Here is a 217,944-nt window from a genome sequence, read left to right on the forward strand (position 1 = left end):
AGCTACATCCTCACACACATAAACAAACACACATATTTCTCCCCAGGGTTGTGACAGATTAGTGGCTTATAGATCTACAGGGAGTGCTGGGTATGAAGCAAAAACATGCCTGAAATATTTTACACCAATATAACCTCACACAGGGGATGCTGATATGAACACAGCAAAATTTAGTGGCATGATGCTTTATGTATGTGTAAGTGAGAGACATTAATGTACACAATGTCAACATTTATTGCAACCAGCAACATAACTCAAAATTCAAAGCGACTGTGTCTGTGACATTGCTTTTATACAACAGTTCAATAAATAATAAGTTAATATTGATTACATTTTACTCGTCCTTCCACGGACGACAGAATGACAGATAGCAGAAGTGAAAGATAAGTGTTTATAATATTTTAAATATGGATATTTTTCTTACAAAAACAAATCAATTCACTATTGGAGGCCTTTATTCACCCCCCGGAGACGTGTGAGGCACGTTTTATTATGATGGATGCGCTTTATTGCACTTCTTTTGGACTGTTGAGCAGAAACACCCACCCGCTGCCATTCTAAAGTTTGGAAGAGCCAGGACAATTTTTATTATAACTTCGATTGGAAAGTCATAAAATGAAAGAAGAAAGTCATATATACCTAGAATGCCTTGAGGGTGAGTAAAGCATGGGCTAATTTTAATTTAATTAACTATCCCTTTAAAGACTCCCTTTAAACTATCGCCACTGCTTTTCTATAAATGTGCGGTGACGTTGTGCTCAAATTCGCATTGGCACTGTGTTCTAAAGACACAGCAGACAAATTAAAAGTACTTTTTTACAACGCGACTCAACTTGAAGGTTTTTTTTTGTTTTTTTTCTATTCCACTGCCCTGCTACTGAAAATGTATGGCCGCTTATCTACTAATACCAATAGCTGCTCGCATAAAAATCAAGGCATTGATGTTTGCCTAGAAAACCGTCACTGGCGCTGCCCCCCTTTACCTAAATTCACTACTTTAGACTTATGTGCCCTCTAGAAGCTTACTTTCTGCACGTTAACGGCACATTGTTATGCCATCCTAAAGAGGCACAAAATCACTTTCACAGACTTTTACATTAACTGTTCCCTCCAGGTGGAATGCTCTGCCCAACTCACTCCGAGCAGCCTTAGCTATCTTCAAGAGAAGAGAAGAGAAGAGAAGAGAAGAGAAGAGAAGAGAAGAGAAGAGAAGAGAAGAGAAGAGAAGAGAAGAGAAGAGAAGAGAAGAGAAGAGAAGAGAAGAGAAGAGAAGAGAAGTTGTGTTGCGCAGAAGAGCACCAGGCTGTGGCTCCCTGGACAGTGAGTGACTGCTGGCTTGAATAATGTTGACAGGTTTCCAGTGCAGCCTGGAGCTTCTCTGCATGTCTAAATAAACCCAGTGCCCACTCTGGCTCAAACAGACCTTGGGCACAATGGCCTGAATTTGAGATTAAACAGGGAGGAGAGGAGGTGAAACGAATGAGACAGTGGCAAACCCATGTTAGCATGACCTGAATATGACTCATGATTATGCACAACCTTTACTTGACCTGAATATGACTTATATTGAAAAAATAAATGCAGAAGACATAGAGTACATTTCTTACTGTTCTTACATTTTACATTTACATTTACATTTATGCATTTAGCAGACGCTTTTATCCAAAGCGACTTACATTGCATTCAAGTTACAGTTTTTACATTTTATCAGCTCTTGCTTCTTCTGTGGTGGAACATGTTTTTACTCTTAATTCTATGCTTTTCCACATTTACATTTTAGCTTTGTCTTCTGAACTACTGCTGATATAGTTGGCTCCTGAATGATACATTGCTTCTGTTTTGACTCATTTGTAAGTCGCTTTGGATAAAAGTGTCTTCTGAATGTAAAACCCCAAAGGAGCAATCCAAAAGAGACCATAGCAAGGAATTAAAAACAAAAAAACTAATGGGTGCACGTAGGATGAGGAAAGAAACCTTGGAAAAACCAAGACTCATGGAACACACACATTTACCTCTGGCTGGCACATATTCAAAATGAAAAAAAAAAGCCTGATATAATCTGGTCTGTCACTAAATATTATACTAATGTTATATTGATGTTGTCTGAGGAAATGTTATGATGAACTATGAATAAAGTAGTCCTTCCCGAGGCAATAGGAGCGATGATGGTGGTGTGCTGTATAACAGGTACTGGTTATGACAGACATGGGTGAGATCTGTGATGTGCGATTATGACAGGTCAGGTTCATCTGCATGTGAGCTAGTGAAGTTCTAGTGAACCACGGGATGGGTGTCACACACTATAGGTAGAGAAATATATTTAAAATAATTAATGTTTCTAAAAGAAAAAAGTACATCTTGAAACTATTTGCCCAGATAAAAAGATCAGTCTTTGGTTGATATTTGCAGTTCAAGGAAGCCTAAGCCTGGGGATTTTGTTTAAGCATTGGGACCTTAATTGGCATGAGGGATAGTCAGGAAGCTGAAGATGCACACAGAAAGTGTTTGCATTTCCTTTTTTGTATGTGTTTGACTACTGTGGTGAAGAAGAGCCCTGACCTCATACTGACCGACAGCACTAAGAGCTTTTATATCTCTTTGTTATTTCAGGTTTGTACACTCACTAATGACAGCAATTCAGTTCAGTGCGACCACAAAGAGAAGAGAAAAAGTATCAGTTTTAACATTTGTGTAAAATAAGGGAGTTATTACTAAATGTAACATTTAGACAAAAAGGCACAAAATAGACAATTCTCATTGTGCGGATAGAAATAGACACCATATGAGTACTAAGCTGAATCTGTTTAGTAAATGCTGATTTCTAAGGATATAACACGAAAGAATTTATATTTCTGAATAAATGAAATATTTCTTCATGTCTGAGAAAATATGTTAGCCTCATAATGTCATGTAAAGTGTGGAAAATAGCTGTTTTGTAGGATACAGGTTCCTGCTTTTCGCCAGCAGGTGGCAGTATAGCATTTAGCTAACTGTTTTGTTTTGAATAGTTTGATATCTTTATTTAAGAACAAGACTGATAAATCTAAAAAAAGCTTGACAAGTTAAAAATTATTACAACAATAAATAAACAACAGCTTGACATGAAGAACATGAACATACACTCAGAGCTTTGAATGCTATAATGCTGCTATAATGCTAAAAACAAAGTATTTCTCATGCTCTGTTGAGGAGCCATGGAATATAGCATGATTCACTGATCAAAGCAAAAAAGCAATAAACCTTTATTTTCCTCTGTAAAGATCTACTTATTTAAAGACTTAATATTGATTCAGTGATTAACAGCCAAACCTGATCTTCTTCCTCCAGCCTTTTACAGCCCCCTCACCCACCATGATGAGTCCTGTAAGAATTAATCACCATTGACCTGCATGTTAATGTAAAGTCGGAATCATTGACAGGTGGAACCAGGTCACACGTCTACTCATACTGAACTTATAATCACATCGTGAACCTCAGTAGAGAATAAATACTCATACAAGATATCCTTGTTGAGAAATTTTACAGTATTTCAGCATAAAAGCAGCAGCCATATAACTACTACCATGGAGGATGATGCAATATGATGCAATAAATCCTCCCTAGATTCATACAGAAATCCAGGGATTGCCTGACCACAAGTCTCTTTGTGTGGGACTTTTCGGCAAAAGCCTCCTCTCGCTCTCTGTCTCTCTATCCTTGCGCCTTTTTATCGTTCTTTCTCATGGCCATGTTTTGCAGCATCAAACCGTATCTACTGTAAGATATTGAATTTTGCTTCAAATACACACAGATCAAAATAACAGCACTCTATATCTTCACCTGATGAATAAAGGACAAATTGGAATTTTTGCTCCTTAAGGCCTCCTGTTCCCGGATTCATATTTCCATAGGGCTGGATGAGTTTAATTATAGATACATAAGAGTCATATCCTTTTTACATCAGCTTAAGTAAATTCATTACATATAAGTGCTGGTAAGTTTGCTAACACACTTTTAAGTGAGTGACAAAGTAAGGTGCTTCTGTAGCACATGTAAGAAGACCTAAAGTGTACAGTTGTTTATTCTGTACAGTTGAGGTGTGGGTTAAAATGCAAATAAAAAAAGACAGGAGGGATTTGCAGGCAAAGATGGACAAGGTGGAATGCCGCTCCTGTGGGACAGCAAGGCTTTGGGTGGATTAGTTTGTCTATGGATGAGGATGGCAGCGGAAAGGAGACAATGACTGAGGACATGGACATGTAGAGAATGAGAAGAGAGATGGAGACCTGCTGCTTGTGAAAACAATACCCGTCCCATCTCATTCTGTATGAGGGAGGCTGACAGTGTCCCCCTCCCTTTTTCTCTCACACATAAACCCCCTCCGATGTATGATGTAAGAGGAATCCTTTGTTCAGTCTTCATTTTTCTTCCAGAAGAAGGTCATAGCAACTCTCACCAAATCCATCACTAATCACCTGTCTTTCCCAAATTCAGCAGACAGCTGGGCAAACAATCATATCCCTCTCTGCCTCACCATGACCTCTGGAGTCTGTACCCAGGCCTCAGCTCTTAAACTAGTGGCGGGGCCCCTTAGAGTGATGCCCACACAATTTTAGGAGTCTTTTTTTTTATTCATGTGCCCGTGTAATCTTTAATCAAAATAGCTTTCCCTCCCTGCCTTAAAATTATTATTTGATTTTTTTTTTAAATGGACTCTCACGCAAAACTCTTGTTGCTATGAAATATCTAAAAATTAAAATGAAATAATCTATGAATGGTCTGTGTCCTCATCTGAGGCAGGCACAATAGGTACACGGATTGGGCAGAGATCTAATTGAATGGATGAAGAGAGAAAGAAAAAGAAGACTCAGTCAAATTAATTTGGAGATCAGAGGGTTTTTCAGGAGCTTTTGCTACCTCTCTAACTTGTATCTGAGGAGTTTGAAGACACATCTTGTCGTTGTGCTCTCCAGGGAAACACAGTTCTCACCACAGTAAAGCTGTTTTTCAGGAAACAGATGCTCTCTCCAGGTGACTCTTATGTAGATTTCTGTAGCTTTGCATCCCAATGGAGGAAACAAGGACCTGGTTACAAAATAAAGAGAATATCCATAAATTCTGACCATAGTTTTTCATTTCATTTCATTTTTCATAATGCTCTCTCTTTCTTTTCCTCACCATTTCAGTTCTGCTATGCAAAGCATTATTGGAAAGTGCTTTTTTTGTTCTTGTGGACCTGTGCTTGATTTTCATGTACCCAGGAATATAATTCTCTGTCTATTACTTGAAGGAATGCAGGTATGTCAAACATAATGCAAAAATAAAATAAAATAAAAAGACAGGCAAACGTTGGCGTTTGACATGAGAAATATTGCTTCTTTGTATCTATCATGTAGAACAACACAGGGGACATCAATCTATCTAACCTATTTTAATCCTATCTAGGTCACCAGTGTTTACTGTGAACATTACCATCAGCAACACTAAACATTTCCAAATCCCTTGTTTCAAAATCAGTGCTACATATTTACATAAACTGCAGCCATTTTACACATACTGCATGTGTTAGTGTACATTCAGAAAACATACGTTTTTAATAAACAACCTAAGTGGCACACATGCTAACTACTCAGGGGAAGGACTGCTCTTTCATTTCCCAGGGCACTTAATGCTGATTGTCAGTCACGTGCCATTTAAGTATCAACTTCAGATTCCTCAGGAAAAATAAAAATGGACAAAAGTGAGAAAGTTGTTCAAATATAGTAAGAGCACAGCAGAAAAGGCCCAGTAAAACCAGTATGACTTTCCGGGCTGGTTTATATTATATTATATTATGTAATTTAGTAGATGCTTTTATCCAAAGCAACTTACAAATAAGGATAATAGAAGCAATAAAGACAAAACAAAATCTAATGTAATATAATATAATGTTATTTACTATTAAAATGATAATTATTATATATTAGATAATAACTTAACTTTGTTTGTGATGTCCAGTGGAGCACTGCTGGCAACAGGCGCCCACTCACACAGACCAGCGATAGCTCTCCAGACAGTATAACTCTCAGGAGGGACTGTGGGTTTTTCTGGTTGAAGGAGGTCACCTCCTGCACCTCCTCTCTGGAGATATAAACAGAGTGAGAGTATCAGCTGGACATGGTGAGGTAGAAATGGAAAAGAGCTGGGCAGATGCACTCTGGGAGTTCATTCAGCATTTTGTGTATCTGTATTAATATGAAGGTTTACACAGTGGAAATGGATTTGCTGGTTTTTTCTTTTCACCTTTCTAACACTATTGCTTTTTTTTCTTCTTTTTTCTCTCACTGCATCCCTGCAGTGTTCTTCTACAGCTTTCCATTGATGTGCTCCACACTGCAGCAAAACCTTCATTCTCTGTACAGCAGGAACAGAGGCCAGGAAAAGCAATTTGACTTGCACACAAAGGAGTATGATTAGCCCTGCAGGAATGAATTGGAAAAATATTACTGACATTCCAATAAAGACTAAATAAATAACTATTACCGTATTAATGTGTGAAGGCAACTTTTTACTCCTTGGTCTTAAACTGCACTTTCTCCACAGCTACACATTCTCACACATTTCTTTGTAGACTTGGTTATCTGTTCTGCCACAGACTGGCCTCTTTTCCGGATTTTCACATCTGTAGATACTGTATGAATGCCACTTATTTTGGCTTTATAATTTCTCTCTCTTTTTCATTGTCCTGTTTCACACACGGCTGCTGTCAGGTGCCCAGGGGAGGGTCTTTTCCTCCCCCACCTCATCTCTGCTCCCTGTCCTCTCCTGAGGGGCTAACAGAGTCGAGAAGTGCACGGGTTTACAGTGTGTTTGCTGGGATTTGATCACAACTGTGTGTGTGTATGTGTGGACTCGTGGATCTCTGTGGAATCAGCTCTCTATATCTCTGCTCATGTAAGACACTCTCTCACAGCCGCAATAAAGGTCAGTGGATTTATTTCTGGCAAATATATAAAATAGTATTTCTGGAGTGGCCCAAAGTGACTCCCTGGACTCATTCTTCACTTCCTTTATATTCTCGACTGAATGCTCCTTTTGCTAATGTTTAGGTGCTGCATCACATCCTACTGTGCAATTCTAATGTACATGCACATATACAAATGCCTCACCCAAACCAAATGTAATCTTAGAGGTCTCTTCAACACAGAAGGAAGCAACCACTGACTAAAATGGGAGCACACGCTACATGAAATTTGGTACAGTGTGTCCCAAATGGACATCCTCATGTTTTTGAGTGCAAACAATCATAAAGATGCCCTCACATATACAACAACTCCCTATCAGAGCAAAGCAGCAGGAACCGCCTGGCTGATTCTGATTATTAGCAACATGTTAGGAGGATGTTGTTCCTCCCCACCCACCTGGGAGCCATGTTACGGCTGAGAGATCTGGAAGCTGTAAGAGGAGAGAAAGAAATAAAGAGAGAAGGGAAAAAGACATGGCAAGAAAAGTGATGAAAGAAAATATGACGAAAGAAAGAAAGAAGCGATCAAAGAAGTGACTAAAATTATGAAAGAAAGAAGAAATAACATAAAGAAAGAAAGAAAGAAAAGCATCAGGTGGGCATGGAGTAGTTCTGTGTGACCTCTGGTCTGCTGTGAGTCAGAGAGGCCCAGTGGAGGAGGGCAACAGTGTTGGGTTTCACTGGTTTATATGGGCAGTCTGGGTGTTTGTTTCAGGAACAGACATTCTAGTTGTGAAAACAACTTCAGTTTTCTCTGATTCACAGCACACAGATAATGAAAGAAGCAGCACAACTTTGAAACAGATTACACATACATCTTTCACTCTCTCTCTCTCACACACACACACAAAGAGGGAAATAAGAGAAGATATGAGGGCAACAAGAACCGTCAGATTTATTGAGGGCATGCCTATATTTTCTATTAAACATTATTCAGTGTGGAATATTAATTGGAACAGGAAGTGATTTCTGTGTTCAGCTCAGAGTTTTCTCCCACTCTCCTTGTCTTTACCATCCATTGTTTGTCCCCTACACTTTGTTCACTGCTATAATTCATATTCCACTGTTATCTCCATTAGATCATTAACAGTACACTAAATAACTATAACAAATTAAAAAATCTAAGTTAAATATTTTATACATGTATATAAATATGCCTAATTTTAAAGGACGTAAAGCAAAAACATCTCATGGTAACTTACCATGAAAATCAGAGCCCAAATGAATCATTGTTTGCACAGGTTTGAATCCTGATTGGAATCCTTTTGCAGGAGAAAGCAATGACTGAAAATAAAGCTAACTCCAGCAGTCTGGCACACCCACTGAAGGATTGAACATAACATTAAGGAATCGCATATTCATTTCCAAAATGTGAAGAAATAAATTAACCAAAATATCTTATGACTGGATGTTTTAGTTAGGGATATTGCATGACAAAGTTGCAATTGCTATGAACTATAGTCTGATAAATGTTTATGCCTGTGTATCTGGGTAAATAATTCCTGCATTTCCACATGCAGTGCTATCAATCCATGTGCAATATACTGAACACTGCAGCTAGTCAATTAGTAGAGACCGCAGAGAGCTGACGAGGGAAATTCAGAGACCCACACACACAAATACAGACACATGTTTGCAACTGTTCAAACATATGAGGTTCTAAGATTTTAATTCAGTTCAGTTTAGATTTATAAAAAATCTTTTATTTTTTATTCAGCAAGGATGCCACAATATTTTCAATAATTGTTACTTCAGCATCAAATAAATGACATACTATTTTTTGATGTAATATTTCACAATGTTACTTTTTTATGGAAAAATGCAGCCTTGGTGAGACTGCTTTCATAAACAATATTAATAATAATAATAATAATCTTACTGACCCTTAACTATTAAACGGTAATGTTTACAGGCACAAATTCACCAAAACACTTATGGAAAGGTAAGCTGTGAATAAATACAGGAAAATTAAAGATTCATTGACAAAGAAAGGAATCAGTTTTTTAAAACTAGAACTAGTTTATTGTCATCATTGTTATTGACTTTAAACAGTGTTTCACAATGAACCCTAAAACAATACAAACCACTAAAAACGGTCTAGTATTCTCTCTTTATATAAATATACATATACACATACAGATATATGCATATGTACATACACAGCACTAACCGTCTGTGGTCAGAGGGGGTTACAGACATCAAATCTGGAGATGACCAACTGGTAGAAACAGTGTTTCCAATGCAGCAGAAACAGTAATTTAACCCGGACCTGAATTACAGAGAGTGAGTTACATGAAGAACTGAATGGTGAAACCTGAACATCTCACACCTGCTCAGTTGAGTGTCATCTCTTGTGCTCTCTTCATTTCCTCTAAAATGACACCCTTTCTGTGAAGAGAAATGGCTGGATGGCGAAACAGGTCATACGCAGCACAAAAGCCAGTGCTTGCTGGAGTTTGTTCCCAGGCATTGCTGTCATGCCTGTTTTCCTGCTGAGCTCCAGAATTAAAGTTTGTATGGTGGATTACAGAGACACACATTTGAATAGTCTGTGCTAACCCTGCAAGAATGTTACATTCCCATAATCACGTGCAGCTCTGAGGGTGGTTAAATAGCTATACACAAATACAGTTTGCGCTGAGACATTAATGCATAATTTTCTTCATTTCCCTTAATGAACAAAACACACTGAGCAAATCAATCTGTAGTCTTCACAAAGTGTTACACAGGTCTTTAACACAGAACTTTACAGTGCAGTCATGAATGCAAGGTGAAATTCACTCTTTTGTGGAAGAAGAGATGAATATGTCCAAACAGAAGAACAAGCTGAACATGAAAATGCTAAAAATTGACAAGAGCATCTTGTGATTCGGATTAGTGGCAGAAATAGCACCATATTAAGGAGATTTTCAGTGTTTCAGTCATGAACACAGTTTTACAGAAGTGACGGTCATCTTCACATTCACTGTACTATACCCAAAACTGAAAACTGCTTTATATTTAAATGAGCTGAGATGAGGTTAAAAAGAGGATCAAATCCAACTTCTTTGTAGTCATTTTTAACAAAAGAAATGCAGGAGTGCCGTCCAATTTGTGCTTGCCAACTAGCCTTAATCTAATCTGTAATGTATTCATTTTTATCAATATGAATTTGACAATAGTACAAACAAGTCTGTAGAAACAGCACAGGATTTATACTTTAGTACTTCACAATGATAATTATGAATATTCCAGTTTTTTCAAGGTCTGTGGATTCCATCATGTCATGCTGTTGTTTACCACACACAATAAATAAAAACAAACAAGAAGCACCAATACAGCAATACATTTACTATGGAAGCCTAAAAGTCGAGTGGGAATACATATTTAAAAGATATGGATGTGCCACACTGTATCAAAAGCATAACCATAACTTGTGTTAGCTTGGGACTATTGCAAAGTACAAAGTTAGAAGTAACTGCAAAGCACATTAAATGGATTCTTCAACACCCATCTAAAAGTAATTCCATTGGTTCTAATTGAAAAGTAGAAATCTTAAGAGCTCAATTAGCAAATTGTATTTCATAAATAATTTACGCTGTAAAAACACTATTTTTAAACCCCACAGGCTGTTTTTCTGCCTCCATTGTAAACATTTCCCATTTATTTTTATGAACAGTACAGCATTAAGATTTTACTAACAGTAATAGACATCATCACAGGATCAGATTTTCACATGGTAACATCAGAAATCCCCAGTCGCTTCTATAAACCTCATGCTGTGATTGCTTCCTATACATAAGTTTAAAGCCTCTGTGTGTGTGTGAAACTGTAAAAGAGAACATATAAATTGGTCCCCTCACCAAAAGCAAAAAGTGCACTCCCATGTAATCCTGGGTCCTGAAAGGGGCTTAACAGAGTGAAACTGGTACATATTATCCTCTACAAAAAGCTGTTTGTTTTACGGATTCAAAGTTTGAATGTCTTTCTGCTGCTGTGAATAGGTCGGTGTTGCCATAGCGCTGGCGGGAGCTGAGGCAACTACATGTTAATGCCTCATCCCTGAATCTCCCTGGGGAAATCTGGGACACAGGACTAATGCTGACACAAACATGTCTTTCTTTACAGGGATGTGACCGCTTGTGTGCGTATATACATGTGCGAGGTGGTTTCTAGAGACGAGGGGCCATTTTGGTAACATGCTCTTTGTTCTTTCATGGATTCGAGCCAGAAACGATACTAAATATTGAATGGAAACAAAGTGAGATGAAGCACTATGAGCTGCTCAGAAGGCCTGTGGATCTAATGCTTTATCACAGTAACAGTTTTCAGCATGAGGATCATATCATCACAGGTTCAACGCATGCAAAACTGCCCTTGATTTGAACCCAGAAGGGCTAAATACCTCCGTAAAAAGTTCAAGATGAAACTCTACATTAGAAAAAGAGATGGGGTCATGCCATCAGTCTGATGTATAGCACAGATAAGGACGACGTGAACTGCTAAACTGAAAACAGCAGCTGTCCGTTTGTGGTCAAACATCCACCCTAATTCAACCAAATCAAGACCTGCTTTGTGTAAGAGAGTCAAGAGATCACACTGGAATCCTGAAGCCTGATGATGCTCATTACTGTTTTAAAAATACTCAATTGTACTGATCTGCACACTAGTAGTTTACAAACCTCACAAGACCAAATCTATCAGGAAACAAGCAACAAAACTGCAGATGACTTTTGGAAATGTAACAGCATTGTGAATGGCTTGTATCACATTACACAACAGATGAAACTGTTTTGTCTTATTACAGGAATGCCAAGAGCACCAAGACTGTACAATAGATATTTCATAGCGACTTTCATTATTAGGGACAAAGTTCCACAGCACAGCGTATCACATACCTTCTGTAGTTCAGACTCTTTTCCATTAATTCTATTGAACACAGCCAAAGAATTGAGCACGTATCTGTATACAGACAACACAAAAGCTTCTACAGTCTCCACTGACAACACTACAATGCAATCGGTACAATAAATATACTGCACATTGTCTGAGTCTTTTCTACACTGTAATATACTGTGCAATTCTGTTCCAGAACCAGTATTTGAAGGAATATACCTTACATGAATAGGATTTTTTTGATTATCTAGGCTTACTTTGTCCATTTCTTTAAAAAAAAGATTAATTGCAGAATTCACGGGCGTTATGAAAATATGCAAATTTGACTCATTATCTATACACACTGATGATGTTTACATTTTTAAATTAAGAAGAAAAAAACGGAATAAAGTAAACAAAACTATTTGATACAGACAAACATAACACATGAAAAAATAACACTATACATTCAATAAAATCAAAGCGCATGAAAAGCAAATCCAATGCACTGTTCTGCTAAAGGGTCCAAAGGAGATGTCCTCCTCTGATGTGTGTATGCATGTATGCATGTGTACTATACAAAAGATACAATCTCCCCATCAGAATAGGAGCGACCTGAGAGCATGACTGCTGTGTCGAGGTAGGTTACTAAAAAAAATATGTACTATGGGACACCAGAGGAGAAAGAACATTTTGCTGGTACTTTCAACTCTCCCTCCCCACTAAAAGAAACAGCTGGTCTTGGATTGGGTGGCTGAGCACACAGTGAAAAGCAATTGAAAAGCGATTCAATAGCTGGCCAGACATTTGAAGAGATGACCAGCGGTAGCTCAGGCATCATTCTCTACTCAGCATTCTGAGAGTCTAATGCCAACAGATGTTATGTGTGCGAGTTATGTGCATATGTCTGATGCACTTTGTGCTCCCTGATCAATGTGGCACTAAAAACATGGACGAGGGGCATGGGATATTAAAAAAAAAAGATGGAACTCCACATAGAAGCCGTGAGAATCTCCAGTGGCTTTAGCTTCTAATGGAATGTTCACTTCCTGGAGAATTCTAGAATGCCCAGTTCTTCCATAGTTTGGCGTTCACGTCGTAACATGCAGCAGAGAATCTGAATAGCCTCAAAAGTATCTAAGGGTGCTTGAACTTCATAATTGATCACAAGTTCTGTAGTAACAACCCAGGCAAAGTCCATTTCAATTCTTCACAAAATATCACAAGATGTGATGTGTATCTAATCTATATCACAATTTACTTCTATCAGCACCCATAGAAACAGTTGTGCTTCTGTAAAGAACACTTTACACATTTGTCGATCTCCTTAGTTCTTGACATGCAAAACACATGAAGTCAAACTATTCAAATACCTAATCATCATTTGAATGTTTATATCCAGGGTTGTGTAAGATGGCCTCTCTTCTTCCAGCGGTTCATCTGAGAGCAGTATTTTTTTATCCTGAAGACATTAGTAACAGTGCAGTTTATCTTAAAACGTCTTTCCATTTTACAACGTCGACTGTGATTAAAATAAAAATACTCTGATCAGGAAACATAGAACCAAAAAATTCCTACGTGAATACAAGGACACTATCAAAACATCTTTACAAGCATAATTCATAGAACAATGTTATCTGTCAACTGGCATGAGGTACTGACATATCAAAACACAGCAATTTATTAACATAGTGAAGCCAGTATCTCACAAACAAGAGGCTATGTTTCAATATATGAAAATAACCACAACGACAATGACAACATTGTTATTTTGAGGTAGAACATTGACTTCAACATTTGGAAGTGCTATATGTTGGATTTTTTTCTTGTTATGCTTCAATGAGCAGGATAGCGGCAGTCCTTGAAATCTGAGGTAGACGAGCACCTTTTTCTCTTTTGACTGAACGCTTGATGTGTATTAAAAACAGAACAGACAGCAATATGCAGATCTCAAAGACTTCCTACAAGACATTCATTCCAGCTGAGGTAGGCTTTTTGTTGCAAATTCTAAGGTTCACATAGCCGAGTCTAAAGTCTTCATGAAGGCTAAAACCTACTTAAAAAACAAAACAAAACAAAACATTGATATCAGTGAAACAAAAAGTCCTGAGAATGATTTGAAATCCCTGGAAGAAGGTCTTGGTCTCTGATGGATGGGTTTGTGAAATCATTGGTAGGTTAAAAGGAGGCAGCATATATGTTTTAGTAGGAAAAATACTTCTCTGTTGTGCAGACGAAGCCAAATAAAATCAATTATAGATACTAGTGACTGGAGACTTTCACTGTATGCTGCCAGCTGTAACTGCAAGAGTGTATTTGTTCACCTACCAATGAGAAATAATATGTCCATCGCAGACCCTCACCTACCATGAGGCCACAGAGACCACCTGGCATCACAGTCCATTAATTCCCACAAAGGGAACTTAACTTACGAATAATATATTCTTTGCACGATAAAAAAAACAGGACTAAAATTGATGAATACTTCAGTTGACCTGAGTTGGACAGGAGTCTGAGTAGAGGATAACCTTGGCCTTCATTTCCTCATCAGTCTTCATCCTGTTGGCCCTCTGCTGGATGCTGCCGGAACTGCACCTCACACTCCTCCATCAGGCTGAAGTCATCAAGGGGAAATGTGGACATCTGGGTTTCATTCAACGGACAAGAGACCAAAGAGCTCTCAATCTGAAAAGAAACACACAAATACATGGTAAAAAAAAACACATTACCAAACACTACAGTACTGTTCAGTAATTGTGAGGTCAAGGAATATCATCAGAGCTCATAGGGTTATGCTTTTACTTTGATCCCTTTCAGTACACTCAGGCAAATGCATCTTTTTCCATTCCACTTTTACATGCACTTATAAGTTGTTCTCCGAGAAGAACTATAACCATGCAATCCAGATATCTATAAATGTATGCATTTCCCCCAAGGCTCACTGTGTGGGTGGTGTCAGGTGGATGGAAGAAGTGGGATGGTCCTGAGAAGAGTCTCTCCATCTCGTTGGAGTCGGTGCAGCTCTTTGAAGTGTGGGTTCCTCCATTCCCGTCTGAGCTGAACCTGTGGGGGCCGTTGAGGGCCAGAGCCCCCTGTGAGGAAGAGGAGGATTCGAGCACAACTCCTGCTGCTGGGTTACGGCCTGCCTGTCGGGTGGCCTGCACGGTTTTACACATCATCAACCTGCAAGGAAAAAAAACATTTAACTCTGTATCCAAAGAAACATTTTGACCTTTCTTTAAAGTAAAACTCTTTTCCGCCCCTGCTCACTGCGACTGCATTCACTATAAAATGATACCGCACATAGTCAGCATTGATTCCTCACCTGCCCCTGTAGCTAAACATGAGGAAAAGGACACAGAAAATGATGCAAGTGACTCCAATATGGATGCCGATGATGATGCCTGTGGTGGAGCTTTTATTCTGTTCATCTTTTACACAATTGCAAGGGGTATTTAGCACTGCAGGAAGAGAACACACAAATACAGTCAGTGTGAGCGAGTTATTATGTTTGCATGTGAGTGAACCTGTGTGTTGCATCAGGCACCTGATTTCTCCACTGACTCCTTGAGCGACACAAAGCGCAGGGTGGCATTGCCTTCTCCATGCTGATTAAAAGCCAGAATTTTAATTTCATACACAAAAGAGGGGTCTGTCGAAAAAGAGGAAAAAAGGGTTTTGGAATACTAAAAAAAATGGAAATTGTAATAATATGTATTAATATATGCATTAATAATATAATAACATATTAATCCATGTTAACTTGTCGATAAAGAAAAACAGGATAAATGTTTACTAATTTTTAATAATGTTTAATAATAATAATAATACTAATATAATTATTGTTGTTATTTTTATTACTATTAAAAAAATAATAAAAACAAACAACAACAACTGACCTTATAATTTTTTTAAAATAAAAATATGTATTAATTGTGTTTTGCAGTAAACCATATGCCTATATCAGGCTAAAAGTTAAACAACAGCAGCAGCAACAACAATAAATCAATATTAGGTCTTGATAAGACAAGCATAAAATTGATTAAATTCTATGTAAATAGAAATCATTAATGTTTCACTGCATTGAACGTAACAAAAATACACAAGAACATGCCGTAAGAATTTTTTTATTGTGTTATTTACACAGAAAATCATTCTGCTCATATTTTTGATGAATAAAGGTCGCTATGGCCAGACTCACCCAGCTGAGTGATGTTGTACTGGGTCACATTACGTGGGAAGGTAAGGGGTCCAGTGAAGATGGGAACGGGGACCTTACGGTAGTAGAGACCGAATCCTTCCTGCTGGCCCATCTTAGTGGAGGGTTCCCATGTGGCCTGAACCACCGTTGAATTAATCACCTTTGTGAACAAGGCTGGTGGAGCAGGGACTGTAGGCATTGCAAACACAAAGGATCAGACGGAAAGTATTTCATCAGCAAGAGAAAAAAACAACAGGTGGGAACTTTACCCTGAACAACCTTGAATTAAAGACTATGCTGTGGCAAAAACTCATCTGGGGGAATGCTTTATTGTTAAGAAGTTTCAAGAGAGAGAATGTGTTTTTCCAGTTAATTACTGCCGGCAAAATTAACAACTTAAAATAAATGGCAATTATACAATTATGCCTAAAAAAGAAGCCTGTGTTTGCATGATCGTTCAAATATGTTTTTATACCTTCTCCCAGAGTGCTCTTCACAGCCGTCTCAGAGGCTTTGCTGGCTCCGCGGGACGTGTAAGCCTTCACATAGAAGCTATAGCTGGTGGAAGGCTCCAGATCTCCGATTACCTGCTGCAGGGTCATTTTACTCACAGCCTCCTGGTACTCCATCTCCACTGGGTCTGATGGGAAAGTGTGAAGGTTGAAAGAAGGAAAGAGAGAAACCATGAGAGACCATCATTAAACACCCAAAAATCGTATGAGAGAGAAGAACAAATGGAGAAAAATGGAGCAAGAGTGTGAAAGTAAAATTAAGGATTAACTGCAACAATTGCCCCTCTCTTAATGTTGGCAGCTCTCTAGGTCACATTTGTGGATGGAGTAAATGTTATATTTCCTCATCATTTATTCATGCCAAATTGCTGTGTGTTCATATACATTATAAGTGTTCATATACATTATAAATGGCTCACACAGCGCTGTAGGGCAGTGAGGCTTCCAGCTGATGAGAGATGCTACAGACATATCAGAAATCTAAACTGCTGTGGCTAATAGTCATTCTAACACCACAGAGAGAGAATGGTAGAGAAAAGGAAAAAGCGCAGCAGAGAACACTTAAGTGCACTTCAGCATAGGTCTTAGGTCAGCTGTTCAGCTTTATTTGCTCCAGCACAGATAAACATCAACATGCAATTTTAAAGCTTCCCAGGAGAGAGGGACTGATGTGTGAACACGCATCCATCCTCATGCTGAGCTTTCAGATAAAGGCTTCAGGCTTCTCTCTTTACCACCAAGTGCATTTAAAGGTTTGATTTCATTTGGACTAAAACAGCAATTTTAAAATGTGTTTTAAAATGTCACATAAATACTTCAGGGTTACAGGATAATGCCATTGTAGCTCAGCTTCGTCAGGCATGCATGCATGTTAATTAGACTACAATTGGCCTTGTGCTCTCTTGACATGCATTTAATCCTTTAAACATTAGATTGCACATTGTGTCATGTATACTCTGACAGAGAGAGATGAAGACTGTTACCTAACTATGCAAAAAAACAGCTTTAGCTCGATTATAAGGGCATACATAAACGTGTCTCTTTCTGTCATGCTGCATAGATAGAAAATCTACATTTACACTTTAAATAAAGTACTGATTTACTGAGCAGCGTTTTACCTTCAATGTTGAAGAAAAGCTGACCAAATTAGAGTGTTTAGGTTCATAAGCAGTTTTCCTACCAGCAGTCTTGCGGATATGCAACACATATCCAATTATGTCCTGAGTGTTTTGGGTGGGCTCGTTCCAGGACACCTGAATGGAGGTTGGAGAAATGACTTCTGCACGTACGCCCGCGGGCACACCTGGCAACCCGTCAGCCCACAGCACAGTCAGACGGGCACTGGCCTGTGTGGAGCCAGCACTGTTCTCTGCAATACACTGATATATGGCCTCATCATCCTGGGTTACTCCATAGATTGTCAGAGTACTAGAAGAGGAGACGAGAGAGACTTTTAACCTGAGCAGGAAAAATTTATGTCAGAAAGCAGGGATACACAATATACTGGTACCATATCAGTTATCAGCTGATATATAAGTATATATTATAATTTAGTCTTTAATTTATTTTTAATTATTCAAACATTATATACAGTAACAATTTAGTGTTTTATTTTTAAAAGTAAAATGTAAAACTGTATACACTAAAATATTTAAGATTTTATTAAATATTATTATATATAAATAATTCATTTTTAATTAACTTAATTATACTATTTTGTCTAAAATAATTCTTAGACAATCTCTTTTAATTAATTATTTTTAATTAATATCAACAAAATAGAGTAGTTTTTAATTTCAGCCATAGCATGGAAATATCATCTTATCAGTATCTGCCAGATTTGTAATATCGGTGGATTCCTAGCATAAAGTTCTACATAATATGTTTCACCCATGTGCAACCTAACCTTGTTCCCAGTGCAAATGATGTAACTGGCATGAATAAAGCAGAGGCTACAAACAAACCATATGCATCCACCATCTCTGAGTCCTCATTAACATGAAGCAAACCCAACCATCTGTCAAACTCCTCCCTCCTGAATCCTCCTCTTCACTTTCTATTCTTTTTCACTAGTCCTTATTTTTCCACTCTCACTCTTTCAGTGTTGTTTTTTTCTTTCTTTTAACACCTTCTCCTTTGTGCTCCCCTTCATTGCTGGGGGATACGGTGGTGGTGGAAGGGGGAGCATTATTAGTGCTGAATATATAATCAGGTGTTTTTTTCTTCCATAATCCTGAGGCCCTGGAAAAAAAAAAAAATGAATTTTTCCCACTTAAAGGGCCAGGATATGGAAATGAGAGTCCTCAGCCTACTGCGAATTTTTCTCTCTAAGCTCCACCTTATTGTTTATGATATATTTGCAATGCGGTGTGTGTTCTGGGACAAATGGTAAGGGTGTTATGATATTGCTGGGATATTATTCAGAGTGAATGGGAAAACAGAAAGGTGTTCATTCTATTTTAAAAGCGATAAAAAAGCAGATTTCTAGTTTCTAGTTAGTCTCACAGATTATGGTCCTTTCTTTTATATTCTTCATGTCTCACCACCAGCCTTAAGCAACCTGCCACATCTTTATGTCTTGTACATGTACAACCTTATACAGGTTACTGAGGTCAGTTTTACTCAGTGAGGTGCAGCTGACTGAATTGGCGATGTCTGGTGGTGCCATCAGAATGCGGTAAGAGGTCACTTTCTCTCAATTTGATGGGATGGGTCTTCACCCAAAAAGTGAAATCCATCGCTATCTTAAACAACAACTAAAAAGAACTCTTTAACTAGGCTTTTGTACCAAGGGCTTACTCTGCACTTACATTAGTGCTCAGTTACTTATGGAAATTCGATAGTGCTGCTTATTAGCATATTACATTCTCCCTTGAATTAATCCCTTCTTGCTTCATTATTATCCATTGTAAGTTCCTTTTGGATAAAAAAAATCAGCAAAATGAATAAATGTAAATGCTAATTAGGAAAACAGAGAACACCCTCCTTTGCCAAATTGCATCTGTTTTAAACTACCTATAAAGCATGCTAACAGAGCTCTGATGGAATAATCTATTGAATCTCGATGTGAATGAACAGGGATGGTTGGCAGTTTCAGACCACATCCACTTGTTTTGTGAAATCTCCACACACAAATAGAGCTGCCAATAAAAATCCAGCTGTTTTTGAAATTCCAAACCAGCATGACATGCCTTCACAATATACCCACCAACCTTGGGCTCTATGGACCATCAGGCAAGTTTCACAATGTCAACCTAGCTCTCTGAGGAACACTGTGACAAATATTAGTCTCCCTACAATCATCTAAGCAGCACATTCAGTGTCAGTTAGGCTCACTAAGTTCCAAAACATAAACTACCTTTTTGACTCCGAGACCTCCCATTTTTCCACAACAATATTCAAAGGCCCCATGCCTTTTCCAGTTGTTTGTGATTCACTGGATAATGATTAAGAATAAAACATTTTTTAAAGTTTTTTTTTTTTTTTTTAACTAAGAATTTCTACCTGATTATTTATATATATATATATATATATATATATATATATATATATATATATATATATATATATATATATATATATATATATATATATGAGCTTAGCATAACTTGAAACGTGTATATTCATTATAAAAATACTAGTTACAGAATCTTTTTTTTTTTTTTTTTCAGGAAAATGGGAAACCTAGTCCTTCCAAGATAGCTGTTTTGTCTTATTTTAAATCATTAAAGTTACCTTGGCAGTTTCCTGAGGTTAATACAGACGTAAGCTACACAAACATGATTTTATGCATTCAGAAATGTGTCGGAGCACATAGGCTGAATTTGAGTTAATGTTTACCAAATCAACTCAATTTAGAAGAACATATTTGACTCCATCTGCAACTGACGCTAGTAATTGTTTGTTATGGCCAATAAATTGCAGATATTAAAATGTTATACTATTTAGACAAATAAAAATTAACATAAAACTAAGATCAGCTGTTTTAAACATGCAAAAAGTTAATTTGATTACTGCAACATTATAATGCACAGTAAGAAATGGACAATCAGTTTAATATTTACAAAAGATTACAATAAGATACAATTTTATTGTTTTTAAAGATTTACTTCATGAGAGCACAAAATTATGGCAAAGGTATTTTAAATGCAAAAATAGAGGATCATGCAGAATTAAATATTCAACACTGGCTGATAGCAATACATTTGAAAAACGTTATTGTGCATTCCAATCTGCAATTTATCTGCTTACTACAAAAGTGCTTTGTTGTTGTTCAGAACACTGATGTTTGAAGAGGAAAAGCACACAGTGTGCTGAGACCATCTGCACCCTCTCTATCTGTCTATACATTCCAGCCTCTTCTCAGATTGACAGAGAGCATCCTGAGACAGGAGGGCTGCTATTCAGCACACTGAGAGCATGTTTGCACAGTCGTCACAGAGCAGTGCCTCTTGAATGGGGTGGTCACCCTTATTCACAGGCCTCTAGAGGAGAGAGAGAGAGATGGAAAGATGAGAAGGGGGTGGGAAAGGGGAGTGTTAGGTAGGGGAGAGGCATATGAAGCAGGGGTGCTGAAAGCCTGGTGGAAATGACTGATTGCAGGAGAGGTCAGAGGTCGAGGCCAGAGCTCGCTTCATTGTGCATGGGTTGGAGAGAGGGTAATGACCAAGAAGCGCATAATGGAGTTTAAAAAGGGGCAAAACGAGGAAAAGAAAGGGAAGAAATGAGTGAACTGTTTTCGTCTACTCAGCTGGAAAACATGGTGAACATTATCAAAATAGTTCATTCGAATGATAAGGATAAAAAATCTTTGAAAGGATTTTTTTTTTCTAAATTAGAAGACAGTAGAGTTTGTGCAGAAATGTAAACAGAAAATAGGCCAGAATCAAATCTGCATCCTTTAACATGTGCATTACCCAATGCACTGTGTCTCCGAGTCCATGGTCATTTTATATTTCAGCAAAGAAAATAACATGCTGGACCAAACTTGAAACCAAGGCAAAAAAGCCCCTCAGTGAATGAAGCCCCTCTTTGAAGTACCAAAGCAAAGATTACCGATATCCAACACTAACTCTGCTATAATACACATTCACGTATGCATGTATGCATCGGATGTGAAATGCAGACATAATATATAACCACCTTCAAAGTCCTTCTAAGAGCTGGCCGGTGCTGTGTGATTTGACTGCGGGTCACTGTGGCATTTTGATTACTGCTGTAATAGTGTTTTATGTTTATGGAGCAGGCAGTGACCCCACCCTCTGCTCCTGCAGCTACTGAACCGCATGACCTCCGCTCTGCCTGCAGCACTTTAACACATGTCTGCAAACCTGCACGGATACAGAGAGCACACTCACATTTGATTCAGTATTAAATAATGCCATAATATCATGAAATCATAATCTTGTTAAGATTCGGTTTAATTAGATTCACCAATATATTGCAATTGAAATGCTGATACTGTCAAATAGTTGTTATGACAAGTGACAAATACATAGCTGATTATAAAACTAAAGCACACTAAAAACTCAAACACGCTCATTCTTGTTCACAAATACTCTGCTATTGTTATATGTTCACAGCAACTGAATCCAACACACAACAAGTGCTCTCCAAACGTTAGTGTCCTAGATTATGGCAAAAATCACCTAAACCTTAAAATAGTTAGAAAATTAAACAAAAGAAAAAGAAAAGAAAAAAATAAGCTGATAAATAAATAAATGATTTGGTGCTGATAAGCTGTATATTGTGAATTTTTAACATCCTTCACAATTATTTTATCTACCAGACACAAATGTAACTTAATGAACAATTTGCATGTTGGACACTGCATATTGATACTATATTATAACTGATATAGTTCAAGAATTATATTTTGTATAATAAATAAATAAAATATTTTTATTATGGGTGCAACAATATTAAATTTCATGTTATGGCCAAAAGTTGATAAACGGCTGATGTTAAAATTTGTTACTACCTAAATAAAAAACAAAAAACAAAAACACTGAAAACTAAGTTAATTTAGGCATGACAGTGTTATAGTATAATGAACAGTATGTGTATGACCAAAAGCAGACACTTCTAGGTTGCCTGTCGGCAGGCAGAGAGAATCCCCCAACCCACCTAGATAAACACACAACTACCTTTATATAGGCTGCTTAACATTCTAATGATGTTTCCACTCTGACCAAAAAAAAAGGATCAGAGATGACGTACGCACAAGAGCTGACAATAAAACACCATTAAGGTGAATTGTGTAATTGTTTTCGATACACTTTCTTATCCAAGCTTAATGTGCAGAGCAACAATTGCATAGATTTATTCAGGAGAGGTCTGTTATTACTTTTCAGATTTATGATATTCCAACGGTGGATGATGAAACAAGCAAAAGAATCCCACAGTGTCATTTAGTGAAGCAGCAACCGGAACCATCTGTAGGAATATTTCTGTAGCTCATACAGCAGTGCCAGCAACACCAAGATCATGGGTTCGATTCCCAGGGCATAAACTTATAAAACAAATATTTTCAATGTAAGAAACGATGATAAGGACGATAAATATAACAATAGCTAGCTATAACTGTAAAGTTTTAATAATCATTGAAATTCTCTAACTATATTTTCTCAAAGTGTTTTTTCCCCAGCTGATGAATGACAAAAACACTGATGGCCAATCAGAATCCATCCAACTTTAAAGAGCTTTAGCATTTAAAGTGGCAGATGACAAAATGACGTTCCCTGTCGATACTCCACTCGTACTGTCTTGTTAAAGACGCTATGAGAAAAATACTTTTTTCCTGAACTGAAGCCTTATTCAATAACGCAGTGAAACTGCAAGAGTATTGGTTCGTGCAGTGTGTAAAAAACGAACCAATGGGTCAGCAGCGGAGCTGCACGAGCCTATGGCAACGAAGGCCGCCAGAATGAGCGGGGCCATCTGGCTATATAAGCGGCCGTTTCGCCATAGGATCCTCAGATTTCTTCTCCTTCAGCGACGACGACTTAGTCTTCACTGATCCCAGAAGCCTACTCGCCATTGATACGCCTCGCAAGCTGGACCAGCGACCTCAAATCTGCTCGGCTGAGTCACTGCCTTTTCCTCGCGCTCCAGCATCACAGCAGTTCCGGTCCCGTTCGCTGTCACCATCCGGTGAGTGCTATAAAAGAGCATATTTCTCGGCATTGTTGCAAATGCCGCAACAGCGAGTGTGGCTCGTGCAGGGAATCCTGTACGATACAGAAGAGCAGTGACGGAATGCTCGTTCGAGTATGAGTCTCACTCTTCCCGCTCGCTGTCCGCCTTCTATGAAGGCAGCTCCGCTCTCCCGTTTCTCCTCTCTCAGCAAAGCTTTGAGAATGAAACATCAGGGCCACGGAGCTTCCCGCAGCGCTCTGATCCGACGGTGTTCACACGTGAGAATCAGAGCTCCTCATTCATTGAGCAGCTCTATTCTCTTTGGCGGACCGGAGTGGAAAGCTATGCGTGTGCGTCGCTGAGGGACGGCGCTTTCACCGAAAGCCGGGCTCGGTCCCGATTTGCTCGTGGTCCTTAATGTAGCAGGCCCCGCCTCCCCCGCTCTCATGATCTCTTCTCCCAGTCACCTCGGAGACAGGAATGGCGAATGATCTGCACGCCAGCATATCCATATCTCGCTTTGAGCCTCGCCTCTCACGTTTCTCTTCTCCCAGTCACCTCTTCTCCCAGTCACCTCGGTGAAAGAGAAGGTAAAATCGCTTTTCACTCTGCATACAGCGCTTTGATCTGCCTAAGAATTAGCGCCTCTTGCAGCTCTTTGATCTGCCAGCGCTGCTTTCATTATGAAAGCGTCAGTCTGTCCCTGCCGCGCTCACGGTTCCCTTTCTTCAGTGAAGGTGGCTCTTTGATCTGCCAGAGGGGAAGTTTGTGTCTCGCTCTGTTTCGTTCACGGCTCGCCTTCTTCAGTGAAGACGGCCCCTCCCCTCCTCCGCTATGAGCAGCTCTGAGAGGATGGCACTTTTGATCTGCCGGTGTGTTTACACAATAGTAATTAATACCCCTCTTCTAAAGAGTGGTTGATCCTTTTAGGCAGATCGAAAGGAAGTTGTCACTATGATTATAACTGACAGCTTCAGACTCCTGACGCTTCTGGGCCGTGCCCACGGGGGCTGAATGCTCTTGTTACAAAAGCTTTGAGTCTAGCGCTCCCAAACGGCCTCTGCCACGCCTCCAAGCACCCCGTTCAGCTCCGGGTTTTGTGGTAAATACTGTTGTGAACACTGGGCCCGTTCAAATAGCGCCCACACAACTGATCGCTGTTATAGCAAGGAAAATAAAACAAACATTTTCAAAAAGAGAGCACATTCCTCTCCCTCTTATCACGAGCTTCAGGTCCCCACTAGGCGGCCTGCCATTCGAAACGATTCAACCCCTCACCACACGGGCTGAGGCCTGGCAGGCCATCCCCGGAGTGTCAGACTGGGTTTTGGGGATAATAAAACGAGGTTACTCACTGCATTTCGCTCAGAGACCCCCGCACTTCAGTGGTGTGCTTCCCACCTCTCTTCAGAGCAAGGACACGTCCTGTGCTCTGAGGTGATGACCTGGCTGGCAAAGGGCGCCGTAGAAACGGTCCCTCCAGCCCAGAGCGAGTCGGGTTTCCACTCCTTGTCCCCAAAAAGGATGACGGCCCATCCTTGGTCTCAGAACACCTGAATAGCGCCCTCATAAAGAGGTCATTCAGGATGATCACCCTGAAGCAGATCCCCTCGCAAATTCACACAGGGGACTGGTTCTTTCTCTGGACCTGAAAGGTCATACTTTCACATCCAGATAGCCCCCCCATCACAGACGATTCTTGTGATTTGCCTTCGAGGGAGTGGCTTATCAGTATACGGTCCTTCCTTGGATGGTCTCTGGCCCCCCCGCACTTTTACGAAGTGCGTGGATGCGGCTCTTTCCCCTCTAAGACAGATGGAAATCCGCATTCTCAACCCCCTCGACGACTGGCTCATTCTGGCCCAGTCAGAGGTGGAGCTACTTTCACACAGGACCCTCTTCCTCAGCCACTTAGAGCGGCCTCCCTTAAGAGCGGCACAGCTCGCCCTCTCAAAGCGTTTCAGAGAATGCTGGGCTTCAGCATCACCAGTGCTACAGCTGGGCTCGCTTCGAATGTGGCCCCTCCAACCGCGGGTTCCACCCAATGCATGGCGTCACGGACGCCTGCATATCAGGGTGAGCCAGGCCTGTGTGAAAGCCCTGGCGCCCTGAAAGAAACCACGATGGATGGAGAGGGGCGTGGTCATGGGAATGGTCTGCAACAGGAAAATTGTCATGACATACGTATCCAACACAGGTTGGGGGGGCGCTGTGTGAAGGCAAACCGACCTTCGGCCATTGGTCGAAAGCGGAGATGGGCTTCCACATCAACTGCCTGGAGATGCTAGCAGTATGTCGAGCCCACCAGTTTTATCTGCCAGACCTAATAGGATGCCATGTGCTGATTCGCTCAGAAAACATGTCCGTATTGTCCTATATAAATCACCAGGGAGGTCTCTCCTTGAAGCACCTCTTCATTCTGGTAGAGTGCCTTCTGGAGTGGGCTCAGCTCAACCTGCACTCGCTGAGAGCAGCGCACATGCCGGGCAGATTGAACCAAGGAGCGGATATGTTATCTCGGAGCAATGTCCCCTCAGAGGTGTGGATGCTCCATCCACAGACGGTTCGGATGATCTGGAAGATCTTTGGCAAGGCCAAAATAGATCTTTTCGCCTCCAAAGACAGCTCTCACTGCCCAATTTATTATTCGAAGGTCAAGGACGCGTTGGCCCACGATTGGCCCAAACTCCTCCTTTATGTATTCCCCCCGATCGCCCTGATTCCACAGGTCATCAGGCGAATCAGGGAACAAGGACAAAAGGTTCTATTGGTGGCCCCCTTGTGGGAAAAACCCAACCTTGGTTGTCAGAGCTGACTCAGCTGCTGGCAGCAGCCCCCTGGTTCGTGCCCCTGAGACGGGATCTCCTCTCTCAGGCGAACGGAACAATATGGCACCCTCGGCTCGAGTTGTGGGCTCTCCACCGTTGGCCACTCGACTGGAGCCTACCAGCCTCCCAGAGCGAGTGTTAAACACTATTTCTGAGGCTAGAGCCCCATCTACGAGACGTCCTCTATGACCTTTAAGTGGTCCGTTTTCTCCACTGGGTGCCTAGACTGCGGTAAAAACCCATCTACCTCTGAGTTAGCGGAGGTTCTGTCCTTCCTGCAGGAGCTGCTGGATAAAGGACATTCCCCTTCCACACTCAAGGTGTTCGTAGCAGCTATAGCAGCCTTTCATGCCCCTATAGCAGGCTAATCGGTGGGCAGATACAACTCAGTTGTCTGTTTCTGAAGGGAGCCCAGAGGCTGAATCCGCTTGGGGCCCTTACCGTCCCTACATGGGACCTGCCCCCTGCATTTCCTTTTGAGCCGCTACAGTCTACGAACCTTCGGTCACTGTCGCTGAAGACTTCTCTGCTATTAGCACTAGCGTCGGTTAAGCGAGTAGGAGACCTACAGGAGCTCTCTATTAGCCCTGCCTGCCTGGAATTCGGGCCCAACGACTCCAAGTTCGTCCTGAAACCAAGGCATGGTTACGTACCCAAGGTACTTTCAGCTCTGTTCAGAGCTCAGGTCATTACACTCTCCGCTCTTCCTCCTCCTGAGGAGGACTGGGAGTTATCCTTGTTATGCCTTGTCAGAGCTTTGAGGATCTACTGTGAGTGTTCCGCCTCCTTTAGGCGTACGGAACAGCTCTTTGTTAGCTTCGGTAACTGCGCCAAAGGGCAGCCGGTCACGAAGCAGAGACTCTCTTAAGTGGATAGTGGATGCTGTTATGCTGGCGTACTCTTCTTTGGGCCTACAATGCCCCATTGGAGTACGTGCCCATTCTACTAGAGGCATTGGCTCATCATGGGCGTGGTCTAGCGGTGTGTGTCGATTACAGAGATTTGTGCTGCGGCTGGCTGGGCCTCACCGTCCACATTTGCTAGGTTTTATAACCTGGACGTACCGACCTTACAGGCCAGGGTCCTCTCTGCTTAGATGAGCGTAAATGCATACGTTGTGGGAACAATCCTGACAGAGAATTCTTGACTGCAAGCTCTCTGGTGGGTTCCTTGCATACTTCGGTCCTGGAAGTACTGAGTACATAAGGAGTTACATGGAACGATCACCCAGGCCAAGCATAACCTCTATGAGTTTCAAGATTCAAGATTCAAGAGTTTTATTTGTCACATACACAATTATACAGAGTATAACCAGCAGTGAAATGTAGGTCAGGTCCGCTCCAAGGACAATGCAATTATAAAGTATACAAATATTAAGAGAAGAAAAGTAGAAAAAATAAAATAAAATAAAAGAATAAAATAAAAAGATAAGATAAAAAATATAAATATAAATGTGCAGGTCAGTATGTTGTTGACTTAAATAGTACTAAGAGGAATGTGCAAACTAATGTGCAAAAAAGTTGTACAGGGTATATAATAGCAGCAATATGAGGTAGAGAAAAATTATGAATAGCTTATTGATATGGTGATATTTACATGGAGTCAAGTGATGTTATGACACAGAGTTAGAGTTTAGGAGCCTGATGGCCTGGGGGAAGAAGCTCCTCCTAAGTCTCTCAGTTTTTGCCATCAGGCTACGGAAGCGCTTACCAGATGGAAGCAAAGTGAATAGACGGTTACCAGGGTGATTTGAGTCCTTGATTATTTTGACAGCTCTATTTTTGCAGCGTTTGAGGTAGATGTCCTGCAGAGAGGGGAGAGCAGACCCTGAGATGCGCTCAGCTAAGCGCACAACTCTCTGTAGTGCTTTGCAGTCCTGATTGGAGCTGTTTCCATACCACACAGAGATGCACTGAGTCAATACACTTTCTATGGTCCCTGAATAGAAAGTTTTCAGGATTGCTGGTGAGACCCTGAATTTCCTCAGCTGTCGCAGATGGTACAGTCTTTGCCTGGCTTTCTTAACCTGTGTTTGGATGTGTGTAGTCCAAGTCAGGTTCTCGGAGATGTTTACACCGAGGTACTTGAAGCTGCTCACCCTCTCCACAGGGGTCCCACTGATCATAAGAGGAGTGTAGGGCTGCTGCTGTCTCTTCCTAAAGTCCATGATCAGCTCTTTAGTTTTGCTCACATTCAGAGAGAGACAGTTGTCCTGGCACCATGATGTGAGTCTCTCTACCTCATCCAAGTATGCGGTCTCATCGTTGTTGGAGATGAGGCCCAGAACCACAGTATCATCAGCGAATTTGACAATAGATGTGGAGCTGTGAGAGGACACGCAGTCGTGCGTGTAGAGAGAGTAGAGCAGGGGACTCAGGACACAGCCCTGTGGAGCTCCTATGTTCAGAGTGATGGAGTTTGAGGTGAACTGGCCAACTTTCACCACTTGAGGTCTGCCGGTGAGGAAGTCTTGAATCCAGTCACAGAGTGAGGAGTTTAGGCCGAGGTCTGTGAGTTTAGATGCCAGCTTGATGGGGACTATAGTGTTGAAAGCTGAGCTATAGTCAATGAATAGCAGCCTTACATAATTTCCATTGTTGCTATCCAAGTGTGTGAGGGAAGAGTGGAGAACGGAGAGTTACGGAGAGTTTAGCTCGCTTTAGCCCGGAGTATACTATTGCACTTCCCTATGGGCATTAAATGCTTATGGAGGTATATTATGCAGTCGTTCCTCTACCTTAGCACGGCGTGATTGAATTGTGTTCCCATAGCGTCTTTAACAAGACGTAGTACGAGTGGAGTATCGACAGGGAACATACTCGGTTACTGTCATAACCTTGGTTCCCTGAGATACGGAACGAATACTGCGGACTTTGCCGTGCCAGGTAGCTGCACGACTCAGTCATCACCTCAATCAAAGTAACCTGAGGATCCTATGGCGAAACGGCCGCTTCTATGGCCAGATGGCGCCTCCCATTCTGGCGGGCTTTGTCGCCATAGGCTCGTGCAGCTCCGCTGCCAACCCATTGGTTCGTTTTTTACACACTGCACGAACCAATAGTCATGCAGTTTCACTGCATGATTGAATAAGGCTTCAGTTCAGGAGAAAAAAGGCTTTTTCCCATAGCGTCTTTAGCGACACAGTACTCGTTCTGTATCTCAGGGAACCGAGGTTATGACAGTAACCGAGTACGTTTTGTCATTTTGTGTGTATGTTTAATAGGTTTATAATAAGTGTACATTTTAATACACAGAACATTATTGTCTGTTGGTGTGTGGATGCTAATATATTTATTTTTATAGTTATCATTCTTGGTACGAACGGGGCTTTAGAATCACTTTTAACCCTTATGAAACCAAATAACATCATGACATGAGCAACACTCAAATAATTATTATTACTACGTATTTTTAAAATGAGTCTTGGAGATCAGTTTGGTGATGGAAGAGACACAAACAGAAATTACACACTAAAATGTAAAACAATATTACACAACTTGTGTGTTATTCTTTAAATATGCACAGAATTGATGTCATGTGTCAACACATATGGGCCAGCAACGTGTGTAAGAGGAACGGACTCACGCTCTGCTCCCTTCTCCACTTTATGAGTCAATTAGCTAATGGTGCTACTCAGACTCATAGATTCCAACTTATTCACTCCTGCACGCTTTCTCTGCCTACCTGCTTCTTTTTACTCCAGTTAGGCCATGCCTGTCCCAGCCTTCTTGTATTTCCTAATTGATTTCCTCTAGCAATGAAAAGTATCACTCTATCTTTGCTGTTATAAATTTTAACCTTGATGAAATTGATTTCCTCTCACATCGTAAACATGCTCTTTAACCACAACAAAATCCCAGGCAATAAAACATTTAGAACGACAGACAAGGAATCAAGTTTCATTTCCAAAGGCATGATCATAACCAAAGCAGCAGACGGAAAAACTAATAACAAAGATAAACAGAAAGCTGAGTGTCTTTCATAGCAGACACAACACGTCCTAGATCAGAAGAATGCAGGACAATGTGTCCTACTGACCTCGACAAGTAGCGTCCTAACATGGTTGTCATAACACTGTAGCTAGAAAAGGACAACCAGCAACTTAAAAATGTCCTTCAATCACACAAACAGTGACGGCCTTCACTAAAGCCTTCTGTAAGGTGACTCCATATGTAATAAATTACATTGTGCAAATGAGTAACTCTGGAATCGATGGATAGCAGCGTACAGCTATGTAAGCAAAACTAATTTAGCTTACACAATTCCTGATTATACATTAGCTTACCACATTCCTTATAAAACATGGAAAGAGATCTTGGAAAAAAATTTAAGCTATATTATATCACGGCTTTTTCAGTGTTGTTACTGTAAACTAAAACTACAATTCAGGAATTGTAATAAAGCTGATATAAACTAAAATACTCTATAGATATTAGATGAAAAAAAAGAAAATTACAAATGCTTCCTTAGCAACTACCTGAAATAGGCTTGAAGTTGACCAAAATAAAAAATAAGACAAAAGCACAACAAAATTACTAAAACGCAAAAAGAGAAAAAAAGAAAAGAAAACCAATTCAAAATCAGTGTTATTATTGTAAAGTAAAATCAGAACTCAGGAACTGAAATAAAGCTGAAATAAAATAAAATATAAAATGAAAAAAAATAAAATACTGCCTTAGCAAATGAAATAGGCTGGAAGTTGACCAAAATAAAAAAAACAATAAGACAAAAGTACAACAAATAAATAAAAGAAACCAATCCAACATATTAATAAATATCAATAATATAAATATATTAATATAAATAATGGTACATAAATAACACTGGCCTGTTCCAGCTCACCTGTTGTTGTTCCTGAGTTTGACATGGCCATCGGGCTGTAAGATTTGTCCGTTTTTCAGCCAGGTGATCTGTGGGACGGGCTCACCCTGGGCCAGACAGGTGAAGATGGCAGTGGTGCCCACTGGGCGAGCAATAGACTGAGGGGGCTGCACAAACTCTGCAGGGGCTGTAGAAAGATACAGAGGAAGAGTAAGCAAGAGATAATGAGAACTCCATTACTGGCAATACAAAACAAGAGATCATTAAATAAAAAGGCTTGACATTTCTGAAACCTCAATATCTGTTGGAAAATATCTCAGTATATTCACTAGGTGACTATACTAATGTTCCCATTTTCACCCAGTTCCATTTCCTTATGTCCCGTATATGCTATTAATGACAATAGAAGTATTTGAAGAAGAAAACGACAGCACAATGCTGAGAGAGGGAGGGAGATTGTATACGTGGCTTTGGCTTTATCACATTTATAATGAATGTATTGTGACAGCAAGGGGTGGTAACAGGACTAAACTTAGAGAAAGCGTCAGATTAACTCAATTAGAGTAGGGCAAAAACAGATTTCCCAGGGCCAGGAGAGGAAACTGACAATCCATAAATGACACAGTGTGAAAATTAAAACCGATTAAGCGCTGCAAAACAGATGTGGGGGGCTTGGAAGGGATACTTGGACCGCACACCTCTTTGAGCCCCCCAGACCCTTCAGCTGCCCCCAGCCTCACCAGATACCCTCCTCCTCCTCACTCACCACGTGGTAATGCTGCCAAATGACACAGATTGTAGCTAATCCAATAGTCATTTACTGCTTAATTAGCACACATTTAATCTTGGAAAATTTGAAATTGCTGACTGATTAGCAACCGTTTGCTCATTTGTATCCATTTTAATTAACATCGCACCTTCATATTCATTCAGGGTGCAATGGCTTTAATTATTAAAGTCCTTTAATCGGCAAGTGTTGATCTTGCTATCAGTCTCTCTCCTTTATTTTCTGTGTTACCAGCTTCTCTCAATAAATAAATGATAATAGAGGTTCTAACTGCTCTCAGAGGTCTGTCCAGTGCATCTCACAGCCCTGCAAATTAGTGCTCTCTTTTCTCTTCTCTTATCCCTGAGTGCACGAGAGAGAGAGAGAGAGAGAAAGAGAGAGAGAGAGAGAAAGAGAGAGAGAGAGAATGGGGGAAGGGTTGAGGCAGAGAGTATTGATGTACCACTGAGATATATCATCTGAGACATCTCTTCCTTCTTTTCTCTCATTTAGTTCTCTCCATGGATTTCATTTTTTTCTTACTACCAATTTTTTACCTTACATTTTTACATTACATCTCTTTAAGGTAAATGAAGTGTATTACAGTGGGCAAAAGGCTGCTACACCATCTGGCTACTAAGATCATATCAATTCTCAGCTACACCTACAGCGCTGCTCCCGCTATCATGGTCTACAGCCGCTAACGCCAAAGGCATTTCCAGTATGTATTGTTACTCAGGAGTAATTAACTACAAGTAGTGATGCTACTAAAAAAAAATTTTTTCAGTAGCTTGAAAATAATTAAATAGTTAGTGCAGTGTAGTTAAACTAAAAACTTGAATATGAAATGTTGTTCTGGCAACTTACCGAAATAAGCTGAAGTACTACAATTACTAGCACTAAAACAGTAATAAAGCTAAATACAAATGTAGCTACAAAAAGCACAACAAAATGACTAAAACTTAAACTAAAACAGAAAATATAAAAATAAAAGCCATGTCAAAATTTAAATAAACAATACAAAAATATATAAATAACACTAAAACGCCAATGCTGTGCAACCTCTCTTGTATTGTTGGTCAATATGATTCTTTTAATTGAATTAGTTTGGTTCAAAATCACAATAATTCACAGATTTTAGAGGATGTTTGTTTTATTTGATTAATTTGTTTATTTGATCTCTTTCAAAGCAAATATGTTTAGATACAGTTGTTCAACACACAGTGTTGTAGCATCACTAAAAGTGTATTTTGTCTCATTTAAAAGTTATAAAAAGTTTGCAGTTTTGGGATGTTTGTTTCAAAGAAAGAGTCACCTTGCACAACTAGGCGTCCCTGAGCAGTTCTGCGCACGCGGGTTCCTGGCTTGTTGGCCGCACAGACGTAAACGCCAGAATGTTGAACTCTGACATCAGAGATCATCAGGTTTCCTGTTCCTAGAACCTGGATACCCTCAACTCCTATTGGCCGGCCATCTGAAAGAGAGTTGAAGGCATAGTGTTGACAAAGACAGACAAAAGATAAGAGAAAGGGGTCATAAAGATCATTTCAAAGAGAATTAAAGCGATCAGTAGAGGGAATAAAAAGAGGCATTGGAGAGAAGATAGAATCACATGATTATCCAGCCATAAAATCATTTCCTGCCCCAGAGAAACTCAAAATAAATTTAACAGGACAACAGAAGCATGTGATGAGCCTTAGAATTTAACAGCACCGGTTAAATGTGACTAATTATGGAGCACGAAGCACCATCCGTTGTTCTGCACTGGGGTGAGGAAAATCTTAAGAGAAAGGAAGAGTCAGAGAGAATGAGAGAGAAAAAAACACCACCTCTCATATATAAAAAGTGTACAGAGATAAAGTAAGGGTCTAGAAAGAGGGGCTTTGGACATACGAGACGACCTATGAATGCCAGTGACGCGGGATATACCATGTTACCATAGATATCTCCCATACGCGTGTAGAACACACACTTCTGCATGAGCACTGAATCGCATCAGCTACTATAAATCGTATCAGTCTAGATCATCTCACTCACTACAGCTGCAATTGGACACTCCGTGAGGAAAAGTGCTAATAAAAATTAACAATCCCACTAATCACATCTTCCATTCATATTACTGGCCTCTCAGGTCTCTCATTCTCTTTTGCTAATGTGCCTATCAAAATGACATTACAGACAGTGTTAGATATTGCGGCAGAGTGCAGTTCATCTGTTGTGAGTTACACAAACATTTCCACTTTTCAGTCAGCAGCTGTTTGAAGCTTCTCAATTCGGTTTCACACCGATAATGATAGACATTTATCTGTCTTTAGAGATACACACTTTTAGTCTTTCATGAGTTAATTAGCATGTTCAATTAAATATCATGGAGACACTGACATAAGTGTGTGTGTGTGTGTACAGCATGTGCCAGACAGACCCTAGTCAGAGTAACAACATATTTCATTTTTGACAGGAATAAAAAATGAGGCTGTGCAAGAGAAGTAAATATACAGTGTGCTTAACGAATTGTACAGTTATAGCCTTTAACAACATGCTAACTGATCTGCTGACGAAATATCTTCTAAAAACAAAAACGATGAAAATGGTTTCGAAAGTTTTGAAGTGATTTCTATACAGGACATGTCAAATTGTAAAAACTGTCTATTCTCAGCTGAGTGGTTAAGCTGAATTTGGAACATGATAGACTGTTTCTGCAGGTCTTCCAGGTCAAAACCAGGCCCTCCACTTTAATAAACAGTTTCACCAGCTAGTCTTGCGTCCTTTCAAAATGCGGGAATATCAAGACTGGAACATGGGTAAAAGGGATACAACTAATAATAATAATGTCATTTTAATGAATAATACTAATAATTAACAATGAAATATTCTATTCAGCAAAAATACCTACAGAAATTGAAGAAATTGTGAGAAAAAAAAAAAAAGTTTAGATTTAAGAAGAGGCTGCAGCAGCTATACTGAACCTGATGGCAAATCTGCAGCCAATGCGCATTATCGGATTGTTGTTGCTTTGTTTTCATATTATTGTCTGTGTCATTATTCTTACTACTTCTTAGATGCTATCACTGGCTAATCTATTACTCCTTGACAACATGTTTGTACCCCATAATGTGTGCGAATACAGTTAGGTGTGAATCAGCTTGGATGTATGCATTTGAGGCGAACGGAACTCAGGAAAAGCCCTTGCTCCTAAAGATGATGATATAAATGCAGAATGGCATTAATCACTAACTGTTGGAGATCTATCACATTCATTACTAAGCTTACCGTGAAATCTTGCTTGAGAGAGAGCAGTTGGTATGAGTCAGAGTAAATGTAAGTATGATATATTAACCTTAAAACACATAAATATGGTCTGAACTGGTTATTTAAATGCAAAAACTAAATGCTACAGGCCTCAAGATGGGATGATTCAGAAGGAAAAAATGTTTTCCTTATTTTAATGCAGGGACACACAAACACACACACACATAAATGCAGATATAAACATGTTCCAACACAAAAACGACATCGATCACTCGAACACCACCTCAGAAGTAAAGATGAGACACTGTTTTTATCTCCATTAATCATTGTCAAGATAAGACAGACAGATGTGGCAAAGAACGTTCAATGACCAAAATTGACTGAAACCATTTTTAAGTGTGTGGCTTTAGAACTCGGAGCACGCTTAAAAATAAATGAGCTATTTTTCACACAGAAACTAATCTCACTGTACAGTATCAGCCAATTTGATCTGTGAAATCCATGTAGATTGGACTGTAAATTCCTTTAATACAACAGCCATCTTTTTAAATATGGTCATATAATCAAAAATTTCATTTTCTGGATCTTTCGAACTAAACAAGATTGATGTACTATGCCAGTGATGTTCAAAGGTTTGGAGTTGGTAAGATTTCTGTAATGTTGTTGAAAGAAGCCTCTTATGCTCACTAAGGCTGAATTTATTTAATCAAAAATATGGTAAAAACAGTAATACTGTTAAATATTATTACAATTTAAAACGTATTTTCAATAATCAGCATTACAATTTTCAGCAGCTATTACTCCAGTATTCAGTGTAGTGTACATGATCATTCAGAAATCAGTTTAATATGTTTAATGTGGTGCTCAAGTAATATCTGTTATTATTATGAATATTGAAAACAGTGCTGCTTCACATTGTTGTGGAAAACATGTCACGCCCCCAGATTCTTGGGTGAATGGTGAGTTCTTGCTGAACATCTGATACATTTTGGTACATTGAAAAATAAAAAATAAAACTATTTTCAGTCAGAAACCGCTAGTGAGCTGAACATGACATTCTGAAGTAAAAAAAAACTGAAATTTTAAAAGTTTTTTAAACCCTGGGTCGTGACCCTCGGATGGGTCACAAGACTTAAAAAAAAAAATGGGACGCCTGCAGGCAAACTTAACTTTAAATAAACAAACAACAAAGCGAAAGTAAGCTGCAGCCACCTTACGGCAGAATACAATGTGTATTTGTGTTTGCGTGCTGATTTACAGCGCTGAGCATTGTAGCCAAACACAGGCACGTGTGTTGATTTCTGGAATTTAATGGCCAATCAGAGGAGTTTCAGAATCCACTCAAAAAGCCATAGTTTTTGTTCAGTCCTTAGTTCTGGAAGCTCGCAAATCCTCTCATTATAATGAACAAAGTGTACGCAATATAAATAAGAAAATAATTGTGCAGTTCCTTGATTATAACAGAATTTTCTGAGATGGCAATAAACTTAAATTAGTGAATATTAAGGAAGTGCTCTTTGCTTCTTAGGCCTTTATAGTCAGAATTAGATTCAGAATTAGAATTCTTTCAGAATTAGAAGTTTTGTTTTTCATGCTGCTCCGTGCTTTGTTTTTCATAGATTAAATTTCACGTGGCATACACGGTACAAAGTTTCAGGAGTGACATCCACATATTAATGGGGGATTCTCTCTCGAAATCATGATGACTGACATTGTGTTAATTATAATGGACTGGACAAAATATGGTTCTATGTACTATTTCTAAGCCATTCAAACTTATTTAAGCCTCCATTCTAATATTTCCTATCTATCTATCTATCTATCTATCTATCTATCTATCTATCTATCTATCTATCTATCTATCTATCTATCTATCTATCTATCTATCTATCTATCTATCTATCTATCTATCTATCTATCTGTTTAAAAAGAAAAAAATCTTTTTTTTTAAGTAGCTCTTAAAAAAAGTTTGAAAACCATTGCTCTAACAGAATGTACTCTCCCCAGTCCACCAAGACTATTTTTTACCCATAAATAAATTCTCTCATCATTTACTCCCCACATGCCGTTCCACACCTGTATGACTTTCTTTCCTCTGCTGAACATAAAAGAATATATTCTGAACAGGGGCGTAGCATATGGGTATGCAAGGTATGCACAACGTGCATATGGGCCCGTGCAGATTGGGGGACCGCAGAGGGGGACCTTTTATTTAAAACGAATGTATTCTTAATTTTTGGCCACAATCAATATGCCTTAGAACTTTTGCTTTGGAACAAGTAATAGATTAATTAGACCAAAGATTGCCCATTTAATATAACCAAACTGGATTATACCTCACATAACACCATCTAAGAGTCGGTGGCAAATTCCAGAAGGACTGTGGTAGAAATACATCTTTTTCTAAAATTACATGCAAGCACTGCATTGTCATGGTAAAATAAAATAATAGTTAATAAAAAAAAACACTTTGTGAGGTTGGTAGCTAGCTAATTTAAAAGACTATCACAACTGTATCACATCTAGCTTAAGCGACACCTGCACTGTTTTAATTCTCTTTCTTTCATTTTAATTCTCTTATATTGAAAGATTATCAAAAAGTAGCGATTCCTTCCATTGAGACTACACAAAGCCATAATTGAAATAACAAGGATATTGTAAATGAATTTGCCAAAAGAAAGACCCAGAGAATTAAACTAAATGAAATTATTACAACTAAAGTGTGAGTAGAGAGTAGCTTTTCTCTTTTTTCTTTCGGGCGGCTGTGCCAAGAGTCTGTTTGCTTTATAGTAAATATGGCAGCGTTTAGTGCCACAGGATTTTTAGAATATAGTAAAAATATATATTTTTTAAAAAGTCTGTGGTGGACAACAAATGATTTATGAAACTAATAAAACAATATTGGCAAAGTTATACTGTTGGCACCACTGAAGTAGGTTGTTATGTTACGACTGTCATGATTGTTCACAAGCTGTTTTATGGAAAATTTTCGAAACACTAATTGATCGATTTCATGAGACATTCATTTTAGTAAATTGTTCAGATTTTTTAACGTCTTCTGATATTCATTCATATTTATTTTGTGCTGTAGAAAAGAGGAAAAGATGACTGATTCACATGTCGCTTGAACTGAGGAAAATGCAGTGATCTCACACCACATTAAAGAGCAGAAAACACATTTATTGTTTGTATTTCATAATAAAATTGAAAATTTAAATGCTAAGATTTGTGTTATATTAAAAGCAAAAATGCTACCAAACATGCTGCAAACACACCGGCACGCTACAAATAGGCTAATGAATGTTAAATATTATTTCCAATCATTTAAACCATCAATAAAACAGCTTGTGAATATTCATGCAAAGTTATTTACCTCAGAAAAGACAACAATAAAGATTGATGTGGAGCCCGCATCCTATAAAGTTTGAGGTGGCCCATACAAATGTTTTTGCATGTGGTCCCGGGGCTGACTTGCTATGCCACTGATTCTGAAGTATGTTTTTGACCATACAATGAATCTATCGATTCCTAAAGAACATCACTGAAAGAAAAAAACGTTTCTTTTATGTTCCACTAAAGAACGCAAGTCATACAGATTTGAAACAACACAAGGGGGAGTAAATTATGACAATTTTCAGATTTGAGTGAACTACTGTACGCTTTTAACTCTAACTAAATTACTAAACAAGACACCTTAACTAATACCATAAGTGGACTTTAGGGAGAAAAATAAGATTATTAAATAATTTAGGATATGTAAATAATTTAGAACCTTTTTAAGAGAAGGTTTTCTAGATATAGATGCATCGGCTCATTTCTTCTCATCTCCATCCTCCATCATGTTACATTACCTTGCTGGAGGAGATTTTTCCCTTTTCTATTTTTCAGTTGATTGGGTGTTTTATAGTCAGTGTGCAGTGGAGAGCATATTAAAGCTCTCAGCAGCATTCTTGTCGGAGCTGCGCTGGGTTTTGCTGTGAGAGCCACTCGAGGCAATTCAGAGAGAAACTTAAATGAGTCTTACCCAGTCTACTCCACGAAACAATTGGGCGAGGATAACCTGTGGCAACACACTCAAAGATGGCGGTCTGGTGAACTGTGAGAGTGAGGTTTTCAGGGCCCACTAGGATCATGGGTTCTTTGTAAACAGATGACTGGGAGCCTTCAGGAAGAAAAAGGTAAAGCGAGTCACAGAAAGAAAATTAAGTGGAAAGACTCAAGAAAGCAGAGAAGAATTTTTGAGCATACCTGAGACTGTGAGCTGAGCTCCTGCGCTGTGTTTGACTCCTGCACTGTTGTGTGCAACACAGCAGTACATGCCACTGTCCTCAGGGCGAACACCAGTTATCTGCAGCACACCCGTGGGTAACAGAGTAAACCTGCACAGAAAAGACAGACACAGACAGGCCCACAGTGAGAGGGAGACATGTATGTGCCAATAACACTGGGTACATCCCTTTAAAAGTCATTGTGTGTAAGCATGTGTATTTACGGTAATACCTGTCATCAGAGGTATCCACGGGTCGCCTGTCTCTTTCCCAACTGATGACTGGCTCAGGCAAGCCATGTATTTGGCACTGAAATCGCCCAACGCCTCCCAGCTCTGCACGCACTGAGCGTGGCTGCACATGAAAATCTGCCATTGCTGAAGACAAAAGACACAGAGAACGACAGATTACTTTAACCCTTCATACACATATTAAGTTCACCCACGTAAATGCAATTAAAATACCACCATTTGAACACTTAAAAAGAACAATATGCCCACACCCTCACAGTAAGCACAGTTTACAAAAGTAATGAAGTAGGACAAAAAATGTTTTATTTGGGCCTTTCAATCTCCCACCATGTGAAACTAGAACTTTGCTCTTCCCAAAACAAAGTGCTAGAGTATACAAAGTGCTGGTCCAGACAATTAATAATACAAGATCCAAGATCTGATGTGCTCTGATCTATTCACATATTCAGAGGTATACAATGTTCATCTGATGCTGCAGTAAGAAAGACAACACTGTGAAATACACTATATTGCCAAAAGTACTGCCCCCCCCCCCTTCTAATGAACATGTTTGACTACTTTAGTAATTTCTAGGAGTACAAATCTTAATGTTTAAGCATATAATGATATTCTACGGAATTGTGTGCTTCTAATTTTATAGCAACAGTTTCGACAGAACCCTTTTCTATTCTAACATGACAGTGCCTCTGTGTATAAGGCACAGTTCAAAAAGACATGATTGATTCAATCGGTGTGGAAGAAATTGACTGGTCTGCAGAAAGCCAAGTCCTGATCCCAGCTGAACACCTCTGGTGTGACTTTAAATGCAGACCTTGAGCCAAAAACTCATCACCAAACACTAATGACTTGTATAGATACTATAAGGACAAAAGTATTGGTACACCCCCTTCTTTAGAACAGAAAAAGGCTAACAAAACTGTGGCAACAAAGATGGAAACATAATTCATGTATTTAAAAACTGTATTTCCATCTCTGTTGCAACAGTTTTGGACGTGTCTAAAACGACAGTACCCTTATGTACAAGTCATTGGTGTTTGGTGACGAGTTTTGCTCAAAAATCCAATAAATAATAATATTAGGAAATGTTTATTTGCACAAAATCAAGCATATTAAACTGATTTCTGATGGATCATGTGACAGAATAATGGCTGTTACAAATTCAGCTTTGCCATGACAAGACTAAATGACATTTTAAAGTATATTAAATGTATATTAAAGTTAAAGTTACTGTTTATTAAGTTAAAGTTACTGTAATAATATTTCACAATATTACAGCTTTATTGTATATTTGATCAAATAACTGCATTCTTGGTAAGCATAAGAGACTTCTTCAAAAAAATCTGAAGTGTCTTACCAAACCGTCTTACATATTTATAATGATAATATACTGTATATACTTAACATTCCATGTTTAAATTAGGATTTAAACATCTTGACTGAACCTCTCTTAATCTGGCCTGCTTTACCACAAAATTACCCATCAGTGAAAAACAAAAAACACATCCTCCAATGAGCCAATAAAAAAAATAATTATTAATAATTATTGATTCCATAACTGATCATTTATTCTTTCACAGCTTTAGAATCTTACTTTCATTGCTCAAAGACATGAAATCAAACAAAACTGTGCATTTGCATCTGTTCATGGCCACTGTGTACCAGAGAAAGCGTGTGAGCATTTGAAAGGGAGCATATAGGTGGACTGTTGTTTCAGCAGTCAGATGCCGCTCAATGAAAGTCCATCTATCCTGCAGGACAAGAAAAGCCAGAAGCAACCAGTTACAGTATGATGATCAGGATTTGGACCCTTCCAGATCCGTATAAGGCAGTGATTTTCCAAAGCCTCTCATTGGGCTGCGGCTCACACAGCGTGTCCCGCAGGAGCTCATACTGAGAGAGGGCTAGAGAGGAGGGGAGGAGCTGGAAACACAAACACAATTAGCACGAGGTCTGTCTCTCCCGCAGCCAACCACCGTCCTCAAGACAAGTGCTCTTATTTAAATGTTGGTCGTAATTAACTTGAACCAAGCGGGACCGTTCGGAACACTCTTAGCATAACAAGAGGACTGGGCCCCTTCTGCGTCCTCTCACACTTACCTCTCTGTGTTCTTTTTGTGTCCTACTGATATACTTTTCCAGCTAATCTAGCATCATCGAGCTCAGAAGGAACTCCGGGTGGTGTTTGGCGGCTTAAACTCACACAGTGGTGCTTCTGTAACTGGTCGTTTTGTTTCGTGTGAGTCAAAGAAGGCAGGCAGAAGCGAGAGGGAAAAAAGCATTCTCAGAGAAGGAAGGGAAAAGGGCTCCCAGAAAGGCATCTTTTCAAGGCTTTCACACATATCTCATTGATTGCCTCTGCAGGAGATGTGAGACACAGAAAGGAAGGCATAAATCGAATGAATCTCTCTCTATCTGTCTCCACTATTTCTATTTTTATTATTTATCACTCCACTGTGATTTCAATCAACTTTCCCACAAATGTGTCCAAAACATTTCATTTATTATTTACTGTGTATATAACATCTCTCTCTCTCTTTTTTTTAAACATCATCATGTCTAGATCAATGCCAGTCTTTTTAGTGAAACTGTGAGCATCACAAGAAGACATCATATTTAAATCCCAATTAAATAACACTGCAATTCATCTTTTTCACAACCCTTCTGAAAAAACCAAGTCAAGATCAAACTTGTATTTTAAACGTGCTCTATTACTGGTCCAAGTTGGTCTACCAAACCTAACCAGTTTCACCAAGTTTGTGTATTATCTGAGTCAGGCCCAGCCAGCTGGTAGGGTACTTGTTCAACCATCTAAAAGAGCTAGGACCACCAAAAACCAGGTAAAAGCAACTACCATGCAACATTAAAATCGTGTCAAAACAGAAGTACCAAGCAACAGATGATTTCTTCCATATTGTGATGTACATAAGAGTAAAATGGATTTTCAAAAAAAAAAAAAAAATGGAAGCAGATCCAGCATTTGTCACCAAAGACTGGAAGATTGAGATATAGACAGGTAAAAACTAGTGAACAAAATGATTAACATGCATTTGTTCAGTGTTAAAAACTATGTTCTTGCCTTAAGCCCCGTTCACACAGAGAACGATACCTATAAAGATAACTGTATTAGTGCCCACACCGGCGGATGATATCATCTGTTTCTTCTGAGCACATGCTCGTCTACCGCTCTAAATTCTCAAGCCCATTACAGCAGGATTGATTCTAATTGCTGTTTTTATCGTTCATCATCTGTAAAAAAAAAAAAACGTTCTGAAAGTGATTCCAATGATATTGTTTCTCTGTGCCTTTATCGTTATAGCTGTGGTGTGCACTCTGCTATTCTTTAAAGGTGCAATAGAATGCATTGATACAATATTTTAAATTGTTCTCTGATATCTACACAGAAGGTATGTGGCTTAGGTAAGGGCAAAAAAATCTCCAGAAACGGTTTTACATGTCCATTTAAAACCCTAGGATTTCTCCCTAGAATGAAATGGTCTGTTATTACCTTATTTGGAAGAGTCGTGAATAATAATGTTGAGCTCTGCTCTGATTGGCTGTTTCACAGTGCTGCTCATTTCAGTAGCTCACACAGCAGGAAGGAAATACAGGGAAAATATATAAATATATATATATATATAAATATATATATATATATATATATATATATATATATATATATATATATATATATATATATATATATATATATATATATATATATATGTCAATACTTTCTCGTGCAGTTCTATCGTTGGGTAATTATACTGTAAATAAAATACGAGCATCAGTGAGCCGCTATTAATATGCGGGGCATTGAAACTGCTTTGGAATGCACAATGACTTTTTAGTTTCACTTTCAAGATTCGCAATCGCACACACTCTGTTTATACCATGGAGCGGCAGTACTTACCACACATTTTACAAGATCAGATGCTTGTCAGTGGTGCTCAGGATCTGTAAATCATTCACCATCATCCTCAGTCATCTCTCCTTACTCCATTTATGTGGTAAGTGAAATCTTATGTACTGTAATGTAACAGGCTACCGCTAGCAAGAAGCTAACCATGTCCCTTTAGTGGCTCGCTTTATTTTATTAGAAAGCGTTATTTACTTTCCGTGCCTTTCTGAACACAGACACCAACCCATCCCTGCACTTCACATCCCCTGCACACCCTGGAACATAACATCTATTTCCATGATCTGCCATTTTCGCTGTTGTCCTCGCTTGTTTCTTCACCATACCTGCAGAACTTCTGATGATTCGGCTGTGCAGGTTCGGTTGGCGGCTGGCATAGAACATGGGTGGGTATATACAAATGTTGGGGGCATACATATTAGTGATCCTGACTGTAACATCACAATTGGTGTTATGTTCTGATTTGCCTATTTTTCAGTGGTCTTTTGCATTCAGGAGATGTACATAAGGAGGAGGAAACAATGGTGTTTGAGGCTCACGGTATGTCATTTCCATGTACAGAACTGTTATTATTCATCTATGCCAAGGTAAATACAGTTTTCCATTCTATGGCACCTTTAATATTGAGAACAATTTTTAGAACTATATCTTTATCGTTATCTTTATAGTATCGTGCTTGGTGTGAATACGCCTTAAACTTTAAGCATAACTGTAAGCATAGAATAATAATTTGTAATTTGAGCTGCTGGAATGGATTTCATATTTATATCATTTGTGTATTCATTCACATTGTGTTTCATAGAGCATATTTCTCAAATATATGCAATCAAAGTCTTCTTACTGTGATCATAGGCAAACACAGGTATAAGACCATCTATTGTATTCTTCTGTGCAAAATAGCATTAAAAAAATGCAATTAATTTGCAATTTTTTGTTTCAACCACAAATGGCAATAGACAGGCCAAACTGACACAAAGAGGGGTTTTTCCAGGGTAGGTCTTATTAGGTTTGTCTCTTCCTAGGAATCAAACCAATGGCCTTACACCACCGCTCTTTCAGGTACAGAAACAATTCCTGAAGGCAAGTTCTGAGTATTAATTTCTGTTTTGTATTTGAGGCATCAGAGTGGGTTGTTTCTACTGTCAAGAATGTTTCCTCAGTTATGTTTTATCAGGTCTTCTGCTTTGAGCTTTTAGCTTCTCATTAGCAAGAACCCCTGCGTTGCTTCAGTCCCAGCACCCTTCCTCACTCTGGCACCTGCACATCTCTCAATTTCACATCTAAACACAAACAGTCATGGCTGAGAGTGTAGCGGCTGAACCAGTGGGAGTACTGGAGCATATTGTATCTCTCTGTGAACTCCTCCTCCCTCCCCGTCCTTCTGTTCTCCTGCACTCTGTCTCTCTCTCCTTGTTTTCATCTCTTTGTCTATTGGTAGTGTTTCAGCATCACTGCTTCTGAGCTGTGCCCTAATGAGAAAAGTGCCATTTCCTGACATGCTCCAACCTCTCTTCTTCACGGATTCACAGCAAGCAGCAAGCTGATTAAATTTTAAACAGACATTCCTTACAGCCTCAACCATCAAGGTATCCTGGTGCTAGAACAAAGCAAATATTAAGTATTAAATTCTCAGATTTTTTTTATTGCTGTGCATAAAAGTGTTATTTATTCACTTGATACTGCTTGATGACTGCTCTTATAGTTTTTATGTAAATTACATCAAAAACTGTAACGTATTATTGGAAGTTCAGTCACAAACACACACCTGTATACGGTAAATCTGATAAAGAGAATGCAATATGATAGTTGGACCCCCTGCGATGCTCTGTCCTTTACCACCGAGTTCCACAGAGGTTCCAGCTGTAGCCATGGAGCATCACTTTTTTCATTAAATGTTGCCCCAAAAACACATTAATACGTAAATTAGATTTAGTTTAGAGATACATTGTTTATGAGAAAACCCATTTACGGCCATTTTACACATTTTGCAGAAAGAAAAAAGGTACATTGAATCATTCTGTTATAACATAGTTGAGAATCATCTTTATACAAAGTTTGGTAAAAAAAAAAAAATATCTTAAACTAAAAATGTATTGGTGATTTAAAAAATCTGTTGTTTTTGCCCATGCATGTTCATTCATGTCTTTTTAGATTTTCAAAGAAATTGAGTCCCGATGTCCTCACCCGAGGACATTGCATAACAAGAGGATAAAACACAACCACTCAGAGCACCAGGGCTTGGTTTCTAATCAACAAAGCTGTGTCTACAGCAGGTTACTACGGCAGTTATATGCTCTTGAGACAATTATCAGAATAACCATCACTACTGGTGACCTGCAGCCTCCCCCAAACATTCTGCGGTCAAATCGTGGCCTAGAGACACCTGTTAAAACATATATACACCCTGTGATCAAAATCCTATTTTCAAATGCCATCTTTCCAATTTTAAATTTTACAGATACATAAGAATAGTACATTAAAATGCATTGTAATTTTTAAAAATTGCAGGGTGAAAGTTTTAATTATCTGAAATTCACTCGATTGTGAAAAGTGGTTTCTCTAAACAAGAATGGACCAGGGGGTCAAAATTGGTCTGTTACTGTGCGTTCACACCGCCGGCGGCGAGAGCGTCAAAGCGGCCGGAAGTCATTCATTTTCAATGAGAGCCGGCGGCGAGCTCCGGCGAGAGCGGCGCGGCGAGTCTTGGGCGGTGAGAGCGTCGAGGAGAGTTGAAATCAGGTCAACTTTATGGTAATGAGCTATGACGCGGTTGGGCGGCAACCAATCGGAATGTAGAAGTCCTCCGCTTGAGAGGGTTCCAGAGAACGCAGTTCTGTAAACTTTGGTTCCGACCACATTAGTTCCCATGCAAAATGGAAGAGAGATTAGTTATTGCTGTGGCGGGTTTCCCGATAATATTTGACGTGTCCCTGTTTGTGTACAGGGAGATAAATAAATAAAAATGATAGGGTACATTTTCCCGCTACAACGTTTGTTTTTCAGCGGGAATGCAATTTATTTGCTCAAAACAACACCGATTTGACCAATTACATTAAGGCTACACTTCAATCTGGACAGTTTGTAATGTAGGCTGCACACAAATTAATGTTAATTAAAGACCAAGGCTAGTAAATGTCTCCTATAATGTTGAAATTAGACTAGCACTTAACCATGAACACAAATCCACACCACACAAATGGCTTTTCATTGGCTCAACGTACTTGTTTCTTTTGCGGCTCCTTTAAATACAAGACGAGCATACGATCTACGTCAGAGCGTCAGCGCGTCCACGAATCTTTTCTACAGCGTCTCAGTCAGGGCGGCCAGGGCGAATTTTGACGCTCTCGACGCCGGCGGTGTGAACGCACAGTTAGCCTGACAGAACACATTTTTTCTGCCAAACAAACAAACAAAAAAATATAAAACTAACATTAAAATAAATGTACTTAAATGATTCAAATGTAAATAGCTTGAATTTAATTATAACCGTATTTAATTTGTTTATTCAAATGTATTTCAATAAGTCTATACATTTCTGGTATAGAACAATATAGAGTCCATAAAACTATAGAGGTGTGACTCTGGCAGTTGCAAAAGCAGTTAACAGGAAAATAAGAAATTGAAGTCGTCTATATTTTTATAAGTCTATAAAACCATATTTTTCCCTGTCAACTGCTTTCACAGCAGGAGAGTAGTTTGTAACAGTGTGCCATTAGCCAATCGTTTTTTGATGCCACCTCTTTGGAATGGAGCAGCGCAGCTAAACGGGCAGGATGCGTGACAAGTGGTTGAGGAGGCCTTGAAAAATAAGAGGGCTTGATCAAAAGGTGGATCAAATTATTATATTTTCATTATGGAGGGCCTTTGAATAACATGCACTGAAGAATGCTTCAAAATAGGAGCAAACTGTATAAAAGATGGAATTCCAGAAAAGCAAAAAAATGCAGTGTCAGTGCCAAGCCCATCCAATGTGTTCGTCGAAACCACACCCACCCACATAGAGAACCCCCTTAAGGGCCCCTGCCTTCTGCACTCATACATAAAAATTGGAACTGGTAGAGGCCCACCACTCCTGCCACACACAGATACGTTTATTCAGGAAAACACACAAACAGACTTATTTTAGCATAAGATGAATCACTCCGCAGATCAAATGCAAATGCACAGGTGAAGCATGTACATATAAACACACACAATGTGCCAGTATGAATCTCAATACTCAAACCAACACACCCAAGCTAAGCGGGTGTAGCAGTAGCAGTTTGGATTCAGCAGTCCCAGCAGAGCCGTTTTATACCCCTCTCCATAATAGCCCACTCCACCCACACACACACACATTATTACAGCTTGCCTCTTCCCAGAGCGTCACACAGTGTAAATTAACCAGATCTAATTATAGGGGGGGAGAGGAGGGAGAAATTGAGAAAAGGAGCGTGAGTGTGTGTGCGTGAGAAAAACAGAGAGATTAATTGAAAGGGCTAAGAGGAATATGAAAGAGAAAGAGAGAGCGAGATCTTTCCCTCCATTCATACATTAAGAGCCTAACTGGTTGGAACGTGCTGCTTGGATGCAGTTGATTTCACCATGACAATCACTGTGGAAATGGACAGGAAATCAAAACTCTGACCAGAGTCACAACTGTACACTGTACATACATGTTCTTGAGAAGCCAATTTTTAGTCAATCCGTTTAAATTTTAAACCCCTCAATCTATTATGATGATTTATCTCACTATAACATATACAAAGGCTGGGATCAGTAAATTTTGGTTTATTTTTTTAAATAAATTGATCAGTAAATAATGTTACAAAAGAATTCTACTTCAAATATATGCTGTTCTTTTGAGCGTCATATTCATAGAACCCTAAAAATGCTAAGTTTCCACATAACTATTAAGCACAACCGTTTTATATTGTTAACATAATAAAATATAACATCGATAACAATAAAAAATGTTTCTTAAGCACCAAATTAGCATATGTGAATGATTTCTGCAAGGATCATGTGAACCGAAGACTGAAGTAAGGATGCTGAAAATTCAGCTTATTGCACTAATATTTCACAATATTAATATTATTTCATTATTATATTATATTCAAAATTATATTAATAATATATGATTATATTTTATTCATATAATTTCAAAAGTTTTTACTGTATGTTTGATTAAATTAATGCAGACTTGGTGAGCATAAAATACTGTTTTCAAAATGTATAGATGTCATATAGACAGCAATGCGCTGCACCTTCAGACAAGGTATTCAATTCAAGTGCTCTGCATGTCAGAGTGAGCAGGGTATAGTCGAATGTAATAACACTGGAGACGGCAATGGAGGAAAAGAGGCACTAAGAAAAGACTGATGTGATTTCTAAGGCAGAACTAGATTCATGTGTCAAGTATATGGACTATAAAAAAATATTCAAGCATGTGATGAGGTGCTCCGGTCCACAGTGATGGATGTGAAAGACCTGCAGAGGAGATGACGGATTCTCTCTGACACAAGAACACAAAAGAAACTATGTATACATGCAAACACACATTTACAAATTATTTTTTTAAACACCGTCAAAAACTGTTCTAACTTCACTACATAGTCAAGTCAAGTCACTTTTATTTATATAGCGCTTTTAACAATACAGATTGTGTCAAAGCACTTAACTATCAAATTGGAGGATAGCGTGTCAGTAATGTATAATAATAAGATTAAACACTCAATTTTCAGTTAAAAGGCATTTCATTATTGAATTCAGTGATGTCATTGTCTAGCTCAGTTTAGTTTAAATAGTATCTGTGAAATCAAATTGACGATAATCGCTAGAAATCAAGTGTCCCCAACTGAGCAACCCAGAGGCGACAGTGGCAAGGAACCAAAACTCGCTCTGTGACAGAATGGAGAAAAACATCTTGGGAGAAACCAGGCTCAGTCGGGGGGGGGCAGTTTTCCTCTGGCCAGGATATACACATGCAGCGAGCTCCACCCCTCTGGGTGGTCCATTAGGCTGCTTTCTTTTCCTCTCTGTGCGAAGCGCTATAACGGAGATGGCATCCATAAATAATGCATATGTATATGATGCTATTTCAGTGCAAAGTAGCATTGCCTCAACAGGCTTTAAATAGTCGCACCAAAATATTATTTTCCATGCACAGAGTTCCCAGCCGCATTTAAATGCAGATGTGCAGCTTTACAGCAACACCTTCAGGCACACACACAGTGATTAATCTGCACAGCCTCTCAGTGCACCACTGAAGGAGCAACCTGTTTCACACGTCATCTTTGAGTAAAACTACTCTGTTAACACACAGGTAAATAAGTGATATGACTTCCAAAGTCATCCTACGTTTTCTACTCCACTCTCTCAGAGGGACATGGTTGCATTTTTTTACCTCTCAGAAAATGGGGTCATCTTGTTTAAGCGTCTACAAGATTAATCGTTTATTTGTTGCAGGTATGCTGAGAGACTTAAAGGAACAGTTCACCCAAAAATCATTTGGGTACCCTTACATTGACCAAAACCTGCATGATTTTCCATCCCTTTTATTGTACATGCACCATAAAATTGCCTCACAATCACTCAAAATGCACACAAGTGGAATATGGAACATGGCTACCTGTAGAAAACTTGTTGTGTGACAATTTATGCTGCTCAAAAGTTTTAAATTCCAAACAGGGCAAGTAAATGATGAAATCATTTTCAATTTACTGTGAACTATGCCTTTAAAATGCATGCATGGGTAGCAAGAATCCCACTGAAACATAACTAAATCCTGGCTCACACTGTGCGATTTTGGCCACGATTTGGTCGTCTGAGACAAATTTTGAAAATCCTAAAATCCTAAAAGATTCCTATAATCCTAGGCTAAAATCGGTTGTCTAGATCGCTGGTTTGACATGTTCACCGACAGCCGATTAATGGCCGTTGCGATCAATTTTTTCCTCCGATTAAATTCTGGCAGTGTCAGAAGATTTCAGACACATTCCTGCAGTGTGACATCTCCTACGACGACCGTCAAACCAAGAACCAATAGGAGCACTGAACCTGATGACGCAATTAGCGTGACAACTTCAAACTTCAACTTCGTTATTTGTAAAAACAATATATGTACAAAGTAAAGTTTACTTAAAGTTTATTTATTAAGGGGCAGGATGTTTAAACTCGAATAACAAAATTACCTTAAGTTCGCTCTGTAGAACTGGAAGTCCATAAAGTCCTCTTTTGCCCAGCCATGACTTGCTCCACACACGTCGTCTTTTTCGTTTGTTTTTTTTTTACATCAAGGCATGTAATTAATAAAACTAACGCTACACGTTGCTGTTGTTTGCTAGCTACCATTATAGCGAGAGAACGTGGGTCACGTATTGATGACGTAAAACTCCGGACAAGTCTTCTTGAGTACATCCGTTTTTGTCACGTCTTGACTGTCGTACAGTCTGACATTAAGACAACTGAGTCTGACATGGGGATCATGTTCGTACAGTGTGACAAGCAACAATCGCAAAAGACTATTAAAAATCACACAGTGTGAGCCCGGCTTTACTGCTGCTTATTTCTTCATATTTTCAAATCTTTTCATCTTGCTGTCCTCCTGTGTGACATGTTGAGCTGCTCTGCAGTGCTTCTGAAATCAATTTCTCCACTTAACTTCATAAAGTTCTCTTTTATTTGGGCCAGCAATCTACTCTTTGTCTCCTGTAGAGCTCCCTGAGGTCCTGTACAGCTACTGCTGCTGACCTAAACACACTTTTATTGATTTATCCCATGAGGTGGAAGAACTATGATTTATAGTGTTGTGTTGATTAATAGTGATTAGTAGTTAAAATCCATCCATGATTAACAGATGGATGGATGTCAGGTTATGCAAACATCAACACATACTGTACATCTTGTAGCCATTTTATGAAACTAGGATTTATGAGGACCTACTAATATTAAAGGGATAATTAACCCAAAAATGGAAATTCTGTCATTAATGATCACCCTCATGCTGTTCCAAAGACCTTCAAGTCAAGTCAAGTCTGCTTTATTGTCAATTCTTCCACATGTACGGCGCATACATACAGAGAATTGAAATTGCGTTACTCTCAGACCCTTGGTGCATACAGTTAACATTAAACACGTTCAAATACAGATAATACAGTTTAAACATATGTACATACAACTATACAGCTATACAAATGAGAACATTGTAGAAAAATAAAGAAATAGATAAAGCGGCATAAGGCGCATGGCATATAGAGTGCAAAACCAGTTAAATAAAAACAAAACTGTTTTTTGTAGTGCAATTGTAGTGCAACAAGAGCTTATCTTCATTCATCTTCGGAACACAAATTAAGATATTTTCGATTAAATCAGAAAGCTGTCAGACCCTCCCATATAAAGCAAGGTTCATGAAATTTTCAAAGTTCAGAAAGGTACCAAAACATCATCAAAACATTTAATGTGACTTCAGTGGTTCAACTGTAATTTTACGAAGCAACGAGAATATTTATTTTTTTGCACACAAAAGTTAAATAAAAATGAAAAAACTATTCGACAATTTCTTCTCTTCAACGTTACTTCAGGATACGTGTTAATGAGAGCACTACGAATTTTAATTTTTGGGTGAAATATCCCTTTAATAACTATACATTATGAAATATTATGAAGATGATGATAACTATGTTTATATGGTACTCGTGTATTAAAATAACAGATTTACAACATTGATTTGCATGTGATTAAACATCAACATATTTCTATCATAAGTCTCAGAAGATTTTAGCATGGTAATGGATATGATAATGTTAATGTATTTGATTTTGGCAGAATAGATCTGCGACAGTCACTGCTGAATTGCTGCTGCTGTTGTTTATTGCTGATTTTGTACATTATTGCTGCTGCTGCAAAGCAAGTGCAGGAATTTGCTATAGCCAGTACATAAGACGATATGGTGCTGTGAGTATTTAAGACATATACTTTTGCAGCTGCAGTAGGCCTATGCAATAACTCATAGCAGATCTATGCAGGTGGAGCTGGGGAAGGTAGAGGGTTTCAGAGGAACTCTGAAAATGCACTGCAAAACGCTCTAGTGCTACGGTTCTTAAGCCTGGTCCTCACAACCCCCCGCTCTGCACGTATTGTATGCTTCTCTTACTGCTTCAGGAGTTTGTTCCATTTGACAGTAAGTGCCCTCCGAAGTGGACATTACAGGATTTTCTGCCATGATTCCAGTTCGAAAGAAGCATAGGTGTTCCATTGAAAGGGTATTAAAATGCGCGAGACGTGACACCTATGCAAATCTCATTAAATAACCGTTCACACTTCTGGAGTAAGTTTTGTCTGTGTGTGAAGATGCTGCTGACAGTGGTGTCGAGCAAATCTGTGTTTTTAAGTGAAGTAAACTTTAGCCGATTTCCCTCCGAAGTGGACATTACAGGATTTTCTGCCATGATTCCAGTTTGAAAGAAGCATAGGTGTTCCATTCAAAGGGTATTAAAGTGCGCGAGACGTGACACCTATGCAAATCTCATTAAATAACCGTTCACACTTCTGGAGTAAGTTTTGTCTGTGTGTGAAGATGCTGCAGACAGTGGTGTCAAGCAAATCTGTGTTTTTAAGTGAAGTAAACTTTAGCCGATTTCCCATGCGCAGGGAGTAGAGAGCAGTGAACACTATGTAGGGAACATGTCAATCGGAACACAGTTCATTCATAGAGCTCTTTTCTAACGAGCTGGTAATCTAAATCAGAGGTGTTAAACAAGAGAGACATGCAAAATATTCGGGGGATGGGGTCCGCTGCTCTAGTGAACGCTAACCAGCCATTTACATGTAAAGAAGTAAGCTCATTGGTTACATTTGCAACATGAACCAATCAGCTTGAGCCAAGTAGTTAAATGCTGTGAATATCATTAGTTTGGGTTAAGGACCCATCAGCCTGCGCCATCTAGAATTTCATGACAGAACTTGGCATAATTTAGCAGGAAGTGGTTGGCAAATTGGAATATAAAGGCACAGGCAAACACTAGAGTGTGTAGAGAGGTCATTTAGAACAATGTTTTGAAAGTTAAATAATAGAAATGTAAATCATTTTCATTTCCCATGCATTGACATCAAGTTTTACAATTACGTCAAGCAAAATTTTGTCCTTTGGCTGAAAAAGTCAACTGAAAGTGATGCTTTACAATTTTTTTAAAAGTTTAAAATATTTTTGAAGTACTTTTCTTACACCTGTCATTTCACTTCAGAAGGCACCAATTCATGCAATTCATGCAACATTTGGGCAGCTATTCACTTGTATTATACCGAATATAGACACAGAGAAGGATAATTAGCCACTTTTTTTTTTTTTTTTTTTTTGCTCAAATCAAATCATTGTTAACATTAAGAAACCAAAGATTTTTTATTCCACAGCCAGAATTCAAACTGCTACACAACCTTAAATGTAAACGCACACACATACTCATTACAAGCACATTGAGGTGTCTTATACACACAGGGCTTCTGTAAATTAGGCTGCCACCATTGAAAAGCTCTGTTCAATTTTTCCTCTATTTAACATGTTATAATGAGAACTAATCTGCCAGTTTTCTTTGGAAGTGCACACTGGTGTGCGTGTGCTAATGTGTGAGTCACTTACACAATAAAAACACACACACACACCATGTGAAGAATCTGGATCTTTGAAACACTGTCTAAATGTTGAGCATATTTGTCTTGTTAGAACGTAGTCCCCAAACTCATTAACACATCATTGTACTGCCTTGTCTTCAAAAAGGAGCTGTGGGGGCTTATTTTCCATCCCTTTGAGTCTGAAACGTATTGTAAACCTATCGACACATACATATCTGGACAAAAAAGGTCTACGTAGGGCAACTAATGGACAAATACAAAGGACTCTGGGTAAAATGTGCAGTGAGAGGGCTGATGGGAAAGCCCTGTCACTCATTACGCCCCTCACCCAATGTGCTGTCCACCTCTGCTCTCTCTAGTCTGGAAGACAAGAGATTCACTTTCTCCATCCCTTGCACCTGAATTTCTCTCTCTCTCCATTTAGACATGCTGCTTTAAATCACAAAAAGCCCCATTAAAACAGCAGATGCTGAAAATTAAAACATTATTTAAATGACTGTTGCACTGAGAACAAGGGGTGGAGGCAGAAGGAGAGAAAAATAAGAGACATGTACAGACAGATAAAAAGAGGAGGGGGTTACGGAATTAATTAGCCGGGTTTTCTTCTGCACTGCTGCAGTTGTCTTTGTTGATATTTTCTGTGTCATTTCTTTTCTTTTAGCTTATTTTAGGAACGTTCATTAGTGTCTGCCGGACACGCTGTGTGTGTGCGAATGAGCGAGAGAGAGAGTTTGGGGAGACTCTTTTGTTTGTTTTAATGATTGAGTGAGCCGAGATCTTCATGCTCATTACAACACTTCAAACACTGTTAGTCATAATCAGGAGAAGAAAAAAATCCAATGATAAACTGCCCAGGGAATCCGCTGCCCTACAGAGGGCTGTCCAGTACTCCCTGTCTCCCCGTCTCTGTTCCCATGCTCTTGGCTCGCAGAGTTTAAATGGGTTGCACTGAAACTAGGCCGCTGTTTCTCAATTAACATCTCATTAGCTTTACATCACCCTAGCCTTCACCCTCCAGCCTACGGCCCTCTCTTTCACAACAACAAATGTTTATCATGCTCAGACAACATTTCTGACAGCAAATCTTTCAGTTATTGTTTCTGAAATGTTTGAACTCTGAGGCGGAGCAGTGTGGGTGTGTAATTAGAGAAAATGCAGCGGTCAGATGTAGCCTAATCATAACATTCCTTTGATAAACATTACATTCAATCATGTTATAGCTGTATCTGCTGCACAGGTCACACAAACTCATGTCTGACATAGAAACACACTGATTAATCTGCCTATATTGCATTGAATTGACCAATAATGATGCCTGTGCTTGGCCAAATAACAAAAGTGGAAATACATGTCCATTTCATTCAAAACTGTGTGTCATTTAATAGCATTAAATTGCTAAATAAATAAATGATAGAACAGTGCATGCCGTGCTATACTGAGAATATGTGAGGATTTGGTTGAGATGTTAAATTAATCGTGATGCATTTGGGGTGGGTGTTTATATGAATGTGTCTCTGGGGGGAACTGGCTGTATTTAGAAATGTTCAGATGGTATTTTGAATAATGCATATTAAAGTAGCGTTTATAAGCACAATGCCACTTAACGTCAGGGAGTGAATTTGCGTTCTCATTCAACCAGTCTGCTTTTATGTAGCATAATTTCAAAAGCAAATGCATATTTCTGTGCAAGGTGTATTTTCTGCTGGAAAATGTGGAAATGCTGATATTCTTAATTTTTTATAGATATTTCTTTTATTTGTATCATTTATTTATTTGATTTGGGATTTGTTTTACAGTCTCTTTTTTTTTGTTATTTGACAAAAGATATTTCAATTTCACAAAGAAATGTGCAGCATTTTGTCTTAGAAATAAATAAAGGATACCTTTTCTTTTATAATTTGTCAAAAATCTAATTTTGTAAAAAAAAAAAGAGAGAAAATCTTGTCAAACCAGTATCGTGAATCGCATTGCATCGTGAGTTGAGTGAATAAACTAATTAAATTTATATTTTTTAATGTTTAAGTAGTCTCTTATGCCTGCAAAGCCTCCATTTATTTGATCAAAAACATCATAAAACCATTAATATTGTGAGATATTATATTTTAATATATATTATAATAGAAAAGAGTTATTTTAAAAAGCAATTTACTCCTGTGATGGCAAAGCTAAATTTTCAGCAGCAATTACTCCAGTCTTCTCATTAAATTGTATTACACTTCTATAGTGGTCATTGGCTTATAACGCTGAATGGTTAAACAATTAAACATTAATTGACAATTATTTTGTTCAGCCAATGCTACTGGTTAAAAAATATGCTTTTACAATAATGAGAGCTGAATTGACGGGTTTATCATGTACAGCAAATTACACTAATACATGTTAGGAGCGCTATAACACGAACACAACTGAATTCTGATAAGAGAGAATGGAAAAAATGACGCATACTGTGCAGTGTGGACCATTTTGTCCGTAAAGATGATGCAATTCGAGTAACACTGCATTAAATTTCAATAGCAGCGAGATCACACAGCGCACATGTACAAAAGACATATGCGAACCATGTTTTTCTCAGCAACGGCAATATGTCATGTCTGTTGGGTCACTTGCTTGATTTATGACTTGTCAGATAATGGTTAATAGTAAATTAAGAAGAAACCCTGAAAACCTCATATTAGTCAAACCTAAATCCAATATCAGTCTTTGTCTATCAGCTTTCTAATCTACAGGAGAAAAAGCCTCCTCTTCCTCACATACACACACAAATGGCTTCGCTGCCTGAGCTCCTTTTCTATTGGTCGATAGGATTGCTACACTTGAAAGAATCTGATGTTGTCGCTCCTGCCCCCTCACTGTAAGGACCCCTGCGAAATTACCCCCTCAATCAGAGACTTTGCACCAGCCTCGCTCCTGATGCTGAGCAGCAATCAGGCCTTTCACGCTCTCATCAGACAGTAATTTCACATCATCATCTTCACACCGCTGTACAGATTTAATGGGCTGTCCGCTGCCCAGAGAGAGACAGGGAGAGAAAGAGAGATCAGAGGAGGAGGCAGAAAGAGAAGGAAAACGGGGGAGGGGGGGAAGGTGATAAAGAGACGCCCCCCCTCAAAGTGCTCAAACACTACACGATCTCCCAAGAAGGGGAGCAACAGCGAGGGAAAGAAAGAAAAGAGAGGGAGAAATGGTGGGAGAATGAGAAATGAGAGGTTGGGGGGGAAGGGAAGGAAGCGGGAAAATGGCAGATAAACTAAAGAACCTTAACCTGAAGAGAAAAAAAAAAAAAAACATTCCCCAAAGGATACGCAATGAGGCGAAGGTTCCGGAAATCTCAAAAGAACACGCTCCAAATTGTCTTCACCGCTACAGTCACCTACACATAATCATAATTGTTACTCTCTCAACTCAGTGGCAAATCACACCTGTAATTCATTCCGATAGCTACAGAAAATCGTACGTAATGTGCTTTAAAATAGCTGTGTCAATCATTCGCATGTTCAAATAATCAACAGAAAATCGTTTCGAGTCCTGAGAGTTGTTGCAGACATCATATAAAGCACCATTAGCACACAGCCCTCGCCCCATATCCCAATTAACAGCATCATCAGCATTCAGAGCAACCGTGACTTAAGTGGCTCCTTTCTCGCTCCTTCCGAGGTTCATAGAAGAAGAGATTACATGCTGTAGCATAATCCTTCAATCAATCCGGTCTACTGTACTGACCTGCCAAAACCACGACTGAGAAACTCTTGAGGTCAAAAAGAGCAATGGCTTTGTGTCTTGAGCGGATCGTGAAATATCGAAAATGCAGTGACAGCTAGGAGTGAAATAGTATTTAAATTCAAATGGGATGGTCATTACTTTCTCTCTAGATCGCTTGTCTTTTCATTCTTTCTCTGTCCTTTTCACCCTGCTTTGGTTTGTCAGAGCAGAATTGAAAGGGCTGAAACTTGCCAGGGCTAAACAGGCTCAGTTTTGAATAACAAAGTGGACGGACATTTGGCATCACAATTCACTCTAGCAAAGACTCAATTACTTCCCCCTTATTGGCAGCAACTGTCGAGACCTCTTTTTCTCACTCTCTCGTTCTCACACATGGACATACACACTCAAAACTTAAATTGGCTGTAATTCAGCTTGTTTTTAGTCTTAAAACAAGGTGCTTTAAATCGGAGTACCGACAAGCATGTCGCACTCGCCGAGAGTTGTGTTTTTGGCACATATTTTTAATCAGTAAAAAGCCAGATGGCATTAATATGTGCGTCTGTAACCGAATGGCCCACACAAATCTAAGAGTTTAGTCTTGAACAACTACAAGCGGACAACATTCAGCACGATGTGAGTCCTGAGGGTCTTCGGATAGGGCTGTTGGGACAGGTCAAGGCAGAAACGAGAGCCATATGTCTCTGTCAGCATAAGTGTGGATGGATAGGGGAGGTCAGACTTCTCTCGCTGGTCAGCATGTAGCTGTTTATTCACTAATATTCACACTCCTCACCATCTGTCAGCCAAACAATCTGCTGAAACGAGCCAAAAAAGTTGTGTAATGCTAATGCAAGAAAAAAGTCCAAAAGATAATCAAGATGCAATTACTCAAGCAATTTACAAAACAGGAAAAATGACTGCGACAGAACTGTATGTTTTGTTCTGCATTCCTTATGTGTTGATATATGTTTATTTACGTGACCTCTGTGGCAATAAAATAATCAGACAGGAATGTTGCAATAATCAAATATGTAGCTTATTGCAGTTCTGCTTTTCAATACTTTGGCAAAACAGTCTTGAAAGCATGAGCGCTCAATGAAAAAAAAATCTGTCATTTGTACTAAGCTACAAAAGGCAATTTGATTCAACGGCAAAGTTATAAAGAATCTGTATTGCGAAAGCAATAATATTGGAAGGTATTACATTTTTTCTCTATCAAGTTACCTAAATATTTACAGTATAAGATAGAAGTAAAGAGTGGATTACGAGAAAATAAGAAAAGTAAACACACACAAGCAATTATTCAGCTGACTGATCTGTAGCCTCCATAAAATTAAAAAAAGAATGTTTAACTTGCAAATGTAGTATAGTGACAGATAAAGGTGGGAGAAACAGAGCTGTTGCTCAGTTGAAGAGGCTGACTATATTCATGGAAGTTTGAACAAGATGCTTTAGTCAGACAATTTATTCTTCGTCTCAGACTCTTCAAAGCCCACATCCATATTCATACTGTACCAGCCAAGGGAACAAACAGTAAACCTTGCAGCGTTATCTTACAGTACACGTCATAACCATCAACACTGGACTGTGTGAGGTGTTTACCAAGAATATCACATTGTATTATTCAAACGCATTGCTTTCCTATTAACTCTCTTGACCACATTTTAAATATTCTGCAGCTTTTGTGCACCCACCTGCATACTCCAATCTCTTTGTCAGTGATTATTTTCCATACCTGTTCTCGGTCATCAATATCCCACTGACCAACTCACTTAAAAAACAAAAAGGTTCTCTGTATCTGCTATCGGACCGCTTAGTAGATGCAAAATGCTGCTGCTTGACTTATTCAATCTGTATAAATTGCCTGTGCACAGCTTTCTCCTTCAGCTTCCTGTGGCTGAAAGAATCACATTCACAGCACTGTTGCCAGCCCATGCTATAGCCGACAGTCTGGCTGACCTATCAGCCATGATTCATGCGGCGTGGCTGCTGAGTTCAGCCCTGTCTGGTTGCCTGGCTCTCCACATGAAGAGAACATGTCTAGATCATCTAGATTCAAATACTTCAGCATTCTGGCTCTTTAATTAAGGAACGACCAACCGAAACCTCTGCTCACTCACTCGAATGCAATTAATACATACTAGGACTTGAATACAACTCTTCTAATGAGTATGTTTTCGATTTTTTAAAATTCATTTTGATCTATCTATCTATCTGTCTATCATGTCTGGAGTGTCATACCTGGATAAAAAAAAAAGAGAAATGGTTCTTTGTGACCAAAAGGAAAAGTAAAAACACTCAAATCTTAACTGGAATAAAACAAACACCGCAACAACAGCCAGCCTTAGAGAAAACAATCTGAAAAGAAAGTGACAGACAAAAACACAAGGGTTTAAGGACAAGAAGTGTGCATGTGTATGCTGAGATCCTGGAAACTCCATTCACTCACATCCTCTCAGATTATTGACTACTTTTTCTGGTCTATTTGTTGTGTGTCTGGCGTCACATTTAGGCTCTCTCTTTTTTTTCAGACTTTGAATGATAGGTATAAAAGACGTATGAGCAATTACAACATGACAAACAAATCCATCTGCTCTAAACATGAAAGAAAACATCCCAGACAGGAACATAAGAGAAGCATGTGTACATACATAGCTCCTAAAGCCATGTGATCGATGTGGCCTAGTTATTCATTAAAAACTAGAATGCGAAGCTGTCTCGAGAGCAGTTGTAGAATTGTGTGCGTGTCTGTTTTTTGTTTCTTTTCATGGAGACAGCTACATCTTGGGTCTCGGAGTTCCCTTTGCACTAGTAAACACATCTACTAGGGACTCACATGTGCACAACACCTATGCATGTTCATAGCCAAACACACACATGCACACTCACACACACCCGCTCCTGCTCGGTCAGCTGAACTGACAGCAGTAATGAGTTTCTTCTCCCCTCTTCTCTGCGTAAGCCAACTGGCACCCACTCAAGGGAATTTTTCTGGCTGAATTGCGGCCATTAATCACAATCTAGGGCAAGGCAGTGGCATGAGAGTGTATGCGGCAAGCCCAGATACTTTTAACACTGACTCGAAACAGAGAGAATAGAGGAAGTGATGTACCTTACAAATTCAGCCATTGGCTGAAGCTCAACAACAGACGATGTCAGAGTTTGTCACTGTGAGCGCAATTACCGCGAGAGGAAAGGTGTTCCATCAATCATACTCAACAAGACGGATGGACATTCACCAGCTCATCTGCGTCTCAATAAATGATGACCAAAAAAAATAAATAAATAAAAATAAATAAAAACAAGCTACACAAACTGGAGCGCAAACACACACACATACCATAAATCACATCCCCCACCTCCTCTATTAACATGAAAATTTTGATGAAATATAAAATTTGGCACATTAAAGAAAAAGATTGAATTTGGCAAAACGTGTTATGATGGATGACAGAACAGTGTGGCTTGGAGTGGGACCCTATTGTGTCAAAATTTCTCTCACACACACAGCTTTCTCGTGCCCATCTGGGATGACAGAGCAAGTGATGGAACGGTGTTTGTCAGAGTGAGTGTGTGGGTGTGAGGAAAGTGGAAAGTTAAGGTGGCCGTGGGGACCATCCCACTATGCCCCCCTCTTCATCTTTCTTTCTCCCCCATCAGATCTTCCATCATCCTACCATACTAAGACAGCTGGCAGTTGGGTGCCCGTCCCTCGCTCTTTTCCTTTTATATTCCTCTTTTTTTTTCTCCATTGGGGCCCCCAAACTGCCAGCTGACTACAGTCGCTAGGGAAATCACCTCAGGGTTGATGCGCAGGTCCCTCTGATGCACAGGCCCCGCCCCTATATGAATTCATGCAGATACACACACACACAAACCCAGCATGGAGCTAAGCCGACCCGGTACTGTCCGCCTCGCTTCTGAAAAATCACAAAGCAATCGGGGCTGAGAACTAGAATCATGAACCCAGACCCACAGTGTTAATGCCTCCGCTCACCGCATCAATCTATGGACCGTTCCACTGCCACAGACAAAGAATCAATCATCACAACCTACGATCAATCATGGAAAACAATGAACTGCAAAGACAAAGAATCAGTCAAGCATTATAAAACAAGATGTATATTAGGAATACAGTATAAAAACGGCTTATGACATAATATATGTAAATATAGTACATAACATTGGTGGATATTAATGATAATTGGTACACTTGACATTTTACAGTAAAACTATTGAAATAAATATATTTAAAATAATATATTTAACTGAAAAACAAAATGGCATAATGTACAACTTGTTTTATTTTGAAAAACCTCATTTTCCTGATCAATGCAACAAGTAATGAGTAATATAACCTTTTGTCAGTTGTTTAGATTCTATTTTTGTGGTGCCGGACTCGGTAGCCCCGCCCACTATGAAATTTCATTGGTTCAGAATTTATCAGAACTTCACAAAATCATTTTAAAACAGGCAATTGCTTGTTGCAGGAAATGTCTCACATTCTGCCCGGGTTAGGATGCTATGTTAAGCTAAATTTTGTGGGTTGAATAACTGATGGATGGACAGAGAGACAGAACAACAAAAAAGAGTGAATAGATGGATAGACAAAGACTGACAGACAGACATATAGACAGATAGATGGATAAATCAAATAAAAAAAACTAAACAAAATGGATGTTTTACATATTGTGCTGGTCTTTGATCTTTAATCCCTTTAAAGATCCTTTAAAGTATCTTCTTTAATTCCATGCATCTTTATGAGCAAGTCAAGACATCCTCACAGATTTTCCTGCATTGCACATTTTTCCTGAAGCAAACTAAATAATATTTGATGCAGTTCTTCCCTTGTGCCTGTGTCATCATCTCCTGTTCTGTGCTTTTGGAAGCAAACAAGCAATAGTGAGCCCTCACTCCTCCCTTACATGAAAACCTCCCAAGTTATACATCTCCCCCCTGATGTTTCCAAGCAACCGACACTAGTGGCAAAAGGTTAGAAGTGCAAAGATATTAATCTCTGACATGCGGAGGAAACATTTTCCCTATTGAATTACCACTGTGTACAAAATGTGCTATACAAATAACCTTGCTTTGCCTAATTTTACCTTTGAATAACACTGAGTGAGGTGATACCATTCGTCTGTAATTACATAGTTCAAAATAATACTAATCAATACTAGATTTAGAGGAGATAAAGGCCTACAATGAAGTTCTCAAGACATCTTCTAAAAAAATAAATAAAAAAAAATCCCCAAACTTTTGAACAGTGTTGTCTGTCAATACATTTCAGTACTGAAAAATATATTTTAAATAATTTCCCATGATCTACATTAAATCTTGAACTATAACAGAGTTTGTTGCAGTATATTATGTATATTACTTTACTCATGAAATGCTGCCTCAGAATATGGTTAAAACTCACTTAGTCTGGAAAACTCATCCAGTGTAATGTCTAAAATTTTGTCATGTTGCACAACTAACCATGCTTTGGAACAGAACTAGCTAGTAAATGGCCCGGTCCCCTGCTGTCTACAATGCATTCAGCACAGTGATATGCTGCATCTGCTCATCCACCTCATCTCCCCAAACAAAAGGGGTCATATTGAGTTAGCCTTCTCATCGAGGGCTGGGATTTAGCCATAGTATTTAGGTAATTGTCACTTAGGCCTACACAATATGTCCTCATTTTCCATGGGATTCATAAACAACAACTATTGTGCCCTTAAGCAAAGCACTTAACCCAAGATTGCTCCTGCAGTATTGTCCCTGTAATAGATGTACTGTAATTCAGTTCAGGGAAGAAAATATTTTGAAAGCATCTGCTGGATGACTACCTACTTACATGTAGCTTTGATAAGACAGTGTCAAGTACATAAACTCACTGCAAGGGTAAGAAAAATTCACTGCTAGGAAATCAATGTCACGACTGATGAGTGAATCATAAGAACTCCTAAAAAGTTATAACCCATGCACATGCACACCCTTTAAATGTACATACCAGGCTGTGCACAATTCAAAATATAATTTATGCTTGTTAAATTAAATTAAAGGTAGCAAACAGGATGCTGACTTGTACAATTGAATTTAAGGCAGTACATTTTTAATTGTAATTATTAATTATATTAGTTCCTTGTGAGAACAAAATTATTGATTAACTGAAATTAAAATAAATTCATATTATAATAATTATTGTACTTATTATACTTATTATATAACCTGAAGGATGGGAGAACACTTCAATTTCATGGATGTCATTACTTGCTGAATTGTAATTCAGTTCCTGAAATTCCAATTCAACTTCCTGTGGGATGTAGCCAATTTAACTTAAATTCTAAGTTAAAAATGGACTTTAATTCTACAGTTTCCCAACCCTGGTACATGTGTGTGCGCACACACACACACACACACACAACTACAAACAAGTCCAGTTGAGACAGCAAACATGACACAGAGTAGCTTTTTTCAGAATGACTTGCCAGCATTCCATCCAAACCTCATCTAATTGGTTCCTGTGGAATTCCACCTTGGCCCCAGATGACCTGCTCCAAATACAGCAGGCTGACTACCTTTTAACCCCATCCCTTTCCTGTCCCTATATGACAAAGAATCAAAGAGAAAAACAGTCCTAACCATTTTTTGCTTGTTTTTTTCTTTTCTCTTTCCAAACAATGGCTGATGATCGACTCTATAAATAATCTATACACAGTACTCACACAGATCAGTGTGTAACGTACACATAAGACACAGAGATAACGCAATCTGCCGTGGATTAACACTCTTAATGAAACTGTAAAACAAGAAGTGCAAACAATTCCCAGTGATTCAAAGAGGACTGTGATGTTATCTGACTGAGAGTCAGGGTGTTACGCCACCAGCGCTGCCGAGCAAACAAATGCTTTGTGCGTGAAAAGGGATTTATTTGTGCCAGCCAAGTGTTGAAGCGGCTTGGAAAAACATTAAACCACTGAAACAGATCTCTTATGACGGCATGACAAATCAAAGCTTTTCTCAGGGTGTGAGAGCGTGTTAGAATCGCTGTGGTCTTTTAATGATTGCAGAACGCCGATGCTGATGTTAGGGGGGAAAAGCTCAGTCCTATGTCAGTGTTTAACCACCGAATTCATTCAAAGCCAAGGTCAATGTCGCTGGCCCCCAGGGGCCTGTGGGAGAGGAGGGGATGGGCGGCACAGGGAATGGAAGAGTGAAGGCGTGGGGGGGAGAGGTGTTGGAGGAAAGGACGAAAACAGGGAGGGGTATTCTGCCCCAGTGCACACACAGAGGTCACCGTTCCCCGGCTGACCACTCCCCCTCGCCATTCAACTGTGACCTATAACCCTGGCATCACTGAGTAAATGCAGAAAAAGACAGGGGAGGGGAGGAAATAAAAAAGAGAGATGAGGCAGAGGGGGGAGGGGAATGAACACTATGTGGAGTGAGAGATTACAAAGGGAGGCCAGAGACAGGCGAGTCATTCAGTCAGTCAGTCGGTGCAAAATAGAAACCTGGTCATCCACACAAAAACAACCTAACTGGAATGACATGCCCATCTGAGAAGTGACAAACTTTTTTTTTTCTTTAGAGGAATATTTGCCTTTTATTGTGATGAGAAGGATCAGAACTGACAGGAAGCGAAGTGGGAGAGCGATAGGGGGCGAGATAGGGAAACGTCCTCGAGTCGGGATTGGCACTGTACACTCTAAAAAAAAAAAAAAATGGTGCTATATAGCACTAGAAGTGTTTCTTGGCTCGTAATCATAGGGGAACCACTTTTGGTGCTATATAGCACCATATCTTTAAAGGTGCTATACAGCACTTTTGTCAAATCGTGCTATGTAGAACCATAAGAGGTGCCATATTGCACTGTATTTCTTCAACAAAAATGGTGCTAAACAGCACCAACAGTGGTAAAGAACCTTTAAAGAAGCTTAACAGGTTCTTTGTATGGCAGTGGTGCTATATAGCACCTTAATCACCCCAAAGTACCGCTGAAGAACCATACAGGAGTTTAACAGGTTCTGTGTGGTAGCAGTGCCGAAGAACCGGTGAAGAACCACTGAAGAACCACTGAAGCACCAAGATTTGAACCACTGAAAGTGGTTCCCCTATGATTAGGAGCCAAAGAACCACTTTTAGTCGATATATATATATGTCGGAGCGCTTCCCACAAGGCTAGCGGCACTGGCAAGAACTGACAAACTTTGGACAAACCACAAAACCATTAGAAAGACTAAAAAATGACATCAAATCTTCCGAACACAAATTAAGACATTTTTGATGGAATCTGAGCGCTTTCTGTAATGTTTGGACTCTATGAGAACATTTTGTGTGTGCAAAGAAAACAAAAATAACTTTCATAACATTGTGGTTGAATCCCTGAGGTCACATGAACTATTTTAACGATGTCCATACTACCTTTTTCTGGGTCTTGAACATGTCTGTTGCGTTGCCGTCTATGCAAGGTCAGAAAACTTGGATTTCATCAACAATATCTTAATTTGTGTTTCAAAGATGTATGAAGGTCTTACAGGTTTGGAAATTACATGAGGGTGAGTAATTAATGACAGAATTTTCATTTTCGGTTTAACTATCCCTTTAATCATGACTGCTCATGATTAAAATATAGACTAGAACGTAGAAAGCCATCATTCATGGCTGTGAGTGTGACAACTAAAACCTATTTGCTCTTATAGAAAAAAGCAAATAGAAAAGCTTCTCTTTTCCATCTTAATATAAAATCCATCATGTGGTCTTCAAATGAACTCTGCCCTGTCAAATCACTTGGGAGACATCAAGATTTAACTAAAATGCCTTACTAAATTACTAACAAGAGAGATGGATACTGTCCAAAGCAGCCCACAACAATCCCATCTAGAATCCCCAGAGAGAACGACAGCGAGACAAGAGAGATACAGAATAAGATTAGTAAGATGTGACAGGCCACAGCGCCTCATTGCACCCTTCCTTTGTCTGTTCCTCATCCTCCTCTTCCTCTCGAGCTCCCACGCTTTTCTGCCAATCTTCCAACAAGAAGCTGAATGGGGGCGGACAGGAAGGGGGTGTTTTTATTGGTAGATGGCTCAGGGAGGGAGGTTTTTACTGGTGGATGGCTTGGGGCCTGTAAAGTGTGTTAAACAGGACTGGTTGGCTGTAAAGGTGCTGTTAAGTGTAGTGAAGCGCGGTGACGGGGCAGTGGATACGGAGGGAAGGGGACTTCTGGGAGGAGTTGGCACAGAGAGCTGGCACACACTCCATAGCACATGAACACACACAGGCAGACAAACACAAATGGTGCGTGAGCAGACAAGATAACGACAAGATATTTCAGTAGATAAATGCAAGAAAAAAATGTGGAGGCAAAAAGACAACACAAACACACAAATAAAGAAATACTTTATTGTTCTACAGTTCGGGGTACTTTCTTTTTTTAAATACTTTTATTCAACCGTGATGTTTTAAATTGATCAAAACTAAATTGATGAAAATAATGACTTTTATACTGTCAAAAAAAATCTAATAAATGCTGTTTTATAAACTTTCTATTCATCATAGAATCCCGGAAAAAAAATATTTCAACGTTCCCAAAAAATATTAAGCAGCACAATAATTTGAAACATTGACAAAATTAAATATTTTTGGAACACTAAATCATCATATCATGATTTATGAAGAATCATGAAGAGTGGAGTAATGGTTGCTGAAAATTCAGCTTTTCCATCACAGGAATTACATTATAATATAAAAGTAATAATATTTGACAATTTTACTGTATATTAGCTATCTGCAATACATGATTCTGATTGGTGAAACCATGACATTCTGGTGTCAGTTTTTATATAAATGAATGCTAATATTAATATACAATATAATAAATATAAACAAATTATTATCATTATTATTATTATTATATAATAAATACATAATATAATATAATGCTCCTGATTATCATAGTATAATTAAACTACTCTTGTTTAGTCAAGTTTAAAAAGAGTCTCTCTTGCTTACTTCCATGCATGCGCACACACAGTTAAAGAGGTGCCCCCAGCATGGAAAAGTTGTCCTGCCTCACAATGATCTCTGACCTCCTCTGTGACCTTCCAACCCTTGCCTTTAACCTCCATTACTGAGGAATTCTCTTAACGAGCTCTAAAGCCCACACTCTAAAACCAAGAAAGGAGTGATCACAGGACCTCTTTTCACTTGCTTGTTTGGGAAAAAGCAGGGGTGGTCCTGAGACATTCGGACAGAATTCATTTACAACCCCTGCCCCTTGCAGTGCCTCCAAATGAAGCCCCCTTCTTACCCAAGTGGAAAAATCCTTTTAACAATGGCCTTGAACCTTAAAATGGATCTGAAGCCAGATGAGTAGAGCCTAATGATCAAGGTGAAGGCCATGACTAGTCCTACAAAAAAATACTTCCGATTCAAGGAACTGCATAGTATACAACTGGCAGATTCTAATGCTGTGCTTAACATAATCATCACAGTAGTTGAAAGAAAATATTACCAGTGAATTGCAGAATAGCAACCACTCCAAGGTGTGAAGAAATGAGAGGCAGTCTGAAGTTTGGAGTGTGAATGACAGCTGTTTTTCTTTCCTGCTTCAGACCGCCATTTATCATCAGCACTCCATCCAACTCACTGCCAGAATGACAGACTTTTTAAAAGGCCGCTTGAAAACCGGACTAGAATATGAAAGACTGCAAAAAAACAGAAACAGGAATGTGGTAATACTCTGAGGTAAGACTCATGAAAGCGGTATAAACCAATGGGAGAAAATAGACAAAGAATAAAACGGAATGTAAGAAGTACAGAGTGACAGACAGACATGAATGACACGTGAGGAGGGCTGCCACACAGCAGTTTATGTTTATGTGACAGCTGCTTCTGCTCTCTCCTCTGCCAGTTTTAAGAGTGTGTGAATTTCAGATTTCCCTTTCCTTCAGACCCACTTCCCTTTCTGGCTGCGAGCCATCTCTCCACTCACCTCTCAAGCCATTCAAGCCTTGCCAACAAAAAGAGAAAGGCTCACATGGATTAGATTATGATGCTGACAGGCAAATGTGTGTGGAGCAGAGGAATCTGAAACAGGACTCATTTCCTTTTACCTTTAGTTGTTGACCTTCCTGGAAGTCTGCCCGGATTCCTTGAATACATGAGAGAATAAACATGTTGACTTATGCATGGAAAACAACAAATCCCTAAATGATTATGATCTGCAAATATGATCTGTATTAAACTGAAATGCCTTTCAAATAAGTTACAACACTGTCTGAGAAATTGTACCTTTAGGGGTACAACAGCTTGTCGTTTGGGCAGTACCCTTAAAAGGGATGGCTTTGTACCCTAAAAGGTCCATATTAAAGGGATACTTCACCCAAAAATGAAAATTTGGGCCAAAAGAAAAAGGTTATTTACTTTCTTTTCTGTGGTCTGCAGTGTTCATAAACACCAAAAGCAGTCAAGTACAACTACCACACTTTTCATAGTATTAATATCTTACTTGAGGTTCAAAGGGGCCAATACTGATAGAAAACCCTCAAGCTAGCGAAAACACTTGAGCTCCCCTTGAGACTCAAGCGAGATACATCTGCTACAAGATGGCAAAACGATGATCTATTTCTATGATCCCTTCTCATGTGTCATTTTATTTAAAATAAATCATACAAATAACTGTTAAAACACTTTCTCTAGAGAAGGTGAGAGGAGTAAGGTGTTGAATTTCCTGATGGCTCACCTCTAGTGAATTACACACTGAGGCATAATGGCAGATGCTACAGGGTCCCTGGACAGATCTCATACTATATTTGACTCAAATTTTAGCTCTTTAACCCTCCCTTATTCAATAACTCTCTACCCCACTCCTCCAGATCTCACCTTTCCTGCATTTATGTGCTCTGGTTATCCCACTAAGCAGTTATGTTAAAACTAAGGCTGATCTTGCACTAGGTACATAACCACCATAGACAATGAAAAAGACATGTCTCCCCAAAATTCAACCTATTGATCAATAGGTTTCTTTGTGGTTGATATTTAATTTAAACAGTTGTAACCCACAACAATAACTCGGAATATGTTGGTACATCCTTGGTGTGTACAAAAACAAACAAATGTAAATTGAAGAAAAGTGGGGAAAAGTAAAAGGTGCAAGAGTGCTGTCAGGGTGGAGATATAATATATTATTGCTAAGGTGCTATGAGTAATTTTTAATCTGTTGCTATGCAGTAGCAAGGGTGGAAAAGAGTCAAAAAAGCCCACCCCAAGTTTGTGTTATATTCTGATCCCTAGAAATATGTGGGGGTCCTTTTCAACCTACAATACTGCTCAAACATTTGGAGTTATTGAAAATAAATTCAGATGAAAAAGTGACAGTAAAGACCTTTATAATATGACAAAATATTTATATTTCAAATAAATGCTGTTATTTTACTTTCTATTCATCAAGGAATCCTAAAAAAACATTACCACAATTTATATTAAGACATTAAGCAGCACAACTGTTTTCAACATTAAAAATAATAAGAAATGTTTCTTGGGCACCTAATCAACATATTAGATTGATTTCTGAAGGATCATGTGACACTGAAGACTGGAGTAATGCTTGACATCACAGGAAAAAAAAAGGTCTAATTCATGGGTTCATTGAAGTTCGCCACTAAAAATGTGAAACAAATGCTGATTTCAATATTATTCCTCAGTGCCTCACATAAAGCATATCAGACACTCAAATCACACCACACCGCACAAAAAAAGCAATAGGTTAAAGTGTCTTTAATTTGGTCCTGTGAATTACCCACCATCCGTCTCTCTCTCTTTCTCTCTTAATTAGGGCTCTCTTCCTCTCAAGCACTTTCCCTCTTTCTGCCTTCTTCTCCATGCCCCATTGTGAGGCAGTTCTGACCTGAAAGCATGTGTCATTGAGCTCCATGTCAGTGGGGTGCGGTTGGGCTTCTGAACAGGATAGAGGGCGCTTGTGGGATTGTGGGGTTGGGTGGGAGAAGCCTGGTTACTGGACAAAGAGAGAGGTAGGACATGGATTGTTGAGTTATGGAGAGGAAGCCAGCGGAGAGGGAGAGAGAGGAAGGGGCGAAATTCGGAGAAAGAGCAGGCCCCCTCCCCCATTACCCTGCACGACGGCCCTATAACCGCCTCTGCTTTGATGGTTATGTGTCAACACGTCCTCCCCTCCAGTTTTACCAACAAAACAGCTCTCATTCAACACCCAGGTTTAGTTGTTGACACACGACAGCCAGCACAAATGTCAAATTGAATTGGAAATGTCTGAAGGGAAGCTCAAAATAATGACAGCGAAGGAGGTTTTTATTGGCGCTTCTTGCTTCTCGTTCATTCTCCAATGCTCTTTACAATCTGCCTTTTTATTGCTCTCACATTCATCCATCGAGGTGACCATGCCCCGGGCGCTCTTATTATGTCTCATCATCATAAAGCGTGTTTTGACTGAAGACAACTATTTGTTTGTGTTTATGTGCAGATCCCTCTTCAGTTGTCCCTGGCCTTGTTTCTTTTTTGAGTTGAGCCTTGCCATCTTAATTCAAGCAAATCCCCTCCAGAGTTGACAGGGTCAATTACATCCCAAGAAGGCTGAATGAGACGGTGAGAAAAAATAAATTAATACTTAAAGCTTAAACTCTTTCACAATTGACGCTGAAGAAAAGGAACAAGAGTGCATGTGCTACGATTGATTCCGGAGAGCTGCTTGGTAATGGGTGGGGGCTTTTATGGTCAGTTGCTTGGTGATAGGCTCAAGAGGAGGGCAGGAAGCAGGAATAAACAGTGCGTCGCGATCCACTGTACCGTTTCCACGATTCATTCAAAGTATGAAAAGCTTCCTGAGGCCCAGCTAATGAGGATCCACAAGCAAAAAGGAGAAAGAAAGAATGAGAAAAGGGAGGAGATGGAGAAGAAGAGGCAGCGAAGCCATCAAAGACGAAACATTTACAAAAATAAGTGTTTCCTGAAAGGGCAGTGTGATTGAGAGCAGCGACGGGAGCTCAGCACCCAACTGCGTGCTCACAGAAACGGTCGACAAGCAAAAAGAAGAAGTGTAATTTATGGAAGGAGTGGCCGTTTTGGGGGCAAAAGGGTTTTTTTCTTTATATGAGGGGGGGTTGTAAAGAACCTCGCTAATCACACCCTCTTTTGCGATGGCAACGTTCTCTCTTCACACCAGTGGGCCGAAATTACCCCGAAGTGCAAATTGAGCTGGTGTCTCAAAAAATGTGCACAAAACCAGAAAAGACACAAAAACACAGTGCTCAGATCAAAGAGCTTTTTTGCCTCTAAGGAGTAGATCTATGTCACCACACTTAGCAGGAGAAAGGGCTCTACGAGCAGCCTGTGCAACATTGGTGGTGTCTAAAAGGATGAAAGAGCGCTGTAATGGGTGGAAAGCCTCTTGTATGCTAAAGCGGCCAGACTGGTGGTTGACCATTACACATCTACCTCTTTTAATTTGTCTCAATGTGCTGGTTACACAAACAGCCTGCCTGCGGCATCACAAAGCTCCTTGGCAGCAAAGAACCAGGTACATCTCATTTCTACTGTAAATGTCTCATTGAGAGAGGGAAGGTTAATATACTATTTGAAAAGACTCTAGCAAGTTTTCTTAATATACATTACACAAAGTGATGTTAAATCTCTTGCTTTCCATCCTGTTATCACCCCTCTCTCTCTCTCTTTCTCTCTCTCTCTCTCCAAGGTGTCTAATAATTTGCTATCTCTAGCATGGAAATGAATTTGTGCCTATAACACACCTTGAGTACAATCAGCGTTTCATGCGCCGCTATTCAATCCGCAGCACAACGGCGAAAGATGATATATTTCAACCGAGCATGCAGTCTGAATTGAATGTGATGAGATAAAAAGACAGTGATGTGAATACAAAATGCCAAGACATGCTATTCTATAGCTCAGCCTTCACGGCCAGCACTCAATAACAAACATACAGCGGAACAAATGATTCTTATGGGCCATATTTTATGAATCAAAATGACGCACAAGTTATCGATCTGAATCTGTCTGACAAATTCGTCGCTGAAAGAACTTACTGAATCCGTTTACTGAAAAAAAGTGCCTATTGCAAAAAAGCAGCTTTCTTAATGTGTAGTAAACAGTTCAGCTTATCATAGCAGCCATGTAACAGAAGTAGCAATAGATCTTTTGATGTATTTCTGAGTGAAACAAATATCGGAAAAATGTAGAGGACTTGGTTCACTCAGGTGATTATTGATTGGATGAGAGCTTACAGTTGCTTGACTTACAAGGGTAAGTAATCGATAACAAAACATTTTTGAGTGAACTGAGGTGCACCGTACAACTCTAAAGGCCAGCTCACACTGCGCCGACCAATGGCAACAGACTCGTTTGCTCTGCATCTGTTGCTGCGGGGTGAATTGACCTTTAAGCGCAATCCAAAACAATGAAAGCAAACACAAAATGTGATGAAGATGTCCTGAGTCTCAACATGAACTATGAAACCAGATTTCCCAAATGTGTGTTTACTAGTCTGCAAGGTACATGCACAAATCACCACACACAGCAAGCAAGATAAAAATTTATTCAGGACAACATAAAAAGAAAATGACTGAATGAAGTCAACTTAACTACTTCAAATACAACTATGGATTTTGCCTCATGTCATAATATGAAACCCAAGGCAGTCTGTAAAAAAACCCATGTAGAGACTTGAAGATCAAACTCTATCTCCAGCACGACATCTGTAGGAACTATTAGAGTCTCATTGATTGTAGTTGAAGGCCTGAGGGAAGTCTGCTCAGTGCTCACGCACATGTACTGATGTAAAATGAGAAGAACGTCATTTCAACTGTGTGAGAGTTGCCCTGAAGATAGGAGAGTGAGACTGCAGTTGGCCATTAAGCTTGTTCTTCCTTTCTCCTGTACTCTTCTAAAGATTCATGGATAAAGAGGCCACGCCCTGAGCGCTGGTCCCCTGATACTCTAGACACACATCATTCCATCTGAAACCAAGCACACACATTCCCTCTCATCTGTAACATCACTTAATTGTTTTTCACAGGTCAGAAAATAAAAGGAAAATTTACAAAGACACAAACAGTGGTCACATGCTTCATTAAGATGGAGCTCATTGTCAATGCTCAAGCTCGCAGAGCAGGGATCAAAAGGTCACTAAGCAACCTTCATATCAATCGTGATATACAGCTCTGATCAATATAAACCAAAAGCTGAGGTCATCCATTACACACAAGCTGACAAACGGGACGTGCGCACCCCAACTATTACTGGAGGCTGTGCTAAAAGCACTGGTTGTATTAATGGGGTTTGAACATGAAAGGAAAGAATAGCCAGTCTTGAGTGCTGTTATATGGAATGTACTTGCCAATCTCTACAGAAATACTTTCTCATCGTCTGTGAATGAAATACAAAATAATAATAATAATAATAATAATAATAATAATAATAGCAACAATTAAAAAGACAAGATTTGTGCCATTTTTGCACGACAAAATGGTATTTCCATGGTTTTTGGCCGTGTACCATGATAAAGTCATGATATTCTTTGAATTACTCTAAACTTGTACAATTGTGTGTATATCATTTGTATAATGAATTTTGTCCGAACCAATGAAAATCAACCAATCTATATTCTATACTGATCTTATTGTGAACAATTTATCCAGTCATATTTTTCATTGTTTTGAATTTATTTTTTCATTATTAATTAAAATATTGATTTTCCAGTGAAACAGCAGACTTCTCTCTGGTGGCGGACATCTCCAATCAATTTAATCCACTTAAACTCCAGCACTTTCACCTTCGCTCAGCGAGGAACAGTCAAATCTGAGCTTCATCCAGCTGATGCAGGATTTTCTCATTTTTAAGGTAATTTCCTTCTAAATGTGCTAGTCATTTCCTTCCAATTTTATATAGCTCTGTTGAAATTATAATATGAATTACAGGCAGCGCTTTCTTATTCCATGTTTAAATCCCGCTATGTGCTCATTTTGTGTGTACCCAGACATTATGGTATATTGATGGTACCTATAACTAATGCATCGCAAACTGTATGAAAATAATAAAGAAAACATTCTGCCAGATAACGTTACGCTTTTATGTGAGCACTTTTCATTATCCTTGTCCACCCAGCTCTACTTGCCAATCATTCAGTCTGACAATAGATCGCCATCTCCTATGCTATTAGATTTGCATCCCACTCTATCTCCCAGCTATTGTTCACCCATAATTTATGCAGAAAGCACACATACTCCTTTCTGGCCCTGATGAGAAATCGAAAAAAGGTGCTAAAAAGTAACTATGCGTTGTCCTTTACCAATCAGCGCCCCGGAGAGCGTGGGTTTAAAGGTTCAACCCTGTCCAGCGAGCCGAGCTGACTGTTCCCTGTGGCGTGGCAGAGGCGGTGTAACTTCAGAGGCCAGCCAGTAACCACTGGCCCACTGGGAGCGGAGCCAGAGTATGTACCACAACACAGCAGTGCACCGTCTACACACAGTGTGTCAGTCTCACTTCACCGTGTGTGTGTGCACTCAAGTCAACGATCTTCACATCACACACACACACCTTACTGCAAGGCCAACAAATGGACTGCTGTGTTCAGATATGGCACAGCATGGGCTGCCCATGTGTGTGTGCGTGTTTGTGTGACAAGACCGCAGGCGGAGATGTCTCTCTGTGTCAAACAATACGGCCACAGAGCTACATGTCTGCAGACACTGTTTTGCTTTACGGAGGCAGAATCAATTGCACATGTATGATGCGGTCGATAATTTTTTTTTTAATTAGGCATGTCATCACTGACCACACTGCATTACACACAGATCTCAATATCTCTGCAAACTGTCCATTCAGACTCTGTACGGTGTGGATTCAGGCGCCCATTTGATTATTTTATATAACATAACAAATGATAAATATATCTATATTTATATAAAAATATAAAACTGACCTGGGAGAAAACCATAAAATATTTCCCCAAGAAAAAGAGCCAGTACTACTTTGTGGTATCATAAAATATATTATAAATATATTTATGTAAATAAATAAAATGGGAAAAGTACAGAAAATATTTCCCTATGCAAAAGAACCACTGCTACTACATATATGTATAGTAGCTGTGCGTGTGTGCATCTCTATATCTACAGTATCTATCTGTCTATCTATCTATCGATAGACAGATAGATAGACAGATATACACACACACGTATGCATATATATACATACATACATACATACATACATACATACATACATACATACATACATACATACATACATACATACATACATACATACATACATACATACATACATACATACATACATACATACATACATACATACATACATACATACATACATACATACATACATACATACTTATTTGCATACTAGTATTTTTAACAGCTAAAAAATGGTTTAAAGTCAGCTATTTGTATCTTTTGCCATAGTGTGTCAATAGGAAATATCAGTTTACATTTCCAAACATTAATTTTGGCATTAATTGTAATAATTCAGTGAGATGTATGCACAAGGAGTCTGACAACAGCCAGTGCTCCACACAGAGAATTGATCCCATCATCATCCAGTCTGTCTGGAATGACAGTATAATATGAATATATATATTTTATATAAATTACATCAATTTTTATTAATATTATTTTTGTAATAAAGGTTTACACATAATTATATTTAAATAAATATAAATAAACATTTTAATGATAAATGTTTCTCCCAGGTTCATCTCATCACTCATCATGAGTGAAAGGCAGTGGGTTACAGTAAGTCCTGATTGTGTAAAGTTGATGGGAAAGGGCCTGATTGCTAAGAGCTTATTCTCTCTGAAGCACCATATAATAACAGCAAGAGACCCTGAATTCCTCACATCATCACAAAAACACAGTTTCACATTAACACTGCAGTGCGCTTTCAAATTAACACTTGCCTGACATCCATTTAATGACCAACTCTGCTTTCCTCTCGGCTACTATTTACAAGTACGCCAACACAGCTACCTCCTGCTAACTGCTAAAGAGAACATAAAGAACTCTCCATAAGGCCCTTCTCTGTTTTCTTTCTTCTTATGCCCTTTATATTTAGCCAGCATCTGTTTGAAAAGATCAAACACATTTTGGAAGACATGAGCGCGGACAAATGATAATAACTCATCTTTAGTTGCTATAAACACATGCTGAGTTTATGAAAATCCAATCATAAGCATAATACAGTAACAACTTTTCAGCACTGGACAGGAACAAGGCCCGATTTATACGGGGCCACGGTGGGTATGGACGACTAGAAAAGCAAATTTAGCCTTGGTGCCGGCGACCAGCAAGTGGGCGAACAACAGCACTCCAGATTATTGTGACACCGACAAAAGCTGCGCGAAAAGAGCACAGCATGGCCGGGTTTAATAGTTAAGTTCAATACAAGAGCCAGAGATTTAGTAATATAAATCACAACACAAGCATGACCGGGAGCGCCACAGCAGCGCACAAAAGGCAGACTGGATCCTACAAGCCAATTTATCTTCAGAAATAGAAGGAGCCCATTGTCCATATATCAAATGGCCTGTCCCAGCCCCCTGTGTCCCTCATGTTCAGTTCATCCAAAGTTAATGTAGCCTGAGCCTACACCATGCCGCGCTTGAACACTGCATGCTCTGTGGAAGACCCAAAGTGCACTGCAAATGAGCTGGCAGTGGCTTCTATCAGACTCACTTTAGCTTCTCGGGACAATCTAAAGGCACCAATATCTGCTGGCATAGGCGTATCTAGACATTTTTCACTGGGGTGGAGACTCAATTTTTTTTATTTTTTTTTTTTACACCCAACAAATTTATAGCAAATTTATAACATAACATAATATAATGAAATATCTTGTCTTTGGACAACTTTTTTCGATTTACAGAAAAAGCTTTTTTTTCATATATGTGATTATTTATCAGGATGTTATTTATTACAATTATTGTTACATTAAGTGTTATGTAACTGTAGGTTCTGTTTAATGAAAAGATTATTAAAGAGAGACATGTAATGTGTCCAAATTTATTTTATATAGAACACCTTTGAAACTTTTTTTTATAGAAATCAGCTGTTTATTCAGCTGTTTAATCAGCAGTTTATTATTATTTACTTGTGATTGTTATGTTATGTAACTTGTGTTTCGTTAAAATAATAGTAATGATAATATAATATAATAATTTGAAATAATATATTTTGAAATAATATATTTTCATTATCATCATGATGGATGGCAGGCTATGCTTCATGAAACAGATTAAGATATTTTAGCTAAAAACTGTTGGCAATTTTACCATTGATGTACAAAATTAAAAATCTTTCTCTTTTTACCTTTTCAAATATTTGCCATTAATAAGCCCTTGAAAAAAACAAACATGTGGAATGTGAACAGAGCAAGGTCCTCAGGATTAAAACACACTTAAATGCTACTTACTAGCAGCCTGCACTCTGGCTTTGCGGCTCAAGACTAGCCCAAAGAAGTTTTGGGCTATGCACTCGTAGTCTCCCTCATCAGACGAGCCGTCAGACTTGGTCTTCTGGAAGTGACCAATCAGAAGTGAGCCATTAGCAAACATGGAATAGTTTTGGTCCTCCACTATCAGAGCTCCGTTGCACCTCCACTGCGTGGTGATGGGTGGGATCCCCTCCACCTGACAGTGCAGCATCAGAGGTTGTTCCTGAACAGCAATAATGTCACTGGGCTCCAGGGTGAATGACAGCTCGCCCCCACATGTCATACCTAATAGATAAAAACACGCACACAAAAAATAGACAAAAAATTCAAAACCACACTATAGAGACGTTTTACAATTTAATACAATTTAAACCAAAGGAATCAAATGCTGTGTTGTGCTGCTTAATATTTCAGTGACCCCCCCAGAAATTTCAAGATAATAACATTTATTTTTGTAATAAAGCGAAAGTCTTTGTCACTTTAACAGTTTAATGTGTTCTTGCCGAATAAAAGTATTAAATTGCTCATTTCTGTTCTAATCAGTCAAGTGGGCATGATTATCTACTGATGTCAATCCCAAAATGGCCAAGTACCATATAAATCAATTAATCTGCCTGCCAGATATCATATATGAAACTGAAGTGAATTTGATTGATAGTCATACTTTCTGTCTAGATCAGCAGTACACTGAAATATAGGGATGGGTATCGTTTACATTTTATCGATACCGATACTGCTTATCAATACCGGTACTTATCAATACTGTTATCGATACTATTTGGTGCAAAAAGAAATAATGTGAAAAGTTGTTGAAAATTTTAAGTTATTTTATTACTGCTGAACTTTAGCTACTGTATTACTGAAGTTCTTCAGTCAGGAGCAGGGAGTTATTTTTCTCTTTGTGTTTTATTTTATTAACATTAAAAGAATAGTTCACCCATAAATGAAAATTGTCATCATTTACTCACTCTCAAGTTGTTTTAAACCTGAATGGGTTTCACGAGAACACCCTTACATCTAGTCCGATAGCAAATAGTAAGCATATTTTGGCGTGCTGTCCTGGGGGAGGGCTCCGAGCCTGGAATATGGCCCGAACCCAGAGAACTCCCCCTATCCCTAATATGGGATAAAAACTGTCATTGGACAGAGGTAGGCAGGCTACATATTTATACGCATTGTGCTCGTTAGGATAGTTAGCTAATTGAGTTGCACCTGCGCCAAATTAGTTGATTATCTGATCGTGCTCCTCCCGAACCTTGTTAATAAAACAATTTCTTTCTTCTGTTAAACCAAAAAAACTGCTGAACACAAAAGAAGATATTTTGAAGAATGTTGGTAACCAAACAGTTGCTGGTCTCCAGTGACGTCATTTTTTTTTCCTACTATCAAAGTCAGTGGGGACCAGCAACTGTTTTGTTACCCACTGTAGTGAATTTTGCTTTTGCCAACCTAGGGAGGCAAAATAGTGTAGTGATGGATACTCACGTCACAGATGACGTTATGATTTTGGATCACGTGTCACTTAAGTTGTGGTTAGGAGAACATCACATAAGAAAGATTGGTGGGATATCTAACTTGTAGAACCTTTACTGCATTATCAACACAAGGAAGACACAAGTGTAATAAAATAGATTTTATTAACAAAAGATAGACAAGAGTAATCAACTACTAAACGAATACCATGAATGGAAAAGAAATAAAGTGCATGAGATGCATAAAATGCAAGTGATTATCTTGGGTGTTGCTATGTCAGAGCTAAGTTATCTGGAAAGATAAACTGTTGCTACTCTGAAAGAAATAAGGTGAAGAACCTTATTATGCATCAAACAAATACATGAAAGATTTGCTATAAATTGCAATCAGCTATATAACATCTAATGTCAATTAGAAAAATCAGATACTGATAATACACAACAATGCCAAGGTCTCTGGAAGAGGTTGGGAATGGGATAGGTGATAGTTACGTTCTCTGTGGTGACTGAGCAGTCCGGTGGTGGTGACTTCATCCACTGGTTGTGCTGGTAACAACGCAGTGGGGAAAGGAGCAGAAATCCGTTTCGACAGCCTTGAACATGAAGCGCTGGAGGATGCTGATTTCCCGAAGCACCAAAGGGTCCTAAAATCTGGAACACGCAGATGAGGCCCTGGCATAGGGGTAGAAGGTCCTTAGCCTGGAACACGCAAGCAAAGGTACCTTGAAGTGAAGGTTTGCTCGCTGGAGCTTAAACTTGTTGCAAATGTCTGTGTCTTCTGCCTTCTAGAGACCCATTTATCTCTTTCCGATAAGGAGGAGATTGCAATCTGGCGCTTCTCCATTTCCACGCTGTGATTGGCTGTTTCCATCAGAGTGGGGGGGACACGGTGTGGCCCACCCTTCTTTCCTCCTGTGGAACTTATTTGCATAGTCCAAACACACATTTAGAAAAGTGTCACTAAAGATTTACCAATGCATCATTCACTTACCAAACCACAACCAGAATACCTTTGGCAATGTTACAAACACATTAAGTCCAAACATGATGGAAGAAGATTGAACTGTCATGCATGCATTTATTTGTCCATCAACAGATTTTGTGTAAGATGTTGCACTACACATCGCGGTCACTGAGAATACTTATTTTTCTGGATAAGTATAAGATGTATGTGTTCTAGTTTGCATCTGTTTAAGGTTTGAGAACATAGTTATGAATGGATTTGGATGGACCTCTGTGATCTCTCTTTGTTTCACCCACTGCTGCTGCCTCCAGAGGTCCTAAGGAATTTTTATGGTGGTCACAGGCCAAAACCTTAGGAATCAGTCTGTTGGTGGGTGAAGGGCAGAAACTGCATTTTGACCAATGAAAACACCTGTCCTTTCTGGTCTTTGTTCCAAAGGTCTTCTTCTTTGCCTCTCAGAGGTGTCTGGCCAGTGTCCCGGCATCTTTATCTGATGTTGTTGGACAGTTTGCTTATGTTAGTCCACCAAGATCCAATCAAAATATAGCAAACCTTTGTCCACTATAGTGGTCAGAGAGGGGCCCCGCCATAAACTGGGCCCTGGAATGTGCTGTCCACTACACCACATTCTTCAAAATACCTTCTTTTGTGTTCAGGACAAGAATAAAAAAATAATACAGGTTTGGTACAACATGACAGTGAGTAAATAATGACAGAATTTTAATTTTTGGGTGAACTATCCCTTTCATGAATATCGGCAGCATGTTTAGTTCTGTCCCTTTAAGACCTGCACGCATCTGTTTCTCTCTCAACTGTTTACTTTCACTTCAGACATAACCGTGTTTATATGTAAAACTTGTGTTTTTGACAGTATTAGCGCAATCAGATGATAACTAAGATAACCAAGTAATCATGTGAATCCTAAATGTCTCCTTGCTTTAAAGGGGTGGTTGATTGTGATTTCACTTTTTACGCTAGTTAGTGTTTAATGTTGCTGTTTGAGCATAAACAATATCTGCAAAGTTGCAGCACTGAAAGTTCAATGCAAACGGAGATATCGTCTTTTCAAATTCTGGCAGTTTAATGCCTACAAAAATGACTCATAGGAACTAGGGGTGTAAGAAAATATCGATACACGTGAGTATCGCAATATTTTGTTTGGCGATACTGTATCGATTCTCCAAAACAGAATATCGATATATATATATATATATATATATATATATATATATATATATATATATATATATATATATATATATATATTAAAAAAAAAAAATTAATGCCAGTTGTTTCATTTTGAGTTCATATCCCGACCGCTAGTCTTCATCTCTGAACTTAAACAGTGACATGAAATACTAGCATCAGGGCACTCCACTAATGTTAGTGTTAATATAGTTCACTTCCAGTAATGGAGGATGAAAGAATTGTTCCAGTTCTCGTTCCGATGTACAAAGCAGAAGTGTGGCGCCATTTGGGCTTTTGTGGTAATGTCCGGCCCGGGACCGCGGCGCGAGCGCAACCTCGGTTCTTCCCGTGTTGAAGAGCCTTTGCGTGAGGCGCGGCAGACGGTAGAGTCACTGTGCAGCTGCAGCTTTCTCTCGTAATTCGGGGGCGTATTGTGCAGTTGGGGCGATTCCACGTGGAACAAAATACAAACTGAAAAACCTGTGAAATCCAAGTTGAAAAGTTCTGAGAATGTTTAACATCTGTAGTTATTTGATTGTTTTTACAATTGTTTTGTTTTCTTTAGGAATCCTGCAAGCACTTTATTTTTCATTGATATTAAGCAGATGTAATTTTTTGTTCAGATCAAATGTTATGACATTGCATGTCACAATTGTAAACTTAAACTGTGAACCTTTAAAGTAGAGTCTATAAATATATATTTTTATCTTTTTATAAAATACATTTTATACATATAATTAAACTAAAGAATTTAACTAAAGAATCATGTAAGCACTTGAATATTTCACCCTTTACTCGTACTGCACAAAAAGTTGTTCAATAATGCTGAATGTTATAGGGACTGATCATTGCAAATGCAGATCCCAGTGTGTTCTGGTTAAACTATTTTTTTTTTTTTTTCCTAAGGTTTGCATATGGTGGTGTGTTCTTAATGACAGCTTTCCTAAAAAATATATATCCTATTCCTAAAATAAGAAATATCCCAATATATCGCCTTGCTTACAGTATTGCAATGTATCGCAATATATCGTATCGCAACCCCTGTATCGTGATACGTATTGTATCGCCAGATTCTAATAGGAACTACCGTTCGTCACTAACCCAGATAAACCCCGCCCCCAGGAACATGCAGCAAAGGGGGCGAAGCCCTGCTGCGCTGCTTTAGAGAAGAGGAAGAGTAAACTTAGGGTGCACGTAAAAATCTATTCATATATTAATCGCGATTCTGTCTTCTAACAATTTTTACCTATTTAAAGGGATAGTTCACCCAAAAATGAAAATTCTGTCATTAATTACTCACTCTCATGTCGTTCCAAACCCGTAAGACCTTCATTCATCTTGAACCACTGATGTCATATGGACAATTTTAACGATGTCCTTACTATGTTTCTGGGCATGAAAACATTTCAGTTACATTGCTGTCTATATAGGGTCAGAAAGCTCTCAAATTAATTAAAAATATCTTAATTTGTGTTCCGAAGATGAACAAAGGTCTTATGGCTTTGGAACAACATGAGGGTGAGTAATTCATAATTTTTAGGTCAACTATACCTTTAAAGAAAATGTCCTGTTATCTAACATCTTTATATGTAGTTTGCATTTACAAAACCAAAAAAAAAAAAATACTTTAGACATCACACTAAGTCTCACTAAATGTTCCCTTTTAGTAACAATGTCCTCCAGCAAAATCACTGACACCCGCACCGATGACAATAAATAGCAGTCTGTCCTGACTTAATGTGATAAAAAGGAGAGCTTAGTGGACTCTCTTGTGCTCTGCACTAAAGGTTTCAAGTTTCAGTCACTGGTGGGCTAAGCAGTAGCAGCCTCTGCCTGCGGCTCAGGAATCCATCTGAAGTTTGTCGGGCGGGGGGCACGAGGGCGCAGCTAGAGACCAACTCTGGCATCATCGCTCAAATTCCAGCCCCGAAATATATCCCCTTTAGGTACACCCGTGGAATGCATTGACTCGCTCGTCCCTGCAGATCACATGACAAATAAATGACGAGGGAGAGAAAGACAGAAACGCAGGCTCTCATTATGTTACTAAAGTGGTCTAAGGGGCTTGGCTTATCTTTCCACGTCTTTCTTATCTCACTGCTGCTCCTCACCAAGTTTCTCTTTTGTTCCTGCTCCATTTGTGAAGCAAGAATCATGCCCCTGTCAATTCCCTTGATTTATTAACCGACACAGTTTTCTTCTCTGACTTCTTACAAGGTTTTATTGCAGCACCAGCAGGGTGTCATTCTCGGGGTTACACACACATGTCCCCAGAGCAACTGAAAACTTCTCACTGGATTCTTCACTATATCAGTGTTCAAATCTTCTCTTCCCTTAGATGATAAAACACCAGGCTTGTACAGCATAATGTTTAGATCTTTTTGAGCTTTGATGCCAATGTCGCTTAAACATATCTTACGACTGGAATTCCCCAAACTACAATAATTCATGTATATATATATATATATATATATATATATATATATATATATATATATCATACAAAAAGTGTAGGCTGATGATGTGGTGCTTGATTTGAAACTGAAGTTATATATAAAAAAATATTTTTCAAATAAAAGCTGTACTTCTGAACTTGCTGTTCATGAAAGAATCCTGCAAACATGTATCACAGTTTCCACAAAAATATTGAGCAGCACAACTGTTTTCAACATTAATAGTAATAAGCAACAAATCAACATATTAGAATGATTTCTGAAGGATCATGGGACACTGAAGACTGAAGTAATGGAAATTTCAGCTTTGCCATCACAGGAATAAATTACATTTCAACATTTATTCAAACTAAAAACTTATTTTAAATTGTGATATTTCACAATTACTGTTTTTACAGTATTTTTTTTTTATAAATGTAGACTTGTTGAGCATGAAAGACTAAACCTTCACATTTGCCATTTGAACTTATAATATCTTATGATATGGAAGATGTATTTTTTTTAAGCTATTGACAACTACTTTCAAAAACATAAAAAGTGTCTATATATTTTCTTCTGATTTTGTTGTTATACAACACTTAGTCACATATGTCTGTCTTTCTCTATTTACCTTGGACCCTGTTCATTGCTGCTTGCATCTCTCTTTCTTTATTTTATCCCTAAATGTTCATGCTTCTGTTAAGCACAAACGTTCAATCAAGCTCTCTGCTAAGCGAGAAAGAAAGGGAGGCCACATCGGCAGCAGCCCATGCAGTTATTGATTAGAGATCTTTAAAGGAGGCTCCTTGAACTCAGATAAGGCATCAATCACAAGAGGAGGAGGAAAATACAGCAGATGCGAGAAAAAGAAAGGTGAAGAAGTGACAAGATAAAAATAAGAAATTAACAATACTAAAAGAAAAGAAATAAAGATGATGAAAAGTGTAAAAATACAGCAGCAGTCACACCAACACGATGCAGGCTGATTGCAACCACTCCTCTTTGGAGACGTGTTTAGGGTTTAAGCGTGGTTAGAGCACCCTGTAGTTCAGGATTAGCTCAGCGTGAGTCCAGCAGCCTGCCAGGCAGATGCACACAGAGTGCCTTTGAGTGATGCTCACACATGGATTTACCACTGACACTCAAAACAACATGCCACACCACATCAGCCTCAATCACTATTCTCTCCACCCCTCAGAAGCATACATTTATCAGCTAGGAGGAAAAAGAATTTCGTAGAAGAGAAATTTTAAAAGGATAGTTCACAGCAGGATGACAGGATTTCCATCAACGCCTGAAACCCATAGGATTTTTCTTTTTTTTTATGAAAAGAAGCTGTTCTTTTTCACACAACACTTGAAGTACCTGCAGCTTTCAAATGCCAAAATGAACAAAAAAATGGGCAATACCAAGAAAGTATAGTTATAAACTTGAGCACTGTATTCCAAGTCTTCTAAAGTCATGTGATAGCTTGAACAGATCAAAATCCATTTTTGATTTCCACCTATTCAAGTAGAATCTGCATACTAACAGATGAGCAACATTTGGAGAAGGAGAAACCCCATTTCTTGCTTGTGTCAGTATGCTATGTTTGAATGATATGGTATATGGTTTTAAAAACCCTGTAAATGTAGCACATATGAACCACTTTCATAATATTTTTGACATCCCTCCTTAAGGTAAAAGGAAAAGTTCATCCAAAAATGAAAATTCTGTCATCACTGCCTCACCGTCATGTTGTTCAAAACCTGTAAGACTTAAAAAACCAAAAAGGTCACAAGGGTGTTGTAAAATTAATTTGACAAATTTTTGAATTGAGCAGTTTAAACCAAGCCTGCATAATAGATTTAATTTAGGCTTTTATTTACACCTAAACAATGATAAACACAAGGCATGTATGACCTTTTTGGATCTTATTTTGATTACCAGTGCTTTCAGTGTGGAGGGATAGAAACATTGAACAAGATTTCTTAAAAATATCTTATATTTTCTTATGGTAGATATTCAGCAAAATAACTTTTGTGTTACATAAAAATACATAATATTAAAATAACATGAGAGTGAGTGGCAGAACTTTTTCTTTTAAGGAGAACCCATGCTAATTTTATCCACATCTAGACCAGTGGTTTCCAACCAGGGGTCCGGGACCCACTAGGGGGCCTCAACAAACTTACAAAGGAGCCACACGATGACTTAAAATGATTGAAAAGTGAGAGAAAACCAGCTTTAAAATCACAAATAATAAAAAAAAAAATCAGGATATCTATCCCAAACCTTTAAAATTCAGAAATGTAATTAGACACTTTTAGAAAAACTTGAAATTGTAAATGGTATTTTTGTACCACCAAATTTTAGACTTCTAAACCAAGGCCAGGAAGAACAAAAATTGAATAGGTCTTATATCCTGTGAATGAGGCAATCAAGTCTTACATATTTCAGCATCCTGCTCTGGACCATATAAATGTGATTAAACGCTAAATGCCAATTCTTAAGTCCTTTCTGACCTTGGATTGGTGAAATATCACACCAGTCACGCAGTGAATTAAAGCGCGCACAGACCATGAACAGCCCAGTTTCATTTGCAAAGGATAATTCCACTCTCAATAGTCATTCGCTTCTCACTCTAAATATCATTGGTTTGGCATGACCTATACTATAGCTGTGAATTAAACAATGTCCTGGGGCCCTGGTGCCTCCTTCTTATCAGCACCCTCCACCTCGCCATCCCTTCACTGAGCTTTCTGCTAGTAAACAGGGCATCTGTATAGCCTCACCTGCTCAACTCAAATACCAAACCCTTTTCCTCATTTCTGCATCTCTTCCCAGGGTTTTGGTGTGACAGCCTTTTGCACACTGCAGGTCTTGTTTTGACTTCCTGTGACAAAGCACTGAAACATGCTGTCAGAGTGACGGCTGCTTTCAGCCCCTTTCTTTTGTCAAGATTTACAGAAAGAACTCTTAGATTGAGGCCACAGGGGGGGGGAGTCAGTCTTTGTAGGGTGACCTTAAAACCTATCATCATCATGGCTCTGAAACTGGAGTGGGTAGTTTTTACAGTCACATCTTTTATACTGGATCATCTGCTTGATTAAAGTTATTATCACACAATCAGTGCACAAAAAAAAGTATTAAAATGAGGGACGTTTATTTTTGTACTTTATTTTTCGCTTAAATAATGCATTCATTGAAGCCATCAGTTTGGACTTCATATGCATTCAGCCTGTTGCTGCAATGGTGTTGGCTTTACCCTCTTTTGAGTATGTGGTCATATGTGTTCTATTTTGGAGAAAGCACTTTCATTTGTGGACTTTTCTCTCACAACCTGGAGTTACACAAGTGATATGTCTACGCTTAAACCATTGCTTACTATGGCAGTGTGTTTCCATCTCACAGTGAAACATTTAAAAAGTAATTGTGACTTAAAGACAGTGTAAAATAAACGCTCAGTTATGAGAAATAAAGCACTCTGAGCTACATTGTGGCTTGAAATACCTTTTAAAAGTTTTTATTTGAAAGAAAGAAATACATACTTTTATTCAGCAAGAACACATTCAAATTATTAAAAGACTATAAATAAATTTACATAAAAATAAAATAAAATATAAAATAAATACATAAAATTAATTTTTACTTTTTTTCCATCAAAGAATCGTGAAAAGTAGGTGTCATGGTATCAATTAAGCTGCACAACTGTTTTTAATATCAACCAAATCAGCCCATTTGTATCATTTCTGAGGAATCATGTGACACTGAAGACTGAAGTAAAGGTTGCTGAAAATCCAGCTTTGTCTTTACAGGAATAAATACAATTTTTAAATACATTAATAATCTTCCACAATCATACTGTTTTGCTGTATTTTTGATCAAATAAATGCAGCCTTGCTCAGCATATTAGTCCTTAGACATTTACAACATTTTTTAGAGATATTGATGTAATTATATTGTCAATTTCAATTTGTTTTTCAATGAATGGCTTCTGTTCTTAGAGTATCTGTGACTGAATTACAGTCCTGAAGCTTTCAGGACAACAGTGGTATACGTCAACAGGTCTGAGGATACTCTGTTCATTGTGCATTATTACGGCAAAGAGTAATGAATATGCATAACTGTTTCTTTACAATGACATGCATGGACAAAATGCTTTTGATTCACACATCCTGCTTTACACTGGCCTACTCAAAACAGAAAAGAGAAAAACATTTATTCCAAACCCTCATCCAGTAATTTAACATCCCAATCCATGCAATTCCAACTCAACCTTTCCTCCTCTCACCAAGTGCTTTGCTGATTAGCAAAGACCTGAAGGAAGACTCCAGCATGAACCAATCATTTTAACACAAGAAATTAACATGCATGACATTTGCATACAGTAAGACAATCAAACGGGCAGTGAAATGAGCTTTGTGAATACCAAGCAAGATTCTGATTCCCTAGATGTCATGCTCCATAAGCATGCATCCACACTGCCCTCCAGCCCAAGCAAACAGGACACACGCTCACATACACAAACTGACAATTACAGGGGAACAAAGAAACTGAGCAAATTTACAGAAGAGAAAGACAGCCTTGACACACAATCTTCAAGACAACAGCAGCCTTCATTTCTTTACTCACTTTCCCACTAAAACAGAAATAAAGTAAAAGGAAACAATCAATCAGAGCTTCTGCTGTCTATGACAGATAATAGATGCAAACTACTCACCTGTGGGCCAAGAGAAAAGAGGAGTTCCTATAGTTTAGGAAACATTCCTGCACTTATGATATAAATATTTAGTATCTTCCCTATTAAGTTATCATGTAAAGCTACTAAAAATGAACAATATGTTGTGGAAAACTGAACTGCCATGAAATGTCATGAATAGAATAGAATAGAATATAATAGAATAGACACATGCCTAAGTGCTAGAGATGTCTGTATGTCAATACCAGAAATGTTAAATATAGGCCTAGCTATTCAAGGTTACAGTTGATCATAAATCAGAGAATATGAAACTGCACAGCTCACAGGTTCTGCTTTAATCTTTCTACTTAGTTCATTCACTGTCTGTACATCATCTTAACCTTCATTAATGTCTAGCTGAAAGTTATTTATTGTAGGCTATTCGGTTTTATTTTACATTGCAATTTTTATTAGTAGCCTACTAGCACCTTATTTGTATTTAATTATATTTATTTTATATCACTTTGTGTGTGTGTGTGTGTGTGCATATTGATGCTTTGCCAGTATTGCATGCAGTAATTTGACATTGAAAGCTGATGACAAGGAAATTGATGTTCTGATAAAAACACACACACAACACTTTAACGTAGGCCCTACTTATAATATTAAATAAATCAAAGTATACACCTAGCACTTCTCAAAGATCAAAGGCAATGTCATGTCATGATTGACTCTATAGATTACCCTTGATTAATTCATATCAGAAATAACGCTCAATCTACTCCTATCACATGCGAAGATATATTTTAACAAGGTTTCAAACTGCTCCGACACAATATGAAATACGACTAGAACTGCATTGCCATATTCCACATCCAAAATGCAAAGCACGTGGTAATAATGTCTCCTATAAGTGAACTTCCCGTTAACATAAAACATTTTTCAGTGTCTGAAAACAGCATGAAACTCTAATATAACGTCAGCAAGCGCGTGGAACTCTCCATTCACAAAATCGGTTCATGCTTCAGTATATAACATCTACATGTATGCAAACACACCCACCCTAGTCGCATCTACAGCTGTAAACACAACCGCTACAACCGCTAAAGAAACGCGTCTAAACACGACTGCAATATGATTAAGTTCACCGTCAATCGCGCTGACCAAGTGACCCAATACTGCGAGGTTCCCGGAGAGAAATCATACACTTACCGACAATAGCGAGCAGGAGTATTCCGAGTGAGCATGGAGCCTGGCGGCGCCGTCCGGAAGCCATTTAATCACATTGAAAATTAGACGAGATGCAAAAGAAGAAGGTGAAGCAAAAGCGAAGACAAGGATGGGAAAGCGGGAAAGCAGTAAATCAGTTCCTCTCGATCCAAACTACAGCCGGTGGCTCCAGCATACTTGCGCCATTTTACACATCTTTCGAGGAATGTGTCAGCAGCAGCATCTCGTGCTCTCTCCTCCTCGCGACCAGCACACGCGCTCATCCACCTTCCTGAGCGCACTCACACACCCCACTGCGCGCTCTCTCTCCTTAATAGAACAAAAGACACGGTCTCTAAACAGACAGCTAGAAGAAGGTAGCCTGTATGTGTGCAGGGCATAAAAATGATCGTTTATAAAATACTTATATTTTATAATATAAAGGCCACAACTGAACAAAGACTGTCAGGGTGACAGTCAACAGTGATGGAATGAAGTACAATTAATCCTCAGATGATGATAGTAATAATAATTATAATAATAGCCAAATAATAATAACTTCAGTTAGTGGAATGTTTAATAACATGTTTGTACATTTTTGTGGGAAAAAAAGCATAAACGTTTACTAAATCATTTATTTTTAAAGAAAGATTAAGGAAATAATTATCCTTCTTGAAGTTTAAAAAGATAATTTAAAAACTGTATTTGTTGGAAATAATATTTAGCTGTATTTAAAACTTCTTGAAATTTCAGGCACAGGGCAACTGCAATGAAAGAGTGCCATCTATTGACTGTTCAGCATACGATGAACAATGTCATGGTTTGCCCAATCTTTTCATATACAGGTCCTTTTCAAAAAATTAGCATATTGTGATAAAGTTCATTATTTTCTGTAATGTACTGATAAACATTAGACTTTCATATGTTTTAGATTCATTACAACACAACTGAAGTAGTTCAAGCCTTTTATTGTTTTAATATTGATGATTTTGGCATACAGCTCATGAAAACCCAAAATTCTCAAAAAGAATTAGCATATTTCATCCGACCAATAAAAGAAAAGTGTTTTTAATACAAAAAAAAAAAAAAAAAAGTCAACCTTCAAATAATTATGTTCAGTTATGCACTCAATACTTGGTCGGGAATCCTTTTGCAGAAATGACTGCTTCAATGCGGCGTGGCATGGAGGCAATCAGCCTGTGGCACTGCTGAGGTGTTATGGAGGCCCAGGATGCTTCGATAGCGGCCTTAAGCTCATCCAGAGTGTTGGGTCTTGCGTCTCTCAACTTTCTCTTCACAATATCCCACAGATTCTCTATGGGGTTCAGGTCAGGAGAGTTGGCAGGCCAATTGAGCACAGTAATACCATGGTCAGTAAACCATTTACCAGTGGTTTTGGCACTGTGAGCAGGTGCCAGGTCGTGCTGAAAAATGAAATCATCTCCATCTCCATAAAGCTTTTCAGCAGATGGAAGCATGAAGTGCTCCAAAATCTCCTGATAGCTAGCTGCATTGACCCTGCCCTTGATAAAACACAGTGGACCAACACCAGCAGCTGACATGGCACCCCAGACCATCACTGACTGTGGGTACTTGACACTGGACTTCAGGCATTTTGGCATTTCCCTCTCCCCAGTCTTCCTCCAGACTCTGGCACCTTGATTTCCGAATGACATGCAAAATTTGCTTTCATCCAAAAAAAGTACTTTGGACCACTGAGCAACAGTCCAGTGCTGCTTCTCTGTAGCCCAGGTCAGGCGCTTCTGCCGCTGTTTCTGGTTCAAAAGTGGCTTGACCTGGGGAATGCGCCACCTGTAGCCCATTTCCTGCACACGCCTGTACACGGTGGCTCTGGATGTTTCTACTCCAGACTCAGTCCACTGCTTCCGCAGGTCCCCCAAGGTCTGGAATCGGTCCTTCTCCACAATCTTCCTCAGGGTCCGGTCACCTCTTCTCGTTGTGCTGCGTTTTCTGCCACACTTTTTCCTTCCCACAGACTTCCCACTGAGGTGCCTTGATACAGCACTCTGGGAACAGCCTATTCGTTCAGAAATTTCTTTCTGTGTCTTACCCTCTTGCTTGAGGGTGTCAATGATGGCCTTCTGGACAGCAGTCAGGTCGGCAGTCTTACCCATGATTGCGGTTTTGAGTAATGAACCAGGCTGGGAGTTTTTAAAAGCCTCAGGAATCTTTTGCAGGTGTTTAGAGTTAATTAGTTGATTCAGATGATTAGGTTAATAGCTCGTTTAGAGAACCTTTTCATGATATGCTAATTTTTTGAGATAGGAATTTTGGGTTTTCATGAGCTGTATGCCAAAATCATCAATATTAAAACAATAAAAGGTTTGAACTACTTCAGTTGTGTTGTAATGAATCTAAAATATATGAAAGTCTAATGTTTATCAGTACATTACAGAAAATAATGAACTTTATCACAATATGCTAATTTTTTGAAAAGGACCTGTATAGCCCCTCAGCCCCATCAGTTAGGTTCAAGCACACCTTCAATCATACCAAATATTATTTAATAGTATTCTTAATATCATTAATCATTTTAATAATGAAACAAATAAAAACAGATGAAAAAGACTCACCAAGCCTCAACCAAAAAAAAATAATAAATAAATGACAAAACGTGCACACATTACTTAAGTTTCTGTGTGATAGTAAACCTTATTTATTACAAATTTCAAGAACCTGTTTCCTTTACTGACATTTACATACATTTTCTTGTAAAAGTGACTGGAGATTTAAAAAATATATACTATGTATTTCATAGGGTCTATCCATGTGAAAACGCATAATTCTTAACAGAAAATACATGCAGCTCACATTTGAAGCAATGGGATATAAACGAATGAGACAAAATCTTTTTTATTATTAAGATGTTTATTTACATAGTACAAGTTTGCAGAGACTTTGCTGCTGCAAATCTCACAGAGACAGTGACAGAGGAAGAACATAAACATTATAATATCATATTGTCCTCCCACTGCATCCATCCTTCATCAAACTCTACCCTTCACAGCTCACGTACATGATATAATTGAGTACTAACATTTGATCAGTCATCAGATATAATTTCACTGCATCAATTATTCATAGGGCACATTTGTTCCAGTTAAAAAGATTAGATCCAATCTAAGTGAGTAAATTGACACTTTTGTAAATATTCCGTCTATGAAAAACTGATGCCACAGCGTGGGAAATAAGACCTACAAATCATAGTGCTGTGCAGTATAACATTTCTATAGGGGAGTCAAACAATATTGCCGTCTCAGAAATAGAAACTGAATGGTCAGTGAAAGCTCCTTCACCTGTGTCTTAAAATCCCTTACAATCTTTAGATTTGATTTTACAAAGAAGGCCATGAGAGCATACAGACAAATAACAGATGGACACATGCTGTAATCATACTGGGTTAGTGTAGTTTTGTGTGTGCTGAGACTGATGTTGTGTCTCTCACATTTAACCGACAGAGGTCAGGGACTATACTGCTGCTGGTGTTACACAAATGTGTCCACAGTATGTGTGCTGAGAATCTCAGAAAAGCACAGGTCTGCTGGTTTGGGGCGGGGGGGATACAAAAATGAATTCTCACATCACAGGAAAAGAAAGGTCACCACAAAGCACCAGAGAAAACAGCTGTTAGAATACATGATTTCTTTAAAAAAATGCCTGTGCATCAGTGTTACTATTTGTTGTTGCTTTTCCCCTCCCCTGTCATTATAGCCGTCACTTTCCAGGAGGACTGGTGAGGTTTTCATGCACACTCCTCTGGATTATACGCACTGATTATACGCACAGTATAAAAACGGCCCATATGCAACCATGTGTCTGTTTTGAGAGGTATGGCTTGACAGGGGAACATTCTGATCATCTGAACTCTCATTTCATGCATTTTGCTATACACCTCTCTGCAAAAAGATTTATCCACACAAATGACAACCTTTCCATACTTAATATAGTTAAGCAAAATCCAGCCTGATGCTTCAAAATGAGGTAAAATGAGACAATCAACTCAGAAAACTGCTGCCAAACACGATGATCAAAACTTCTGAATCCTTTACACGTATGTGCCATGTTTAACTGCAATTAAATTAACAAGCAGCAAATGAGGTATCTGAATTAGAACTTATCCTGAAGGGCTGTTTCTGAACAATTAAATGCATATCTGAGAGTGACCAGACATCTGCTGACCCTGGCAAAACCACAATTTCCTTATTTTTAGATATAACAAGAGGTTTTATTTGCCCCACACATTCCTAATGCTGAAGGTGGGATGTGCTAAACGCTGTAATCTAACATATAAGACAACAAACACATCAGAACAGAACAAAAAATATTTTTGTGGCAACGAAACAACCAATTTTTGCAGTTTAAATGGATCCCTTACCCAAAAATTAAAAGTCTGCTACAAGATATTTTTTTGTCCATATAATGAAAGTCAATAGGTCTCAATGTTGTTTTGGAAACATTCTTCAGAATATCTTCTTTTTTTGTCATGAGGTTATATGAATAATGACAGAATTTTCATTTTCGGGTGAAAATGTCCTATTAACACAGAACTGACATGAAGCATATTGAACAAATATGTTATAATCTCAGTAAAAGCATTGACTCTTGTTGTTGTTGTTGCTGCTGTGGACTAGCCACTGTACATTTAGAAGTGTGACAAACGACGACATGTGAGTTGCTTAAAAAGCAGCCAGAGTAATTCAGACATTCATCATCTTAATTTCCTACATGATCAGCCCTGAGTTTGGCCTGCTGTACATACAAAAACTGGAATGTTTAAAAGACCATCTTAAAAGTAACCTAGTCTTGCTCTAGCACCAAAGCACTATTCAGTGAAGTTATTGAAAATCAGCTGAATTGTGGCAATGACTGAGACTGACTAGACTGAGAGTTGTTGTTGGCATCATGGGCAGTCCTGTCAATGACCTGAAGTACGACGGCAGGATTTTTGACGTTTCTTTTCCAAAATAACAGCGTTAACATAAAAGAAACTACTTTAAATAAGCGTTTACAATGCATAAAAAGGAAGCGCAACAGATAAGATCCTGCTCTCAGCAGCAATACAACATGTTTTTGCATGGAGGACAACATTTATTTACAGTTCCAGATGAACTCTAAATGGTGACAGACGCGTGCTCTAAGGACAAAGAATATGGTATGGGACAAGGCCTGTCTGAGAGATGGAGGCTATTTCCTAGTTTGGCTGAAAATGTTCTTCTCAGACTCCCTGCGTAGAAGTTCCTGAGAAATAGAGATGACTGGCATGTCAACAGGTAGATCTTATGGACACAAACCTTGAGGTCTTTAGTTAAACCATGTGGGTTAGCCTTCAGTTGTGTTTATATCCCTTCATCTGAAGTGTATATTGCAGAAAGTTTTGTTTTCCATAGCAAAGGACTACACAAGCAGATGACCACATGCTTGAACACAGGCTAATAATCAGAGACAAAAGTTTCAGTAACCATTACACAAGAATACAGACACAGAGTAAGAAGGGCAGTAGATTCTGCTAATATCCAAAGGCTATGAATCAGACGGCTCAAAATCCGCCCATAAGAAGTTGCCTTCTTAACTATAATCATAAAATCACACAGAAAAAAACAATCCTGTAAAGAAATGAGGTAGTGCTGTTGACTGAGAAAAACTTGGAGCATGAATCAGTGTGATGTGTTTTTACAAGTACACTCAGAGTTGAAATGATAGAAAATGTACATGGATTCTTAGTGTTCCTTTTGTATTGTTTTCCTTCATCATTATTTTTTTTTTCTACATGTATTTGATACAGCAATCATGTATGTACAAATGCACCTTGAATTTGAGACTCCTGAGACACTACGCTCCAGTCAGGGAATGTGTGTTTTTATTTATTTGTACTGTATTCGAGTTTGTTTGCACATGTATGTATGCGAAAGTGTAAGTTAAAGAGAGTTTCCCTGAAAATGAAAATTCTGTCATTTACTCACCCTCAAGTTCTTCCACACCTGTATGATTTTCATTCTTCTGCAGAAAACAAACAATATTTTTGTCCATGCACAGGTTTGGAGCAACGTGCGGGAGAGTAAATGACAAAATGTTAATTTATGGGTGGACAATCCATTTAAAAACCAGGATAGGCGGAACTAAAAAAATGGTGCTAATTTTCTGCAACAACCGTTTTAAGCACAGATCTCTGTGTGTGTGTGTGTGTGTGTGTGTGTGTGTTTATGTGTGGTGACCCTGAGACAGCAGGAGGTGGTACTTTGTGGCAGGGTTATTTTCTCTCACAAGATCTCCACCCGTTGGCACTGATCTCGGACCGATCCATGACGTTAGTCCCGTGAATGAGTTCTGTTTCCTTGTGTAGGCTGATTTCAGGATCCTTCGACTTCACCTCCAAGTACGAACACTCTTGACTTCACGTGTGCATGTAAACATATAAACCACTTCAGCACATTCCGCACATGCACACAAAGAGGGGTTAAAGTGTGCCACTGATATGCCCTAAAATGCATATCGATGGATCCTAGTGCTAAAAAAATATTCTATATGTACATACATATAAAATAATGGAACCAAAAGGTTGCAATAAAACAGCCGAGAGAAGAGGTGTGCGTGGCTATGAGAAAACTTCAACTTCTCCAGCAGGAAGGTGCCACTCGTTGGTCTCCTCTGTTGGCTTTCTCTGTCCCAGAACTTTGGGAACACCATTTGTTACGCTTTCCTTCCTTCCAGCTTAGGGGTACACATAGTTATGCGCCCCTGAGGTAGAATGGACAAGGCCAGAGCTGGCGAAGGATGAGGGGGAAGCGGGGAGACCTGGTGAGGGCAGAACCTTTCCTGTGGGGCACAGTCTGTGGGCCCCGTTCTTGAGGGTCTCTGAACGAAGGGGTTTGGACGAGTGGAAACCATTGGTAAGCCCCACTCCTTGGTTTTTGGCACCGCCCATTGTTGGCTGGCTGAGCCCACTCTCAAATGGTCCATTGTGATTGGACAGTACTTCTGAGGTGTGGTTGCTGGGGGTCGGAGATGGAGATTGAGTCTCATGGTTGTCCTCGCTGTGGGCATAAGGTGGATGCGGGTTTGATGGCGTCACCTTCTCTCCAGGAGAAGGGTGCTTGGAAAATGGAGACTCGAGAGAGAGCTCCATGTCGCTTTGTGGACCCTGGTCAGCCGTCGTGTTTGACAGCTGTGAATGTACGATGACTTCAGCCTCCACCTGGTTCTTGCTGAGGGAATACAGCCTCTCCACATGCCCGCTCTGAAAATAGAGCACAACACAAGAAAACACAACTCTTCAAATGGAGTTTTATTTATAATATAGTTCTAGTTCTTTTTTAAAATGTTGGAATAGGTTATATAAAATAGTTAACAGACCTCTCATTAAGAACTTTATATTTTTCACAATACATGTAGGGAGATTTTGAATCACTTATAGTTTATTTTTTAATCAAAGAACTGGCATGCTATGCAAATTCATTTGATCAAATTAATCACAGTGAATTATATATATATTAATATTTGCTGAAAAAAGCTCACATTTTTTCTTCTTCAATAATTAATTGCACTAAATCAATGTGTGAAACTTACAGGTCTAAAATAAACACTGAATTATACGGTGAAAATTGGACATCGTGGGTATGGAAGGTGGATAATCACAAACTAAAATGTTAATGAATTTGTGAGGTACACATTTCAGCACTTTTTCATCATAAGTGGGAACACCGATTTTTAAAAATGTCAACAGGGAAATAAAACCATGATACTATGAGGAGAGATAGATAAAGGTGTAATTTTATGTGTTAGCTTCCTGCTGCTCCACCATATCTGAGGAGATTCGGAAGGACAGTAATTGGTAAATGGTGTGCAGACTTCAGCTTTTCATTTCAAGTGTCACATACTAATTAGCTGTGTGTCTTCCCCACTGTCTGCTTAATGGTAATTACTTTCTCTGTACAGTTCCCGTCTGTGTGAGGCACAATCTATCAGCCCCATCCCCCATCATTCACATTCATAAACGCACATTTTTTAAGATAAAGATCCAAAATCTGTTATGCGACTTCTGTATTTCTATACTGCCTTAGTCACTCGCCATCATTCACAGGCGTTTCTACACTCTTTTGGCTCACCTTACTGTTGTCTGATGGCGGTCCTTCAAGAGCTCCATTGATGAGAGCAGAAGAATCTTCGGTTATAGTATCTCTGTATCTGGTGATCCTATTGGCCCAGTTCCGACTAACAGATCCATTCCAGGCTGGCTGTGTTTGGAGCAGAAAGAGGAAACTGAAAAATTGAAAATACTAAAAAATGAAAGCATTTTCATTGATCAACATCTTTTTTTCAAGACCAACAAGGATGCATGGTTGGGCAAATGGTTCTATGGAACATCAAAATATTGTACTGTAGGTGCTGGCACAATTAACTACGTATACAGCAATGCTCACCTTGGATTCTGCAGGGGCATCATCAGCGCCTCCTATGTTAGCCATGAGACTCTGTTCCTCAGTGAGGTCTGTGAGGGGTTTGTTGGGGTCTTGTGCACTAGAGGGCATGAGGGTTTCCAGTTCATGGCAGTCACTGCAGTCAGGCGCAGTAGCAGGCACTGTACGGGCACCCTTCCTGTACTGAGGACTCAGAGAACTCGAGTCAAGTCCACCTGGCACATCTCTAAAAGTGACAAGAGGGGATGATCATTAAACAATCGCATATTGTCTTTTTTATAATGCTAAATTGAAAACAAGTGGTGTACACTTCTGTAAGGTCTCAGCATAGGAATGCATGTCCCTGAGGTACGACTCTGTGGTATTAATGTAATATACATCTGACATACAGTACAAAGCACACAGTGTAACAGCTCTCAGTTCTCTTATTAAACCTATTCTGAAAAAAAGTCAAAATTTTACAAAGAGTACATTTAGTAAAAAAAAAAAAGAGAAAGAAATTTAGCAAGGATACATTTAATTGACCGAAAGTGACATTAAAGACATTTATAATGCCACAAAAATAATAATGCCGCAATTCTTTCTATTCATCAAAGGATCCTGAACAAAATTGATCATGGTTTCCACAAAAATATTAAGAAGTACAACTGTTTTATTATAACGTTGATGATATATATATATATATATATATATATATATATATTAAATTGTTCAACACATCTTGTTAAATGTAAATTTATGTGGTTAAATTATCAATGTATTCCAACCTGTGATATTAAAAGATTTGTAATATCACCAATCAAATAAGTAATCAAATACATTACCCTTCTATATTCCCTTATTGTACATGGTGAATGTTAAAGAAACAGTCCTTTTATCTAATGAGCTTGGTCGCAGTTTCACAGCTGGAGGTTCCACTAAACTCCCCAGCCAAGAGTCTGACGAGTGCATATTAACCCAGCTTCACAAAGCTTGTCAAATCTCCCACCCATTAATGTCAATGTATACTTATGTGAAAGCTTTGAAATGTAAAGGTCACATGTGTATAATGGAGACACTGTGCTCTATTCAGCCTCTGTTAACCAATAATCGCTGCAGCTGACCACAATTCTCAGAAGAAGGTGAAATGAGTTTGGTTCTATCATTCTCTAAATGCAAAAGCCCAGCAGACTCAATCTGCCTCTGTGGCTGTTCATTAAACCAGAAGAGGTCTAATAGAGCAAGAGCAATCAGCCATGACTCTCTGTCATTCAGCTCTCAATACCTCACATCTGCCACATCTGCTTCAGACACACACACGCTTGCACACACACTGTGTGATTGAGAGTTGTTATTCACCCATGTCTCATTCCAGATTGAAGGAACATCCAAAAGGTCCTTGAAACTTTCAAAATTTGAATATAATTTGGGGAGGCTTTTCACTGCAGCTCGTTTGTCATTAAAAGCCTTCGGGGGAAAAATGTCTGCCTAAGCTGTAATTGTTGCAGAATTTTTCTGTGTTGAAGGAATAAATCATTTAACAATAAAAAGACATTTTAAGAGTCAGTGGGTTCCTATTCAGTGATAGACAGTGTTATTTTAGTATTATTAATATACTATTATAGTATTTATCATTTTGAATGAGCTTTTATATATATATATGTATATATATATTTTTTTTTTTTCAGTCTTCATATTAATGTTAGTTTAAGGTTTTAATTTTAGTTCTAATTTTATCATGTGCAGTATCATCTTTATTATTTGTTTGTTTTTATACTTCTATATTGCTTTAACTTATTTGTCAAGGCAAAGTTTCATTTTTCATTTTCATTTTTATTTCAGCTTTACTTCAATTACAGAAAAATAATTTTAGTTAGAATTTTATTATCATTTAGTTAATGATAACAAAACTGGCCCAATGTCGTTTCAAACACTGACTTCTATTGTATGGACAGAAGCAGAAGAAACATTCTTAAAAATACATTTTGTTCCACACAATAAAGTCATACAGATGAATCATGACAGAATTTTCAATTTTGGGTGAACCATTTATAACTAATGGAGCAATCTAAATGTGTGGAAGTTTAAACAGGAGAATACCGTGTTTTTCCATTGCGGAAACTGACACACATGCAGAGCAGGATGCAGAGCAGACCAAGACACACTCCAACTATGATACCAGTCACAGCATGGATATCCAGCTCTGTAGGAGAGTGATACAGTGAAAGAGAGAGAAGGAGGCAGGAGGAAAAAACAGACAGAGAAAGACAGCAGAGTGGAAATAGCAAAAGAGAGAATGCATGACAGAAGTTTAGAAATCAGTCAGCGAGTAATTATACATAATTAAACTTCATAGTAATTCAATACAATTGAATTATGCTTAAGCATAATAATGAAATATTAATTATAACACAATGTGTTATATTAATTATAAGTCATTATATGACTGGTGTATGTAAGTCTGTGTGAATTTCTGTGGCCAACTCCCCACAGACGGTGTGTGTGTATGAGGCTGGACTGAATCACTTCACACTCCCTGTGGGAGTGCTATTAATTGAGTGTCAGTGATGGGCAGAGGCAGATGGCAGTCTCTACACACACACACACCTGTGATGCCTCATGCAGATTCAGAGAAACTTAACTGGCATTATAAACAAGGGTTTTCTTTGCCAAAGCAATAGAAAATATTTCGATCATGACAACTCTCGGAAGATTTTAGCATGGTGATGGATATGACAATGTTAATGTATTTGGTCTTGGTGGAATAGATCTATGCTGCTGCTGAATTACTGCTTCTGTTGGTTATTGCTGTAATTGTAGATTATTGTTGCTGTTGCAAACAAGTACAGGAACTTGCTACTGCCAATGCATATGGCGATATAGTGCCGTGAGTATTTAAGACATACTGCTGCTGCACAAATAGCAAATAAAATAACCCGTAGCAGATCTATACAGGTGGAGCTGGGGAAGCTGGAGGGTTTCAGAGTAACTGAACCATGCTGCAGGAATCTCAAGTGAATGCTAGCCAGCCATTTAAATGCAAGGCAGTAAGCTCATTAGCTGCATATGCAGCATGAACCAATAAGCTTGTGCCAAGTCGTTTAACTCTCTGAATATCATCAGTTACTTTAACAACACGTCAGCCTGTGCCATCTAGAGTTTCATGACTGAACTATATATTATATACACATAAAGATACATAAAAGCACAAATCAGTGATACTTGCAGGTTCATGTTTGTGAGCTACAAGCTTCCATTTTCTGATATCAAATGTTCACATATCAGTCAGATTTTCCGCAGTTTAAAGAGTATTGGCCTATGGCAAGGCCATAGGTTTGATTCAGTTGATTGTATACCTTGAATGTGGTGTATGTCTCTTTGGATAAAAGTATCTACTAAAGGCACCCAAAGTGTAAATGTAACTTAAATGTATAAATGTAAAGATTATGAGGTTTCAATTAATAGCTATAGGAGATTGATTCTTTTATATTTCCATTGAAAATCTTTGTGGAGCATTGCTGTATACCGTAGTTAATTGTGCCAGCACCTACAGTACAATATTTTGATGATCTCTCTCTCTCTCGCTCTCTCTCTCTCTCTCTCTCTCTCTCTCTCTCTCTCTCAAGGTCTACAAACCCGATTCCAAAAAAGTTGGGACACTGTACAAATTGTGAATAAAAACAGAATGCAATGATGTGGAAGTTTCAAATTTCAATATTTTATTCAGAATACAACATAGATGACATATCAAATATTTAAACTGAGAAAATGTATCATTTTAAGGGAAAGATAAGTTTATTTTACATTTCATGGCATCAACACATCTCAAAAAAGTTGGGACAAGGCCATGTTTACCACTGTGTGGCATCTCCTCTTCTTTTTATAACAGTCTGCAAACGTCTGGGGACTGAGGAGACAAGTTGCTCAAGTTTAGGAATAGGAATGTTGTTCCATTCTTGTCGAATACAGACTTCTAGTTGCTCAACTGTCTTAGGTCTTATTTGTCACATCTTCCTCTTTATGATGCGCCAAATGTTTTCTATGGGTGAAAGATCTGGACTGCAGGCTGGCCATTTCAGTACCCGGATCCTCCTCCTACGCAGCCATGATGTTGTAATTGATGCAGTATGTGGTCTGGCATTGTCATGTTGGAAAATGCAAGGTCTTCCCTGAAAGAGACAACGTCTGGATGGGAGCATATGTTCTTCTAGAACTTGGATATACCTTTCAGCATTGATGGTGCCTTTCCAGATGTGTAAGCTGCCCATGCCACACGCACTCATGCAACCCCATACCATCAGAGATGCAGGCCTTTGAACTGAGCGCTGATAACAACTTGGGTTGTCCTTGTCCTCTTTAGTTCGGATGACATGGCGTCCCAATTTTCCAAAAAGAACTTCAAATTTTGATTCGTCTGACCACAGAACAGTTTTCCACTTTGCCACAGTCCATTTTAAGTAAGCCTTGGCCCAGAGAAAACGCCTGCGCTTCTGGATCATGTTTAGATATGGCTTCTTTTTTGACCTATAGAATTTTAGCCGGCAACGGCGAATGGCACGGTGGATTGTGTTCCCCGACAATGCTTTCTGGAAGTATTCCTGAGCCCATGTTGTGATTTCCATTACAGTAGCATTCCTGTATGTGATGCAGTGCCGTCTAAGGGCCCGAAGATCACGGGCATCCAGTATGGTTTTCTGGCCTTGACCCTTACGCACAGAGATTGTTCCAGATTCTCTGAATCTTTGGATGATATTATGCACTGTAGATGATGATAACTTCAAACTCTTTGCAATTTTTCTCTGAGAAAATCCTTTCTGATATTACTCCACTATTTTTCGCCGCAGCATTGGGGGAATTGGTGATCCTCTTGCCATCTTGACTTCTGAGAGACACTGCCACTCTGAGAGGCTCTTTTTATACCCAATCATGTTCCCAGTTGACCTAATAACTTGCAAATTGGTGCTCCAGTTGTTCCTTATATGTACATTTAACTTTTCCGGCCTCTTATTGCTACCTGTCCCAACTTTTTTGGAATGTGTAGCTCTCATGAAATCCAAAATGAGCCAATATTTGGCATGACATTTCAAAATGTCTCACTTTCAACATTTGATATGTTATCTATATTCTATTGTGAATAAAATATAAGTTTATGAGATTTGTAAATTATTGCATTCCTTTTTTATTCGTAATTTGTACAGTGTCCCAACTTTTTTGGAATCGGGTTTGTACTTGCACAAAAACAAATTTTCACTGTAAAAACAGTAACAACTTTTTTTAGGATTTTGAAAGTCTCTTATGCTCACAAAGATGCATTTATTTTATGAGAAATACAGTAAAAACAGTAATATATTGAAATATCAGCGTACAACAGGGCTCCCTAGGCTACAACCTTAAGAAAAAATGTGGTATTCACTGCTCCTAAAATGTATAATTGCAGAAAAAATATATAAGTTTGGATTGAATATTAATGGAGCAACAGATTTTGTGTGAAAATAATTAAAATAAAAAGTTGTTTATTTTGTTTAAAAATCTTATAAATGTATGAGGTGGCAAGGGGGGGGGGGGCTTTTACACCACACACAGGGTAAAAGGCACACAGTATTGATACAAATACTTCAGATAAAATAATGTTTTTTTATGTCTAAGTTAATACTTGTTCAAAGCAATCACTTTAGCAAAGTTTGTACTATTTTCTGCTTATTTTGAAAAATAAAAGAATTACTTTTTGTTCAATAAATATACTGTCATTAAAATGTTAATATAAAAAATATATTTTAAAATACAGAAACAAAACATGTTAAGACTCTGAAAGCACTGAAGGAAATCCCATAATATTTGAATATAGATTTACAGTAGTAACAACAAATTATATTTTATTATATGATATGATTAATATCATGTTTTTAATTATGATGGTTTCATTCTAAACATGGTGATTATCTCTAATATGGACACCCAACATAATATATGATATTTACCATCTGAATCTAACCATGTCATGTCAACAAATGGAAAAGTCAGTCATCTATTAATTATCATGTTAATTACTTAGTGCGCCTTTAGCCCCAACAGCAATTGCACTTTTTACCCCAAATACCATACTTTTACATATTCTTTCGTTATTTAAAAAGTGTTGCTTTAATTATCTTAAATAAAACTGAAAATTGTTAAGAAGGCATTTGTCTCAAAATATATGCATTTATAAACATTTGAAAAAACATAAAATATTAGCTCAAGTGCATAGAATCAACTTTGCGCTGATCAGGATCAGAAAAAATATACATGTGCATTTTGAAAAGCGGATGTTTTGAAAAGTGCTATGCCACGTTTTTGTGCCATCTAGTGGTTTAGAGGAAAATAATATCAAAGGTGCCTTTTACCCCGGGGCACCTTTAGCCCTCTTGTACCCTACTGATAAAAGGAAAATAGAAAAGCATTTATTTGAAACAGAAATCTTTTAAGTTTATACATTTCTTTGTTGTTACTTTTGATCAAATTAACGCTGAATAAAACTATTAATTTCTTTAAAAAAAATCTTTCTGACCCCAGCCTTTTGAACAATAGTGTATCTATTTACATAAGAGGTAAAAAAAAACCTAAAAAAAGTAGGGTGATTTTCCATGATGTATTGTTTTAATTCAAAAGTGCAAATCATAAAATGTTTAATCTGATCTATAAATTAAATAAATGAATTAAGACTAACCAAAGCAATACTGCAAAGTTACCATGTAAATGGTGACTACAGAAAAGTAATATAAACCTTGAAGAATAAAATTTGCACACAGATCCTTAAAGGGATCATCAGATGCCCATTTGCCACAAGTTGATAAGATTCTTTAGGTTCTTAATGAAAAGTCTATAACATATTTTGGTTCAAATTTCTCAATAGTAGTGTATAACAACACCCTTTTACCTTGTCAAAATAATCTCTTTTTTCAGCAACCCGTTTTAGTCCATGATCCTTTAAATGCTAATGAGCTCTGCTCACCCCGTCTCTCTTCCGTGGGGTGAAACTGTTTACTTTAGCCGTGGAACTTGCTAACTAACTCGTTATTAGGAAAGGCAATTTGCAAAGATTCATAAAATAAATTTATACTCTGTATTTATTCTTCTGTAGGTGAGGCTGGATCACAAATGATTCGCGCTAACTTAAGTGCATTTAGGTAGAACAGGGGGCCCATTCCCTTCAAAAACAAAATGTAATCCACTGCGTCTTCTGCGACTCAGATATCTGGATTACATAACGACTGCTATGTTCATTATTAGCTTACATCCAACAACATAACACTTCAATCGCTTAGGAGATATTCTTGTCTACTCCAGCTCGGGCGTCGAAACAGTGGCAGACTAATGACAGCTCACTCGGGGGGGGGGGTGTCTAAGGTAAAATGCTAGTGTCGATCAAGAATTGTGGGAGGAGCTGATCCTCCCTATACACAGAATACGCAAGCTGCGTAGGGCCCCCGAAACACTAGGGGGATCTTTAGCATTATAGGGTGGTTGTGTACACACACTGCCAACACACATTTCAGTTCAAACAACTTGTAAAAGTGCATGTCGCATCTGATGACCCCTTTAAAAAATACTATACACTATACAAATAGTGTGAAAACTTTTACACACACATACACACCATATTTCTTTGGAGTATAGACATCTTTCACAGGTGAATATGGTCCCACCCCAACTTCAGTGCAGGCCCCCATCTTAAAATAATAACGTGTCCCACTCATCAGGCCTTGGACCTCTGCACTGGTAACAGAACCTAATAAAAGAGAGTGAGACAAAGAGAGATTTATATGAGACAATAATTCTCATATGAAATACAGCACCATGTGCCGTTTGTAGATTTACCATCATGTGTGAGGTTTATCCACAGTTGATCTGGATGGCTGATGTTGCCACTATAGAGGATCCAGTAGGTCAAAATGACACCATTTGGCTCCAATGGAGGGCGCCAGCTCACCAGAACAGAGTATGAGTCTAGCGCACTCAACTGCATATCCAGAGGAGGAGAGGAGGGTCCTGTGGTAAAAACACATACAAGACACCAAAAAAGGAAAGGGGAAGCATATTAAGAATGTTTTTATACTGAATCATCTGAATGAGACACAATCTTCAAAATGAATTGTACATTAATAAAAAAAAACAAAAAAACTCCTTTACCCATTATTTTAGAGTACTCCTACTTAAAAGGGACATTGGATGCCCGTTTCCCACAAGTTAGTATGATTCTTTAGGGTTTTCATGAAATGTCTGCAAAATACTTTGGTTAAAATTCATCAATGCTAATGTAAAACAACACCATTTTTTATGTTGTTAAAAACAGCTCTGTTCACAGCAAGCCGTTTCTGTGCATGTCTTTTTAAATGCTAATGAGCTACTGCTCACCCCGCCTTTTCTTCATTTTGTTTTGTGTATTTTGTGGCGCTTTACCATCATAAACAAAACTAATCCACTGCGTCCTCAGTGGCTCTGATGTTGAGAGAAAACGAAGACTCTTATGTTCACTTTTACATCCAATCCAACTACAAAACACCTGCATTGCTTACGAGACATTGCTGTCACTTGAAAGCATGGAGAAAATGGCAGATGGCATACAACTGGCTGAGGGCAGAAATATGCAAATAGGGGACAGTCCATCAGCAATCATGGGCGGGGCCTGAAAATCAAAATGTATCGAAAATTGAGGCTTTAGGTTTTTTGGGGATTTAAAAAAAAAGTGAATAGATTTTTATCATTGTAGGTTAGTTGTGTCCACACTCTACGTATATATATATGCAGAGTTGCAGACACCATGTAAAAGTAAATTTTGCATCCGGTGTCCTCTTTAAAGTAATGTGGCATTTACATGGTACGTCAGGGTGCAGTACTTTCAAAAATGCCATGGGAATATTTTGTTGTAAGTGTACTCGGAATGCTCTAATATAACACTAAAATATCATTTGTTTTTATTGCTTTTAAAGTTGCAGATCATGAAAGGGCGTTATCAGATCAATAAATGAAATAATTAAACTAAACTAGCCGACACACTGGTACAATATTTGTTATTGATACATATACCTTGAAAAACAAAACTTGAAGGTGCATAGCTTCAAGTTCAAAAAAAAAATAATCATACGATCAACAAATATTGAGACTTCATTTTGTGTTTTATGTTAAATTTGATTTTGAAAGCAATCTCTATTGCATGCCTGCTCTATTGTATTTGTGTGTGCTGGCTGCTAATGCAACACAAATATCACAAACACACAAAAAAACTGATAAAACAAAAAAGTTTTGGCCACATTTAAAGGTTTGTGATGTTATAATGATCTCAGCATGTGCAGTCTGGAAGATTTGAGGAGATACCATGAGTACAATATCATTTTTTTTTTTTAGAGGCAAAGGTGTTTTGAAGTGCCCACACTTTCTCCCCCCCTCAAGAGTAGATAATGCTGCTCTCAGTTAGGCTGACACTAAATCGCTGTGGCAGCATGCCCCTCCCCCATCACTTGGCTAGACTGACTGACAAGCTGAAAGACTCTTGGCCAACAAGAGGGGCAATTCCATCTGGGCTTTTAATTAAAGCCAATTATCTCCTTACGCCTCTCCCTATTAATCCCCTAACTGTTAACCTAACACAAACACACTGACCCACACAACTCACACACTCACAATACACTCACAAATACGTATTCATTCATCACTTCCCACTCAAAAAAACCCCTACAGATACTCACACTTGCGTGTACACACTATAATTAAAGCTTTCGTTCCTGCACGAACAAACACAAGACACAGTGCGAACCCTGCCAGATTTACCCATGTGATTTACTCATGTGAAAAAGAGAATAAAAGACCATATAACATCTTCATACTTCATAAAACTTTCCTTTTCACATATATTAGGTAGAAAGGTTCTTTTACAGCACTGAAAGAGGCTGCACTCACTGTCTGGAAGTGTGGACTCTTCCACTGTGCTGCTGAAAGGGCCACTCATATCAACTCCATTAGACTGCACAGCAATTTCATAGCTGGTGAAGGGCTTTAGTGATTCCAGTAAAATCTCCTGAGAAGAACTGAAAAACAATGAGATACAGAAGAATACAGTAAGAGGACCGGTTGACTCATAAAGGAGTCATTTAGCGCTATCTAGAGCAGTGTGGCTTAAATAAATCATTCAAAAGTTTGGTAAAAAAATAAATTAAAAAAATAATGTTTTTGAAAGAAGTCTCTTATGTTTACCAAGGCTGCATTTATTTGATCAGAAATACAGGAAAACATTAATATTGTGTAATATTATTACCATTTTAAATAATTAGAAAAATAAACAGAAATAAATTTAAACAAATAGAAAAAAGTCTGCTTTAATATATTGTAAAATGTAATTTATTCCTGTGATGGCAAAGCTTAATTTTCAGCATTCATTACAGTCTTCAGTGTCACATGACCCATCTGAAATCATTCTAATATGCTGTTTTGCTGTTCAAAAAACATTTGTTATTATTATCAATGTTAAAAACAGTTTTCTGTGTAAACTGCAATGTTTTTTTTTCCAGGATTCTTTGATGAAAATAATATTTAGTAACATTATAAATGTCTTTACTGTCACTTTTGATTAATGTGTGATCAGTCATTTATCATAAAAAATATAACAAAATATATGTGAGAGAGAAAAAAATGGTAATTTTTTACAAAAAACTTTGGTAATTTTTTAAAGCCAAATGTGACAAATGTCAAAAACACTAAATATTGGCAAACAATTGCTGGACGAATGAATGCTTGAGTAAGAGTGTGCAATAAGTGTGCAATTTATGTGTGCCATAAGTGTTTATTTCACAATAATTGCTTGTGATCTGTCTATACTAGTGGTCACCAAACCATCGAGTGCGATTGGCTGGGAGAGCTTTGTCACTGTCCCAGTAGATCCCGAAAACAGTCAAAGTTCTCCATTTTTGCACTAATTCGTCTGTTATTTTGAGGATCTACTGGGACAGTGATAAAGAAAAGTAAATTGCACCTTAGTTTGTAAACAGGACGTTAACAGAGGCCAGAGATGGGCAGAGCAGCTCACAGTTCACAGTTTAAATTAAATTGGGGTTGTGGGGTTATATTAACATATCACTGAAGGGAACTGGCTGTTTTGAGAAAAGTTTAGATGGCAATGCCATTTTCTTCTTTTACCTCAGTATAAGGTAGCAATTATAAGCACAGCTCTGCTTTGTTTACAGCTGTTCCATAAGTGCCACCTGCTGTCGGAGAGTGAATTTGCGCCTCAATACACTGATCTATATATAATGATTCTATTATAGATCAGTGGCCTCAATCAGTCTGTCTTCTGTTTTTGTTTCATGCAGATATTTTATGAAGCATAACTTCACAAAGCTAAAGTCAGACCATTCTGTTTTTGCTTTAAATCCTGAAATTATACATGATTTCAAATGTCAACAGATATCTTTGTATAAGGCCAGTTTGCTTGTTATAGTATCCATATCGGCCAATTTGCTAGATTAAAAAAAAAAAAACTGAATCTGAATCAGCCATGATCTGTGCATCACTAATTAAAATACAAATTAAAAGGCTAATTAAAATACTAAATAAAACTTCTCAAATTGGAAGTACAATCTGGGATTTCTTTTTCTATCAATTCTTCAATCTTGTCATTCATAAATGCCGAGGTCAGGGATCTTGGGCTTAAAAAATTTGGTGACCACTGGTCTATACATTACCACTATTGTGTATATGCCTGGTACCTGGTATAGTATGAGACCAGCGATGCATTGCGTATTCCTGCGGGGCTGCAGCGTATAGTGTAGTTGATGATTCGCACATTGCTAAAGTGCGGTTTCTCCCAGCGGAGCCAGATAGAGGTGGAACTGTTTGTACGAGCTCTAACGCTGATGGGTGGCAATGGAGGGAGGGAGTCTGTCTTCCGCACTAAGAAAACAATACATACACACACAAATTAATCCGATTTAAATTTACAGGACAGCTAGACATGAACTGATCTCATCACAACCACACGCACCTCGTATGAGCTTCTCTGTTCTGCCCTTCCAGACAGCAGGATAACCCTCAGTCTGTTTATTAAACGCCCAAACTTTCACCTCATACAGCTGATCAGGAGCTGAAACAATCAGGCAAATAAAACTTCACATGCCCTGCATGCTGGTGTAGGCCAGTGTTATTTTAGTATCAATAAGATGAATAATTGATATATAATAATTAGAATATTTTTTTTATACAATTTTCATTTTAGTGATTTTAAACTTTTTTAATATATACTGTATAATTTTTTTAAGCATATTTCAGTTTAAGTTGTAGTTACTACTTAACTAATTAGTGCTAAATGAAAATGAAAAATACTGCTTTGGCAACTAGCTGAAGTAAATCGTTTTATATTTTATTTAATTAACATTTATTTTATTTCAAACAATGAAAATAATTCTTTATGGCTTTAGTTTCAGTTAACTATATTAACCCTGGTGTAGACTGGTCTGTAGAACAAGAATTGCATGAAAAATACTTTCTGAAGTCATGGGCAATCAGCCAATACAGCCAAAGCTGATCTTCAGTTTTTCCTTTCTCATATCCTTTTATAACTGCTGACAGTGACAGAGAGTCCAAAAATACAGTCCTTGCATTTAGCATCAAATGCGCTGCTGTGTAAAAGTGGCTATTATATTATAAATGCAGTTTTCAAGAATATTTGTGTGTGAGAGTATAGTTTATGTGAATAAAGTCACTGCTCAACTCTCACCAAGGCCTGTGACCTCATGGTGTTTAACTCTCTTCCTCAGTTTGATCTGTTGAATTCTCTCATTGATCATAGGCTTCTCCTCACTGGGCAGCTCCTCTCCATCCAGTTCCCGCCAGGAAAGCTTGTAACCGGTGATCTGAGTATGATTGGGTGGTGGCTGCCATGTGACATGAAGGGAATGCATTTTGGCTCTCACTTTGAGCTCAGTGGGAGCAAAGAGCACTGGGAAAAACAACAGAAGGAGTAAGTGAGAACGGCAGTTTGTATTTTGTGTGAGCATTCTGGCAGGGCAGTAAGCACTGGTGCCTCCAGGACAGTTTTAATAAAGTATGCTGAAAATTGCATACAAATTAAAATGGTATTTTAAACATCCATAAAGAAGCCTGCAAGTTTATCCAACTACAATAATTCATGCGGATAGGAATTATTAGATTATTTTATTTTCCCACAAAAAATCCTAATAATTTAGCTTAAAACTAATTGATTTGATTTCATTTTATAAGACGAAATTAAAATAATACATATTTAAAACTAAGATAATATAAATTAAATAATGTAACAATATAATTAAATAAAACAAGTAAAATAATAAATAATTCAAAATGGCTATGGATTGAACAGAAGATACACATATTCATTATCAGATTTTATGATAAAATTAGCATAACATCCATTAGCATTCAAAAGTTTGGGTACAATATGATTTTTGGCAGAGCATAATAATAATACTTTTATTTAGCAGTGACACATTATATTGACCAAAAGGGACAGCAAATACATTTATAATGTTACAAAAGATTCTTATTCTTAAATAAGTGGCAGTTTTTTAAAACTTTCTAAAGTTTCTATGACAATTTCCACAAAAATATTAAGCAGCAGAAATGTTTTCAACAATGATAACAACAATAAATTATTCTTCAGCAAAAAAGCAGCATACTGAAGACTGGAGTAAAGACTACTGAAAATTCAGCTTTACCATCACAAGAATACCTTTAAATTTTTATTTTGTAAAAATATTTCACAATATTACTGTTTTTACTGTGTATGTTTTTTTTAATCTGATTTTTATAAAATGCAGCGTTGAACAGTAATGCATTTAGGACTTTGTACTTGACTATAGATTTGAACTTTGTACCAGGGCAGCAGAGAAGATCTAAACTACACACAAAAAATTACTAGCATGAAGCATGTGGTGACATATGCTTACTTGAGTTTTTCATTTTTGGACTGTGTCTGATAATGCAGTACATGTAGACGTCACAAGAAAATCAATATTTAGTCTGAAGTTTACCAAAAATGTATACAATCTTGGTGATTGCGAGACCAGTGGGGTGGTCAGTGTTGTTTTAGGGGATCAATGGCCCACCGGCCGCCCATTGGAGGCACCACTGCATATAAGTTTAACCTTGTGTGAGTTGAAACTGGTATCAGTGTGCATATAGTGCATCATGTTTATGTGTTTACTCACCCTGAGTAAGGTTTGGTGTGTGGTGCGAGGCCCACTCAGAAGACTGACTGAACCCAGCCCGCGTTCCCGCCGCAATCCGGAGCTGGTACGTCTGATTTGGTTTCAGATCCCTTAGAGTCACCTGCGTCTCATTCCCACCCACTTCCACAGAGTAGATGTGATCCACTGAAGGACACACACACACACACACACAGACACGTGCCAGAAAATGAGTATGCCAGTGAAAATCATTTCTGCAGCTGGCTGATAAAGAAGCACGAACAATGAATGCCTGAATTGAGTTTGCTTCTGTCTCTCATTCTGCGTCACAGGCCATCAGACCGAATCTGTCTATTGTTCCACCTTTATTGCTGTTCATTAAGCATCCAGAGCTCTAATAGAGCAGGAGCAATCAGCCATGTCTTTGTCATTCAGCTCAAAATACCCCAGACATGCTTGCTGCCCTACTAGCAACTACAGATAATGCACAAAGCTACAAATTCAGCAGCCAACATGTATTTATCATGTTTCAAGGTCAAGGTCAAGGTCACATCTTAACCCTATAAATTCTACTCTATCATATTTTATATGCAAACTTCAAAGACCTGTTGTATACAATCTACTACATACCTTTGTCGTCTGATTGATAGGTTGTACTTTTAAGCAAGGTTAAGGCATTTTAGTTTAATTCTAAAAACACCCCCTTATGGTCATGGTAAACATGTCTTTTTACTGTGCCCCACTAATATATGATCATAAAATTAAGCATTTAAATATCTTAAGAGTTACTTGTATAGAGAGAGAGAGAGAGAGAGAGAGAAATTGAGTGACAGTATGATATACTGTCTATTATACTGTTACGATCTTACTAATTTACGTAAGAATCAAAATTTTATCTTACTTTTTGGCTATATGTATATCAGCAACTGCACAAAATTGGATTTTCTGAGCCTTTGAACAAAGTGTATGTTTTTTTTTCTCCTCAAGTATGAGCTCCTATCATGTTATATTAGCCATAAAAGCCTGATGTATCAAATATGATACTCAACAAAAACAAGTTTTTTTTTTTTTTACTATTTTCTGTAAAGGTACAATAAGTTCTTCCATTTAAAAAAAAATGTGATTTGTCTGACTATTACTTCATATGTCTGGCTTTACACGGCTAATACCAACACAATGTCAGTAGGTGGCGCTTACCCTGCTCCAGCGCTCTGTAGTCAATGCGGTAGCGTGTGATGGCTCCTCGGCTCAGCTGTGAGGACAGAGGCAGCCACATGGCTCTAATGTCAGTGGGAGATGTGCTCAGCAGGGACAGCTGTGGAGAAGCGCTGGGAACTGCAGAGAACACAAAGCAAACAAAGATTTACAAAACATAAAATAATGCACTACACACTATGCATTTATACTATGTGCTACGTACTCTGTCGTCAAGTGTATACATTTTATAAGGTTATTTTATCACCCAGCATTGAAGTCAAATAGCCCCTCCCATTGTGCACACTACTCACACTATTAATACTTCAAAATGGCACAGAATAGTACAAAAGTATGCACATTAGGATGCACCTAGTGTCTATTACACTATACATTTACAGTATGTGAGGTGTTACAGAATAGTTATTAGTAGGTTGTTCATGTATTCCATGCATAAACCATGCAGATTGTACATAGCATACACACTTGAGCTGTAACTTTTAGTAAGGCAGAAAACCAAGTGTACTTTTGTGCCAATTAGTCGATCCACATTGCTTTGCATTTAAAGAAATAATTCATCCAAAACATGACAATTTTGTCTTTTACTCTCCCTCATGTCGTTCCAAACCTGTACGAGTTTCTATCTTATGTTGAACATACAGGTATTTTGAAGAATGCTGGTAATCAAACAGTTGATGGTCCCCATTGACTTATAGTATTTCTTTCCCTATGGAAGTCAATGGAGACCAACAACTGTTTGGTACTTCAAATTTCTTCAAAATATCTTCTTTTGTGTTCAACGTAAGAAAGAAACTTATACAGATTTGGAATGACATGAGGGTGAGTAAAAGATGACCAGGTTTTAATTTTTGGGGGAATTATTTATTTCAAACCTGACCACTCCCCATTAGTCAGTGCTCACCGTCCTCTAGCGTCTCCACTGTAACGGGCTGTGACGGGCGGCTGGCGCCCATGGGCGAGTAGGCCACTACATAGAAGGTGTAGGTTGTGTGAGGGAGCAGCTCCTTTACGTGCAGCTCTGTTGTGTCGTTATTCACTGCAAACTGATACTCCATGTTTTCTGAGCCTGTCAACACACAAATAGTGCATTTGCTTTTTACACATTTGATCTAAGCCAAATATTTTTTTCTGACAGGCCTTGTGTGTTTCTAAATGAAGGGAAGCGTGACCCCATCAATAACAGCTGGAGCTTACAAATGGCTTGTGGTTCTTTACAGCCGCGATCTATGAAGTGGATTGGCTTCGGTAAATTAATGAGACAGGATTTTTCTCTGTGAACTGATCCACTTAAACTGGCTACACTCAGTGTAATGAGAAACACTGCAGGTCAAACAGGGACTCCAGGAACTTCCACTAACAAAACAGGAAAGTGCTCACAGAAAGTTTTTTTTTTAATTTGAGAACAAAGTAATGTTCTTTAAAATTAAACCAGTGTTATTATAGTATTATTTCTATACTATTGTAGCATTTATCAGTTTATTTCACATTTCACTTACTATCACATTTCTAGTTTTCAGTTTATTTGTAATAATTTTATGTGCTTTTGTAATTAAAATTTTATTATTTTTCTATTTGGTTTTAATTTATTTGTAGTATAGTTTTGGTCATTTTAGTTCTGCAACTTAGTATAATTGATTATATGGCAATGTGTAGTTGAAGGGTTAGTTCACCCAAAACTGAAAATTCTGTTATTAATTACTCACCCTTGTGTCTTTCCAAACCTTTAAGAACTTTGTTAAGAAATTAAGATATTTTTGATGAAATCCGAGAGCTTTCTGACCCTAAATTGACAGTAATGTAACTGAAATGTTCCTAGACCCAGGAAGGTAGTAAAGACATCGTTAAAATAGTCAATGCGGCATCAGTGGTTCAACCGTAATTTAATGAAGCTATGAGAATACTTTTTGTGTGCAAAGAAAAAACTATAAATTTTATTCAACAATTCTTCTCTTCTTACCGTTCTCCGCCATTATCAAGAGTAGCACAAAGCTTCATAAAAATTACGGTTAAACCACTGATGTCACAGACTGTTTTACCGATGTCCTCACTACGTTTCTGTGCCTGGGAACATTTCAGTTGCGTTGCTGTCTATGCAGGGTCAGAAAGCTCTCAGATTCGATTAACAATATCTTATTTTGTGTTCTGAAGAAGAACAAAGGTCTTACAGGTTTGGAACGACATGAGGCTGAGTAATTAATGGCAAAATTTTGTTTGTTTTTGGGTGAACCAACCTTTTAAATATACATTATGCATTTTGCATTAGTATTTTATAAATATGAATTGATATGTTTCAACATTATAAATTATCTCACCATTAGGCAATAGAATGGTATTTCTTTACTCCCCATTCTGAAATTTTAAATACAGAACATAAAAACACACTTTCTCTCACCTGCTGTGCGTTGGTAGTGTACTGAAAAGCCAATGATCTGGTCACTATTATGTTCAGGTGGGTCCCAGGTGAGCAGGGCAGAAGTGCTAGAGTGGGGTATGGCCGATACATGACGAGGAGGGCTAGGAAGACCCTCCCTCACGATGACGGACAGTTTGGCAGTGGCACAGGCTGTGCCCAGGCTGTTGGCAGCAATACACTGGTAGTATCCCGCATCGTCCAGCCGCAGCTGGTTGATGAGCAGAACTCCAGGGTTCTGAGTCTTAACCCGGGCATTAGACTGGACCAGTTCTCCATTCTTCAGCCAGCGCAGAGCAGGGGGAGGGTCACCAGAACTATTACACACAAACCGAGCCGTATTCCCCCGGGACAGGGACACCGCCTCTGGGGGCTGGAGGATGACTGGTGGTGCTGGGCAAAAAGGAATAGGAAAAAAATACAGTGGGAAAAGAGGAGAAAAAATGAGTGACACTTAGGATCATATAGAAACATTGCTACAGCTTATTAACTCATTAGGTACCATGAGATAAACCTTAATAATGTAGGTTACTGTTAATATAAATGTACTATTTAAAAATGTACTCACCCTCAGGCCATCCAAAATGTACATGAGTTGGTTTCTTCATAAGAACAGATTTGGACAAATTTATCATTACATTACTTGCTGACCAATAGATCCTCTGCAGTGAATGGGTGCCGTCAGAATGAGAGTTCAAACATCTGATAAATACATCGCAATAATCTACAAGTAATCGACACCCATTTCTGTTATTGTTTTTATCAGATGTTTGTACTCATATTCTGACTGCAGAATCCAAATCTGTTCAGATAAAGAAAAAAAATCACCTACATCTTGTATGGCCTGAGGGCGAGTACATTTTCAGCAAATTTTAATTTTTGGGTGAACTATTCCTATAACTTATGTTAAAGTTAACTTAAAAAGTTAAACAAAAAGTGTATATAGAAATGAACACTAAGATTAATTTATTGTTTATTGCAAATTCATTTTAGCAATTGTATCAATTACAGGTGATACAAATTAAGTGTTACAGAAATCATGTGTAAATCAACCTATGGGTAAAAACGACTCCATTACACCCAAAATGAGTCATATTATGAGCTCGAACATGTCAGAAAGCTATAAACTTATTTTAACATCATTTTTCAAGGACAAAAAAAATCTACTACTGTTTTCTTTCCCTGCAAAACAGATGGGCATCGATTAGATGAAGCCTCCTCTAGTGCGTAAAAAAGCTTCTTGCAGTAAAGATTGGAGCATATTTTTGGAGGAATAATTATATTGTACTTCCATGCAGAACATTTCTTGTCTGTTTTATGTTTTTGGTTGAGATTGCTTCTAATTAAATAAGTCTTCCTTATGAAAAGTCTTCATTTCCCAAGCACCTAGCAAGATCAAAAGATCAGACACTGCATTTAGTGTATGCATGGCCACAGAGTTGTTGTTCAAGCAACCTCATTACATAGTGTTTAGTAAAGGAATCATTGCATGATTTCTTTTACTTTTAAACCTCAAGATTCCGGTTAAATGTGCAGTTCAGAAACAGTGATCTTGATCCTTGTGATTCGTCCAGTGACCTTTTTTTTCTCATTGTGCATGGACAATATATATAGGTATCTTCCTTGCTAAAATTTGCATCTGTTTTGGACAAACAAATACAGTAAGTATTACTTAAACTAATAAACAGTAGTACTGCCATAAGGGTTTTGCTACCATGGTGTGTGTGTGTGTGTGTGTGTGTGTGTATAGACCATTTATATATACCTCTATGAATTGTACATCTAGTCAGCAAGATCAGCAACCCTCTGTTTCATTTTACCAGAATGCTTATTGAGTTTACTCATGGTGACGAGGGGATTTTATAATACATTTTATAACACAGGGAAAGAGAAACTGGCAACTACACAGTTCCTGAAAAAATATTCAAGGAAGATTATCAAAATTTGAAAACTAAAACTTAACAGCCATTGTTTTGTGCTTGATACATAAGGTGTACAGCTTCCCATATGTTTGATTCACTGATTCTGAGTCAATCAATAAATACTCATTGTATAATTTGTAGTATTTACAATCGCGCAGTAATATATCCAGTATAAATTCAGAATATGCAGGATCCATTAAAAGGAAAACACACAATTACCCAGTACTCGGAGTTCAGCGGGAGATGAGACAAAATCTCTGGTCTTGGGTTTGTTGGCACGACACACATACACTCCAGCATGGTGACTGCGGGTGTCAGGAATCACTAGGTTGGTTGCCAAGACAACCACATCTGTAGCTATAGGCTTCCCATCTATGCATCCCAAAGGAGTGGTTGTGTAAAAAGAGGGCAAAATGAAAAAGAAAATGGAAAATCATGACTGAGTAAGCAGGAACGTTTAAACTTTTAAGTATACAGATGTCAATATGAAAAATAGCACCCTTGAAAAAGCTTTATTTTACGATTAAACCACGTCACTAGGTGGTCTCATGTACTATCAAAATAAATATTAAATAAAAATCAATAATAAAAAGGTTAAATTGTTAAAGGAATAGTTAAAAGAATGACAACGTTTAATTTTGCCATCAATTACTCACCCTAATGTTGTTCCAAATGCAAATACAATGCAATTACAATGAACAGGGCCAAAGGTTTAATATTCCAATAAAGGAAGAAAACAGCAGCACAAGTGTCCATACATTTCTCATTCTGTAACCCATGCCAGAAAGAAAGTCTTTTGTGTCTGAAGCAACACGAGGGTCTAAAAATGATCACAGATTTCCAGTGTTGGAACTATAATGGTGTGCAATGCACATACAAAACCAGCAGAGGTCAGTACAGCACTGGAGGAGGTACGGCATGCATTAATGACTCCTAGACACTGACCGTCTGCGGCTGCCATATTAGCGCTCAAACAAAGAAAAAAGACACCTCATGAATTTTTACAACATCTTGTTAATTTTTCATGAAACCTAATGAGAATAATGCTCTCAGTTATACGGTCTTGGCATTATTGTGGGGGAAAGAGGACAAAATGAGGTCCGTAATGAACCTGAATGGAGGCAGTAAGAGTGGGGGTGAAGGGAGGGAGTGTAGTTGGGGGTGTCTGCTGCAGCAAAGCCACGTGTCTATAAAGCAAACGTATAAGCTCACCTAAAAAAAAATCACAATTTGTGTGGTTCATTTACATTGATTGTCCTATGTAAGCACTCAAAGTTCACAGTGAACACAGCACTAATTGCATTTCGGTCATTCGGCAGACACTTTTATCCAATACAACAATGCACGTATTACGCACAACGTCTCTTCAACCAGGGGTTTAAGTGCTTTACTCAAAGGCACAGCAATGATTGTTTAAAAAATTTGGACTTACCAGAGGTTTGAACCTACTAGGCTCTCCTATTCCTATTTAAATCTATATTGTGTGCCTTGGTCCACATGGGTCAAACTATATTTGGTTTGGGGTATTTAAATTGTAATTTGACATATTCAATCCTGATTGGACAATACCGATCAGGTGGGGTGACGTTTTGTTTATGGGTCAAGCTCAGGCACAATGTACAGGCTAGGTACACGTGCAGACTCCTAAAAATCTTCAACTTGTCAGTTAGCCTAGATCTGTCAACAGCAGTACTTTCAGTTCGTACAGTAGACTGGGCTATGGATATTTGTGTTTGCGTCTTACCCTGTCTGCTCCATGATACGAAAGGTTTGGGTTCACCCTGAGCCATGCACTCCATCACAGCCGGACGACCCATGACCACTGTAGAGTTCCGCGGTGGAGCCACAATCACCACCTCACTCTCCTGAGACAGACCTGCAGAGACAGATAATAAATGTGTGTTTGTGTACATAACAAGAGTGTTCACCATCAGGCACAGTGGTTTGCTTGAGTGAAAGCAGCATTAGGTGAAGCAACTGACCTGACAGAGGACACCATTTCCTCTTTTGCTCACAGGAAGTGAGAGAGACAGAGATAGAGCAAGATAGGATTGAGGTAAGGAGGAAAGAGTAATGAAACAGAGTGTGATGAAGAGATTGAGACAATGAAAGAGAGGCTAACTTTGAGGCCAAAGAGGAAAGGTGTCATTTATCTGGGTTGCAGATAAATGACACCATATATATATATATATATATATATATATATATATATATTACACCCCAAACAGTAGTGTATTTATATGAATTTAGTAGACACACCCACAGATCATAATGAAGTAAAACATAAGCATGCAGCTATGGATACGGTATGATGGTCATAAATTAACCACTCTGATTACATACTGCAGCAATTACATATGCATGAGAGCAAAGGGATTTAAAATGGGTCAGATTTCTGAGGCTACAGGGTGCACCATGTAAAAGCAATGTGAGTGTGTGTGTTTGTATTTAAGCAGGTACACCAGAGGATGTGCGCCTGTGGTTAAAACAACAACGATACTGAGAACAGCAGACCACAACAGACCATGAATACCCACTTGAACAACAGCAAAAGTTTGCTTATAAGGCTTTTTCTAGATAAAGTGAGTGTGTAACAAAATATTCAGTATCAAGCAGAATGCTGATGAGCCAAACTACAGCCTCACATCGCAGTGAGATGAGATACCTGCTTCACACACACATAAAGACTGGTGCTGTGCACTTGAGCTGTCTGGTGGTCTCAGGGGCAAAAGATGCACACAGACACACAGGGTCACCATGGTGAAGAAAAATATACTGGGATAATACATATTTAGTCACAGACTTTCAGACTGTGATGTGAGATCATATCTAGCAGCCAGTGTTGCTCTAGTCTATGTCCTTCTCCTGTCATAAATGAAAAGCTGCTTGGGGTTCTTCAATACTTTGCAAATTTAATAATAAAAGAAAAACAATAAGACAGATAGATGAAAAAAAATTGTGTTCAGTGAATCTCTCATCTTCTTTTTTCTCATTCTAGGTTTCTTTCTTTCTCTCTTCCTAGATTTTTCTATCATTCGATCTCTATCTCCAAAGGTGCAGTCCTATTAACAAAATTTTGAGGAAACTCCAGACAAAAACGGTGACATTTATTAAAACTTTACCAATACATGAAGCACAGCAAACAAATTAGTCACTTTTAGCATCTTTTACCACTTAAACATTTTCGTTTTCGTCCATATAAAGAGAGAGAAGAACCTTTATGAAGCAATTGATACAAATAAAAAGGGCTGAAAGAGCAAATGGGAGTAAAAGAGAAGAAGAAGGAAAAAGATGAATGTGGAACAATTAGAGAGATGGCTTAAAAGATGAATGTGTGAGATGGAAAACACACACACAGAAAATCATTCAGGTCTCTGGCTGATAATGCAGAAACATAATGGAAATGAGCGAAGGTCAGCATAGAGATTTAAGTCTTTCAGAGGTGTGTGTGTGTGTGTGTGTGTGAAGGGGGTTAAAGGCTCAGACTGACTTCATGGCATTACCGATCCGTCTCCCTCATCTTTCCACACTCCCTTTTATTTCATTTAGTTCTTTATCTCTCTAGCCTTCTCTGTCTTTGTTCCTCATCTCATTCCTCTCTTCCATCCCTTCTTTTGCCCCCTCCATTTCATCAGCCGAGCAGCCTTAAGGACAGCAAGAAATCAATTCTGCCTGCAACACAGACCACCTCTGCAGAGGGCACTTATACACACACACACATACACACACACAACATTGAAAGTGCCACTGAATATATCAAAACTTTACTTCAAACAAAAAGACTGGAGAACCACAAAACTGGTATTTTTCACAATTTAAGGGGTCATTTAATAAGGAATCACATCACAGATATAAAATTGCTCAGAGTATTATAAAAATATACTGTAACTTTCTTTTCAAAATTGAAAATTTGCATCAACGACCACTTATTTTTACACATCAGGGCTCGCAAAATTTCTAAATCCCTGGTAGCCCTTCGGGCAGGTACTCTTCAGATTTTGGTAGTCCGAAAATTAATTTAACTAGCCCAAATAAAACAAAGACCATAAATGTCAATCAAAAACATTTTCAATACACAAATATCAAGGAAAGAGTTTTATTTTACTATTTACAAGGTATCTGCAGAATTCTTAAAAATCTATTTAAGGCAATTTGAAAAATTATTTCTTATACCATTTAACGCATTTAAAACTATCCTTTCTCTAAAATAAACTTTTCTTTATTGGGCGGACATTCGGGCACCTGAGCAAAAGCATTCTTTATACCAGACCTGTACAGCATGCACACACAAAAAAGTGTGTAACTTTTAACTTTAAGGGGAGACACTGCAGGCAAAAACACAGTTTTTTCATGCACCTGTCAAGTTTTAGATTTTGGGCTTTTTAGTTTTTCATAAAGTATTTTTTCAGACTAGCGGAAAGAAAACATCCAAAAGACACTGTTAAGTGTTTCTTCTATAGCACTTTATCTATTTGTGTCAATAGATTTCAATTACAATTTTATTTTCAATTACAATTATTTTAAAAGGCCGTTTTCTCAAAATGAGTTTTCTCTCCTATTGAGCCATATATCTCCACTTCAGTAGCACTTACACACACCAAACGTTACATCTTTATTCCTGTCTATATCCTGAAGGTTTTTACAGAGGGATTTGTTCATATATAATTTGCTTGATATATATACAACATTTTATTCCCCCAAAAATTGTGAAAATGTATTGTTTTCTGTCTGTTCTAAGTATTTTCTGAATTATGACAAAATGAGATACCCAAATTTCCCTCTAAAAACTTTTGACTCTAATATGTCAATAAAATGAAATAAGTCAATAAAATGAAACCAACATCATCTAGTGTTTAGATTTTTGTTCTAGAAATGTATGCAAATTAGCACATATTTCATTAAATAATGCATCATTTGCATATTTAAACCTAACATTTTCGAAAGCTTGTAATACAAAATTTTTTTGCAATTATCAGTGTAATCAATCAACTAGGTAAGTAAGGGGATAACTATTAGTTAATTTTTTTACCCTATTCACCTGCAGTGTCTCGCCTTAATGTGCTATTTATATTTGATTTGACGCTTGATGTAACTAAATGATGTACATTTTAGGTTACCTGAGAAAACATTTTTATTGTACAATACACTGCAGTTCTTATAAAGAAGTTTCTTATGCTCATCAAGGCTGTATCTATTTGATGAAAAAATACTGAATATTATTTCACAAAATAATATTGTGAAATATTATTGCAATTTAAAATAAATGTTTTCTATTTTAATATACTTTAAAATGTAATTAATTCCTGTGACGCAAAGCAGTATTTTCAGAGTCACATGATCCTTTAGAAATCATTCTAATATGCTGATTTTTAATCAGTGTTGGAAACAGTTGTACTGCTTTTTTATTTTTTATATATACTGTATTTTTTGGGACCTGTGATATTTAAAAAAAAATAAAAAGTTAAAAAGAACAGTGTTTTGTCAAAATAGAGATTTTGTGTTACAATATAAACTATTCAAAAGTTTGGGGTCAGATTTTTTTTCTTTCTTTTATATTTTTAATAAATGCTGTTCTTTTAAACGTTTTATTAATCAAAGAATCAAAGAAAAAAGAAACACAGGTTCCAAAAAAATATGAAGCAGCAGAACAGTTTCAACACTGATAATACATCAGCATATTAGAATGATTTCTGAAGGATCATGGGACACTGAAGACTGGAAAAATGGTGCTGAAATACAGCTTTGATCACAGGAATAAATACTATTTTAAAGTATAGGTATAAAAATAGGAAACCAATATTAGAAATTACAATAATATTTCACTATATCACTGTTTTTTGTGTATTTTTGAAATGAATATAGCTTTGATGAGCAAGAGACTCAAAGTCAAAGACTCAAAAACAAGGTCAATTATTTATCAGGTTTATAATATAGCCCTAACATAATATATGATCAAAACAAACTATTTAAACTGATAGAATAGAATAGAATAGAATAGAATACAATACAATACAAACACAAACTCCGTTTTGAGTCGAAGCAGGGTATTTTTTACTTCCGCCCGCATAGTAAAGCGCTATCGCTACCAGTATGGAGTTCAACCAGACACTTATACATCTGCCACAAATACGATTAAAGGATGACTGCAGCTTTCTACTCTCGCCCTCATTCAAGACAAGGCGTCTGGCATCTCAAATTAACTTACCGAATACCTCTCTGCGAGATTTGCCGCTTGAAGTCGAGGAAGGAGTTGTGAACGGAGAAGTTGTACTTTCTGATTTCCGCGACTCTTGCGCAGTGTTTGCTGTCTTTATTGCTGTTAGATATATTTGTCAAATACGTTTTAGATATTTGCATGTGGTAACAGAAAGACTATACAGTCAATAATTTATGTACTGCTTAATACAGCGTCTGTATGTACAAGAATATTCAACATAAGCCTGTACTATTTAAATATCAATAAAATGGGGTCTATATTTTTCCACTTTATTTTGATAAACATGACAATTTAATTCATAAATAAATAAATGGGTCATTCTATGGAAATGTCCATTTTTCTGTCCCTAGCCTTTACAGAAATCTTACACTTGAATATATATAAAAAATTATTTATATTTTAAAATGAAACAATATGTTATTTGAACAATTACACCTTATTGAGCCATCAATGTGGCAATATTTGTTTTTTAATTAATTACAAAGAATTCCAAGCACCACAAAACTGCTTGTCCCCACAGCAATGATGAGCAGCAAGTGCTTTATTTTGAGGTCAAAAATATATATAAATGCTGAATAAATATGATAAAATATATAATGAAAACGGTGGTCCCATGGAGTTGTGTCACTGGTGTTATACCCTTCAACAAAAATAATTTATTTTGAAATAAAAATCACACTGATGACATCACTTGACTTCCTCCTTCCTATTTTATCTATAAAAAAAGGCCCATGTTATGTCCACTGTTTCTTATTCTTGAACTGGATAATACTTGGTTTCTTTTCAGACCACTTGCATTTATGGATGTGAAACTTGTAATATGAGAATATTTATTATAAAAAATATGACTTGTGTCCATGCAATTTTTCCCATAGTAAAAAAAATAAATAAAATTATGACATTTGTCTTTTTTTAATTGCAGAATAACAACACTTGCATGAACATTTACAGTGTACTCACTATTACAATATTAACAGCAACTGAAATAAATAAAATAAATTATCCAGGGAATAAACCGAAATAAGTGAAAATATTTTAAGTAGGCTATATTTTGTGTGCTCTTCCTTGAACTGCCACCTTAACGTGGTGGAGGGGTTTGAGTACCCGAATGAACCTAGGAGCTATGTTGTCCGGGGCTATATGCCCCTGGTAGGGTCTCCCAAGGCAAACAGGTCCTAGGCGACGGGTCAGACTAAGAGCGGTTCAAAAACCCCTTATGATAGAGAAAAATCAGAGGACCGTGACGTCGCCCGGTATGGCGCAGCCGGGGCCCCACCCTGGAGCCAGGCCCGGGGTTGGGGCTCGTATGCGAGCGCCTGGTGGCCGGGCCTCCCCCCATGGGGTCCGGCCGGGCTCAGCCCGAAGGAGCGACGTGGGGCCACCTTCCCGTGGGCTCACCACCTACAAGAGGGACCGTAAGGGGCCGGTGCAAAGAGGATTGGGCAGCAGTCGAAGGCGGGGGCCTCGACGACCCGATCCCTGGACACAGAAGCTAGCTCTAGGGACGTGGAATGTCACCTCGCTGGCGGGGAAGGAGCCTGAGATTGTGCGTGAGGTTGAGAGGTTCCGACTAGAGATAGTCAGGATCACCTCTACGCACGGCTTGGGCTCTGGAAACACACTCCTCGAGAGAGGATGGACTCTTCACCACTCTGGAGTTGCCCATGGTGAGAGGCAGCGGGCTGGTGTGGGTTTGCTTATAGCCCCCCAGCTCAGCCGCCATGTGTTGGAGTTCACCCCGGTGAACGAGAGGGTCGTTTCCCTGCGCCTACGGGTAGGGGATAGGTCTCTCACTGTCGTGTGTGCCTACGGGCCGAACGGCAGTGCAGAGTACCCGGCCTTCTTGGGGTCTCTGGGAGGGGTGCTGGAAAGTGCTCCAACCAGGGACTCCGTCGTTCTACTGGGGGACTTCAATGCCCACGTGGGTAGCGACAGTGACACCTGGAGGGGCGTGATTGGGAGGAACGGCCCCCCTGATCTGAACCCGAGTGGTGTTCAGTTATTGGACTTCTGTGCTAGTTACAGTTTGTCCATAACGAACACCATGTTCAAGCATAAGGGTGTCCATCAGTGCACGTGGCACCAGGACACCCTAGGCCGTAGGTCGATGATCGACTTTGTGGTCGTTTCATCTGACCTGCGGCCGTATGTCTTGGACACTCGGGTAAAGAGAGGGGTGGAGCTGTCAACTGATCACCACCTGGTGGTGAGTTGGATCCGATGGCAGGGGAGGAAGCTGGACAGACTCGGCAGACCCAAGCGTACTGTGAGGGTCTGCTGGGAACGTTTGGCCGAGTCTCCTGTCAGAGAGATCTTCAACTCCCACCTCCGGCGGAGCTGTGGCCGTAAGGTCTCTGGTGCCTGTCGAGGCGGCAATCCCCGAACCAGGTGGTGGACACCGGAAGTAAGGGATGCCGTCAAGCTGAAGAAGGAGTCCTATCAGGCCTGGCTGGCTTGTGGGACTCCTGAGGCAGCTGAAGGGTACCGACAGGCCAAGCGAACTGTAGCCCGGGTGGTTGTGGAGGCAAAAACTCGGGCCTGGGAGGAGTTCGGTGAGGCCATGGAGAAGGACTATCGGCTGGCCTCGAAGAGATTCTGGCAAACCGTCCGGCGCCTCAGGAGAGGGAAGCAGTGCCCTACCAACGCTGTTTACAGTAGAGGTGGGGAGCTGCTGACCTCGACTGGGGATATCGTTGGACGGTGGAAGGAATACTTCGAGGATCTCCTCAATCCCGCCGTCACGTCTTCCATTGAGGAAGCAGAGGCTGAGGGCTCAGAGGTGGACTCGTCCATCACCCAAGCTGAAGTCACCGAGGTAGTCAAGAAACTCCTCGGTGGCAGGGCACCGGGGGTGGATGAGATCCGCCCTGAGTACCTAAAGTCTCTGGATGTTGTGGGGCTGTCTTGGCTGACACGCCTCTGCAGCATCGCGTGGCGGTCGGGGACAGTGCCTCTGGGGTGGCAGACCGGGGTGGTGGTCCCTCTTTTTAAGAAGGGGGACCGGAGGGTGTGTTCCAACTACAGGGGGATCACACTTCTCAGCCTCCCTGGAAAAGTCTATGCCAGGGTACTGGAGAGGAGAATACGGCCGATAGTAGAACCTCGGATTCAGGAGGAACAGTGTGGTTTTCGTCCGGGCCGTGGAACACTGGACCAGCTCTATACCCTCTACAGGGTGCTGGAGGGTTCATGGGAGTTTGCCCAACCAGTCCACATGTGTTTTGTGGATTTGGAGAAGGCATTCGACTGTGTCCCTCGCGGCGGCCTGTGGAGGGTGCTCCGGGAGTATGGGGTCCGGGGTCCTTTACTAAGGGCTGTTCGGTCCCTGTATGACCGAAGCAGGAGCTTGGTTCGCATTGCCGGCAGTAAGTCAGACTTGTTCCCGGTGCATGTTGGACTCCGGCAGGGCTGCCCTTTGTCGCCGGTTCTGTTCATAAGTTTTATGGACAGAATTTCTAGGCGCAGCCAGGGGCCGGAGGGTGTCAGGTTTGGTGACCACACGATTTCGTCTCTGCTTTTTGCAGATGACGTTGTCGTGTTGGCTTCATCAAGCCAGGACCTTCAGCAGGCACTGGGACGGTTTGCAGCCGAGTGTGAAGCGGCTGGGATGAGAATCAGCACCTGCAAATCCGAGGCCATGGTCCTCAGTCGGAAAAGGGTGGTTTTCCCACTTCAGGTTGGTGGAGATTTCCTGCCTCAAGTGGAGGAGTTTAAGTATCTTGGGGTTTTGTTCACGAGTGAGGGAAGGATGGAACGGGAGATTGACAGACGGATCGGTGCATCTTCTGCAGTAATGCGGTCGATGTACCGGTCTGTCGTGGTGAAGAAAGAGCTGAGCCGCAAGGCGAAGCTCTCGATTTACCGGTCAATCTACGTTCCTACTCTCACCTATGGTCATGAGCTTTGGGTCATGACCGAAAGGACAAGATCCCGGATACAGGCGGCTGAAATGAGCTTTCTCCGCAGGGTGGCTGGGCGATCCCTTAGAGATAGGGTGAGAAGCTCGGTCACTCGGGAGGAGCTCAGAGTAGAGCCGCTGCTCCTTCACATTGAGAGGGGTCAGCTGAGGTGGCTCGGGCATCTGTTCCGGATGCCTCCTGGACGCCTTCCCGGGAAGGTGTTCCGGGCGCGTCCCACTGGGAGGAGACCCCGGGGAAGACCTAGGACACGCTGGAGAGACTATGTCTCCCGGCTGGCCTGGGAACGCCTCGGTCTCCCCCCGGAAGAGCTGGAGGAAGTGTCTAGGGAGAGGGAAGTCTGGGCATCTCTGCTTAGACTGCTGCCCCCGCGACCCGGATAAGCGGAAGAAGATGGATGGATGGATGGATATTTTGTGTGGAGACGTAAACGTTATCATACAAATCTGAACGCAAATCTATAACATTGCTGCAGGTTATCCTCCAACCATCTAAAGCAAAAATGTAGAATAACGTTCGCAAAAGAACCCGACTGTAAGTACATTAACATTATTAGTCTTAACTCTTAGCGTACGTCTTTAGATTTCAAGTTGTTCCCGCATTTTCCCGAGAAATCTCCGGTGTAAAGGTATAACGGAAGTACGGATCCACTGCTTTGCGGAAAAGCGGAAGTTAGCTGACGTCATTGTGAAAAGGGCCTATTTCCAGCACTTAATCAAGCCACTCTTCTTTAATACATGAGGACGTTTTATTTCATGTCATTGCGTTTGCGTTGTCTCTCGTGTTGAGCGCACTGCAACCATTGAAGTATTGAGTTTCTACAGCGACTCATTTGGTGCATCGTTCTCTTTCTATGAAACCGGTTCTAACTCTGTCGTGACATCAGTTCTATAGCGGTTTGCCCGAGCATTGTTATTCCTTCCCTTTTACTGGCGGCAGTCAATCAAATGGCTTCCAAACTGATTTTTGTGTGCGCGAAGCACATTATTTCTTCTGCCGCGGTGGAAGAAGAGCGCGATCGCGCTCAGCTTAGAGGAGGGAACACTGCGTGGGAGCCCTGTATTTAAGGTAGCCCGTCGGGCAGGACAGTGATACATTTTGGTAGCCCGACTGGAAAACACAATAGCCCCGGGACGTCTGGCTAGCGATCCTGAGGACCATTTAGAATTCTGGTCATTCATCACAGTACAGTAATCCGCTGGTTAACCTGCCATGTAATGAATATTGTTTCTGGCCACCACTCTGTTTCAACTGGGAATACTATCTCAAAAACCATTTTTCTGTACTTCATTCATAGCTCACATTTAAGGTAAGCTTTTAAAAACTCATGATGTACACAACGGTCTCAGGCTTAAGGCATCCCGGACACCGATATTTTAATGATTCAGAAAAGATGAATCTCTGTCTGGCCAGTGGAGATTTCGGTATGGAGATAAAGGTTTAAATCATGACATTTTGGTAGTATTACAGCATATTGTGAGTGTAAATTACCACCTTTTGTTGTGATTGTGATGTGTGACGTCAGCCAAGTGGATTGGGGGAAAAACAGAATAGATATTACCATTGGTAAACACCAAAAGAACAAATGATACAAGTAAAATGCCACTGCCACATTGCAAGTTGACATTATTTTAAACAAGGTATCTGATTTCAGTCTGAAGTTAACAGTCAAAGACGAGGCAGTTAAAAACCACACTGGCAAACCAGTAAAGTTAATTTCACATACAATAAGGCTACACTCTAAGAAAAATATGGTCCAATGTATTGTGTTAATATGCAAAAAAAATTCCTGTATTGATTTTTAACAGGTGATTTGAATTTAAGGGCTGAAATAAATGTCTGAAAAACTTAACTGAAAAAACGTCCTGGCCAATTTTCTGCAAGGACATTACTCATTTTTCTATAGATTTTTTTCATACAGTGCACTTGGATAGAAAAACAGACCACTTAATTCCAAGGAATTAACAAAGTTATGTTACATGACAACTAGCACTTTTAAGTACAACTCAGAAAATTAATTCTGGTGTCTAATGAATATTCCCAGAATGCACTTACTGACTTCTTGAATGTACAAGACAGTGTGAGTCAGAGAGATGAGGTGAATGGAGCTTCTTTGTGAGGTATGGATCGTGAAAAATCAAAGGTATTTGGGAACAGGTCTTTGTGTTATACCTGCACTAACTGTGAGCGGAGCATCTTGGCTGATGCGCTTGCGGGCAGAGTTGAAGGCCACACAGCGGTACACGCCTTCGTCTTCTTTAGTGATCCCTAAAATCTGTAGCACCCCATTAGGAAGAGATATGTACCTGCGTGAGAGAGAAATACATTAGCATTAGCATTTCTAAATCACACGAAAACATCAATATATGTGTGTTTATTTGCTGTTCTTCTAAACTGAAGCTACTCTTAAGCCTTAGGAGGCTAGCAATCTGCTATACATTCTGGCACTAAGCGCTACACAGCTCAGAGCAACATATAAAGAGGCACTATACACAAACACAAACCATACTGCAGAAATAACATAGCGGGGGAGTGAAAAATGGCAGAGAAAAGAAGCAGACATGAGAGTCTAGTCTACAGATGTAGGAGAACAAACCAATATGGCAGCTTGTATCTTCAAAAGTCAATTCCTCTCTTTCACTCGCTCTGTTTGTGGTGGCGAGGTCAGGTTGCAGAGGTAATATTCATTCCATAGTCATCTCTCTCCCTCAGAGACTGCTTTCAAATCCCCTTTTAATTCAGGACCCATATTATACACCATTAATCTTGTAGACTCATCTCCAAGAGCAAGACACTCCGACAGGAAGGCCACAAAGTCTAGACCAAGGCTGGGTGAAGTCATCCACCTGTGAGTGCAAGCGGGTTGAAATCGGGTGCGTGTGACTCACTATTATAGAATTCATTGGTGCTGAGAGAGTTCAGCTGAGGACATGTCTACACCAGAGCTACACCTCCAGCAGCACAGCACCGCCTCAGCTGCGCTCGGGATGTAAATGAGAGAATGACTGCAGCAGCCACCAGAACACGACAGCGTGTATTAATGCACGGCTAATGTGCAAGTGTGTTCTCATTAATATGGAGAGGGGCTGTGAATACAAAAGACACTTTTTACGGACACAAAGGAAGCATCCGAAGCAGACAGGGAATAATCTTGGAGGCACATTTTCCAACAATCTGTCTCGCTTTTTAAGTTGGATCTCATTTGTAATTGCAAACTGCTTGAGACAAAATCACTGTAAGAGGTCAGAGAGTTTGTGTGAAGATGCAGTGACAAATTTCTCAAGACTACTAGAACCTCTACTACCTCTGCTGTGCATACAACCTTAACTCACAAGCTCATATCTAATGAGTGATAAACAGATGGTAAGCAGATTGGTAAAGGGTAAACACATCTGGCTAGCTGTCTGTAAAATAGTGTCAAAATCTCCAATAGAATGTAAATGTTTTTTGTTTTTTTTTAATTACAAGTTTATATACACCACTGTTAAAATATTTGGGGTTAGTAAGATTTTAAAAGTTGTTGAAAGAAGTCTCTAATGCCCACCATGGATGCAGTTATTTTGATCAGATTAAACAGTAATATTGTACAATATTATTACAATTTAAATAAATTTTTCCATTTGAATATATTTTAAAATGTAATTTATTCCTGTGATAACAAAGCCCAATTTTCAGCAGTCATTACCCCAGTTATTCTTCAGTGTCGCATGGTCCTTCAGAAATCACTCTAATATGCTGATTTAGTGCTCTAGAAACATTTATCATTTTTCTCACTGATCAAGTTAACATATCATTACTGAATAAAAAGAGTGTTTCCCAATCAATGGGTCTTTATAAACTACTTTACCTGACTGGATAAAATCATGAAGGTCCACCCCTAAACCTAGCCCCCTGTAAGTCAGAGCAAATCAGGTAAAGCAGTTGAAAAACATCCACAAATTAACAAGTCAACACCCCCAGCCGTCTGCAGAGATCTATAGTTGGTTGAAGCAATGGCAAAAAAGCTAGTGCTTGTGGGGACCTGGGTTCAAGTTCGGCTTGGGTCAGTTCTCACTCTATAGTTCCCCCTCTATCTCTGCTTTCCTGTTGTACTGCTTTCACCTACATTTCACTGCTGGTTATACTCTGTATAATTGTGTATGTGACAAAAAAAAAAAAATTCTTGAATCTTGTAGTGGACAGCACATTCCAGGGCCCAGTTTATGGCGGGGCCCCTCTCTGACCACTATAGTGGATAAAGGTTTGCTACATTTTGATTGGATCTTGGTGGACTAACATAAGAAAACTGTCCAACACCATCAAATAAAGATGCCATGACAACAACCAGACACCTCTTAGAGGGCAAGAAAACGACCTTTGGTCCAAAGCCCGGGAAGGACAGGACTTCCTACTGGTCAAAATGCAGTTTCTGCCCTTCACCCACCTCAAATCTTAAACTGATGCAAACTACAATACACACATCTTATACTTATTCAGAAAAATAAGTATTCTCAGTGAGTGCGATGTGTAGTGCAACATCTTACACAAAATCTGTTGATGGACAAATTAATGCATGCATGACAGTTCAATCTTCTTCCATCATGTTTGGACTTAATGTGTTTGTAACATTGCCAAAGGTATTCTGGTTGTGGTTTGGTAAGTGAATGATGCATTGGTAAAACTTCAGTGACACTTTTCTAAATGTGTGTTTGGACTATGCAAATAAGTTCCACAGGAGGAAAGAAGGGTGGGCCACACCGTGTCAACCTACTCTGATGGAAACACCCAATTACAGTCTGGAAATGGGGAAGCACCAGATTGCTATCTCCTCCTCATTGGAAAGAGATAAAGGTACCTTCCCAAAAGACACTCCTTGTTCTGAGTCCTGTTACCGGGAAGGCAGCAACAGAAACAACCAGTTCTAAATCTGATTACTGCAATGGAAAAGACATTAACAGATACACTGTTCTGAGTCTCAGTCCTGTGAAGGAAGGGACATTAACAGAAACTACGATCTGAGTCTCCGGCCTGCAAAGGTGAGACAATAACAGATACCAAGTCCTGAGTCTCCAGCTTTGAGGCAGCAACAGATACGACCACGTTCTGAGCCACCAGCCTGCGAGGAAAGAGATAATCTACATTCAGACTTCAGAGTCTTCGTCCAGTGAGACAACTACAGATGCAGTATGTCCTGAATCTCCATCCTAGAGAGACAAAGCGGATCGCCCAAATTCTGGGTCTCTAACCCAGAGAGGCAGAAGACACACAGACTTTTGCAAAAAGGTTAAGCTCAGGCGAGCAAACCGGGTGCTCTGCCTGTCTCCAGCCGACGTAAGGAAGACACTATCTAGGATTAACCCACGCAAGGCTGCGGGTCCTGACAACATACCTGGCCGTGTTCTGAGAGACTGTGCTGCACAGCTGACAGATGTCCTAACAGATATCTTTAACACCTCGCTGAGCCAGGCAGTCGTCCCCACATGTCTCAAATCCACAACAATCATACCGGTACCAAAGAAATCACCTGTGTCCTGTCTCAATGACTACCGTCCCATAGCACTGACTCCAATCATGATGAAGTGCTTTGAGAGGCTAGTCATGCACAACATCAAAACCAACACACTCGACCCAACACACTCGACCCGCTCCAGTTTGCATACCGTCCAAACCGCTCTATGGACGATGCAATTTCCTCCACCCTCCACCTGGCTCTTACCCACCTAGAAAATAAAGACTCTTATGTTAGAATGCTGTTCATTGACTTCAGCTCGGCATTCAACACAATAATCCCACAACAGCTCATAAATAAACTAAACCTGCTGGGCCCTAACAATTCCCTGTGTAATTGGATCCTGGACTTTCTAACCGGAAGACCTCAGTCAGTCCGTGTTGGCCCCAACACCTCGAGCACTACCACACTGAGCACAGGTGCCCCACAAGGCTGTGTGCTCAGCCCGCTGCTTTTCACACTGCTGACCCACGACTGTTTTTTTTCCTCATTGTTGTATGTCTGTATTTATGTAGCACCGTGGTCCTGCGAGGCACGACATTGCGTTCCACTGTATGTCCCCACATGTAGCGGAATGACAATAAAGCTCAACTTGACTTGAACTTGACTTGACTTTGCTTGCATGTTCCAGGCTAAGGACCTTCTGCACCTACGCCAGGGCCACATCTGCTTGTTCCAGATTTTAGGACCCTTTGGTGCTCCAGGAGATCAGCATCCTCCAGCGCTTGATGTTCAAGGCTGTTGAAACAGATTCCTGCTCCTTTCACCACTGCATTGTTACCAGCACAACCAGTGGATGAAGTCAGAGCTAACAGATTGCTACCAGACTGCTCCCTCAACCACAGAACTCACTCAACTATCACCTATTCCCAACCTCTTCCAGAGACCTTGGCATTGTTGTGTATTATCAGTATCTGATTTTTCTAATTGACATTAGATGTTATACTGATTGCAGTTGATAACAAATAATCTTTCATGTATTTGTTTGATGCATAATAAGGTTCTTCACCTTACTTGTTTCAGAGTAGTGACAGTCTATCTTTAAAGATAATGTAGCTCTGACATAGAAACAGCCAACATAATCGCTTGCATTTTATCTTTCTTATGTGATGTACTCATAACCACAACTTAAGTGACACGTGATCCAAAATCATAACGTCATCTGTGACGTGAGTACCCATCACTACACTATTTTGCCTCCATAGGTTGGCGAAAGCAAAATTCACAACACTGTCCATTATCCATTGTCTCATCCAATAAAAACAAAAAGTAACTTAAAACTCAATTTGATTACATTTGATGACATATGACTGCCATCGACTGGAAACAGTTTTTGGTGTATCTGGGACTGCCCTAGATTGGTTTAGGTCATATTTTATGAGCTGCAGTCAATTTGTTTTTATGGATGGTTCCAGGTCTGATGTGGATCCTGTTTGTACTTGTGTCCCACAGGGCTCAGTTCTTGGTCTCCTGTTTTTTAGCATTTATATCTTGGGCAGCTATTAAGATACCTTAACCTCAGCTATCACTTCTATGCTGATGATATTTTGATTTATATACATTCTCAACCTGGTCAATTTGTGGATGTTTCTCATCTTTCCAACTGTATTTCTGAGATTAATTTGTGGATGTCTGACAATGTTCTGTGTCTGAACAGCTCTATAACTGAAGTCATGCTTCTTGGCTCTCCCCACCAACTGCGAAATGCTGCTTTTCTAGATCTGACTTCTATAGATAATCTTGACGTTATCTTTGTTGCCACCCTATCATTTGAGCCTTTTGTACAGAACATGGTTAAGACCACCTTTTTCATCTTAGAAATATTGCACGTATTCGGCCTATGTTGCCCTTTTCTGTTACTGAAAAATTTATTAACTCTTTTGTTTTCTCACGAATTGATTATTGCAATGCTCTCGTTATTGGAGTGTCCAAATCTTGTCTCAACAAATTGCAATACTTGCAAAATTCAGCAGCTAGAATTTTAACTGGGGCTAGGGCTGGTGATCATATAACTGCTGTTTTGAAGATGTTACACTGGCTCCCGGTTAAATACCCTGTAGATTTTAAAATCCTAATGCTTACATACAAGGCTCTGCATGGTTTCACTCCAAAGTATTTGGCAGATCTTTTAACACCGTACACACCATCTCGCAATTTGCGATCGTCTCAGCGTGGCCTCTTAGTTGTTCCTAAAACACGGCTGCGATCTTGGAGGGACAGGGCATTCTCAACGTATGCTCCAAAACATTCTTTTTCAGGAATGATTATTTGATTAGTTTTTTGTTGTACCTTTTCGCTTTGTACATTTTCCTAAACATTAACTCTTGAAAATATCAAGCCTGCCTTTATCCAAACAATCCATTAAGTATAAAAAATCTGATGCACAAAAGCTGTAAAGTATTTTTTTTGTACAAAAAACAGACACAATTAACTGTGTTAATGAGCAATATTATAATATTATGTGACTGGATATGTGGCATGTGGTAAAAGACATCAAATACCTCTTTTTCACTGGGGCTGGTGCTGGAGCTCATTCAGAACCGCTCACATTTCCACTGGCAGGGAACAGAACCCTCTACGTCATCAACATGTGACCAGAATCGCTTGTTATCTCTTGCAGATGAAGAGCATTGATCTGTTCTGCCGACCACTGTTGAACTGACATATTCAATTGTTGTGGTAATGTTTTTAGTTTACCTGAACTCTGATGGCTGTTAAAAATGGCCCCTTTCAAACTGCGGTCTGTTGTGGAAACTCAGCATAATATTGTCATACTGTAGGTTCCCTTGTTCAAGATGGTTTCAGGGCCAGTTCAGAATTTGGGCAATGGCTTAGGATTTTTTTGAGTGGAAAAGCACAGCCCTGTTCCCAAATGGTTCTCCGGCACCATCCTTGGTGGAAAAGCCATAAAAGATTGATTTTAAAAACTTCCCAAGGATACCAGAATTTAATATAATACCGATCAGGTGCTTTGGAGAACATAATCATGTCCATTCTCAGCGTCGAAAGAAAAAAAACTATGATTAGCTATGTGCTTTATGCTACACACCTACATCTCTCTATGTGCAAGTGTTTTATGTGTGTGCTAATATGTGTATGTGAGAGTGAGGGAAAGAGACATGCATTTTCTTATTATAAAACAAAAAAGACACTCTTGCTCTCAAATTCAAGCATATGGCTCTGCAAGAGAGAGAAAAAAGGAGAATCAACAAAGAGACTGAGAAAAAAATAAATAAATACTGTACATAGAGAAATCTCACCAGCTTTCTAAAGTATAACATGTTTTGCTCCTGAATTTTACAAACAGATAATCAGTAGCCAATTGCCCTTTATGTCCTTTAATCCAATCAATTTAGGAGTTCGGCAAATGGAAAATATCAAAGATCTAGCATGCAGCCATCTGCAAAAACAAAATCAGAACTCAAAATAATGTACTATAAAGCAAGGCCATACTAAGACCATATATTAATTATAATTAAACATACAAAAAAGGGAATTAAATAGAAGCTCTTTGTCTTAACCTTCCACCAACATGTCTACAGGCTAGAGACCAGACAATACAGTGAGACAAATTACATGAGCAAATGATTATATGATGTACTGGGAAAGTCAAAGTTGCAACATGTAACATGTAATGCAATCTAGACAGTATATTCAGCAAACCTAATTACATTAAGCAAAATGAAATCAAACATTATTGCCATGAGTGAATGAACAAGACTCATTGAAAAGGTTGGTATGCACATATTTTTCTACATATGATATTTAAGCTTAGACAATATTTTGCTTTCATTAGGGTTCCAAATCTGTCTTTTTACCATTTCAAAACATAAGATTCCTCTGACATGGAATAAGAACATTTGGTTTAATGATTGAAAGAAAAACAAATGAGGAAAAATCTTTCTAACAAAGCTAACACATTTCTAGCAAATCCCTAATGCATGTAAATATCTTTTGAATGTATTTTGTAATCAAAGATATAACACCCTAACAAGGTTTTTTTGCCAATTGGGACAGTATACTGTAAATATTACTGTACTGCACAGCTAGCAAACCAAAATAAAAACTTTCAGATTTCTTACACATTCTGTAGCTGACCTTTTCAGATAGGGTGAGTGAGTTACAGAAATTTGGCAGCCTCTGCTATAGTAAGCCCTCTGTTTATCACATGACATGACACACTTTAAACCGATGACCCGGACTTCATTTGATGCAACAGTTCTCTGCCCTCTGCCTCCCTCCCTGTGATGCCCACCTCTTTGATCGGGCCCATGCCCAACACTTTGACCTCTGATGGGCCTCTTTTACACAAGAGTCATTGATTGGCTCCTGTCACTTGCAGTTCCTCCTGCTTTATACTGACATATTGCAAAAGATACTGTAACATACACACACTTGAAAAATGGAAAACAACTCAGTGAGATGAACTGGCAATACTGTAACATGAATTCACTGTGTTTGGCTACCTTGTTTCAAACTATTTGTAATTTTATATATTTTCAAACACACAAAATAATCAAATAAGTTGAAAATCTATAGGCATACCAAATATGTATTCAATAGATTACTTTATTAACCATTAAGCAGAGTTGGATAAAATGATAGTCAAATGTATTAAAAGAATGACTAAAGCATATAAGTAAACTTAAATGCAAGAACATATTTTGATATTCAGTTATATAGATTTATTCATAGTGATATTTTGATATTAGTCTAAAAGATGTTTTATTAAATAAAACTACAGTTGCTGTGAAAACAGTACTAATGTGATTTTTTTAAACAAAAATGTAATGTATGTAAAATGTACCCTTAGTTATAATTTACTATGTCATCAGGAGAGGTAGTCAACCGATGTTTCTTGATGTTCCCATCAGGAGACACACAGTAAGTCCATGCACAACTACACTCACAGACACTATAGTCTTATCATAATGAGTTTTCACCACTAGGCACACCACAAGTATTCTCTAGACAAGACACATAATTGGAGGAGCTGGGCAGCTTCTAACTTGACCGCAGGCCATTATCTGTTATGACAGAGTTTGAATGAATCAGACAAGTACTGGGAAATTCTAATATCAGGAATACCTTTCAGTTACAGCACCACAACAATACTACCTAGTAATTTTGTAAGTGTTGGTCAGTCATAATTACTTTTAAGATAGGGCTGCATATTTAGTATAATAATGGTTATTAACTTAGATTAACAATATAATTAAAAAATGCAATTTACATTGAAATACATATTTTGTTGTGAAATCTCATCCCAAAGAAGCTGTTACTGTAAGTTTCCCCCCTTCGTGTTCATCTTACACAGTCTACATTGCAAGTGAGGAATACAACACAAAAAAGACTTCAAGATTAGCACTTTCTGAGTGTTTGTGAAAATCAGACTGCTTCAAACTCACTTATTAAGACTAGTTGTCATTACTGGCGCTCATTTGAATTGCCAATGAATCCAAATGCACGACGGACACATCTGTGATCATTACAGTGTTCAACTTCTGCAAAAACATGTTGCAAATAAAAGATTTTGACACATTTAAAATTCTATTCTTTTTTGCATTAAACTGATCAAAAAAAAAGTCACAATCAAGATTTGTACTTGGTTACAAAAATAAATAAATACATATTTCAAATAAATGCTGTTGTTTTGAACTTTCTATACATCAAAGTACCCTGAAAAACGTATCTTGGTTTCCACAAAAAGATTAATTCAGAACTACTGTTTTTAACATTGATAATAATAAGAAAAGTTTCTTGAGCATCAAATCAGCATATTTTAAAGATTTCCGACTCTGAAGACTGGAGTAATGGCTGCTGAAAATTCAGCTTGGCCACTATAGGAAAAACTCACACTTTAAAATATATTAAAATAGGAAGCTGTTATTTTAAATGGTAATAATATTCACAGTATTTCTCAATGTAACTCTATATTTGATCAAATAAATGCAACATTCAAAAACACTAAAAAATCTAACCGACCCCAAAATCTTTGAACAGTAGTGTGTGCATGATTAATAATATCTATATTTTTCAAATAATTGTACAGATTTTTTTTAAACACCAAAGTTAGTTCCCATGTTTCTCTGTGCAAACAATGTTGTATGTGAATAATTTGTCAAAAAGGAATCATACATTCCAAAGCTCACGCCAAGATAATTTACCTGGATGGTTCTAGAGGTTCTGTGGGTGAAGGTAGGGGTGTCTGGTCCTTCTCCCAGGAGATACTTGGGGTTGGCAAGCCATCTACATAGCACTCAAACCGGGCAGTTCCACCTGCAGGCACAACCTGAGGTTCAGGATCCTGAAGAAAGCGGGACAAGCCTAAGAAAGACAGAGTGAGAGTGAAGAAAAGAAGAAGAAAGCAACAAAAAATCAAAAAAGGGAATCAGTGAATGCATCACAATAACTTTTCGTGGAATAAGCACAAGCAATATATCCACATGGTGGGAGTAGAGGAAGGCGAGCGGGGCCCCTGACCTCTGCTCCGGTGCCTCTGAGCTTTGAAAATACTCTCACTTTGATCTGCTACATCTGCTAGACTCACACCGCTCATAACCCCACAGTACACTGAACAACTCACACACACAAGAACAAGCGAGAGGGTACTTCATTATTCACACAACTACCAAATATATAACCAGACATATAATTTTGCTAACAGCAAGGTTCAGTTTGCCTTTTTTAGACATACATCAATAGGTTTTTAACATTTCAATGTGTATTTTTTGTATATTTAAATTAAGATTAGTTGTGTGTTTTATAAACAAATTCTGAATGAAAAATAAACAATAATATATTCATAAATTAGCATTAACCTACATTTTTAAATGCTGTAAACCTGTTGTTATTTAAAAAAAAAAAAAATCCATTCAAACTTATTGGAAAGTGTTATTATAAACTCAACTTCACAACCAAAACTTTCAACACTTACGTTTATAAAATCTTGTAGCATTAAACTGACAATTAAGAATACAAACACTTATAGTGGACCAATGTTTTTTAAGGGAATACTGACTATTGAATCTTCTCAGAATTTATGATCTTCCAGAGGAGCAGGCATCAAAATACAGACAGTTCAAATCTAAATGTTCCTAAACAAGCTCACACATGAAGCACATCGGCGTACATAACAGCTCCGCAGGCAGTGCAGCCTGCTCGGCTGAGACCTGTTAAACATTAACACTAGATATTTTTGACTTGTACACAGCACGCCGTCTAAAGCAAACACACTCTACAAAACACATGGGGGATTTTTTACTGGAGCACACACCAGCAGCATTGTTATGTGTAGGTGTGAGCATCTGAAATTACAAAGCTATTCAGGAATAATGAGAAATATTCAGCCACTGAGAGAAAAGGCCACTTTATAACAACAAAAAAGTAGTATATGAGAGAAAAGTGTTTAAATGAGGGTCCCTTCCCCCGCCACTGTCACCACCGAGTGAGTAATAATGAATAAGATAATTATCATGATAACTGATCTGTAAGTGTGTGAGTGCTACAAAGAGTCACTGTTGCTCAGAGCAGCTCACCTCCACATGGTGCAGCACTGAGGATCCCAATCATGCAGATGACAGATAACCGGGGTAAATTACAAAACCATGTACCCGCATCCCTCCCCTGCAGAGACCTTCACTGCACTGATTTCTCATGTATGTATGTATATGTGTCTATAGAAAGCATTTTGTGTTAAAAGCCCCATGTTAAATAAAATAACATTTATGATGAATATTGATGTTATGTAATATGTTCTTTGTATAATTTCAAATTAAATCTTCAACATGACAGTTTCCCACCACCATAGGAAGTAACTGTTTCCCACCACAAAGAAAAAAAAATCACCTTAAACAATAAAATAAAATAGAATAAAATAGGAACTACTTTTGTTGCTGATAAATGACAATGACAACATGTTTCTAATTTTCAGGCTATACTGACATGACACGCTCTCTTTTACACTAAAACTGCAATGTCCATCAGTTTCTACAGCAGAGACGGCAGGTATCATTACTATCTACATAAATGTAATAAAGTAAAATTGAATGAACAGAAATAATGAAGGAAGACATAGTCATGGCCAATGAAATACATAATTACTAAACTAAATGGTCTTTATCGTCTAGTGGACTGCCTTAAACACAAAGAGAAAGAAAAAAATAAAGAGGGAGGTAAAGAGATAAAGGGTCTGAAGTCGGATCTCTTTCTCCTCAGGCTCTTCAAAAAGCACAATCGAGTCCTTGTGCTAACCAGGTGAAAACGGCACTCAGATCGAGCCAACCAAAGACAACCACCAAGAGGGACACAAAGAGAAGATGGTATGCATTGTTGCTAGTTTAATTTAGACCTTAATGTAATATAATATAAAATAATATAATATAATATAATATAATATAATGTGACCCTGGACCACAAAACTAGTCATAAGGAATCTGAGGGTTTAAAATATTGACAAAAATCACCTTTAAAGTCTTCCAAATGAAGTTCTTAACAATGCATATTTCAAAACAATGTCCAAGCCATAGAACCGCAGCGTTGCAGATGTCCTGTATTGAGACACCTGCGAGGAAGGCCTTGGAGGCCGCCACACTCCTAGTGGAATGAGCCCTGACTCCCATCGGCGAGGGGAGGTCAGAGGACTCGTAGGCAATGTTGATGGCAGTAGCGGCGTTTCACAAAACCATAGGGTATGGTGGGGGGGTGGGGGATAATATATAAAAAGAATAGAAGGGGAAAAAATTTCAATAATTAAAAAACACTGCGTCGTCAGCGTTGGTATTGTTTCAGACTTTACTGATCAGTGCACTTACTGCACTATATGAAATTCAAGCTCAAATATAGTTAACAAGTTTTTTGACCATCGAATATCGGAGATGGAGTGTTTTGTCTGTCATTAGAACGGCTGTAACTTTACATTTATTCTGGAATTGTTCTTACACAACATAATTTTGGTGTGACATTCTTGACTTTATCAAATGGTATGTGAATCCTAATTTTGAGTTTAATTATAGCAATGTAATTTTTGGCTTTCATGAATGTGAAAAAAAAGGTGATACTTATTTCATAAACCTTATTTTCCTGTTAGCTAAATATCATATTTATAAATGTAAATTTTCTAAATGCACACCTCTTTTTGTAAGATTCAAACTTGAATTGAAAATGTATTTTAAATCTATTCTCTACGAACTTGAAAGCAATAAGAGAAGTGGCTTTGTTGAAGGACTTCGCACTTCCTTTGGACTGAAAAACTGAATGACCCTGGACTGTTGTTGTGATTTGACGATGACTATTGTTAATATTTTTTAGTTTTTTTCCTGCATTCAATAAAAAAAATAAAATAAAAAAAGAATGGCTGTAACTGATATCTGAGGCAGCAAGTGCATCGCATTATATGCTTTCATCAACTTTTACAGGTTATATAACGTTTATAGTAGCTATATGGGTGCTTAGTTTTTCTTGTTGTTTAATAAACTTGCTCAAAATCTCAATTTAAGAGCTTATGCACAGGATATTTAAAACGTACAAAAGTAGGCTGTATTGGCTAGACGGCAAATAACCTCCTACTTATCTGCTCTTCAAGCACACAAAAACATTAGCCTTTACAGACATAGTGTTTGAGTAAAGAAAACGCTGTAATATTCATACATCAATTATTTATTTACCCTTTCATTGCGAAAAAGCGGAGATTTGTCTCCTCCAGGCTGTGCGCGGCGCGTCAGTCTGAATGGAGGTGGGGTGAAGTTACGAGGTTTCGCTGAGAGATCCAATGGCGTTACCAAGTTTTACTGACAAGCTTTTTTTAATGCTTATCGTTGGTTAAACATTTTTAAAACCCTCTGATTTAAAATAATAATAACAAATTATAATAGAGATATGAAGTTTGGATAATTTTTCATGGCACACCTGATTGGGCTAGGGTATGGCTGCCATACTCTGCCATACGGAAACGCCGCCCGTGGTTGATGGCATTCACAATCCACCGACTGAGGGTCTGCTTGGAAGCAGGAAGACCTCTCTTAGGGGTCCATAGCAAATCAGCAGTTGGTCCGCCCTTCTCCATAGGGCAGCTCTGTGGACGTATGTGTCCAGTGCGAGTACAGTTAAGCCTTTGCTGGTCAGGCTCCCGAAAGGGAGGAGGACTGAAGGCCTGCAGTACGACAGGCTGTGGCGTGACGGAAGGAACTTTGGGGATGTACCCTGCACGAGGGTACAAAAAGGCTTTGGCCGTGCCGGGCACAAAGTCCAAGCCAGTAGGGGCCACTGAGAGGGCCTGCAGATCCCCAAATCTCTTCAGAGAAGAAATCACCAGAAGAAACACAGTCTTCAGGGTGAGATGGCGATCAGGGATCTCCTCAGTAGGCTCAAAGGGAGGCCAACAGAGAGCATCCAATACCACAGCCAGGTCCCAATGAGGAATCCGGGACCGTACTGGGGGCCTTAGCCTCAGTGCACCACGGAGGAAACGTGTAACTAGGGGGTGTCTACCCACCGACTGTCCACCAAGAGAGGCATGGTAGGCCGAAATTGCTGCCACATAAACCTTCAAGGTGGAGTGGGTTAACCCTGCGGAGAGTCGAGCCTGCAGGAACTCCAGCACTGTACCAACCAGGCAGTTAACTGGGTCGGGCCGGCAATCTCTGCACCATGAAGTGAAGAGTCTCCACTTCAGGGCGTACAGTTTCCTCGTTGAGGGAGCTCTGGATTGGAGGATGGTCTCAACAACCTCGGTTGAGAGAACGAAAGCTATGAGCTGTGCCCCCTCAGGGGCCACACCCACAGCTTCCATAACTCCAGGCGGGGGTGCACAAGGGTGCCTCCTGCCTGTGAGAGGAGATCTCTCCTGATGGGAATCTCCCATGGAGAGCCGTCAAGGAGAGAAATCAGGTCCGAGAACCATACTCGGCCCGGCCAGAACGGGGCTACTAGCAGCAGCCGGACCCCATCCCGGCGCACTCTCTCCAGAACTCCGGGGAGCAGAGCAATCTGGGGAAAGGCATACAGACGAAGCCTCAGCCACATCTGCACCATGGCATCCAGCCCCAGTGGAGCTGGATGAACTAGACAGTACCAGAGGGGACATTGTGCTGTCTCCCGAGTAGCGAAGAGGTCCACCTGTGCCTGGCCAAACACTCTCCAGATCTGCTTCACCACCTCGGTGTGAAGCATCCATTCCCCGGGCCACGGCCCCTGGCTTGAAAGGATTTCTGCTCCCACATTGAGATGCCCAGGGATGTAGACTGCTCTCAGTGAGAGGAGTTTGCCAAGGATTTGGTGCGCCAGCCTGTTCAGGGGGTGCGACCGCAAACCTCCTTGGTGGTTGATATAACAGACCACCGCTGTGTTGTCGGTGCGCACCAACACATGGTGAACTCTTAGGTCTGGGAGAAAGTGTTTCAGAGCTTGAAACACACTCAGCATCTGTTGACGGTTGATGTGCCAAGCGAGATGATGACGACTCCACAGACCACGGGCAGGGTGGCCACTCATGACTGCTCCCCAACCGGTGAGAGACGCATCCGTCGCTAGCGTTACGTGGCGACAAGGAGCTCCCAGCACCGGGCCCTGAGACAAGAACCAAGGTTGTCTCCAGATGTCTAAGGCACGTAGGCACTGCCGCGTGACCTTGATCATGCAAAGCAGGTTTGCACTCGGGGAGAACCTCTTCTTGAGCCACCACTGTAAGGGTCTCATATACAGCAGGCCAAGAGGTATCACGTTGGACGCATCTGCCATCAGACCCAGCAGGCTCTGAAACTGCTTGACAGTGAGTGACTGGCCTTCATTCACTCTCCTGACTTCCGTGAGGATCGACTCGATCCGAGCAGGGGACATACGTGCCTGCATCGTGGTCGAATCCCACACCACACCAAGATAAGTGGTTCTCTGTGATGGAGAAAGCACACTCTTCTTGGCGTTCAGTCTTAACCCCAACACTTTCATGTGAGCGAGAACAACATCTCGATGTTGAGCCGCCATCCGCTCTGATTGAGCGAGAATCAACCAATCGTCGATGTAATTGAATATGCAGAGGCCTCGTAGCCGCAACGGAGCTAACGGTGAGTGCTAGGCCGAAGGAAAGAACCTGATATTGGTAAGCTTCGCCCCCAAAAGCAAACCTCAGGAACTCCCTGTGTGTGGGAAGTCTGCGTCTTTTAGATCGATTGTGACAAACCAGTCCTCGGACTTAATCTGAGATACTTACCTGTTTGAGTTTTGAGCATCTTGAACTTCAGTCTGCTGACTGAGCAGTTCAACTGATGCAGATCTAAAATGGTACGCAACCCTCCATCCTTCTTGGGAACTATGAAGTACCGCTGTAGAACCCGGACTCTCTTTCGTGAGGAGGGACCACCTTGGTGGCCTCCTTCCTCAAGAGAGTACTCTACTTCTCATTCCATTACCAGAGCCTGCTTGGGGCCCACCAGAGTGGAATTCACCCCGTTGAATCGAGGTGGAAGAGAACCGAACTGGATTCTGTAGCCTCTCTCTACAGTGCGCAGGACCCACTGTGACACATTCGGCAGTAGTTTCCACACTGCGAAATAGTCTACTAAGGGAACCAGTCTCTCGAGACTGGCCTCTGGTGTAATCTGAGCTGAACTGCTCCAGAGACCCCCAAAGGGGTGGCGAGCGTCTCAGCTCCGCTACGCTTCCGGGCGGAAGAAACTGAGACGTATGCTCGCTGGAGATCGTTGCGCCCTGGAACACCGTATGTGGCAGGGTTAGCAGATCGACCTCCTGAGGGCACTGGGGCGAGACGGGCACCGTATGCTGCGGTGATCGCCGCTCTTCCCCAGCGGGGGCTACCCTCATAAACCCTGGGCCACCAGCCTCAGGGCTTCTTGGCCGAAGACCTCTTCGCCTGAAGAACGGTCCGCAGATCCGGCTTAGGCTGCGAGGTCCTCGACCGAGAGCCCTTCTTACTGCCATGGCCCCTATTCTTACGTGGGGGTTTTCGGGCAGCGACGCTCTCTTTCTGAGCCTCCCTATATGAGGTGTCAGTACGCGGCAGGGGCTGCTCTCGCCCAGCAGCCCCATGAGCTAGAGAGTGGCGAGGGAGAAACCGCTGGAACGCCGCCACCTGCCTCCCGGCCTCCTGGTGCCTGTCGACGACGGAGTCAACAGCGTCACCGAAAAGGCCAGAAGGCGACAGTGGGGTGTCCAGGAGGAAGGCGGAATGCCTCTCCGCTGCCACCAGAGCTGCCATAGACCGCCTGATGGCACGGGCGGTCTCCTTGGTGGCACGGAGCGACAAATCAGCGGTTTTGCGGAGTACGGTAATATCCTCTGCACTAAATCCCTCGCCCTCATCTAACTCCTTGAGTAGGTCAGCATGGTACACCTGCAACACCGCCATGGTGTGCAGACACGAGCCAGCCTGACCTGCTGCCGCGTACCCCTTGCCCATAAACGTCGACGAAGAGCGCAGCGGCTTGGTGGGCAGGAGCCTTCAGAAACGATGCCACGTCAGGGGACAGATAGCTCGCGAGCGTCTGTTCCACACGCGGCATCACTCTGTAAATCGCACTCACACGTCCCTATCACATTAGCGTAGTAATCCGTTGAGGGGACGAAGAGGCGGGCCGAGAAAGGTTTTTCCCACGACCTCAACACCTCAGTGTGGAGGTCGGAGAAAAAAGGCAGGCTCCGATGTGGAGATGGAGTCTTAAACCGCAGAAAGCGCTCGTCCAACTTGCTTCTCTGCGGTTCGACATGACACTCGGCCGGCCAGTAGAGATTCAACTTGGCCACGGCATGAGTGACCACCTCCACAAGCTCTTCATATTGGGGCGAAATAGAGGACGCAACGTCTTCAATGTTTCCCGTGTCAACCTCCTTGGAGGAAGACAAGAGAAACGCAGAGGCTGCTGCCCGAGGGGAAGAATCCGCACAGCGGGCTTCCGATCTTGGGGAGCGGTCATCGGATCTGACGGGTGAGGACGGAGATAGAGACTCGCTCGTCTCCGATCGCTCCATCAGATCATGCTGCGAACCCCACGAGCGCCGCCGCCGTCCCGCCTCGGCGGAAGCGGGCCAGAGCCGTGGGGAACGCTGACGAAAGCACCCTCGTCTGAGAAGAGGGACTTTCGGGAGCGAAGTGTACGCAGAGGGAGGCTCTCGCAGTGCGGGCAGTCAGCCCCCTCAAGAGCCGCCTCTGCATGTATCGCTCCCAAACAAACCACACACAAGCTGTGTGTATCACCTGCACACATAAAACGTTTGCAGGGAGGGACACACTGCTTGTACTGTTTGCTCTCGCCCTCGTGCTTAGCCTTATACTGGCTTTTAGACATGATTAGACAGAATGACAGAAAGCTGATGCCGGTTTCACCGCATGTGGTTTTGTACCAGCTGGTCATTACGTCACCTCGCCCGTGACGTCTCGCCCATCCATTGGACAGATTTCACTTGTATTCAGAGCTGGTTACGCTGAAGGCTTTCCCCAAAGCGGCTTCGGACGCAGCTCGAGTTCCTGAAGAGGAATCTATAATTTTGACCCATACAATGTATTTTTGGCTATTGCTACAAATATACCCCAGTGACTTAAAACTGGTTTTGTGGTCCAGGGTCACATCACATATAATGTCATGTCATATACAGTAATATAATATAATATAAAATAATATAATTGTCATTTCTTTGTAACTATTTGTGAAATATACTAGTAATTTCTGAGTGAAAATTGCTACAAATTCCTAAAGCATGTATAATATAATATAATATAATATAATATATATTTTGAAACTTTTATTAGATGTAGATGTTTATCAGATATGTACACAATAATTAGAATGTGATGATTTTCAGATGATGCAAAATTAAACAAAACACGCAATCAAAAACGTGAACATTGGCTGGCCTCTAAAGTTTGAAAGAATCTGGTTCTTTGATCTCTCTTAGACCCACAGCTGCTGCTGTGTTGGACATAAATCAGAGTAGAAAGTGTTTATACTCACTGGCGAGATGCAGGGTGAGAGCCCGGCTGGTCAGGGCTCCTGTCGAACTGGTACTTAGGCAGCTGTATCCACCCTCCACACCCGCTGGAGCCTGGCCATCCGTGGAAGAGGGCGAGATGAGCAGAGATCCATTGGGTAAAGGCCGGATGGTCTGGCTTTCTGAGAGAACCGCCCCATCCCGCAGCCAGGTCACGTTGAGGGGGGGCTCACTGGCCCCCAGGTGGCATTCTAGCAGCAGAGGGTGATCAGGCTCCAGAACCACATGGACAGGACCAGCACCACAGCTCAGCTCCACAGATACAGGCTTCTCTAATTAGTGTGTGAGAGGGGGAGAGAAAGAAAGAAAGAGCTGATGTTACAAACTCTGACGAACAAAAGAAAGTGTGAAAGAAAGACAATGATCAGCAAAAAGGGTTTATAACAGTGAATTGATTCAATTCACAATTCACATTTTTATTTGCTAATTCAAAATTATTTGATTTAATACAAAATTCTATTTGATGAACAAAGGTTATTGATAATTGGTTATTGGTAATTTGATATGTAGAATTATATAAACTCTTCCTCTGATGTATCTTGGGCAATAAAAAAAGAGAAAGAAAAACAAACTACTTCAGAAATTAAACTGAAAGGAAATGCATTACCTGCAAGAACATAGAGGCTACTTGAATTACAACACAAAGTTCATTACAAACATAAGTGACCTGATATGGGAGGGCTATTTTGAAAATATATTGCTGTACATTACTTACTAAAATGTAATCACTTACTTAATCCAAATGTCATAATATGAAGGTAAAATAATATGGCTGCTTTAATTGCTTTTATTTTGTCACAATGCCACAAATCAGTATCAGTAAAGCAAAATCAATTAGATTAGGGGTCTTTAAACTCCAGTTCCAAGGGGCCGTAAAGAGATGGGCCATTTGTGTAAAACATCTGTTGAAAAAAGGGGGGAAATTATTGTACTTTATTATCATTCTGCTTCAGAAATCTGATAATGATGATTATTTTATCCATCGATAGGTCCTTTTGAAAAAAAATAAAAATAAATAAAAGCGAATCTACATTTAATTTAGTGTTCATCCCTCCTTCCTTACAACAACTTAGTTTGTACAAAGTAGTTTGTATGAGTGTTACATCTGACCAGCTGACCTTCAAAGAGCACATTGCAAAGACTGCTCGATCCTGCAGGTTTGCACTACACAACATCAGAAAGATCAGGCCCTTTCCGACAAAGAATGCTGCACAACTTCTTGTCCAGGCCCTTGTCGTTTCTAGACTGGACTACTGCAGACTACTACTCTTCTGGCTGGTCTGCCATCAAACACATCAAACCTCTACAAATGATTCAGAATGCAGCGGCACGACTGATCTTCAACGAGCCCAAAAGAGCGCATGTTACACCTCTCTTCATCTCCTTGCACTGGCTACCAGTGGCAGCTCGCATCAAGTTCAAGACACTGATGCTTGCATACAGAACTACAGAACTTCCACTCACTATTACGAACCTACATCCCCTCCAGAAGTTTGAGATCTGCTAGTGAGCGACGCCTTGTGGTACCATCAGAGAGAGGCTCAAAATCACTCTCCAGAACATTCTCGTTCACCATTCCTGGCTGGTGGAATAATCCTCCCACACCTATCCGGAATGCCGGATCCCTGTCAATCTTCAAGCAACAACTGAAAACTCATCACTTTCGGCAGTACTTGACTTCATCCTAAACTCAAAAAAAAAAAAAAAAAAAACTCATTCTTTCCCTCTATCTTTCTCTCCCTCCCTTACTAGCTTATACTTATTTGAACAATGACTGAGACTTGGTGTTACGAGCACTTCCTCTGTCTGATTGCCTCTTCGAGATGAATCGCTTTTTGTATTCCCCAATTGTAAGTCGCTTTGGATAAAAGCGTCTGCCAAATGACTAAATGTAAATGTACATAAAGGGAATTTGTCCTTGCCACTTTTGCCCAAGACAATATTCTTTGTGAAATTTATTGTGGAAAGTGCTATAAAAACTACAAATGTAGAAATACATTTCAAATGAACTGAAAGTGCTCTGTGTATGTCAATTTAGCTAAGTGTAGTTTAATTTAGATCTTAGAATAGAATAGAATAGAATAGAATAGAATAGAATAGAATAGAATAGAATAGAATAGAAAAGTTTTTAATTGGATGAACATTCTAAAGCTTAAAATAATTTAGATTTGAGCTCACCAACACTCAACTGAATCAGAGTATAAAGCGTTTATATTCAGTGTCAAGATGCAGGAGGGTGAAATGATGAACTGAATTGAAAATGTTCTCTTTGGATGTATAAATACCTAACATTACTCTAACAATATGTAAAAAAAGGTATTTCATGAACTTAGGTAAATATTTTCTACTTAATATTTTCCTAATATCCTTTGGTTTTAGTGCCACACCGTACAATGGCAAAAGAAGCTGATTATTGAATTTTAAAACAAGCAATATATTATAACAGAATTACTGATTTTTTATACATGAACGTGCAGAACGTAAGAATGACCAACACAGCAATTCTTCAACACAGCATATCTGACTCAATATTTTATTGATGAATGACATTTATTTTTTTACCAAACAATGAAAACATATCTTGCAGCAGCGTACAGTAATCTGGAAAACACCATTTACTTCACACTCAAAGTAACCTGCAGAACGGAGTTGTTCACGTTGTCATTCATATCAAGTGTGAGGCAATAATTTTATAATGACTATGCTAATCAGCCAGCCATAACACTATTTCAGCACTCTGTATACACACACACACACAGCAAGACCACGTTGAGCACACATTAGTCCTCTACATTTTCGTGCTGCAGTAAGCTCCCAATTAATTACGCTAATGGGAAATGGAATTATTTCCTAGATTAAAGTAGAAGATGACCCTCCAGCATCCCTGGATGTGTGTGTGTGTGTGTGTGTGAGAGACAGAGACAAGATAGCAAGCAAAAGCAGCTCACACTGCTAGCATACAAAAGGAGGAAGGGAAAACACAATAATACTTGTTGGATGGCTGAAAGCCCAAGTGCACAGACATATATGTGAGAGAATGGCTTCTGAGGCAGAAAGAACACAGACTGACAGAGAGAGACTCGTAGTAAGTTCAGCACAACCAGAGCTGCAGGGTCCCTGAGTGCAATCGCCTACCTCTGTTTATAGAAAATAGGTGAAAATAAGGCCACTAAGCCCTTGGCTCCAAAAAGGCCAGCACCATTCCAAATGAGACCTTATTAGTAAGTGAGAGAACAAATGCGTATGTCTGCGTATAGATCTGAGAGAGAGGGAAAAAAAAATGAAACGCTGCCCACAATGAGCTGCCCTGCATCAAAGGCATTAAAGATCCTGTGGTCCATAATAACAGAAACACTGGCCTACTTTCACCAGCCATTAACAGTTAGACAGAGAACGCAGGATCGCTTCGATAGACAGTCGCTCCAGCTCACCTTCACTGCGCTTCTCTGTCCTATCGCTGCCTTTCTTCTATTCAATCTCCAATTAAATCTCATCAAGGACATTTATGGCAATTTCTCAGCCAATTTTTTTTTTTGGCTCAGTCTCCCAAGTTTTCTGAGATCCTTGATGAATTTACATTATTTACCTCCCAACCACTTCTGTCTCACACACAGAGTTTGGCACAGAGCACATATAAAAACGACAAATCCTTATAAGCACACACTTGAAGTGTGTAAAAACACACATTAAAATGAAATGTTGTCCGTTTGTTATGCTGCTCTTTCTCTTGCGTGCACATAAATGCACACCAGCTTACTGAGACCATGCTGAGTTTGTGAAATGGTAATGTTTGATGGACCTCTGCTGCTGCGGACTCCCTCTGAGATCAATCCAGTGGGGAATCTCATGGCATGGCAGAGATCCAACCAAATCATCACTGTTACTCTGCCTTTGTAAATGAAGAGAGTGCTAAACAGAGATGGAAGATAGAAGAGACAGTATTTTCCATTGAGACTCTAGTTATGTAGTAGCCCAAAGCATCTGCCAAAGCAAAGTAGCAAAACCATAAAACAATCCTCTGAAAAGAGGTCATATGATACGTCTTGGATGCTGGCTTCCTTACAGTTATTTCAACCAGTTTCACCATAAAGATCACACAGGTCAATCTGCAACACTTGCTAATTTACACTGGTGAACAGCACCAAAACAGCACTAACTAACAGTCAGGACCAGTATGAAAATTTGAATCCATACATATTTTTATATATACACATTTTATAATATTTTATTTATTATTATTATTATATACTATTTTATAATACTTCATATTTTGTTAATGACACATGAGGACAATTGTAGAATTTAACATATAAATATTTTACTCAAAATTCTCAAAAATATTTGAAAACAAAATGACCACTAATTAGAAGAAAACTTTTTTAATATAGTAAATATATAAAATAAACACGAAATAACTCATTATCTTGCATTTATATTTTACCTGTACAAATATAATATACTAAAGTAAATCAGTAAATAATATCGATCATATTATTTTGACTCAATCATTACTGGGTTCTGTAGACGGACATCAGAATTAGTTTTGTGCGAAGCAGGGAAAAGGAAGCAGACAGAAGAGATGATGAGTTTTAGGGAGGTAAGACTTGTTAAACAAACTACTGTGCATCCCCAGCCAGACAGGTCTCAGACTTTAGAGGAAAAAGTCTCAGGAAAACCTGTCAAGTCTGTAGAATTGCATTGTTGATGAGAAACACATGTATGTGTTCTGTAGTTTCAGATATGAAATTAATATTTAAGTCACTTGCTCTAGTATAGGACATTACATAAAAAGTTGGCAGTAACTATAGCTGAGATAACTACAGTATGTGCTATTATAGGCAGTACAGTGTAATGCAAAAAAAAATGAACCAACCTTGTTTGGACTTGGCTGGGAAACTGAGGAATACCTTTTTATTGTTTTTTCTAGATTAAATATGCTCTTAACTTTAGTTGCGGCCATAAAATGACTGGTTTCTTGAAATATTGTAATTGTAAATTCTTGAAAAGCTGTAATTATTCATTATCATTGTGCATTGTAGAAGAATGCAGATGTGCAAGTAAAAATTATCTTTGCTTTTATTATTTCCATACAGTGTATGCTATGTATGCCTTAAACAATGTAAATGTTCATGTTAAGTTTGTTAAAGACACTTAAATATTTTTTAAATACACACGTTTACCTTCCTCAGTATTGTTGCACTGTAGGAATAGTGGTTTAAGCAAGGGAAGTGCATTGTGTTGCACACTTCTTGCACACAGCAGGTTTTCAAGAAAAAAGAGATAGAAAACGTAATGGGGCCTGTGCCCCAGTAGAGCTTTAGGTTTAGCAATGCCCTTGCCTAAAACCAATGTCAATGTTCACATAATGGCAAAATACAATCTGATTATGCCTTCCTGCCTATCCATCACAAAAGCTGGTCTTTTCAGCAGCTTTGTCTAGCCATGCTAAGAGACTAATAGTGATAAAAGGATGTTCTAGTCATTCTGGCTCCATTAATTACTGTGCATTCATCTACGAGAAGACCCGCAAACGCCATATATTATACACAGTGCAAACGTCTCAGTTACACAGCACCAGCCTCATCTTTCACAATACACACAAGTAAATTATCGCCTCTGCATGTGTTGCTGTGAAGTGGAGACAGTGCTCAGGGGTAGTACAGAACATTTTGTCTGAATTGTGGTCCATCCAGGAAAACTAGCAACAGCCTAAGTGCATCACCAAAGGCATGAAACACTCGTGATGTGACTCAACAAATACAGCACATTGTATTTACCCAACATAATGCATTATCAGTGTGACATGCGGCAGAACACTCTCAACATCCGGCATCTACTGAAGAATCTTGGGTGTCAACTTGATTTATACCTACAGAAAAAATATATTTTTATAACAATGACAGTGAAAGTTAAATTCGCTTGTTCATCATGCACATTCAACAAAGCAACTTTTCTAGGCTTTCATAAATGTATTTAATATATTTCTAGTTTATAGCCAAATTAAACCTTTGACTATGAACTGAAATAATTTATTATTAATTATTTAAATAATAGAAAATATTCCAGTAGAAACTGGCTTACAGATTATAACAGTATCCCAATGTTTGACTGAGGAAAGGCATAATGAACATAGTGACCTTTCTATCAACGTCGTTAAAGTTGCACATGCATGTCTATATTACATATTTGTAATGTTCTTGCATTACAAAATATAAGCACTAACAATAAAACAATATAAACAATAATAAAAGTTACTTATAATTAATAAACAATAATAAAACTTGCTTAAAATAATGCATAACATCACAATAGGGCTTAATTAAAAATGCAGGCCAGTGAACTAGAATGCTACAATAAATTAATGACAGTTGAATTGCAAAAACTGCTTTTAAAAACCTTTACACCACAACACCATGCATACAAGAGTTAGTGTGTAATATGTAAATAGAGGGTTATATGTTGCAATAAATATATGCAGAAATAACATGTTTACATTCTAGTTCATTCAAAATGTCAACAAACTGTCAGTATGAGAAAAGTGACATTGTGAAACTTGTCTCTTGGCCTTTTGGGCCCGGTTTCACAGACAGGGCTTAGAATAAACCAGGATTAGGCCATAGTTCAATTAGGACATTTAAGTAATTTTTATAAACATGCTTAGAAAAAAAAAACATTACTGGAGTGCATCTTGAGACAAAACAAAGGCATTGTTATATTTTAAGATCTGTCAGTGCAAGTTTATTTCAGTTGAAACAGCTCAGATTTACATTTTAGTCTAGGACTAGGCTTAAGCCTTGTCTGTGAAACCGGGGGTTGATGTCCTTGAAAATAATTATTTGGACATTTTAGATGAGTAAAGACCACTTCACCACCAAAACCACTAACTGGCTCTTCAATACTTACAAAAACCTAAATTAACCTAAATAAAATCCCTGAATTATGAATGGATTTAACAATGTAGTGTTTCTATAAAGACATGTTTTTTGTATAATTGTAAAATCAGTCTTTATCAGTCTTCATCATCATTCATTAACATTGCAGAAATGTTGAGTGCTGATTGAAATTTTAGTGCTCTAAAACTAAGAGCACATCCAACTAATATTTTTTGTTTATTTAATGATGTATATGTATGATATATATATATATATATATATATATATATATATATATATATTTATTTATTTATGGGGTCCTCCCCCCCAAAAAAACCCATAAATATATATATATATATATATATATCATACATATACATCATTAAATAAACAAAAAATATTAGTTGGATGACTACAACACAACATGTTAACTAACATGTATGACATATTACAATAAAGTTTTGACAAAAAAGTTTTAAAATGATAAACCTTACATTTCATACTTAAAACCATTTATAAGAATAGAGATTAGTCAAAATGATGAATGATTATAAGTGATTATATTATTTTATCAGATTTTTAGAACATTAATAGGTAATTTTTATCAACCAATTTTTGCGTTGATTTGAACAATAACGGGAGACAGGCCAAATTGGGCGAAGATAAAAATCTTTGTCATTATTTTATCTTTCTTATAAAAAACTAGGAGCAAAGATACACATTACAAATACATATAATATATAAATAAAACAAACAGTGCTTTATTTCCAGGTACAATAGGTGTATTTAGCAGAGCATTCAAGAAATGGAATGAACAAATGAACAAAAACTACATAGACTGATTCCTAAAGCAACTGTATTCAAGTTTTTCAGTCAAGAATAGTGAGTAATTTTTCTCTTTGCGTTTTGTTGTTTTGTTAACGTTAAAGGAATAGTTCCCCCAAAAATAGAAATTCTGTCATCTGTCTGTCAATTCTGTCATGATGTTTTATTTTTATACCATCATTTACTCAAAAGTTAATTGTTTTAACCCTGAGTGAGTTTCTTTCTTCTGCTGAACATAAATGCTATTTTGAAGAATGAGGGTAACCAAACAGTTGCTGGTCCACAGTGACTTCATATGATTTGTTCCTGCTATCAAAGTCAATGTGGACCAGCAACTGTTTGGTTACCCTCATTCTTCAAAATATCTTATTTTGTGTTCAGCACAAGAAAGAAATTAATACAGGTTTGGGACAACATGTGAGTGAGTAAATGTAGGGTGAACTATCTCTTTAATGACAGTCGGCAGCATGTTTAGTGTCCTGTCCCTTTAAGACCTGCACGCATCTACAGACACATATTCATTTTTCTCACAACAGTTTACTTTCATTTTATACATAACCGACTTTATATGTAAACCTTGTGTGTTTTGACAGTATTAGCGCAAAAGATAACTTAGTTCAGTAATCAGGCACTGTTTGAATGTATTTTAGTGAATGAATGAAACATTTAACCAGCAAGGCAAATAATGTACTTTTGCGATCGCAAATAAGTGCAGTGTCCTGTCAGAGTAACTATGTCGTGTTGTACTGTATATAGAGACAGAGGAGCCAGAACTGTATTTGATAGAATATTTTCTGTATAGCACAATACTATGATATTTCTTGGAGATCGTGGAGAGATTTTATCGTCCACGATCAAAAATCGTCATATATTGCACACCCCTAATTCATTTATATTTTAATTAATATAATTTCCCTCTAAAACCTGTCACTGCTTTCCGCCATATTTTCAAACAAAACGAAACCTGTGTGAGATTGCTACTACCTTTGCTTTATGTTGGATATCAGTATTTAGGTGAGTTTTTATAATCCTGGTAAACAAATGGTTTTAATCATAATACAGAATATTAAATGGTAAATTAGCACTAACTGTCGCGAATTTCATTTTTTAGAGTGAGCTTGGCGACCCCTTGTAAATCTTTAGCGACCCCCAGGTTGGAAACCACTGCTCTTGTGGACTGATTAAAATACAAACATATTTCAGTAGAGCTTTCCATCTTATATTAATCACATATAGACACAACACTATGAGTGTAATAATAGATTACAATGTCATTTGTACACTGATTTAAGCTAAAGGTTTTTGCTTAAAATTGCAATACATACTGTGTAAGTGGTTAAAGTACCTTCAGTCATAATCAAAAAAGAAAACAAAACACTCCATATCTGAACAGATATGCTGCTGATAACAACAGTAAGAACAGATATACAACATCCTATCTGAGAACAGATTACAGCAGCTCACACACACTTTGTAAACACTAAAACAGGCTTCAGTTCACACTCACAGGGAGCAATTCTGCTTGGCACTCCTGCCAGCTATTGGCTGAGAACGAAGCACTGCACGAGGTGGACAAAGGTGGAGCTGTGTATGAACATGCGCTGGTGCCAGCTGGATGTGTGACATATGCACTGCACAACCACTAATGAAGCCTGGGAGGACAGGGACAGATGGTCTGATTGATAGCCCAACGCAACAAACCATTTAAATTCAGATGGCAACATGTCTGTGTGGGTGCATTTGTGTGTGTATCCCGGGTACAGTGCCAGCTATTACTCAGCAGCGTGGCACAATCACTGAGAGAGAGAATACATGAAAACATGACCGCAGAAACAGCATAAATACATGTAACGTGTCACATCAGATTTTAGAGTAATGACAAACATGAATCAATGACACACAAGCCATGCACAGTTTAGTTAGTTCCTCAATTGATGTACTTAATACTTAAAATATTCCAGGGTTCAGTATATATTGATTTCACAATTAAAAATTTACTAGATTTCACCTTGGATTTATTTTTGCATTATGATGTTCATTATGCATTCATTCTAACTGAGAATAAAAAGCAAAACCACTGAATAAGAGAGCCGTGAGTGCCTGGTTAGAGATTACATGACTTTACAATTGTCACAATATTTTCAGTAATTAGGCTTTAATTATTTGTAGACTGACTTGGGGAAGTTATGATCATGTAATATTATCAGGTTGCTTGTTTATTTCTACTGTGGAGACAAATTTGTTCAAATCAAATGAATGTTTTTTTCCTCTCACAAAATGCATTTGTTTTTCACAATAAAACATAAAAAGGTCTACATTTTTTTTTAAAATAGCTTAAAAGAATGTCTGTAAATGTAAATATTTTTGTAAATATTTTGTTACTGCCATTTGTTTTCATTTTTACAATGTATTGTTTTACACACACACACACACACACACACAAAAAAAACAATAACAACCAAACAACAAAGCAGAAATGCAGAAGAAAATGTTGCTTGATGTTTTGTTGTTTTTGGCATCAAAAAGGCAGTTGTTAACTCAACTCAAATATCTCAGTCTCTCCACAGGCACTTTTCTCCATATTTACCACTACATGCTACTTCCAACATTTCAACCTTTGGCATGGAGTGTAAGTCCATATTTGAAAGCGTTGCTTATTTTGTAATACTTCGTCACATTTGTCCTTTTTGTTATTGACTCAGATGCAACCCCTCCTTTAAAAATGTATGTACATTATCTGTCCAGCATGAGTGAAACATGTTTTCATTTGTTATAAAATGAACAGAAATATTAGGATTTACTTCCACAAGCACAAAATACAGGTGGGAAGTAAATTTTACTAATTTCTAAGTGAAATAAGGGAAGATATTTCTCAAAAGAAGCAATGTTAATGGCATATTCATTTGCAAACTGAATTAAACTTATGCAAACTATATATACACACATATATATATATATACAGTGGGTACGGAAAGTATTCAGACCCCCTTAAATTTTTCACACTTTGTTATATTGCAGCCATTTGCTAAAATCATTTAAGTTCTTTTTTTTTCCTCATTAATGTACACACAGCACCCCATATTGACAGAAAAACACAGAATTGTTGACATTTTTGCAGATTTATTAAAAAAGAAAAACTGAAATATCACATGGTCCTAAGTATTCAGACCCTTTGCTCAGTATTTAGTAGAAGCACCCTTTTGATTTAATACAGCCACGAGTCTTTTTGGGAAAGATGCAACAAGTTTTTCACACCTGGATTTGGGGATCCTCTGCCATTCCTCTGTTCAGATCCTCTCCAGTTCTGTCAGGTTGGATGGTAAACGTTGGTGGACAGCCATTTTTAGGTCTCTCCAGAGATGCTCAATTGGGTTTAAGTCAGGGCTCTGGCTGGGCCATTCAAGAACAGTCACGGAGTTGTTGTGAAGCCACTCCTTCGTTGTTTTAGCTGTGTGCTTGGGGTCATTGTCTTGTTGGAAGGTAAACCTTCGGCCCAGTCTGAGGTCCTGAGCACTCTGGAGACGGTTTTCGTCCAGGATATCCCTGTACTTGGCCGCTTTCATCTTTCCTTCGATTGCAACCAGTCGTCCAGCTCAAAAACACCCCCACAGCATGATGCTGCCACCACCATGCGTCACTGTTGGGACTGTATTGGACAGGTGATGAGCAGTGCCTTGTTTTCTCCACACATACCACTAAGAATTAAGGCCAAAAAGTTCTATCTTGGTCTCATCAGACCAGAGAATCTTATTTCTCACCATCTAGTGGTCCTTCAGGTCTTTTTTTGTGTCTTGCACTGAGGAGAGGCTTCCGTCGGTCCACTCTGCCATAAAGCCCCGACTGGTAGAGGGCTGCAATGATGGTTGACTTTCTACAACTTTCTCCCATCTCCCGACTGCATCTCTGGAGGTCAGCCACAGTGATCTTTGGGTTCTTCTTTACCTCTCTCACCAAGGCTCTTCTCCCCCGATAGCTCAGTTTGGCCGGACGGCCAGCTCTAAGAAGGGTTCTGGTCGTCCCAAACGTCATCCATTATGGAGGCCACTGTGCTCTTAGGAACCTTAAGTGCAGCAGAATTTTTTTGTAACCTTGGCCAGATCTGTGCCTTGCCACAATTCTGTCTCTGAGCTCTTCAGGCAGTTCCTTTGACCTCATGATTCTCATTTGCTCTGACATGCACTGTGAGCTGTAAGGTCTTATATAGATAGGTGTGTGGCTTTCCTAATCAAGTCCAGTCAGTATAATCAAACACAGCTGGACTCAAATGAAGGTGTAGAACCATCTCAAGGATGATCCGAAGAAATGGACAGCACCTGAGTTAAATATATGAGTGTCACAGCAAAGGGTCTGAATACTTAGGACCATGTGATATTTCAGTTTTTCTTTTTTAATAAATCTTCAAAAATGTCAAGAAGTCTGTGTTTTTCTGTCAATATGGGGTGCTGTGTGTACATTAATGAGGAAAAAAATGAACTGAAATGATTTTAGCAAATGGCTGCAATATAACAAAGAGTGAAAATTTTAAGGGGGTCTGAATACTTTCCGTACCCACTGTATATATGCAGTTATTCTAAAACCATCTTTTGTGTTCCACAGCATAAGTCATACAAGAATGACAGGAAAGGTGAGAAAAGAAATGTGAGTCCAGGCCTAAGCCTAATGAAAATCAACATCCATGTGTCATGCTGGTAAAATTCCTGAACTATACAGTGTGGAAGAATAAAAGCGGGCGCTTGCTGCAGTATATGGGAATTGAGTGGGAGGGCGGCAAACTCTCCATCTTTGAGGATATGACAAGAGAGAGTGCAATGATGAGGAAACAGTTTACAGAAGCATGGAAGTTACCATGGGATCGCAAGGTCGGCTCATCCAACTTCACTGTAGTTCTCTCAGGAAGCAGCAGCATAAGATATATAAAGAAACATATTCAACTATTTTTTTTTTTTTTTTTAAGAAAGCATGTTTTAAACCTTTACATGCCAAATAAAGAACTTAATACTTAGTACATGAAACAACCAGGGTAACAAGAATCAAAGTCATTATTTCAAGTAAAAGAGTGATGTATCCTGACAATTACAAGACAACAAGCTACTAGAAATTACAAAATCAAAAACAAAATCAAACAGCATGTAATGTAACCATAATTCGACACTGGGCCAACTCATCAGAGATCAGCAAAAGTTTTGGGTGCTGAATACCAGGGGAAAAAGTATCACTTATGCCATCAGAAAGAAAAAGCTGATGTGAAAACAAAACATTTGGAAAAACAAAACAGCAAATTAGAAGGAAATACTACAATGTTAAACAGATAGGAGATTTTAATATTTATTTCATACTGTAAATTATAATACTGTAATGCCTAAATTCAATTGATGAACTGAAAATTATTTTAGTTGCTACCATGCATCTCTATTTTTGAACAAAAAAAAAAATTATCTGGCACAAATAGGAGGCATCCAAAAGGTGTTTTTGTTCCTCTGTCAGGGTATTTCATTTAAAATGGATGTCTAAGGGAATAAAGAGGCAGAATTCAGAGAGAACAGTGACAGTACAGTGACAGATGTGTCATTTCATTGTGATGTGACAATAAATACACCAGTAAATAGTAAAGATGAGCTTAAAAAAAGAACAGCAGACCATTAGTAGTGACAGGAACGTGACTGCAAGACCGCAGTGTGAAAAGCAGATTGTGTGCAAGGTGATCATTTTAAGAGCTCAGCGTCATTGATAAGTGTCCTGTAAGGCCTGGATTTATTCATTGACGTCTCTATACTATCAGGAGGAGTCTATCAAAAGAACCCATCACACATTGAAATTGAATTCATGTCTCAGCAGAAGCTGAAGGATTGAGTATTCTGATGTCCTTACCAAGCCATGTTGGTGTACAGGTTCTACGCCAAATGCAGGAAAGCCTCTCAGGAATATTATAAAATAGATTACAATACTCCAAAAAATAACCACAATGCTCTGGGGAAATGTGCAAACAATTACAGGACTCCTAGCAAATCTCACTGTGTTCAGGATCTGGATGATGATTAGGACTTTTATATTAAGGCTTGTTGAGCGAATCCTGATGAGCAGAACGAGCTGATGGTATTCAAGAGGCCACAGCTTCCCAAGTTGACAGCCAATTCTCACAGCCTAACAGTGTGTTAAATAGGGCTTCAAGAGCAGTTGTGCAAAAGAACTGTCTCATTCAGTGGTCTGTACTGAAACAGCTTGACTTCTATATGCAAAAATTGAATGGAAGAAAGAGAAACACCAACTTTTCTCTTTCTGGCTGTTCTGGCATCCATGGTCAAAACAAAGTTCTTTTGGACACGTTATATCCTCAGACCATGAAGGGAAAATGACTCACCCACTAGACTTTGCACATCCTGCAGCTGTGCCATTGCCATGTGAACCATTGCAACTGGACTCAAAATGCAGTGCACCATGAATGATGTCCACGTCATCCACTTGTACAAATTTGTAAAACAATTCGTATGTTTGGGGTCAGTAAGATTTAATATTACTTTTTAAAATAATTTCTAATTAAGCAAGGATGCGTTAAAGGAACAAGCCACTATTTTTGAAAATAGGCTCATTTTCCAACTCCCCAAAAGTGAAAGTTTTACTGTTTTCAAATCCATTCAGCCGATCTCCGGGTCTGGCGGTAGCACTTTTAGAGCAGCTTAGCATAGATCATTATGTAATGATATTACGCAGCACCTGAAAATAGTCCCCACTCCCCAGCAGAATGATCAGTGTGTGACATCAAAGTACCGCGAGAGCGATAAGAGAGCAGATGGATCCTTATTCTTTTGAATCACTCTCGCGGTACTTCGATGTCATACACTGATCATTCTACACAGCGCCGGTTCAAGACGAACACACCTATCGTCTTGGTTCTTCAGCTCTGTCTCCACCCTGGGCTCCATTACCACCAGCTCCAAATACGTTAGTTGGCCCCCAGGAGTCATCAGCCCTTCTTCCATCATGGCTCCTCCCTCCATCGGCTCCACTGTGGGCCGCATTCCTGGTTGCGGTCTGGGTCCCGCCTGGTTCCTCCTGCTCTTGGCTCCTCTCTCCATCTGCTCCTCCCTGGCTCCTTCCTCCGCCTGCTCCTCCCTGGTCATCTCCTCCACCTGCAACTCCCTGGATTTTGTTTGTTGTCTCCCTCTCGGTCATCCATCCACCTTCACAACCTCCTCCTGTATCTCTCAACTGGAGTGCCATCCCTTTGCCAGAACCTTTCACCATTCCTTCACCCTCTTATCCTCTTCTCTTTACAGTCGTGCCTTCCGGAAGGGGCATTCTGTCACGGTTTCTGTTAATTTGGACATTCAGTTTGCACCTTTTCCCTGGTCTGGTCGTTGTCAGGGTGATTGATTTGATTTTGTCATTCTCTTCAGGTGTGTGTTGTTAGTATCCTCGTTTGCTTGTGTATTTAAGTTGCTCTCTTTCTGTTCTTTATGGTCCAGTCTTATTCATCGATATACAATGTATGGATGTGTTCTCTCTGTGTGGATTATTGACCTTTTGGATTTATTAAAGATACCTTCATCTTCGTGCGCTAGTGTGTTTTACAGCACCTATCTGACAATCAGCATATTAGAATGATTTCTGAAAGATCATCTGACACTGAACACTTTGGAGTAATGGCTGCACTGTTTTTATTGACCAAATAAATTCAACCTTGGTGAGCAGAATTACAAACTCTTACCAACCCCAATTAGTAGTGTGCGCACAACACATTAATCTTAGTTGTTGAGGCTAATGTTTTAAAAACACAATTACACACTTTAGAGTGACTGAAATAGAACTTTTAAAGTGTAAGTAAATGCCCTTAGTGTGTCTGAAGAACTAAATGGAAAAGTGGAAACCGAGTTCCACATCTATACTCAGTGGCAGAAGCATTTCCATTGTCACAGGTGCTATCAGTGTGATAAGAGGTAACAGTCACGGCAGTTACGGAAGCTTCAGCTCCACCTCTTTATCTGTAAACCACAGACACATACACAAAGTTCTAGCATGATATGTATTGATGTTATCTGTTTCTGCATAAAAAATTCTGGGAATTCTGCTTAGGGAAACTCAGTGCAGCTAGATCAAAAGCAGAGGAGCAGAGCATGAGACAGGTACAGCTAGGCAATATTAGGAGATACGCTGTAACTAAAAGAAAAAGAAATCTGACAACTGAGTCTTATTGAAAAGTATGCTCAAGAGATGTTACAAAAGATCCACTAAAAACTTATGAGAAGAAGCACCACCATTTGGACATTTATACATTTGGCACTGCAGATAATTACCGTTTACACAGTTGATCTGTTCATGGCATACATTTCTTGGGAGTCGAACCCTTGACCCTCACATTGCCAACGGCATGCTAATTTATCTTTTTGATTTAACTTTTTTTAAAGATAAATAAAAAATTAATTAAACCAAGTGGCATCTACAAACAAATAACAGACCTTTTCTGAAAATTTACTTCACTTTTCTTAGGCATTTCTGTAGTTCACACAAGTGAAGCATCACAGATGTACAGTAGTCCATCATATAAACTAGAAACATGTTAAACTAACATTTGAAAACCAGAAAATGTCCAAATACATTGAAATTCAAACACAATTCATTTGCAAAAATACATTCAAACGTACATTCAAACACATACATTCTAATGCATTTCTTATCTTTTTAAAAATCTATTATTTTATCATTTAAGCGTGAACAGCTTTCATGTTTGCTTGAGGTTTTCTTAAAATGTGCTTGCATTATCTTTCTTTTTGAAAATGCCACTTGGTTTGATAATTAGATAATTAAGTGAAGTTACATAATGAAAATAACATTTGTGTCCAAATACTTTCAGGGCCACTGTATCCAACTTATTTTTAACAAAAGAGCAGGTGCAGTCACTTGTAACTTGAATGTGCAAGGCTTCCGCAGTCATCTGCTTCCAGTTATTTTACCTGTCCAAAAACAGACCGTTATGCTGCTTGAGATTGCAAACTGGTATTTGTTATCATTTCGTTTAAATTTATAATCCTAACAATAAACATACTGGTTTGTAGTGCTTACTGCACTTGTTATTCTTCCAGTAACTTACCTAAAGTGGCTAATGAATAGGAAATCTCACATTCACAGAAATAGCTTTCTTACGCATTAAAAAATAAGGTGGACAGTGTACTGAATTAATGTGTACATTTGTTATCCTCTGTTCTTGCAAATGCTTTAGCAATGCATTTTTAAATCAATACAGCACTTTTGAATTGACTTGAAAAGTCTTCTGTCCTGTTGTATGCTCACTCCTGCATATCCTAGCAAGTCAAAATAACAGTAGGCTACGGTCTTTTTACAGGCTTTGAAGAGGGTCTCACGGTCCACAACACTACAATAGTGGGGTCCCCAGATGGCCCAGTCCTGGCACAGGTCTGGCTGAAGACCACATTTTTCCCTTAAAAACAATCAATACTAAAAACAGGAATTGAAATAGCCCAGTTGGAGTCTTTGACATATTTAGTTACCTTTTCTCCTTTTCATTTATTTGCGATTTTATTTTGTCAAAGAAATTACCGCAGTCTTTTGAAAACAAAATTTTAAGAGGAAATTCAGGACAAAAGCAGGCACTAAAGACAGACAGCCATTTGCCAAACTAAAAAATATAAAATCATGTACTGAAAGCCAAACACCTGGTGAACAGACAAGGTTGTAAACCTTTTGTGAATCTGCTCTTGTTAATTATCTTCACAGCCTCTTTGTGAGTAGAAAATTTTATTACAGTCAGTATCTGACATGTTTAATACATCTGCTTTGAAGAAAAAAAATACACCCTTGTAAATGTGGGAGCCTGTGTCCACAATCTGAATCGCCCTCAGTGATAAATGGCTCCCCTTCCAAAGGCATGCTTCCCCACCCCACTATGAGCCCTCCTGTGTGGTCATGTGACCAAGTGGACAGCAGCACGGAATGGAAGGAATGCGATCGTATGACTGTTTACCCAACCAGCATCATGAGGAAAAGACCCCGCTTCACACACTCGCTCGCACATGCATGCATCGACACATTCATTGTATAAATTGAATTCATCAATAAATATAATTTTGGACAAAACATTTTCTTTCTCAAGATTCAAAGAACTAATGGTCACCTATTGATCCTTTACTGAACAGATCTTCATCTCTGCTTTTACAAATGTATTTGAGTGTACACAAAACCTTATTGTTCATCTCATGAATAATGACTTCCTTTCAAAAGCTACAAACACTACAGTTCACAGACTGGGAAAACATATAGTGAATTGCTTTGAATTACTACATATGGCCTGGACGTTTCTCTGTTAATTTATGTTTTTGTGTAAACTTATGCAACAGACACTGACATTGTTATACAGCAGATTCTTCTTCAGACCTCTATTACATGCACCAAACTGAACACAAAAGGGTTGAGATATTTGCTGATTTAAGAGAGACCAGACAAAGATCTGATGTGGTCAATCTGGTTGACATAACAGTAGTCCAAGTTTAAAGAATTCTGTATTGCAATATCTGCAATGCATACAGTTGGGGAAAATAATAATTAGATCCCCTGCCGATTTTGTACGTTTGCCCACTGACAAAGAAATGATGAAGTCTATCATTTTAATGGTAGGTTTATTTGAACAGTGAGAGACAGAACAACAACAAAAAAATCCAGGAAAACACATTTCAAAAAAGTTATAAATTGATTTGCATTTTAATGAGTGGAATAAGTATTTGATCCCCTATCAATCAGCAAGATTTCAGCTCATTACCTGTATAAAAGACACCTGTCCACAGAAGCAATCAATCAATCAATCAATCAGATTCCAAACTCTCCACCATGGGCAAGACCAAAGAGCTGTCCAAGGATGTCAGGGACAAGATTGTAGACCTACAAAAGGCTGGAATGGGCTACAAGACCATCACCAAGCAGCTTGGTGAGAAGGTGACAACAGTTGGTGCGATTATTCGCAAATGGAGGAAACACAAAATAACTGTCAATCTCCCTCGGTCTGCGGCTCCAAGATCTCACCTCGTGGAGTTTCAGTGATCATGAGAACGTGAGGAATCAGCCCAGAACTACACGGGAGGATCTTGTCAATGATCTCAAGGTAGCTGGGACCAGCTGAAATCCTGCAGCGCCCACAAGGTCCCCCTGCTCAAGAGAGCACATGTACAGGCCTGTCTGAAGTTTGCCAATGATTCAGAGGAGAACTGGGTGAAAGGGCAGTCGTGGCAGTCGTGGGGCAGTCGTGGCAGTCGTAGGGCAGTCGTGGCCTAATGGATAGAGAGTTGGACTTGTAACCCGAAGGTCGTGGGTTCGAGTCTCAGGTCCGGCAACCACGACTGAGGTGAGACCCTTGAGCAAGGCACCGAACCCCTCAACTGCTCCCCGGGCGCCGCATTGATGGCTGCCCGCTGCTCCAGGTGTACCTGGATGGGTTAAATGCAGAGAACGTCCCTTTCCCCCTTCCCCTTGGGGGATGTCGTGGCCTAATGGTTAGAGAGTCGGACTCGTAATCGAAAGGTTGCGGGTTCGAGTCCCCGGCCGGCAGGGATTGTAGGTGGGGGGAGTGAATGTACAGCGCTCTCTCCACCCTCAATACCACGACTGAGGTGCCCTTGAGCAAGGCACCGAACCCCCAACTGCTCCCCGGGCGCTGCAGCATGGCTGCCCACTGCTCTGGGTGTGTGTTCACGGTGTGTGTGTGTGTGTGTGCATTTGTTCGCTACTCACTGCTGTGTGTGTGCACTTGGATGGGTTAAACGCAGAGCACCAATTTCGAGTATGGGTCACCATACTTGACAATACGTCACGACTTTTAGACGTTTTTTTTTAGAAAGTGTTGTTGTCAGATGAGACCAAAATCGAGCTCTTTGGCATCAACTAAGGGGACAGGACAACTGCACCGCTTCAAAGGGACGATGGACAGGGCCATGTACCGTCAGGGGCAGGTTATTGAAAATGAGTTGTGGATGGGTATTCCAGCATGACAATGACCCAAAACACACGGCCAAGGCAACAAAGGAGTGGCTCAAGAAGAAGCACATTAAGGTCCTGGAGTGGTCTAGCCAGTCTCCAGACCTTAATCCCATAGAAAATCTGTGGAGGGAGCTGAAGGTTAGAGTTGCTAAACGTCAGCCTCAAAACATTAATGACTTGGAGAGGATCTGCAAAGAGGAGTGGGACAAAATCCCTCCTGAGATATGTGCAAACCTGGTGGCCAACTACAAGAAAGGTCTGACCTCTGTGATTGCCAACAAGAGTTTTGCAACCAAGTACTAAGTCATGTTTTGCGAAGGGGCAGGGCTTGAAATTGCAACCATTTGGTCACATATGCTCCTGAAATGATATCTGTGGAACCCCAAAATAGAGCATTTGTGCGAGTGCAAATAATTGCTGTGGTGTGACCTGTCTTCATTTCTCTGCAAAACGTTCGTGAATTACTGCACAATATGTGCCTGCTGTGAGCTGATACAATGATTGGTTCACCATTCAAATCCAACGTTACATATCCCATTAAGCTTCATCTTTACATTCTTCTTAACTTTCATGTGTATTTTACATAGGTTATATTAGCTGTCACTCTCTCCTGCTGCACTCCATTGTCACGTGACAGGGAGCTAACTCAGAATGGACCAGTTTTTATTTCAGCCGATGTCTTTTCCAGACTTGCACAAATGGCATTGAAATAATTTTCCAAAATGTCATTTGTGTGGAAATATTACTAAGTCTGTAAATGGCCGTTAACAGAAGCCAGAGACACTGAAGACAGACGCAAAAGAAGAAAATATGCCGAACAAGCTCACTGTTCCCTATACGCGAAATATAGAGAGAAAATCCCAAATATTGAATTCGGAGTGGGGGTTTATATGAATGTATTTCAAAGGGAAACTGACTGTCTGAAGAGGTTTAATAGAAATTTTCTATTTATCTTGCATCTGTATATTGCATTGCATATTAAAAAAACAAGGAGAGCAGTGCTGCTCCGTTAACTGCAGTAACCAAGGAAACACTATTATGATGTTCTATAAATGCCACCTGCTGTCAGAGAGTTGCATTTACACTCAGTTGTTTCTGTTTTGCGCAATGTTATGAAACAAAAATGAACAAAACTAAAGTCAGACCATTCTGTTTTTGCATCAGATTTTGAAATAATACATTATAATTTACATCTGAAACTGCTCATGTATGCAGCATGTTTGTTTGGATCATGATTAAAATGCTGTGGTTGTCTCTAATTTTAAATGGCTACAGGTAGGGATACAGCCTGTAATAGAGCTAATTTTGCTCATGTACTCATATTTTCATTTTCTTCCTTGTCTCTAGCTTAAAAAAAACGAAAGAAAATGAATATTTGAAAAATTGGCTATCAGAATCGGTTTACTTTAAAAACATCAGCAATCAGAATTGGCCATGAAAGATCAACGCATCACTAACAAGAGATGCCGGGCCAAGTGTGTGACAAAGAATTTAGGATCAGGTTCAATTGTTGAAGCTTTTAATCATCAGGCTATTGCCAGACCTTCCACTCAATTGGCAGTCGTGATTCTCCTTAATATTCAGAAGGTGCTCCTAAATTTTTGTTGGTACGCCTAACTTCTTGTAGTTGGGAGCACCAGTGCTACCAAACGTACAAAATCAGCAGGGGATCAAATAATAATTTTTTTCCCCACTGAAAGCTGCAGAGACTCAAGTAGGTCTCTTTGGTTTTTCACATTTACTAATATATATCTCATTCTTTGCATACGATTTGTGCATATATGACAAATAAATTTGAAACCTGAAAAAAGCACTGTGGATCCAGGGCAGTTCTAGACCCTTTTTAGGGGACTTAAGCAACCCTTTCTGTCGTCTCAGGCCAACAGAGCAAATACACACAAAATTGTGTCAAAATGTCCATCTTGATGAGTTTATCCACATAAACAAAATTCGTTATGTTTTAAGTGAATGTAAACAGTTAGTTTCAAAGGTTATATAGGTAAAAACAACAAAAACAAAAACTTTATATATTTAGGCAGGGTGAGTGATTTTGGCAGGGCAAGAATAATGGTATGATGCTATTTTGTTCAAGGCACAGAGAGGTAGTAAGGACTCTTTCGTGTCAGTCTTCAATGTGCATACATGAAATTACCACACTATTCTCGTATCTTCATAAAATTAAGGTTGAACCATTGATGTCACATTAACTATTTTAACGTCTTTAGCTTTCTGGACTTGATCGTGGTAGTTACGTTGCTGTCTATGCAGGGTCAGAAAGTTCTTGGATTTTATAAAAAATTTCTTAATTTGTGTTCTGAAGATGAACAAAGGTCTTACGGGTATGAAAGGACATGAGGGTGAGTAAATAATGACAGAATATTTATTTTTGGGTAAACTGTCCCTTTAAATACCAGCAGGCTACTTTTGACTTACTATATAATAATATCCACCTTGTTCCGTCGCCTCGTGGTGCTTTTTTAACTTCCGTTAACACTATAAACAATCAGCAAACGTTTCGCTCTATGAAAGCAGTAATAAGCATTTTCAAAAACAATGAGGTGACATTATTTCACTCACCCTTCAACCATTAAAAGGAAATTTAAAAGTGTAAAAGAACAAATTACTTTCAACATACCCTGAATAACTCCTCAAGATCCTCCTTCTATCATAGCAATATTAAGGAACTGTTAAATATCATTATAGTAATATATGTCTAAATTTTGTAACAATTACATTTTACATCATCCATGTGAAAACAAACTTGGAAAGAGACATGAGGATTTGGGGAGAAAAATGAAAGATTCTCCAGGGAATTATTCCTGGTTTATATCGTAAATTAAATTGGGAGAGCAGACCACAAATGCACAGTAGGTGTTACGGAATATGTGGTTGTAGATAAACTAAAGTGGACACGGAAGACGACGAGGCATCAACTCACTTTTTCCATTTATTAACGAGTAGACAGGACGATGAAACAAACCAAACAGAGTGCTTATAAAGGAACAGGACAAAGGAGTAAACGAGATAACTAATACAACACAGGTGATGAGAATGATTGATTAACTGATGACTGGAAACTAGAACAGGAAAAACCAAATAAGGGCAAAACAGAACTGAAAGGAAAACCATAAAAACACTAAACTCCTAACATTACTCCAGAAGGCGGGTCTCGCGCCGCAACAGTTCCACCGGGGGAGGGGGGGCGGGCGCCCTGGAGGCCACTGCAGGACCGGGACAAGGGTGGCCTCCAGGGCGGGTCAGTGGAGTGGGAGTCCGGCGGCCATGGCGGGACAGGGAAGTCAGAGTCCGGCGGCCATGGCGGGACTGGAGACTTGGATGGCCATGGCGGGACAGGAGACTCGGATGGCCATGGCGGATCAGGATACTCGGGGAACCATGGCGGATCAGGAGACTCAGGGAGCCATGGCGGATCAGGAGACTCAGGGAGCCATGGCGGGACAGGGGACTCGGGAGGCCACGGTCTTATTTTTCGGGTAGCCAAGACAGATAGAAGGGTTCTGTGGCCTTGGCCCAGGCACATAGGCTATGACCCTATAGCCCCCCCACAAAATTTTCTTGGGGAAGTTTCCCTCTGGGAGCCATTGAGGAGGAGAGGGCACGAGGGGGTGCTCTGGAGGCGCAGACACTAGAGGGCGCTCTGGAAGAACGGGCTCTGTGGGGCGCTCAGGAGGAATGGTCTCTGTGGGGCGCGGGCACCTGAGGGCGCTCTGGAGGAACAGGCTCTGTGGGGCGTTCAGGAGGAGCGGTCTCTTGAGGGCGCTCTGGAGGAGCGGGCACTTGGGGATGCTCGGACAGCACAGACACTTGGGGGCGCTTGGACAGCACGGATTCGAAGGAGCGCTCGGACAGCGCGGATTCTCTGGGGCGCTCTGGCAGCGCGATTTCGAAGGAGCGCTCGGAGAGCGCGGATTCTCTGGGGTGCTCTGGCAGCGCGAATTCTCGGGGGCGCTCTGGCAGCGCAAATTTGAAGGAGCGCTCTGGAAGCGCGGATTCTCTGGGGCGCTCTGGCAGTGCAAATTCTCGGGGGCGCTCTGGCAGCGCGAATTCGAAGGAGCTCTCGGACAGCACGGATTCTCGGGGGCGCTCTGAAAGCGCGGATTCTCGGAGGATCTCTGAAAGCGCGGATTCTACGGGGCGCTCTGAAAGCGCGGATTCTCGGAGGATCTCTGAAAGCGCGGATTCTCGGAGGCGCTCTGAAAGCGCGGATTCTCGGAGGCGCTCTGAAAGCGCGGACTCGTTTGAGCGCTCTGAAAGCGCGGACTCTAGGGAGCGCTCTGGTAGCGCGGAACTGGACAGGACCAGCGAAGATTCAGGAAGGCACTTGCGAGGCGCAGGCACTGGAGGGCACTTGCGAGGAGCTGACACAGGAAGGCACTTGCGTTTCTCTGGTCGGATTGCCACATTCTCAGGTGGCGGGTTAGTGTTGCTCGCGTACGGCGGCGAGCTTTTCGCGGACGGCGGAATCATCTTCACCGCGGGCGGAACCATCATCGCCTCGGGCGGAGATGGGCTGAGGACAACTCCAGAGCTGTAGATGGTATGTGGGTATTTGGGGCTGGGCAGGCGTTTCGGACCGTTGGTGCGGTATGTGGAGGTTCTTGGCATGGTCTGAGCTGGCGTGACGTGCTGTGCTTCAGAGGGGACTGGGCAACGAGATGGGAATGCTTCCCTTTCAACAACCTCGAACTCGGATCCATTTAGAAATAAAATAAGATTTATTAATTCGACCGGTGGAAAATCAAAAACAGGAAGCTCACAACGAATAGTCTTGCTGTCCAGCCCCAACTGAAAGCACGCACACAAAGCGGCGTCAGTCCAGCTCAGCTGATGAACTAACTCAATGAAATCCTCCACATACCGTTCCAGCTTCCGGCCAGCTTGCCGCAAGCCCCACAGCTTGTCCTCAGCCGTCTGCATCCTTCGGTGTGGAAAGATCTTCTGTTTGGGTCCTGTCTTCTGTTACGGAATATGTGGTTGTAGATAAACTAAAGTGGACACGGAAGACGACGAGGCATCAACTCACTTTTTCCATTTATTAACGAGTAGACAGGACGATGAAACAAACCAAACAGAGTGCTTACAAAGGAACAGGACAAAGGAGTAAACGAGATAATTAATACAACACAGGTGATGAGAATGACTGATTAACTGATGACTGGAAACTAGAACAGGAAAAACCAAATAAGGGCAAAACAAAACTGAAAGGAAAACCAGAAAAACACTAAACTCCTAACAGTAGGCCTATATGTTATCTTTTTTCATTTGCTTACAGCGAAATACAAAGGAAACATGAAAAAATAATCAGGAGGAAAATAATGCAGTGGGCTGAAAAGAGCTGTTCTAAAGATATTGTAGTTATATCACGTCACTTTAAAATACCAAACGTAGAGTTAAAATGAATTAACATTTAAAGCCCATTCAGTCAAAATGATGAATAAGTATAAGGCTATTTGTAGCACAATCTTATAATTTGAAATGATTTGTTGCAGTCTTTTTGAATGGAACTTCCCCAAACTGAAAGTTCCTCCCATAATTTAAAACGCAGTAGGCTTGTTAGGAAAAAGGTGGTGCTGATTTCCAAAGAGGCACCACTTAGGCAGTTGTGTCTTGCTACACATTCTCACTGAGGGCTGAGTCCACATGAGGATGAAATCCTAGAACTATCTCTGCTGTGGATGTTGATCACCGTGAGGGGAATATTTCTGGCAACACTTAACAGCAAGCTGTTCAAAAAAGCAAGGGAATTGGATCAAATAAGATTACAAACAGTAGAGACCATTAATAATAGTTCAACTTTGTTAAAAATATTCTCCAAGCTCTTGGCTAAAAGGCTGTTGGCAGGGCTTGAATGTTCATGGTAGTTTGTATGTTAGCAAACAAGTCAATTATCAACTAATAGAGGGAATGCAGTGATGCATTGAAGTTTGACTGCATAGTGTGTACTTGGGGGGGAGGGGGTGGGGGTCGTCACAAACCTGCTTTGACATCTATACTGGCTGTCCCACTTGCTACGATGAGAGAACTTTCAAGAGATAGTTCACTCAAAAACGCAAAATCATCATAATTTACTCACTCAGGAATCTTGAAGAATGTTGGTGTGGAAAGTTTTGGTGACCATTGATTTCCATTTTACAGAAGAAAAAAATGTCATACAGGTTTGAAACAACAGAAAGACAAGTAAATGCTGACAGTTTTCACTTTTGGGTGAACTATCCCCTTTAGAAAGACAAGCAATCACTTGAATTTTCATGTAAATGGGTAGTACTAATTATTCCAATTACTCATTAAACCTTTCTAGTCTCTCATTGACCCATCCAGTTCCTCCCTTTATCCATCTTTTCATCTCCCTTTGACCCATCTGAGGTTCTATCTCTGGTCGAGCCACATGCTGATAGATTTTGACAGCTGTTATCCAGGTCACAGTATCCCTGGAGTCCATGTGTACAAATGTTGAACTCAAATAGCCATTGCAACACAGAACACAGAGAACTTAGCAGAGAACCATAGATCAGTTTGGGGATTCTTTTAAGACTTTTCGCAGATGGTCAAATATATAAACATGCATATTGTATGTCAGATATTTACACAACAACTGAATCAATTTCAGGTCTTACTAGTTAAAACATCAAGTGCATTACTGAGATCACTGAAGAGATCTGTCAACCTTTACTAGGGTCAACAACCTGCAGCAGACCTTTGTAAAGACTGACAGGAAGTAGGATAATGAATAACTTCCTCGTATGACCTACACTTCCTTCTCCTGAAAATGATTCACCTCATCACTGACCAGCAAACCTGGCAAATGCAAAATACATGGAGGCTCGCAACTTTGGAAAAACTACCTACAACCAAACCTAAAAAAAATAATAATAATATAGCCCAACCTGAATCAATCTCAGTTTCAATTGTTTCCCTCCAGAAACTTGTCACTCACTTGAGATAAAGCAATTACTGTAGCAAACAATAATTATCCAATCAATTCCCGATGGACAAAATCAAGTCCTAAATTTTCTTCTTGTTCAAGAACACTCTAATATAAGCCACAATAAGGCAGAAAAGACCACAATTTCATGCCAAATTTAAAGGGCATCCACACTGACATTAATTTTCATCTACAAAGACAATTGATGTATTCAACATATGAAATCACAGATTTTTTTTTCTTGGAATTTAATAAGTTGATGTTGAATATTTATTAGCCGATAATGAATATATAATTATTTTGGCACATTTTAAGATTTAGATCATCATCTAGCAGTAACTCAAAGGGATAGTGATGCATTATGGCAAAGATTAAAGAGCTCTTGAAGAACACTTTCTCTATAATAGCTAATGTTGAAGTGCTTATAGCTAAAACTTGCCACACATAAATCAGAAACAACATCAAAACAATTAATGGTTTACAAGTATGAGCCAGAAATTCAATATCAGTTCATGCCTAGGTTTTAACCAGTAAGACTCTAAAACTAGAAAACCTCTTTTAATCTATCACCCTTCATCCATATTAATCATTCACTTTGAACAATATCTTCAGCTTAAGCATCACAGCCCAAAACCATAAGAGTATAAATGCCTCGACATAGTGTACGCTACTGTAACTAGAAGCATCTGCTTCAGTCTACAGTTTGTGCAATTATTGAAAATCCCTTCATCCTTCTCAGGGGCATTAAACAATATTAAGACTTGTTAAAGAAGAGGGGAAATGAGGTCATGAAGGGATGCTTAATGGAGGTAATAGCAGAATTGCTGCAGCAGTACTAGAGACAGATTACACAGCAGATCTAGTGATGAAGCTGAAAATAAATGCGATGGAGCACAAAAGAGTAACTCTTCCCTTTCTGCAGGACAGGCTGTGTTGTGCTGATGTGGTGAGCCCCCCAGGACAGAGCACACACTGCAGCTCTGAGTCACGGGGTTAGAACAGCATGCCTCTGAGACCATGTGACAGACCCTGTAAAACATGCCCTCTGGCCTCTACGCTGCTTCTGACTTTTTTGGTGAATCTTTAAAAGCAGGCAGCTGTACATGGCTTTCTAGGAGAACGCTGGAATGTTAGACAACATGACGGGAAGCTTTACATGAGAAAGCAAAACATAAGCTGGACTTTTTACCAAGAGTTCACAGATATTTTTATGTGATCTTTCCTGTAGAAAAGCAAAGTGCTTTGTTTATGAATCTGAATAGAATGAGAGAAAAAAGAGAGATGGATCACCCCAAATCACCCTCATGATTCGCCAGCATCACTTACCAAAACAACGCACATACACATAACAAAATTCCTCTTCCTCTCTGTAAACCCGGTACACAGCCCCAGGGAAGCCAAGTCTGAATTTGTGGGTACAAATCTTAGTGGACAGGAGGGAATAGTAGCAGTGAGGAAATGGGGATGTTATGTTCTTGGTTTTCAAATTCACTGAAAAAACGTTAACTCACTCCAACAAGGAGATCTACTTACATGACCACTCCTTCTACCTTCTCCTATTATTGTATTTTCTTACAGCATCTCTTGTGGTGACACCTGTCAAAATACTGCACTCCTCCACATCACCGCCTGTCCATAACAGAACATCTATTACGATCAAAACATCTCCGGTTTCCTTTGTTATCATAAACCACAGGTGCTCAAGTCAGCATTTAATATACATTCCAACAACACCACAACAAGCCTGTAACTTTCAATTTAACCCTGAAGACTGTGTTTAGTAATAGTTATAAACATAGGAGTAGATTTAGGCCTTTTAGAAAATCTGAAATGTCTTCACCTTTTTCCTCAAACAACATGGAGATTAGATTTCCACCTCTCTGAAATTATCAGTAAGTTTTTTCATATATCAGAAATGGTTCTAGGATGACTTTGTTTCCTCTGTGGATCATATTTTGTGAATTCATGACTAAACCCCAACTAGATAGAGGGATAATACTTAATATTAATATAATATACTTTACTATTGATATAGTTTGTTAATGACTAGGGGATATTTTATAGCTAAATCTCAGCAGTTATATAATATACTTGGGTAACAAAAGGTATATAGACAATATTGGATATTTAATTGTGTCTGTCCATTTTATATCCTCATCTAGCACAAACCAAAAGGGATACATTATTGCAATGTCTTAATAATTTAACAGCAATCTTGAAGAACGCTTTGCATTTTCCCTTGTATTCTAACCAGAGTTTTTGCAAGGTAAAGACTCATCTCCTATATTATTAAAAAATAATAATATCAAGGGCAAAACTGGGTAAATTGGGCCACTTTTTGCCATTAAGATAAAAAAAAAAAAAAAACCAGCCCGGTCATTCTGAATGAACCCCTATGATCTTAAATACTGGAACATGGGAGCAAAAACAACCCTCAGTAGCCAACAGAGGGAACAGATAGTTACTTCATGAACCAGTCAAACATAATCTACAGGACTAGCATGCAAATATACAGAGGACAATACATGTATCTTAATAAAGACAAATATAGGATAATCATCATGCTGTATGAAAACTGGATTTAAGATTAATGTTTAAAAAAGATTCTCAAAAACACAAATTGTTTTTTATAATTGTCCAAAGAAATAGAAAAAAACATGAACAAGTAAACAAAACAGGTATTATAACAGAAACATCCTTCAGCTTTGCACAGCGGTCTCGTAGACGCATTTTTAATGCTATTGATCACTAGCAGGTCCCGCCCCGCTGTAAATCATCCGCTACAGCACTGGCACTAAAATCTATAACGGGGCTCAAAGATGACACTGTGTTTTGACCGCTGTGGTTGCCGTTTATTCTTCCCAACGGACATCGGTGAATGCCAGGAGGTGCCTATGTGTTTCAATGCTCTCCTTTGTTATTTAAATAAGGAGTATAGTCTTTGGATAAGTCGCCCTGACCACTCCCCACCCCTTTTTCCTCCAGCGCCTCTGACTGAATCCTGCCCGAGGCTCCTGCACTGAAGAGCGCTCACCCTTCACGAGCCGCATAACACTCATACTGCCTTTGAGCTCTCCAATTTCATTACATGCCAACCAGTCCGATAAATATATGTCATAAGATTACACAAAAGTGTGTGTATTGTACACAGAAAGTCTCAAAGCCCTGTTTAAACATATGATTATTTGATTTAAATGTAAGAACCAGAAATATCAAAATCATAACACGCTGGTGCCAGTAATTTTCCAGTCACCTATAAGTCACCATTTTTTAAAAGTGTACCAATTACACAATGCCTTTCGGTGGGGAGGGGTGGGGGGTTCGGGGGGTTAGTGTGTGTGTGGGGGGGGGGTTCAACCCAGTGCCCCTGGTGGGCGACAAAGGCATCACAAGTTACAATATATACATATAACACTTTAGAATAGGGAACATTTATTCACTCTTAACTACGACTTTTCCCTCAATAAATTCCTAATTTGCTGCTTATTAATAGTTAAGGTGGTTGTTAAGTTTAGGTATTGGGTAGGATTAGGGATGTAGAATAAGGCCATGTAGTATAAGGCATTACTACTAATAAATGGCTAATATTCTAGTAATAAGCAACTAGTTATGAGACCTTAAAATAAAGTGTTACCATATATATATATATATATTATTTTTATTTTTTTTTAATTTTTTTTTCATGTGTTGCCGTTTTGGCACACTTAGGGAATGTGAACCAAAAACAATGCAAAAGATAGGCTATATTTTATGGTTTGTTAAGCTATAGTACACAGGAAAAAGTGAAAGACACTAAATAGACTGCATGAGGCATAAAAACCAGATTGTTCTGTGTGAAAGACACGTTCACGTCCTTTAAAAACAACAAACAGCAACACTTTTGCCCAAGCTTGTTATCGTTATATCCTTTACATACGTATGTATTTACTTAGCTACGCTACATTACAGTAATTAACGGGATTTATCTCAATTCAGCGAAACAATCCGTGAAGTGTGACACTAATTTTTCAGCTTCATTCTTTTCAAGGTGAACATTCTGCTTTAATAAATGTTCATTTAAATTGTAAACAGTTTTTAAAGTTAGGTTCATATATTCAACTCAAGGACACTTGGGGCAAATATGAGTTAATATTCGCTTTAGTAACACGTTGAATTTAGACGGCTAAAATGGACTTTATAAGAACAATCCGCATCGTGGGACTTCAAATCTAAATAAGGCTGTCACACAAACCCCTTTTAAGTCTAACATTTCATTTCCCAAATGTTTGCTATAAGTCAAGAAGAATATCAACCTGTCCTGTAGCCTACATTCCCAAACTAGAGCCCCCTACAGCATATCCGCCCCTCCGAGCAAACACTTATGCTTTCTATGCCTCTTCATCCATTTTTTTATTTTTTATTTTTTTTTTACTATTACGTCTAAATTAACTCAAATATTGAGCGCATAATATTGTTTACAAAAGTGAGGTTTGGATATGACAAAAAGTTGAACCCAGAAATAAAAACTGTGGACTTCAACGTTATTTGACTGCCTGTTTGCGTAAAGGATATAAAAAAGGAAAACGTGAAAAGTAAAAGCTCCGAAACGCTGCAACAAGCAAGGTGCATATGATTTCTCTCTCCAGCCCCTCTACTCACATATCCTGGCAGATACAAAGAAATACATACATACAGGCTACCACACACACACAACTTAAAAGACACTGCAAGGAAAAACACTGGGGTTAGATTTAACTTGTATTACCTTGCACGGATAATCCACAGAAACCCAGAAAAAGTAGACAGAAGAACCAGATATTCTCCACCGCCATGTAGAGCGTTTGATTTCCAGCAGCGGGGTAAAGCAGTGTGTGCTTTATATGACCGCTACAGCTACATGCATATAATGGAATTCGGGAAAAATCTCTTCAGGTTTAATTAGTTGCGCGTAATTTCACGTATTTCCCTGTCGCGCGCTTCCCCCACCTATAAACATAACGTGGTTGTGTTAGTCGGGGAAGAGTCGTCGTGTCTCTCGGCGCCTCATCGCCATGTTGTGTCCAAATGTTAAGTGTGTGAGAGTGTGTGTTAGCTCTCTTTACACACACACACACACACACACACACACACACACACACACACACACACACACAGTGAGTCCCGCTTTAGGTGTCCACTGGAGCTGCATGAAATGCTGCCAGTATCCTCACACACCCCCTTTCCGTGTACACGGCTCCACGCTAGTTTCCTGTAACCTGCGAACGCGCTGTGCCAAATACACGACACAACAATGTTAAATAAACAGACACGGACTAATTTAGAGCTTCGTATTTCGCCAGTAACAATGAAAAAACCCACTGATTAATGATGTGCTGGTATATTGTTATAGCACGTGCCCATTTGCTATAAAGTCAGATGTGTTCTATATTTACAACATTATTGTAATTTAAGTAGAATTAATTGTATAGGTCTATTAGACGCACACAATCAAACGTGTATGCATAATAACATCAATAACACACAATAACATTCACTTATTGTTCATTGATATGCAAGTCATAGACTAGTGTGCAACACACACACACACACACAAACACAGTTAGGGTTGCAGGACCCTCTGCCATGACCTTCAAATTATTCTCTCCTGGTGCCTGAGGGGGCGAGAGATCACATGTGCATCTATGTCATGTGCTCCTACAGGCTGAGGATCCCACTCCGCCTGGCCACTGACACAGGCCATATGCATGGGACCCTTACAATCTCTGAACACAAAGAGCTAACTAGGGTCAGCTCAACCACAGGCTCACAGGGGACAGAACCAAGGTAAACAACTTTTATATCTGACAGTGTGTATCCACACACTCTTTGTAAGTTAAATGGGTTGTGATTGTGAATGCTGTGTATAACATTTCAGCATTTTAAAAGTATCTTCTTCTTCTGACTTTGTCCATTGATTTTAATGTAGGCTATCTATCTATCTATCTATCTATCTATCTATCTATCTATCTATCTATCTATCTATCTATCTATCTATCTATCTATCTATCTATCTATCTATTTTCATTTTTATTTTCATACTTTATTGTGTAAAAAGGTTCTTCAGTTAAAGTGTTATTAATTAGAATGAGATGTGTCGCATGCATCATACTGTTGTGAATGTGCATCAAAGACTGACACGGAAAAGAAGAATTGTTGAATAAAGTCACTATATTTGTTTTCTATGCACACAAAAAATCTTCTCGAGCCACTGATGTCACATGGACTATTTTAAGGATGTCCTACCTTTCTGGGCCTTGAATGTGTCATTTGTGTTGTTGTCTATGCAGGTCAGAAAACACTTGTATATCATCAAAAATATGAACATGCATTTCTTAAATCTTATTTTTTTTCCTAAGCTTGAAGATCACTTTAATAAACTCTCTAATAATCTAATTTCTTTCTTTTGAAGAAAGAGAAGATTTATACTCCTCACAAAACTACAAAACAAACTCTGAAAGATACCAGGTTTAAACAATTTTATCATATACCAGATGGCGACATTTTGAGGTCCAGACTTGTGTATTTACAGAGCAGATTAGAGAAAAGCAGAGGAGATTATTAAGTAAGTATTTATTCATTACCCATGGAAATATGTTTTATGATACATATTTTAATATTTCATAGTGTATGTATGTGGATTCTGCCTTGGGCCAATCATGTTCAGAGATATTTTATTTCTCCCAACTGCAAACCGATGGGCTTCCTGGGGGTAACCGTATCCAAACCTCAGAGGGACTGGAACAGATCAAACAACAGGGATGTCCCTCCTGCAGCTGCCGTCTCTCCAAACAGCACTGCTCCTGTAAGCAGAGTGTGTTCACTCAGTAAATATCTCCTGCCTCTCTGTGCTGTTGTGACTTTAGATTGCTCTGCTTCCACCACATCAAAGGCACTTTTTTCATGGCATAATGGAGTGATTGTGTGCGTGTGCTCATGCATGTTGTTTTTAGGGTGGGCTGCTTTCACTTCACAACAAAAAAAGATAAAAATAAAAAGAAAGATTATATGCACTTGTTACAGAAAACAAGTGCTCAGATGCCTCTGAAGAAGTGCCCTAAAGTTGATTTCAATCTGAGTCATCCTATTCATTGCAGGACAGAGTGAATGTATGAGATGAACTATTCATCCTTGAAACCATACATGTCAGTGAATTTAAATCCAAGGCATTTTAGAAGTATTTTGTTCCTGCATGTATTAATCATCAAACTAAAGCTAAAGATCTGAAAAGAGCTTTGATTTTTCAGTCAGATTTCAATTTTATTCAAAGGAAGGAGACAAATGCCTCACTTCCAGTTTTTCTAACCCATCGTGTACTTAGAGCGACCCAGCAGAGCCAATCCCCAAATATGATGGTGTTGTAAATAACTGCCCTGCCCAGCTACTACTCTGCTCTTCTGCCATTGTAAGGGCACCAAATGTATGCTTGGCACAGTTCACATGTCACCATGGTTACTGAGACTCAGGAGTGGCACATAGGCATAGGACAAAAAGCTCAGTGGTACAATTGGTGGTCCAGTGCCACTTGGATACGCTGGCATGCGGCCCAGAGAGGGAGAAGAGAGGTATGTGGGCTACTACTGTAAGAATGGGGAGGCACCCAGGCAGCAGCCTGAAATCTATGGGAATCTCTCCACAGTACACTGAAGGTTTTGGTTTATTTTCCTGGACTTCTAAAAAAGTTTTAGTGTGAACTATTGTTGTGGCTAAAAATATGATTGAATGATTTTTCTTGTTGGCTTGAATGATATCCTGCTTTCTCCCTTCTTTTTCCCCCTGGGAACAAACAATTTCTTGTTATCATTTATACATTTCCTCGTTCAGAAGTTGAAACATATTTGAAGTTTATGGAAAACACTTTCCAAGAAACAATGAATATTTCATTTTATATAACTGTTAGTGTCAGTCTTCAAATCTGATTGGCTGAGCAGCCTTCCAAGATGCTGGGACTGTTCACTGTTTGTTTTTGTCACTCTGCTCGTCTTTGTTTGTAATAACTGATTAGGCCTATCATTAGGTTTCTGCAGATTAAATCATTACAATAATAGATGGTGGAGCAATATGGGTCTCTCAGCAAAGGGGCCTTTTTTAATATATTAAAAATAATGTTACTCTAATGAAGTTAAAATGCTTAAAATCAAGATCTAAACTAAAATCATGTCTTCCCCCATATTTTTTCTGGAATCATAAAGTTTTAATAAATTAGTTAATTTAATATATGGACAATCCCAGTTTCAGGAGTTTATTCTGCTGTGGGTTCCTTTGGAACAATTGTCGTTGGCTGAGCAAAAATGAACACAGGAACTCAAATATTGTCAACTCTTAACATTGCTATTGGCAAATTGCAAGCGAATGCAGTAATTTCATTAGGAATCGTTTGGGAATTTTATTTGAGGGTAAAAGATTTTCCCATTTAGGGTACTTCGACCTGCTCACATGATCGACATAAATGCTGTATTATGCATGGCAGGCCAGTAGTTGATGTCACTTTGTAAAGAAACACCATCATTTTCAAAACCTTGCACTTTAAAAGCTGCTTTTACAAAGTTTGCGTTTTAAGACCTCAAAACGCTGTTGTCATCTAACTGAACAGCACATCAAAAAGTTTTTAGTATTTGGTTAAAAATGGTGTCACATAAACACCCCCCTAGATTTTGCAATGGGCTCAAGTTTGCAATAGGATCATGAGAAAGACAATACTATTGACGATAGGATAGACAATGGAAATTTGCCCCAAAAAATTGTTAATGTGAGCAATGACTTGCTCAGTCGTGTCAGGTCTGCATAGTGAGGTTAATATTTGGAACCAAAGAACTCACATGATATTGTTCTTTGTCTTTTTCCCCAGTTCCCCAGTTTTACATGAAGCCAAAGCAAAACAAACAAACAAAAAGTGCATTCAAAGACTTGCTCATAAGTGTGATCGTTTGTTGCTTCCTATTGCCCTAAAGATGTAACCTGAAGAAAGGGCAACTGAGAATCCTCAAATTAAAAGCACATGGAGGACCTATTTTAAAGTTGGTATCTATGGAGAATTGGCTTGCCATTCATTTATTTATGAACTCTTTTGAGTTAATGTTTTAGAGTGAGAGAGATCCTCTTCTCGTTCATCACTACACATTCTGATCACATTGGCATTGAAAAACACAGAAGACCAACTCTTAATGTTGCATTTAAGAAGAAAAGTGAGAATAAGTGTAGACTGTACACAGACAATAGCAGAGTGGGAGTGGCTGATAGCAGTGGAACAGCAGCAGTTCTGTCTCCTCCTCATGGCAAACCACTCATTAGACACACAAAACCGGCTGTGTCCTTCCCTTCCCATTAACAATATACACAGCTCAGTGGAGATCCACCCTCAAAGGGATTCTACCTCCTCGACGACCTGTCCATCAATAATAGACCCACTACAGTCGAATAAATCTACATACACTAAAACGCATCCATTTTAAGATGTTTGCATAAAAATGCACTACATTCAAGAAAGACCAAAGATGCCATTGATTTAACCAATAATACGGCCCTATTGTCGCTGTATAGTGAGGAAGAGGAGGGCAGTGGTCAAAAAGAGAGGGAGCTCTTAACATAATGAGCATAAAAGTGGATTTTAAATGCTTGTAAATGGCTGCATGCTAGAGACAGAAGGGATCTGTCCAATTCGGCTGACCACTGTGCCATCACGAACGTCCCATAAATGGAAGCGTTATAAGCCAACGGGAGGGAAAACCCTTTTCCCAGAGTACACTTATCTACATTTGGAGTCTCTGCTGAATATCATTAACATACCGCTCCTAACAAGAACTATGAAGAGCATAGTCAGACTTCACCTGATGAATATTCATCAACTGGTATATGGAGAGGGAGTGGGGGGGGGGACTAAAGAAAGAGAAGGATGGCAGAACGAGAGAATGGAAGGACAGAGGCAGGAGGAAAAAAGGTGAGGAGGGAAGGGATTAGATGGAGGTAAAGAAGGATTGTTGTATAATAGAGAGCAGTGAATCCAAAATTTGGACACAAAATAGAGAAGATGAGGTAGAAACAAAGACAAGAAAGGAGGTCTAAAGGATGCTAACAGAAGAAACATGGATAGATAAAAAAAAATAGATCGAGTGGAAGAAAGTGGCTAAAAATGATTCACTTAAATGACAAATTTGCAGTCATTTTGTATCAGTTTGTATGTAATTTTTCATCTTTAACATCCTAGGTAGATGAGCAAGTACAACCTGAATTCCGGAAATGTTGGGACATTTTTTTAAATTTGAATAAAATGAAAAAAACTAAAAGAATTTCAAATCATATGAGCCAATATTTTATTCACAATATAACATAAATGTTTAAACTGACAAATTTTACAGTTTTATGCACAAAATGAGCTAATTTCAAATTTGTTCATGTTCACATATGGGTTCCTTTTTGCATGATAGAGCTTTAGTTGGCATCTGCAGATGGCACGGTGGATTGTGTTTACCGACAGTGATTTCTGGAAGTATTCCTGGGCCCATTTAGTAATGTCAATGACAGAATCATGCCGATGAGTGATGCAGTTTCGTCTGAGGGCCTGAAGACCACAGGCATCCAACAAAGGTCTCCGACCTTGTCCTTTATGCACAGAGATTTCTCCAGGTTCTCTGAAACCTTTGATGATGTTATGCACTGTAGATAAAGAGATTTGCAAAGCCTTTGCAATTTGATGTTGAGGAACGTTGTTTTTAAAGTAATCCACAGTCTTTTTACGCACTCTTTCACAGATTTGAGAGCCTCTGCCTATCTTTACCTCTGAGAGACTCTGCCTCTCTTAGAAATCCCTTTTATGTTACAGACCAGGGCCTGTTTTCACAAAACATTTATCTTACCACTAAGAGTTCTAAATGGCAGTACAATTTTTAGCTAAGAGTTTTCTCTTAAAACCTATTCACAAAGCTGCTGAGACAAACTTTTACTAAGGAACAGAGAGAAATCTTAAGCTAAGAGTAAGGGCGGGGTTGACCTCGTTGCTATGGATCATGTCAGCATGCTTACTAACTATGCACACAGTGATTGGCTGATAAGAGAGGGGTCTCTGTCAGAGACTTATTCATAGAAATATTGTAGAGCACGATATTATGTATCCATATCCAAAAAAAGGTTTAAAAAATAATTAATTAATTGCCACATTCAAATAAAGATTTTAATATGCAGGCTAAGTGTCACTAATTAAACAAATATATGTTGAGCTAATTGTCAGTCTCTTACATGTATGCTTCTCGTAGCGGATATGCATATAAACAGCTTTTTAATTAAAAAGTAGAATTATCAGGGCTGATAGTAAGACATGTAAATGTAAAAGAAAACCAAACTGGACGCAAGAACATGTTACTTCTTGCCCAACAGGTTAATGAAAAGGATATAATCAAAGGAAAATGTGGAGTTGGGATAACCTCCAAACCTTAAAGTTGATACCATTTTAAAGGCTCATTATTGTCAAATGTTTCTGAAATGTTTATATTCTGAGGCAGATTGCCGGCAACAGCCATTTTAGGATAGTTGTGAGTTGGTCTTAGTGACTTAGGAGTCCTCTTCACTACTCCTAACGTTTCACAGATTTAGGACCTAGTTTTAGCGCTAAAACGCTTTGTGAAATACTCTTAGAGCAAAAATTTAGGAGTGCTAAATTTAGGACTGAAGTAGGATCTACTTTTAGCCTTAAGATGTTTTGTGAATATGGGCCCTGATGTCTATCAACTAGATGTTCTCCCAGCTGAATCTTTTCAAAATATCTTGCTTTTTCAGCCCTTTGTTGCCCCTGTGCCAACTTTTTTGAGACCTGTAGCAGGCATCAAATTTGAAATGAGCTCATTTAGTGGATAGAAGGGTAAAATTTCTCAGTTTAAACATTTGCTGTGTTATCCATGTTCTAGTGTAAATAAAATATTGGCTCATGTGATTTGAAAGTCTTTTAGTTTTCATTGTATTCAAATTAAAAAAAAAAACGTCCCAACATTTTGGGAATTCGGGTTGTACACTACTGTTCAAAAATTTGGAGTTAATAAAAAATTTAATAAATGCTTTTGATTTTTCTGTTCAAAGAAACCTGACATTTTTTCCACAAAAATATTAGGCAACACCATCGATAATAACGTTTAAATCAGCATATCAGAATAATTTCTGAAGGATCATGTGACACTGAAGACTAGAGTAATGGCTACTTCAGATTCACCATCACAGGAGTAAATTAGCCAGCTATTTAAGCTGTAAAAATATTTTACAATATTGTTTTTAAGCATTTTTGATAAAATAAATGAAGCCTCTGTAAACAAGAGAGACTTTGAACAGTGGTGTACATTTAACATGCCGATAAAGCCTTTTCAGATTTCAGTCCCACTGGAGGACAGAGAATGACAGAGCACACTGACTTCACCTGTAGTTTAGTGACAGTGTATTAAAAAGAGTGAGAAAACCTGTGTGAGTGCTTGACAATTGGCACATACAATTTGAATTCCTGACTCCTTGTGTGCAACTCCACCAGTTTCTTGCTCACTAGACATTGGGAAGTGACTGGCATGTCACTCCTTCCTCTCTTTAGGATAACTCCTCAGCCTGTGTCTTGCTTAGTAAAACTTGCCTTTTGTCCTGCAGAAGATATGAAAACTCTCATCCATGCTTTAAAAGTGTGAAAACAGAGATGTTATCACTGAGCATGTACAAATACGGATTAAACGGATTAATTGCATTGTGAATGCAATAGGGGGTTTCTTTCTCAACACAGACTCACCAGCCACTTTATAAGGTATACCTTGCTGGGCATGGCATATAAGATTCACACATTCCTCAGATATTTTGGTCCCTTCTGACATGGCAGCATCTCGTAGTTACTGCAGATTCATTGGCTACATGATGTGAATCTCCCATTCCACCACGTCCCAAAGGTGTTGGATTAAAATCTGGTGACTGTGGAGACCATCTGAGAGTATATACACATTGTCATGGTCAAGAAACCAGTTTGAGATGATTTGAGCTTTGTGACCATGGCATGGCATGAATATGGGCCCTGATGTCTATCAACTAGATGTTCTCCCAGCTGAATCTTTTCAAAATTTCTAGCTTTTTCAGCCCTTTGTTGCCCCTGTGCCAACTTTTTTGAGACCTGTAACAGGCATCAAATTTGAAATGAGCTCATTTAGTGGATAAAAGGGTAAAATTTCTCAGTTTAAACATTTGCTGTGTTATCCATGTTCTAGTGTAAATAAAATATTGGCTCATGTGATTTGAAAGTCTTTTAGTTTTCATTGTATTCAAATTTAAAAAAACGTCTCTCATGCCTTCTTTGCTCGCTTTGAGGCACAAAACAGCACCAATGCACAGAAGACTCCACCTCCTCCCGGTGACCAGGTGATGACGCTGTCCCCGGACAGTGTGAGGAGATCCCTCAGCAGGATCAATGCACGCAAAGCTCCGGGTCCTGACAACATTCCTGGGCGTGTACTGAGAGACTGTGCAGTGGAACTCCCTGAGGTCTTCACAGACATCTTCAACATCTCACTAAATCAGGCAGTTGTCCCCACATGCTTCAAAGCTACCACTATCATTCCAGTCCCTAAGAAGTCAACTCCATCCTGCTTCAGTGACTACCGTCCAATAGCACTCACTCCCATCCTCATGAAGTGCTTTGAACGGCTAGTCTTGCACCACATCAAGTCTGTCCTCCCCCCCTCCCTGGACCCCTTCCAGTTTGCATATAGGTCCAACCGCTCGACCGATGATGCCATCACCACTGCCCTCCACCCAGCCCTCACACATCTGGAGAAAAAAGACTCATATGTCAGGATGCTGTTCATAGACTTCAGTTCAGCATTCAACACAATCATCCCTCAACAGCTCACTCACAAACTGGCCCAGCTGGGGCTCAATACCTCTCTGTGCAACTGGCTGTTGGACTTCCTGACCGGGAGACCTCAAGCAGTACGGGTCGGCAGTAACACATCCAGCACCATCACACTGAACACTGGGGCCCCCCAAGGATGTGTGCTGAGCCCCCTCCTCTTCACTCTGCTGGCCCACGACTGCACACCATCACACAACTCCAACATTTTCATTAAGTTTGCGGATGACACGACTGTGGTGGGTCTCATCAGCAACAGAGATGAGACAAACTACAGGAGCGAGGTGAGCCGCCAGGCCGGGTGGTGCAGTGACAACAATCTCTCTCTGAATGTGAAGAAGACGAAGGAGATTGTTGTTGACTTCAGGAGAGTACACACTCAGCATGCCCCTCTGACCATCAACGGTGCGACTGTGGAGAGAGTGAGCAGCACCAAGTTCCTGGGTGTGCACATCACAGTGGACCTCTCCTGGACTAACAACACTGTAGCACTGGCCAAGAAAGCACAGCAGCGTCTCTACTTCCTCCGCAAACTCAGAAGAGCCAGAGCCCCGGCCCCCATCATGTGCACCTTCTACAGAGGCACCATCGAGAGCATCCTAACCAGCTGCATCACTGTGTGGTATGGCGCTTGCAACGCATCCTGTCGCAAGTCACTTCAACGAATAGTGAGAGCAGCTGAGAAGATCGTTGGTGTCTCTCTCCCCTCCCTCCAGGACATCTACAGCACCCGTCTCACCCGCAAAGCCCTCCGCATTGCAGGCGATCCCACCCACCCGACACACAGCTTCTTCAGTCTGCTGCCATCAGGGAGGAGACTGCGGAGTCTCCAGGCGAGGACCAGCAGACTGAAGGACAGCTTCATACATCAGGCTGTCAGGAAGCTGAACTCCCTCCCGTCCTTGCCCCCCCTCCCCTCTTTCACCCCCCCTCCCCTCTTTCACCCCCATTTAACACAGCAACACACTAGGAACTCTGACTCTGTGACACCCCCCCCCCCCCCCCACACACACACACCCCACCGACCAACAAACTGTGACCGGCACCTGTCACTTGTGCAGCATTGGCTGATCACTACCTATCCAACATTGACTGCAAATTACCTCTTCGGATAGTCTGACAAAAAGCTATCCGAACTTGTCACTTTAACAGACTGATAAGCTCTTCTTGCACTACACTCATAACAAAACAAAACAAATCTGCACAGTTTTGTTTTTGTACATTCAACTGGTTTGCACTCCATCTATTCTGCCATGTGCCTTATGCACTTTATCTATCTCTCTTTTTTTATTTTCTACAATGTCCTCAGACTGATAAGCTCTTTTGCACTACAAATATATCTACACAGTGTTGTTTCTATTTAACTGGTTTTGCACTCTATCTGCCATGCGCCTTATGCCACTTATCGATCTAATTCTTATTTTTTTTCTACAATATCCTCATTTGTATATTTGTATAGTTGTATGTACATATGTTTAAACTGTATTTATCTGCATCTGAACGGGTTTAATGTTAACTGTATGCACCAAGGGTCTGAGAGTAATGCAATTTCAATTCTCTGTATGTATGTGCTGTACATGTGGAAGAATTGACAATAAAGCTGACTTGAAATGTTATCCTGCTGGAAGTAAACATCACAAGATGGGTACACTGTGGGCTATGCTGTAGCCCAGGGGTAACCAAACTTGATCCTGGAGGGCCTGTGTCCTGCAGTTTAGCTCCAATTTACCTCAACACACCTCCCTGGAAGTTTCAAGTACACCTAGTAAGACATTGATTAGCTGCTTCAGGTGCATTTGATTAGGGTTGGAGCTAAACTCTGAGGGACCGTGTCTGGAGACCCCTGCTGTAGCCCATCTGCTTCAAGGTTTGGTGTGTGTTCAGAGATGCTGTTCTGCATACCTCGGTTGTAACGAGTGGTTATTTGAGTTATGTTGCCTTTCTATCAGCTTGAACCAGTCTCGTTATTGTCCTCTGACATCAACAAGATATTTTCACCCACAGAACTGCTGCTTACTTTTTTCTCTGTTTCTGACCATTCTCTGTAAATCCTAGAGATGGTTGTCTTTGAAAATCCCAGTAGATCAGCAGTTTCTGAAATACTCAGATAAATCTGTCCGGCACCAACCACCATGCCACAATCAAAGTCACTTAAATCACTTTTCTTCCCCATTCTGATGCTCAGTTTGAACTTCAGCAGACTGTTTTGACCATGTCTAAATGCACTGAGTTGCTGTCATGTGATTGACCGATTAGATATTTGCATTAACAAGCAGTTGAACAGGTGTACCTAGTAAGGTGGGCATTGATTGTATACAGTGGTTAACAGATGCAGAGCCCCCTACTGACAATACTACAAAAATGCATGCAATAACAAACCCCTCAATGGAAGAACTTCATATTACCTGTATGTTTTCAGATTTAACATTAGAAGGCAGAAGACACTGCCTAAATGACAGTTTAGCATAAATATTCATTTTTTATTTAGCAATAAGCATATTGCAAATTGTGGTCATTGTATTATAACGGTTACAAACAATGTCTGAAAATTTTAAATGTAAAAACAGTTACAGAGATGTATACTTAAAGACTATTTCAGGATTAGGGAACAGAAAAAAAAATATTCAGCTGTTTCACTCTAACAAATGAATTTATCTTTTGAGAAAAAAAAAGATTTTTGGAGGCTGATGTCATTACCATCCGTCACAATAACACCATAGAACGGTCACAACAGATGGATAATTTATCACTTTAGAAATTCACTTTAATTTTATCATTTAAAAATAATTAAGTTGTGATATTTAATGGTAAAATGCTGCAAAATCTGTAACGGTTATTCTTCTAACTTAATTAGGCATTTGGTCTCGAACTTTCAAAGTGATTTATCATTCATTCATTTCTTTCAGTCTAAGGTTACTTCTTTTCTCATTATAAATGAAGCTGACTTCATCCTTACATTCAATACTCAAAATCAAAGCTGGACTGGAAACAACCAATTCCAAAGCATGACTCTTTCACATCAACACAGAAGAAATAAGGTAAATACTTATAGAATTACATGTTTCACACTTCTGCTTTTAAATCTTACAAAATGGGGCTCCACTGACTTCCAAAGCAAGTATTTTAAGTTACCTTGATATTGCTTTTTTGTTGAATCTGGGATTCAATCTGAATAATCTTTTGTAGCAATTAATCACAAAAGCTTTTGATTAAGCTTAACTCGTACTGAACTCAAAACATTCCTTCAACATAACTTTCATTCTTTAGCATTAGTATCTAATCATTTCAAATAAAATCCAGACCTGAAATACAGTAAAGGTTGTGGTAAAGTCAAATCAGATCACTCTCTTTGGCAATAAAAGTATTTGTTTAATTTATTATTATTGTGGGGGTTTTTTGTTAGTGCTTGGGCAGTACAGCAAAAGCATTTTTTAAATGCTAAAAGGGGCTATAATCAACTGGGTACAGTACATACATTAGCAAAACATATGCTCTCAGGGATCCACCAAACACAAGACCAAGACAGAGTTCAAAACAATAACAAAGATATATAAATAACTCCGTTATAACTAAAACCACATTTCAAAAGTCTTCCTTCTTTTTCAAGACAAAAGAGAACATGAAGCAGGTTAGATATCAACAGTTTCACCATGCTGGATACTCGCACACTGTCATCTTGGCATAAAAAACCCTGAGTAACCTTTGAGATCAAGTCACAAAATAAATTAATTCAGTCAACTTTGGGACGTGATGTTGTATCTTGAGGATGTGACTTTCATGTGTAATCATCTGCAGTTCACTCAGAATTCAGTGACCATTGGCAGTGGACTTTTGCCCAATCGTTTTTGAATACTTACTATCTAAATTGAGCAACTCCAGCATTATGGATATATAACGTATATTGAAATATATGTTTTTTTTTTTTTAAAGACTACATCGACTGAGCATACTTATGTAGTGGAGTGCAGAGATTTATTTAGTTTTTTAAATTATGATCTTCAAGAGAAAGTCAAATGAAGATGGAAATGTTAGATATTTATATTGCAAAGAGGCCGGATATGATTAAACACAATTACTTGATGCCTGCAAGATATCGCTGACACATTAGTTGGACTGGCTAGCTAGCTAGCACATTCCATAAATAAATAAGTGCATAAACATGCAGTTTTGTTCAAAAAGTACATAAATAGATATATTGTGTAAAAAAAATGGTTATGCCCATGACACAGAACGCTTCAAAAGTGAGAAGAGAAACAATTTGTTAAATACAAACAACCTTGACAAAGGTTAGATGTGCGCAGGAAGTCAGAATACAATTCCATTTATTTTATTCAGGCTTAAAATTTCACCTGTCTGAATGTGAAGACAACGCTTGCAAGATCGTTTCAAACCCACAAGTCAGCGTTTTTTGTTTTTTTTTGGCTATGCAATGACATATCTGAAGTCATTATGTCTGTACATGTTTAAATCATGAATTAAAAAATAGTTTTACACTTATGTATATATCTACATTCTGAAGGCCAACTGTAATCTGGAATTGCCCAATTTATCTATAGTGTTGTTGTATAGCAACTGAATTTTAAAGTAAGCTAATTTTGTAGGATAAAAAAAAAAAAAAAAAAAAAAAAAAAACTAGTTTACCAATGTACTGCATCATCATGTTTTGTTTTGTTGGATGGTGTGCTCATCAGAGAATGTACGCCGCACTACAGGCCTGATTTTAGGTGAGCTGATGGGGTTTGACAGTGGCAGGAGTGAGGGATCCAAACTATTGTTGTTTGCACTCTGCAGGCTGAGGATCCCCGGTCTGAAAAAAAAAAAAACATAAAACAGATGGGGAAAGGAAGAGAGAACTTTTTTATTCAATATGTTGATACAGTATCTGCAACTACAGGAGGAGTGCAGGAGATAGAGGGAGATATATCTTCATCACAGAAGAGTGGCTCATGAAAGCACATTTACATTGACGTATCTCTCTAGGCCTTTGTAGCATCAACAATGGGAATGCAGTCAATAATTGAGATAAAAGCGTCAGGAAATCTAAAGTGAATCACCACTCTTTTGCACTGCAGATACATCATCACTAAATGCGAGAAAGTGTCTTTCACCACAGCCTGATCCACCAAAAGAAAACGTGATGCGTCTGAAGCAGTTGCTTTGCATTAAGGGGTCATATCACGACCAACCAAATCTCACTTCAACTTTTGAGAAAAAAAAATTATTTTCAGAACTTTTCAGATCATTTATTGAAGTAATAAGCTGCTTAAAAAAATAGTTCTGCAATCCTACAGTCTCTGACATTGTAAACCCCAATCATTCAATTCATGTTTATTTGTATAGCACTTTTCATGATACACATATTCAGAAACTTGACCCATCCAGTCACTATGACTGAAAGGGCCAAGAAAAACTTATTTAAGACTGTTTTGGTTAAATTATTCCTGTGATGGCAAAGCTGAATTTACAGCAGTCGTTACTCCAGTCTTTAATGTCATATAGTCCTTGCTGAATAAAAAAAATCTTACTGACCCCAAACTTTTGAACGGGAGTGTATGATATGATCCCTTTAATATTAGATAGAAGACAAGAAACCCCAGTACTGAAGCACTCCAGGATCAGGCTCTAATGTCAATGTAGACCTCAAGTCTTCCATGTCAGTGCATGGATGCTATAGTCACCTTGAATAGGTGGATGTAAAGTTATAGCAAGATATTATGTATTCAAAAGAGGATGTCACATATCTGAGCTGGAAAAGTACTTGACCTACTAAATACCATCAATAACTATTAAGCAAAATGGATGGAAGGACCTTGTCCAAAATTCTCTAACTAATACAGCAGCTGTGATTTTGTCCTCTTCTCTTTTCCGTTACAGTCCTATACTGAGATTTTGGGCAAGGCCTTAATGATATGGCTTAGTATAATGTCACAGGGGCGCTGTAGGGATGGGATAGCAGACACAAAGAGAGGGCTGAGGCCGAGAGCGATGTGTGAAGGCAAAGGTTAGAATGGACTCATGACATTTCTTTCTTACCTAGAAATGTATGAGGTGAGAATGACTTATGCCTGTCACTAGGTCAGAACAGCAGGTAGAGAACAACCACAATAATTATTAATCATCATCAAACATGCAAATAAATCACAATCATTCATCCAAAGAAATACAAAAAAAGACAGAAAATTAAGTTACAGAGACTGAGGAACGCTGAACAAAGAGACAATTAAGTAATTCCTTTTTACATTTCAGTTCCAGTTAAGAAAATCTAAATCCACACTGACCTTGGAATCTCCCTCCTCTTCATCATCTTCGTCCTCCTCATCTTGGCCCTATTTCACACAAAACAGAGCGCTAGTCTACATAATTGAACATAATATCATATAACACATCACTGATTTCAACTGTAAATTTCCATAAAACACTGATTCCTCAATTTATCTTCAAAATGTATAAAGTGAACTCACCTCCTCTTCACCCTCATCCAGCTCCTCCTCTTCAAACTGCATCAACAGACACAAACAAATTAATGTATATTACAAATAATTGCAGCTACTCTGTTAAACCATAGATATCATAAGTCTAGAAACAGTCAAGAGTACATACACTTTCATCATCCTCCAGGGCTTCTCCTGTGAAATACAAAACTGCTCTCGGAACGATTCTTTCTCTGAAGAAATGACCAATTTCAAAGTCTGTGGCTATAGTGTACTCCGAATCCTCATCCTGTTGAACACAAAGAAAGCGAGCTCAACTTTTCTGATCATTTGAAGACGAAAAATGAAGTCTACTTCTCTGAAAAGATTCTCTTTCAAAAGTAAACTAACCCCTCATGTCTTTCAGAAGAAATAATGCTGGATAACATCTTATTTTTGTGACCACGAAACATATCAGGCCAACTAATTGCCTACCTATAACTGAGTTAAAACCAGAAAGAATAAAGAAACAAAATACTCACCAACTCTTTGTCTGGTGAAACTAAAAGAAAAGAAATATTTGTGACTTCATGCAAAAGAGTAGGCTTATAATATGAAAACACTTAAATGAGATAACTAATATTGAAGAATATTAAAGAACCATAATTATCGTGACACACTATGCCACTCGGGTTTCCTCTGCATTCTAGTGCATCTTATGATTTCCCAATGTGCAATTCAACCTACTAGTCTCATTCTCCTGTTATTAGCATTTATAAAAGTTCACACACACATCTTGTTGCGTACCTTTAATAGGGTTGAAAAAGTTGAAAAAGGAGTCATTGGGCACTTGTTTGGTGATGACCCTCGCTGTCCCTCTGCCTTTGTGCTTCTGTTTCTTCTTGATCGTTTTTACCGTCACATCTTTGCCTTTGTTCCAATCAATTTCACACCTGCCAAAAGAAGAGATGAATAATGAAAAAGTGTGAAAATATGCTGACAATTCAAGCAGGTATTGTTTGAGAAGTGCTCACCCATCACAGTCGATGATTTCTGGTCCTTCAAATGAAAACGGATCCTCTGCATCTGGCTCAGACTTCATCTTGTATACTTTTGTGAGGACTGTGTTGGTGAAGTATTCATTGGGTTCAAAATGGAACTCTAATGTGAAGGTCTGTGTTAGAAAAAGGAATAATGAAATACATTTATACGTACAATTAAAATGATTGGTATAGCAGTTATGACAAGAACTTTGGTTTAAAAAAAATCAGTTCACTGGGTTCACTTTAAAATCAACATAGAACCTTCAAATACTGTCCTTACCATGGGCTGATCAGGACCAGAAAATATCACTTTAATATCTTGAAGATGTTTAAGTATTGGTTCATCATGCTCCTGTTGAGAAAGAGAGCATTATGGACAGAACAGGTTCTCTTTTCATTTCAAGTGCTCTGGAAAATATGTGGTATTTGAACATTACCGTCTTTTTATGAAATTGTATTCATAATATTTGAGTAAATATATAACTGTATTCACATTCACATAATATAGTTGCATATTGTCTGTACAAGGTTACAGGGCAAAAGAAAACATGAAATAACCATTACTCAGAAAAGAATAGCGAAGTCTACAGAGGAGAAGGTCTAATGTTCGGCTGGTTCACCTGCAGCATATCACTCAACATGTCCACACTCCGGAATATGGTGAGCCAAAACTCTGGAATTCCTTTGGGTTTGTCCTCATTAGCATCTTCTGTCTTTTCCTCTATAGCAGCTTTCTTCTTCAGATCTTCCTGAAAATGAAGGGTATGCCTCAGACTGCTGCTCTTCTGTCTGATTTCAATGCGAGTGGACAGATGATACTCACTGCTAATGCTGCTTCATCCTCATGGTCACTCTGCCATTCACACTCCTCATCAGTGGGTTCCACTTCTCCAGAGACAATGTTTCTTCTCTGGAAACACACAAAAAGCTCACTTGTGAAAGAGTATCATATTATTACCCATCCAGACCAATGAGAGGAGTGCTCACATTGAGCTCAGGAGATTTTCTGTGCTTTGGAGCCATACTGAAACCTAGTGCCGTGAAAAGGTTTTTGCATATTTATCACACTTAAAAGATTCAGATCATCAAACAAATTTTCATATTACACAAAGATAATGCAAGTAAATACAAAATGCAGTTTTTAAATGATTATTTCATTTATTAAGGCAAAAAAACTGTCCAAACCTACCTGGCCCTGCGTGAAAAATGAATTGCCCCCTCCTGTTAAATCATGAAAGAACTGTGATTAACCAAATTATTTTAGAAAGTGGAGCTAAATTTCACTCGCCAAACCCAGGCCTGATTATTACCAGACCTGTTGAATCAAGAAATCACTTAAATAGAACCTGTCTGACAAAGTGAAGCATGCTTAAAAAGCAACACGTCACGCCGCGATCTAAAGGAATTCAAGAGCGGATGAGAAACAAAATAGTTGACGTATCAGTCTGGAAAGGGTTATAAAGTCATTTCTAAGGCTTTGGGACTCCAGCGAACCACGGCCAGAGCTATTATCCACAAATGGAGAAAACTTGGAACAGTGGTGAACCTTCCCAGGAGTGGCCAGCCAACCAAAATTACTCCAAGAGCGCAACGACAACTCATCCAGAAGGTCATAAAAGAACCCAAAACAACATCTAAAGAACTGCTGGCCTCACTTGCCTTAAAGTCAGTGTTAATGATTCAACAATAAGAAAGGGATGGGCAAAAACAGCATCCATGATGGGAGATTTCCAAGGCAAAAACCACTGCTGACCAAAAAGAACACAAAGACTCATATCTCACACTTGCCAAAAATATCTTGATTATCCACAAGACTTTTGGGCAAATATTCTGTGGACTGATTAGACAAAAGTTGAACTTTTTGGAAGGTGTTTATCATGTTACATTTGGCATAAAACTAACACAGGCCTAATGGATAGAGAGTTGGACTTATAACCCGAAGGTCGTGGGTTCGAGTCTCAGGTCCGGCAGGGATTGTAGGTGCGGGAGTGAATAACCAACACTCTCTCCACCCTCAATACCACGACTGAGATGAGACCCTTGAGCAAGGCACCGAACCCCAACTGCTCCCCGGTCTCCGCAGCAATGCTCCGCCATAAAAGTCACCATACTTGGCCACACACCATTTCCCTTCCCACCAACAGTCAAACATGGTGGTGGTAGTGTGATGGTCTGGGTCTGCTTTGCAGCTTCAGGACCTGGATGACTTGCCATAATTAATGGAACCAATAATTCTGCACTCTATCAGAAAATCCTGAAGGAGAATGTCCGGCTGTCAGTTTGTGACCTCACGCACACTTGGGTTATGCAGCAGAACAATGATACAAAACTCACCAGCAAGTCAAAAACAAAATGAAGGTTTCGGAGAGGCCAAGTCAAAGTCCGGACTTAAATCCGATTGAGATGCGGTGGCAAGACCTTAAACAGTCAGACATTCATGCTCGAAAACCCTCCAATGTGGCTAAACTAAAACAATTCTGCAAAGAAGAGTTGGCCAAAATTCATCCACAGCGATTTGAAAGACTCATTGCCAGTTATCGCAAACTCTTGATTGCAGTTGTTGCTGCAAAGGGTGGCACAAACAGATTTAGGGGGCAATTACTTTTTCATGTAGGGCCAGGCAGGTTCGGACAGCTTTTTTCCCTTAATAAATTAAATCATTATTTCAAAACTGCATTTTGTATTTACTCGGGTTATCTTTGTGTAATATTAAAATTAGTTTGATGATCTGAACCTTTTAGGTGTGACAAATATACAAAAAAAAAACAAAAACAGGAAGGGGCAAAAACCTTTTCATAGCACTGTACAGAACATTGAGGAACTAAATTGGCAAGAATTTCAAGCGCTATATTTATTTCCATATCTTTTAAATTCTAAAAGGTAAATACTGTATATAAAATAAAATGGAACAAATACAGTAAAGCACATACAAAGTATACAATGTCTGTGGCATCTTAAGTATGAGAACACTAACAAAGAATTTCAGTGCATATAAGAGCATATACATAAACATACAATTCTTATTAAAAGATGCTATATCTATAAGATACATTTTTGTTAATCAACGTTTAATCATTAATGTTAATTAATTTAATTGTAGTATTCTTGGGGTTTTGTCTCAAAGTTTTAATTACTTTATTTAGTTTGCACAAGTATCTCTCTTTCTTTTGTGTAGCAGCCCTGTGTAGGTTGTCAAATGTATTGCTCAATCTTTTTTCTCTTTCAGGACTTTCTAAAACTATTAAATCAAAGTATGCATTCTCCTGGTTTGGATGAAGTCTCTTTAAGAGTGCATCACTTCTGAATTCCCTGAATTTTCTCTTCACTTGCTTTCCCCGCTATTTACCTGAGAGCTCTTTTTATGGAAAATCCAAGGTCTACTTTAGACGCAATGCAGCTTCATCTTTCATTTCATACTTGGGCCCATCTTCAGAAGGTCTGTCAACACTACATTAGCTGTAAGTACTGTCTGAGATCAGAATAGTTCAAAAGTTTGAAGTAGTTTGGTAAGATTATTTCATATTTTTGTTTGGTCTTTTTTTTTAATGCTCAACAAGGCTACATTTCAAGAATACAGCAAAAAAACGGGTTAACAGTAATACAGCAAAAATTAGTAATACTAATAAAATTTATTACAATTTAACATTTTCTATTTCAATCTATTTAGTTATTTATACATGGTATTTATTTCTGTGATGCAAAGGTGAATTTTCAGCAGTCTTCAGTGTCACATGATCCTTATCCTAAATTATCTTAAAATGTGATTTGGTGATTAAGAAATATTTCTTGTTATTATCAATTGTGAAAAACAGTTGATATTTAATATTAACTTTGTGTAAAAAGTGTGGTTTACACTTTTTCAGGATACTTTAAAGAACAGAAAATTCTAAAAAAGGGCATTTATTTAAAACAGAAATCTTTTATTGAGACAAATGTCTAAACGGTGACTTTTAATAACTTAAATGTGTTCTTTCTGAATAAAAATATACTTTTATTTAATCAAATTAAAACTGTAGCATATGTAAATATATAAAGCATACAATATTATAATGCTAAGATAAATACATAGATACACACACACACACACACAAACCCAACTCACTTTGTCAAATAACGGCTGATAAAGAGCGCTATACTTTCTCTCCAGCTCATGCACCTCCTTGTAAAACTTGGCTTCGATGTGTGTGCTGTTAACCTGAAGATTCTTTAAGGCATTGACTCTTCTTTTCACAGACTTTGGTAAGCTGAAAAGAAGTTGGGAGAGGAAGAGAAGAAAGACATTGTGTGAGCAGATGGGTGTCTGTACTGCACAGCTGGACCAGTGCATTTCCCTGCTCTCTGGGGTCAACAGATGGGTTTGAAGTAAGAGCATGAGATACAAGATCCCTGTTCAGATCACATCGCAAAATGTACTTAACCTCTGATAAGTCGAGTCGCACGCTTCATGCAAAAAGCAAAGATGTTATTATAAAGTGTGCGCTGCAATCACTGAATCTGTTTTAGCTGGTTTAAACATAAAAGTGGCTTGCCAGCCAGCCCTCTTTCCACAAGCCTTATGTCTGGTCTTGCAGTGTTCATGCACAAATGGATTATTGCTGTTTTGTGCAAATATTGTTGTCCGTGTCATTGTTTTCATTCACTACAACTACAGCCAAACTCAGAGAACGAATTAGCCTTCACGGGTGAGTGAGCTCTCGCTGGGCATCGTCAAGCTGACACATACAAAGACATAGATACACACCATTAGGACTGACTTCTCTGTTATAACCCAACATGCAGAGACAGATTTTAGGTTACAGGCAGATGGTCTGACTAGAGTTTTTCCCCCTTAGATGGACGGTTATATTACACCGGCAAGGTTGTCACTCTATGTAACATGAGGAACAATAAAAATGCAATGTCCAGTTTTAAAATTCCACACAGGAAATATGATAGGAAGATAGGAAAGATAGGATTCCTACCTCAAGATAGGAAACAATAAAAACATGACAATGACCATGTCATGACCAGAAATAAAAACAATGAGGATACAAAATTTATATTTGTCCTCTTAGTCTCTTTGGTTCCAAGTTATTAGTTTGGTTTGTAAGAGAAATTTGCTTCACCTTTCAAATATTTTGTCTTGCTTACCTGTCCATGATGGAAGCACTACTGTCTATTTTGTCCTGAAGAGCTGCCAATGCTTGTGGGTTCTGCATCACCTGGTCGCTCGCCTTACCTGAAAATAACATCATGTCATCACCAGCATAAAAAAAAAAAAAAAAAAAAAAAAAATGAATCGATGGCAAAATCAATGCTATTTATGACTATCAACTCTCAAAGAAAGTTTATACTGCACACAGTCCTTTCCACAAACAGACATCCATCCTAAAGGAAGCATAAAATCATGTTCAGCACCGCAAAACAGCACTATTGTTTCAACATTTTTTGTTTCGCCTTTGATATTGCTCCTAGTAGGTTTGTGAGATTGCACAAATTTCTCAAAAGAACCTATGAGACAATATTTTACATTAAACCATTGGCAGCAGTGATGTGCTGAAGCTTCATTAAACTTTTACACTGAAACATTATAATGCCTTTTGTTTGAGAAGCACCCTGAATCAAAAAAATAATAATTTACAAGACAATTTAAGTAACATAAAATCGTTCTCTGCCAGCTCATAAATGTGTCAGCATTTTAAAAGCTATACAGACTGTACAAGAAATAGCTCATGTGAAAAATGCAAGGTTGCTTGTCAAAGACAATACCAGGAATTCATACTTTCTATACCTTTGGCTTCATTGTCAGCATCCATTTTGATATCACAGCTCAACTATTCTGTGAAAAACACAAAATGTACAACTTTAGCTTATCTACAATAACTTTTTTTCCTATTGGTAAAGATCAAATTACATACATTAATTAACTTGAAATTTCAAATCATATTTATTGCAAACAAAACATTCATATTACGCTTTGCACAACCAAAACGACAATGTAATGAACCTAACTACCACAACTAACCACAGAAGTTAATCATTTAATTAGGGAGAATAATTGCCCCCAACCTTCATTTTTTTAACCTTAAAAACCATCGTGGAATCCAGTCATGTTAAATATTTTTATTTGAATCAATTCACTGACATTGTAAGTAGTGCTTGCTTTATATTTGAGTTGATTTTATTATTATTTTCAAATCAAAATCCACAAGCTAGACATTTAACATGGCAATTCCATAGTCACTGTTGTATCATTATTATATTACTTAAATATTCCTATTATACTACTAAAATAAAACACATAACTTGGTATTAGAGCCCAATAATAACAGTAATTATAGGAATTCTAATAAAGAATAACGTATAATAATAATGAAGTACCGAAAGATTTCGAAAACTTCTTAGCTTGAAAAGATCCCCAATGCATGTTTCATTAATTTACTCTTTTGGGGTAAACTTTGCTTTCCATAGTGAATGCTGGTAAGGCAAAGTCAATCATTCCTCATTTCCAATAATCAATACGTTTACGTTTCTAATGTTCCGCAAACTGCAAAGATAAAAATCAGCAGCTCAAAGTAAAGATACAAACAGATGTGTTTATGTTGACGCCCTTCAGAGATACACTCTCGCTAGCAGCTAGCACGCTAAACTAGCCACATCCAGATCATAACAGATTAAATCAGATCTCATAATCTCCACAACCACCAGTTTAGCACAGGCGACGGAGGGGGTCATAACAGCGACAGAGGACAGACACTGGAAGATCTCCAAACCAACACTGAAGAAGGGTGAAGTGTAAATGTCACAGGCCAGCAGGCTAACAGACCCTCACAAAACACTCTCACTTCGGGTATGAGCTTTGACTATTTCTGCGGTGGTTAACAAGTTACGTGGTAATTGTTTGTTAACTGGCCTATAAACTGTATCAATTTGGAGCAGTGACTCGCAACTTTATCAAAACAAAGATGACATACAGTGAGAGCACAAGCAGCACACTAGTAGTATCATACATTTACAGCCACGGACAAAATAATCCAGTCGGCTTGACGTAAACCAGACACTCATAATATGTATTTCAAGGTAAAATGCAAAGTATAAAGTAATATTTTATTTAGGGAGATTGCTTTTCTTACCTGAATCAGCGGGTGTTGTTCATCTGATTGACTCGGCAATAAAGCTGAAGCGCATTGGTCCAATAATACTCCGCCGGGTTGAATCGGTTCTTTGGCATGTATTGTTCAAAAGAACCGATCTCTTAAATGACTCGGACATCAGAGGGTTTTTTTATGAATGATGATGATGCATTTATATAAAGCTGTTTAGGCTATTTTAATTTGTGTCTTAGATTTTCTTTACTTGCTGCAACCAAGAATAGGATACACATAACAATTTAGAACCTATATTATTTGTTTTTACATTAAATAATACAATTTTGTTTATCTTTCAAATGTATAGCATGTTTTAATAATAAATTTCCAGCATGTATTATTGATTATTTGTTCCATTTATTCTAATTTAAGCTGCTATAAAACTTTTATAATAAAAGTTACATTGTCCGAATAGGACATGATGATTCTTTGTTCAGAGTCAGTCAGTAATTGACTCGGTTCACTCTACAACTTATTCGTATTGATTCCGTACGATTCTTGAAACAAGTATTCAGTTCGATACGTTCACCCGGGTTATCTGAAGCTCTGTGCAGATGTTTTATGACTGAAAACTAAATATCTGTAGTTGTTCGCGCAGTATTAATCTACAACTACACAAACAAAACTTTTCTAGACAAGTCTTCATGGCAACTTTAGCAGTTGAGTTACTGGGGACAAATGAGCCTCACACATTATTCAAAATCCTTTTTTATTTTGCTATTTCATGTTCTTATAAAGAGTAAGTTAATACTAACAATAATTGGTGCTCCTATGTTGCCTCTGTTTTTCCATTTGTCATAAACCTACAAACCTGAAGTCCCTTCATTCCTGTCAAATCTGAGATATTTTGATTCTGGAGGAATCGTATTTATCACTAGCTGATGTGTAAACAGTGTTTCAGAAAAAAAAAAAATCAATAGTGAAAACACTGAATATTTGATCCATTTCTACAACAACGGCTAAATATTTCTTGCATACTTCATATAAACCACCAAACCCACAGAAAAGTTCTGATATACTTGCATCTTTGTTCTATGTGTGCAGAAAGCACACAATATACAGTACATACCCTCCTTAATATCATAGTCATAAAATACCTCTCAACTTTCCAACCATGACCAGAAATATTTGGCAAAATCTTGCCAAAACTCACAGATGAGGTCTTTAAGTTTTGTTGCCTTTTCGCATACACAAGACAAGTTCACAACAGACAGTATGGGCGGATGGCAGATCACATCAGACTCCACACCATGTTCTCAGCTCCCGTTCTGTGTCGACTGGAGGTATTCATTATACAGCTTCTCTTGAGCCTCGTAAAGCTTGCGAAGCTTTTTGGCCAGTCCCTTACTGAGTTCCTTTCCCTCAGCATCATGCGTTGGGAAACCCTGTGCAAGCAAAGAACAGACATGCTATTAGCATTTCTGAATAAATGTGACCAAATGATTAAAAATTCATAAGGACTCATCAATCCCCTATAGACCAATAATCACCTTGAAATGGATCCAACATACAATAGTGTGACAAAAAATGTGTCTCTTATGACAAAGAAAACTGAATGGTTTTCATTACCGTTTCATCAAAGGTGGAGTACTTGTCAGTCTCTGGCCGGAACATTTCACTGGGTTTAACCTTCATTTTTGCCAGCTTTGCCATCTATGACACAAAATATACAAATATTTATAATACAAATAATTTAAAGCAATGAAGCACTAACAAGAATAGACTTCTCTCGATGTATTTAAAAGTTAAAATGTCTATCAATAGACATGAGAGGCTTTTTACATGAAGTGTGTCTAAATTATAAAGTGTGTCAGGGGGTTTCTGTAATTGTTCTAATCACCTCTTGTTCTTGTTTCTTTCTGGCAGCCTCCTCCTTTTTCTTTTTCTTTTCATCTTCCATCTTGAAACATGAAAGAATGAGTGGAATATAAGAACCAAGTACAAATTTACATGAACATGAAACAACAAAATAAATAATATTGATCTTTTAATGTAACAAAGAAAAATAAATTAATACTTGTATTCAGCAAGTATGCATTAAATTGATTTAAAAAAAAGGACAATTTTCAAAATCAAAATTTTTACATTGTTACAAAAGATTTCCATTTAAAATAAATGCTGTTCTTTTGAAATTCCAAAAATCCTGAATACAACTTATTACGCTATAACTTTTTTCAACATCATAAATGTTTCTCAGCTTTTGCCCTCAAAGCAATAAATTAAATATTAAAATATATTAAAACAGAAACCAGTTTTAAACTGTAATATTTCACAATATTGGTGTTTTACTGTAAATTTTATTAAATAAATGCAGTCTTGGACAGAAAAAAATATTTTAAAATATTTTTGAAAATATTACCGAGCCCAAACTTTTGAACAGTAGTGTGTTCATAGTGTATTTTAATTTTTAATTACCATCCTCCTTTTTTGTTTTAATAGAAACACTATTTGCTGTGACCATCTCAGGTGGATCATGACTGATCTGCAGAATGTGTCCAGAGCGGTAAGTGCACATGAGGCTCAAAAGAGTAATTTAAAGAAGGTACAACAATAAACCGGTGCAACTTGAGTCCTTACAATTCATTCTAAATTTACACGGACAAGCTCGAAAGGCCTAAATACATTTTTCATGACCTGGTTTGCATTTGAATCATTTCTTTTGTGATGCCTGATACGCTAAGAAAGTTTTTCCATTGACAGAGGGAACGTATCACCTTACCCTGGTGGAGAGATCATTTTGATCTGATTAATGACTAATTTTAACTTAAGGTGTACCGCAGACCAGCACATCTTTGGCAGTACTATATGTGAAACGAGATACAAAATCTACACCACTGACACCAAATAAATCAAGTAGAGATATCACAGTATACTGCCATGTAGATGGATTCTGCAATTACCTTCTTCTTCTCTTCTCTTTCCTTCAGAAGAGTCTCTTTGTCCACCAATTTCACAGATGTGGGAAGTCCTTAGAAAAAAACCAAAATAAACCATTGCAATTTTCCATGACGTTCAGGGTTTGATAAAATCTCTGTTTCTTTCATTTACCATCACGATCCTCCAGTCGGACACCCAGCTCAGGTAAAGTATCATCACGCAATTCGTCACACACCCGCAGCAATTCTGTCACTGGAAAACAAACACATTTCCCTAATGAATTCTCTTTTCTGCATAAAAAGCACAATCTGTATTGTATGCAAATGCCTGTTGGAGGAACATCTCCAACACCCACAAAAAAAAAAGAAATAAATTAGAACAAACAAAATGACTTGAGTTCACATTGTAGGTCTTTGCACTAAAATATTAATAAACAAAACACCCCGAGAGATTTACCTTTCTTCTCTCTTGCAATTTTGCGGACGTCTTCCCTGAAATCCGACAGCACTGACAAATAGGGCATGACTGTGCTCTCGAGCTGAAACAGAAATTAAAAGATTAAGAAGAGTTTAATGACAGATTACGGTGGACAACAATCCACAAAAAAACATTATTAGATTTAATCTTTCATGACACGTCTTCACAAGTCTGGCTTTGTTACAGAAATTAAAAGGAAAACCTTTGATGAATCAAACATGATCTGAGTGGTGTTGCTTACATCAGCATTCTGTCCGTTTCCTCCAACAGGGAAGCCAATGGGCTCAGCTCCCTCAATCGCTCCAAATGTCTGTCAAAGCAGAAAACAGTTTTAGCAAGCACTTCAATGTGCCTCCATTGTTTTAGTTTCGGTCTCTAAATCTCAGCTTATTCATTGTAGCAATCAGAGTAAAGGATTTTAGAGATAATACAAAAACAAGTGTTCTCTTGTTGCATCAAAGTATCAGTTATGTCCAAAGTCAAGCTCTATATAACTACTTTTTTGTCGTGCTACCTTAAGCATGTTGGTCAAGTACAGGGCAATGCTCTGCAGCAGCATGCGGTTAGGCGGCAGTTTTGCACTCCTTCTGGCAGCCATGTAGGTGTTACTCTGACCGACAAGAGCCCGCATCTCCTCCAGAGCCGAACGAGTGTCTATGTTGTCACACAGTGCCTCATGAACTGATGTTTTCTTCTCATAGAAGCTACACAAACACACACACACACGACTGTAATGAGTGATAAAGCTTTATTTATAGGAAAGAGCCAATGTAGTCTTAAGGAACATATGTGTCACCTTTTGTTTAGTTCAATCTCCTCAGCTTCCCATTTCTCAAACTGGCCGGTGATGTCTGTGGGGCTCCTCAGAATATCTTTAACATTTAGGAAGAACTCCTGTGGAAAAGAAATGAGAGGAGCAGAACACAAAAACAGTCATGAAGCACTGTTTCATTTGCTCGCTTAAAAGAATATTCAATTTTAAACAAGTTATGCGTTTATAATACAAGCTTATAAACCATTCAAACATTTGGGGTTGGTAAGTTTTTACCATTTTAACCTTTTCAAGGTTCTTCAAAGAATATTTCAAAAGACCAGCATTAATTTGAAACCGTAATAATGTAAATGTGCTGAATAAAATTAGTTTCTTTTTGTTGTATTTAATTCAGCATTTTCCTTTAAATGGTTTAATTAAATGTGTTACCATATTAAGGGTTAACATATTTAGACAGATTTTTATTACTTCAATGTCTAAGGGTAGTGAACTTGTGTCTGCATTATCCTATATACATTTTTTTAGAATAGTTCATAAACACTTTTCTTAAGGCAGTTAAAAGAAAACAAAAAAACGCTACTACTGCTAGACTACTCCCAAAATACTGTTTTTGTATTAACTAAGTGCTCAACATTTCGCACACTACATACACTAACACCACTCTCAGCTTTTTAATGTACTTTGAATATTTACAGCTTTTACTTCTAATTTGGGACCTCAGAACCTCTATTCATCTCCAGTTATATTTCAGCCAAATTCTGTTGAGGGAATTGCACTATTATTGCATCACCTTCTAATAAGCCGTCTTCATTTTTACTCAAGTACAGCCTTTGGAGGCACACTGGGGTAGAGGGAAAAACACAGTGTGTCTCATTAAGATCCTCACCTCAAGTTTGGGTGAGGCTTATATAAAAAAATATAGCGTGTAGGTCAGTCATTGGTAACCTTCACATACTTCCCATGCTAATGGCTACCTGTGTGCTTCAGGCAAATCTGGAACTCTGCCCATGTTATATTCCTTGGTGACAGAGTAATTGATAGGTGGAAAGAAGCGCAAGACAGAATTAATGCGGCCTGAAGGACACTCGCTATTCTCCGACCTTCTGGGTTCTTGAAGGAATCTAGATAAGCCTATTGTGCACTCATGAGGATTCTGTATGCTGATAAGTGGCAGACATTAAATTTGGATAGACGATGAATTTTGGGTCTGCCTCTTCCTTTTGGTTTCTCACTCACCTTTATGAATCTCTCATATTGGATGGCTGACTCCATTGTGTTGTTGGAGTAATCCAATGTGTCTTTCCATGAATGCATCAGAAAGGCTAAACGAAGCTGTCTTGCTAAAAAGAAATAGAGCACAAACGCACAATGTCAGAACTTCCTATTGTAGTTACTGGGATCGATGTACAAGGCAGAATAGATGACCACACAAACACAAATGTATAGACACTACAGAAACTCACATAGATCAATGACAAACAAGGATGTTTGAGAAAAATAAAAATATTTTATGTGAAAAGGTCTTAGTCATCTTTGGATCATTGTTGCAAGGATGTCCAGTGGTATATCCATCTAGTGAAAAATACCTTCCTTGTCCCTTGAAGACACAGGACTTTACTTAATTATTTTTTCAAAAAAGTTATTGAACATTTCCAAGGTCAAAAACAGTGATAGTGGTGAATATACCCATTTGACCTGAATAAAACATACCCTTTCATTTTGGAGGACAAAATGTGTGATATTGTCCAAGAAATATAAAGACCTTGACACACACTCATTTGTTTTGTTGGTTTTTAAACCCTTCAAAGATTTGATTTGGAAATTGAAAACATACAGGCTATTCAACGTCAAATAACTAAATTAAAAAAAAAACAAAAAAAAAAAAACACAAATTTAGACCAAAAAAAAAAAAAAGAGCATGAAGTCTTTTGACCCATACGCAGATGTCTAAATATGTAACAGTGATACTTACAATAGTATAATCGTAGTATAATTACCCGTATGTTTGGCCAGGGCATCTTTGATAGTAATGAAGTTCTTCAGAGATTTGGACATCTTGCATCCGGCGATGGTCAGGTGACCAGTGTGTAAGAAATATCGAACCCAGTGATCATTCTCAAAGTATGCCTGTTCAAAAAAAAAAAAAAATAATAATAATTATTGACACACAGCAATCCAGAGACAGGACCAAGTTCTTTATCACCAGTTTTCAGATTTAAAAATAACTAGAAACCATCTGTTTACATGGCAATGCTCAAAACGCCTAAATGTATCCTTTGTAGTTGATGACAGATAAATATTTAATCACTACATCATGTCATCTCTATATGCTCTTGCAAAATAAGAAAAAAAAGTACACTGCTACAGTGCTATTATAACATGCATATCAAACAGAAATGTGTTTTAATTATAAGACATGAACGACATGAAGGGTTTAACTAGTCGGAAACTTGCAATTATGGTAATTCCAACATGACATAAATGCTGCATTAACCTGTGCTGAATAATGAACGGGATTCTAATAATAGCTTTTCAACAACAGCTTTTAAACACTCTTCATATGAGCACATTGTAATTTTCTCACCTCAGATTGCGCCAATTCATTGTCATGATGAGGAAAACGCAAGTCAAAACCTCCTCCATGGATATCCATAGACTCTCCCAAAATGGATCCAGCCATGGCAGAACACTCAATATGCCATCCAGGTCTCCCCTTTAACAGCCCCAGTAGAATTTTAGATCTTGAACTCACAAACATTACCAATGCAATGCAACTTTGCATAATGTTCGCAGCCAACTTTGGAGGCATTTTAAGGCGTATTCATCTATGCATGTGTTCCTGATGTGTACTTTCTCACCTTTCCCCAAGGGGAGTCCCAAGATGGTTCTCCAGGCTTGGAGGCCTTCCACAGTGCAAAGTCATTCTGTGATCTCTTTTCACTAAGTCTTTCTGCTGAGATACTCAAGTCTCCTGCATAAGTTAAAAAAGTAATACACTTATCAGAAAGAAAAAAAAAAAAACACATACAATGTCCAGGTGAACACTGAAGAAAACACTTATGGGGAAAAAAAAGCCCTAACATCCTGTTATGGATAATTGGTAAAATGGATAATTCTGGCTTGTTGTATCCACTGCTCAGATTATTATCGAGCTATTCCACATTGCCAGTCCACATCACATTGCCATGGAAATTACAGGCAGTCGAACTGGATACATGTTTTGTACTTCTCAAAGGCCCACTTAAAAGTGTAAAGCATTTTAAAGCATGTAATGCTTCCTGTACCTTCTCCTTCTTGAAGAGCCTTCTGATCCCCAACAGCTTCTGGTACCAGTTTGGCATAAGAGTGAACAGGGCAGGAATCAAACTTTGCTGTGTCAAAATATACCGATCCATTTGACTCGTATCTTGTGAGAAAAGAGCAGAAAGTCATTCTTAGACATTTTCTCTGGAAGTAGTGTTTTTTTTATGGGTTATATCATGAAATATCAAAATAATCAATCTAGAAAGACAGCTCTATTCCTACCCATAACCGTTGTCCACAATTCTTTTGACAAAAACCACAATCTCTGGCACGTACTCGCTGACCCGTGTGAGAACATCAGGAGGGAGGACCTGTCAATCAAAGACACCACAGGCTTTCATCACTGCTCAGACTTAACATGTTTTAACATATTGGTAAGAACATGCATCACAATATATAAACTACATAATACACATTGTTGGGGCGTAACTAGTTACATGTAACTGTAATCTGTTACAGTTACTGAGAAAAAAAAAATAAGTGTAATTAAATTACAGTTACTTACGAAAATGTTAACGATTACAAAGTGGGTTACATCTGAATATTTTCTGTAAAAAGCTAGGATATGTTGAATAATATTAATTTGTTGCTTTGCCTGTTTTTGATGTGCATGATGCCTCCTGCCATTTAAAGGTCTTTTAGTAAAGCGATGCTATTCTGATGCTATTCTGATGCTGATTGGTTCTCTTGTTTGAATTTGCAGTGTACCACGTCTGCCAATTACATCAATCCACATTGCAGCTGAAATTTTAGACTACAACCTGTCTGAGAGCTGACTACTTATATTTTAAATAGGGTAACTTGTAATCTGTAACCCAATACATTTCCAAAGTAACCTTCCCAACCCTGATAACACAACAGCACAACTGTTTTCAACAGATAATAATATGAAATGTTTCTTGAGCACCAAATCAGCATATTAAAATAGTTTCTGATGGAAGATGTGACACTGAAGACTGGAGTAATGAAACTGAAAATTCAGTTTTGCTGTCACATATATAAATCACATTTTTGAAATATATTAAAGCAAAAAAAAAAAAGTTGTTTTAAATCGTAATAATATTTCACAATATACTGTTTTCACAATGTATTGTTTTTACTCTATTTCTGATCAAATAAATTTGGCCTTGGTGAGCATGAGACTTCTTTTAAAAACGTAAAATAAAAAAAAATGACTGACCCCACAGTTTTGAACAGTAGTGTATATACATATAAGTTGGGTCATTTTCAAGCTATTGAATTACTCATCAGTATTAGTTCACTCACATTCAGGGCATCCATATCTTTGTGGTACTCTCCCTCCCAGTACTTTGGCAACAAAGAGAAGATTGAGTTTTCTGTTACTTCGCTTCCAAATTGGGAGTCTAACCAATCTGACAAGAGATCCTTAGCCTCTTCCAATAAGACCTAAAAATGAAAACCATTAAGAAAGAACCAGTTAGTTTCAGAACCATGCCATGAATTCAAATGATCTCAAGAAACACTATGTGTCACTGAATGACATCAGTCAAATAATTTAGAACAGAATGCCTCATACGGCCCTGATCTAACTATGTCACGTTAAATGTTTTTAAAAAGCTGCTCAAATAATTGACCTGTGCCTGGTTCAGAAGTGCATCTCCTGCAGCGTTGCTCTGCACTGCCATCTGCAGGGGACCCAGGGCAGCTTCCACTGCTGCATCCAGCCTCTCCAGCATCTGTTTCTTATCTGTGTCAGTAGTCTCAGCAAGCTTGGCTTTAAACGGCTAAACACAATAAAGCCAAATTACATTAAAGCACACTAATGGGGAAATAGATGAAAGCAATGAAAACATTTTTGTGAAGGCCAATAACCAATAGTCAAGTGAGTTCAGGAGGTCTTGCTTCCATTTTGTTTTCAGAGCTGCTTAAATTTTTTTCAGCAAAAAGATTCATTTCAATACTTAATGGCAGCTCTTTCAGTACTTAAAGATATTGTTTAAAACTTTATTATCTTGCTAATGTGAAAGCAACCATGTCACACATAAGTGTGTGTGAAAACTGAAGACAGACCTGAGCTATTAGAAGAAGAGTTTATTTGTAATAGCATCAATAAGAGCAAATAATTCAAATTTGCAGAGGATGAAGTAGTTTGCTTGGAATAAAAACCGCAACAGTCTTTTTGTCCATATAGACCTCAGTTAGGGTAGCAACATATTACATTTTTGACAGGAATGAAATTGAGGTACAAAGTCAACATCTCAATTGTTCAGCTGACAGAATGACTACCTCAAAAAAAAAAACATTTAGTAGACAGAAACATCTCAATACAGTTTTGAAAGTTGTGAGTTGGTGAAAATAATTAAAGGCTATAGAATCCCTCACAGTCTCTTTTTCATGGCCTCTAACATGACAAAGGTCTACAGTGATGCATATCTGAATGAAAAGCTTCTCACAGTCATTGGCTAATTCTACAGTCGTTTCATGCAAGTCACAGGTTGCTGGAAGGGAATGATTAAAACTTGATTTGCTATTGGGCATCCTTATGGCCCAGCGCACACGACAATGTACACGTCATCAGAGAAGAGATGCAAAAGAAGAGGGCCATGTTAATGGTACCGATTAAAAATTACGAGAACATGCTTTTATTTTATAACAATGATGTGGAAGGATAAATCATTTATAGCTGCAAAACTGCATAAAAATAGTTAATTTTGATTTCATTGTGTCTTTCAATTGGTACTTTCAGCATCTGAAACATGCAAATACTAAAAAAAAAACTAATAATTTTTGAGTCCCACAGAAAAGGAAACTCATACAGGCTCTAAACCCCACAAGTCTGCGCGGACGATAACAGGATTCATTTGGACCGAAATGTCCACTGTATGAGTGATACCCTCACCGTTCGGGCCGTTAGCACATCCTGCAGTATCTGAGAGGGACTGGGCTTCTTCTCTCTGTACTGCTCCAGCAGGTAGTTCTGTCGGGCTCTTTTGATGATCTAAAACGAAGAGATCACACTGATGACTGGATCTTTAGAGCACTGCATCACATGTGGCCTTCAGAATTAAAGCAGCATTTCATATGACCAAAAGCATAAAGTCCAAGGTTACTTTAATATCAACTACATTCAGACTCTGTGCAAACACTGCTCTTACTTTGTCATCAATATCTGTGATGTTCATACAGTAGAAGACATCATATTTGAAATAATCCTTCAGTATTCTCCGCAGAATGTCAAAAGAAATGTAGGACCTGAAAAAACAAAGACACTGAATCCTCATGAAATACAGAGAACCGATACATCATAAAGGCTGTGTGAGCCTTGGATGGAAAATGTTTATATTTTCTCATTTTACCTATGTTCACTGAGCCATATTCAAAAACAATGGTTCTTTGAGGTTTGATTTACAGCCTCACATACATACACAACTAACAAATTCTGACCCTGGATTGAAAGCTGAATGTCCGCTTCAGCCTTTTCATTGACTATTGTGCTGTCTACTGTGCTGTTTTCAACAGCTGGGGCACACTGAAAACAAAGAAACACTATGAATGGATGGGGAATATGTCACCTGGCATGACCCATGTGAGAAGCATCATACACCGTGGGGCCACAGCAGTACCACAAAACCCTGTTGCCCTTTTGTGGTACAAACATCTCCTATAATGCACAAAACAAGACAGATATGAACGATTTTAACAGTTTATTCTCATAACACAGCATCCATTTTTTGTGTTTATGAAAGAAGTCTGAAATTATTTGATAATTCAGTTAAAAAAAAAAAAAAAAAAAAAAAAAAAAAGTGACATAACTTGAAAATAATTGTTTATATTTGAATCTTTTTAAAAATGTAATTTATTCCTGTGATGGCAAACATTATTCAATTTTTCAGTGTCACAAATCTCTTAAATAAGAGTTTATTTGATCAAAAATACAGTAATAACAGTAATACTGTGAAATATTATTACAATTAAAAAACAACTATTTATGTTTTATTATATGTTAAAATGTCATTTATTCTTGTAACGGCAAAGCTGAATTTTCAGCAGCCATTATTTCAGTTTTCAGTGTCTCATGATCCTTCAAAAATAATTCTAATATGCTAATTTGGTTTTATGTTATGCTCCAGAAACTTTTCTTATTATTATCAATGTTGACATTTTTGTGGAAACCTTGTTTTTGATTAATAGAAAGTTAAAAAGAACAGTAACAATTTAAATTACTTCACGGTCACGCTTGATCAATTATACACATGCTCGCTGAATAAAATAATTGCTTAAAAACATGTTGATATTGTAGATTTTGTTTTTAAATACTTGGGTTAATTTGATTATGCTTTCAGCTACCAATTCTACAGTAATATAACGTATAGAAAGTTGTGGATTTAGTCTAGTAATGTTCTGTGTGTCACCCACACATTAGGCCATGTTGTTTATCTTTCAAACTGTACCTTTGCCCGTGTGAGACTGTTGTAAAGATGCAGCTTTGACACGTCTGTGCCTTCTGGTGGAGACCATGGTGGCTGCACCCTCTTTCCCTTTGCTGAAAAACAAGAGACACTTTTTTTTAACCCAAATTACTTTTTAGTATAAAAATGAGTCACTTTTACAGATTCATTTATAATATTCAATCCCTAAACTGTACAACGGGCACATCACAGGAAATAGATGTTTGTGCACACCTGCTGCACAATTATAGGAGGGGGTTTTTTTTCTCAGAAAACATAAAACATGTATAAATCAAAGTAACACATACACCGTGTGAAAGTGAAACAAACAATGTGCAAACAAAGCCACTAAACATTGCGTCCAATTAAATAATTTTTAAACACCTCAGTCACTCAGTGTCTATCAGTCAACTATAACGCAACCCATTCCAGTCCCATCCAGAACAAACCTGAGAAGTGATTGTCTTGTCAGATTCTCGTCAACAACTCAGCTCATGTATACTAACTAACACAAACTACGCACATCCTCAAACTCATGCAACACATTCTGCAGATGTCCTCAGCACAGAAACCACTAACTCAATGTACAATTCAGCTACAACCTACATTCATTCACTCTGACTACGACAGGGGGAGTTCTGTCTACTCACTGCTGCATTCTGGGATCTGGTCATTCGTTTGGGGCTTCAGGGCAGCTATGTGTTTGTACCAGCGCAGGGCATGGACATGCCGCTCAGGTGGGGGCCCGCATAGAAGCGCAAAGGCTTCTGCATCCGCCTGTGAAGGCCCGTAGCCAGCCAGGTAACTGCGACTGCTCAAGTACTCATTCAGAGCCTCAACCCTGCGAGCATCCTCACTTATGTGCAGTAAGAAGCCATACTCAAAGGCTGGGAAAACAAAAGGGCATAGACACACATAAACACATAGACGAACAGACATTAGAAATGAGCTAAGGGCCCGTGGAGAATGACTGTGATGATACCTGTAATCCCCTCTAACCTCGTTCCTCAAACATACCACACCATTGTGAAACAATACACTCACAACTCTCATAGTGTCAATTAATTTCATAACTGAGGGTAAATTCCAGTAAAAAAGATATAGAGAGCAATAAAAATTATTTTAAGGCAGACTCAAAGAGATGGAACATATTTGGAGCACAAATAAACCTGTAAAGGGCCATCAAAATTGTTACCGTTAACTAAAACTATTAAAAATATAAAGCTAAAATAAGATATAAATATTAGATCACTAAAATAAAACACGTTCAAAGTACTTAAATGATTAAAACTGAAATAATAATAATACAAAAAAAATTAGAAAACAAATTAAAATGATGAAAGCACATAACAAAACCACTAAAACTCAAACTAAAATCGACCATATTTAAATATGAATAAATACTAATAGCATTACAAAAACACTTATTAAAATGCTATTAAAAATATAGTTAAAATGCATGACAAAATTCAGAGAAATGTGCATGACGTGCAAAAGAAAAAGAAACCAGTTATGAACCTGCTCTTTATTAAATCGAAACCACTTATGAATCAGTCTGACTCATTTACTGCAGCATAATATTATTATACACCATATAATTATAATTACCTCTGTGTGTGTAACATTACTTGTTGTTATATCTGTTCTGTTTTAATCTGATAATGATCTTACCATCTTGCAAACGGACTGTATGTATTTCTTTCACTAAAAGACCAACAAATACTACCAATATAATAATGTAAGGAAACATTCCTAGTT

The 217,944-nt window shown here is 38.8% G+C and overlaps 4 protein-coding genes across 8 annotated transcripts in view; all 4 read right to left on the minus strand.

Moving 5' to 3' along the window:
* Nucleotides 1–14,383: 14,383 nt before the first annotated feature.
* On the minus strand, nucleotides 14,384–90,793 carry LOC306881805 (immunoglobulin superfamily DCC subclass member 3-like; the record flags this gene model as incomplete). Its single annotated transcript, XM_079436086.1, has 14 exons — nucleotides 90,511–90,793; nucleotides 78,562–78,867; nucleotides 39,851–39,995; nucleotides 39,599–39,729; nucleotides 39,375–39,512; nucleotides 33,417–33,575; nucleotides 31,357–31,522; nucleotides 17,730–17,977; nucleotides 16,513–16,677; nucleotides 16,038–16,226; nucleotides 15,384–15,488; nucleotides 15,162–15,297; nucleotides 14,779–15,019; nucleotides 14,384–14,521 (listed from the first exon to the last, which is right to left on the minus strand). Exons 1-14 carry the CDS (start codon nucleotides 90,572–90,574, stop codon nucleotides 14,384–14,386), a joined length of 2,331 nt encoding a protein of 776 aa, XP_079292212.1. The 5' UTR covers nucleotides 90,575–90,793.
* Nucleotides 90,794–93,391: 2,598 nt separating this feature from the next.
* Nucleotides 93,392–180,836, minus strand: LOC306878943 (immunoglobulin superfamily DCC subclass member 4-like). 2 transcript variants are annotated; one of them, XM_079431567.1, is made up of 20 exons: nucleotides 180,640–180,836; nucleotides 149,240–149,548; nucleotides 140,447–140,606; nucleotides 130,964–131,097; nucleotides 120,402–120,533; nucleotides 118,877–119,029; nucleotides 116,718–117,128; nucleotides 115,227–115,391; nucleotides 114,308–114,445; nucleotides 113,132–113,296; nucleotides 111,664–111,885; nucleotides 110,932–111,030; nucleotides 110,657–110,840; nucleotides 108,855–108,982; nucleotides 106,776–106,946; nucleotides 106,555–106,686; nucleotides 101,022–101,124; nucleotides 98,946–99,168; nucleotides 98,631–98,759; nucleotides 93,392–97,762 (listed from the first exon to the last, which is right to left on the minus strand). In XM_079431567.1, exons 1-20 carry the CDS (start codon nucleotides 180,704–180,706, stop codon nucleotides 97,238–97,240), a joined length of 3,750 nt encoding a protein of 1,249 aa, XP_079287693.1. In that variant the 5' UTR covers nucleotides 180,707–180,836; the 3' UTR covers nucleotides 93,392–97,237. The 2 variants fall into 2 exon arrangements, with proteins under 2 accessions (XP_079287693.1, XP_079287694.1); XM_079431568.1 differs by having other exon boundaries at nucleotides 97,571–97,762; nucleotides 98,636–98,759.
* A 12,280-nt stretch (nucleotides 180,837–193,116) lies between these two features.
* LOC306878955 (nucleosome assembly protein 1-like 4) lies at nucleotides 193,117–204,431 on the minus strand. Of its 2 annotated transcripts, XM_079431589.1 has the most exons (15): nucleotides 204,334–204,431; nucleotides 202,992–203,039; nucleotides 202,352–202,439; nucleotides 201,324–201,465; nucleotides 198,045–198,131; nucleotides 197,842–197,970; nucleotides 197,502–197,573; nucleotides 197,213–197,352; nucleotides 196,986–197,131; nucleotides 196,721–196,740; nucleotides 196,369–196,488; nucleotides 196,230–196,265; nucleotides 196,047–196,094; nucleotides 195,802–195,839; nucleotides 193,117–194,575 (listed from the first exon to the last, which is right to left on the minus strand). In XM_079431589.1, exons 2-14 carry the CDS (start codon nucleotides 203,014–203,016, stop codon nucleotides 195,837–195,839), a joined length of 1,056 nt encoding a protein of 351 aa, XP_079287715.1. In that variant the 5' UTR covers nucleotides 203,017–203,039; nucleotides 204,334–204,431; the 3' UTR covers nucleotides 193,117–194,575; nucleotides 195,802–195,836. The 2 variants fall into 2 exon arrangements, with proteins under 2 accessions (XP_079287715.1, XP_079287714.1); XM_079431588.1 differs by lacking the exon at nucleotides 195,802–195,839.
* Nucleotides 204,432–205,038: 607 nt separating this feature from the next.
* The window catches only part of LOC306877822 (cysteine--tRNA ligase, cytoplasmic-like), a 13,463-nt gene continuing 557 nt past the window's right edge, over nucleotides 205,039–217,944 (minus strand). For 2 of the 3 annotated variants that reach the window (XM_079429802.1, XM_079429801.1), the window contains 21 exons: nucleotides 216,190–216,281; nucleotides 215,311–215,399; nucleotides 214,894–214,990; nucleotides 214,638–214,736; nucleotides 213,373–213,522; nucleotides 213,044–213,184; nucleotides 212,000–212,088; nucleotides 211,759–211,880; nucleotides 211,333–211,445; nucleotides 211,059–211,187; nucleotides 210,472–210,601; nucleotides 209,711–209,814; nucleotides 208,499–208,596; nucleotides 208,217–208,406; nucleotides 207,944–208,012; nucleotides 207,682–207,763; nucleotides 207,397–207,477; nucleotides 207,249–207,316; nucleotides 206,189–206,248; nucleotides 205,918–206,001; nucleotides 205,039–205,733 (listed from right to left, as the gene is read on the minus strand). In XM_079429802.1, coding sequence (XP_079285928.1) covers nucleotides 205,605–205,733; nucleotides 205,918–206,001; nucleotides 206,189–206,248; nucleotides 207,249–207,316; nucleotides 207,397–207,477; nucleotides 207,682–207,763; nucleotides 207,944–208,012; nucleotides 208,217–208,406; nucleotides 208,499–208,596; nucleotides 209,711–209,814; nucleotides 210,472–210,601; nucleotides 211,059–211,187; nucleotides 211,333–211,445; nucleotides 211,759–211,880; nucleotides 212,000–212,088; nucleotides 213,044–213,184; nucleotides 213,373–213,522; nucleotides 214,638–214,736; nucleotides 214,894–214,990; nucleotides 215,311–215,399; nucleotides 216,190–216,281 — 2,216 coding nt within the window. In that variant the 3' untranslated portion in view covers nucleotides 205,039–205,604. Of the gene's footprint in view, nucleotides 205,734–205,917; nucleotides 206,002–206,188; nucleotides 206,249–207,248; nucleotides 207,317–207,396; nucleotides 207,478–207,681; nucleotides 207,764–207,943; nucleotides 208,013–208,216; nucleotides 208,407–208,498; nucleotides 208,597–209,710; nucleotides 209,815–210,471; nucleotides 210,602–211,058; nucleotides 211,188–211,332; nucleotides 211,446–211,758; nucleotides 211,881–211,999; nucleotides 212,089–213,043; nucleotides 213,185–213,372; nucleotides 213,523–214,637; nucleotides 214,737–214,893; nucleotides 214,991–215,310; nucleotides 215,400–216,189; nucleotides 216,282–216,836; nucleotides 217,074–217,944 lie in introns of all 3 variants that reach the window. The other variant, XM_079429800.1, reaches the window with a different exon arrangement.

The sequence above is a fragment of the Barbus barbus genome, assembly GCF_936440315.1.
Source record: "Barbus barbus genome assembly, chromosome: 2".
Lineage (NCBI taxonomy): Eukaryota > Metazoa > Chordata > Actinopteri > Cypriniformes > Cyprinidae > Barbus > Barbus barbus.

What these genes read in the sequence shown, in the direction of transcription:
- LOC306878943 (XM_079431567.1), bottom strand. Translation starts at nt 180,706, where the DNA reads ATGGCGGTGGAGAATATCTGGTTCTTCTGTCTACTTTTTCTGGGTTTC. An exon ending in AGTGGAGACGCTAGAGGACG is followed by an intron (nt 114,446 to 115,226) that starts GTGAGCACTGAC and finishes TGTTCTCTGCAG; the next exon opens with TTCCCAGCGCTTCTCCACAG. An exon ending in CACACCAAACCTTACTCAGG is followed by an intron (nt 111,886 to 113,131) that starts GTGAGTAAACAC and finishes TGTTTTTCCCAG; the next exon opens with TGCTCTTTGCTCCCACTGAG.
- LOC306878955 (XM_079431588.1), bottom strand. Translation starts at nt 203,016, where the DNA reads ATGGATGCTGACAATGAAGCCAAAG. An exon ending in ATCAGCCGTTATTTGACAAA is followed by an intron (nt 198,132 to 201,323) that starts GTGAGTTGGGTT and finishes GTGTGTTTCCAG; the next exon opens with AGAAGAAACATTGTCTCTGG. An exon ending in CCCTGGAGGATGATGAAAGT is followed by an intron (nt 196,266 to 196,368) that starts GTATGTACTCTT and finishes CTGTTGATGCAG; the next exon opens with TTTGAAGAGGAGGAGCTGGA.